The 288,358-nt window shown below is 42.4% G+C and overlaps 1 protein-coding gene and 3 long non-coding RNA genes across 15 annotated transcripts; 1 reads left to right on the top strand and 3 right to left on the bottom strand.

Annotated features, from left to right (window-relative positions):
• The first annotated feature begins 46,271 nt into the window (after positions 1 to 46,271).
• On the top strand, positions 46,272 to 220,266 carry ZNF438 (zinc finger protein 438). Of its 6 annotated transcripts, XM_037037244.1 has the most exons (7): positions 69,582 to 70,056; positions 82,298 to 82,355; positions 96,453 to 96,932; positions 129,964 to 130,041; positions 191,205 to 191,272; positions 216,413 to 218,165; positions 219,300 to 220,266. In XM_037037244.1, the coding sequence occupies exons 5-7, from the start codon at positions 191,236 to 191,238 to the stop codon at positions 219,916 to 219,918; spliced, it is 2,409 nt and encodes an 802-aa protein (XP_036893139.1). In that variant the 5' UTR covers positions 69,582 to 70,056; positions 82,298 to 82,355; positions 96,453 to 96,932; positions 129,964 to 130,041; positions 191,205 to 191,235; the 3' UTR covers positions 219,919 to 220,266. The 6 variants fall into 6 exon arrangements, with proteins under 6 accessions (XP_036893140.1, XP_036893138.1, XP_036893139.1 ...); XM_037037245.1 differs by lacking the exons at positions 69,582 to 70,056; positions 96,453 to 96,932 and adding an exon at positions 46,272 to 46,656; XM_037037243.1 differs by lacking the exons at positions 69,582 to 70,056; positions 129,964 to 130,041 and adding an exon at positions 46,272 to 46,656.
• LOC118980590 (uncharacterized) lies at positions 133,920 to 137,335 on the bottom strand. Its single transcript, XR_005065143.1, has 3 exons — positions 136,773 to 137,335; positions 136,543 to 136,623; positions 133,920 to 134,461 (listed from the first exon to the last, which is right to left on the bottom strand). It is a non-coding gene; the product is annotated as an uncharacterized LOC118980590 (long non-coding RNA).
• LOC118980591 (uncharacterized) lies at positions 210,615 to 213,295 on the bottom strand. The gene is made up of 2 exons (XR_005065144.1): positions 212,995 to 213,295; positions 210,615 to 210,787 (listed from the first exon to the last, which is right to left on the bottom strand). It is a non-coding gene; the product is annotated as an uncharacterized LOC118980591 (long non-coding RNA).
• Positions 220,267 to 264,712: 44,446 nt separating the features above from the next.
• On the bottom strand, positions 264,713 to 275,011 carry LOC118980549 (uncharacterized). 7 transcript variants are annotated; one of them, XR_005065122.1, is made up of 4 exons: positions 274,294 to 275,011; positions 268,470 to 270,864; positions 268,030 to 268,328; positions 264,713 to 264,733 (listed from the first exon to the last, which is right to left on the bottom strand). It is a non-coding gene; the product is annotated as an uncharacterized LOC118980549 (long non-coding RNA). The 7 variants fall into 7 exon arrangements; XR_005065126.1 differs by lacking the exon at positions 264,713 to 264,733 and adding an exon at positions 272,297 to 272,299 and having other exon boundaries at positions 268,004 to 268,328; positions 268,470 to 270,829; XR_005065127.1 differs by lacking the exon at positions 264,713 to 264,733 and having other exon boundaries at positions 268,004 to 268,328; positions 268,470 to 268,663; positions 268,810 to 270,864.
• Between the last annotated feature and the right edge of the window lie 13,347 nt (positions 275,012 to 288,358).

Genomic DNA, 288,358 nt, shown 5'->3' with positions numbered 1-288,358 from the left:
CCCACTCCTTCCCTTGGTGCAAGAGTCACCACCCGCTGTTACAGAAGAAAAAACACACCACATCCAGCCAAGTCCCCCAACATTGCGGATGGGAGAGCTGACCCCCATTCTGTGTTCCCTCCCCAGATGCAATTCCTTAGGCCTGCCAGATGCTGAGCGACATGCCCGGGGCAAGGGCAGGGTCCTCTGCTCCTAGCTGGTGTTAGGCTTATGTACTTAGTAGTGAGGAGAGAGGACGCTTAGTTCCCAAGTTGACTGCAAATGGAGAGAAGGTCTATGTTTTGTTTTCACCTTAAAGAATTGGCCATCATCCAGCATGTATGAGAGTTTTTGGCTTTCCATTTCACACAAGTCCTTTTCTTATGTTAACATGTCATGCTGCCCATGTCTATTTTGTTGCTTCCTGAGATTCAATGGAGAAGACGGGAGGAAATGGTGCAGTAGACACAGTAAGTGCAGGGCCCCCTGCAGGCCCACTCCTCACCCGCCAGCTGCTTTCACATCACAAGAAGCAAACGGTCCCAGGTCAAGGATGGAAGAAGAGACTAAGAAATCTTCCAGTCATGTTTGGGTTTATTTTCCTGCCACCCGAGTAAGCTTTCAGTAACATTAGTCTTATGATTCAACTATTCTGATGAAAAGAAAAAAGGAGCAAAGCATATGAGGCGGATGGATGGCTTAGGGCTGGAAGTTACTCTTATCTGGGGAAGACTGTTGGGATGGACTTGAGGAAAAACCTATTACAAAGCATGGCACTGGAAGCTATGCTTTTGCTGCTAAAATGTACCCACTTAAGAAAGTTATTAATAAAATATTATCATAATTTATATTAACATAGACAAAAAGTGTTCTAGATAAGATTATTTTTGAAGATCTGCAATGTTACAATAGCTACCACTATGGCAAAAGTTCAGTGTTAAAATGTGACGACAAACTCCTCTCAGAAACTAAGATTTCACAGACCAGTGCAACTTATTGTTCTTATTGGTTTACTCATCAAACAAAAATATACTTACAAAAAGTATCCCTCTGGTTTTTCTAAATTAGCAGGCTGATCATTTTATGATATCTTATCTTCTTCATGTGTGAGTTTAAAGATTGGTGGTATTTTAATTATGTTTAAACCCTATCAGGTTTTATATAGCCTATAGAGAAACATTTTTGACAGTTACAGAAAGGAATTTTATAGAGTTGAATACATGGAATGTAGCCAACTGTTTAAACTGAGTATACAGAGCTACTTTGGGGGACAGAAATGCTACATAGGTTGTACCTAAGCTCTGACCGACTGGCAGCTCATGGAAGTGTTATCTCAGGAAAGCTGGTCTGGGCAAGACAGTAACCAAGGCGGACTAGTGATGCTCATCGCAGGAGAAGGACCAGGCCCTGGCGCCTCTCGTTTGCCATCTCTGCTGTGGGAAACAGAGGAAACACTGACCCATGTAGCGAATGCAGATTTCACTACTAACAAAGACCATTGAAATCCATGAAGAATTCCTTGGATGCCATAGCTTTTGCCAAGCAAAGGCTCAATTGATCATTTCAAATAGTTTCAGATTTAGAAGCTTTATTAAGAGTGTTTCAAGACTATCTGGGTGTCCAGAAGATGAAGGATTATGTGAAATTCTGTCACTGCTGTGGTAGTGAAGGTCAGTCAGGATCTTCCAGTTGTACAAGCTGCCCATGAACAAGGCCTTTTCTCTGAATTCCATTATCCTCAGACACATTTAGCCTAGTTGTTCTAATTAATGTAGTTTTTATTGCACGGAAAGCAAATGCCATCATTTACACTTGTGATTATGGTGCCCAAGGGGAAGTTATTAAGCCCATCATATTTCTAAGTTTTCTCTTACGATATTAGTGAGGGTACAACTCTAGCAAAGTCATTGTTTCCTTTATATATTTATGTATAAAGATATCTTTCATTTTTGAAAGACAATACAAATGGAAAGAAACATAGGGGTTATCCCTTGGGAGAAACTATGAGTTTAAGATGATTAATGTTGCAAATAAATGACTTTCTTATTGAAGCTGTGGCCTTTTCATCAGAGTGAGTTGTATTAAATTGCAAAATTTAATTTCAGATGGAAAAAAATGTTCCTCAATTCTATCGTAAGCAGTGACACATTTATACACATATCTTTAGTGTGTTTCTACCAAAGGCTTGTCATTTTGGATCATTTTCATTATGTATTTCTTAGTTGCAGACTATTCTTCCTAGTTTTCAAATGAATGGACACTTTTTATGATGTATTGATTGGACCCTTGAAGACATGGGTTGACAAGGAAGGGTCTGGGTTCTGGTTAATTTATACAGCCAGGTAAGTGGATAGTTATGAATGAAAACCTCTAAGAATTTGTATTTTCTTTCTATACTGCTCGTCCTAGTCTCCCTTAGCTAACAAATCCCAGACAGCCAATCATAATCCTGCATTTCCACTGCCATCTGAACATGACCGGGGATCATCTTGCCACTTTCTTCAAACCAGTGTGAGCCCAATCTGAAGTCTGTTTTAATTCATGCTTGTCTCCATTTCTCCACAAGCATTCCACATATAAGTTTTTTTTAAATTTGGCTTTAAATTATGAAAGTACCTTGCTTGAGTTGTAGGAAGAAGCAGGACATGATTTTTCTGAGTCCTTTCAAAGGGACACATTATCCGTTCTGTTTCCATATAACAGTATGTTTCGGGGACCTCTGGGGACTGAATGGTGGGCTGGCACTGAGCCCTGCCAGGAGCCGTGTGAGAGATGGGTTCCTTCTTTGGGGTCTCTGTTTTAGAGATGGTTGTACTCACCAACATGGACAAATGATCCAAATGTGTGTATATGCAGAACCTCTGAGAGAAGAGATATGGAGGCTGATTTGTCTCTATTCAACCCTAGTGGCCAGCACAACAGACAAAAAAAAAAAAAGGATAGCTTTATTTTATATGTAGGTATTCTGAGCTGTGTGAGTAGAAAGTGATCATTTGCCCTCATTTCAGCATTTGGCAGAAACTACTTTTAGAGCCTGTGACAGGACTGCTGGTTGCCTGTACATTATTTGTATAGGCAATGTTCCTTTACCTCCAGCAATGTTCGCAGTGAAAAACACTTCATTTCCCAGACTCCCTTGCAGGTGGGGAGGCCTGAGGCACTGAGATGGAAGTCTACCTTGTTGGGTGGAACTTTGCTATCTGACTGTTGCTTGATCACCACAAGAGAAAACTTTCTCCTTTCATCCTCCGTCATCAGACTGCTGAGCCCTTAGAACTGGTCTTAGCCTGTGCCACAGCGGCTGCGAGGCTGGTCCTTCCAGCAAACAGTCTGATAAAGGTTATTGGGAAATAGAGTGGGGCGGTGGGCTATGTTAACACAGCGGCATAAAACAAAGATGGAAAAATGCCACTGAGGATCTTAATTTAAATCAAATTATAAATACACTGCCTAGAAAAATTTTGGTATGCTGAATCTAGTGTGGAAGTTACATTTCGCCATTATATGCATTAATAAAGCTAGATTTGTTACTTTAATCAGAAAACATTAGGCACTAATAGTTACCAGCAATAGTGCTAGGTGTTGGGAATAAATCATGAGCAAGAGAGACACAGTCCTGGCCCTTCTGGAGTGGACCATCTAATGGGGAAGTCATACGATAATAAGCAATTAGGGCAGAGATGTACAGCCAACTTCAGGGGACATTAGTCACATAGACTACAATATAAATTGTGCCCCACTGTAAGGCATGACCTGTCCAACTAGGTAGGTCGTGGCCCTTCAAACCAGTTTTCTAAAGTGTACTTAATACCGTAAATGGTGATAGGGGGTGCCCTGTGCCATTGGAAGCATGTAGCAACAGCATCTGACTGAGCCTAGGAGGTGGGTTCTTGGAATAAATGACATTACGGTTGAGACGTAAGATCGGCCTGAGTTAGCCAGATTGAAAGGAAGAAGAGTTGTCCAGGCCAAAGACAAGGTGTGGTGAGGCTGACTTAACCAGCTAATGGATATAAGTAACATCATGGTAACTCAACCATGCTGGCCATCAGGAAGGTTCCTATTTCTAGTTTTACAAACTGAGATCACCCACAGCCAGACTTGATGGATTCCAGAAAAGGAGGAACTCCTCACCTCCCATGTCTGTTTTCTAACTAGGGAGCGGCAACCTTTCCCCATACAGGATAGCTGAGTCAAAAGCTGAGACTGAACGTACAAACTGAGGACAATTCCCTGCCTTCAGACAGATGGGTCCCAGGGGTGGGCTCTGGTTCCTGCCACCTGTTTAATTGCATCAAATGTCAAATATTTTGACTCAGGCAAACACAATCAATTTGATTGTAAGACTCCTCAGCTAAAGTCTCTTATTTTGAGGGTTTTGGGATTTAAAAACATAAACATTTTGGGGGGTAAATTTTATAGTTCTCAAATGGCTTGCATGGTGTAATCATCTCCACAGGGCACAGACTACTTCTATCTTGTCCCTTAGCATTTAGCACAGTGGCTGGCACAAACTTGCATTATGGAATGAATGAATGAATGAATGAATGAATGAACAAACAGTCAGTCAACCTTGCCCTGCCCACTATTTCCCCATGTAATCTACTCCAAAAAGCGGTGGACTGGCTTCCGGGAGGGCAAGTCCCCATCAGACTCAGTTTTCACAAGAGCTTGCCACCTCTCTCCCAGCTCCCCGTCTGTTTAAGTTTTTGGTCTGCACTTCCTTGGCATCATGGAATGGAAACGCTCCAGGTACAAGTCAAAGTGTATCATTTGAAAATCCCTGCAACTTGACACTTATAAAAATTTAGTTTATTACCCTAAAGAGAACATCACACAAGGGTGAAAAGATGTATGCACAAGAATATTTGCTCCAATGTTTTTCGCTATTGTTTGTTGCCTTGTTTATAGTCTGCCTTTTCCCTCTAGAATGTAAACAGCAGGTGGTGAACAGTATCCCTGGCTGTCCAGGTAACTTGAACCCTTGGTGCATGTGGGCTAGCTCCTTGGAAAAGCAGATGCTGAGATTTATTGGGGGAGATGCCAGTGACAGACAGAGGCGGGAGCAGGAGGCAGGCAGCCCTGTTAGACCCCAACACCGGTCTGACGCCTAGGAAAGGAGAAAGGGAAGGAAGAAAGAGCAGGGTGAAAGGATTTCAGACCATAGCACAGTCCTAAGAAAGTTCTGGCCAGACTTATGGGAGGTCCTCGCGCCAAAGTTCTGGCATCCTGCGGAACACATCAGGACCCTCGCCTCTACAGTGCTCTGTCGTTGGTGGGGACGGAGGCAGGTGGCAGCCGTGGTGTGAGCACGGTGGTGAACCCAGAAGGAGATCCAAGCAGCACATTCCCATGGCTGCCATGACCTGGAATGGGGCGGATTCTTTATACGTATTTGTTTTAAAAAATAAACGCATGGAAAGTTCCCCAAAGTAGCCTACAATTCAGAAGAGGTTAAGAACTGCTGCTCTGAAATTGTGCCCATGATAAGTTCTACGTTCATACCACGCAGGTTTTATTTTCATCAAGTTTCTTTCACTAAATTGGGTGATAGTGTTTTTACTGCAACCTCCTGGACAGCTGCCAGCAGGAACATCTCCAGGAGACCTGATGTCTTTCTCACTTTAAAGTGTCACCGGGACACTTCCCACTGTGTCACTCTGTGCCTTGTTATGGAGACCCACGGGGAAAAATTTCTTTCTTGTCTCAGTACCAGGAAGAGTTGTGCTTTAATTGGGCAATTGGTTTGTACATTTAAATCGCTAAATACTTAAGTAATTAATTAAGTAAATTAATAAAGTAATTGACGATGCGATCAGAGTTCCCTTTTTTGTATGTGTGCCTGAAAGTTTGGAACCAAACTTGTGGTCCATTTTCAGCAAATGCATAGGAACTCCTACAAATATTTTCTTATAATATTTCAACAAATACTGATTTTGGACTGAACTTTTCATGGTTAATCTTAGTTTTCCTGCCCTAATTCTTTTGTCCCTTTTCACAACTTATTTTCACCTTCTCTCCTCATATTACCTACATTTTATTAGGCTGCCTTATATGTTTTGAAATATAATGGGATGTAATAAATTGGCCGTTTTTGTTGTTTAAAGCCTCAAACCCACAAACACTCCTCTCCAACCCTTCCCTGGTGCTCACTGGGTTCTTCTTGCTCCTCCACTTCAGTTCTTACCACATTTTGTCACAGTGATCTCCGTGGGGGTGGGTATTGCCTCTCCCAAAGCAGAGCATTTTGATTCATCTCTATTAATTTATCCATGTCAAAAAGTAAAATCACTATTAATTACTCTATTTATTAATTATGATGCTCAGCCAAACCTTCTCCTTTATCCCATGTCCAGTATCTTCCACAGCTAACTGTGGGAAACTTTCTTTCTCTACTTTATTCATTTTCAAATGGATTATGATTTTTATGAGGATAGTCTCTTTATCATCAAAGGGGGAACAGTGTAAAGATACATTAAAATTTATATCTAGTGTGACCTCTAAGAAATTTTAGTCTTCTCCTCCCAATCATCCTTATACATAATGGAGATTTAGAATAACTAAAATGTATGTGTACAACAGAGTACAAAAAAAACCCCAGAAATTTATTTTAGTTTAGAACTAAGGATAGAAAATCATATTAGAGGCAAAAATTATCCCCTCACTCTGGTGCCCTTTGTATTAATCAATAAGAACAACTAAATCTGACAGAATACCGAAAAAGCAGATGTGTCCATATGGAAAATGGAATGAGTTTCATTACTAAATAGCTAAATCTGTTTACCACTAGAAAGTAAATGTATTTGACCACTGCAAATTGAAGGGAGAATTCGGAGAATCTGATATGTGGGCCACTCAAGATTCATGTGAAGTCAAGAGAATGAGCAGACACCTTATTTGGAATGATTGATGGCCCCTGCTGTGATGAGCAAGTGTGAAAAACATATGCTGCCTCGCTTTATGTGTTTTGACTGCCAGATGGTGCCTAACCCCCCCACAACCCCCCCAGAACCTGCCCTCACTCCCACCCATGCCAGCCCCTGCCTCATTCCAAACCCTCTCTCTTGTCGTCCCCCTGTCCCTGCAACCCACACCCAGCCAGAAGTGGGGTTGGGTGCAGTTATGTGTGAGTCTCAGGTATGAAGTACAGATGTCTGTTTTGCATATTATTGGGTAAAACAAAAAGTTTAAAACAGAACGACTTGTTTTCTGTGACATACGTTGCTCCCATCTAAGCATTAGTATCTACTCTCCTACTTGAAACTCATCTTTCTGTCTTCATTGCCAACACAGTTCCTAGAACACAGTAGTTTTGTAATAAATGCTTGGTCTATGAATAAATAGGTGAATACATAATCGACCCATAAAATAACCCCATAAAAAAGGAAATGGAGTGAATTTGGCATAATTTGGTCTCTGTAAGCCCAGGCATTCTCCCAGTGTTCTTAAGTCGTCTGTGCAACAGACTGCTGCAGAACTTGCGGGGAAGTCTCGACCTTCTCAGCATGTCATTTCTGAGCTGTGTCCTTCCCCTTTCTGGAGAGCTGCACCATCTCTTGCTTTGTGCAGCCTTCCTGGCTGCCCCTCTTTTCCATAAGAGACCCAGTGGGACGGTGACCACATTTACCATCACTTTCCATTACCCAGATTGTCTGGTTGTCCAGGCCCCACTCCCTGCAGGCTACATGTTCTTTTATTGGGAATCAAATCCTCCCTTTTTAAAACATATAAATGTATATTTACTATAATAGTAATGTAACCACATCACCAGGAAATCTAGAAAGTAGGCATGAAGGGAGGGAAAAAATCACTCATTAGACTAACTCAGGATGTGAAACAACCTGTATGGAAATTTTGGCGAATTTCCTTGCAGTCCTTTTCCTCATACATCTGTTTTTACGTAGTTTCAGAGGGTTAGACTCATATACATACAATTTTATTCCCTGATTTTTTAACCAGTCAGAAAAGTAAGAGCAACACTATTTAGCAGAGAGAATTTAATGTAAGAAATTGGTTAAACAGGTGTTAGAGAACTGCAAACATATAATGGAGACCCTGAAATAAAACAGGCATAATAAGTGCAGGAGGCAGCTACTACCCCTAGGCTAGAGGAATCGAAGGAGGAGGTCCAGGTGCGCAGGACTGGAATCTCGGGTTTGGATGTGGCTGCACACCTCTGGGAGGGAACACCACCAGGCCTGGGGCTGTCAGCTCTTAGGGGACAGGGGATGAGGTAGCTTCAGGGTGTGGGTCCAAAAGCAGAGACTGGAACTAACGGCGGTGCAGTCAACCGCCCCTGTTCGGAGTGAAGCGCCATACTGAGTAACTGATGAGACAGGAAGCACACAGAAAGGGGCCTGTCCCTTGTCCCCAGTCCTGCTTTCAATCTTCCTGGAGTCTAGTAGGGAGCCAGCAGCAAAACAATTTTAGTTTGCAGAGTTCCAGCTCCGGCACAACAGAGCATCATGGGTCCAAGATGGGGGCCAGCACCCTAATAATCAGCCCACACCTTCGGCTTTGCTTGGGGTGCTATGGCACAGCCTGCATTTCCAATAGTGGCACCACGTGCCATACAACCATGATGCCTCATTTCCTTAACCATTTCCTTATTATTGGCATTTTAGTTTATGGCCAAGATTTTACATTTGAAAATGATGATGCAATGCAAACTGTGCATTTGGTTTTCCATTCCCTTAGGACGAATTCTTAGGAGACTAACTTCTGTGTCAAAGGACAGACAAAAAGTGTTATGACTCTTAACTACGTATTGCCAAAATGCTTTTCAAACCAGTTGTTTTGGTTGGTGCTGCCACCACCAATTTGTGAAAATGCAGCTACCACACCACAGACAATGCTGGGTCCTGGTACAATGCAAGACAATGCCTTTGCTCCTCAATGTCTTCCACCTGATTTGTACACAAACAGGTAAGCCAGCACCTTTTCTAGATAGCTTCTACCGAGTAAGACCCGTGTTAACACTATGGCTAACACTCTGGTCTCGTGGATAGTGATTCCATTGGCTAACTTTTGAGTACAGTTCAAAAGCCACCTCTTTGGTTTAGGCGACTCAGCTAAAGAAGTTTCTTTTTCCCCTCTCCCTTCACCTTTCACTGTTTGTTGAGCTGATGCACCCCAGAGACGCAGCCCTCTAAAAGGCCCTTCAGAGGAGTCTGGATTAAGAGCCCCAGCTCTCCTAAAGCCAAACGAGTAAGTAGTGTCTGTGGCCCCATTCGGCTGGTGAGCTGGGATATAAAGAAGAAAGAGCTTAATGTAAATACAGAATTCAGGACCGTCTGTATGCAAAAGCCAACTTTTCCCAAAATGTTTTGAGACAGCATGGGTAACTATCTCTGCCTTTGAGTTTACATCCTTTACCTTTTAATTTTTAATATTCGAAATGCAATCTAATTGCACTTAGTTTTTTTTAGATACCAGTGATCTGGAAAAGAGAAGTCTGTACAGGATTCCTTAATGTTTTTAGGCAGTGACCTTTTAAAAGAACGTCCTGTGTTGATTGCTCAGAGGAGGGCAGAATACATAACACATTTTGACATAGAAAAAAACTGCACAAAATTTTATTCTTTATAATAAGAGCATGCATTAATCACACAATGAAATATTACTGGATTTTATATCTGTAAAATGTTCTTTGTATGAATAAATTCACAAATCAGAAAAAAAGTCCTTTTGGGCCTCATTATTTAAATCAGAAGAATTCGTATGTAAATATAGACACACACTATTTCCTACACACATATGGGCCAATGTGTGTGTGCATTTGTATTCACAAACTATTCCCTGGAGGGCTAGATTCTGTTAATAGATGACCATTTCCACTTCCTTTAATTAACTTTAAGAAGACAGATTTCATATAGCAGTTTGTTCTATTAAATCCAAGTCATCTCCTCTCAGCTCCCGAATTTATGATCTTTAATTTCGGCACCCCTCCTATTTATCAAAACCATGGAAACGATGGCACACGTTTCCTGGTGACTTATGATGTGTTGCAAAGATATTTGCTTTGTCCTTTGGCCTGCACGGCCCATGGATCTCTGTTGGGTGCTTTCCTTTTTTTCTCAGAGTGGGTGGAAGGGAAGGGATGGAAGAGAAGGTGAGCAGCCTCGATGTGGCCCACAGACCTCCTCCAGTGGGAGGGGAGTGATGGGGTGTGCGGAGCAACCATTACCGTCTTATGCTCGTTGCCAATTTTCGTTAGTCAACAGCGGAGCTGGAGAGAAGGGAGTGCAGACCGTGGTCGCGGCCGGCATGAGGTTGCCAGGCTGATGACCTTACTCCGTAAAGAGAGATAAATAGAAGAAACAACATTTGGAGTCAATTTTGAGGTACCGTCACCACTCTGCAAGTGTGTGGTTGAGAGGAAACAAGGGTGGTGGGAGAAAATACAAGAAAATTCACAGGCAAGCTCCTGGGAAGGCCTGGGAAATGCTGCAAAGGCTACTGACCAGAGTGCTTGGGAGGTGAATGGGAGGACAGAGGGGCAAAGCAGGGGTGATGGTGGTGGAAGAATTTAGACTGGATCTCAACACTGCAGCCCTGGATAGTGGGGCTCAGTAGACTGCGTGCCAGCCTGGGAACCAAAGGGTCGCTCCGTAGACTCGCAGTCAAGGCACAGGCCTGGGTTACGGTCCAGGTCCCCAGTAGGGGGCACACGAGAGGCAACCACACAGTGTTGTTTCTCTCCCTCTCTTTCTCCCTTACCTTCCCCTCTCTCAGTCTTCCCCCCTCTCTAATTAATTAATTAATTAATTATGAAAAAACCATTGCACCTCTGCTGACAAAGAGGACGCATTCTGGTGACACGTTTTGTTATGAAAACATTGTCATGAGAAGTAAGATATAATATAAGAAGCCTATTAATGCACTGTCGAATGAGAGCAATGAGAGAATTATTTAGAAACATATTCTAAAATGCTCAGGAAAACAGAGACGACTGAGTTGAGATGTGTGGAGTGTTTGGATGGTAAACAAGATGCGGGTGTGCTGTGACTCTCAGCAGCATCACATGGGCCAGAGGAAGGGGAAAGGTTCCGGGGAGGACGGCAGAGGGACAGCGGGAGGAAAAGCGGCCGAGCACGCTCCTGTCCTAGGTCTCAGGGGGTTCTGGGTGACAGGGCAAGCTGATAAGAAAGTTGGCCAAATACATGCCGGTTCTGAAAATAGGTCTGGCGGGGAGCCCAGGCAGCCCTGAGCTGGTCCTCGTCCTGGAAGCATTGGGGCAGATCCTTCTGATTTTTTGCATCAGCCACCCAGTCGGAATAACCAAATGACCAATCCAGCTGAAGCGCACCTGGCCCTGAACAATCTCACCTACTCGGTCACCCAGCCCTCTTCTTCCTGCTGCCTCCGGGCCTCTTAACTTGGACTCAAAGTCTTGCTTCACAATTGAAGGTAAAATGTCTTAAAACATAAATCCTGAGTGTAGTAACAGCTTGCCTAAAACTTACGTTCACTGTTTTAATTAATCCATCAGTAGTTGTGATTCATTCTGATCAGAACCTCAGCAGAATGATAAAAAGCCTGGGCTTTGATGTCAAACAGACCTGGATTTAACTTTCAGGTCTGCTGGTTGCCAGCGAAGTTGCTTAATCTTTAGGCACCTCAGTTTCTTCATCGATAAAATGGGGACAATAATAATACCTATCCTTGGAATTGTTGCCAGGATTAAATCACCTGTTATGTATAAAGGATTTAGTACATACTAAAACTCAATACTCGGGTGTAGCAGTTGCTATGACTACTCAGTACCCGAGTGGTTTAGAAGGCAGAGTGATGCTGACTACAGAGGGGACCAGGGTAAGAACAGGAATAGAGACCCTAGATCGGACAAGGTTGGCCTGAGCAGCTTCAGCTTCGCACGACTCTGCACCTGTGATGCACAGCACATTTTGATCATTCAGCCATGTGAAGCCCACCCGTTTTGCTTATGTAACTTATGAGCATAATTTTATCCTAAAGGAGTTTTCTCCCCAGAGGCAACCTCAGCTGAAGTATGGAAGCCTGGACAAGGGAGAGGGCTGGAGTTCAAGTTCCAGGCCTGCTTGCTTCAATCTCACACTTCTAAAGGTCTGTGTGAAGTTTCTGAAGAGAGTGCCCTACCAACTCAGAGTGTTAAATGGTATAAGTACTGCAGTTCTGAAAACCTGAAGCAAGGTCATTTGCAAAGCATCTAAGCCAGAGTCCCATCCCCACCAACACAGTGTTCTCTCCTTTTCCAAAGGCACCTCTATCCTCTTTGTTCCCAGAGTCTTTACCAATGTGTGGTATAGACTCTGCTCCCAGACTGTATCCTGAAACATTTGCCCCAATCTGTCCTGCAGACCACTTCTCTTCCCCACCTGGTCCTGATTGTCCCGGGTCATGGCCCCAGACCTGTTTCCTGTCCTTCTGACCTATGGTCCAGTACTGCTCCCATCAGGCTGACCTTTGGCTTCCTTCCTTAGCTCCGCTGCATGCTTGTCCCTTTGTGATGTTGCTTCATGGCTGCTCCGAACCTCTGCCTGGTGCCAGTTCTCATGCCAGAGGGCCTGCCCTCCAAGCCCACGCTGCCTCCAGGAATGGATCCCAGGCCCCATCATCTTTTCTCCCATAATAAATTAGCTTTGAGCATCTCTGAAGAACCAACTGACATTTAGACTTTAGAATTTGGTCATCAATGAGAATGTACACAAGGATCATGTCACTAGAAAGGCCATGTGTACTCAGAATTGACCTTCCCCAGATGGGCACATGGAGAGAGAACCAGACCTCACTCTGACATAACTAAAGAGCAGTGCTACAAAGTAGGGCTATGCACGACAGTAGCAAGCCGATACTCAGAAAGAAAGTAATTGTAATTATTTGATTAAGAAAGAATAATGTAAAGATAATTTTAATGACTTCATATCAGATGACATAGTATTCCAGCCATGCCTTGTCATGACTTTCCAGGCACCCTGTCTGTGTACCAGAATGTGCATGGTTTTCTGAATACTGGTTTCTTTTACAGATGAGGAAATTGAAGCACAGTGGTTAAATATTTGCCCAAGGTCACAGTTTATAAATGTTAGAGCTGGAATTTAAGCCTAGGTAATATAGCTCCAAAAACCTTCAATGCTATCAGCCCTTACCTCTCAAAAAGAGGAATTTCATCCCAACATCTTGCAGCAGGAGTTATTTGTATTGATTTGCTTGCTCTGTAGTATTCCTCAAGCTGGGGGTGAGTTCACTGGGCAGGTGGTGCTGTCTATCATGGTGGCTGCTGACCACTCCCAATGCTAAAAGCATGAAGTGTTAAGGAGCCAGAAATACAGCTGAGCTTTTTCAAGTGATCCACCCAGGATTAGTGCTTGAAAACCAAAAAATAATGTTATATCCAATGCTCAATATTCTGAGAGTCCTAATCTTTATGCATGTTTGGGCAACTAGGCGTAGAAAAACCTAGAATTATTTGTCCCAGGCTTACCAGAACACTCAGTTATTGGATTTTATTTTCTTTACCTAGTCTTTTTGTAAATCACTATCAACAAAATACTCTGAGAGCCTGGGTTATTTATTTATTTATAGAGCAACTTCCAGTGGCTGCCTTCAGTTCCCATAGTTTTGCCCAACCTTCCCCATCCAATGATCATTACAGTGGGACCACGAGATGCTCCCACGGTTTATGCTTTGTCCTTTGGCTGTGCTCGCTAAGTCCGGAAAGTGGGCATATGTGGGGTCAGGTCCCCTTAGGCACTGGATCTGAAAAGATACCAGTAACATTCCCAGAAATTTCTGGTTGAATACAGTTTTACTAATGCTCAAAATGTATTCTATTTTATTAGTGCAATTAATGAGAAAAATATTTTGTGCACCTACCTTTTATCGAGTGTTATGTGGACCCAGGTTGCCACATAACACTGTTACGTGTCGGCTTTTTGACACCTGTGAAGACAGCACATAGGTTAGGAGCTCTGAGCTAAATGATATGGAAAGTCAATCAAATTCTAACAATATCCATCAAGTCTCCTTCAGTGCAAGACCTGACCAGGCTAGGTGATATAAGTGAATCAAAACCTTACAGATAGATGACTATCTCAAAAAGCAGATTACAGGGCTACAACACCAAAGAGCTCATAGAAATGATCTGACTTGGAAACGGCAAATATGGGGCAATGCATTACCACATTCTTTTCCATATCCATGGAAGACATCAACCACTCACAGTACTCTTTCCACTGAACCCAGAATTAGCCCTACGGAATAATAACACCTGTAATAATATCTGTCTTGCTCACTTGCACTTCCTTCTTCAACAGAACAGGAAGGAGAGGGGTTACAGCAACCCAGCTGGGAACACCCGTCAGGCCATTCATGCAAACAGAAGGAGCTGGTCACGTGTGCCACAGTTATGGAGAAGACTGAGAATTTTGGGAAGAGGAGCTGTTTGTAGGTATCCAGATTTTCACAATACTCATTTTGCAAACCATGGTGGCTTCACTTGCGCACTGTTGGACCTTTATTTTTGGCAAGGAATGACTGTACACCTCACAACTCATTTCAACATACCTCAGCAAGACACAGCCATTGAAAACCTGCTCTGGAGGTTTAAACTCCAAAGATTGTTTGAGACCAAAGTAAAAGAACAAAATAACTACATGAAACCACCTTACTATACTCAGAAGTGACTAAGCGAATCCAAAATAAACCATTCCCTTCCCTCCACATTCCTGAGCAGCTATGCATGCTCTTCCTACTTGTAGATGCTTACAATTCTTGGTCGCCGAGTCAGCTATGACAAGAAAGAGCCAACACATTGGGTTTTTCCTTCGTGGACAGACACCCTGCTCATGTGAGTAAGGCAGGTGTGGCTGTCCTCCCTGGCAGCCTCCGTGTTCTCACCCAGTGCTGGTCTTGGCCAAGCCTCTGAGCCCTTTCCTGCTCTCTCCAAGGGAAAGTCCGCTCTGTGAGGAAGTGAGATGCTTCACTGGAGGTGCTTGAGGGTCACTGTCTGCCTTAGCTCCAGCGTCTAGCACAGCGCTTGCCGTATAGCAGGTGCTTAGTGAAGATGTCTTAACATGGTGAATTAATAAATGAATGGAAAATCAATAAAAGTCCCCAGTACTCAACTCTGTCTGCTCCAAGAGCTTCTCCTCAGCCACGAGCAGTCTTACTTTGCTCCCCTTGCTTCCCCTCACGTCACAGCTCTGGGGCAGCCTTGCCTGTGTCCAGAGTCCCCCCGCATCCAAGAGGTGATTCCCCCGCAGGGCCGCCCACCCCTCCGCAGAGGCTCTAAGTCTGCCACCCTCACCTCCATCGCTTCTCTCTGCAAAGGGCCCTCTTTAGATCCCTCCTTCCTTCAAAAGCAGTCACAGAATTGGAAATAGCAGGGAATTCTTCTCTCTCACAAACAAAACTGTCCCATCACTCATGTATTTGTCCTTCTCCTACCCCCCAAAGGAAGTAATCCCCTCAAGGCAAAGGACCTTGCTTTTACTTGCAATTCAGTGTGATTCTTATGAGTTTGTGTGTGTGGACAGGGTGACTATTATGTAATAATCTGCATACAAAGTTTTCCCAACATGTTTTGTTGGGACTCAGAACAACAAAGCCCTAGAAACGTGATACTGTGGGTAAATATGAATGTGTTGGCAAATACAGGGAATTCAACTCTGCCCGCATCTTTATGCGGACAGAAGGCTTCTTAAAAGAAGATTTCCTATATTTAGAGTAAAGAGAACATGAGTTTTCTTTTCTTAAGACCATAACCTAATAGTAGAAACACATTAATCTAGGCAGACTTTGTGAGAGCTCCCTAACTCTTCCCAGTACCAGGCGATGGGAAAAAGGAAACTGCTGTTTTTCCAGCTCTTTTACCCCTTTCTCCTACCTCTTCTAAACATTCCCCACTCGTTTTCCCCCTTGCCACACTCCCACATGCACATACAGAAACAGAGGGAAGATGTGCTCTAGTTGTTGGACAGAGAATTCAACAAAGTCGAAACTGTATGATTTATGGTTGAAAAAATCCATCTTTCTGTAATAATTTCCTACTTCAAAAGTCAGTTCCAAGAGTTCAGCTCCTTTTCAAATGCACTTTGCATGGTAAAAATCTAGATTCCACTCCTTGGAACTTAATTTTTATTCGATCTCATTGACGCTGCTGTATTGGAATGTGTATCACTTAAGCCCCCACGGAGAACTGAGCAGGTGTGAGTAAAGCAAAACATCTTTTGTTAATAGAAGTACACCCTGGGAGTTCACGGCGACGCTGTAATTTCAATTGCTTTCATGAAAATTCTGTAAATTCCCATGTTGTGAATTTCAAACAGAGCTTGGGAGACCAACAGTTTTTAATACAGGCCAAAGATATGGTTATTTATATGACTGAAATAAATGATCTGCTTTCTCTCTTCCAAAATATAAATCCAGGTATTTAATTAGAATGTTTAAAGGGCAGAAAATCATATTAACTTCGAGGCTGGCTCTCAGAGGTCTGAGATGGAGATCTCACTGTGATCAGCCTACAGGAAGATGACTTTGGGTCTCGTCCTGGGTAACTCCCGAAGCATGAAGGAGAGCTCATCCCACGTTCATTTGGGTCCAAAATGACTTCACACCAGCACTGCTCATTCCCAGCTCAAGCCTTTGCACATAATTATATTTAGATACCAAAGGAATGAGAACAGGTCCCCCAAACCTCTGAGCTTAAGGGGCAATGTGTTGACTCTCTGTCTGTGTCTAGGCCTCTTGGATCAGCTGCCACGGGGAATCTAGGGGTGCGGCCAAACCCAACTTTCTCCCTGGTTTGGGGCCAGGTGCCTATGGTGCTGCACTCTCGCAAGCTGGAAGGAAAGACGTAAGCTTGGTAGATTACAAAATTGCGTGTGTCATTAGAAAGAGATGTCAGAATGCTTTATTTAAAACTTTGTTTTCTCAGGTTGTGTTGCCTAAGTGTATCTTGGCATGGAAAACTTCAGCTTCAAAAATTCCAAGACGCGTAAAGAGTTTCACATAGCTGAAGCTATTATATTTGGTTAGATGCCACTAACACCTTTCCCCCCTTCATTCTTGCAGAGGAGTGAAGTGATGACTGAATTCCTACTAAAAATGTCATTTTCTTTTCTTTGTAACCATGGGGTCTATTCTTGACAGTTATCTGTCCCCAAAAGAAAAATGTAGAGTTCACTATGGTATGGGGCTTTGGGGGGTTTCTTGGATAAGGTCTTTAGAGGGAAAGCTTTTGCCATTCCAGAACAACTTTCAGAACTATCTAGCAGTCTGCCCCGGTAAGCTTGCCAAATTGCTCGTTCTTGGCTGCAGCCACAGGCGCTCAAAGGCCTCTCTTTCCCCTATACAGCAATCAAGCATCATTTGACAGGAGCTAAGCACACTCATGTGATGTCTCTGGGAGTTGTTCAGGCTGAGGATAAACTCTTGCAGAGGACCTGTTTCAACAGACATCTTCACCTCCACTTAGGCTGAGATGAAGGTCACCTACAGAGAAGAATGGATGTGCCTTTTAAAAACATGTGTCCTCATGGTCTCTTATGCTATCTGGCAACTGGGTGGAGAAGTAAAAAGGGCTTTGATTATTTTCCTCCTAAACTTCTTGATCAGACACTTACGTGGCAAGACTATTGTTTTTAAAATTTTTTCCTTAATCCTCTCTCAAGGATACGTTCATTGATTCTTTACAGATAGAGGAAGGGAGTGAGAGAAACATCTCTTGATGTGAGAGAGAAACATCAATTGGTTGCTTCTCATTCGTGCCCTGACTGGGGATTGAACCCACAACCTTGTGATGCACAGGAAGAGGCTCCAACCAAGCCACCCAGCCAGTGCTGGCATAACTATTCTCGAATGTAAAAGCTCTGATAGACTCGAGGACATTCCTGCACAACCCATAAACTTCTCTGGAAACAGCCCTCCTGGGCAAGGACCAAGTCTAATCTCTGAGAAGTTCCCAGCCCTTGCCAATGACGTAAGCGCGTGGAAGTTCAACAGGGCTGTACTATGTGCAGTACCTTCTGTCCCCAGAACCTTGCTTTATTTCCAAGCTCCATTACCTCAGCTTTTCAAAGTTACCATGAGCAACATTAGAATTTAATTTTAATCTCTTTGGCCACAATAGGTCAGAACATTTGCTAGAAAACCAATGGGACTCACAAAAGTGATGCTCCATAATCAGTCAGTGGAGAGGAAGAGATAACGCCGGTTTGTTTTCACAAGTGCTTAAGATCCTGCTGCCGATACTGATTCTAAGTGAGCTGTGATTTTAAAAGGCTAGCAAAGTGAGGTGCCCCTAGGAGTGATCTGGTGACAGGGAGAGTGGGAAAGATCAGGAAGCTATTCACAGGCCCCGCTGAGCCTGGTGTGCAGTTCCCCTGTCACCTGCTCACCTTCTGTCCGGCCAGAGCTAAAGCAACTCTGGAACAGTACGGAAAAGAAGCAGTGTGTTAGGCGTTAGGAAACCCACGTTCAAGATACAAAGCTTCCCCCTAGTACCGTATTTTTCAGACTATAAGAGGCACCCCTCCCCAATTTGGGAGGAAAGGGAGTGTATCTTAGAGTCCAAATGTAGCTTACCTGGCTTGCTGTGGGGGGAGGGTGGCAGTGGAGCGGGGTCACAAGTTATTAAATATTTTACCATATTTTTTGCTTCAAAAATTTTCTTCCTATTTTTCTCCTCTAAAACCTAGGTGCACCTTATGGTCCAAAAAAATATGGTAAGTCTTTTCAGTTCTCAAAGCCTCATTTCTCACCAGCAAAATGAGAGGTCTGGGCCAGACGGTGTCTGGCTTTGCTGCTGTAGGATGTGAATCTTCCTGCCCCCTGGAGGTGCCGCACTGCTTACAGTGGAGGAGCCCACTAGCCATCCACCCCAGGCAGTACCATGGGGAGGGAGTAGTAAGGCCATGCGAAGTTCAAGGATCAGAATTCTGGGCTCCTAGGAAGGAATCAAGGAGCTGGGGCTTTAAGAGGCTCCCCACGTGGTACAGGAAAGCCCAGCCTTGTAGCTGGCTCCACTTCTATCCAGGAAAAGAAGAGGTTAGTTACGACTTCTCCTTTCTCCAGTATCTCAGCTGTAGGAAACAGCACCCCCAATCTCGCAGATCCGAAGTTAGTAAGAGCTGGTGTTTCTTCAGCTGTCTCCCTACAACATCCTTCCAGCTCATGCCTCTCTCTCCTGAGGGCCGCAGGAGGGATGGAGTGGAACTCTTTGAAGTCACATGAATCACAGTCATCTAGGGAACCAGATTCACACCTGTGCCTAACTACTTCCATCAAGAGAGTGATTAAGAGCGTTAGGTACACTCTCCATGTAACGAGGTTTAATCAGTGACAACACTATGGCCTGTTCACGGATGCTCAGTCTTCATAGTTCTGGAAAAAAATTGGACTGTTCTTCTCACTTCTCATCCAAGCACCCAAATTTATAGATAACAAATAATAAAACCTAAACCGGTGGTGCTCCAGTACGACTGTGTAGAAGAGTGTCAATGCTTTAGAATGTTTGTTGAAATGCAGACTCACTGCTGCCAGAAGTCCTGGGCCAGTGGGCCTGGAGAGGAGCCCAGGAGTGTGCCCTGTGGGTGAGAACGGGGTTCTCTGATGCTCGTGTTCGGGGCGGTGCACTGGGGAGACACAGACCTGAACCGTCCACCCTCTGTGGGCTCCCATTACCGCAGTGCCCGTTCCCCCTTCAGACCTGGGCTGGTTCTTCCTGCCTCTCATCTTCAAGCCTAGTGACATGGACCAATCCAGGACTCATGGCCAAACACCATCCCCGGTGGCTTTGGAATCCCCTCAGACAGATGTGGGTTCCAATCTATCCTATCACATCCCTTTTCTTCCCTTTTGCCTCGTCATTGAACTGTGTTGAATGTCAAGTTGTGCCCTGACTGTTCCTGTTTTGTTACATTATTTGTGCTTATACACCCTCCTGTTTCTTCTGGGAAATGCCTTCCAGTTCTGATACAGAGGCTACGGGATTCCAGAGCCTCTGTTCTCCAAGCAAAGGCCCCCAGGGGACCTTGGTCTCCCCATGCTTCCCACACAACAGAAACAGGGACTGCTGCCTCCCAGGACCTAGTGAGAAGTGCCCTGAAAAGGGAGCCCCTTTACCCTAGGATGGAGTGGAGTCGAGGTAGGGCTTGGCCTCCAGATGGCCACCCCCCTGGGCTGCTTCTTGGCCTTGGGTTAATTAATTCTCTCTTTCCAAGAATTCTTGGGTTTGTCCCATTGCTTTGATTTCCACTCTACCCACCTGTTTCTTCCTCTGGCTCCTAAGCCCTGGGATCAACTGTAAGTACCTTCCTGCTCAGCAACTCCTCCACCCTTTAATCCTTTTGAAGTTGGAAACAGCTGGAAACAGGCAGAGGGTAAAAAGAGCAAATGGAGATCTGTGGATGTTAAGTCCAAAATCCCAAGTCCCCCAGGCCACTTCGCTCCTCAGGCTCCTCATCCTGTCACTGGAGCTGAGGCCTGGATGCTAACCTGATGCTCCTGGGTCCTCGGAGGCCCTCCCAACCCCAGGGCCCTCGAATCCCAGGTCCTCCTCAGCCTATGGCTCTCTCTTCAACAGTCCTTCCTCCTATTTCAGTCTATTGATTTAATTTCATGCCCTGCTGCCCTGCCACCTTCCAAGGAGAAAAGGAAATTGGGAAAATGCTAATGATGAATATTGGGATTTCCAAAGACCCTTTGTATTTTAGATAAACAATCAGACTGTTCATCCAGTATCTATTTTTTTTTTTAAAGCCACACTAACTCTACACCCTCTTCCTCACTGGAGCCAGGGCTGGTACGAAAGCCTGAAAAAGCACAGGATGCTGGGGCCTGGTGTCTGAGAGGATCTAGAAATGGTTGATGATTGCATAGGAGCTACCACAGCAGGGAGCTGCAGTGTCAGTCTGTCCATCCAGTCTGTTTCCCCTCCCTCCCAGATTCAGGTAACAGAAAACTTTCTCAGCTGCCCGTGCCTGGGGGAGCTTCATCTGTCTGTTACCAGGAGCCTTCAGGCAGAAGGCTGCCGCCTCCCCACCTGCTCCCCACACCCCACTGGCCCCACAGCAAGGGGCTTGGAGTGGAAGGCTTGGGTTCCAATCCCCACTTACCACGTACCTGACAAGGGGTTTAACCTTCTGTGCATCAGTTCCCTCATCTGCACAAGTGAGGTGGTAGAAACCTGCCTTATAAGGATCGCTGCGAGGACTGGTCCACACAAAACACACAGAGTGTGCCAGGAGTGCAAGAAACGTTACCTGAGTATTAATGCTTCCTATTGCTATTTTGGCCCCATCTGCCTCACCCCTTTGCATATTTCCTAGTTTCCTCAAAGATGGGAAACACTTTAATCAAATTATCACTCTCTTTCAGGTAGTCAAAAGCAACATGTTCCTTAGTAAGTTGCTGTGTAATTTTTCTAATGTATAAAATTTCTTAGTATCATTTTGGTCACATTAGAGAACCTACCATGCAAATAAGCTCACATGCAGCTGATCAATAAAAGTGAGGTTTGTAGGAGCAAGAAATTGCATTGGTTCACGATCTTTTTCTAGGCCAAGGGCACGTTATAGCAGCAAATTATAACCTTTAGTAGAAGAGGAAAAAGAAAACTCAGCTTGATTACCACACTGGCACTTGAACCCTATAAACTGCGTTTTTAAGAAGATAGACATGGCTGGCCTCTGGGCAGCCCCCCCAGGAAGCAACCCACCCGGCCCACCTTTGCCGCTGCCCACGCCTCCACCACTACAGCGTCCCCGCCGCGCCAGCCCCGCCCTACCGTACGTGTTGCCAGCCTGGCCTCTTGTTCTGCCGTGGCATTTTCTAGACTCTGAGAGCTGCCTAACCAGGCCCTCCAAGTTATTGTTCCAGGAAACAATTTTTTGTTTTTCTGGTGCTCTGGTTACAAAGTTGCATGGTTTTGAGGGGGCTGCTGCAGCGTTACTTCTTCCTAAACTCCTGGTACCTGGTTCTGTACAGCACAGTGTCTAAGGGAGCACGTATCACGTTAGAGGAGAAACACCTGTATTATTATCGTTACCTTGAAGACATATTTCAACACTTAATTTAAATGTGTTTACGTTATCTTAGTAAATGGTTTTGAGGCTTTGCTTTAAGTCATGAAATCAGAAAAAAGAAAACTTCATGACGTGCATTTGCCTACAAGTAGTAGGAAGGCGTTCTCCTCCCCCATCGCCGCAGGCAGCATCCAGTCAGTGGTGACTAATTTCTAAGATCGATTGGAGATAACATCTGGACTTCAGTTTCGAAGCTATAGACTGACCTATTTATGAAGGCATTTTATTTTATTTATGTCTCATTCGTTCGCGGTCACCCTGTTCCTCTCTCTCTCCCCTCCCATCCCCCTCCCTCCCGTCCGTGCTGCACTGCCGGTGTGGGGGAGGAGGGCTGATTTGATTAAAGCCTGCTCCGTAGTAACTGTTTCCTTGTCGGTGTTGTTGGTGTGATCCATCATGCTGAGGGAGTACTTTCTGTCCCTTCAAAAAGAAATGAAGAAAGATGATACACCATATTAATAATGCAGACTTCAAGAGATCTGTCAATATTTGACACACACAGTCTCCATTACCTTGCTGTGTTTTGTGTGACTCATTTGCTTTAAATGATGATGACGTCAAATTGGAAAAACTTAGCTGGCGTTTATACAGAATATGCCCCTGGCTATGCAGTACATACAGACCAATCAGATCCTTGTTATAGGGTTTATTGAACATTTATTTTCTTTAAATATATTGTTTAATTTAAAAATCGTAACAAAATTTAACAAATTAGCAATGTCTTGTTTTAATGCTTGCTATATACCAAGTATTCTTCTAAGCATTTGAGTGGTATTAATTAATTTAATCCTCAAATCACCCCCTAGAAGATCAATACTCTTATTATGCTCATTTTCCTAGAAAGAAAACTGAAGCATAGTGTGGCTGTGTGCCAAAGGTTGTACAGCTTGTGCATGGTGAAGCTAGCATTGAAAGCCAAGCATGCTGACCTCAGAGCCCGCAGAAGAGATGCCCCCAGCCCTCACCACCACCCTGCTAACCCAGGGAGGAAAAAATGATCATTCCCACTAGGTAGCTGAAGAAAGTGAGGTTTGGAAGGAGAAAGTACCTTATCCAAATTCACAGATTTTCAGTGGTAGAATAGGGGTTTGAATTACAAATGTGATTGCATGACCACTCCCATCCTTCCTGAATTTTTGTGTTTCTTTGTCGTTCCCATTCGACTCTCTTGTCTCTTTAATATTTTTAAGGCTTCAGGTGGAAAAGCCTCAGTGCTTTTCATCTATTACTTTTGAATTTGCATATTTATAATTTATTTCTAAAGTGTATGTAGAAATAGGAATATCTGGTCTAAACAGGAAATCTTTAGTAAAAAGACATCAATTTTAAAGAGTTCTTAAAAGAAATACTCAAATGTGCAAAGACTTCCCCGCACCCCATTTAAAAACTCTTCTGAATTAACTTAGCAGAAGACTGGCCATTCCTGATAGCTTTGAGATGCCTCCCAATTGCTCTTTAAAATTCTCTGAAGATAAACAAAGAGACAAGAAGCAGAAACCAAAGTGGAGGCTGCTGTGGGCAACAAAGCCAGATTCTCCACTACCTGTACCATTCAAAAGGTTCTATGGAGAAGCACATTTTTGGATTAATAGATACACGCTTCGCCGCCTGAAGCACAACAGGGCAGAAGCTGCCAAGGAAGACTGGACAGGCCTCTGACTCACCCGCTCTGTTACTGCGATAGACTGGATTGGCACTAATAAGAAAAACAGACACATTTTCCAACTTTTGAGCCACTAGAAGCCACACTTCTGCCTTCCACCTACCAAAAATCTCCTTTTCTCTCTCTCTCTCCAGTCAATTTTTCAATTATTCATTTAAGGCTAGAGTGGTGGTAGAAGGTGGGATGGAGAGAAAGGGATGAGGAGTATTGGAGAAATAATATAGCAGCTCCCACCGGAAGAAGGTGTTTGCGGACAAAGGGGCTTGCTCTTTGTAGGAGGGAAAGAAATAGGATTAGGCTGATAAAAAGAAATAGGATTAAAGTCCAGGACTTCTGTCCTATATGAGTACTAGATTTTATAATTGAGCTGGATTCAACAGATCAATCATATTCTCTAACCTGGAGCGGAGAGGGGCGCTTGCCAATGTCCAGACAGCACTGGGCCAGTGCACACATCCCCCAGGTAAATGTGATTTAGACCCTTCTCCTGAGAGACAGAGCTGCCTCTCCTGGAAAAGCAGGGATGATTATACCCTCCTCCCAGAGATAAAGTGCAGCCAGTGCCAGACCCTTGCTCATGGGGGTTCAATCTGTGGGGCTGTTGACACTTGAGAGCTCCCCATGGGCTCAGGCTGAGGCTAGACTTCAGCTAAACCCACATTTTCACCCGGCTTCCTCCTCAGCACCTGCTCTGGGTCCCTCACTCCCTTGTAGGTTTTACCAGAAAACACTCTCAGTAAATCACTGCACAGCCACGCCCACCTCAGGCTCTGCTTCTAGGGATACCAACCTCAATAATCTACTGAGCTGTTGTTGCATAGCCATTTTAAGTACACTGGATAGCTTGTAAATACGGGTGACACAAAAAATCCTTATAAATGTAGTTTTTTCTCTTATTTTGTAGATTTCTAGTTCAGTTCCAAAAACTACAGAGCCAGGACATTCTGTGGTTCTGGCAATGCACTGCCAAGCTATTTTTCGTAGGGTTCGTCCCAAATGTGCAGCCTCCTGCACTGTTTCGTAGTAGGAGCAACAGCACAGCAGCCAGCACTAGACACCAGCACTATTCCAAACCATCCAGGCCCTGCTATTGCTGCTTTGATTTGTGTACATTAGATTGCTAACGAAGCTGCACACATCCCCGTATTTTCTTACTGACTGTAGATATTTCTCAGGTGAATTTCAAATTGAAGAAGAAAATTCTATGCCAGGTTTCCGAAGTTTTGACACCACGAGACTCATCTCCTTGTGTGTGAGGGCTTTTCAGTTCCAGGTAAGAAAATTCCGAGTTCAGAAACTGGGCGAAGCCATCAGGACTGTTTTTCCTGTGCAGAAAGGTTAAAGCAAAGCAGATGTGAAACTAGCCTCAGATCTCTTTTCTCATCGTGTGTTATTTGTTCGGGAATGTTAACTATTGAACCTACATGCAAAAGAATGCTGGCTAATTTAATAGTCACTGAAATTACTTTTCATGTCATCTTATTAATAAAAACAAATGTACGAAATAACCTGAGTGTAATTGTAATAAATGACCTCACTGGCCTCATTCCCTAGGTTTCCATGGCAAGCTCTCTTTGTTTTTCTTGTTCTGCCTCCTTCCTTTTCTTGTCTTCAAGTGCCCAAAAAATAGGTATTCCCCAACTTTCTGCCCTTGAACCTTTTATTGTTCCCCCTTTATTCTCCCCCCAGTGGTTTATTTAGAGTGTGAAATGAAACTATCTAAAGGGGGTTTTCCAGATCTTTCCATTTCACTCAGGCGTGTGAAATTCCCAGGATTGCCCAGTCAGCAGCGGTCCCACACTGAGGGAACATGCTGGCGGTGAGGACACTCTCATTGGAAAGTGCTGTGCACTGGGCAGTGTCACGGAGGTAGAGGTGGCTGCTTCCACGCCATTCCCATACCGCCACCGACCACTGACCTGGTGAGTTAAGAGAGCTTGTTTTCCACAGTTTATATGCTTCTTGCTATGGACATAAAACAGAACTCATTACACAAATTCAGCCCACAGATATGTCTTTCTAGCTTGTGCGAAGAAGTAAGTTATTTAGGAATATCTAAAAACTGGGAAATTGTATATCCCATTATGACCTTCTGTTAAAAAAGAAGATATGGCAGCCTTAGGCTCCCAATTCCTGTATGAAAAGAATCTGTAGAAGCCTGATAATGACTCCCTTCTTTAAATGAGGCATGCACCTTCCGGTTTACCGCAGTTCCCATCACTCCCCATCACTCCCCATCGCCTTATGCCTCTTTTATANATATCTAAAAACTGGGAAATTGTATATCCCATTATGACCTTCTGTTAAAAAAGAAGATATGGCAGCCTTAGGCTCCCAATTCCTGTATGAAAAGAATCTGTAGAAGCCTGATAATGACTCCCTTCTTTAAATGAGGCATGCACCTTCCGGTTTACCGCAGTTCCCATCACTCCCCATTGCCTTATGTCTCTTTTATACTTCTTTACCTCCTTGCTTAAAACTTCTTGTCCCATCCTCCCTCCCCTCTTTTGCATACTCTTTCCCTGCCTGAGATGCTCTTCGCTGAGGCTCCTCCAACTCTGCCCTCTCTGTGGCATGGCCTGCTCAGTGCCAGAATCCTGTGTGCTGTCGCCTCTTCCGCCTTTCCCTGCCAGCCCACCATTGCCACTACTTAAGTCAGCCGCTGACTTTTCTCTGCTTAGTCTCTGTGACATGCACACCTGCATGCATTTACCCACAAATATCAGGAAACCGATGTATACTGAGAGACTGGCATGCCATAGACACCCTGAGAGGGGCTGCACATTTAAAATCAAATAAAGTACGGTCCCGGGCAGCATGGAGTACACGATTTGTGGAAAAGACTAGGATGAACAGTTGACTAGGGTTTTGTGGAGAATAGAGGCTGAACCAGGCTCTTTAGAGTGAATGACTTACTTAATCTGAGATTTGAAAGTCAGGAAGTAATTCGTTGAGGAAAAGTGAATTTCAGAAAAGGAAAGCATAATCTGAGGGGACACAGAAGCGTAAAGTGCACAGTGTAGACAGCAAATCTCGATCAGTTCTGTATTCCTATGGATAAGGATGTATTCCCTGAAATAGCAAAAAGGAGGCGAGAGTTTTAATATTTCAAAACCATGGTTTCTTTTTATTTTATTTTAAATTGAATTAAGTGGAGCTGTTGAATAAAAGCCATTGTATTTTAGAAGAAAGATTTAATTTTTAGCTCGAGCCCTACATTTTTAATCTTAACTCTGTGCCTTTACGTGCACACTGAGCCAGCTATTGAGCTCTCTTTGGAAGCAAGAGTTTGGAAGAGAGTTGAAAGCCAGAGCGCAATGTAGGCCGTTTTGAACATCAAGCCCGTCATGCTGCTTTGTTTTCAGATCCAGTGATATAAAAGTTAAAGAAAAAAGTGTCACGAATAAGGTCCATACAAATTGGGTAAGGGCATACAAGGCTTGCTCACTTATTCTGGATGAAATAAGAAGCTATTTTACCCATTTTTTTTTCCAAATAATTTTCTGGAAGTTACAATGAAATCAACTATGTTCCCCAAATCTTCTCTTGGGGATTGCTTGGCAAATATGAAATGTTAGCAGCAAGTCAAAATTTCCTCTCAGATTTCCAAATGGAATTTTCTGACACAATATCAGGAAAATATTACCTGCATTTATCGTGCAAGCAAACCAGGTGATATTTTACATTTTCCCCTAACATTAATTTTAAGAATTAGGTCAGAAAGAAAAGAGACCATTTTTTAACAACATTTTCCCCTATAGCTGGAATTTATAACTGTCTGAAGCATATTTAACACATTAATATTGGTGTTTACTTCTTAAAATTTCAGGCTCCATGTACAGAATTACAAATGTATCTGCCAAATATGGCCAAGATCAAACTATTAGTCTTGAAAGTCTGAAGCAGTTGGTAGTTTCCTTAATGTTCCAAAAATAAGGTCCCTCATTCTTTAGCCAAATTTCTTTTTTGATAACAAACAAACTTCAGAATCGAACATAAGAACTTTGTCATGAACATTCAAATACTCAACATATGGCATGTACTCTAGCACTGTTCATGGGCTGATTGACTACTACAGTAATGATGTGAATAATTCTCATTCTCCTGGAGTGTTGGGCAGTGAATAACTCTGATTTTCCCCCAGCCGAATTCCTCACTGTGACTCCTGTGTTACTGGAGCGTCATGAATGCACATTCCAACCAATTTTTTAAATAGCCCATTTATTCAGAAGAATTTTGACAGGGCTTCAAACATATTATTAGGTTTGGTTGGAGCCCCAAAGGCTTGAGAAACAGCTTTTTCCTTCCATAGCATCTTAACCACAAGTCACACATAGACACGTGGTGCAGCACAAAGTTCTCGGGGCAGTCATAAGATGCATAGAACTCACAGGAAGAAAAAGCCGTAACTACATCCCTGCAAAACCAATGCGTGGTATCATTGGGTAAGATGTTCTGGTGCCTGACTACAGAAGACAAGAAAAAATATTCTGGGATAGCTTCAAAATATTCTCTCAGATAAACGTTTGGCGGACCTGGAAATGCATAGGTCCCTGAGAATTCCTCCTGGTGGTGTGAAGCTGGTCCTCCAGTGATTGAGAGGGCCACTGTACACCCAGTCTTCACAGACATTTCTTCTTAATATGGCCCCATATTTAATGGTCCCTACCGGAGCGAGCTGCACTCTGACAACAAGGTCTACTCATATAAAAATAAGTTTTGTGTGACTCTGATTTAAATGTCATTAAACGTGAGGTAGAGACTCAATAGCTCCTTTGATCGGTGTTTTTAGGCCTCAAAAAGTGGAACCCTTGTAGTCTGCAATAAGCCTGAATCGAACCTTGATATACAAGTGAGCGCCATCAGATTCGTATTTTCACTGCCATCTTCAGTTACCTTATGGAAAGAGAATTTTAGTGAGTGGTGTTTTCAAGAGTGCCAGGCTGGTTTACAAGAGTACAGTGACACTGATGGCGGACGATGACTGCCTGGTTTCCCCTCGGACCTGAGCTCAATAAGCAAAATATTTTTTGTTCTATCCTCATATCCATGTCAGTAGCCTAAAACATGCCAACTTTTAGTGGAGACATAGACAGGATTTAAAATATTTGCATGATGCTCTGATATCTTATTTACTGTTGGACTAAACTCCATTGTCAAACAAGATAGAGATATAAAAAGAAAAAGGGATTATTTATTCCCCTGGTCTCTGATAAGCTCATCTCTTTGAGGTAAATCAAGTGACCTATCTGCCCTATTATTCTTTATGCTCCTACAAACATATATTCATCTTTACATTAGCACATAAATATGTAGTGCCTTTATTTTATAAAGATAATAGTATATTGCACATTTTCTGAAATACGCTTTATCGCTTAATAGTTAGTTCCTCATAGATGACCCCCATGTCCACATAAACATATAATTAATCTTTATTTTAAAGAACATCAAAACTAAGATTATTATTTAATTTGCATTAAAATGAGAAAGGAATTTTCAATCATACTGTACTTCCATCTAGTAACATAGTACATTTGTACTTATTGACTTTTGTTTTATGTTTTTCAAGAAAGAAAGTTTTCATGTAGATATTGTAATTTTTTGTTAACTTCATTCTTTTTACAGGTATTAAAAAAATTGCTATTGTGAAATGGAGGGTTTTATTTTCCATTTATATTTAACTGATGACTGCTAGCTTGATAGATTGTATTACAATATTATCGATCATTACCTACTCCCTCTGTAATAAGAGAATTAAACATCCATGTTCATTGGATATAATTTGTATTATATCCACCTCCTTAGAGATGAAGCCTACTTCCTATCCCCATCTGGGCTGGCCATGTGACTTACTTTGGCCAATGAATGTCAGTGGACATGACATAAACACATTAAAACAGAAGCTTTAAATTCAATTGTGTGATTATACTTGCCCTCTTGAGCTTCTCTTCTCTGGCATTAAAGTGTCAAGGTCAAGGCTACCCCTTCATCCTAGATCTTGGAATGAGAATGCTTGTGAAGCAACCAACCCACAGCTTACAACAGAATAGCAGCAGGCTGTCAACACCTGTGGAAGGTTTCATATTTACCTTATTTTCAAGCTAAGATGCTAACTTGCCAGTATCATGGATGTTGGCAGGAGACAACTCCTGAAACAGAGACAAAAGATGGCGGCCGGAGTATCCACCTGTTTGTGTTGGTTACCTGAGTCTCCACTCCCACATTGGTGGTGCAAGGAGCCCAGATGGATGCCAGGAGGAGCAAACGGGATGCATTCCAGGACAAGAACACGGAACTTTAAATCCTATCATTTCACAGCAAGCAGTGAGCAAGCCTGCTCTTTGCTCCGGAGGTGGAATTACCTCCTCCCTATAAGGTTGCTCCCTGAAAACACAATCCTGAGAAGTAGCTGGATGTTGAAGGTTTAACACACCCAGCAAATATATGTAAACACATAAGAAGACTCATGGAAGAGTGTTTCCCAACACTAGCCCTCAGCCCTCATGTAATGTTAGTGAGAAGTAAATGTTTGGTATTGAATGCAACTGCAACGTTAGGGTTGTCTTGTTACCTAGCAGAGTTCACTGATGCACCAAATACAGAGAAAAATGATTATTTGTATATTTATCTTATATCTTGCTACCTTGCCTGGCTTTAATTTTAAAAAATAATTTAGTATAGTTCCTTAGCTTTTATAGGTGTAATAACATCTTCTGCAAGTAAATGAAGGCTCCCTCCCTGTATATTAATTACTGTTGATTATTTTGTTTTCTTATCTTTGGCACTAGCCTAGGTTTCCAAAAACAGTTTTGAATAATAATGATGATAGCAAGTATGTCATTTATTAAGCTATTATCTCTTAGTTACAAACCCACCTTTTGATGCTATGCTTGGGCTGGAACTCTGCACTATGTTTTTGCTTTGCAAAATGACTCCCTGTTAAACATCGCTGATAGAGTTCAGAGGCAGAGAGATGACAGGCTGGAAAACAAAGAAAAGACTGTTTCTATTTGTTTTCTGGGAGCTTCTTACTGCTCCCTGTTCTTATGAGCATCGTCCCACTGATGCTTCCTCATCTTGACCAGAGCAGTGTCTTCCCGTAGCAGAGGAGGAATCCCATGAACAATTTTCCCAGCTGTGTAGAAACCACCTGCTTGCACTCCCCACTCAGAGATACCAGAAGCCTGGGTTTCATCTCCACAAGGACCTTTCCTGACCCCATGAAATCACAGCACTGTAGCTGCTTTCTGCAACTACTGCCTCTGGGATCCCAAGTTCTCGCTCTCTTTTTAAAACTGCTTTGTGAATAATTTGGCACCTCATTAATATTTCTCTATATTAAATTTTCCCTGCTAAAGTAACTGGTGTGGCTTCTACTTTGTGGCTGAACTCTGATTTTAATTATGATGGCTTTGGCCGTTTGCCCTTTAACATTCTAGTTGATGGTTTTTTGTTTTCTTTTTCTTAATTGCCTTTAGAGTTTACCAAATGTGTTTTTGTATATATCGATAAATACATTTTTCTTTTTAAATTGTTAATTGAATAAACTAGACATTTTTATAATGTTGAATTATCCTTACATTTTTTGGAATAAATAACTAACAGTTAATGCATTTGTTGCTCTTACTACATATGTTTAAAAAGCTTTATATACATTAATTCACTTAATAAATCTACTTGGTCATGGCTTATAATTATGTTGCTAAGTTTAAATTTCCAAATGTTTATTGAAAACTTATACTAATAACTGAAATTTAATACTGCTGAGTTTTATATATTATATTATTATTACTTGTTTCCTACTATTTTATCAGCTCTGTTGAACTGACAGATCCTTGAAAATCAATACTTTGGCAATATTTTCCTCTTATAAGTCAATATTATAGTGTTTTGCAAGAGCATTGATTGATGTGTGTTGAATGACTAAACACAACAGATCTAAAGTAAGTCTACTTTTTTGAAAAATTAGCAGTTATTTTATAATATAAATTCTACCTTTACACATTTAAAATTATTTGTATGAAATTAAATATATATAACAAAACAAATTCAATATTAATTTAGATTTTTTCTGAGCATATGTATTCATTTCAGAATGCTGACATCTTTAAAATTGGTTCTGATCCTGTCTCCTTAAACTGTCTTCATAGTTTTCAAATTCTCCAATATTTAATTAATATCATAATTACTTTTGTGTAATTCTGAATTACTGTGTTATGTTTGTGATCTGTAGTATATCAAGATTGTTTTTTCCAGAATGAAGGCAAATTAGTAGAAGGTAGGCATTGAGGATTTGTGATATATGAAACCATTTTCAACAAATTGTCTTTTATTTAATACAAAATTAGATTTCTGTGGTTTGGGCTTCAGGGCTTCTGGGGCTTTGCTCCTGTTGATTCGAGACTTGCACTAGACATGGGAGGTTTTCATGCTGCTCCTTTGAGGCACCAAGCTAAAGGGGTTGACGATTATGTCTGTGATTACACTTAAGGACAATGTGTCATTATTTTTTGTTTGGCTTTGAAACTGCATTTTAAGCAATTTTGTGTGCATGGCAATATGTTGGCAGACAGATAAGTAAAAATGTATCCTCTACCACCAAGGATCTTTCAATGTAAGGAGAGGCCATACACAGACCCACATTTTATACAGAAATAATAATGTAAGACAAACTTCTTTTCAATCCCAACAGCAATAGGAGGGAAAAACCTATCAAAATGAGAAAAGCACAGCACTGAAGTTCTTTGCCCTATTTGTTTTGGCATTGTTTTAATTCCAGCTTCTAATTGTTTGTGGTTTGGAATGTAATGATTGGCACTTATGGTCATAAGCACAAAGGATCTATTTCTCACTTCTTCATGACATGTGTAGAAGCTGTAATATAAATCATGGTAACAGGAATTATTTTATTTTTTCTTTTACCTTCCCTACTACCCTAAAGTTTATAACACTAATTTTCATTATAAGCAACAATTGACATGCAACCTTATGACCGAAACACAGTTTTATAAAGCTTGGGCTGGGTTTATTTGAGAAACTCTATTTTAACTTGAGGTATAGGCTGAAAGTGACGTAAAATGCATTCTGTTGATTCAGTTCAGTTGATTTACCTCAACCTGTCCTCTCTCTCTCTCTCTTTCTTTCTCTTACTGGCTCGCTCTCCCTGGCTGAGTGTGTGTGTATGATACTCCTGATGATGGCAAAAACCTAAAAAAAGTTTTGAAAACCACAAAAATAGGGAGCAATTTTGATGATGATCATCTAATTTTAAAAGTAAATTATAGCATAAAACTATTGTTTCATTATATTAAGTGTATTCTATGTATTACTATTCTTTATTTTAATCTCAATTTTTACTTTACTTCTGAATATAGATCCTTCTTTTTAGAGATTTTTTGAATTATGATTTAAGACAAGGGAATAAGAAGTGCATGTAGTTTCCAAGGTGTCGAGTGATAGACACAAGACTCCATTTCAGGAAATTAAAATGGCAACTTGGAAGAATTTGGGTTTTTAAATGAGATTATTAAAAAATAAAAATTTACGTACATCAATCATATGATATTTACAAATACTAGAAAGTTGGTAATTTAAAATCTCACACAATTCACTTAAATAAAATATTTGGTCAAAGTTTTTCACCTCCTCTCTGGAAGGCCAACCATAGGCTAAAGCATAAAACACTATCTACATTTAATATGGTATTAAGTAGATGCTTCATTATATGGCTTAAGGACTGTTCAATTTTCTGGATAGTTTTAAATGGCTTTTTCATGGGTTTTATTTGTTTGGTTTTTGTTGTTTCATTATATAAAATATGTTGATGCCATTTTCACAGAAAAAAAGTGTAGTCTAAAGGAAGAAACGTGGGTGAACAAACACTCAATAGAGAATTACTTCGGTTTTAAAATTGAAGCTGACATTTTTGAGTTGTGAAGTTTGAGGTTTTATTTTATTTAAATCCAGAACGACTGAAGTCAGGAGACCGTCCCGAATGAGAAAGGATGGGAGGCGAGGACAGAGGAATGGAGAGACGTCGGCAGACGTTTCAGTTCCACGGCAACATCTCGCTGTTTTGAAAATAAGTGTCTGCAGGTGTGTTTTCTATCGTGCTTGCTGGCTGAAGGAAGAGTGTTTATTATTTTCTGAATTTACCAGCAATCGGTGTGTGCTGAAGGCTCATTTATTTCTTACAAAATGTCGCTAACCCACCCCTGTCCTCTTAAATCTAAAACAGCTGTTGCCACTGGCAGGCCCTAAATCCAACCGGAGACAGGACTCCAGAGCCCTGTGTGCCTGTGTTACACTGTTATGAATAATAATCCCTGTCTGTCAAGGTGACAAGTGGACAATTGTGCCTACACACATATTCCCTCTGTCCGTATATAAAAAGTTAAAGCTTTCATTTTAACAAAACCCCACGATTTAATAAAAAAAACCCAGAAAACCTTGATTGTTGGTGCCATATAAAGCAGTATAATTTAGTTTTGCTTGAAGCACTGTAATTTCCAATGTTATTTCTCTTCCGAGAAGTTATATTTGTTAATATTATCTGTGAATTAGGATAACTTATTTACTAAGAGAACATAGCGGAGGGATCCAAACTAAATGTTAAAAGGCAAAGCAAATTTGGAAAAAGAAACAGTCTTTAATTTCAAATTGGTTATAATTTTATTTTCAGATTATTGTTTCATAATTTAGAATTTACAGCCTCTTCAACATTTATTAGTAAAAAAAGAACAATTCCAACTTTTTCAATGTATGCCCCACTGTTTAAAGAATTTTGATATAATCATTAAATAATGGGGTTTTCAGTCAAAGATACAAGGCTTTTTAAAAAAAATCTTGTTTTTATACTATTTATGACCTTACCAAAAGCAAATCATTTTGTTTTTCTTTCTCTTAGATTTTCTTGCAGAACAACTGTTCACTTTCTGTTCGGATGGATTCATCATCTGTTTGGAAATGCGAAGATCATTGTTTGCAGAAGACAAATCACTGAGAGAGATAGTCAGTGTTCACAAGGTACTTCACGTTCTCCCAGACGGAGACCTGAGTCCTTCTTCTCCACGGTGAACTCAGGACTTCCTGCAAGTTAAGATCTCATCCTGTGAAGAACTTCATCTTTAAAGAAAGTAATTTTCTTAAAGGAACTCCAGCATCGTAATTTATAAAATCAAATTTATCAGTAAGCACAGCTTTCATTTAAAAAGTCATCCAAGTCTCCAGAACCTAAAGTCTAAAGTATTAATGTTAAATTATAATATTATATAATGTAAACACGTAAAAGATAACAAATGTTTAATCATTAAAAAGTTACCATCTGCATGAATAAAATTAAATTGCCCAGTAATCCTTAATTAATACATTTACAATCCCTTCCTTAGTGATGAGAATTAACTTTGCAATTTAATTTGACACTTTACAGTGTGAAAAAGAAAGATAAAAAATAAGCCTCTTGGGGATGGGAAGAAAATTTCCAGTCTCTCACTAGCCCGCCTCTCTCTTTGCTCCTCTGCCTCTCTCCCTGATCTCTCTTTTTTCTCCCTGAAATAATTGGTGTTTTTACCCTCCACAGCCCTCTTTTATATAAACAGAACTAACTTGAAAAACCTGAGGTTTGGATTTCATTTCATCTAGAAGTGTTGGCCTGGAGTTGTTGCTGGTTAACATGGTAAGTCAAAAATTCAAAAAAGATTTTTAAAAATAATACAGACTCTGTTAAAGAAGATACATGATAGTGTGGATCAGCGATTTTCAACTGGTGTGCCACAAGAATTTTTAAAATATGCAGCACCTGACCATTTAGTCAGGGGCACTGACCTCTTTTCCTTCCGATTGTCAAATAAAAAAATGACAACAGCCAGCACAACAATAGTCAACCAGTATGAATGCCCTGTCTCGAACCATTAATGTATGTCAGATTGCGTTGGCTAAAAAATTCATTTGGTTTTTTCCGTAAGATGCCTCTGGGAGAGCTTAGTTGTCTTTGACTTCATTTGAACAATTTTGTTAGATTGTACTGTGACAGCTGTCATAGCAGCATGCATTTAAAAAAAAGTTACCAAAGTTGGTGAATTTTTGTGTAGCCATTTTAATATTGAAGGTGGAAGAAAATAAGCAACACTTTCAGCATATTTTGCTTTATTATATGCAACTAAAATACAAAAAAAGATTTGTTCAGTGTATGATTTGTTCAACAGATCGAAGGCGTCAAAAATGGCTTGCAGGCTTCCGGTCAAGACAGTAATGCAAGCAGATGTGGCTCATTTCTTCACACAACCACAGCAAAATTACAACTAAAATATAGAATAACCATCACTCAGGAATGTCAGAAACCGAGTTACCTTATTTTTCAGACTATAAGATGCCCCACCCCCAATTTGGGAGGAATAATTGTTGTTAATGTTGCTGCTGAGTTCTGTTTACATTTGCATTGGTGAAATATTATGTTATTTATGTTATTAAATATTTTACCACATATTTTGCTTCAATTTTTTTCCTATTTTCCTCCTCTAAAACCTAGGTACATCTTATGGTCTGAAAAATGAGTAAATGAAACTCTGACAACAATAGAACTGAAGAAACCACATCCATCCAGACTGGCAGGAGGGGTGTGGACTTGGAATGGGCTGGCCCCACACCCAAGTGGATAAAAATTCAGGAGGGATATCTAGGGATCAAGAAGTCCCAGACCCACGCTAGGCCCCCTGGCCTAAGATTCCAGTGCCAGGAAGAGAAGTCCCCATAATTTCTGGCTGCAAAAACCAGTGAGGATTGAGTGGGTGGAGGAGGCTTCTGGAGTCCTAAGCAATTCCTCTTCAGGAACCCATGCATGGACTCACCTACTCAGACTACTCCCTCTGAGCTCTGGCACCAGGGTGGCCGCTTGAAGGGCACCAGGAAGAGACTGAAGGGTCTGGCATCAGGGCAAGCAGAGGCCATTTACTGTATTCAGCCCACACAAAGGGTGCACCTTCAGTACCCAACTTGGGTGATCGGGGAAGCTGTACCCACTGGACCCTACAGGACACCTACTGCATTAGGCCATGCTACCAAGACACTGAGTCAAAAGCAGCTCTACCTAATACATAGAAATAAGCACAGGGAGACTGCCAAAACAAGGAGATGAAAAAAACATGGCCCAAGTGAAAGAACAGGTCAAAACTCCAGAAACAGAGCTAAATGAAATGGAGACAAGCAATCTATCAGATTCAGAGTTCAAAACACTGGTTATAAGATGCTCAAGGAAATTAGCGAGGACCTCAGCAGCATTAAAAAGACCCAATCAGAAATGAAGGCTATACCAATTGAAATAAAAAACAATTTATAGGGAAACAACAGTAGAATGGATGAAGCCAAGAATCAAATTAATGATTTGGAACATAAAAAAGCAAACAAAACAAAACAAAACAAACAACCCCCCCCAAACCCACGTAGAACAAGAAGAAAAAAATGCAAAAAAAATGAGGACAGTATAAGCAGCCTCTGGGACAACTTTAAGAGGTCCAATATTTGCCTCATAGGGGTTCCAGAAGGAGAAGAGAAAAAGCAAGAAATTGGAAATCTATTTGAAAAAATAATTAAAGAAAAGTTCCTTAATTTGGTGAAGGAAATAGTAATGTAAGTCCAGAAGCGCAGAGTCCCAATTACAATGGATGCAAAGAAGCCACTCCAAGACACATCGTTGTTAAAAAGCCAAGGGTTGGAGATAAAGACTCTTAAAAACAAGGGAAAAGAAGTTAGTTACCAGAAGGCTGCCAGATAGGAAGGGGGACAGGAAGAATGGCTGAAGAGCTGAGGGGATTAAGAAGTACCAATAGGTAGTTACAGAATAGCCATGGGATGTCAAGTGCAGTATAGTAAAGGGAGTAGCCAAAGAACTTATACGCATGACCCATGGACATGAACAATGGTGGGGGGATTGCCTGAGGGAGTAGGGGGTGCTGGGTGGAGGGAGGCAAAGGGGGAAATTCAGGACAACTGTAATAGCATAATCAATAAAATATAATTTTTTTAAAAGTGGCTTATGAAGTTTTGTGCTAGAGATTTCTCGCTGGACAATGCTCCATAGTCAGGTAGACCAGTTGAAGTTAATAGCCATCTAATTGAGACTTTAATTGAGAATAATCAATGTTCTACCACATGGGAGATAGCTGACATAATCAAAGTATCAAAATCAATAAAGTTGTTGATGAAAATGAAAAATATGTATTTTATTTTACAGAAAAAAATCACAACATTTTTGGCCAGCCCAATATAAATGGAGTTGTATCATATTGGTCATGTCACAAAATAAGGTTGTAATTGGTTAGTTCTTGGTACTGAAAATCTTCATAAAATATAAGCACCTAATTTTTTAAAAAGTCACTTTGCAGCAAAAAGAGTAGATAATTACTATTATGGTACTTTTTTTGGTAAATCAGTTAAAACTATGCCTAATTTTTGTCAGACTGGCAAAAAATGTATCAGTGTGCTGCAGAATTTTAGTAATTGGTTTATGTGTTGAAAATTGCTAGTCTAGATACAAGATGCCAGGAACCAAGTGTAGCACAAATTTCAAAGTGTTTAACACTTTTTACAATACTCAGCTTTTCTTGGTATTTATTATTAATTCAGTCACCAAAAAGGGATTGAAAATCTATAACCTACTGAAGACAGCACAGGACCCAGTTCCAGTGCAGAGAAGCTCACAATGTAGTAGGAGGGTCAGGTAAGGAAACAAATCTGTTTCAGTGTCAGGTGGTAAATTCTTATATAAAGGGGGACATGGTGCTATGGGGAAAAAAGTGATAAATTGCCAGAGGAGGTCTGATCCAAGGTAGAACAGAAGGATAAGCAGGAGGTGAAAGACTTATCCTTGAGAGAGAGAGAACCACAGGCAAAGATGAAGGCATGTGGAATTTCGAAGTAACAAATTCACACAAAGTTGTCTGGAGGACAGAGTCAGTGGTGACAGAGGAAGTTGAGAGAAAGATGGATTGAAGCCAGACTGTGTAAACCTTCATATGCCAAATTAAGGAGTTAACACTGTAGTCTGTAGGCAAGGGATTTTAAGCAGAGGAATGACATAATCAGCTTTAAGATTAGATCACAGGTTAGACTCCTTAGGAAATAGTCCGTGAAACCCTGAGATTTCCAGGTGGCAATCCACTGGGGCATAATTTGGGAAGTAGTACTTGTAAGGGGCTGAAGGGAAGTTGGCTATGAGGCAGATGCACCAGAGACTGCATCCCACATGGCCCTTCCATGTTGTCCCACATTGAGTTCAGGTGGCCAGACCTTCTTACCCACACTGAGAGGGCACTGGATGTGATCAGTTCCCAGGGAGGAGGGTACAGCCTTGGGTAAGGCTGATTCCTGCAGGTGGGAGCAGTTCCTGTGAGCCATCACCTACCAAAACACCTGGCTGCTGGAGTGAGGATCTCTGTTCTGAAGAGGATCTGAGCAATGTCACAGCGTCTTGGGATCCACTGCAGGGTTTTATGTATATTTTTTCTGTTTATTTATTTATTTATTTGTTTGTTTGTCTAAAACTGACCATAGCAAGACCAAGACCATGGTCTTGAGTGAGGATTGGTTAAAAGGAGATGAGATGGGATTTTGTGAAAAAGGAGGATGTTAGAGCCGATGCCAAAGGTACCATGGTAATTCACAGGGGAAAGTGAATCTTTTCACAAATGATGCCAACAGTTGGCTATCTACATGGGGAGAAACAAGAATATTAATCATCTTCTACACTATACCAAAATTTAACTAAAAATGGACCATATTTCTAAATATAAAAGCTAAAACTATAACACTTCTGGGAGAAATAAAAAGGGAAATCTTTTTTATTTCTTTTGTGACCTTGGGTTAGTCCAAGCTTTCTTGGAAAGAACACTAGAAAATAAACAATAGAAGGGTTGAAAGTCTGACAATACCGAATGCTGTTCAGGATGTGAAGACACTAGAACTCACATACATTGCCGATGAAAAGGTAAACTTGTACAGTCACTTTGCAAAACAATTTGGCAGTTTCTTATAGAGAATATACTAACCATGAAATCTTGCCCCATTATAAGGTATTTATCCAAGATGAATGAAAACCTAAGAGTTGTACTCCAAGTTATTGGATGTTTAATCTATAATGGACTGAAACTGAAAACAACTCAAATATCTACCAACAGGGAAATGAAAACATAAATTAAATTAAAAAAATTTAAATAAACGTTATGTATAACTCAGCAATAAAAAAGTTTAACTACTGAAAGAACAGTATGAATACATCTCAAGGACATTGTGCTAAGCAAAAGATGCCAGACACAGAAGGTTATATTATCCTATCTATGTGTCTCTATCTGTATTAGGTCCAAAGAACCTCTGGTACCAGGGGCCAGAGTACAGGAGGGTTCTGGCTGCAAAGTGGTGCAAGGGGATGTTCTGGGCGGTGGGACTATTCTACCATATAGACCACAGCTGTATATTCAAGGAGTTTTAACTAATATATATATATATATATATATATATATATTATACATTTGTTATTTTTAAATTTTATGCTACATATGCTAACCCTAAAAAAGTAAAATATAAAGATGAATGAGTAGCACTTGGCCACCAGGCCTGATTTTCTTCAGTAGTGTTTCTCAAAAAAGTTCTTTTGTATAACTTTCAGTATCTATTCATTCAATACTATTTATAAATGGCCCGATTTTAAAGAAAGGGAAATCTAGGTATCAGACAATTGTATTTTTAATGCTTTAGTTACTAGTGAATTGATCACCAAGCCCATTTTAAGAAACTGGTCTATTTTAACTGACTGGGATAATATAGTATTTTAAATTAAAAAGAGCTTTTAAAAGTACTTGACTAACTAACTAAAAGAAAAACTCATGCCCTGGCTGGCGTAGCTTAGTGGATTGAGCATAGGCCTGTGAAGCAAAGGGTCACCAGTTTGATTCCCAGTCAGGGCACACGCCCGGGTTGCAGACCAAGTCCCCAGTAGGGGGAGCATGAGAGGCAACCACACATTGATGTTTCTCTCCTACTCTTTCTCCTTCCCTTCCCCTCTCTCTAAAAATAAGTAAATACAATATTTTTAAAAGAAAAACTCAAAGCAACTTAGTGTACAGTGGGCATCTATATTCCTGATTTTGTTTGTGTGTGTCTGTGTATGTCTGTACATAAGTAAAAATACAGAAAGTGCCCACTTAATGATATACAGCAGGAATGAAATTTTAAAGTGGAAAAAACCCCTATTTTTTTCTTCTGTAAATAAGGAAATACTTACTGATAGCAAGGAAACTGTCTAGCTAAGAAAATATTTGACATATTCTCCACTATAAGAATCTGAAAACACAAGCGTCTCTTTGAATGAGGGAACTATCACACACTTTTAGAGCTACATAGAACTTATCTGGGATAAAACTAGGAGAAGTTGTGACTTTGTTTGCCAAGCCAAGAGGGCCTTGGGGATGACCAACAGTTTTGGTGACAACAGTGATGACTTTGTCACCTAGATTGCACCTACCTGTCACCCTGTCAAGAAGATGACATTCTTTTTTCAACTGAATTAAAGAAATTTGTCAAATGCTTTTTATGTGCCAAGAACTATTTTGGGTGCTAAGGACACAAAAATTGAGTAACGCAGCCTCTGTCTTCAAAGAATTCATAGCTTAGTGGGGCAGAAAGAAGTATAAAAAAGTATAATACAATATACTATCTGTTATCAAATAAAAGATGTCATTAATTATAAGATACGCCATTATTTCTTATACCTCCAAGTTTTCACATAGAGCCCTGGCTGGGTAGCTTAGTTGGTTAGAGCATTGTTTCATTACCCCAAGGTTGCAGATTTGATCCTCAGTCAGGGCACATATAAGAATCAACCAATGAATACATAAATAAGTGAAACAACAAATCAATTTCTCTCTCTCTCAATCAACGAAGAAATTTAAAAAAAGATTTCACATGCTCAGCAATGCTTTTGATTTAAGTAAGTGCTCGATAAAGGTTGGTATTGTTAATTAATGATAGAACTTGAACTAGATGAAAGAGTAGGCTTTTTTCCAAGAGATAAGGGAGAAAACAGATTCCAAGAAGAAAGAACAGACACAAAGACTTAGAGGCCTGTTTCTGAAACATTCTTTCTGTCTGTGGTGGTGTAGTAGGTGAGGTTTTTTCCTTGGGAAATTGTAAATCTTTTTGACACCCTCTACTTTCTCCTGCACCTTCCTCCTCTGTCCTCCAGTCCAACACACCCACATGGGCAGCTTGATTTTTTCCGTTTTAAACTCAAAAGCATGCACCTGGCCCTGTACTCGGCCATGAACTTGGCTCCTCAGAGCAATGACACTCATTACGTGCTTTCTAATTCCCTCTTCACTCCCCTACCCCACCCTCTTGCTCTTGGGGAAAGCCTTTGTCTAACATCTTTTGTTTAAGAGAATTGATTGCTCCCCTCCAGGGCCTGTTAGGTCCTTTCAGGGAATTCCATGCAAATAAGGCTCCAGGTGGCCTGACCTGATTTCCCAGAGCTCTCCAGAGGGGTCACACCCTATTAGGACATTCACTGCATTTAGTGAGCCTAACCCCCTCTGAGTTTTGGAGAAGTTATTGGCCTTGCACAAAAGTAGCCAGTTAATAACAGGCTAAAACACTGGACTATATTTTGTGCAAAGGATTTTCTTCTCAGTATTACTTCAATGCACACGGTAATCCCCTTTTTAGAAAGTAACTAGTATTTTGAGTATATGAAACGTCGCCAGTCTCTGGATTTGAATTCATTCATCTATTTATTCCTCCACACATATTTACTGAGTATCTGCTTAGGGTGGTGTACTCAGCCACAAGTAGAAGATTTGAGGTTGAACAGACGAGCATTGTCCCTACTCTCACAGAGCTTACAATCTAGCAGAGGAAGAAATGAAAAGAATTCCTGAGATGAAGAGCAAAGGCAGCACAGTGAAAGCTTCTCTGAGGAAGTTCCTGTGAAGCAGACACCAAAAGAATAGGGAGAATAAGCTATGTAATGGAATGGGGGCAGAGAAGTGATAAAATGCGAGTTGAGATACTCGGCAAATCATGTAATGACAGCCTGTGTACGATCGTGTGGTTATTAAACAGGCATCCCTCCGCAGCTCTCCAGTCTCTGTCCCAGGGCTTCTTTCCACCAAGCTCCCTATCTCTGCTCCTTTCCCAGAACGACCTCTTTTTTATTTTGTACAACTCTTGTTTTATGGTTGTTTATTATATTGCTAGGGTATTAGTATACTCTTGGGTTTGTGCTGGAGACAACAGCCTTTCTAGATGTAGCAATGGCTTGATTATTGTGTTGATTATTTGGAAAGAGAGCTCTCAGATCAGATCCTGCAGCCGAGAGGGCTGTGGTGGTGGGGTGTGGCACGGGCGTGGGGGGGGGGTGCAGGTTGCTAAATGGAATTTGGCTTCTCTTGGTCTCGATTCTTGAAGATGAAACATGCGTAGAAGTCAGGCAAGGGGTGGTTATAACAGTATTTAAATTTTTTGAGATCCAGCATAAGCGATACATTAATATAGCAAACCAGAACACACACACATTATTACAACACTAGTTTCCCAAAATTTGTGTTTTGAAAATACCCTTATTACACGAGACTCATTTTGATCTTTTATATTTTTGATTCTGGTTAGTGTTTTTCAGGGTGACAATCTATTAACGGGCCACAAAATCAGCTGAGGGGATCATGGTGAGCACCTTAAAAAGCAAAATAGAAGCAGTATATGGAGGCAGACTAGAAAATAGTGAAGATGCCCTTATATTGTGGTCAGTCTTCTGGAGGTAGAATTTCCATATCTTGAACTTTCCAAATCTCTGTTTCTTGCATTGTTTGTACTCTGTTATTTGAAACTTGATACAGATCAGTGGTTATAGTTGTGGGTTCTGGAGTATGGGTTCAAATCTTGACTGCTCTTTAGGACGTGTGTGTGACATGGGACACTTGAGTCCGTCTTCTGTACCCAGCTTGCTTTGTGTAAAATGGAGATAATAGCACTTACCTCATATAGTAGCAAGGATTAAATGAGATACTGCAGTGCTTGGCACAAATAAACACTCAATAAATATCATCCATTATATTTTGTTCTCTTTTATTTTCCCCTAGTATTAAGTTTGAACTTTTCTCAGTTCACTAAGCAGGACCAAGGGAAGAGTTACGGGGTAGAAGCCTATGGAAGCCAGTTTACTAGGGGCAGCAGATAACAAAGCAAAAGGCAAATCATGTAACGATTTTCGATTTTCCTCCACTAGAGGAAATAGAAGCCCTAAGGGTCAGAACAGAGGTCCTTAGTTCTTCCATTGCTAACTTGAACATCCAGGATTTTATTGACTTAAAGAAAGAAGTTACCCTTGCAGTTCTTCTGTCTAATATCAACACACTTTAATCCTAGCTCCTAGTTACTTATCTAGATCAAATTCTAGTTTAGTATAGAAATAGACTAAATTTGATTGTGTGTTTACCTACACATTTCTACTTGACATTTCCTGAGGTTCCTCTTTTTTGTGGGTACCCTTTCTACTTGCCAATCCTTTGTTGGTCACATTACTTCTTTCCCGCATCTAGCACTATAGGAGTGTTTTTTTGTTTGTTTGTTTTGGGAGAAATGTTGGGAGAAAAAAATGAATAGTAAGATGAGAAGAAGGTATTCTGTCATACCATCATATAAAGGCAAAAGTATTCTATATTAAAAACACTTAATGCACTTAGTGTGTACTTCTTAAATATTTTCAACCCCACCTTACTCCCCCCAAAATGACAAATGACGTTTACTTATGGGACAGGACAGTCCCAGAGTTATGTTGACCCCAAGGACTATAACTGCCAAAAATGGACTCCTTGTAGTTAATAGGTCCCAAACTCACTATCAAAGTCTAACAGTCACTGTTTGCAAAGGCCTCTAATGCACACTGCATATACCAAAACGCCACAGACTGTGCTGTGAAGCTTGCTACCCTGAGCTCCTGCTGGCTGAGCTGAACCTTATAAAGGAGTTCCTAGAATTGTATTTCCACCAGTGGGCGGAGACCTGTCTCACCCAATCAGAAATGCACGGCTACCTTCCAGTTTGTATCTTTACTGACCAATCAGAGAAGCTCTACAACTACCAATCAGGATGTGCTGCTTAAATCAACCAGACAGTGCACATTTGGATTCCCCATTTGCATAAAAAAAAGCCAATCAGGGACTACACAGGGAACTCTTTTGGTTTCCCTGGATGCTGTGTTTCCTGGGTTTGCAAAGTGTTTACTTGAATAAAGTTTCTTGTTTCTCTGCACTCCAGATTGGGACTCCTGTTGGCAGTGGATTGGTGGAGCAACTTTTGGTTGACAGGTATACCTAGAAACTCATTGAAAAAGAATTCTAATTTTCGGGATGACATACATAAAACAGGTTGTAAACCTGTAAATGATGTGATTAGCAATTTAGAGGTTTCTTCAAATCCCTGTTTTGCAAGGGAAAATGGTACTGTAAAAAGTATGTAGAATTTTTAAAAAATTGTTAATTTTTGTATAATTGCTCCACAGAACAAACCTTATTATGGTTAAAATTAGTATGTATAAACTTCACAATTACTTATATCAGTTGCTAATGATCATTAAAAGCATCATGAAATTATATTAAGATAAAATGTACGAATACTTTTTTAATATGGAAACTTTTAAAAACTTAGTTTTTTTCTGAGTAATACGTTTATTTTTAACCAGCTCAGATGTTGAGTTAAATGCTAACATTCCCGTCATCATTCTGTCCTATGAAATTAACTATAATATTTTCAATGACAGTGTAAAGCAACCATTGTTTCGGGTTTTATTTACACTGGATCTGCCTGGCAAAATCCCAGGTTAAATCATTTGTCATGATTCCAAGTAAGTGTTTAAAAGTGTCCTTGCTACCTTCAATAGGGTCTATTTCCAAGGCCTATTTTTCTCATTTATTTTCCCCCAAAGCAGATTTGTCCCAGCAACTTTTTACCGTAACATTATTTTCTGCTTGTAATAGTACTCTAGGAATTCTACACGCCACAAATAATCCGTAAATATATTGTCAGTTCTTGGAGCCTACCTTTCTTCCTTCTACTGAGCTCTCTTTTAACCAGAACTCCTCGTCTGTAAAGTTATGAAATAGCAGAAACTCGGGGCTGGGGACAGAAAAATGTCACGAGTGGGAGGTGGTGGAAACTCGACACTAGCGAATAAGTGTATATATTTGTTTACACAGGTCACCATTTTTAAACTTAATAGAGGCTGAGCCAAAACGGGAAATCTAGTAAAAGGCGGAGAGACTGTAATCTTAAAAGACTAGGAGTGGCGACGGGACAGGGCGGGGTAGGTGGGCGCTCGCTGGATCAGGAGCTGGGGCCGGAAGGGTGGACTCCAGGGGGCAGGGCCGAGTCGGGGCGGGTCTGGGTGGAGCGAAGCTCCGGGTGGGGGCCGGTGGAAGCCCTGACTCCTCCCGCCGGGGACCCGCAGGCACCTGAGGTAGAGCACATGCCTGTTTCCACACGTGGAGAACTTTTAACAACACGTGAGAAAACGACAGCAGTGCCTGTGGAAAATATGGATCACAATTCTGGCGTCCTACCCAAACCCCCTGACCAACAGCTTGCTCGAGGTGTTCCTCGGGGTCTTCACCCCTTCTATTGATAGTCCCAGACCCGGGTCACGAGCTTGGAGCGAAGCTCTCTCAACCAGCCCCCACCCCCCAACCTAGAAATCGGGACCCGCAAACCCCACCAGCAGGCGGCCACGCAGGTTCTGCGCGCCTGCGCCCCACGACTGGGGCGGGCCCTGAGAAGAGGGGTGTGTCTTCCGCCGGCGCGCTGGGGGCGGAGCCGTGAGGGCCCAGCGGTCCCGCGACCCACGGGTTGACCTTCCCGAACGCCGGGTCCCGTGACGTCACCTCGCCGTGACGCGCACGCTGTAGGAAAACTGTAAGTTTCGGAGGATTGCTGCAGCTGTCCGGGCCTGCGTGGCTCGTTCAGCTGCTCGTCTTCCCGGTGTTGGTAGAGGCTGTGGGTTGTTAGATCCTGGTGCTACCTGGGTAGCCGCGAACCTGGTGAAGGGACAGGTGCCCGCTCAGAGCGGGAATGCGCTCTTTGGGGTGGGAGGGCCAGGAGTGCGGGAAGGCGAGGCCGCACCCAGCTGGGCGGGGCCCCCGCCGTTTCCTCCAGGGCCTGTGGGGCTTTAGGAGCCTGAGAACCAGATCCAGGAAGGGGGCAGGTCTAAATGAGAGTCTTCTTTCTTCCTTATGGATGAAGGGACTTGGATTCCCTTCAGCCTAGAAGTTTGACATGTGAAGTCTGGGCTAGAAGTTTCCTTGAGCTAGACTATATCCAGGCTTCTCTTGACATCCCACAAGTTACCAAATCGCTGAAGACAAATTATAAAGATAACCACTTGCTGCCTTAGTTTCCTTTTTGTGTAAAATGGTGGAAAAGCAGCCTCTGGCTTTCCTAATTGTCATTTTCACTGGAATGGGGATTGTGAGAGCAAGTGAGGTAATACAAACATGTAAACTCGCTGGAAGAAAGCTTATAGAGACAATTGGTTATTATGAGAATGGGATGGCCAATGGTTTGACAGGTCTTGTTGACAGTGACCTTTTCCACAATTTTGCCTCTTCACCTTGCCCCCCACCCTAATCTGATCACGTGCAACAATTGAGCCTGATGGGTGGTCTGAACTATTGTCGCTGAACTTGGTGGAACAGGAATCTAGAAATAACCGGCACCATTATCATAACGATTTTGTCAATTTCCAGGTCCCGTTTGTCTGGGTTTTGCAGAGAAAGCTTTTAGAATGTTGAAACTAGTACATTATACTCAGTAAAGACACACTGAGTTTTAGGAATCTTGCTGTGTAAACTTGGAATATACGTTGCCATATATGACTGCTTGAATTATTTGGCTTGCCAAGGGTTAATACATTATTGATGAGTTTGTACTTTAATACTTTTCAAATTCAAGGACAAGTATTTGTCAGGAGCTTAAAAGGGACGAATATTGTGCACATCTCAGGAGATAGAAAGATCACATTTCTGTAAATTTAGTTCATGGGTGCAATATCCTTCCGTTTGAGTTTGAGGAGGCTTAGAAAGCAGCAGTCCTGGTATTTGTTCTATCAGTTGCTACCTCTGTGTCCAAAGACAAGTCAACCCAAATCTGAAATTTTCTTTTCCTCTCTAAAATGGAAGATGATGGTATATCTTCTGTTGCTTTTTCAAGTATTAAATGAGGTCATGAGTGTGAAAATGAAAGGCTAGGTATAAAAAATTTGCATTGATCTCCTATCCGGGATCAGAGAAATAAGAGACGTGTTCATTCAAAGTCAGGTTCTGAGTCAGAACTAGAACTAGAGGTACAAACAAGACCAAATCTCCAACCTAATGGAGCTGGTGTTCCAGTGGGGAAACAAGCAACAAAGTTTAAGTATGTAGTATCACTGCAGGTAGTGATACATCCAGTGATGCAAAGGAAGAGAAAAATGCAACAGATTGAGGGGGGGGCGCGGGGGACAGGGTGGGTTACTTTTAGACTAGGCCTATCAAGAAAGGCCTTTCAAAGGAGGGGTCAAGGTGAGTCAATTAAAGTGGAGGAGGAGCTGGAGGTGAAACATTTCAGGGAGGAATAATAATAGCAGTAAACACTTGGGTAAAGCTTGTATGTGAGGCACTCTTCTAAACACTAAATTTTTACAACTACCTTATGAAGTAACTACTCATACTCCCACTTTTATAGACGAGGAATGACACAGGAAGATTAAAAATTTGCTCAAGTTTGCACAACTAAAATGTCATAGAGACAGTGTTTGAATGTGGGCAGTCCGACCTCAGAGTCCATGCTCTAAATGGCCATGCTGTGTCGTACTGCCTCACAGCTGGAACACCGAGGGAGCAATGCTCTGAGGTGGAAACAAGCCTGAGGTGTGAAGGCACAGTGAGGAACAGTGTGGAGAATACAGCAAGGAAGGAGAGTGGTGGCAGATGAGGCTGGGGGCCAGGCACATTATCCATCATCATCATCTCATCACCTTCTGAGGGTGGAATCCATCAGAAGGTTTGTGTCAGGGGAATGGCATCTGATTTCAGTGTTACTGGATGGAGACTTAACTGTAGGGTCGTGGAGCAGGGAGCATTGAAGATGGGAAGATAGGAAATAATGACTGTACTAGGTGGTATCTTGGGCTAGGGGAGGTAGTTGTAGAAATGGTAGGAAGTAGTCAAATTCATGTTACACTTCTGAAGGTAGAGCTGCTGGTGTGGATTTACCAGTGTGGGTTTATCTGAAACCTAAAATTCTTAGGTAGTAGGCTGGAACTACTGGCAGGTAGTGGTGCTCTTTGCTGAGAAGGGTGAAAGGGATTTGAGAAGAAAATCATGGATTCTGTTTTGGACAAATTTCAGGTTTGAGACAGACTTCGTCATACTAGTAGTGGTGCTACTACTAATAGTAAGCACGATGTAAGCATGCGCGTACATCGATGCAGTAGGCAGGGTTTTAAGCACTTTTACATATAAATTCATTTAATCCTTATAACAGTTGTGTGTAGTATGAATGAATCATTATGCTCTCCATTTACAAATGAGAAAACAGGCATAGAGAGGTTAAAAATGATTTGGCAAAGTCACCCAGCTTGTGAGGGATGAAGCTGGGATTCAAACCCAAGCAGTCTGGCTTCAGAGTCCATGCAGTTAATCCCCGTAACTTCCTCCACGTTGACGCGTTGAGTAGGTGGTGGATATATGAATGTAGAACTTGGGAATGGCCAGAACTGGAGACACATTTATATTTCTGAAGAAAAAGACTGTTTGTTCCTCGTCTAAGCTTTGGTTGCCAGTGGGGCTGTGCTAACTGGTCTTTCATTACTTGATTCTGTTCATCAGCCAATGTTCAATGTCCCCCTTCCACGGGATTCCACAAGGGTGAGGTCTGTACCTCTGTTACTTCTTTACCACTAGTCTGTAATCCAGTGCCTGCCAGGTAGTAGATATTAAAATGACTGTGTATGCAGGGCATTTGGTTGGGTTTTGGGAGTTCAGAGATGAATAAAACAGCACTCTTCCTGGAGGAGCTGAGTGTGAGGAAAGGCCTGAGGGAATAAAACAAGCGCTGACTAACTGCATAAATGCATGCTGATGAGTTCATTCTGGCCTTCTGCAGCCCCTCCACCCAATATACTTAAGGAACAGGGCATGAAGGGGTCAAAGAGGCAAAAGAATGCCTAAGAAATTGCAAGATGAATTTGAGACTTCCCCAGTCCTTTTCAACAAAAGAATTCCTCAAAATCATGCATGTTTTTACTATATTTATGTTAGCTTTATTTGGCAGTGATGTAATTTTTAACAAATGAAATATATTCAGGTATCTGAATGTCACTGTGGAGTGAAGAGTGTTTCCAGTTCTGTTACCTCCGTTGTTGACAGGCTCACTGTTGAAATAAGGGGTTGGCTTGAGGAGCTGGGGCTTGTGGGATAGAGGGTGATGGGGCGGCTGCGGGAAGTATTTAGGCAGGTCTTCACCAGTCTTTCACACTAAGTTCCACATGATGGAATAAGTCTGAGTTCTCTGCTGATCATCTCTTCAACACTGAGGCATATTTTGGGTCACAGAAAGGGGATCTGGTGCTATATGTCAGGTGGGATTATAGATTATGTCTTTACATGTGGAACATTGTAGATCGTAGAAACTAGAACAATACACACAAAACTAAGTATCTTATTTCTGTGTATCTCTTTCAGAGCATACTGTACCTCGATTCATTTATCACAATTTCATTGCTTCCTAACATGAGTATTTCAAATTTGAGCCATTAAAAGATGAGATAAAATGACACTATAATGGATTTTATGGTTAAATCTAGAGGTTTTTTCCTTACAATATACAAAATTGTTTTTTGTTTAGCTTTTTTAGCTTTCAGTGAGACAGTTGATCTGAGAACCAGATCCACCAGCAACCCTAAATAGGAACCTCCCACAAATACACGTAGAGGAGATGTGCCATGTCATTTTGCAGTTCACAAACTTTTAAATCTACTGCTGTAGCTTCTTTAAAGTGGATGGAGTTGAAGTGAGTAGTCTTTCTGTATGTCGCAACTGCAGTTAGCTTCCCTAAGCGCATTAGATATGGCATAAAGTAGAATTCCGTCTTACCTGGCCTGATGATCACTCAGCCTTGGTCACTTTGTAAGGCTCTATGAGGGCAGGTTGGTGGCAGCCTCATTGTGTCAGCTCCCAGCAGAGTGGGAGTGATGGGAAGTCCTCCTAGTTAAAGACAACAGAAGCCATTCTTTTTAACACTGACCCGTATGAAATGTAGAATCACTTGAAATATGAAATATAACTTGTAAAATCCAAATTCCTTTTAAAATTTATATCACATAAACAAATTTAAAATCTACTACCTTATGTGAAGAGTACAAATGTAATAGACAGAAATTGTTTCTGGTAGAAAACTATGTGTCCGGCCCACTGATGGCATCTAGTGGCACTAAATACCATTGGTAAAGTTCCACTTCCTGTGGTTTCTTTTGCTTTTGTGTATTACCTCCAAGTCATATATGTACACACATATATCATATGTTGGCAGCAATAGATGAATGCTAGTTTGTATATTTTTCCTTAACATTTTTGAATGTATTTTTTAAAAGATTTTATTCATTTATCTTTAGAGAGGAAGGGAAGGAGAGAAGGAGAGAAATGTCAATGTATGGTTGCCTCTCGTGAGTCCCCTGCTCGGAACTGGCCTGCAACCCAGGCATGTGCCCTGACTGGGAATCGAACTGCGATCGTGTGGTTTGCAGGCCCGCGCTCAGTCCCCTGAAATACACCAACCAGGGCTGAATGTATTTAATTTAAATAGATAACTAGCACTTAATTTTGATTCATTCCATATTTGACTGCTCATTAATTTAAAATTTTGAGAATTGATTTTCTTTTGACCATAGAGGTGGAGACTAAGCTTTAGTTACATGATAACAAAATTGTTTCCCCAAAAGAATACCCAAGAAGAAAATTCTTAGGATTAAGCAAAAACAGCACGTTGATGGAAAGGATAATTTAGCCATTAAATTCCTACTCTATCTTTAATACTTAAGCTGTTACTAACCTACAGGCAGCATTCTTTCATTGTGTTTTATATCGCAAAACTGCTGGTTTCAAGCTGCATTCTAAGTCAGCAAGCTGTAGAGAGAAAAATGTGAGATAAATATTGGAATATAGTACTGGGAGAGAGCTCAGTGGATTTCCACTGGGGATGATTTGGCCCCTCCCCCCGACTCACCCTGGGGACATTTGGCAACGACTGGCCACAATTTGACTGTCACAACTGTGTGTGGGGGCAGTGTTCCTGGTTAGTGGGCGCCAGCGATGCTCCTAAATATCCTACAATGCACAGGACAACCCCAACAGTAAAAAATTATCTAATTCAACATATTATTCTGCTGGTACTGAGAAACCCTGCGATATATAACTCCCTCCCACTTTCTTCCCCACTGTAGAAATTGAGGTGGTGGTTTTAAGTAGCAAACACTGACTCAAATAAAAGATTGTGTTGAACTGTTTTTGGTTTGTTGGAGAGCTGAGCTAATTTGGTTCATTTATTGCATGGAAAATAATTTTTGTAGGTAACAGCCTTGAATTTTTTGGTTACCAGCGTGTCTAGTTCTTGGTTTGTTTTTGACTGTGACTTTTTTCTTAGTAAAATTAATTTAATTTGGAGATTATATAATCCTGGGTTATAACAGGTTTGTTAGTCTGAATCTCCTGCATTTTTGTACATATGGATTATTTTATAGTTACTTGGTTTATACATCTCAAAAATACTTTTCACATTAATTTTCATATGTGATTGTCAGACACCCCATGAAATGTGTAGGGCATGCATTGTCCTCATTATTTGACAGATGAGGAAACAAACTTAGATCAAATGACTTGCCGTATATATTACAGTAAGTTAGTGACAAAAACAAATCTAGGACTCAAAGGTCTTGATGCTTAGAGCATTTTTAAAGCTACCAGTTACTACTGTCTCGTTTAGTCTTCCTGACAGTCTTGTGAAATGGCTTACTATTTTTGTTTTATTGATGAGGAAACTTGTTCGGAGATATTCGGTAACTTATTCAGGGTAACCCAGCTCATAATGTAGTTTTGACTGTTACCTCTAAGCCTATGCTGCTTCTCTGGTTAGTCTTCTCTAGTAAATAAATTTGACAGTTTCTGGATAAATTCACCCAATCTGTCTAACCTAATAGGTCTGTTGACTCTGCAGGTGAGGGAAGCTTCTCTTCTTCCTACTTTGGGTCACTGGCTGGGCCTCAGAATTAATCTGATATAAGACAGATTAAAGGAGACAAACACACATTTTGTTGAACTTTTAATGTACGTGGTAGCCTTCATAAGAGAGTGAAGTCCTGAAAAAGTGATCAGAGCAGGAAGCTTTTATACCTTTTAGCAAAGAAACAGTAAATTTGTGAAAACTGAAAACACAGAGGGGTTGGAGCTAGAGGTAGTGTGTGGCAAAGTGACTAGGAAGATAAGGGTTAATTTAGTTTAACAGGGTTGTTTGTACAAATTTCTCTCTCTGATTCCCTGTGTCTGCTGATAATGTCTTCCTTCCTCCTGGTATAGGAAGGGTACATTTGACGTGGAAGTTTTGCCTCGTGCTTTCAGGACGAGAAAAGGAGAGTCCGAGTGTCCTTGCACCTGCTATTTCTTAAGTGCCCTTAATTCCAACAAGCAGTGTCAGAATGGCGTGTTTGGGGAGACACTGGTTTCCCTTCACACTTACTTCATGTTCTCACGTGATTCAATCGATAATTCACCTTCTGTAATACTACCATGATTAGACTTGAGTAGCAACTTCACTGAGTTTTGATAAGTTATAATACTACTTGCTATTTCAAATTTATTTTTTGAGAACACCAAGTCCAAAAATAGTGCAAAGATGCCTGTTGGCTGTATTTGAGTGTACATACTTGGGTGAGGCCCCCCCACCCCAGCACGATTCACTTTGCCAGTCTGATAGAAGGATTTATATTTGGGTGGGACTCTCATTTCTAATTTGAATCCATATTACTCTCTTTAGCCATCTTTCATGTCCATTTTGAGGCTGCTTCTCTTAGTTTTTATCCATGCCGATGTAAACCTCAGACTGACTTGGCTTGAAGAACAAATAAAATCATAACATAATGATTGATTTTTCTTTTCTTTTTTGAAACATTTAGAATTCATCTTATTCTAAGTGAGTACATCATTTTCATGAGGTGGTAGGAGTTGGTAATTGTCACTTTATTTTCTACATTGGAAAATCTAAAAAGAGACTGTCAGTTACAGAAGTAAATCAATTTCAAAGATAGGATTTAGAATTTAGAATTTCATATGTTACAGAACTAAGCCACACTGTCATTTTCATTAGACCAAAAAGAATACCTACTTAAACATTTGATTCATTATTATTCTGTTCAAAGATATTTGATGATATTCCATTCTTGATGCAGTTGGAAATTTTACTGTTTCATATAATGTGTCTGTTGCCTGGATTTGGACCACTGATAGTATGAAATTGTGGGTCTGGGGTTGAGAGGGGAAGGAAAAAGACCTTGGGCAAGAAGGATTATAATTAGACTTAAAAGGTGAAGATTCCAAACTTTCTATAAAACTGAATTACTGTAGCAACAATTTTTATCTCTGTGAACCAGAAATACCTAGGTTGTAATAAAAAGCCTTTATCCGAGTGTAGTACTATAATCTAAGAGACACAAATTCAAATAACAAGTCCATTTGAACTCTGGAGAGAACAAAAAAAGGCAGGGTTTATAAAGGCAAAAACTATAAGCTGCAACAACATGGCTACCTAACATGGTGTGACTAGTTCAAAGAGGATTGGTGAGATCTAGGTAATGAAACTCCCGGGTAAACTGACATGGTTCTTGATCGACATGGAAACCAGGTGGGGCAAGTTCCAGGACACACTTCTAAGGCAAGTGCCAGAGTTCAAATGTCTGAACCTCATCTGTGTTGTGGACATGGGTAAGTAGGACTTCCCTGATGACCTCTTGACTCCATTTAAGGACCCCAAAATGGATATTAGTTGTCTGTTTTAGATATTTTGGTTCACACCTCCATGAAGAAACATGCTAATACCCAAGAAACCATAATATTCATTGTATTACTGAGGGAAGAGTCCACTACTCAAGCGCAGCTGAAACAAAGCTGAGTTTCATCCTTGTTCAACAAGGAGAATGGACTTGCCAAATACAGCCTCCTAGATAGGCAGAGATAGAGTTAGGATTCTGAGGTTTGGGACTGGCTTTTTTAAAAAAGTGAGACAATTTAAGGATTGGCCAATTTTAAACTTAGAAGGGACTGGCCGGCTTTGAGGAGCAATGGTACTGACGGGGGACAGTTCCTAACTGGCTGATTTTCTTAGCTGTGTACTTCAGTGGAAAGGTTGAGTAGAATTTAAAGATTGATTGATTAGGGTGTACTTAAAATCAGTTATTTGATTACTTGTTCCCAGTTTGGGACAAGAGCCAAAGAATAGTCTTTCCCTTTATTGAAGTTGGAGGTCCTTTTTGTTTTCCACATTAATGTCAAACATCGATGCCGGCAACTGCGCTATTATAATACATTTGGTTTTGCTTTGCTTATGAAATAAAATGAAAAAAATGAGTAAGTGAAGTGAATGTCATTTTCTGTCTCTCAGTTTCAGGATTATATAATTTGGGACCCAGGTTGTGTCAAGCGTTATTTTTATATGTAGTTAAAAAGGTAGTGGCATTATTTGTGGAAATTTAATGTTTTATACATTGTGGTGAATGCTGCGTTACTTTTTATGTCTGTTTTTCTCTCTTGTGGGAGTGTCATATCACATGCCCATCAAGATTCGTTCTGATGGATGCTGAATTAATTATAGACCTTAAAGTTTGGGTTTTTTGCTGTTAGAGAAACATCTAGAAGTGGTTACTTTTTGAAAGTTAGCTGGCAGCTGTTGTTACCAACATTCTAGAAAGTTGAATGATTGTGTTGCATGTCCTTTGTGTCAGGTAGGCTGAACCGCATCCGAGTCTGTGAGTCACTTAACACAGTTGTTACATTGGAATACCGTTATACAGAGTATCTGGGTTTGTTTGTTTTAGAACACTTTATTCTTTGCGGTAAAATAAAGAACTGTTTATGACTGTTTACCAGAACTGTAACAAAAATAGGTATTATTCTAAATTAATCTCTTGCAGTAATATTTTCCTATGGAGGTGTTAATAAATTCAGAGGGCATTCTTTATCTTTGAAGTTACAGAAGGCAAAATAAGTTTTTGGTATACTTTTTTTTGTATTGAGATATTATTTAAAATACAATACACACTGGCTATTTACATTTGAAATAAGCTGATATTTTTCAGAGTGGGTGCTGTCCTGTTTATATGCAGCCCCTGCTTCCTTTTTGTGTCTTAATCTCTCTGCTTTCCAGATAGGGATTATCCAGTGATAAAGTCATATTAGTCATTTAGATAAAGAGGGGTTTTTTTTAAAGCTCTTTGACAATGTGAAACCCGATTCTTGTTTCTGTTTGCATTCCAAGGATCTGACCTGCTAATGATAATGAACCTTAATGAATTTAGTAAATGAACCTCTAATGAATTTAGAGGTTACTCTAAAATCAGTATTAAAATTAATATAATGATACATTTATTAAAAAACTCTAGTTTAACTACTAAACAATACTCAAATGTTTTTTATCTTCAAGATCTAAATTTTATGAATTTATACTTAAGTAGGTATTTAAGTTTCCTAGGAAAAAGTTACTGGTATCTTTGATGCCTGAATATGATTAATGATATCCCGTCTGTTCTATCTATCTACAGTATGAAAAAATGGATTTGAAATGTGTTTTTCTCTATACATATGCAGTGAATAGTTTCGGCATTTATTGCCTAGTGATCTGATGGAAAAAGAATCTTAGGTTGGTGATCTTTTGTAGTAAAGTGGAAAAAACAAGGATTTTTTTGCTCTTCCATAAAAGCCTTAATTTCTAGTGGTATAACATATGTTAGCAAAGACAATGATATACCATAATTTTTTTCTTTTCATTTTTAAAAATTTATTGATTTTAGAGAGATAAGGGAAGGGGAAGAGAGAGAGAATGAGAGAGAGAGAGAGACAGAGAGAGAGATTGTCTTATTGTTTCACTTATTTATGCACCGATTGGTTTATTCTTCTCTGTGCCCCAACTGGGATTGAACCCACAACGTTGGTTTATGGTATATTGGGGTGATGCTCTAACCAACTGAGCTACCCCACCAAGGCAGTAGGTAATAGTTTTAATTTGCATCTTTGATGGCTAGTGAGGCTGGGCTTCTCTTGTCAGCCAAATGGATTTCACATACAGTTGCCAGACTTAGCAAATAAAAATACAGGACATTGTTGAATTTTATAGAAACAACAAATAAATTTTTAGTAAAAGTGCATACTTGTAATAGTTGGAACATACTTAAACTATAAGTTTTTTACTGTTTATCTTTAATTAAAATTTAATGGGACATCCTGTACTTAGATCTGACAACTTTAATTTTACCATCTGTGAATTGTCTGTTTTGTTTCCTACTAAATTTTCAATTGCATTTCCTGTCTTTTTGTTGTTATTTTTACAGAGTTTTTTCCGCATACAGTAGATATTAAATCCCTTTTCTAAATATAGCAAACATATTCTTCCAGTCTTTGTTGAATAACAAGCCCTTAATTTCAATGGAGTAAATGCCATCATAATTTCCTCATGTTGTTTATACTTTTGAGGTCTTTCATCACTCAGGATCACAAATGTGTTATTCTACTTTTTCTTTCTTTAACGTCATAGTTTTACCTTTCATATTTAGATCTTTACCTCATTTGGTGTTATTTTTGGGAGGAGTGCTAGGTGGTGAGGTGAGAGAGGTAACTAGGGGAGCAGATTGCGTGAGGATTGTGAACCCTCCTGAGGACTTCGGTTTTAATGCTAATTGAATGGGAAGCCAGTGGAAGTTTTGCATGGAGGGCACCACAGCCTGAAGTGTGCTTTAAAAAAACTCTGATAACTGTGAGAACAGTCGTGTGAGGTACAGCACCGACTGCTGATCCTTGTGCAGTGTCTCTGTTCTTCCTTCTTTTAGTGTCGGAACCTCTCTAGTCGGGCTGGGTATAGTATATGACTTACCCCGTATGTACTTGGAGATTGTGTTTTCCCACTTCCCCTGCCTGTAGGTGTGGCTACGGGATTAGGTTGGGCCGATTAGATGTGAGCAAAAGTGGCAAGTGCAACTTCCAGTTCATCTTTTTAAAGTTAAGGTGCTTGACCTATTCATCTCCCCACCCCCCTGCCCCTCCTTGCTAACGGGAAAGCAGCAACAACTGTAACAGCTGCCTTGAAACCCCGGTGAAAGTCCTGTGAAGGGTACAGCAGAGCCCTCTCTCATCAGCCTGGGTCCCTGGATGACACCACAGAGCAGAACCAACTACTCCTCTCCCCCACCCCCGCCCCCACTACTGACCCTCCTCCTAGCCACCTGCCTGTCTCTGTACTTTTTCAAGAAACAGGATACACTTTTTGGGTTGAGCCACTGTATTTGGCATTAGTTTATCGTAAGACCTTCCCCCATACCCTGCATAATGCCCAAATTTGTACCTGAAGTGGGGTGTTGCCTTAATACAAAGCTAAAATGCACGGCATAGGTTGAATACTTTGGTCAGCAAACAGTAGGCTAGAAAACTGGTGACTGTGCTGTGGCAAAAGATTTGGTGAACTTCATCTCTGATTACTTGGATGACAGCTGACGTGTCTATCCAGTTTGTATCTCCAGGGTAGAGCCTGAGTGGCTGGAATGACTGCTAAAAGGAATTGGCTGCTCCTTGCTGCTTTAGCAAGGAACTGTAAGAGAGTGTCAAATAAGGGAATGGTTTGCAGTTAGCAGTTTACAGTCAAAATTGGAGGGAATATAGTGTTATTAAAGGAGATTCTATTATCGCCTATGCCCTGAATTGACTGACAGAGCAGCAATATGGGGTGTTGCAGGGCTGGGGAAAGTTGCTTCTGTATCCCAAACAGTAAGAGGTCAAGTTTGTTCTCAGAACCTTGCATTAGGTTTTCTTGGCCAGACAGTGGAAGTCAGTCCAGGCAAGGATCAAATTAAGGATTTACCTTCCCACTTGAACCAGTCAATTAAAGCTCCAGTTACAAAGTCTCAGTTCCTTACAACAACACCGGTTTATTTCTTACTCATGACACGTCTGAGACTCTGTTCCACATGCTGGGTTACTCAAAGCTGAAAGAACGGGCTTTTTAGGGACATTGCTATTTTGTGGAAGAAGGAAAAAGAAAATGGCAGAGCCAGTTGTTTGGAGGTGGCATGTGTTACGTCTGTTCATATTTCATTGGCAAAAGCAAATCAAGTGGCCGAGCCTGAAATCATTCAGGTAGGAAGGAGTACCTCAGGTCACATGGCATGCCCTTGTGTAACTGGGGCATGATGGTAAATCCTTCCATCGTGAGTTGGACCTCAAGGTAGGGAACTTTAAATTGAGAGAGAGATGGATCTGCCACAGGCCAGCAAATAGGAGACATGACGAGCTCGATACCTACTAGCAGACTGAATATTCGGTTGTGGTTCCCTTCGCGTGGTACTGACTGAGGACAGACAGCCTGTTGAACTTTTGAGAGGATTATGTTGTCAAAGATGCTACAAGTTTCCCTTGAAAAGCCTGTGGTGGTTTGACATTGTCTCTTAAAGCAACCCTTAACCCTCAAGTTTGTATCAACGTTTTGCTGCCTCTTTGGAGCCCATAGTTCTCCCATGTCCACTTATAGGACCAGAAAGGAAAATGGAAAAATAGAATCTTCCAGAGGCAAAGCCAGGTTCCAGCAGACAAATTGACAAAGGAGACCCCCTGAGAAAACAGAAGTAAGTTTAACTGAGGGATTTGCTCTCCTGGTACAGCATGATTTCATCATGGGTGAGAACATATATTTACCGTTCTTTTCAGAATGGAAGACTTAGTTGCATTCACCTTACTTGTATTCCATTTTACAGTGGCTGTGAAGGTGGTGGTGGAGAACAAAGGTTACTTATCTGTAGGTCACTGGACTGGGTTGGAGTCAAGTTGATATCTGTCGAGGGGATTGTGCAGCAATCCCCCTAGAGATCGTCGACTTTGAGCAGATAGACGTTGAGCTGAATTCAGCAACAGGATGGGGCTTTCGGGTCATAACGCTAGAAGGGAGATGACTCTTTCAGAATGGGAAGGATACACCGGCACCTCTAATATTTAGTGAGGCTCGGAGCCCCTACATAGAAACTATTTCTTAGGCTCCTTGTAGCCAGGTAAGGCCACGTGTGTAAGCTTTGGCCAGTGGATGGGAGAGGAAGTGATGTCTGTAACTTTTAAACCATATTTGTATTAAAAACCTGCTGGTCATGTTCTTTTCCGTTTATCCTCATGGATGAGGTATTGGTGAGCCAGCTTCTATCATCAGACAAGGGCAGTGCCCCCAGGTGGCAGTGGGACAGGAAAGAAGGAACCTTTTGTTCCTGGACTGAGGAGAGTTCTCCCCGTTCCCGGGACCAGTTGTCTGGCCCTGGACTGTTACGTTAGAGAGGAGTAAACTCCCGCCTGCATGAGTCACTGTATTCTCGGTTTTGTTACAGCGGAATAGCCTCTACCCTAGTTAATATGAATGGCGATGATGTAAGCAGGAAACAAAGGGAAAGGTTTATTTCTATTATTTTTCTTGGTTGAAGCTTTTGATTTACATAATCTTGTGTGAAAATTTATTTTTTAAATCGTCTAACAAAGAGTTCAGAAGTAAACTCCTTTACTTAAATATCACTCCTATTGTGATTATGATATGTTCCTTTTTATTTCATATGCATATTTTTACATATACATAAAACTTTGTATCCTGGTATTTTCATGTGATACCCATTTTCTTTGTCACTTTAGCGTTCTCATAGTTGCACAGTTATTGTTATATAACATTCAGTTTTACCATGATTAAAATATTGTTGACTCCTGTGGGCTGAGTTATGCCCTCCCAAATACATGTTGAAGACTTACCCTTACGATGACTGTGTTGGGGATAGGGCTCTTAGAGAGCTCTGTGAGGCTGAATGGGGCTGGAAATGTGGAGCCCTGATTGTACAGAAGAGAAAGGGACACCAGAGGTGTCTCTTCCGTGTGATGACACAGTGAGAACACCGCTGCCCGCAGCCCAGGAGGAGGGTTCTCACGGGGACCAGGCCAGGCTGGCTTCCTGCCCTTGGGCTTCCATCCTCCAGAATTGTGACAAAACAAGTTTCTTTAAGTCACCCAGTCATGTCCTTTGCTATGGCAGCCCAAGCTGGCTATGACAGTGCCCATGCTTTTAACTCCTATACCACAGACAAAGGCCTTTCCCAGATCATAGTAAAGAGCGAATAGACTGCGAAGAGAGGTCTAAGAAGTACACCACCAAGAACCAATAATGTTATTGAAGCCAAGAGACAAGGATTTTAAAATTAGGGTTGTCAATAATAAATTGATGGGTCTAGTAAATTCTGAGTGAATTTTAGTTAAGTCCCCTGTGCTTTGGAGAGAGCAGTTTTGTGTTTGCAGATACAAATTGAGTTTGCAGAGGGTTACCTGATGAACTGGGGAGGCGGGCAGAATGGTAGAAATGAGAGTTTAGACTGCCTTTCAGGACACTTGGCTGCAAAGAGGAAGGGGCAAACGGGGTAGTGCCAGGTTTGGGGAAGTATATTGGTTTTGTTGTTCATTCATTTATTTGGTTTATGATAGGAGAGATATAAGCACTCGTGCTGTGGGAGAAAAGCCAGAAAAGAAGTTGAGTATGTGGAGGGAAGGTGGATGAATTATGGCATCAGAGTCTAAGGAGGGCATTGGGTGGCTTGAGTTCAGGGGCTCCGGTCGAGGGCGAGTTGTGGGCATGAAGAGGGACATCCTTCCTTCACACAGCCAGGAAGAAGGTTTGAGTGGGCGTAGCGTTGTTGGTTGTTGGTCATCGGGGTGGAGGGAACTGAGGGAGTTTGACCTAATAACCTTTTCATTGTTTCCGTGGAGATGACGTCATTTGCTGAGTGGCGTGGAGAGTTGGAAACTTGAAAAAAGTGATGGAAGTTTGGAATTGCATCTGTGGGCTGTGGGACAAAGCTGATCGGGAGTCCCCAAAAGACTGATTGATGGGCAGCAGGGAGCAAAGGCCTGCTGACATGGGAGATCCTGTGTTTGCCAAGTCCCTAGTCTGTATGGTGGGCCTTTTTTATAGCAATTGTCTTTAGATGGGTGCAAGTTGGGGGTGAGGAAGTAGATCCTTGGATTGGCTTAAGGAAAGGACAAGCTGACAAAGCAGCTGAGAGTTTAGGCAAGGGAGTGGGCAAAGCTGGGCGGTCACATTGTAGGTTACAGTAGACAAAGAAGTAAAGCTTGGGGAATGGTTGATGGATCAGGGAAAAAAGTGCAGGGGAGTTTCGGGAAAAACTGAATGCCTAAACACATTTAAGATCAAGTATGATTTATTCATTCAATGGATATTGAGCATTCATGTTCCAGGTGCTGTTCTAGGTGATGTGGCTGCCTACATCAAAACAGTGATCAACACAAAGTCCTACACTGGTCGATTTTGCTTCTAGTGGGAGGTGGGCAATATATAGATGTAGATACAGGGATGTATGTGTGTGTGTAGTTTCAGATTGTAAGGGAATGTTAAAAAGAGGAAGGGTGAAGAGTTAGAGAGTGATGCACCTGCTGTTTTACATACTCTGAACAGGAGGAGGCCCTTAGAAGAGGTGCCCTCCGAGCGGAGCCTGGGATGCAGTGAGGACTCAGCGGTGCACGGGGTAAGGAGACAGTGTGGCAGAAAGGGCCTGGCCAGGAGCTTGCTCTAGGAGCAGCTGGGGCACTGGGGAGCGTGAGTGAGGAGGAGAGTGGTAATTAGTGAGGGGTATGATTATATTAGGGCTACCATAAAAATGTAGATTTTCTTCAGGTGCCGTGGGAAAGCCATTGGAAGGTTTGAATCAGAGGAGTGAGTCTTACTTTTCTGGTGGTTCAGATGTTTTGTAGAAAATTGATTGGCAACAGGACTTAAGGATTCTAGAGAGTGAGAAGTGTAAGAGATGGTGGCCCCACAATAGCATATTATAGTTTAAGATTTAAGCAGTTGAGTGCTTCTGGGTGAAGGATCCCATTGCTGTTCCTTTAAGCAGACGCACCCACTCCACAATAGGCATTCTTTTCTGTGGATAAAGGCCTGACCCCGACCCTTGGCTTATACCGCACCCTTTCCTGTTTTTGACTCTGCTCCTCACCGGCTTCATTATTCATTCTCCCATTTGTCCTCACCTTGTCTTTCAGATCTGATGGACATTGTTGTCTGCCTGGCCAAGACTTCCTCTAGATTCAGGTTTTCAGCCCCTTTCTCTGAAGTCAGAGCAGTCTTCAGAAGATCAATATGAGAGCCCAGTATATAAAACAGGTGAAAGTGAGGGAATTGTAAGACAGCAGTGCAATGCTCTGCCCACTTACAGCTGTTCTTGACCCCACAAAGCAACCCAGGGCACCTGCAGAGAACCCCTAGCTTCACAGTTCACAGCGTGGAGAAGCCCTGCATTGAGCTGTGAGCTGCCTTCCTGCAACTGCCTGTCCCAGGGGGCACGTCTGGTTATGTCCTCCCTGCTCAGCCTATGCCTTCTTCATCCTGAAGCATCTGGCCGGCTAGACGCGGCGTGCACACCCTCCAGTGACAAAGGAGGGTGCCGGGGGCACTCGGAACCATAGGGTGGGCATGCCACCTCTTTCCTGAGTGTTCCTTTTACTCGCTGTCTGCTATTTAATGCACTAAATTTGCACCATTAGAGTTAAGGTAGTTGCAGTTGTAAGCCATGCATTCTATTTGTCCTTCTCAACAAATTTTTGTAATGACCCAAATTAAGAATGTCAGATGTTCTTTATAAGAAACTGGATGTGTTATAGTTGAGAATGTAACATTGGTGTAAACTCTTTAAGGAGGAAGAAAACCAAGACCAGGAAACTTAGAGTTTGCCTGGGCCACGTAGGGCTCCAGTTTCCCGGGGATTGTTTGGTTCCTCTGCATTGCATTAGGAATACTTGGGTAGAAAAGGTTAGAACTACCTTTTTAAGTTTTCAGATTTGTAATTCTGTATTTTTGTTTTGGTGTTTGGTAGAGATATTATAACATCGTTCTTTAGCATAGGGTAAGACTGGGCCAGGATATAGACTCTGAACCTTCATATTTTCTGGTTAAAGGTAAATAGGAGTTATCTTCCTTTTGTCAAAGTTGCATTTTGACAAGTATTAAAGGAAGCATTGTTGCATTATGAAAAGGATCAATAAGAACCAAGTGTTGGTGTACAGAAGCCAATACTCGGAACATGGTTGCACTGGACCACAAAATAAGTTTGGTGCTGTGAATTAAAAATAAAAAAGAATGTCACTTGCATTAAATCTGTAATGTTCTTCTGAGTTGAGGGTGAATCTTTTACCATTATGATAAAAATTTCTTTGTTTGGACTGTTTGCTATTAATAAAGTGATTTAAAGCTAGGGGTTTCCCACAACTCCGCTGAATTGTAAGACTAATGAGGACAAGGGTCATGTTCACCGATGCATCCAGAGCTAGGAGTGGCACACAGCTGGCCACAGACACTTAATTATTTTTTGAGCGAATAAATGTATCATCTTTGATATAGCTGTGGAAATGCTATAGACAGCATCTGGGGTGAGTGAAGGGGACTTTCTGAGTGTTCTGTCACAGTGTAGCTGTCAATATATGACCTTTAAATTAATAAAAACAGGAGCACAGCTATAAGCTTTCTTTTGAGTCTGTCGGTTGTCGAGTCCGTTTAATCACATGACATGCCAACTCTGTGAAGTGGGGATAACAACACGGTCTGGTGCAAATGGCTGCACTACGGTTAGATGAGGTACATACAGTGGGAGAGAATACATGCGAGTCATCTATCTGATAATGTACTTGTCTTCAGAATTTATGAAAAATTGTTACAAATCATTAATAAAAATGGACAGATCACCCAACTAAAAAATAGACAAAGGGTCTGAGTAGACATTTCTCCAAAGAAGACTTATAAATAGTTAATAAGCACATGAAAAGATGCTTATCATTATTAGTCATAGAGGTATGCAAGTCAAAACCACAAAAGATAGTGCTCATAGTCCCTAGGTGGCTATAATCAAAGATAGATAATAACAAGTGTTGTCAAGGATGTAGAGAAATTGGAACCTTCGTACTTGCTGGTGCAAATATAAAAGTGGGCCCCTGCTTCAGAAAACAGTTTGGCAGTTCCTTAAAAGATTAAAAAATAAAGTTACCACATGTTACCTAGCAGTTCCACTTTAGGTATATATTCAAAAGAAATAAAAATGTACAGATATATAAACACTTGTACATGGATGGTCATAGCATCGTTATTCCTAATAGTTAAAAAGGAGAAGCAACCCAGATGTTATCAGCTGATGAATGGATGAGCAAGTGGGGCCCATCCAGGCAGTGGAGTATCATGCAGCGATGAAAAGGAGCGGAGTGCTGGATGACGCCTGTTGCCACATGGCTGAATCTTAAAGCATTGTGCTTGGTGAGAGCCAGGCCCCCCAAAATGCCATTTATTGTGTAATTCTATCCATATGACATGTCCAGAATAGGCCAACTCACAGGGCCAGGAGAGGGGCCATGGGGAGTGACTGCTAACGGGGTAGGGAGTTTCTTTTGGGGATAATGAAAATGGTCTAAGACTGTGGTGATAGTTGCAGAACTCTGAATATATTAAAACCAATGGATTGTACACTTTAAAAGGGTGAATTTTATGATATGTGAATTATATCTCAATAAAGCTGTTAAAAAAAGAATAAATGAGGTAATATGTGTGGATATACTTTGAGCTATTTGAAAAGATTCTATTATTATTGTAGTTTGATTATAACACCTTTAAATAGTAGCTGGATGACTTAGTTATTTTTCCTTGCTTGCAGGCCTGTGGTTTTTATGCCATGACTCAACTTTATAAGGCTATAACTCAGCAATATAAAATATTGAAAATGTTGAAACATAAAATGAAAACTACTTGGCTTATTATTTTTACTTAATAGGATTTTCTGAATCAGTTAATTAGCAATAAGTAGAATGTGTCATTAAGGAATTAGATTTTAGAGTCATAAATGTTAGAGCTGGAAGAAACTTTAGAAGTTGTCTGTTGTAGGCACCCTTACTTCTTTTGTAGGTGAGAGAACTGAGTTCTGTAGAGGTCAGGAAATCTCACGTCACAGAATTAAGTAAACTCTAGAACTGTTCTTTCTGTGGATGTATGTTGGTTTGGGTGCTGTTAATAGTATTGACACTGATAATCCTAATAGCAGCTATTTAAATGCTTCCTATGAATGAGACATTCTGTTAGCTACTTTGTATATGTTGGTTAATGTACGTAACAGTTTATGAAGATGATTTGTTTCACCCGTGCAGATCCTGTAACAAATTAACAAGAACTTCATGGTTTAAAACAACAGATTTATTTTCTTACTCTTTTGGAGCTCAGAAACCCAAAATGGGTCTTACTGAGTGTTGGCAAGGCTGCATTCCTTTCTGGGGGTTTTACGGGGGGTCAGTTTTCTTGTCTTTTCCAGCTTCTGTAGGCCGCCAACATTTCCTTGGCTCCTGCCGGCTGCCTTCCATCTCAGCGCCAGCACCGGCAGGTTGGTTCTCATAGGCCCTTTCTCTGGTTCCGATTCTTCTGTGTCCCTCTTCTCCCTTGGAGGACCCTTGTGATTACTTTGGGCCTTCCTCGATGTGCCAGGATACTGTCTTTATTTTAAGGTCAATTGATTAGCAACCTTAATTCTACTTGTAGCCTTAATTCCCCTTTGCCACATAATATGTAACGTGACATATTAATAGACTTTAGGGATTAGGACCTAGATATCCTCGTTGGGGAGGGCATTATTCTGCCTACCACAATCTGTTAATTAGATGAAGAGATTTAGATTCAGAAAAGTTAGGTAAATTTTCCAAGGTCCTACCATTAGTAAGAAAAGAGCTGATGTTTTAACCTAGGCCTGTTATCCTTCATGATAACATTTTTTTGTTTGTTTTTGTTTTTTCCCACAAATGCCTTTGATCCAGATCATGAAAAGTAAGTAGAAAGGTGAGCAGTGTTCAAATAGCAAATAGCTCTTTCTTATTAAATTAAATCACATTTACTTAATAATATCAAGAAATAGACTATTTTATTACACAGCAATTAAAAACATGGTGGGGAAGTGTATTTTTTGATTTGGGAAAATGTTTAGGACTTACCAAGTCTTTGAGTTCATTAACCCCCTCCCTCAGTTTCTCTTTATTCATTAGTTCCTACCTGTCATGAGTTCCTTTCTTATCCAGCCTAGCTGCCCCAATTCAAATTACTCTCCTGCAAATTCCCTCAATTCCTTTGTATCTCTTGTATTTCTGCTATCTGGCAAAGCCTCAGGGCTAGATGAGCTCACCTGCCTGCCTGTTGGTTTCACTTCAGTGATGCACTCACTCAGCAGGCTCAAAATTACCAGCAGTCTTCCCCGGTGCTGCTATTATCTCACTCCCCACAGCATACTTCCTCCGTTGTTTCAAACCTCCTACCCCTGCCATTGCGGTTTGATATCTTAGCCACTCCGATTGCAATTGACACAGCGAGCACTGCTTCCTTTCAGGGACACTCTTCCCTTGGCCTTCGTCACACCACTTGTTCGTGGTTTTCTTTTGCCCATTCTAGCTTACCCTTTTCAGTCTTCTATGTTGGTTCTTCCACCTTTGTCTGACTCGTGAAAGAGGAGTTTTTCAAGGTTTAGTCCTCTTTTTCTCCCCTCACTTTGTTCTTTGGGTTTTAAACACGATCTGTTTGGTAAGTCTTCCATGTTTATGTCTCAAGCCGAGGGTTTCTCCACTTCGGTGCCAGTGATGTTTTGGGCCAGCTGATTCTGTGGCCGTTGTTGTGGGGTTGCCGTCCTGTGCGTTGTGGGATGTCCGGCAGCATCTGTGGCCTCTACCCACTAGAAGCCAGCAGAACACCTCTCTGCCAGGTGTGACAGACAAAAATGTCTCTTGGGGGGGCACAATTATCCCCAGTTGAGAACCATTCATACAGCCTAAAGCTGCCTTCTGAGGGTCTAAGGATGATGCTTTTATGGCAGCTCGCTTGAATGTCTCATAGCATCTCAAATTTAACATGATCGAAGAGACTCTTGTTTTTACTGCCTGATATACTCTGCCTTCAGCTTTCCTCATGTCAGATCACTTATGACGTTGTGGGCCATTGGAGATTCTTGGCGTTTATTATTACTGAGCAAGATAGTTTTGAGCTAAGAAATGTGAGGATCTTAGGTGGGTCAGCTCTTTGTTGAGAGTAGACTATGAGTTAGAAGGTTAAAGCAGGGAGACTAGTTAAGAAACTGCTGTGGTGATCCAGGTGAAAAGATGGTAGTAGCTCGGATCAGGGTGGGGACAGAGAAGAGATGGTAAGAAAGTAGTATCTTTGCTTAAGCCTTAAATACATACATCCCTGAGAAGAGAAATGCATTGTATCCTCATTAATATTTTAGTGTGATTTGTTTATCAGATATTTTCTCAGAACTTATATGAAACAGATTTTGGTGGATCCGAGTGAGAAGAGAGTAGCCAAAGGTTAGAAGCTTGGGGTGTTACTTGAACAAATGCAGACCAGAATGGGCAGTGGGGCCAGAGACTCCACGGGAGGAGTAAGCACGGCATCCAGTGCATCCAGGTCTCCCTCAGTCCTCCTCAGAGCTGGCCCTCCCACTGAGAACATGTACCTGTGGCAGGGTGGATGGAATGAATGAGAGGAGACTGGCCTTGTCTAGATACTGGAAGCAAGACATTTGGGGCTTTAGGGCTCTTAGCTGAAGTGAGGTGGCTATTGGTGTGTGGGATGGGACCAGTTTTTGTTGCACAAGATTGCTCTCTGCATTGAGGAACACTTATGGTCCCTGGTTCCTCCCTGGTAGCAATGTGTGTTCCCTTTCTGTGACATCTAAAAAGTGCCCCCCCCCCCAGTTTCTGCAGCCCCCTGGGAATCAGACGGACTCAGCTGCAAACCACTTGACTGAGTCCCCTTTTCTAATTTGAAAATTAGCTCCCTGACATGAAGTCAGAAGGGGGTCATGCCAGGCCCAGTTTTGAGGACTTAGAAAACATGGCAGTGAGTGTTGCCATGACATTTAACATTAGCCTTGATTTTTATTGCTGATCCGTCCTTTAAATGTCTCTGTCCCTAACATGGACCTTAAAATGCTAATTGTTAGTTCTTTCATAGAGGGTGTGGATGTCTCAGGGCCACCTTTAAGGTGGTGCGCAGGACACTAGCTCAGGCTGCTCTCTTCTCTGCATTCTGAAGTAAGGGGGTGTGACTTAAAATGAATGAGGAGTTTAAATGAAAGGGACTTCCCTAGCTGTATCCTAGCAAAGGGAGTGCGGGTAGGATTGGAAGAGGTAGGTTTATGGCTATATATGAGTGTTTATGCACATCACGTCTTCATCAGGTCCAGCTGGTTTTAAGAGATAAACAGTTAAAAATTACATTTTTAAAAAGTAGTAGAAAATCAAATATTCACCAGATTTGTGAAAGAATAATAACTTAGTATTAGAGCAATGAAAATAAACTCACCAAAGACAGTCCAACAGTTTTGAATATATAAAATTTAGCATTTATAAGTAATGAAAAAATAATACAACTGACTGAGGGGAATGTTTGTATCAAGTTGCAACACAGATAATATGAACTTTTTATTATGCACAGTCCCAGCCAGCCAGCCACGTGGCCTCTCACAAAACCCATAGCTGTGCAATACAGTATCTTGTGAAATGTTCCAGACAAGAGAAATACAGTCACTAATATTGTTGTAACTGTACAGTTTCAGATGGGTACTTCGAATATCTAATCACTATGTTATATACCTGAAACTAATACAAAATATGAAATATAAACTGTAATTTAAAAAAGTAAAAAAGAGAGGTGGTAGCTGAACTCAGAGCAATGATAATGGACATGGATGAAATATATTTGAGGCATTTTCTTGTGTAGAGTTGTTGACAGAGTTGATGTGTGGTGGTAGGGAAAAAAAGAATTATAAATTATTGTTTCTCACATTTTAATGTGCCTATGAATTGCCTGGGGATTTTGTTAAAAGATACATTTTGATTCAGCAGATCCGAGGAGGGGCCGGAGATGCTGTGTGTCTGACGGTTTCCAGGCCATGGGCACCGCTGTTAGTCGTGGAACAGCCTTCAGAAGGCAAGGGTGGGGGAACTCGCGTGTCACGCTGCAGTCACTATCTGAAATGGGGACCCTGGGAGAAAAGAAAGGTTGAGGAGGATCTGGGGAGCGAGTGAGGTCCTTGTGAGACATTCAAGTAGGAAACTGTAGACGGCTGGAAATTTGGCTCTTCACTTAAGAAAGAAGTCAGGCCTTGGATACAAGTTGGGGACCAGCATTTTATCAATTACAGTGAAAGCCATAAGAATAAATTACATTACCTACAGGAAAGAGATAAAGGTCATTTAAAAAATATGCTTATTTCTGTTTGCTATAATTTTAATGTTTTATTTAAGTTACTTTCTAAACCACCAGTGAGGAAGAAGCTGGAGAGCCTCCTCTGTGTGAACAATCTGTAGGTATACATTCTGGAGGGGAGAAATTTGGGGGGGAAACCTTTATTCCTTGATAATGATCAAAGATCAGCTTAAATATTTCATAGATCCAGTTAAAAATGCATTGAAGTACCTTCTATGAAAATTCATTCATACAAACAAATGTGTACTAAACATCTTCAAAATGGCAAGGACTCTTCTAAGCTCTGGGGTTAAACTAATAGCAAAGAAAATGGACATGATGGAGATTCTGGGGGAGGCAGGCAAAGTGACTGCGGTGCAGTGTCATCAGTACTGTGGTGGGAAAGTGTAGCAGGGATGCGTGACTGAGTGTGGGGCGAGGGACAACTGTCCTGAGGAAGTAGCTTTTAAGCCAAGACCAGAAGGCTGAATAGAGGTTGCCTAGGAGAGGGCAGGAAGGTCATGGCAGCAATGGCTTGGCGGGGAGAAGGCCCTGCAGGTTGAAGCAGGGTGGTGTGGCCGACCCACGGAATGTGGGGAGAGGAGAGTAAGGAGAGGTGAGGTTGGCGAGGTGAGGGGAGGCCGAGACTGGAGTTTTTCTGGGGTTTGGTAGAGGGTGGAGGGAGAAAATGATGTATTTTCCAAAGGAAGAGGTATTATTTTGGCTGGGTATAGTTCAAACAGTAGTCTTACGCATATGGTTTTTATAAAGTTTTTATAGACTTGCCTCATAATGGAATTACTTATAGCAACATTGTTTCTATAGGAAAAATGCTTTGGACTTCAAAAACTATCTTGCAATTTAATTTTCAAAAAATTCTTTTCACCGTTTGGGGACTGCTTGGACAGGCACACAGTTCTGGTACTTTTTGTTATTCGTGCTCAAATCAGGCTTTCTCTGGTGTTTGTATGGCTGCAGTGTTGATTTTCCACCCTCTGATATGAATCAAAGTTATCGTTGCACAGATGTGGTTGAAATGTTATTTTATTTTCTTGAACAGATTTAGAAAATATATGGAATTAAAAATAGGAATCTTTTAATAAGTTGTTTGGTTTTCAGACTGTTCTTTAAAGTATATTTTATTGATTACACTATTACAGTCATCCAATTTTTTTCTCCACTTTATCCCTCTCTGCCCTGCAACCCCCTTCCCTCCAACAATGCTCCATTCTTAGTTCATGTCCATGGGTTGTACGTATAAGTTCTTTGGCTTCTCCATTTCCTACAGTAATCTTAACCTCCCCCTGTCTGCTGTGGGCCTACCAATTATGCTTCTTGTTCCCTGTACCTTTTCCACCATTCTTCCCCTCTCCTTCCCCACTGATAACCCTCCATGTGATCTCTATTTCTGTGGTTCTGTTCCTGTTCTAGTTGTTTGCTTTATTTGTTTTTGTTTTTAGATTCCATTGTTGATAGTTGTGTGTTCGTTGTCATTTTAATGTTCCTATTATTGATCATCTTCTTTTTCTTAGTTAAGTCCCTTTAACTTTTCATATAATAAGGACTTGGCGATGATGAACTCCTTTAACTTGACCTTATCTGGGAAGCACTTTATCTGCCCTCCATTCTAAATGGCAGCTTTGCTGGATAGAGTAACCTTGGATGTAGGTCTTTGGATTTCATGACTTTGAATACTTCTTTCCAGCCCTTTCCTGCCTTCAAGGTCTCTTTTGAGAAATCAGCTGATAGTCTTATGGGAACTGCTTTGTAGGTAACTCTCACCCTTTTTCTTGCTGCTTTTAAGATTCTCTCCTCATCTTTAATCTTGGGTAATGTAATTATGATGTGCCTTGGTATTAACTTCTTTGGGACTCTCTGATCTTCCTGGACTTCCTGGCAGTCTATTTCTTTTGCCAGATTGGGGAAGTTCTCCATCATTGTTCTTTCAAATAAAATTTCAATTTCTGGCCCTGGCTGGTGTAGCTCAGTGGATTGAGCACGGGCCTGCGAACCACACGATCGTGGTTCGATTCCCAGTTAGGGCACATGCCTGGGTTGCAGGCCAGTTCCAGGTTCCCGGTTCCCAGCAGGGGACGAACGAGAGGCAACCATACATTGATATTTCTCTCTCCCTCTCTCTCTCTCTCCTTCCCTTCCTCTCTAAGGTAAATAAATAAGATCTTTAAATAAATAAATAAATAAATAAATAAAATAAAATTTCAATTTCTGGCTCTTTCTCCTCTCCTTCTCACTTGCTTTTCTGATTATCTTTTGTGTATGTGTCGGGGGGAGGTATCTTGGAATCTACATTTCAGAGCTTTCACATGTCTTGTTCATTTCTTACAAAAGTGCTTTCCTTTGAATTAAGCTGCCTGCTGCTTCTGGCTTGAAAAGCCGGGGCAGACTCAGGCTCTCCCATGTCTGGTGGAGCAAGCCTGTGGACTGTGCCACAGGACCAGAAGCTTGTACACCCAAGGAGGCCTCTCCTGGGATGCTGGACAAGGCATGTTGGAATGGGTGGTCCCATATTTGCATGCAGATAAACCAGGAGGAACAATGGGAGTGAGACAGACTGTGCAACTCAGGGATCCAGTGAGAGAAACTAAAGCCTCAAAAACTCTGGCTGTAAAAACCTGTGCGGGTTGCAGGAAAAACTCCCTGCCTCACAGTGGAGGTTCTTAGAGACCCATGGGGCCCTAGAATGTACACAAACCCAGCCACCTAGGAATCAGCACTGGAAAGGCCCAGTTTGCTTGTGGTTAGTGGGAGAAATGACCGAAAGCCAGCCAAGAGCTGAGCAAGCACCATTGTTCTCTCTCTGACCCCTCCCCCACATACAGTGCCACAACGAAGCCATGTGGGTTGCCTCACCCAATGGCAAAAACCTAAGGCTCCACCCCTTACAACCTAATAGGTGCACCAAGACAAAGAAATATGGCCCAAATGAAAGAGTAGATCAAAACTCCAAAAATAGAACTAAGAGATAAGAGCTGGCCAACCTATCAGATGCACAGTTCAAAATACTGGTAATCAGATGCTCGCAGAAATGATTAAGTATGGTTGCAAAATAGAAGAATAAGTAAAGGCTATGCAAAGTGAAATAAAGTAAAATATACAGAGAACCAACAGTAAAGGGAAGGAAACCAGGACTCAAGTCAACAATTTGGAGCAGAAGGAAGAAATAAACATTCAATTGGAACAAAATGAAGAAACAAGAATTAAAAAAAAAAAGTGACGAGAGGCTTAGGGACCTCCGGGACAACTTTAAATGTTCAGATTGTTTGTTTTTTAGAGTTAAGGATTTCCTCTATAAACTATAGTGTAGTAGAATGTTATGTATATTATGAAAGTATGAAAAATGAAACTGACCTGAGAATTGTTAGAAGCAAAGTAAAAGAGATTGATATGGTTTTACTATTGAAGTCAAATGGAATGCAGAATACAAACAATACAAGAATAAAATGCCTAGATTTCAAAACACTTTAATAACCACAGGTATTTTTAATATCATTATCATCATCATAATCATCATCTCCACTATTTATTGTTATAATTAGAAATACTGATTTTTAAGTAGAAAAGAGCTGTTAAGGTGATTCCCTTTATAAAATAAATCTATATGAGCTACATTTTATAATAAATGAAACTTCAGCTTTAAACTTACTGAAATTTCCAAGTTTCCGTCTGGTACACAAACTTAATTTCATCCATACCCCTTTCAGTGAAAATATTTTTTTCATTCTGTGTCAGTTAGGATGCTTTTAGGTGGCAAGTAACAGAAGACCCAACTGAAAATGGCTCAAATGAGAAGTAAATTTTATGATCTCATGTACACTAGAAATCTAGAAGAAAGAGCGTTTTATAGTTGGTTCATACAGCGGCTAAGCATTGTCATTAGGCTCTTAGGAGCCTTCTGTCTTTCCAATCTCCCACCAGTTAGTGCTTGTCCTTAGGCTCAGCACCTCCTGATCTCAGAGTGGCAGGTACCGTTAGCTCCAAGATTTATATCCCTATCTCAAAGCACCCAAGACTGTAAGAAAAGACAGTGTCTCTTGTCTTAATTTGGACTGCTAGAACAAGATACTGTAGCCTGGATAGCTTAAACAACAAACATGTTTCTCATCATTCTGGAGTTTGGGAGGTCTGAGGTCGAGGTGTCTGATGATTCGATTCTTGGTGAGGGCCCCTTCCTGGCTTGTGGACAGCTGCCTTTTTGCTATTTCCTCACATGGCAGAGAGAGGGCTCGAGTGTCTTGTTTCATGGGGCACTATTTTCATTGTGGGAGCTCCGCCCTCCTTACCTGATTTGATTTAACCCTTATTTAACCTGATTTAGCCCAAAGACCCCACCTCCAGATACTAATCACATTGGACGTTAGGGTTTCAACAGGACTTTTGGAGAGATAAAAACATTCAGGATCTATCACCTCACAGATCTTTTTAAGAGTAAAAAACACTTTCCCAGAAACCTCCCAGCAGACTTGATTTCATTAGCCAATTTTACATCAGATAACCCAGTTCTAAACCAGTCCGTGGCAAAAGGGTATAGAAGTCCTTTGATTGGCTTAGACTAGTCAAGATTTACGGCCTCCCAGTCCTTTCAGAGAAGAACAACATTAGGACTCAGTTTTCCAGGAAGAGCAGTGGACTGGGAAGGCAGCCACTAGAGCCTGCCGTACCTGCCAAGGCAAGCTCCTCTTGGGCTCTGAGTCCTTAACTATCTCTTGGAGGACTTTATTCTGTTAACCATTTTTTTTTCTCATCTTTATTTTTTATGTCTCTCTTTTCACTATCTCTTCAAAATTATTGAAGGAAAAGTCTACATGTACTGTCTCCATTTCTTTTCCTCCACTTTATTCTTTAAATGTCCTGTAATTTGGATCCTAGTAGTAATACGCCTCCCTTTTGACATCATCTGTGCCTCCCTGACTGCTCGATCCTGTGCCAGTATTATTGGTAATTCTCGTCAGGACCAGTGGTTCTCCAAATTGGCATGCACTAGAACCATCTGGAGGGCGATTAAATACACATCACTGGGCTCTGTCCTCCGTTTTTCGTTCGGTAATTCTGAGCAGGGGGCCTGTAGACTTGAGCTCACTTAAACTCTCTGAGGACATTTGATACCTGTTCCCTCAGTTTTCAAGACTCAAAAGTACCTCTCAAACTTGAACTTCTTGTTCCTCCTCTATTTTTTTATTAGTGAATGTCATTCTCCTTTTTCTCAAGCAAGAGTTCTGGAACTTACCTTAGTTCTTTATTTTTCATTTCCCCCGTGTACAGCCAACTGATGTTCCATATGCTAAACATTCCTTAAGTGCACCATTTCGTCTCCATCCCTATTTCTGCCTTAGTTTGAGCCCTCACCTTTTCCCACCTGTAATGCTGTAAAGTCTTGTCCTATCTCCAGTCTCAGACTTTCTTGTTTATACATCATATTGTTGCAGAGTGATGTTCTTAAAAATGCAAGTCTAGTCACATTATTCCTGAGCTCAAATTCTTTGGCTTCCTACTTCTTCCAGGTAAAATCTAGACTCCTCCCTATGCAAGCAGAGGGCTTTGGGATTGGGTCTCTGCCCACCTGCCTAGTGTTTACTGCTCGTACCTCCCCTCCTTTCTTGTGCTTCAGTACTGAGCTTCCCTTATTGCCGAGTTCTCTTGGACTTTTGTGCCTTTGCATGTTTTCTGTTTGCCTGAAACACCTTACCACTTCACTGCTTGGATATCTTCTGCTTGTCTTCCAAGATTTAGCTCAGGTATCCCTCTGCTTGAGTCCCGCTTCCCTGGCCTCTCTTCTATTCCTGGGAACTAGATGCTACATTTCCGTACAACCATAGAAGTGTGTAAATGGAAGTCATTGAGCGCTTAAAACACACTGCTCAATTCTGGAGGTTTATTTGGTGCCTGACCAGTCCCCCCAAGAGTATAATCTCTTTGAGGACAAAGATTGTGCTTTTAATTTGTTTAATACCTAACAGAATAATTGCTCAATAAATGTTTGTCAAGTGATTAAATGTTAAAGACTATTTTTAGTGACACACTGTTTATAAAACCAAATCTGGAGAATTTAGGACTGGGAAACCATTTGGAGGGTGACAGAAACCTTAGACTTTAGATGGATTTGTTCAAGATTCTGATCCAATCAGTGGTTCTTAGAGACAGAGAAGGGATGGGCATTGGTGATACATTGTAGCAGCCCCAAGTGGTGTTCTAATGAGTTTGCCATGTTCATGCCTTGAGAGTTTGGGTGAAATCTGGAGATAGGACTGCTGTTAAGAGCTCTCTATAGTAAAAGGTGAAAGATTTACATGATCTGAAGAGAAGCCAGAATATGAGAGCTCCTTATAGAAAGAACTCTGTCCAGTAAGACAAGAACATCTGATTCCAAAGTTTTCCGAGATATAAATTTAACTTTTATTTATGTAAATAAGAGGATGGCAGGTCCTATTTATTTCATTGAACTTTGAGAAGTTTAGGCAAACTTAAAAACAAATAAGAGTTGTCACAAAGCTGCCATGTCTCTGGTATATACATTTTACTTTTAATATTTTAAAAGTAAACATTTATTTTTCTGCCCAAAATTTCATAGTGGTTTTATGCTCTAACTCTTCATTTTCTATGAGGTAGCCACCACCTGTAATGGCTATTTAAATTACTTAGAAATAAATTAAAAATTTAGTTCCTCAAATATGCTGGCCACATTTCTGGATCTCATTTTGGACAGTACAGACATAGAATATTTTCATCATTATCTTAATAAGTTAGTCAAATAATTAGCATATAATTGCACATTCCTACTTTTAAAAAAATCCAAAAATGTAGCTTTTAAAAGTGTTTTTGTTGTATAAGAAAACAGAAATGCAAAACCACTCAAAGCAAGTATATTGCTTTGGTGAATTATTACCATGCCAATAACACTCAGGTTAAGAAATAGAATTTTGCCAGTCACTCTTTTTAAAGTGTATTTTATTGATTATGCTATTACAGTTGGCCCATTTTTTCCTCCCCTTTATCCTCCTCTACCCTTTACCTTCCTCTCTCCAGCATCCCTTCCCCCTTAGTTCATGTCCATGGGTTGTTCATATAAGTTCTTAGGCTTCTTCATTTCCTATACTATTCTTAACCTCCCCCTGTCTGGTTTGTGCCTACCATTTATGCTTCTTGTTGCCTGTACCTTTTCCCTCATTTTCCCCCTCCCCCTGCCCACTGATAACCCTCCATGTTTTCTCTATTTCTGTGGTTCTTTTCCTGTTCTAGTTGTTTGCTTTGTTTGTTTGTTTGTTTTTAGTTCCACTGTTGATAGTTGTGTGTTTGTTGTCATTTTTAATGTTCTTATTATTGATCATCTTCTTTTTCTTACATAAGTCCTTTTTTAAAAAAAGATGTTATTTATTTATCTTTAGAGGGGAAAGGAAGGAGAGAGGGTGAGAAACATCAATGTATGGTTGCCTCCCATGTGTCCCCTGCTGGGAACTGGTCTGCAACCCAGGCATGTGCCCTGACTGGGAATCGAGCTGCAGTTGTTTGGTTCACAGGCCCGTGCTCAATTCACTGAGCTACACCAGCTAGGGCTAGATAAGTCCTTTTAACATATAAACATAATTTTCTTTTTTTAGACACTATAGTTGGTTTTAATCAAAGTAAAAACATTATTATTAACCTGTTTCAAGTGTATAATTCACTGGTTTTACTAGATTCTCAGAATTGTAAGCCCATCACCATAATCTAGGCTGAGAGCATTTTCATCACATCAGAAAGAAACCCAAACCCATTCACACTCATTTCCCATCCCCATCCTCCCAGTCACCCCAGTCCTATCAACCATTGGTTCACTTTGTCTCTGTGGATTTGTTTATTCTGGTTTTCATGTAAATCATGTCATACAATACAAGGGCTTTTGTGTCTGACTTCTTTCACTTAGTACAGTGTTTTTGAGGTTCATTCATGATGTGGTATGTATGAGTATTTCAGTCCTTTTTATTGCCGAATACTAGTCCATTATATGGATCTGCCACATCTGTTTACTTCTTAAAAGTAAAACCTAACCTTCTTAAAAATAAAATTTAGTTCTTCAATTACGGTTCACATTCAGCAGTATTTTGTATTAGTTCAGGTATACAGCTTAGTGGTTAAACAGTCACGTCCTTTACAAAGTGTCCCCCTGATGTTTCCAGCACCTGGCACTGTACACAGTTACAGTGTTACTGACTGTGTTCCCTGTGCTGTAATTTGCATCCCTGTGACTGTTCTGTAAGTACCAATTTGTACTTCATAATTTCTTCACCTTTTTCACCCAGTCCTCCAACTTCTCCCCCTCTGGCAACCGGAAGTCTGTTGTTCTCTGTATCTATGAGTCTATTTCTCTTTTGTTTGTTTTGCTCTTTAGATTCCAATATGAGTGAAATTAGATTGTATTTGTCTTTCTTTGCTTTATTTTACTCTGCATAATACCTTTGAGGTCCATCTGTGCCTTTGCAAATGGTAAGATTTTGATTTTTATGGCCAAGTAATATTCCATTGCATGTAAGTACCACAGCTGTTTTATACACTTTTCTGTTGCTGGGCACCCGGGTTGCTTCTATATCTTGTGGAATATTTTAAATTCATTCATTAATTGGTGGGCATCTGGGATTTTTTTTCACTTATTGGCTATTATGAATAATGCTGCTATGAACATTGATGGACAAATTTTTGTGCAGATATATGTGTTCATTTCCCTTCAGTATGTGTTAGTAGTAGGGTTGTTGGATCAAATGGTACTCTGTGTTTTAACCTTTTCAGGAGCTGCCAAACTGCTTTTATAAGTGGCTCTCCCATTTTTCATTCCATTGCGTCGCCAGCAATATGTAGAGCATCCTAATTTCTCTACATCCTCATCAGTACTTACTGATATCTCTTGTTTTGATTATAGCTATCCTAATGGTTGGGAATATCACTGAATATCAAATTGATTATAAATGTATTGTAGTTTTCATGGTTATGATGTTGAACATCTTCTCATGTTTATTAACTACTTATAAATCTTCTTTAGAGAATGTTTATTCAAATTTTTGCCCATTATTTAAATTTTAATTAAATAGTTTTTAAAATCTTCTTATTAATGAATTTCAAGAGTTCTTTATTACCAATACCAGTCCCTTTTCACATATACGGTTTGCAATTATTTACTCCCATTCTGGAGGGTTTTTTAAAAAATAATATCATTTATAGCACAAAATATTTTAATTTTGAAGTAGCCCATTTTATCTATTTTTCTTCTTTTGCTTGTGCTTTTGTTATCTATTTAACAAACCATTACCAAATGCTAAAATTTACTTCTGTGTTTTCTTCTAAGAGGTTTATAGTTGTAGTACTTACACTGATGTCTGTGGTTTTTAGTTAATTTTAGTGTTTGGTGTAAAGATGCTCCTGCTAATTTTTTTGCATATTGTCCCTGTACCTTTTGTTGAAAAGACTGTACTTTTGTCCATTAAACTGTTTTGTTGTCAGAATTGACCAGAAAAGTAAGAGTTTATTTTTCATTTTTGTTCCACTGTTTTGCATGTTTACATTTATGACAGTTCATAGTGTGCAACTACATAATAAGTATTGAAATTGGGTCGTATGACTCTCATTTTCATTCTTCTTTTTTAAGTTTGCTTGGCTATGTACATGAGTTTTAGGATCACTGCCATGCTGAAGTTTTTTCTTATTCAACATTGTCTTTGCCACAGAAAGCATTCTACTTCAGTTTTTTTAACTAGTGTGTGTATATGTGTCTAAATATTTATGAATTTCAGTTGGTAAATGGCACTTCTTTGGTGGATGCAGTTGTGCAATATGTTTATTTCTATACTGGTTATTAGTATATTATGAAAGTTTATATGGCACATTTGTGAATGTGAATCACAACAAGTCCATTTTAATTTTTGTTCCATAATATTTTAATTAATAAAAACATTGTTCTTTACTGTGATGCTGTGCTTGAACAAAATTTGTGTCAGCATTGTAAAAACAAATACAATCTATCCTTATTGTTCACAGATTTCCATTTTGCAAATTCTACTTACAAAAATATATTTGTAGTGCCAAAATTAGTACTCGTGCTGCTTTTATAGTCATTCATGGACATTTGCAGAGTGAAAAAAAAATTGGTTGCTTAACACATGTTTCCAGCTTAGGTCAAATATACCAATTCTCTGCCTCCTTTCAGCTCTGATACTGTAAACCACCATCTCCTGGTGCCTCGTTTTTTGCAGCTTATGCACTTGTTGATGATGTCCTTAAGATAGTGCCCAGGCACCGTGCTGAAGTGCTGCTGTGTGTTGCTCCTAAGTGCCAGAAGGCTGAAATGTGATGTATTTTACAGAGAAAATGCATTTTAAGTAAGTTTCATACAGGCATGAGTTAATACTATTGACTGTGAGTTCAATGTCAGTGACTCAACAATTTATATTAAGCAGAAATGCACATAAAACAAGGTTATGTTTGGTCAGTTGATGAAAACGTTGTGGCCAAAGGCTCACAGGAACATAACTCTATTTCTTCTTAGAGCCATGGTTTGGTTTTGCTTTATAGAGCATAATTACTTTGAATAAGGAAAGCTGACAGTAGTTTTATCTTTGTTGTTGAACTTTTTAACTGAGTATTAAATAGCAGTTACAGCAACATCAGGTGTTTCATGTTCTGCAGAATGAACTTCCAAAAGCTTTCCTTTAATTCCCTGAATTGTATAAAAACAATCAAACCATTATTGGAATTAACTGATTTTCTAGTTGATGTATCTCCTGACACTGATAGGAAGCTGGCATCATTTAAGTGTGAATTTCTTCTGCTAATAGAGCCAACAAAATAACAGCTGCCATTTAACTTTGGCTGTTTAAACAAGATAATTTGTAATCAGAGCTGACTAAGATAAATTTAAAGAACAGTCATTTGATCTCATTGAAAAGTCATGCTTTGTCGAGTTATATGTAAAACATGTTCTCCATATGGTTTTTGTAATTGGTGTCTTCAAGCTGGTCAGAAGCAGGGGAAGCAGCACTGAGTATTTCTTCCAGCTTTACCCAAGAATGAAGGACTTGGCTGTCCCTAGCTACTCCTGAGTGACAGTTTTCCTGTAAGTGTCAGTTACAGACCATCCAGAGATGGGTTACTGCTCATGGATGTTCACAGAGTTTTTTAAGTTGAATTTATTAGGGCGACATTGGTTCACAAAATCGTACAGGCTTCAAGTGTACAACTCAAGAAAACATCGCCTGCACACGGCATCATGTGCTCATTACCCCAAGCAAAGTCTCTTTCATTTTCCGTTTCCGTTTTCCTCCCTTGAGCTCGCCTCCACCGAGCCCCTACCCCGCTTTCCCTCTGGCTGTCGCCACACCACACTGGTGTCTGAGTTAGATGGGTCCACTGCACTGCTCAGTGAGGTCATGGCAGAGCCTGGAAGTGGAAGTCCTGGCCTGTTGTAATGCTACTGTTAAAAAAAAAAGCGTCTCTAAAAAGTGGAAAATCCAAGACAAATGACAAATTGTTGGGACAAGGGTCATAAATTGGGACTATCTCAGGTAAACTGTTACACATGGACACTTGAACAGACACATTTTTTTCAAAAATCTCCTAACCCCAAACTTTTACATTTTTCCATCAGAAAGGCTGTACCCTCAATATGATTCCCTTGTTTATGGCTATTTAGTAATTTCCACAGCATTATGCTCATGAAAAAAACGTGGAACATTCCTCTTAGTTTTCTTCATTGTGGCCTTTTTTCCTAGAACATTTTCCATTTATCTTAAAACTTTGATTAAATTTTGCATACCTATATTTTTAAACTAAAGACATGTGATTTACTTATGGAATTATTCTCCCTTAAATTAGTTTTTTTGGTATCTTAAAAAAATATTATACAGTAATTAAAAATGAAATTTGGGAATGAGAGGAAAGCAGTTTTTATATATATTTGATAAAAATGAATTATCTGAATATAATTATAATACTTTATATTCTATTATAGGACTATCTAAAAGGATTTACCATATGTTACAACCTTTTACTGGAGTCTTGAGAGATAGGTAAGTGACAAGCATTTTTTGAAGAGATGTTTCTGAAACATTAAATAATTTCATCTAACAGGTTCCTAACAAAGTAGGCAATGGGTATAACTCAATTCAGTGATTGACCTCATTTTCTCCTCAATAAGAGAAATGTCATATTTATATGAATCATAGTATAACCTTCCCTAATATCCAATAAATCATTGTTTCCAGGGAGCTATATTTTCTGTAATAATTATATGACATTGTTAATAAGACACACCAATTTAGCAGTTTCTAAAACTTAAAGCACTAAAAGAAAATATCATTAAAGGAATGTGGTACCCTGGGTTAGATGTTAGAACTGAAAAAAAAAGACAACAGGTTAAATCCAAATAAAGTCTGTAGTTTAGTTAACAATAATATACTAGTGCTAGTTTCTTAGTTTTGACAAAACCACAGTTCTATAAGGTGGTGTAGGTGAACCTGAGTGAAGTGTGTATAGGTGCTCTGTAGTTGCTTTGAAACTTTTCTGTAAATCTAAAATTATTCCAAAAATAAAAGTTTATTGAAGGCAGAAAAATAAATAATAGAGGTTTATTGATTTGAAATTATAGTTTACAAGTGACTTTTCATGTAGTGGTTTGAACAATCAAAATAATTATGTTTTGAAAATCTAGACTTCATGAAATGGAGATGTAGGGAAATGTGCAACTGTAGATTTTGTTTCTCAGTTCATAGGGGGAGTGGGGTCTCAGTTTGTGGGCACTGGCGTGGCGTCTGCGAACGTCTCCTTGTACTCGGTCACAGTTTTGCTCTGAGTCCTGTAAGCTGCTGTGTGTTCTCTGGTAGTTCGGTCCAGCACTATCTGTTAACATAAGCAGGCCCTTTAAATGTTCCCAGAACACTGCTTTCTTTCTTTTCTTTTTCAATTGTACTGTTAGAGGCAGAAAGACCAGTGATGTGCCTTAGTGGTTTGGAGTTGAGACCCTCGTAGTATAGTTTTCTTCAGCCAACTTACTTGAGCTTTTAGGTCAAGTACTAGATACAGACCACCTGTTGTTAAAGGATATGAATAAAGATGGACATAACTCTTAAATAGCCATTTCTGTAATTGAGCTAAAATAATTGATTGCTGTCAGATAATAGAAATTCTCAATTTCCAAAATGAACTCTAGCAGTATAACTCTTTTAAATTTCTATAAATATTAAAAGACCGTAAGAAGAGAACTCTAGTTTGCTGAAACTCTTACATAACTTTTCATTAATAAAAGTGAAATAGCCGTGCTGGCCTTGTGAATGGTTTCCTGCTTCTGTTGCCGACTTAATGATTTTAGTTAAACTTAAATTTCATAAAAGGAAATAGAAATATATTATACTTAAAAATATAGATGCTTAAAACAAGTGACCCAAGCCTGAATAACTCTTGCAGAATAATTGTTAGGCTTAGAAGGTTCTGTTTTGCTTGATATTTATTCAGAATTGGTGTTGTTAATCTTATCTTCTCAGTTGTGTGATATAACTGTGCCAGCCTTGGTGGGGAAGTGTAGAAGAATGGAAGACAGGTTTTTCAGGACAAAAGTTTAAGTTTCATTGATTATATACCAGATTAAAAAAAACCTTTTTATTATTATTCTTTGCTAGCAGAGCATTAAAAGGGTTGCTTTTAGCGGCATGCTTTACCATTTAGCCACCCGGCCATCCTTTTGTGGTCATCTGAAGTATAAGTGAGAGCAGCTAATTCATATTCAGCATTCCCTATCTACGAGGCACTTTATTTACAATAATCATATTTAATCTTGACAAGCACCTATGAGATAGTTTAGAATTCCCTTTGTAGTGGAGGCAGAGGGGGTAACAGATGTCCCCAGGCTAATCCTGAGGGCATGGGGCAGGAAGAACAAGTGCTCATGGTGGCACCACCTCCAGTTCGGTTCTCAGTGTCACCAGCTCCCAGGAAGTCCTGAATCCGTGGACATGTGGTTAAAGTTCAGATTGCTTCAACTCTTCTCCGTAAAAAAGGATGTCTGATAACACTGGGGAACCTAGAGCAGATTTTCTCTGGGGAGCTAGTCTGGAGCACCCTCTCCTGATCTCTGTTGCAATCTAGATCTGGCTCATTCTGCAGTTCCCGAACATGTCAGTTGTTCTATGTCACCTGATTAATTGCAATCACTCATTTATTGTATGCTTCATTGATCCTATGCCAAGAACTTCTGGCAGCTCTGGGGAATATGATCTCCATGTGCCTCCTGGTCAGACTTTGGCAACTAGACATTGTTAGTTGGGGTGAGAACTTGGATGCAGAAGCTAGGACACATGCCAGAGGCTAGAGGTGGAATAATTGAGCAGCTGACACATGAAATGCAGCTATCCAGACGCGGTCAGTGGGCAGCAGTCAAAATAGAATAAGGCACATGACTTTGAAAGGTGGTTTTTGAAGAAGGTTATGCTGACTTACTGTAGACTTTGTAGTTTGTAGATATAAAATAATTCCAAATGCTTTTTGAGGAAGAGTAATTACCAGCTTATTCATTTCAGTGCTTCTTACACTGAGCAGAATCTGTCTGTAACTTTTCCCGTCTCGATGTGTCTTTCTGTAGTTCTAAATCTCTAGTTCTTCTTATACTAGAAAGCATAAAATACACATAAAATTTCAAAATCTCCCTTGCCATCTTCTTCATAGTCTCCAAAAATTGGCATTCTTCAGGGCCCAGTCCTTGGCCACCTTCTATAGTTATTCTCTATGTGATCTCATGTGCTTCCTTCTTTAAATGCCACCTAGTCTCCCAAATTTATTTCTTTGCCTTGGTTTCTCATATGTATTCAAGGTTCAGATGTATGTCTGCCTAGTCAACATCTCTGAAGTCTAATAAACATTAAAAACTTAACATGTTTGCAATAGAACTCTCTTCCCCAAACTCATTCTGTCTCCCTCTTCATCTCCATAAATGGGCCACCCTGTTACTCAGGCCGAAAACCAGAAGTCATCTTTGACTTTCCTCTTTTTTTGCTAACCCACATCAGGCTCATCAGTAAGGCTTGTATGTCCTCCTTTTAATGTACATCCCAAACCTTTCTTTCCTGCTGCCACCCCAGCCCTACTACTTGAATATAACTTGCAATCACCATCATAAGTTTCTAGATGCTAATGGTAACTGGCCTTCTTCATCTCCTCCTTATACCCTTGTACCTCTTCAGTCAGTTTCCATATAAGAGCAAAAGTGCTTTTTTAAAAAATATTTTAAATGTTAAACAGTTCCTGTCATTCCCCTGGTCCAAACCCTTCAGTGGCTACCCATCATACTCCGTATAAAACCCTGTCTCACATTGCCCTACCACAATGCCCTTGTGTGTTCTGCTTGCTCACTTTATCTTGTACCATTATGTCTTACTCACTTTGTTCTAACCACAATTGTCTTCTTGCTATTTCCTTAAAGTCTCTACTTCATTTGGAATCACCTAAATCCCTCCTACTCTCCTACCCTATACCATTATTCTAACCAGTCCAGCCTCTAGCCTGGTAATTTGCACCTTTATTATTCCAAGTTTCTGTCATTTGAATTGCTTTCAAGTGTAAGAGGGACTGGAGATTTAGAGCTATAGAAAGAGATAGCTAGATCATTGGAGAGAACTACAGAGTGAGTGATTTCTGGTCCATTTAATGAGCACTATAATGATGGTAACAATTATATCTGTGTAAAAATAGGCTGGGCCTCTTCATAGGACAGTGAGTTCTCCATTGCTGAGAGTGTATGAGTTGAGGTGATCACCTTGTGGGATGGTGGAGGAAGACTGTGCTGGAGTAGAGAGGGGTACAATTGATTTCAAAGATCTTCCCAGTGCTGAGATTGTATTTTTTAGAATCTTCTTTTTTGTCAGTGCAACTATTGTTAGTGTCTCCTTTGATTTAATCCTCCTGTATTTTTATTGGGAAACTTTCACCAATTTCACCAATGAAGTATAAAGCACTTCTAGGTAAAGTTTCCAATATTTGAGTTGGAAGAAGAGCTTGATATCACTCAGATTGGCCCTTATCTAAATCCTCATCTAAAGAATATATTACTTTGAGGCCTTTTTGTTCTCTCATTTTTTTATTGTTGTTCAATTACAGTTGTCCCCATTACTCTCCCCTGCCCTACCCCCCCACCTCCCACATTCAGTCCTCCCCCCACCCACATCCCGTTGTCTTTGTCCATGGGTTCTTTATACACATTCCTTGATGACCCTTCCCCTTCTTTCCACCATTATTCCCCCCACTTTGGTTGCTGTCAGTTTGTTCTTTATTTTCATGTCTCCAGTTCTATTTTGCTCACTTGTTTTGTTGATTAGGTTCCACTTATAGGTGAGATCAAATGGTATTTGTCTTTTACCACCTGGCTCATTTCACTTAGCATAATGCTCTCCAGATCCATCCATGCTCTCATGAAGGGTAGGCGCTCCATCTTTCTTTCTGCTGTATAGTATTCCATCATGTTAATGCACCATGTTTTTTTGATCTACTCATTAACTGATGGGTACTTAGGTTGCTTACAGCACTTGCCTATTATAAATTGTGCTGCTATGAACATTGGGGTGCACAGGTTCTTTTGAATTGGTCTTTTAGGATTCTTAGGATATAGTCCCAGCAGTGGAATTGCTGGATCAAAAGGCAGATCTATTTTTAGTTTTCTGAGGAAATTCCATACTGTTTTCCACAGTGGCTGTACCAGTCTGCATTCCCACCAACAGTGCACTAGGGTTCCCTTTTCTCCACAACCTCGCCAGCACTTGTTGTTTCTTGATTTGGTTATCATGGCTGTTCTGACCAGTGTGAAGTGTTATCTCATTGTGGTTTTAATTTGCATCTCTCTAGTGATGCAAATTAAATGGCTAGTGATGCTGAGCATCCTTTCGTATGTCTCTGGGCTCTCTGCCTGTCCTCTTTGGAGGGGTGTCTGTTCAGGTCCTTTGCCCATTTTTAGTTGGGTTGTTTATCTTCCTGTAGTGGAGTTATGTGGGTTCTTTATATATTTTGGTTATCAAACCCTTGTCCAAGATATCACTTGTAAATGTATTTTTCTGTACAGTTGGTTCCCTTTTCATTTTGCTGATATTTTCTTTAGTCATGCAGAAGCTTTTTGTTTTGATGAAGTCCCATTTGTTTATTCTTTCCTTTATGTCCCTTGCTCTAGGGGACATATCAAAGAAGTAACATTATCAAAATGTCCATACTACCCAAAGCAATCTATAGATTCAACACAATCCCTATTAAAATACCAATGACATATTCACAGATATAGAACAAATATTTCAAAAATTTACATGGAACCACAAACAACCTGAGTAGCCACACCAATTTTGAGAAAGAAATTTGGAGGGAGAGAACAAAGTAGGAGGGATCACAATACCTGTGACATCAAACTATATTACAAGGCCACTGTAATCAAAACAGTCTGGTACTGGCATAAGAACAGACACATAGATCAATGGAACAGAATAGAGAACCTAGAAATAAACTAATGTCTCTGTGGTCAATTGATATTTGACAAAGGGGGCAGGCACATAAAATGGAGTAAAAATGGCCTCTTCAACAAATGGTGTTAGGAGATCTGGACAGCTACATGCAAAAAAATGAAACTCAATCACCACCATACACCATACAGAAAAATAAACTCAAGATGGATAAAAGACTTAAATGTAAGTCATGACACCATAAAAGTCCTAGAGGAGAACATAGGCAGGAAACTCTCAGATATTTTGTGTAGCAACACTTACCTCTTCTATATATAAAATAAGTGGCAAAGAGTAATGCTTGTAATTAGACTAGGACTATAAAACTTTAAGGAAAAAAAACCTTAAGAAAAATATTACAGGAGAAAATATTTATTAATTTGAGATAGGCAAAGATTTTGTAGGACATAAAAAGCATGAGCCATAAAAGAAAAATTGATAAATGGGACTCCATCAAAATTTAAAAATTCTATTCATCAAAAGACATCGTTAAGAAAATGAAAAGGCAGTCTTTAAACAGAGACAGCAGATTCTCAATACGTATATGTGACAAATGACTTGTGGCCAGAATATATAAAGGTCTCTTACAGCTCATTAATAATCAGACAACCCAGTTAAATAAATGGCACAAGAAAATAATGAATGGCTGGTGGAGCACAGAGAAAGGGGTGTAACATCATTAGACATCCAAAAATGCAAATCACTATCAGATACCATTGCAATAGCTATGGTATCAATATCATTGAAATAGCTAAAGTTAAAAATTAAAAAGAACAAGTGTTAGGTGAAATGTAGAACAATTGGAAGTTTCATATGTTGCTGGTGGGAAAGTAAAATCATAAAACTATTTTAGAAAACTGTTTGACAGTGTGTTAAAAAGTTAAATGTACTAGTACGATAAGACCCAGCAATTTTACTTCTAAATATTTACCCAAGAGAAATGAAAACATGTTCAGAGATACACTTGTACATGCATGTTCATAGTGATTTTATTCATAATAGCTCCAAGCTGGAAACAGTTTAAATGCCCATCAGTTAGTGAATGGATAAACACATTGTGGTACGTCCATGCTATGGGAAACTATTTAACAATAAAAAGGGATAAAGTAGTGATACACACAACACCATGAAGGGATCTCAGAAACATTATGGTGAGTAAAATAATCCAGATACAAAAGAATACAAACTCTATGATTCCATTTACTTCCATGAATTCTTATATCAGAAGTGCTAGAAAAGCCAGAGTTATTCTATAGTGACAATAAACAGACAAGTAATGATGTTGCCTATAGCTGAGAGCCAAGTGTGGTTGACCTAAACGGGGCACAAGGGAACATTTGAGCATGATGCATGTGCTCTATGTCCTGACAATGGCAGGAGTCATATGGACATAGGTTATTTGTAAAGTTCACAGAACTGTACACTTAAAATGTACATGTTTTATTGTCTATAAAATATAGTTCAGTATTTAAAAAACAGTATGTATAAAATATTCAGTAAATATAAAAACAAGTCCAGTAATGTTGTTTTTTTTTAAAAAAATTCCATAAATTCTGAAAGTTATTTTACTCACGAAAGATTAACTTCTATCCAATGTTAGAAGACCTCTGTGTGAGGCTAAAACCGAGTACACTGGAAAAGTTCATTTAGGTAAGTCAGTCACAATATAAACAGTAATGTATGAATTAACTGTCCCCCCAAAATAAAGATAGTAGATGAGTTTCTCAGTATACTTTCTAGCCTATGATTTGATGTATTATAATGGAACCCATGCATCCTTAGAATTCATTAATGTACTTTTCTGATTTTCTGAATTATATTTAGTAGTGTTTTGGCACTAAAAATCCACCTAAAATGAAGTAATTACATATAATTAGCTCTTTTTGTTTTGTTTTACTGTTCTTTTCATTTTTTTAACTGTAAAGAATGTGTGGAAGCCACCCTAATGTTCCTTAGAATCTATTCTTTTAGGAACAGAAGCCCTAAATTTTACCTGAGCACATACATGGATGACCACCTAGACACTACTTCCCTCGGCTTCTTTTGCAGCAGTCTGTGGCTTTGTGACTGATGAGAGGTGAATGGTGATGTGCTTTCTGCTGAAAGACAGGCTGCTTGACCTAGACTTTGTTTTTTCCTTTTTTTGCTGGTTGGAAGTTTCTATGGCAGCCACCTCCCAGAGATGGAAGCCTTGTGGAGGATGATAGAGCCAGCCTGGGCCCCTGAGTGATCTCATGAAGCACACTGCCCCTGCCACACTGTATTGTGACATGAAAAAGAAAATTTTCTAACTCAAGCTACTGTATTTCTGAGGATCTTTGTTATGGCAGAAAGTTGATACCCTAACAGAAAATGAAAACACTTAAAAATGTAAGACTCCTACATTTTTCTCTGTGTACTTTTTGGCTGTATTCAATGTATTTTTTGTGTGTATTCTCAATTAACAATTTCTAAAATGGTATAGGATTGGATGACAAGAGCTTTGTTGATACAGTAGTTACATTTTTATTTTTGTATTTTTTATCCTCACCTAAGGACACTGTTTTCATTGTTTTTGGAGATGGCAGAGAGAGAGGGAGAGGGGAACGTTGATTAGTTGCCTTCTTGTACATGCCCCACTGGAGATGGAACCCACACCCTGGGTGTGTGCCCTGACCGGCAACTCATGGCCTTTTGTGTACAGAACAATGCTCCAACCAGCTGAGCCAACTGGCTAGGTCAATGCAGTAGTTACTTAGGAGAGTAATTCTCAGATTTCCAAGTTACATTTAAACTTACATACTAATATTTAATAAACTGATAAATTGATACATAGTACTGTGCTTTTCTAATTTTGAAGACAGTCTTTATGGACTTGTTTGTAATTAATTTCAGTACAGTTCTACAGACCTCTATAAAGAATTTGTATTTTTTATAAGATACCTAAATATTTGTTCTGTTTAACTTTTCTGTGATTGCTGTGTGTTCTATTAAAGTCCTAAATATATAAATCAGTTATTTCTTCTATTAATTTTTATTTATGTTTCTGTCAGTTTTTGGTTTGGTACTGGTGTTAATGTATTATAATGTAAAGTTTATAATCTCAATTGAGGATTATAAATTTTATAAGAATTATATGTCTTTCTAATTTATGCCTGGTGCTTTGGGTTTTAGTCGACATTAATATCGCTACCTTAGTTTACATTTTCCTAAACATCTTTGTATTTCTTATTATATTTATCCTTTCTTTGTCATTCCTTTTAAATATGTTTTCTAAAAGTGGAACAGTTAATATTTTTAACCTAGTGGGAAACTTTTTTTTAATAGATATTTTAATTTATTTATGTTTATTGTCAAAAAGTGATTTAATTGTTTTTACTTCATTTATCTTTTTTTAACTTTCTCTTTAAATTTTTCTTGTTTCTATTGTGGGTTTTTGCTATTTGATTTAAAGGGTTTTTTGTTAAATTATGATTAGATTGATATTTTAAATTTGTGGTATATCTGAAGATAAATAGTCTGCTTTGAAATCTGCTAGGGATGATTTTTAAGTTTTTTTGAAACCTTAAATCTCTGTAATAGCTATAATTAACAGTCAAGAATGAAATGGTGTACTTTGTTTTCTCTCAGGATGAAATGAGAAATTTAATAGGGAGTTTTGCTTATCTGCTTCTTATTTTTCATTAGTGTGATCTGAGATTTTAATCTCAGACTTTTAGTGAGTTGTAATTTGAAATTACTTATAAAATATTTTTATTAAATTTTATAGAGATAAAAATTATGAAAACCCTAAGATTGTCACAACTTTCAATAAATTGTTGTTTTCCAAATATATATTAAAATAAACTTTAAGAAAGCCATTCAAAATATACTCTTGTGTCATATTACATTACTTATCATTATTTTCTTGATCTCTTTCTATATTCTGTCTTAAAAATAGACCCTCTTTTCCTTTTCCCTGTTGCTTACTTTCAGGCCATTTTACTGGTTACTAGACCAGGAAAAAAGTAGAGAGAGTCTAATTTGAAATTACAATATGGAATTTTGTATTTGGTATTTGCTATAGCCAATAAGGTCTAGAATATGTCTGGGAATTCTTGGATTAATGGATTTTGTGGTGGGAGTGAGGGGTATCACCAGTTACGTACTAGAAAGCTTGTTTTCTAACATGTCCCTGCCAGTGGTTATGTCAAGTAACACAGGGCATGGAATTGACATTATCATTAACGTTCATCCACTGCCAATGACAGAAGCTGTCTGTCGTCTTGCTGCTTTGAGTCTCTGATAGGAGATTATTCTTACTTTGAATGCTCCTAGTCATGTGACTTTCTCAAGTGGGCATCTGGCTCCATTCTTTCTCTATAGCAGAAGTGCTTGTAAATGGGGCTTTCCCATTTTTATCAGACTGCATACCTGAGGACTGTTCAAGGAAGCAGGATCTTAGGGACATTCAGTCTGGTCTTGGAAACACTGTGGAAGAAAGAAACCTGTAGCAGTTGCTAGGGGTAATACCTTTAAGCAACAGTGGTGTTCCTAAGTTATCCTTAGAGATGAGAGACTTGTCTTTCTCATATTTGCGGGGTACATAATTATATAGCTGGACTACCAAGATGTAGAGAGCAAGGTGAGGCTGGGAATGAGAACAGCTTCTTCAGTACTGTGGGTTAGGGTGAAGTTCTTGGCAAGAGACTCGTTTAGTGCGGTGTGTGGGAAGGAGGCAAGAAGACCTTTGCTCGAGCCTTGGTTCTGTGTGTGTGTGTGTGTGTGTGTGTGTGTGTGTGTGTGTATATGTGTGTGTTTGTGTGTGAGACCATGGCAAAGCTTCAACTTTCCTGGGCCTCAGGCTAGATATATTCAGTGAGGAAGATGACTCTCCAACGTCCTTTCTAACCTTGAAATCCCTTGACTGACCAAGAACACCAGGGTTAGCAAGGAAGTGTCTGTTTGACAGCGTTTTTATTTTTAATTTCATTAATCAAAGAAGTCAGCTTAATTTCATCTTGTGAAGTCAAGAGGAGTAAAACACCTTATGACTTTGAGTAAGGAGAACAAGAAGAAGGGATTATATGTGACTTGTGTGTTTGTGCTCTGACCTAATACTAGTCAGTGACACATGATGTGGCGGAGAGGCACAATTTTGACACCTGGAAGTAATCTGGTAGTAGAATGACTCAGAGGAATGTTAAGTCACTGTTTTCCCCTGAGAAATGTAAGGTGTTTATCTAGACTCTAAAAAGGTTATTACCTTTTTCCTTGGGATATGTGCATGTCTTGAGATTGAGGATGCTGGGAGGTAGCCCCACTGTGCGGCAGCCGTCAGAAATCAGACTGAAGGTCCCACTGAAGATCTTTCATTGATGAGCTCCCAAGTGGTCAAAAGGCTGTCAGCATCCAATTCATGTTTTAGAAGATTCGGAATAGAATGCTGTGCAAGGTGCCTGTTTGTCACAAGCTCAACTGGGCATGGTCACAAGCTGGGTGACCAGAGAGAATTTTGAAATAATGAACATGTTATAAATGTGAAAGAGCTAGGAAACAGTACTGACTGATGAAATCTGTACAGCAGTCCAAGCCTGACTCTTTTGGAGGAAGGGCTTAGTTCTGGCTAGGTTCTGGCTAGGTTCTGGGGGATGGGCCGCTGCTGCCAAAAATTCCATCCAGAACAGCATGGAAGAAAGAGATCAGGCAGCAAACATTGGTCGCTTCTCCTCCTTGCGGTTATCACTTTGAGGACTAAAATATCACTGAAAAGTCTACTTCCTTTTCTATTAAGAGCTTTTAGGGGGGAAAGGACAATTATTATATTTTAAAGTGTATTTTGTTTTAGTACATAAAGGATCATGAATAAATTCAAATAAAATTCAAAATATATTAGAAACAGATACAAAATGTAGGTGATAGGCTTTAAGCAGCACTGTACAGAAGACCCCTGTAAGAATCCAAAGATCTGCATTCAGTAGCCTCTGTCCTCAGGAACTTGAGTGAGGCAGTCAGATAAGTAGCTAATATTTATTGTTTCATATTTTGTAGAGTGTCTACTTTATGCAAGGCTCTGTGCTAGATGTTGAGACCACAAGGTAAGATATAGTCCCTGTTCTCAAGGCATCTATAGTCCAGAAGGAGTGGAGTAAACGCAGAACCAGAGCCCAGCGTACAAGGAGGTATAGAGGAAGGATACAATCACTGGAAAACACAACAGAAAGCGGTGCAGTGACTTTGAATGTGTCCTAAGAGTAGAACTAAGCATTCCATCCTAAGCATTCCATCCTAAGTAGTCCTAAGTAGAACTCAAGGAACCTCTTCCTTCAGTGGTTGCAGTAAGCTGTGCTTAAAAGTTCTGTTCTGAGAGCTGAACGTTTCTGATGTTAAGGATGAAAACAGCCAAGAATTTTACAATGCATTTCTCTGTGTTAGACACAGTTCTAGTGCTTTACATGATGTGAGTTATGTAATCCTTGCAGTAATCCTATAAAGTAGGTGTTAATATCAGCCAAGAAACTGAGGCCCAGAGCAGTCTAGTTACTTAACCAGTAACAACTAGTATGTAGTGGATCTAACATTTGGCTCCAAAGTTCATGTTGCTAACTGCTGTGCTAAGTAAAGACAGAATTAAGGGAGTCATCTACTGGAAGAACCATTGTTGTATGTTTTATTACAGCAGCTTAATATTAATGAGTCCATAACTGAGCACCTAGGTGAAAAAATTCATCCGTACATATGTTTTTCATTTTCTAGAAATAAAGCTGTGTATTATTATAATCATTATCAGAATTGCCCTCTACTAGTTATGGATTATAACTAGAATTTTTATTTGAAATTACAGAGAATACCTTTTGATCAAATACTCTTCTCCATTAATTTACAGAAAAGGGCTTTCTTGAATTTTAAACATATCTAACAGAGGTTTGCACAGCCTCCCACAATGAAGAGCTGAATCCCAAAGCTTTTTGAGGTGGGGATCTCCTGTTCAGCCCAGTGTCCTCCTGGTCAGAGAGAGGCTGCTTTCTCTCTCTCTCTCATCCTTTGAAATGGCTATCTCTTTTTATAACACTGGAGGCCTTTAATTTATAAGCTGGATCTGTAAATTGCTGGGGCTGGGTCTGGTTGGGCCTGTGGTGCCAGTGGCTTACTTCATGCCTGGAGGCCCACTGTTTGCCTCTCTGAGGGAGTTAATAAGGGCTTTGGTGATCTGGTTTGCCCACAATTTATAGGCTCAGATCTAGCTGATTTGAAGGAAAAAAGAATGGAATGAAAAAGTCAAAGTTATGGTTGTAAAGTAAAAGGAAAGTAAGAATTTTAAAACCAGCATCAATATGGTACAGACCAGAATTAGAAGTTAGGAAGAGCCTAAAAGGAGAGATTTTTAATTAAAGAAACCCTCAAGACATTTGAAATTGTTAGGATGATTTTAAATAGGCAACCCTTTGGCTTTAAAAAGAATTAAGGGTTCAACTTTCTGTATGTGGTGTATTAAATATACTACATACAAAATTTAAGAGAAAAAGTAATTTTTTCATGTAAAGCCATTTTGATTGATGGCTTCCCGGCCTTTGAAAGCCTCCTTGCACCTTGATTAAATCACTGAGTGGTTTTAAAACTAAATAAAATAGGTTTTTCCTTTTCTTTTTTGCACAAGCAGGTATTTTTAATATAGCAATTAAGAATATCACTAGGAAGATTATTAAAAGCAATGTGTAGTATAAAGCTTGAATAAAGAATATGAGATTTTATTTTTTTAATCCTCACCAGAGGACATGCTTATTGATTTAGAGAGAAGGGAAGGAAGGGAGGGAGAGAAAGAGAGAGAGGGCAAGAAATATCAGTGTGGGAGAGAAATGTCAATTGGTTAGTTGCCTCTGGTAAGTGCCCTGACAGGGGACTGAAGCCTCAACCTAGGTATATGTCCTAACCAGGAATTGAACCTGTGACTTTTTGGTTTATGGGATGACACTCCAACCAACTGAGCCACACTGGCCAGGGCAAAAAAATGAGATTTTAATTCTCATATGGACACATTAACTAAAAATGAAAGTATTGCTTTTCATGTAATACTGAAGTCAACTGTGGAATTTAGAAACTAAGATAATATTTTGTCTAAATAGATTTTCTATTTTGTTTTTTTAAACATTATTTTATTTAAAGAAGGTATACAAAAATACTTTTAAAAAATTACGGATCAAAGTTCCTTTGACAACTTCCGAGTCTCCCATCTTCTCAGAGGTCATTTTGACATTTCTTCCAAATCATTTCCTGAATATTTATATGACTGTGATTCTATGCACAGAACAGATATTTTTGTTTTGAATATAAGTTAAGGTAATTATATTCAATTATATTCAAGGTATTATATAACCTTACAGATTATATTGTTTTCTGGTGCATTTTAAATATGACCTTCCATTGTATGTTTTGTTTTTGATACTTCAATAATCTTGGTAACAGCAACAGACATTTATTGGGTAGTTATTATGTATCAGGCAAGATGTTTAGCATTTTTTCATGTAATTTAGTCTCATAATCTTCATGATAAACTTCCGAAGTGTGAACCCCGAGGAGGAATATATCTGCCAGGAAGGATTCCTCATGGTTAATTAGGCCCCCAAATCATAATCATAGTCCAGCAGCCATTGCTAACAGAGGCCCCTCGCAAATGCTGTATTTCAGGGAAAAGCCGTGGACTGAGCTGCCAAGTCTGCTGCCTGAGCTCCTGCTCTCTGTTGTGAACCTTAAAAGGAAGCTTCTGGTATCATCTTTCAACTGAGTGCACTGGGCCCTGCCTGTCCATTGGAACTTTGCCACTCATTTGCATTTATTCTGACCACTCAGAGCAGCTCCATAACTATGAAACAGAATGCGCAAAGCTGACCAATCAAGACAGTGCTATTTGGACCAATGGGAACTACGCTGTTTGGATTTCTCATTGGTGTAGAAACGAACCAATCGTGAACTTGGGTAGGAACTTTTCTGTAAAAACAAAACAAAACGCAACACAACGCCCTCCCCTTTGTCTTTGCGGAACACATCATTAGCTTTCACCAGAGGCTCCGATTCCGCTGTTTGCAAATTGTTCACCTTTTTACCTCAAGCCAGACTGGGGATTCCTGTTGGCATTGGATTGGTGGCAGTGACCTTTTGTTGACAAAAGTGAGTGTTCTGTATTCATTTTATATGAATAAAATTTTACCTTCATTATACCTCACATTTACATTAAATTGCTAATACCATTAGTTTGCCCATCTTTAATAAGTTTTCAAAAATAAAACATTTAGAATGACTTTTAGAAGTTGATAGGAATGTAACTTTTAGTTCTGTTAGCTTTGTTATTCGCGTGCCTCAGCCTTTCTCTGCCTGCTCCTTGAGGTGAGCGTCTTCACTGAGCCAGAAGGCTGGGGATGAGAGGGTGACTTCTGCTCCCCTGTTAGGAATGAAGAGGCGTGTGTGTCATGTCTGACTCATGCTTGACGAAGGAGAGACAGCGCCGGACATTTCCGCAGTAGTTAATGTTTTTCTAAGCTTATGTCTGTGCTGGTGTCCTTGTTCCGGGTGACTCTTACAGGACATAAGACCTGGCGGAAAGGTTTGTTTTGAAAGGTGCTTTTCCTTGTGCCCTTAGTCATGCTGGTATGAGGAAATAAAGGCCGTCGCGATGAGAACTCGGAGAATGTTTTGGGAATTAGTATTAAGAGAGTGAGTGATATTGGTGGGTTAAGAGAAAAAGGGGTGTGCTTATTATTTATGCCCTGATTTTGAAGTTTGGATGAAGATATTTTCAAAATTTCACCACGAAGTTAAGAGCCTTTAATGAATGGGCTAGCTGTCAGAAGGGTTTAAATTTCAGTTACGCTGCTTAATTAGCTGGGTAACTTTCAAAAAGCTGCTTTATGCTATTTCAATCAGATGATATCCACATTATAAAGTGTGGGGTTGAAATTACATAAAATATTTCATACATTGCAAAGTGCTCTACTAATGTGCTGATACTTTTGCCGTTTTTGTTACATTGTCAAGGCCAACCACAGTTTGCATCTTTTTACTCTTGTCCCTGTTCTGAAGACTCACACTGCTTGCTTCTATCCCATATTACTTGAAAGAGAGTACTATATTAGGGCACTGTTAGTTTCAGAAAAGAAAAAAGAGGCCTTATTGCTGAATCGTTTAACAGATATTGAAGGCCTAATATTGTGTCAGTCAGCATTTCTTCAGGCCTAATGTAAGAACTGAAAACATTATCTACAGTAATTCTTCATGAGAGGAGATATGGTGAGGTCCCAACAGTTAACACTTCGTTTTCATCAGTACATTAGTGTTTGTAGATATCTCTGACCTTTTTGTCTTCCAAATAATAGTAAAGTATTAATATTTGTCTACTTATAGAAGTATTTGCTAACAACTTTTGTTGTAAAACATTCTTTGAAAAAAAACCCAAAATTATCTTGCTATAGTTTCTTTTTGATTATATAATATTTAAATTATTTTGAAATCTCAAATAATATACAATGAGGATATGAAGTTTTTATGCTTAACACAAGACATGAGTGAAAAATGGTTAAGGAGTAGTAAAAGTAGCTCTCGTTTCCAGATGAGGCGATCACTCCATTGAGTTTCTACTTGGTGCACTTCAGGGTCCACACTGTATTGGGGAATTGATTCCCTCTTGGAACCCCAGTCAGAAGGCTGGTTTATTATTTGGAGTTTGTTTATCATTTTTGTGCCCTCTCATTCTGCTGTTTTCCTAATGTAAATATTATAGCAACTCTAAATCCATGGAAAGAGCAGCACCTTTAAACATTTTATTTATTTTTAAAGAGAGGGGAAGGGAAGGAGAAAGAGAGGAAGAGAAACATCGATGTGAGAGAGAAACGTGGATTGTTGCCTCTCCTATGTGCCCTGACTGGGCACTGAACCTGCGACCGAACCATGTGCCCTGATCAGGAATTGAGCCAGAGACCCTTCACCTCACTGGATGACCCTTACCCAACTGATCCACGTTGGTCAGGGCAGCGTCTTTAGCGTGTTGCAGAGTCATGGGACTGCCTACCTGTGAGCCAATGCTACAGAAATTAGACATCAGTTGTTTGCCTTTAAGGTGACTAGGAAGTCTGTAATTGAAATCTCATTTGCCATCTGAGTGGACCATTTACTGTACAAAAACACTACTGGTACAGGCTATTTCTTAAAGGAAATGTGTGTGTGTTAAAGGAGGCACTTTGCAGGGGAAAAAATCCTTTGGTTTTATTGTTCCTGCTTCTGTTCTACAAAGCTTACCCTTTTCACTTTTATTGATGGTTTGCTTTGCCATCTCCGTACTCACTTTCATTTGTTTCTTGACCTACTCTTTGTGGCCGAACATCTCTATTCTAAAGTTATATCAGTGGGAAAAGTTAAATCTTGTTTCAAAATGACCTATGAAATTCCATTCCATATTTTAAACTTAGCCCATTGGAAAAATCACTTTTTTATTCATTTTATCTTGATACTCCATCCATGCCTTTATTTTCTGAGAACCATGAAGGATTTTTTTGGTTTGTTTTTTAGTGAATCTCTCTCAAACTCACCTGTTTCTAGAAACCAAGTATTTCCCCTTTCCAGTTAGTCAAGGTAGCTTGTTTTCTTGAGATGCAAGCCAGGGGTTTCTAAAGGGTATAGGATCTGGGCAGTCACATTAGCTTTTCTAAATTAACAACTAGAAATATTTCAACTTGCTTTGACTTTATAAAACTGAGTTACTCTTAAAACAAAAAGTTCATAATCAGTTGAATTCTCTCAGCTTCTGGCTGACAGTACTGAGAGGCTTTTACACCAAGGGGACAAAGGCTGGAGTAAGAGTGTCTGATTCGACTGTGTATTATTTATTGTGGAAAGAATGTTTTCCCTCCAGACGGACTAGGAACAAGATGTTTAAACATAAGCCAGGGTGGAGACCTGTTTGTTTGGTCAGCTTCGGAGGAGCCACGTTTTCCGCCTTATGATGCCTCCGCCAACTGTTCTACCCCACCCCCGCGTGGCTCTTCCCGTTTCTTTGGAATTTTTACTTAGGGCTCTGTTGGATAAGGCAGGGATACGGTGCGTACGTGGCAGTAAGAAAGGCTAAAGGCTGTTTTCTGAAGCAATGTGATTTTTCATGTCATGAATTTACGCTGTGCTCTTGTGTGTGTTTAAAATGGATTTTTCCCTTTTTCCTAGTCCCCCCCTGCTGTTGGCTTGTGCATTTGTGTAGCTGGACGGCATGCAGCAGGACTCCATTTATCACAGGCAGTGGGAGGGGTACGGAGATATGAAAGGGTTACTGTTCACGTTTCCTGTGTAATTCCCTGTGATCTTACTGAGCTGTAATTCCCTTCTTGATGTTAAACATTCCCAGGCTCCTATAACCTTCTCGCCTCCTCACACTGGCCAAGTTTGTCCCAGGTGATCATGTAGGCGATCTCCTGTTTTTCAAGACTAAAAACTGCTCCTTCCTCCATGAGGTAGACTAAGTGCTCATTCCTTTGCCGTCCTAGAAGAAGCCCCTTTGATTTAAAACAAGAACGGAGCGGTTACATATTAGTTTTAAAATTCAGATTCAGTAGTCAAGTTAATTGTGTAGATTTTAAAACTACCGATTTCTGGTTTAGTGAGTTTCTAGTTAAATGAAAGCCCATGGATCTATTACAAGACTACATCCTTCCTTCTAAAAACACACTTGAAAAATGGGTTCTGATTCTGAAAGGGTAGATTTGCCCCTATCATCTTACTTGTAGTTTACAGAGTAGGTAGATCATTGTAAATTGCTTCATTGCAAAGCTGCTTAGCTGGAATTGCAACATTTCTGCTTCAGTTCCATTCAGAAGGTTGTAGCTGACATAGGGAGCTACTTACTATTTTCTACTTTTTCTCTGGTTTTAAAAGTATATTGCAGCTCATTTTTTATTTCACACACAATATTTTAAATGTACATTTTTGTGGCTGGTAAATGGTTTTCTATATTTGCTGTTGTCCTTAAGTTTTAGAAGAAAATGTGATGGTCCTGTGAAGTAAGTGTAAGAATGCTTCAGCAGCTGCCGATGCATCGATAGGGACCCAGTCCCTGTGGCCGTGGTCGCAGGCAGTGGACTTTCGTTTAGACAAGCTCTGGGCAAGTTTGCCTGTGTTGCTTGTAGCCATCTCTGTGCCCTACTTCAGCAGCAAACACCTAACCCCTCGGCGATGGGCAGAGATGAAGCAATCTCTCTTTGAAGGAGTTTCTAGGGTTAATTGAAGTTTGCTGGTGTTTAGGCCAAAGAAAATTATTTGCATTGTTTACAGCAATAAGATAAAATATTTTAAAGCACTTTAACCAAGTGTATTATGGTTTTACATGGACATGGGTAGATGAATTTTTAGATTGATTGTGTTTGGGTCTGCCTTAGCCAACATTGAGTGGTTGATATTTCTCATTTCCCTTTAGTTCCCCATTGTTAAGACGGCCTGTCACACAGTAAGTTTTCTATGACGGTTCGTTGAATGAATGAGTGAATGAATGAATGAGACTTCAACATTACTTTTTAGATTCTTACTTGTTCCTTATGCTGTGTGTGATTATGTACATCTCAAAAATGTTATTCTTATCCTTCCTCTTGGTCTCTAATGGGAAGATACTGTTTAAAGTCCTTTGCTACTAAGCCTTTAATTTTCTCACAACATTTTGTGCCCCAGTCCTTACTGACCCACATCCGGATGGCCTAACATGATGCTGCTCTGTCGTAGGGAAAAAATAACATTTACTTATAAATTAGTTAAATTACAGTCTGTTAACATTTGTTAAAACCAATAAGCCCATTTATTATTTTCATAATAGAAAAACACTTTTATTTTCCCCAGGGATTAATTATTCCTAGGACCGTCATAAAGCACTAACTAGTAATATAACTCTGTCAACAAATACTTAGGGAATGCACATGTGAACAGTATTGTGCCTGCTACTGTGAGTTCTCCAAAGACGCACTGTCTGTGACCTTGGTCCTGCCACTTGCAGTCTTCTAGACCTCTCTACGAACAGGATACGTGCACTAGTCAAGTTAAACAGCAACTTGCAGGTGCATTAAATATGGTTATGTGTTAAGTGAGAGGCCCGAACAAGAATCAAGTTGCTTCCTGGAGGGAGAACTCATTGTGACTAGAACTAGAGAGGTGAGAGGTGCGTAGAGGAAGCTCGAGTTGGGCACGAAGCAAATAGTAGGAGTCTGGATATGACAGAGTGAGGCCAGCTGACGTTTATAAATACGGGTGATAGTTATCACACTTCCTGTTCTCAGGGGCAATGAAGAAACAACAACAAAAAAGCTTAAATGTGTGATGGAGACTTTTCTCCTTTGATGATGTATTTATTCCCCCCACCTTTTTTTTTTTACTGAAGTGGAATTTCAGAACAGCTCTCCCCGAGGACATACTGCTTTTTTAGTTACCTTAAGTATCCATTTCACTAGGAAGTCCTCCCAGATTTCTCCCACCCAATTGAATTTTTAACAGGAAGACAGAAATAAGATATATTGAAAAGTTATCATTCATGACTACACTTTGGTAAATAAGGCCCCATGCAGTCTCAGGGGCAAAGGTAACAGTGCTCACTGCTGAGATATATCTTGATTCAAAGACTAACATAGAAGAAGATAGATCCAAATTTACCATTGTTTTATTATACAGATAGAGGTGGCTATAGTCACTTTATGTAAATATAACTTAACAGTAATTTTTTATTAACCTGTTAAAGGTTCTTCTATAATAAAGCAATGATTGTATTAATATCCTAAATACTTTAACTTTTGGTTTTGTAAAACAAATTAAAAAATGGATACAATGTACATTGTGACCATTTGCTTATATTTACTTATTATTGAAAGCAGGTACTTCATTGCATTTAATTTTTGGAGCCAAATTTCTGTCTCTAATTTACTCTTTTATTATACAAAGAAAAAATAGTACACCAAAGAAAGCAAACATGTTTTTCTAACATTGTAAAGACAGAATCTTAAGACAATCTGCAGACTTAAGTTTTTCAGACTTGTGGCCAATAGCAAATTTATGTGGTCCTATGCGTCTCTCTCAAGACCCTCATTTGTTCAGCTGCATGAATTACTGCCAAGGTTATGATGAAGAGGAGGCTGTAACCAGCGCTCGTTCCCCACACTGTGTATTTTTCACAATCTAGACTCTTTCAAGGTATTACTAGGTGATTTGTGATTTAAAAGTTTGGTGGTCAGCAGTTTTATGAACAGCAAGAGCATCTCAGTGAGTGCTGTTGGTATTTTTTAACCCATTATTTTCCATGTATTTGATTTTGGAAATGCCCACTGCCAGACTTTATTCCTTCCTTTTTCCCTCCTTTTCCTCTTCCTTCTTTCTTCTTTTCTTTTCTTTTTTTTTTTTTAGGACACTTATTAAAGTCTCCTGTAGAACAGGTTTCAGGAATCATCACTGTAAAGTTTATACACACACACATTATTTAGGTCTGTCGATTATGCCCTTTTTTTTTTTCAATTTGTACCTTTTCTGGGGCAAAAGATTGGATATAGAAGGATAAAAGAATGATTTATAAGTCTTGCTAGCTGTTCTGATGTCACGTTTAGTGGAAAAGAGGCTGACATTCTTATCTGAAACAAGGTTTGAGATATATGTGAAGATTTTAAGCATTCATGGTTTTTGCATCTGCTATAGTTCTGAAAAAATCAAGAGTTGACCAAGTCTAACAGAAGTTACCTCTGGGGGTAGGGAGGAGTGGGGTAGGTTAGGGGTAAAATGAAGCCTTTATATTTTAATATGACTACTTCTGTAAACTTAAAAACAAAGAACAAATGAAAAGATCTAACTAGTTAAGAGAACCTCTACTTTATAAAAGAATTGCTTACTCCAAGCTTTTGTAAGTATTAGACTCTCTGGTGTTTTAAAACTGACTTTGTGGGGGGAAAAAAACCCAATAATTTTAAACCTTTTTTTTTCAGCAAAAAGCTTATTGTGTGAAGATAAATCTGATTAGATAAATTTAATATCCCTTGCTACCGTTGCCCTTGCTATCACTGTACAGTTCTGTTGTTGCTAGTAATACACTGTGCCATCATCCTTCTCCATTTATATGCTAAGTGAGGAACGTGTCTTATCTGCCTTTGTATCTTCAGGATCTGACTCTGTACCGTGCCTGGTATCTAATAGGCATTCAGTAAATGTTTGTTGATGTGGGTGTGGGCAGGGGAAAGACGTAATTGCACAGTTACCCCTAGAGGGAACACGTTAGTGATTGTTCCTTTCAAATCTTAGGAGACATAGGTTATTTTAATAATATCTTTAAAATGTAGTTTATTTATTGGGGGGGTCTATTAATATCTTCTCTCAGAAAGAATTTAAGATGGTATTCACTAATACACAGAATATGAAACAAAATTTAAATAAATGAGTAAAGTAAACAAGTTAGAGGACCTTGTCACTTCCTGTTGTTAAAACTCACTGTAAAGGGACAGTAAGAAGACAGTACGGCATTGGCACAAGGGTGAGCACATAGATCAGTAGAGCGGAGAGTCGGACATAAACCTTTACATTTTTGGTCCATTGAACTTTTTTTCCTTTTTATTGAGTTTGTAAGGGTGGCACTACTTAACAAAAGTGTACAGGCTTCAGGTGTATAGTTTCACAACACGTCATTTGTACGCTGTTCTGTGTGTTCACCACCCAAAGTCAAGTCTCCTTCCATCACCATTTACCCCCTATATCCCCCTCCCCCTTCCCCACTCTCCTCCCTCAAGCAGTCGCCACACTGTTGTTTGTGTCCGTGAGTTTTTTTCTCTTTTTTGCCTAATCCCTACACCACCCTGGCCCCCAAACTCCCCTCTGACAGCTGTCAGCCTGCTCTCTATTTATGACTCTGTCTCTTTTAGAACTATTGCTTGTTAGTTCTTTTTGTGTATTAGATTCCATGTATGAATGAAATCAGATGGTGCTTTTTTTTCTCTGATTGGCGTATTTGACTTAGCGTAATACTCTCCAGGTCCATCCATGCTATCTGTCACAAAGGGCATGATTTCCATCTTTTTTCATGGCTGAGTAGTATTCCTTTGTGTAAATGTACCATAGATATTTTTATCCATTCATCTACTGATAGACACTTGGGCTGCTTCCAAATTTTGGTGATTGTAAATAACACTGCAGTGAACATAGGGGTGCATGCATTCTTTCAAATTAGTGTTTTCAGTTTCTTTGGATATATCCCCAGAAGTGGAATCACAGGATTATGAAGCAGTTCCATTTTGACTTTTTTGATAAAGGTCCATATTGTGGACCTTACCACAGTGGCTGTACCAGTCTGCAAAAGGTACAGTGGCTGTACCTTTTCCCCCAATCCTCTGCAGTGTTTGTTTATTTATTGATGATAGCCATTCTAACATGTGTGAGGTGATACCTCATGGTGGTTTTATTTGCATTTCTCTGATGATTAGTGATGTTGATCATCTTTTCATATGTCTATTGGCCATGTATCTGTATGTCCTCTTAGAAGAAGTGTCTACTCAGGACCTTTGCCCATTTTTTAATTGGATTGTTTGTTTTCATGGTGTTGAGTTTTATAAATTTTTTGTAAATTTTGGATGTTAAGCCCTTGTCAGATGTATCAACAAATATGTTCCCCCACTCAATGTCTTTTCATTTTTCTGGTGGTTTCCTTTGCTGTGCAAAAACTTTTTAGTTTGATATAGTCCCCCAGGCCCGGTGCTGCTAAGAGCCAATCTTGTTGTGTGGCTTGGTCTTCCTCGCATGCACCCAGGCCCAGCAGAGGTACGCACAAACTTCGGGTCACTTGTAACTCCAAGCAAGTTGCCAAGGGCCAGTCACAGGCAGTGTCTTACTTGGTATGTTGCCAAGGTCCCTCCCAAGAGGCCCAGAACTCAGACACCCAGTGACCAGCTTTAGGCAACATCAGAGCAGGATCCAGTAAGGCCCATTTATTTTTATTTTTTATTTTTTTCAATTTTTTTATTTAATTATTTTTCAAGTATAGTTTTCTGTCTATTACTCCCCTCCCATCCCACCCCCCATCCTCCCCCCTCCCTCCCATTTCCACCCTTCTCAGTTGTTGTCCATGTATCCTTTAAAGGCCCATTTATTTTTGACAAAGCTACTAAGACTATTCAATAGAGAAAGGGTTATCTTTTAAACTAATGGTTCTGGGTAAATTGGATATTCATTTGTAAAACATGAACTTCCTCATAAAAATCCTGCACAAAAATAAATTCAAAGTTAATTACGGGCCTAAATGTAAGAGATAAAATGATAAAACATGTAAAGGAAAGCATAGAAGATATTTTATGACCTTGGATTAGGCAAAGACTTGTTAGATGTAACATCAAAAGCATTAGACATTATTCGACATTAGAGGTAAAATTGATAAATTCGACTTTGTTAAAATTAAAATCCTTTATCTTTCAAAAGACACTGTTAAGAAACAGAAAAGACAAGCCACAGAGAAAATATTTGGAAATCATATCTGATAAAGAACTGTATCCAGCACATGTAAGGAACTCCAACAGCTCTATAGTAAAACAAACAGCCCAATTAAAAAAAACAAAGTGAGGTATTTCTTCATACCCACTAGGATGCCAGTAGTTAAAAATACAGACAATATCTAGTGTTCAGGATGCGGAGAAGCAGGAATTCTCACACATTTTTGGTAAGAATGTGAGATGGTACACGCACCTTGGGAAACAGTTTGGCCGTATGCATAAGTCAGATTCTCTAGAGGAACAGAACCAAGATTGTGTATCTGTATATAGGAAGAGATTAATTTAAGGAATCATCTCATGTGGAGACTGGTGAGTCCAAAATTGGGTAGGGTAGGCTAGCAGGCTGGGTCTCAGGAAAACTTCAGTTTGAGTGCCAATTGAGCCTGCTGGAAAACCAGGAAGAGCCCACGATGCAGAAAAAGACCAAATGCCTTCTGGGAATTTCCTGCTGCTCAGCGAGGTTAGCCTTTTGTTCTCTTTAGGCTTTCAGCTCATTGGATGAGGCCCACTCACATTAGGGAGGGTACTCTGCTTCACTCACAGTTCACCCATTTAAATGTAAGTCTCACCCAAAATACTCTCCGAGAATAACATTTGACTAAGTATACGGGCACTGTGTGCAGACAAGTTGACATGTAAAATTAACCCAGCAGTTTCACCTCTCAGAATATATCCAAGAGAAATGAAAACATACACCCACACAAAGACTTGTATTTGATTGTTCATAGTAGCTTTATTCATAATCGACAAAAATTAGAAATAGGACTTCCGGCCAAGATGGAGGTGTAGGTGGAAACACCATGCCTTCTTGCACAACCAATTTTAAAAACAACAAAATTTTAATAACAAAACGCAGCCAAAACATGGAAAATTGAACTGTATGGAAGTCTGACAACCATAAACCATTTAGCCAGATCAGTAAGAGGGGCAGAGTCAGCAGCGGAGCAGGGTGGGGCAGGAAAGATCAGCTGGACTGACCCAGGAATGGAGGTGGCGGTTGGTGGATCCCAGGTGTGGGGTGGCAACGGGCGGACCCAGTGAGGGCTCAGGGTAGCTGGCTGACCGTGGTCACACATTTGTGCGCAGATAAACTAAGTGAAGGAGCGAGCAGTGAGACAAACCACTCAGGCTAGGGCCCCATTGACGGGAATTAGAGCCTGAAAGCACCAATTGTAAAGACTTTTGGGGTTGAGGTGCCGGGAGAGTTCGTTGGAGAGACCCACAGGATCCTGGAGGGTACACAGGCCCACACACCCAGTAACCAGCACCAGAAGGGCCCAATTTGCTTGTGGGAAGTGGCAGAGGGGACAGAAATCAGAGAGCAGAACAAATGCCATTGCCCCTCTCCGACCCCGCCCCCACTTACAGCGTCACAACCCAGCCACTGGGTCACTCTGCCCTGGTGAACACCTAAGGCCCCGCCCCTCATACATAATAGGCGTGAACAGACAATAACATTATGGCTCAAGAACAGCTCAAAGCTCCAGAGCCAATAATTCTAAGCAACCAAGAGATAGCTAACCTTTCAGATGCACAGTTCAAAATACTGGTGATCAGGATGCTCACAGAATTGGTTGATTTTAGTCACAAATTAGAGGAACAAATGAAGGCTAAATTAATTGAAATGAAGGGAAACGCACAGGAAACCAATAGTGATGGAAAGGAAACTGGGACTCAAATCAAGGGAGTGGACCAGAAAAAAGAAAAAAATGACCAAAGAGAAAAATATGAAGAAACAGTAATTCAAAAAAATGAGGAGAGGCTTAGGAACCTTCAGGACATCTTTAAACATTCCAACATCCGAATTATAGGGGTACCAGAAGGGGAAGAGGAACAGCCACGAGTGGAACACTTATTTGAACAAATAATAAAGGAGAACTTCCCCAATCTGGCAAAGGAAATAGACTTCCAGGAAATCCAGGAAGCTCAGAGAGTCCCAAAAAAGTTGGACCCAAGGCACATCATAATTACATTAGCCAAGATTAAAATGAAGGAGAGAATCCTAGAAGCAGCAAGAGACAAGGGGACAGTCACCTACAAAGGAGTTCCCATCAGACTGTTAGCGGATTTCTCAAAAGAGACCTTATAGGCAAGAAGGGGCTGGAAAGAAGTATTTCAAGTCATAAAATCCAAAGACCTACATCCAAGATTGCTCTATCCAGCAAAGCTTTCATTTAGAATGGAAGGGCAGATAAAGTGCTTCTCAGATAAGGTCAAGTTCAAGAAGCTCATCATCACCAAGCCTTTATTATATGAAATGTTAAAGGGACTTATCTAAGAAAAAGAAGATAAAAATATGAACAATGAAATGACAGCAAACTCACATTTATTAACAACCACACCTAAAACAAAAGCAAACTAAGAGGACAGCTAGATCAGGAGCAGAACCATAGAAATGGAGATCACATGGAGGGCTGGCAACAGGGGAGTGGGAGAAGGAGAAGGTACAGAGAATAAGTAGCATAGACGGTAGGTAGAAAATAGACAGGGGGGAGGGCAAGCAGAGTATGGGAAATACAGAATCTAAAGAACTTGTGACACATGGACATAAAGGAAAGGTGGGGGAATGGTGGGGGAGGGGTGTGCAGGGTGGAGGTTGAATGAAGGGGGGAATAGGACAACTGTAATGGCATAATCAATAAAATATATTAAAAAAAATAGAAGTAGCTTCAATTTCCATCAACTGGTAAATGGACAAAATGGCATATGCCCATTCATTGAAATACTATTCAGCAATTGAAAAAAAGGGGAAAATACTGATAAGTGTTGTAATATGGACGAACCTCAAATGTATGCTAGGTGAAGGAGGCCACATTCAAAACACTAAAAATGACATGACCCCACATGTATGAAGTGTCCGGACAGCGCACATCAGAGGAGGTTTGGAGGTAGGGGTGGAGACTGGCTGTGTGTGGACTTGAGGGAATATTGGAGAGTGATGGGGATATTCTAAAATTGGATTGCAGTGATGATGACACCTGTAAACTGATGAAAACTTCACTGAATTGTACACTTATAACAGTTGAATCCTATGCTAGGTAAATTATAGCTCAATAATGCAGAAAGAAAGAAAGAAGGATGAGCCCTGGCTGGGTGGCTCCGTTGGTTGGACCATTGTCCCATACACCAAAAGGTTGTCAGTTTTATCCCTGGTCAGGACACCAAAGAGCTGCAAGCTCCATCCCCAGCTTGGGCACATACAGGGGCATCCAGTTGATGTCTCTCTCTCATATCAGCCTTTCTCTCTCTCGGTCTTTCTTTCCCTTCTTCTCTCTCTAAAAAACAATACAATGAAAAAAATATCCTCAGTTGAAGATTAAAAAAACAAAAAACAAAGGGCCCCGGCCAGCGTGGCTCACTTGGTTGGAATGCCATCCTGTAACTGAAAGGTCACTAGTTCAACTGCTTGTCGGCACATGCCTGGGTTGCGGGCTCAGTCCTTGGTTGGGGTGTCTGCAGGAGGCAGCTGATCACTCTGTCTCCCTTGCATTGATGTGTTTTTTTTCCTCTCTCTCCCCCTCCTTCCTCTCTGTCTTGAAAGAGAATAAAATAAGCTTTTAAATAAAAAGAGGGATGACAAAAATGAGACAAATGGACTAAGAGACACACAATGCATTTCACAAAAGCTTGTGCATTTGCTTGAAGTGCATCACAGATTTTGCTCTAATCTCTTGAAAGAGACCTCTCATATGATGAACTGTGTTTTCTAGTTTTCACAAGATCAAAATTTGTCAGCCCTTTAGGAGAAGCTTAGTTGTAGTGAAACATACTCAACTGTCTCAACAGCGTCCTCATAGTAAATAATCGAAGACTACTCTCCAGACCTGTTCTTAAACTTTTCTCAACACAGTCTAGTGGCTTAACATCAAAGGCACTTTATTAAACACAGTTCTACAGGGCAGGTAGGGAGGAGAGCAATCAAAGCACGAAACCGAGAATGCCATTTATTGTTGGTGTGTCTTGATCCAGACACGCAGCTTTAGAGTAAGAAATGGCTGGACTAAATAGGCATGTACCCATGTACCCGTCCTACAGAAGCTTTCAGTGAAAATGAGTAGCAGTAAGATTAGCATTTTACTCCCTGACAAGTAACTGGAGTGTAGTTATTCTCACTTACAGTTAAATATGAAGCCTTGTGCTTTAATTGTCAGCTAGGTTGGGAGTAGGATTGGCATCCTTTTAGAAAAGTTGGGGAGCCTGAGGAGGAAATATATTTGAATACATTATCTGCCACCTATGAATCTCTTCAGGTAGCCTGAGGAAATATGTGCTGATGGGTTACGATCCCCCCTGAGAAATAACGTTGGCTGTTTTCCAGTGCTTAGACCAAGGGATTATTCAAGCTCTAAAGACAGTAGGACATGGTCATAGATGGTACCTCGGAATGGTGTGTGTTTTTAATTGTAAATTTCCACAAGTGCTATATACCTGTTGTAAAGATTTTAACAATTGGATTCATATGCCAAGTATAGAATGTGTAGAATAAAAAAAATTAAAGTCTCCTTTCTCTGGACCCTTCTCTGCTATTTGCCTATTAGTGTATATTTAAATTGTTCACAATTTTTAGCTGTTGGAATACTGCTATAACTATGCTGTGTCAGACACTATTTAAAAAAGATATGTATGCATACACATGAACATCCCAATTATATATATGTATGTATGTAATCACTTTAGTAACAACTATTACCTGTTCTGTATTTCATAATTTATCTTTTTAAAAGATTTTATTTATTTATTTTTAGAGGGAACTGAGGTAGAAAGAGAGGGAGAGACACATCAATGTGAGAGAGAAACGTTGATTGGTTGCCCCTCGTAAGTGGCCCCAACTGGTACCAAACCCCCAGCCCGTGTGGGTTGTGCCCTGCTGCGACCAGTTGCTTTGTGGGACAGTGCCCAACCAACTGAGCTACACTGGTCAGGGCACACAATTTACCTTAATAAACCAATGTTTCTTTATGTTATTTTAAAAGTCACTACTTTAGACTACTATAAATGGTTTTAATTTTATATTTGTAATACTGGTCTTGTTTCAATCATTGGAAAGTATCTAAATAACCATTTATTAAATGAACTAACTGAAGTACAACCTGGGCATGAATCTTTTATATTGAATGTGTATGTACAATAGTTTATTTAGTAAGAAGAAAATGATTGATTTTAATTGCAGTAACTTAGTTGAGTTTTATGTCTGAAGTGTAATTTGTTTGATGTCTCTCAGAAAGTTGGCCATTTTGTCTTCAAGAAATAAGTTTACCTTATAATGAATTATTTATATTACTTCTGAATTATATCTAGGTTTAGGTTTCTGCTTCTATTTGGGTTTTAGAAAGCAGTGGCAGGACGTTGTGGTCCCTAAAACAAGATAATTTGATAAATCATTGTTGCATTAATCAATTATTACATATTAAGTTGCCTAACACTTAGTTGTTTAAAACAGCAACTGTTTCAGATAGCTAATGAGTCTGGGGATTGGGAATTAAGGCAAGTTTTAGCTGAGTGAGTTTCCTTTTTCATGTTGTGTTGAATGGGGTAACTGGATGATATTTAACTGGTGGATGGATTGCTCTGGAGGATAGAAGATATCTTTACATATGTATATGGTGTCTGGACAGAGGCGGATGGCTAGGTTCATGTGACCTTTATAGCAGGGTAATCTCAGGGTCGTCAGACTTCTAATACTATGGTGTAGAGCTCTCAGAGAGAATTTTGTGAGAGATAGGAAGTAGAAGGTGCCAGCGTCTTAAGGCCTAAAACTGGAAACTGGCACCACATTACTTCTGTATTCTGTTGATGAAAGCAGTCCCAGACTGCACCCAGTTTCAAGGAAAAGAGACACAGACATGACCTATTCATGGAAGAGGTATCAGAGACTTCATGACCATATAAATCTACCACAGACTACCCTCTGGTCACACAAGGGGTTTTCCATTCCTCCTGTATTAAAAATATACCCAACCCCAGAGAATTCCCCAAATTCTCATCCCACTATGTCTTAAACCTCAAGCTTAGGGTTCAGAACCTTTTCATTTAAATCAAGTCCAGATATGCAGGAAGTGCCACAGGTGTGCTTCTTTTCAAGAGACAAGTTATTACTCCACATGTGCTAAAGAATCAGGCATAGAATAACTGGAATAAGCACTTCCATTCAAAAATGGGGAATCGGAGGCATGTGGCTTTCACTGGTCCATAGTAATTTTCAAATTCTGATGTTGTCAGTTACTTTATTTGGACAAAATTTACTCCCCAGGAGTGATTGTTCATGGCTCCCTCTTCACCCTGTCAATTCTGAGTCATCTTTTTTTTTCTATAAAAATGGTTTGTGCTTACAACTGGATGTACTTTCCAACCTTGCTTCCTGCTTGTAGAAGTTTAAAAGTCCAAAAGCCTTTCGTTTTTTTTGTGCTTTCTGTACTCCTTTCAGTCCAATCTCACATAATTCCTTTAAAAACTTTGTCAGATTCCTGCATATCAAAATATAATCCACTCTATTAGACAGAGAGCCTAACCAAATTTGTTTTTGAGACGGGTGTTTTTTTTCCTGCTTCAGACCGACAGGCAAGGTATTGTAAAGCAATACTCATGAGATTCGTAGGAGCCTTTCTCTTTGAAAGAGTCCAAAAGGCATGCCCTTAAGATTCCTAGAGACATTTTATCAAGAAGAGTCTAAGGGGCACACTGTTAAGATTCTTAGAACTGAACTAGATACAGTTTTAAATAATTTTACAGTCCTATCACAGTGTTTTATAGGCACACTCTAGAAATTTTTACTCTGAAGCCGTGCTTTCTACTTGTAGAGCCCTAGACTTGATATTTATTATGAAGCTATTTCTTACTTTTCTATCTGGAGACAATGGAGATGAGAAACTTTTTTTTTTTGAAAAGATCAAGTCCTGGCTCTTTTATATTCTTCTAAATTATTCTTGAACATGAAACAGTTCAAGATGACCTTACTCAAGATGACCTTTAGTTAGGTCATCTTTCTTTGTGTGTACCTTACCTCACGTGACTAAAAGAGACTAACAGTGTCAGCCTTGTGTCTAAAAGACTCCTTAGACAAACCTACCAATGTATTGAACGTATTTTCTTTTCTGTGTTATGCAAAAAATAGTGTTGTGAACTTTCTGCTACTGTGTGAGAGGGGTTGTCATTTCTCACATCTGTTAACATTTTTACTTATGTCCTTCAAGTCTTCCTGAGGCTCTTGCAGCCTCTGCTTAATAGCTGGTCCCAAAGCCAACATTACGTAATTTAAGATTTTTATTACAGAACCCCACTATTATGTAGCAGAATCTGCTACCTCTCTATAATTTGTTAACAAATTGCCTAAAAAGTCAACAGTCTTTCTATTGTGGCTTTTAAGATTCTCTCTTTGTCTTTAAAACTCTACCATTTTAATTACAATACATCTTGGTGTAGGACTCTTCAGGTTCATCTTGCCTGGGACTCTCTGTGCTTCCTGGACTTGTGTGGGTCCCAATTTGTGGTTCAGTGAAAAGGGTGGGCTTAGAGTGAGTGGTTATTATTCCCCGTGTAGCATTAGATGAGGCTAGTTGTTGGTGTTCAGCTGGAGAGTGACTAGTTTGGAGGGTCCAAGACAGCTTTACTCACATTATTAGTACTTTAATAAGGATTACTAAAAAGCTAATCTTAGCTGGGACTGTCAACCAGTGTACCTGCACCCAACTTCTCCAACATGACAGCCTTATTGTAGCTTATTGTGATGACAGTAGCCCAGAAAAGCAGGAAGGAAGAAACAGATGTATTCCATTGTAAACACTTTTATTGCATGTGAAATACCATGGTATTATTAGAAGTCAGGTTGTGATAAGTTGAAGGATTCTATTTTAAACACCAAGGAACCACTAAAACTACAAAAGAAACAGGTATATCTAATGAACCAATACAGGGGGTAAATTAAAGTACTAAGAAATATTCAATTCCAGAAAAAGCTAGACATAAGGAGAAGAGGAAACAAATTGGAACAAAGAGAAAATAAGATGTTTAATTCAAATTCAACCATATAAATAATTACATTAAATAGAAATACTCTAATGGCAGAAAATATCAGGCTAGATAAAAAAACAGGACCTACAACTGCATATTGTTTATAAGAAATCCTCTTCAAGTTTGCACACACCAGTTAAAGGAACAAGGATTTTAAAAGAGTACAATGAAAACACATCATTAAGAAAATTGGAGTGGTTATGTTAATATTCAACAAAATTGGCTATAGAACAGGGAATATCTCTATGAACAATATTGAGAGATATGTCAATGATAAAAGTCAGTTAATTAAAAAGACAATCATAAATATCTATGAGCACAATAATAAAGCTTCTAAATACTTGAAACAAAATCTGACAGGAAAGAAAGGAAAATAGGCAAAGTTACAGTTGCTGTTTATTTAAAAAGCGTCTGCCTTGGCAATTAATGTGTAAATAGTCAGAATATTAATTAAAAAAATAAAAATCTGGAACAACACTGTTAATCAGGGACTTAATTGACATTTATAGAATACCACACTCAATAATGGCAGAATACACATTTTTTCAAATACACATGGGATTTTTATCAAAGTGGATCATATGTTAGGCTATAAAGTAAGTCTCAATAGATTTTGAAGGATTTTAAAACCATAGAGTATATTGTCTCACTATTACTAAATAGATATACCAGGTTTGACCAGAAAGTATCTAGCCACATAATATGAAAAATAGAGACATTTATTGAAGAAGACACAAGATATAAGAAACATTGTACATAGGACAATGATGCTTCAGTCCCCTTCAAAGTAAGCACCTGGGACCTCACACAGTTCTCCCAATTGCTTTCAGCCACCCCATTGTATTTTCCCAAATCTCATCAACGGTCTGAAATCTCTTCCCTTTCAAAGGTGATTTTAGTTAGGGAAAAGCCAGAAGTCACAGGGTCCCAAATCTGGGCTGTAAGGGGGCTGAGTCACCTGGGTGATTGGTTTTTGCCAACCAGCTCTGCGTGAGACTTGATGCATGAGTAGGCGCTTTGTAGTGATGAAGCTGTCAGTCACCAGCTGCCCATAGCTTCAGCCTCTGAGTCATCCAAATAGTGTCTCCAGAGGAATGCTGAAGCGTAACTCAAAATTTAATGCAGATTTGTTGCTCTACTCACTGATTCATTTTGAATGTGATGGCCACACAGTACACATGCTCCCTCGGTGGCATCTACTGCCCCCACCAACTAGAGCAGTGAAGCCGTCATTGTTTACACATGCACATTCCAGTGCCAGGTTACACTGATGTCACACAAACTGTTTTTATATTAGCAATGGTTGGATTTTTTCCAGACAGACCTTGTACACTAAGTAACAATAGAATAACTAGAACTTCTCTCCCCCAATTTGGAAATTAAAACATTTAGGCTATTTTGAACCGTATGAATGAAAATCATACCGATATTTATGCAGCTAAAGTGTTGCTTAGAGAGGAAAATAGCTTACAAATACTAATATTAAAAAACAAGAAAGATCTAAAATAAGCTATCTACACTTTCATCTATACTACACTCAAGAAGCTAGAAAAATAAAGGCAAAATAAACTCAAAGTAAGTAGAAGGTGGAAAATAAGAAGTAGAAATCAATAAAATAAAATATTATAAAGTAATAAAGAAAATTTATGGAAACAGAAGCTGTTTTTCTTGTATATTTTTTAAGGGGTCAGGTTATTCTGCCCACTTAGTAGCAGTGCTTTAGTGTATTTCAGTTTGCAAGAGTTTAGAGGCATTAGGGTCTAGGCCCAGAAACTGGTGTAATATATTCCTATTTTTAATTGATCAGAGAGTCACAGAGGTCACCCAAATTCAAGATTGGGGAGAGATATTACATTACACTATGTTAGAGAAGTTTTAAAATTTTTCTCACTCTTAACCACAGTCATATTTTTAAGACCTCAGCTATGAAAGCAAAGAGGACTAAATGAACTGAAATTCTAGAACTAGTAGAGCCTGTGAGCTAAGATTGCTAGCAATCATCTTTTTTTAGTATGTTTGCCCAAACGGACCTGGCTAAAGATCAAGTTCACTAAGGATGTGAGACTGTAGTAGGGGAAAGAGAAACCATTGGAATTTTGATGGTCACATGATTTGGCATGGTGAACTTGAACCTAGAGAGTCCTCAGACACACAACTAATTTTCTCCATTGGTGTATTTGATGAGTCTTAGGGCAGTGAGGGAGGTTGGGAAGGTGAGCTGGAAATACAGTGAAGTCTTCTTGCAGTCTTGCAGTGCTTATGAGATAATCTCCATGGAAGAGGGTAGGGTACAGCTCCAATAAACACGCAACTGATTTTGCTTTGGAAACATTTTATACCAGGCATAGATTAATTGGATTTCAGAGATTAGTTCCTTTTCCTACCGGTCTAACACTTCAGGGGTCATCAAGCCCCTGGGGCCACAGAGAGGTACCATGGCCTGTTAGGAACCAGACTGCACAGCAGGAGGTGAGCGAGCAAAGCCTCATCTGTCTTTACAGCTGCCCCCCATCACTGGCACTACCACCTGAGCTCCGCCTCCTGTCAGATCAGCAGTGGCATTAGATTCTCATAGGAGTGTGAAGGCGAGTGTGAACTGCACGTGTGAGGGATCTAGGTTGTGCGCTCCTTCTGAGGATCTAATGCCTGATGATCTGAGGTGGAGCTGAGGTGGTGATGCTAGTGCCGGAGAGCGGCTGCAAACACAAATCGTCATTAGCAGAGAGATTTGACCGTGCAGAGACCATAATGAATCAATTGCTTGCAGACTCGCATCAAAACCCTCTCAGCGAGTGGCAAGTGACAATGAAGCTGCATGTGGTGTCAGAGTTTATAGTGGCAAGTGAGTTGATGTACTTCAGTTGTACAGCTGCATCTGGTGGCAGCATTAAGTCAGAATCTGACACTTATTTTAGTTTGCACATGGCCCACCCATTGCATTATTTACCACTTCTGTCCATGCCTCTTTCCTGCACCACACACTTATTTCAGTCACAGTATTGGTAAGCCCACATGTTAACCCTGGCCAAAATGAAGAAACAGATATTGCTGGAAAGCTTCTTTGAAAAGGGGGAAAGACACAATGATGAGAGAGCAGAAGACACTAAGACTGTCAACAAAAAGAAAGCTGCATTTAAGAAAAAATATCAAGAGTCGTACTTAAATTATGGGTTCATTGCAACAGGTAATTCACATCCCTCAAGACTGCTTTGTATAATATGTGGTGACCAGCTATCCAATGAAGCCATGAAACCTTCAAAACTGCTTTGCCACATGGTAACCAAGCACCCTGCATTAAAAGACAAGCCTTGGAGTTAAAAAAAAAAAAACAAACCTTAACATGAAGAACAGAAGTAGAAGTAGTTATTGAAGGCCACCACTTCATCAAATGTGTCTGCACCGATAGCATCATTCTTAGTGGCTAACCGCATTGCTCAAGTGAAGAAATCCTCTACTACTGGTGAAGAGCTGATCTGGCTCGCTGCTAAGGACGGCTGTCACGAACTTTTAGGAGAGGCTGCAGTCCAAAAGGTGGCATGTGTTCCTTGTTCTGCTAGCACCATAACTAGACAAATTGATGGAATAGCAGAGGATAAGGAGGCACAATTGTTAGAGAAGATTGAGTTACTGTGTTACCCAATCCAGGCTGACGAGTCTACCGATGTTGACAACAAGGCAATGAACGATGGTTGGTTTTATGCAATATATTTTTCAGGAGGATGTGCACGAGGATGATATGTGCAATTTTGTTGCCAACCAACAGCTCAGATACAGAACTATTCAAGTCGCTGAGTGATTCCATATCAGGAAAGCTGAATCGGTCACTTTGTGTCCATATATGCATGGACAGAGTGGCTGCCACAACTGGGTGGCTTTCTGGTTTCACTACTCAGGTCAAAAAGTCACCTCTGAATTTGAGTCTACGCTCTATGTCATCCATAGAGAAATGCTGGCTAGCCGAAAAATGTCACCTGAACTTAACGATGTTTTGCAGGATGTGATTAGAACTATCAACCACATTAAAGTATGTGCCCTTAACCTGTGTCTGTTTGTGCAGCTCTGTGAGGAGATGAACGCAGGGCACACATGTCTTACACACAGAAGTGAGGGGCTTTCTAAAGGTGGATCACTGGCCAGAGTTTGTGAGTTATGACAGCCGTTCCAGAGATTTCCTTTAGAAAAACAGTCACCACGGGTAGCACATTACAGTGCAACAGAATTGGTTGCAAAACTTGCCTACTTGTGTGACATAGTCAACCTGCTCAACGAATTCAACCTCTTACTTCAGGAAAGAATGATAACTGTGTTAAATCAGCAGAATCAGTGGCTGCATTCAAAGCCAAACTGGAATTAGGGGGTGATGAGTGAACACTGGGATATTTGGCATGTTTCAGACATTACCAGAGATTTTGAAAGAGACTGAGCCAGGGCCTGCTTTCTCCCAGCTGGTGCATGATCACCTGTCTCAGCTTCAAAAGAGTCTGAGCATTTACTTCCCAACCACAAAAGACCCCCGAACTGGGAAGGAATGGATCCCAGTTCCATTTGTGAATAAGCCAGGTGAAATCAACTTCGTACTAGAAGAGGACCAACTGCCTGCGATCACAAATGACAGTGACCTTAGACATATGTGGAGGCAAGTTCAGATTTCCATATGTTCTGGATTAAAGTCAAGGCAGAATATCCTGAGATTGTCACGAAAACACTCAAAAGCCTGCTTCCATTTCCACCATCCTGTCTTTGTGACGCAGGGTTCTCTGCTGTGACAGCAACCAAAACAAGATTACGGAATAGACTGGACATGGGCAACACACTTTGGGTGTCACTGTCTCCCATCACCCCCAGATGGGACCATCCAACTACAGGAAAACAAGCTTGGGGCTCTCTGAATCATAATAATTCTGCATTATGATGAGTTTTATAAATATTTCATTATATATTACAATGTAATAATAACATAAGTATATGATAAATGTAATTTGCTTGAATTATCCTGAAAACATCCACCCAACCCCTCCCATGATCCATGAAAAATCGTCTTCCATGAAACTGGTCCCTGATGCCAGAAAGATTGGGGACCACTGTAACAGAGGAAAAGATGGGCCCTCACTGGCAGAAAATATTATCTACCTCAGTTTTATGGTTGTTACATTCACAATATTAGGAAGACACTGAAAAGGTATATGACATGTGAACAGTCAGAAATAACATGTGTCCAAGGGACAGACGATAAAAGCAGATCCCCCAGTGAAACAGATCTGGGACTTACCGTACAGCGACTTTGTAATTGTTATAAATGGGTTAAAGGCCATAAAGGAAGAGGCGAACAAAATAGGTGAAAAGATGAAGGGAATCAACACATAAAAATAATCAAATGGATACTGTAGAGCTGTAAAATATGATATCTGAAAGTAAGATTTGAGTGTACAAGAAAAAGAAGCTCAGCAAAAAATAAATAACTGGAACTAGTGAACTTGAGGACAGGTCCATGGAAAAATGTGCGGGTAAAGCACAGAAATAAAAAAAAGGAATGGAAAGAGCAAAGCAGGATAAGAAACATATGGGACTGAGTCATGTTATCCAACATACATATAATTGGAGTACTAGGAGGAAAGAATAAGCAAAAGCAGTATTTAAAAAGATGACCAAAGATTTTCCAAACTCATAAAAGACAGCAGTTCACAGATTTAAGAAACACAAGAAACCACCTGAACCCCAAGCAAGATTAATATAAAGGGAAGCACACTGCATAGTGAAAGTTGTGAAAACAAGATATAAAGAGAAAATCTGAAAATGGCGAAAAGCAATAGACCACACTACCTTCAAAAAGCTGCAATAAGATTGATGGCTGACTATTCTATGGAAACTACTAAAATCAGAACACAACTGACATCCTTATTTAAGTGCACGTTGAAGAAATACTGCCCAATGAAACTGTACTCAGAGAAAATACATTTTTTAATGAGGACTAAATAAAGATGCTTTTGGACAAAAGGTGGGAGATTTTATCACAAGTAGACCCATAATATGATATTACTAAAGGAAGTTATTCAGTCTGAACAAAAGTGGTCCTAAATGGCACCATAGAACCACAAGAGAAAAATGAAGAGTTTAGGAAAGCATAAATATGTAAGTAAATGTAAAAGATTTCTGCCTATTTAAAGCAACAATCATAGTGTCTTATGACACTTTAATATATATATGTAGAAACTAAATATATGAAAACAACAGAACACAGGCTGAGTAGAAGTAAATAGAGATAAACTCACATTTTTGTTTTGTTCAGAAAGTGGTAAAACTCAACTCTAATAAGTCAGAATAGTATGTATAACCTTTAGGATAATTGCTAAAAAATTATAGAAAATGTTTAAACAAAAGCTAACAGTAGATAAAATGGAATAATAAAAAATGTGATTAATCAAAAAAGAGGAATAAAAGAAGAAAAGGGAAAGGTGGAGAGGCGGGATGCATAAAAAACCAGTAACAAGAAGTTTTCTTAAATATCAGTAATTCATTGAATGTAAATGGGATTAGTCCCCTAATTAAAAGCCATATATTTTTGGATGAGGTTTTATTTTATTTATTTATTTATTTTTATTTTTATTTTTTTAATATATTTTATTGATTATACCATTACAGTTGTTCTATTCCCCCCTTCATTCCCCTCCACCCGCACACTCCCTCCCCCACCATTCTCCCCCCCTTAGTTTATAACTACGTGTCTCAACTTCTTTAGATTCTATATTTCCCCCACTATTCTCGCCCTCCCCCCTATCTATTTTCTACCTACCATCTATGCTATTTTCTGTGCCTTCTCCCCCCTTCTCCCCCTCCCATCCCCCTGTTTCTAACCCTCCATGTGTTCTTCATTTCTATGGTTCCACTCCTGATCTAGCTGTCCTCTTGGTTTGCTTTTGTTTTAGGTGTGGTTGTTAATAACTGTGTGTTTGCTGTCCTTTCACTGTTCATATTTTTCATCTTCTTTTTCTTATATAAGTCCCTTTAGTATTTCATATAATAAGGGCTTGGTGCTGATGAACTACTTGAACTTGACCTTATCTGAGAAGCACTTTATCTGTCCTTCCATTCTAAATGAAAGTTTTGCTGGATAAAGCAATCTTGGCTGTAGGTCTTTGGATTTCATGACTTGGAATACTTCTTTCCAGCCCCTTCTTGCCTGTAAGGTCTCTTTTGAGAAATCCGCTGACAGTCTGATGGGTACTCCTTTGTAGGTGACTGTCCCCTTATCCCTTGATGCTTCTAGGATTCTCTCCTTCATTTTGGTCTTGGCTAATGTAATTATGATGTGCCTTGGTGTGTTCCTTCTTGGGTCCAACTTCTTTGGCACTCTCTGAGCTTCCTGGATTTCCTGGAAGTCTATTTCCTTTGCCAGACTGGGGAAGTTCTCCTTTATTATTTGTTCAAATAAGTTTTCCACTCGTGGCTTTTTCTTTCCCCCTTCTGGTACCCCTATAATCCGGATGTTGGAATGTTTAAAGATGTCCTGGAGGTTCCTAAGCCTCTCCTCATTTTTTTGAATTCTCATTTCTTCATTCCTTTCTGGTGGGATGTTTTGTTCTTCCTTGTGGTCCATTCCATTGATTTGAGTCCCAGTTTCCTTTCCATCACTATTGGTTTCCTGTGCATCTCCCTTCATTTCAATTAGTTTAGCCTTCATATGTTCCTCTAATTTGTGACTATGTTCCTCTATTTGTGACTATAATCTACCAGTTCTGTGAGCATCCTGATAAATAGTGTCTTGAATTGTGCTTCTGAGAAGCTGGCAATTTCTCGGTTGCTGAGAGTTTTTGGCTCTGGGACTTTGAGTTCTTCTTGCACCATCTTTTGGGCTGTTCGTGCCTGTTCTTAGCAGGATCGGAGCCCTGAAGTGTTCACTAGAGCAGGGCAACTAAGTTGCTGGGTTGTGACGTTGTATGTGGGGGCGGGGTCAAAGAGGAACAATGGCTTCCCCTCTGCCCGCCTGCCGCCGCAGCCCTGGCGCCGCAGCCACCACCGTCACCAGGCCCACGTGTTTCGTTCCACTGCACTGGAGTGTGCCACTGCTGTCAGCCCTCCACCACTGGGTTCACCCCCTGGGGCCTGCGTGGTCCGTCTCACTGTGCTCGAACGTTCGACCCCGGTCAGTCTGCCCCACACCCCGACTGGTTCCGGGCTGCCTGCGCGCCTAGGTCGGGGGATCTGTCCTGCCCCACCCAGCTCCGCTGCTGGCTCCGCCTCTCTTACTGTCCCCGTTGAAAGGTTCGTAGTTGTTGGACTTCCGTATAATTCCGTTTTCTGGTCTTTGGGTGTGTCCTAGTTCTCCAAACCTTTGTTGTGTTCAAACTTGGTTGTGGGAGAAGGCACAGTGTTTCCACCTATGCCTCCATCTTGGTGGAAGTCCTGGATGAGATTTTAAAAAATACTCAAGTGTGTATAGTTTGTACAAAACACATTACTTAAATGGGTATGGAAACAAAAGGTATACTATGTAAACATTAACTAAAAGAAATATATATTAATATTAGATAAAATAGAGTTTAAGACAAGAAGTATGAGAGGCAAAAGGAACATTTTATGATAAAAGGGACAATTCAGTTGGAAGAGAACAGTTGTAAATTTATATATTAACAATATAACTTTAAATATATAAAGGTGAAATTGACAGGATAAAAAAATAGACAAATCACTATCATGGTTGGAGAATTTAACAACCTTCTTTCAACTGCTAATATAACAAGAAGACTGTTAAAGTCTGTAAGGTTTGTGTAGAATATTTAAATACCATTAACCAGCTTGACCTATTGACCTCTTGTTGTCAGTGTTCTATGTGGAGAACATCATTCCGGGCAGCTGCAGAATGCATATTTTTTTAAGTGTCCATAGAACTTCTACCAAAATAGAATGTGTGCTGAGCCAAAAAAGCAAGTCTCAACAAATTTCAAGGTATTGACATCATGCAGTATATGTTCCGCAGTGGAATTAAGTGAGAAATAAATAACAGAAAAGAGTTAAAAAATACTCAGTTTTCTTGGACATTAGGCAGCACACTTGAAAATAATCTATGGGGCAAAGAAATGAAATCACATTAGAAAATATTTTGAACTGAATCAGTATCAAAACTTGTGAGACAGAGTTGACGTGATGCTTAGGCAGAATGGCATAGCTTTAAGTGCACATATTTTACAAGGGGAGGGGATCGAGAGTCCATGATCTACTCTTCCTCTGATGAAACTAGAAAAAGAACTGCAAATTAAATTTTAAAAAACCCAGAAGACAATAATTAACAAAGACAGGAGATAAAATAGGGAAAATTAACGTAGTCAGAGTTGTTTGTTTTGAAATTAAAAATTTGTTATCAATTAGCAAAATTGATAAACTACTAAGAAAAGAAGAGAAAGCTGAAATTAACAGTATCGGTATACAAAGGAAACATTAGAGATCCAAGAATATCTGAAGAATAAGAAAATTTTATACTATGAATAACTTTATGTCAGTACTTTTTTTCCTTTTTTTAAAATTTATTTAATTATTTTTCAAGTACAATTTTCTGTCTATTACTCCCATCCCAACCCACCCCCTATGTCAGTACTTTTGACATCTTATATGAAATGGGCAAATTTCTTGAAAAATACAACTTACCAAAATGACACAAAAGGAAATAAAAAATCTAAATAGTGCTATATCTTTAAAAGTCATTGAATCCATAATAAAAAAATCTCCCCACCTCTAATAGTAAGTGTTCTTCAACTGAGTCAGGTCCCGGTATTAGGTCTTTGAATGTTTTTAGGATATTTAAAACTTCACTGTGGCTGACAAATTCTACACCCAGCCTACTTTCCATTCAGGTTCTTTCACATTGATTTTCATTTATTTACATTGCATCCCTTTTGTTCGAGATTAAGGGGAAACATTAGTTATACCATATTTTTTCATCCAGCTTCTGAACCCTTGAGAAGTAGACATAACTCAGATTAGAATAAAAATGTCAACTTCACGTGTGGAAAAACTGGGTAAAAGAATGTGCTTAGGTCTGCATTTAGCCTTCTTGTCTCTTCAGATTGGGTTGACTTAACTTGTCCTGTTGCATTTGCTGTGTGGATGAGAGGAGAATGAATGAATGTGGGTTTGGGAAACTGAGTTCTAAAAGAGAGTGAGAAACTGGTGACACCTGTGGCCAGATGTCTGCCCTGTCACCAAACAGGTAATAGGGTGGGTGGGGTAGTGGGGAGACAAAGCACCTGTCAGTGCAGGTGAAGCCCTGCTCTTACTCACGCTTTTTCCAAGGAGCCAGACCTACTCTGTTCAGCTGGAACCCACTGCTAACTTACTTCTGGTTCCATGTGTCATCTGGATCCTGCATCTTGAACAAGTTTTTATAACTTTGATCATTCCATAGAACTCCACTTTTCTCTCCTCCCCCCAAATTTAAACCTGGCATTTGTAAATAGTGCCATTTTTTAAAAACCACCATTTCAATAAAAAGTATTGAATTCTTCTACCTCTAGATTTTAAAGGGGGGTTGATGTGTTCCTTTGCTCTCTGCTGTCTGGTCAGTGATCATCGTGCCCCTCCTGTGCATCTGTTCCTTCTCTTACGCTCCCATCTCCCCATCTAACTCTTGTTGTTGTTTGACTTCAGGACATTGCTCAACTTCCTCAGTTATGTCAGTCAGCGTCAGACCTGAAACTCTCCTCTCAACCCCACACCCTGAGATTATAATCTCTTTCTCCTAGTTCATGTTACTGATTTTCTGATACACAGAGCTTACTATTTTTTAACTTGCTCAGTTCCATCAACCACAGTCATTTCAAAATCTCAAATATCAAAAGCACCCCCCCTCATTTTTCTTTCTCCTCCTCTCTGGCAATTTTTTGCTTTCAAAATCTTATATTCGGACATTCCTTCATTCATATTGTGTCTCTCCATCTCTCCTTTCTTCCCTCCCTCTTCCTCCCCGTGTATCTCATTAGATGGCTTAACCATTGTATCTTAACTCCCACAAACTTTATTCCCTTACATACAATTTTTATTTATATATATCACACATCTTTTCTTCCATTTCTAATCACAGAGGACTGTTTCTCCTCTTTAATATGGTTAATTCTACCAGCATTCTTGTTCTTCTATTGAGTTTGGTTTATTATTTATCAATATCCCTTTGTATACCTCTCTTTTACTGGCATTAACACATTTTTTTAAAGTATATTGGAACCTTGGTCCTTGAACTTAATTTATTCTGGAAGTCTATTCAAGAAGCAGTTTGTTCAAAAACCAAATGATTTTTTCCTATTAGAAATAATGTAACTTGAATTAATTTATTCCATACCCCCAAATGATTCCCTATTTTAACCCTTCTTATATACAGTACATGTCTAATGTACTGCTAAATCTATAAACACTCTAAAAACAAAAGAACATGTAATGTAAGTAGAAATTTACCAGAAAGGAAATGAAATGTACGATAAAAACATAAAAATTTACATACACACTTGAACTTACCTTTAATGTCCAGAGCGACCGATGCCAATATGGAGAGGAGGGGAGGAGGGATGTTACTGTTTGGAAGGGGAGCCCCCTTTTATAAAAGCGTCAGGTCACTGGTCGGGGTTCTTCCTCTCTTTTGTCTTTCTCCACTAGACTCAGGCTTCAGGCTCAGTCGGCCTCTGTCTCACTAAAAACCTATCTAGTGATGTTTGTTTTGGCCTGAGTTGTATCACTGGACAACTGGCCAAAACAGTTGTATCACTGGCCTGAGTTGTTGTCACTGGACAAGTTGATCCCACGGTTTGCTACTTCTTTGTCAGGGTGATACTTCTCACTGAAACTTTGCACTTTCCCCGTTTCCCAAGCGTCTCCTTGACAGCGAAGGAGGAATATCCTCCCTTCCCTCCGCCTCTGAGGAAGGCTCCTCAGCTGCCACCTGTGCTGCTCCCTCTGAAGGCCTTGGAGCTCCTCCGTGCTCAGCGCAGTGTGGTGGTCCCCCACCAACGCCCCCCGCCATCACCGTCCACCTCCAGGCCCGTGGACTTGCCCAGGGACACAGCGTCCTGCACAGCAGGCACAGGCCCATCCTCAAAGCCCCCGAGTCTCAGCAACAGACTCAGGCCAGTTTCGTCCAGCCTGATGGTCCTGGAAGACGCTTCCCCCATGCTTTGTCTGTGAGCCTCAAGAAAGCGAAGATAGTAAAACGTTCCTTCCAGAACTCCCCGAGGGTTACATTACTTTCAGAGGTCACCTCAAAACGCCTCTCAAACAGTACATTTGTGTAGTTTGTTAAAATTAGAAATGGCCCACTGGCACACAGGCTGGCTGAGAGGACTTGTGTTGAGGGGCAGAAATCGAACAGTGATGAGGCTCTGCTCTCCCACCGACTGGGCCTCCAAGGCTGGGGGCGGGCGGGGGAGGCAGGAGCATCCTCCATTTACAAGAAGCGCCCTGAGTGGCAATTGCTTTTCCCAGAGGCATTTCTTCACATTTGGGGCAAACACTGCATGAACTTGTTACTATTAGCCCTCCACATCACATTAAACTTGTTTTTCATGACATTATTTTTCTTGAAAACTCTTAGGTTTTCAGAATGGTAGACCAGCGGAGGCTTCAATTTAAAGTCCCCGCCTGCATTTCCACACTGCAATGTCAGCCTGTCCTTCCTTGGCTTGTACCCTGGTAGTGACTGCTCTCCCTGTGTCATCTGGGTTCTCCTCAGCGTTTTCTTCAGGAGATGCCTGTCTCATCACGATGGAACACTTGTTGGGGAAAAAATCCCTTGGCCTGCATGTATTCTTGAAATTCTGTCATGAAATTATCAGCAGCTCCTTTGTTGGAACTGGTGGCCGCCCCACACCTCACTGCACTGTGAATGCCACCTCATAAGTTTATCGAACCAGCCCCTACGAGCCTTAAGCAAATCCCTTTCAGCATTCGTTCCAGGCGTGTCTGTCTGTCAGGTCACTGTGCAGCGTCTTTGCTTTTTCATGTATTGCTGCCTCCAAAGTGCTACCGCCAGCCATCTGCTTTTTGTTTTTCCAAATCAGTAATTTTTCTACCTCTTCTACTGCCTTTGGTTGTTTTGCGAGCACTTTCACACTCTTAGCAACATCAGGACTATCGATGGCCCTTTATGTTTTAACATCGGGCCAGTCATTGATCTCGCCATGCCGTACTCTAGGCCGATCAGGCCAACACCTCTGCCATACTTCGCAATGATTTCTAAAGCTCTGTTGTTCTCACAACTTTCCTTTTCACGTTGCTGCTATCACTGACCTTCTTAGGACCCATAGTGACTTTCTATACATATTTAATAATAATAAGTAACAAAAGCAAAAAAGCCCTTAAAAATAATTCATATCACAATTTCCTGAGCTGTTAACAGCACAAGGTTTAGTGGTAAATTGACGCATACTCGTGCCTTCGCTCCTTTGTTTGTCGCCTGAGAGATGGGTGACTGGTCACGCAGGTATCGGCATGAAAGGGTTGTCAGGTCGAGAAACAAAGCTTTATTTGACACCCGAGACAGTTTTTCTGTGAACAGCGTGGTCGAGAACCTAATTGAGATGGGCGACAGTCAAGAACCAAGGTTTGACTGCCCTGTTAAAGATCAGCGTTGCTTTCACACCATGCCAGGCTCCTTAGAAGAGTAAAAGTGACTGGTTAGTTCCACTTCTCCTTTTTCTTTAACCCCCCCAATTATCGGAAATTTTGTTCTCTTTTATTGCCTTTCTAAAATTTTTTCTGAGGCCTCCAGTGACTGTTAAGTTCTTAGTCCTCCTCTTGCTCCCAAAAGGCAGGATGGGGCTCTCTCTCCTTTTGCCCTCCTTTCTTGGCTTCACTGATTGACATCAATCTTTTGTGGAGAGCCCCCTTCTCAAATAAATAAGTAAATATTATAGGAGATAAGCAAACTCTTCCATTGACTTGCTGGAGCAAGAGAGAGCACACAGATGATTGTGAAGTGGTGCCTCCTTTGGGGAAATGAGTTTAGGTTTCTTGATTATAGGTTGGGTGTTGGAGTTCTATGTAAGACAGAAGTGGGGCAAGTCTTTGGATTGGTTGATTCCTTAAGGTGGGGGGCAGTGCCCACAGTACATGGTAATGATTGGAGAGAAAGGTCTGTTGAGGCCCAAGACACCCTGTGTTGTAACCTTATAAACGAGCAGTGGCGATTGTTCAGTTCTCAGTCTTGCATAACCCGTGGGGTGGTCATTCTGGTTCTCTGGTTCTCATCGGCAGGCACGTCTTCAGTGAGTTTTGAACTTTCTGCTTTCACTGCAGTTGCTCTAGTTTCTCCTAGACTACCGCGGTTCCGGAGAGGCCTCACCGCCCCATGCGGTTCTCCTCGTAGTGACTCGTACTCCAGAGCCAGACCGATCTTTGTGAAATACAAATTCAAACACACTTTCTACCGAAAAACACTTGATGTCTCCTTTTATGTACCAAATAGAACCCCTTGTACTGAATGTAGTATTCAGCCGCTCTTACGCCACCCCAAATTCTAGTTCTTACCTGTCTGCTGCTCTGTCAGTTTCCCCGCTTCTCATCCTGCCTTCCTCCCCTCCGGTAACCTCCCTCATTCCCTCTCTCCCTCCCTCTTTCCTACTCTTTTTACTTTTCTCCTGCTTACCCCCAAACTGTACTCTTACTATAGAAGTGTATTGACTATTTCTGAGCTCATGCTGCACATTATGGCCACTTAGCTACAATAAAGGAACTTTTATTTCTTCCTGGAATGCTGTTTCCAAACCTAACTTGGTTCTCATTGTTAAAAGTCCTACTTCTTGAAACTCTTTAAAATTTACCTTTATAGAGCATGTTAGTTTGCTAAGTTCTGTTTGCTTAGATTTGGAAGCTAGGAGTCCAAGTTCAAGGTGTCCCCAGATTTGATTTTGTTTTAGACTCTCTCCTTGGCTTGCAGGTACTCACCTTCTTGCTGTGTCCTCACATGGTCTTTTCTCTGTGTGCACACATCCTCTCTGTGTGTCCTAATCTCTTCTTTTATAAGGACATCAGTCAGATTGAATTATGGCCTACCATAGGGGCCTCATCTTAATTTAGTCACCTGTTTAGGGGCCTTATCTCCAAACATAGTCACATTCTGAGGGATTAGGGATTAGGGTGTCAACACATGAATCTGGGGTGGGGGGAGCACAATTCAGTCCATAACACAGAGCCTTCTCACATATTCCATGTAGTCATTAACCCTCTCCAAAATTCCATAGCACCTTTACAACTTATAGCACTTGATACAGAGTTATCCATGCTTTTCTGTCTCCTCTGGTGGTTTGTACTTTTCTTAAGGACAGAAACTATCTCCTACTCAGCTTGTTCTAATATTCCCCTGTTCTAATACTGAATAGGGCTTGATTGTTGGCTAAATTTTAAATATATAATTTACTGTAAATCAGGCTAAATAGTAATATATTTTCCAGAATTTTTAGGAAATTAACAAAATATATGAATGGAATGTATTATATCTCCTGCTTTAGAAGTCTTTGAACACAGTTTGAGACTTTTATCTCAGGCCTTTAAATTATACATAGTATAAGTGCTTTCATTTTTATACGAGTTTATATAACTCTTTTATGGTCTTTAAAATGTAATCATCTAATTGACTTCTATAAGCTACCTATCAATTATTTCCATTTCATTACTGCCATTAAATTTGTTTTCAGGTAAAGATGAGTACCATGTCTTTTTGAAAACTGAAAATGTGACTTTTAGAAGACATTTGCTAACTCAGATTACTTCAGGTAAGTTTCCTTTCATCCATCTTAGCACCAATTTAAGATTGATTTAAAAGGTAAAGAATTGAGTCCACTACCTCTGACCCCTTCTCAGCTCTCAAGTTTCTTAGAATATCTTAGCTTCACCTTGTATGTTGAATCACACATCTTAGAAAATAGTGGAACAATGACTTTTATTAAATTCCATGTGCTTATTAAAATATGATGTTTAAACTTGTGGTATTATGTTTAAATTGAGACTAACACCTCAGAATAATCTTTTATTTTGTATCAGTTCTAGTCATCATAGTCCTGACTCTGTGCCAAACTCATGTTTTTAAAATGTTTTTTGCATTGTAGGTATTATTTTCTTTTTCACTGTAAGTCTTTATCTGGCTTTTCTAAATGATTGATGCCTTCTTGATCATTGAAGGAAGATAGTTAGCAGTTAAATAACACTTGAATCTTAAAGGTGTAAGTATTTATTTAAAAAACTAGCTTTGAAGAGTCATCCTAACCAACCTCAACTCTTAGAACTATCTCCTCGCAGTCTTTTGTCTTCATTCTCACTTCACATTCTGCTGCCAGATGGGTCTTTGTACAGAATCACTGCAGTAACTCTATTACAATTTGATGGCTCAGACTGACTGTTAGGCGGGACCCACACTCTTTTGACTGGCATTCAAAGCCCTCTACCAAGCTCCTGAAAATATCCCTACTTTCACCAACTGGACTATTTCCTATGTTTTAAGTTTTCATTGTTTTTCCTGTCTGTGTCTTGACTTGTACTTTTTTTCTTGATGTTTTTCTATGATGTTCCCTGTTCTTCCTCCCTTACCATTTCCTGTGCCAGTTGAAATCTGTGCAAGTTCTCAAGACTCAGCCCAGGTGCCAGCTCCTCCATGAAGCTTTCCTTGATTGCCTCAGCCATAAGCATTAGTTTGCCATCTGCTACTTCATCTAATATTTTGTTTTTGTCACTAAGATAGAACATTTTATCATGCAGTTTTATTACATATGTTTATCTTGTCTTGCCAACTATGTTGTAAAAACTGTAAAATCAAACCTCTTGTCTAACTTATTTCCACCTCTCACAGCCTTCAGCATAGTCTTTAACAGAGTTTAGTAAATATTTGTTTAATAAATTAGGAATGTGTCTGGATTTTTCTCCCATCATGCCGTCCATTTTTCAGCCTGGCAGACACATATGGCTCCTGTTCATGGCAACCGTTCATTCCCATTGTGCTCTCCTGGCAGACCTTCCTCCTGCCACTTCACCCTAGAAAACACTGCCCAAAGTGTAGTTAGCAAGATACACTCAGTTCCCAACCTAAGAAATAAACTGTATTGAGAAGTTCATGTCTAATTCTGTTGTTTGGAATGCAGAAAGCATTTTTCCACAAAAAACAATGTTATAAATAGTGCTTCAGTTCTCAGCCGTCCTCCCAAGACTGTTTAACTCATAAGTACCAGCACTGATTTAACTACAGATAGTCACCATGTATAACACTGTTTTGCAAAGAAATTCTGCATTTTGGGTGTGGAAACACGTCCCCCACACCCTAGGGGCCACTTTCTGGGCGGCATGAGCAGCAGGAGGGCATGAACTGTGTCTCCAGCAGTGGCTCAACGTATTTGATGTTCTCACACCAATAGCTCTATAGTTTCCAGTACTTGCATAAATGACATTTACCTGCAGTTTGCTGATACTCTTTCGTTCTCTAAATTGAGGGCAAGGGGCACTTACTCCTCTGATTCTCTGATTCACGACAGATTAAAATGGTAAATGGGGCTTTAGCTGTCCTATCATGTGGGCAGGTGATTTTTAAGTCAGGTAATCGACAGGTTAGGAATTGTTTTACTATGTCCCCTTTTCTCTTGGTCTACAAACTTATGGGGATTGAACTTTAGGGGTGGGCAAAAGTAGGTTTACAGTTGTGGGTACACAAGACAGTTACTCTTTATTTGTTATTCTTGTATTGTGTATTCTTCCATATGAACAATTGTAAACCTACTTTTGCCCACCATGTATCAACGTAGAAAATACTTCTATCGATAGGAAAAACACATTTATAGGTATCAACCTTATATTTAACATCACGTCAGTTTATGTGAATGAGGGATTATCATGTCTTCATTTCTACATGGGCAGAGTGACACTCCCTGTGAAAACACGTCAGTGTGCGCATAAACAAGCCTGGAGGCTGACAGTTTGTTTTGTCAGGCTGTAAGCGAATGTGTTCAGTCATCCTAGGCTTTGAGCACAAGAGTGAAAGTCTATTTATGTTTAATGCCATTGTAGATGCTAGGGGCTAGGGAAAGAGAACCATAGTCTTAGGAAAGTTTGCTTTTCCTCCAGGATCCTGAAATACAGGGAGTAAGTATGAAAGGAACAGAGTTCAAACAATATGTTGTTAATGGCCATAAAATGCCTCATGAGGGTAACAGATGCCCTCGGAGTGTCAGAATGGCAGTTCCCTCACGTTTCACCCTGTTTCTAAAGGTGCTGGTGGGATTTCAGTCCGTCTCAGAGCACGAGTGTTCAACCAGTGTGCCTGGGAATTTGTACAACATGAGATACCCAACTGTCTAGTCAGGAGCACTGGCCTCTCTTCCCTTAGATTGCCAAATTTAAAAATGGCAACAGTCAACACAATGGACATCTACTGTGAATCAGTCAAAATGTTACCCATTTTTGTCAGATCAGCAAAAAGTTACAAATTTTGTTGTGCCACACAAGTTTAGTAATTAGTTTATATGCGCCATGAGATGAAAAAGGTTGAAAATTGCTGCCTTAGAAGAATAGTGGAGATTTAAATAAAGAGCTGGGAGAGAAACTTATGTTCCAGGTTGGACTAACAGCGTGACGAGGGAAGTAGAGACAGAAAAACAAACAAACAAACAAAGCAGGAGCACTGGCCACGACAGAAGGCTTAATCCATGTCGGGTGCAATAATAGGTGGGAAAAGGACACCGTGGGTCAAGCTTGGCGATGCATAAGAGTTACCCACAGACACTTTTAAAAATACAAGTCCCTGAATCTTGCCCCAGAACTAATACGTAGAATTTCTGGGGCATGAAACATAAGCTCGTTTTCTTTTAAGGCTCCCGCAGTGACTGGGGGTCCCTGAATTAGAAGGATGGGCCAGAGTTAGGAGAGCTGTGAGTGCCTTAAGGGCTGAGGAGCCGGGTCTCTGTCTCTCAAGGAGCGGGAAGCCCTCAGAGGTTTCTGAGACGGGTGGCACGATCAGATTGATGGGTGCCAAGATAAATGATTTGTCCACGGCTTATGAATGGAAGAGAAATAAGAAACAGCTTGAAGTAGAGCAGTGGGGGGGTGGGGGAGGAGATGGTGACATCTGTAAGTGTCCTTAGATGTGTGGGAGTTGATGATGTCAGCCTTGACCTTAGCATGATTTGTTTTATAAACTGATTATAAAGCTTAACCCTCATTAATGTGATCTCTTTTCTCTTACAACCTGGCAACTTAAACAGTAATTTCAGCCAGTTGCATTTAATGGAAGGAAACCATTGTCTACTCATGTACTCGTCTAACTCATAATAGTAAGTGAAGTTATGTGTATGAGGAATATGACCTTCAACATAATCATTATAAAGCATTTAAACCACCCACGTATGCAGTGACATAACCCCAGTTCTGCAGGATGGTGCCAAGAACTGGAGTCACATATATAAGATAGTTATTGGCACACAACTCTGTAGCATTTGGTCAAAATTTGAAGAAATATTCTAAATCATGCTCCACATTTTAATATTTTTAGCATCAAATTTGATAATTGCTTAGTTTTTTGGCAGTAAACCCATGCATTCCTCCTGGCAACAGTGACTGTGCTTCCTCTGAGCTTCCGCCCCTCTTCCGCCCCCAGCCGCTGCCAGTGTGGCCCCAGGCCCCTGTCCATCCTCTGCTGGTCCCTGTCTGTGAGGGCCCCCAGCAGAGAGGAGGCTTAAAGGAGTCCGATTGAAACTTTTCTTTTGTCGCCGACACATTGGACAATACTGGGGACTGTCCGGGCCAGTGTCGGGCAAGGCAGCTGCTAGAGCACCCCCACTCAGGAGTCTCAGACCATGCCACTGGCTGCAAATGTTTTATGCCTCTTTGATGTGTTTTGAATATGTTACGGTTTAAAAACAGTGAGCCATATTTATTAGCAGGCAGAGAAGTAAGTTCAAGGAGTGGTCTGACCCCTTTCAAAAAGACTCGACATCATGGAAATTTGTTTTGAAAGAGCCCCTCTTTTGGCTCCTCTGCAGTGCTACACACATGACCACAATTTCCGTGTGGTCCTCTTGGCCTGCGATCACGAGTTTGTTGTTGTCTTATTAATATCCCCATCTCCCTCGAGTACTTTTCTGTAGCTACTTAGGTTTCACTACTCATGCAGGTGTTCAACCAGAGAATGGGTGGTCTGCTTAGATTTGAGGGGTCCTGTAGGAGAAAGGGAGGAGAGAGCTAATATTTGTCAGGCGTCCTGTCTGTGCTGTGTTCTTTACATGTATTTTTATCATTTTAACTCCATTTTACCCGTGACCAAGTTGGGGTTTAGAGAGCTTTAAAAAATGTATCTGACATCAAAACTAAGGAGAACTTGGTTTTGATCCCAGGTCTGTCTGGCTGTCTAAACAGCCTGGTCTTAGTGTGTGTGACTTTCATTTCTTGGGGAAAGATCAGCAAACTCGGAATCAGGGGCGTCGAGGACCAGCTCTCCCTGTGTCAGTAACAGTGTCCAACAGCTTATGTAAAGCTCTCAGCTCCTCGTCTGTCATATGGGGATAAAACCTGTGTTACCGGTCATCTGAGATTTTTACAAGAATAATAAACGAGCAAATTTCAGTGTGATATTACAGGTATAAAAACCAAAGGAAGATTGAGAGATTTTTAATTCAAGAAAAAAACAAATTAAAAAACAAAACAAAACGTGAAATTGGATGACTTGCACAGATTGTGTAGTATTTCACTTCTTTTTTTTTTTAAGATTTTATTCATTTATCTTTAGAGGGAAAGGGAAGGAGAGAAGGAGAGAAACATCAATGTGTGGTTGCCTCTCATGGGTCCCCTGCTGGGAACTGGCCTGCAACCTAGGCATGTGCCCTGACTGGGAATCAAACTGCGATCGTGTGGTTCTCAGGCCCGCGCGCTCAATCCACTGAGCTACACCAGCCAGGGCAGTATTTCACTTCTTAACGTTGCTCTACAGACTTTCCAGAGTAATGCTTGTCAGGTTTGCGAGTCCGAACACCATGATGTGCCAGACCACGTCGCTGAATTTAATATCTCGGTGTAGGGATTGTCCTGGCAACACATCAGTTACTTCTTTTTGCTTACCAGAAGCAATCATTAGTCTTTATACCTTATCAAATAGGTCTGAACTCTAGAAGGTACTGAAGGAATGTTCATAGCCAGTGAGGACCAAGATGATTCTAAGACTACTTACTGTATTTTTGGACTATAAGACATACTGTTTCCCTCAAATTTTGTGAGGAATAATGGTTGTTAATGCTCCTGTTGAGTTCTGTTTACATTTACATTAGTGAAATATTTTGTTATTTATGTTATTCAATACTTTACCACATTTTTGCTTCAAAAATTTTTTCTATTTTTCTCCTCTAAAACCTAGGTGTGTCATGGATTTAGCCATAGATTTAATAGACTCAAGTTGATGTTAACATTCTCAGTAAAAAAATTCTTTATAGTTTTGAAATTTTTTTACAAGCCTGAGTAATAAAGTCACATTTTATAAAACAGTTTTGCACACAAAACTGCTTTTCAGAATGTTTCCAGTTTCCTGGCAACTTTTATAGGATTATGGGATGATGAAGACTGAAGGACAGCTGTGAGGTATTACAACCCATTTATGCTTTTCTAAGTATGCATATAAGAAATTAGGGAACTCTTCATGTTAGGACAGTACTGCGAATGAAGTGGCAGTGAGCCTGGGATGTACCAGTGTCATGTCCTGAGCTAACCTAAAACCTTGACCCAGTGAAAGCTCTAAGTCTCTTACACATCAGACTAGCAAAGACAAATGCCGTAGGAAGACTAGTTGACACGGTAGAGGAATGGTACCAGGCTTCAGATATGAATCCGGAAGACTGCACCTGTTCCGTCTGGGATTCCGAAGTGTGTAGGACTCTTCTGCACCTGCCATACTCAGCACATCCCGGAGCGGGCTCCCTAGTCCTCAGGGGCTGTCTTCCCCGTGGCTCCCAGGGCCAGCACCGGGCCTGCGTCCTGGGTCTGGGGGGTGGATAATCACTCCAGTCGGGGCCTGGCCTAGTGAAGGGAAGGAGAGTAGACATGGAAAGCAAAGAAAACACATGAAGTAGAGATTGTGGCCAGATTTGGTCTGTAGACGCGTCATGTTTGTTTATACAGTGTTTGTTTTATTCATAAATTAGTCATTAGTGTTGCTTTAACTAGTTACTGATGTCATTTGTTAACTAATTTGAGGTTCAAATTCAGAATTTTGGGTTCTCTTGTAAAGGAAGATCTAGCAACTTCAGGCCTACCTTTCCATGGGTCAGTCGTCAGGTCGAGTGAGGTAGAAGCTGCTTCTCAGTGCTCATAGCCCCGCCCCAGCTGTTGATTTTCTTTAAATAGAATTAAGAGGAAAGTTGATGTTACTGCCATCTGTGTTAAAATTGGAAATAATAGGTTGATGGGATGATGTATTTCAGTGTAAGAGAAAAAGGTGGTAGTTCCCTAGGGTTATCATAACAACAGAAATGTACGTGCTCACTGTTCTAGAAGCCAGAAGTCTGAAGTCAAGGTGTTGGCATGGCCATGCTCCCTCAGAGGCCTCTAGGGGACGATCCTTCCTGCCTTTTCAGAGCATCAGGTAGCCCTAGATGTCCTTGGTTTGTGGCAGCACAACTCCAGTCTCTGCCTCCATCTTCTCTTGGCCGTCTGCCCTCTGTGTCCAACTTCCTCTTCTTATGAGGAAAGCAGTCACACTGCACTAGGGCCCACCCTAACCCAGTATAACCTTACCTTAACCTGATTGCACTTACAAAGTTCCTTTTTCCAAATAAGTTTACATAACATTTGGGGAACACAGCAACTTACAATAGATGGTGTGTTTCATTGTGGGGAGCAGAATAGTGGCTTAAGAGCAGAGCGCCCGGGTTCATATTTACTATTGATGTGCTGTGTGATTTTGGATAAACTGCTTACCCCTCTCAGAGCCTCCATGCCCTTATCTACAAAATGAAGATAATGGTACCTACCTCGTGGGGCTGAAGTAAGGACAAAATGAGTTAATACGGATAAAGCACTTACTGTGCGCAGCCCATACTGAGTGCTCAGTTAACTGAACCGTTGTTATCATTATTATTACTAGCTGTTATTCATACATAATTTTCATGCATATAAGGAGTAATGGTGCCAAAAACTGTTATTTAAGCGAGCTTTATGAAACCATGAACAAGCTATGAGCAGTAGATAGAAATGATGCATAAAAAGAACCAATAAAAAAAGAGTGAGAGACTGAAATTTAATAAGGCTTACTTTTTAATGAAAATAAAATAATTGCAATACAATGTCTAACTTCCTCACTCTTTTAGATTAGCTTCCCAGGCTCTGTGTGCACGTGAAACTTCAAACCCAGAAGCTCACATACTGACCCTCGGGTTGGCCAGCACAGTGGCCGGTGGAGAGTAATGAGGAGGTCGCTCTAGGGATAGCCTCCAGAGAACACACCATCTCAAAGCATTCCTGCCTGGTTCCTGGGAATTACTGTATATTTTTTTGGACCATAAGACGCACCTAGGTTTTAGAGGAGGAAAATAGGAAAAAAATTTTTGAAGCAAAAAATGCAGTAAAATATTTAATAACATAAATAACATAACATTTCACCAATGCAAATGTAAACAGAACTCAACAGCAGCATTAACAACCGTTTTCCTCCCAAATTTGGAGGGCAGGGGGAGTCCATCTTATAGTCAGAAAGTACAGTATCGTCTGCCTCCTTCCCAGAAATCCTGGAGTTGAAATTACCCTGCTTTCCAGTCTCTGGGTCAGAGAGTCAGGCTGAATAATTCTTTGAATTTAAATCATACTTTTCTTCCTAAGGGAGCAGTTACTTTCAGCTAAGTTATTTCATTTTTCATATAAGCTTTGTGTAGGATGGCCATATGCCTTGAGTTTTAATACAAACTGAGAGCTCTGATAGAGAAGGTTTAAAGAAATGATAAGACTTTTTGAAGTTCCTGGATGAAAATTGTTGTGTAGGTTAGTGGCTACGGGTTGTAGTACCACAGAATGTGTACAGGGGTGGGCAAAAGTAGCTTTACAGTGGTAATGCAAATGAATAACACAGTAAGAATAATCCAAGAGTAAGCTTTGTTCACAGACTTGCAACTGCAAATCTACTTTTGTCCACCGCTGTATGCCTCATTCTCAAACTGCTAACCTGAAAATCTGAGGATATTCAAATAAAATCAAAGTATCTTACCTAAATGGTGAAAGGGACATATGTTTATGTTATTTATGATCCATGATTTTATTTAATAAAAGAAGTCAGGCTATTTAATTTTGGCAATGAAGTGGTGTGCTGTAGTTCAAGTATTAGTAATTTGGAAAGTTTTGATTAAATGAATTCATCAGGACTCCTTCGGTTGCAAGTGAAAGAAAGCTAGCGCAAGCCAGCTTATGAAAATAAAAGGAACTTAATTGTTTATATAACTTTGGTTTCCAGAGGTGCATCTGGCTTCAGGCATGGTTGCAGCCAGGAACTCCAATGATCTCATCAAGACTTCTTGGGCTCTGCTGTTTTCTTTATTCATCATTCCTCAAACAGGCCTGTGATCAGTGAGATGGCCACCAGCCGCTCGAGACTGGCCTTCCTAGCTGAGCAATCCCAACAGAAAGAGAGTCTTGGGCCAAACATCCAGCTCTCTGCCCAGAGAAGATGCGGGTTTGACCCCATGTGTGATATCCCAGGGAGTGGGGTGCTCCGTGGGCCCAGCCCAAAGCATGTTTTCCCGGTGCTGCAGGGGTGGGCCCTGCCCAGTGATGGAGGGAGGCTTTCTCCAGAGGAGCTGTAAGAAGGGAGGTGGATGGAAGTGTACTCGGCAGACCAAAACCGCAGGGGGTTCAAACTGTTACGAGTGGTATGTGAAATGATCTAGAGACTCTATCTTCTGCTTTTAAAATGGCAAAGAACTTTCTGCCTTCTTTTTAAAAACCCTTCCAAAAGAAAATAGGGAACAAAAATTTCAACTTTCTTTGATAAAAAGTAGGTGACATCAGTGATTCTAATCTGTAAATGTGGACAGAAAGTGGGAGTATGGTAGTGTGATCTAGTAGAGCAGGAGAAGATGAAGACCTACGGAGGAGGATGACAATGCCAGAAGGCAGTTTTGCCTTGCAGAGCCTTAGGAGGTCGTGTGATTAGAGGTATCAGGGTGGGCTGAAGAAGGAAGTAAGGCGTGGAGCTAGAAACACCATCAGCTGAAAGTCTGTAAAAGGTTCAGTTGGACACTCAGGTCCTTCTGTCATCCCTAAAGATGGGTGCTTTATTCTCTAGAGATACCGAAGCTCAGGGGATCCAGGCCCAGGGACACATGGGCATTGGAGGCTGCCATTCAGTAAAGTCTGCCCTGCTCTAAGAGGGCCAAGAGCCAAACTCCCAAGTTACAGAGAGAAACTGAACGGCCCTAGAGAAAGGCCCCATAGCGGTTCCCCCACAGAGAAAGCCAGCTTGCTCTCCACTTGCTCTTCAGTGAAGGTCACCTTCAACAGCTCAGCCCCACAGACAGAGCCGCCAACTTGCTGTAGTAATAATAATAATGTGACTACCCCCACCAAGGTGGGGATAGTCGGCCAGGGATCACCACGTATTTGGGAATGCCTCCAATATAAAGGCAAAGATAAAGTAAACAGAAACAAAGAAGTCTGGTGAGACAAGAACTGTCATTATTGTCTTTGAAAATGTGATAAATTTTTGCATAGAAAATAGTCTTTTTTAAAAAAGGAGAATTAAAGGAAAGAAAAAGTAAAGAACAAGAAATAACTTGTAAGAATTAGAAATACAGTGGTTGAAATAAAGTCATTGGAGAGGTTGAAAGATGAATTTGAGGAGGAAGTAATTAGAGGTCCAACCCATGAGGTCCAGTAACTCACTGTCCGAGAGGGAAATGGAAGAGGATTATCAAAGAAGTTGTATGACATTTTCCTAGAACAGATGGAAGAAGTAAATGTTAATGTTTCTAAAGAAGAAAAAAATTGTCATATACAAAGTGTTTTGAATAAGAATAAACAAGAAAGAGACTTCTATACATCAATGCTGATATGGAAACATCTAAATTTGTGAAGTGTTCCCTTAAGGGATAATTTTAATCATAAAAAAAGCACTTTTACCTGAGAGTTACTGTCACATATCTCTAAATATAAAGTTTATTAGCAGACTGAAAATATTCCACTTACAAATTCTCCATCATTGAAACTGAATTTTTATGTATTCTGAGGCATACCTGCAAATTTGGGTTTCAGAGATTTAGGGTATTTTCATGATACTTATTCTAGTTCTTCATTTTTTGATTCACTAATGTGTGCAACAGATGACTAGAGCATTCTTTTCTCAAGGTACTGTGGAATTGGTATTTCTTATTTTATATGTGTCCCAACATATAATGATTTGAAGTGACGAAGTTTAGGGTCCTCGTGTCTTTAAATGTTTGACTATTATTTTATATATATATATATATATATATAAATATATATATATAACTAAGTAATTATGAGTTATAAAATATCAATATAGAATATTAGCTTTTGTCTTATCTTTTATCAATGAGGAAGACAGAGTCCTGAATGATTTTCTTCTAAAAATTAGAGGTGGCATCAGAAGTTCAAATTTAGCAGGCATATTTTTAAGTTTTAATTATTTGAAAAATATTTGTAGGATTTAATGAATATTATTATTGACTGTATAACTAATAAAATATGCTACCATGATATTATTAGATTAAAAGTCTTCTCCAAGTTACATTTGGTTTTTAAAACATTCTAACTTTTGGTAAATATTGCAAAAGAATTGTCATTTTTAGGTGCAAGTGGAGTACCCCCACCGTGACCTTTTTGGGTTAGTTTTTAAAGCCCAATGAAATGGGAGGCAAGTGTCTTTTCCCACTTAAAAAAGTTAGACTTTATTTCTTAATGATTATAATAGTATCAAAATAATACAGAAAAATCAAGAAATGAAGAGTGCCAGGATTCTCCTGGCTCATACAACTTTTTAGAGGTCTGCTGAGTTGCTTTTGCTATAAAAACCAGACCAACTAGCCTCGTATGGGTTTTCCTGTATTGAATTCGTAGAGGACTTTTGCAGTTGTTTTGGTCCAGTGAGGTCAAGAACTTTAAATTAGAATTATAGAACTGAAAGTCATCCTCTCATTCATTTTGTAAGTCCTGAGAACTCGTGATGTACCCGGAGTCACAGAGTTAACAGACTGGATGACAGTCATGGCCTCCTGGCAGTCGGTTCAGTGATCTTTATAAAGGACCCTTCCGGTTTATTCTTACCTTGACCACACTACATGCACAGTTCATAATCTACTGCGTTAGACACAATTCATAAATCACAAGTTTTCATTTAATTTCCTAAAGCTGAGGGAACATGTAGAATTAGGAATATTGGCAGTGACAAAAAACATGAGATGGCCTTGACCGATATGGCTCAGTTGGATGGGCGTTATTCTACAAAGCAAAAGGCTGCTGGTTCGATTCTGGTCAGGGCACATGCCTGGTTGTGGGTTCAGTCCCCAGCTGGCGCACTTACAAGAGGCAGCCAATTGATATTTCTCTCCCTCTCTTTCTCCTTTGCTTCTCTTCTTTCTAAAATCTTTTTTTCAACTCTAAAAAAAAAATAATGGGATGGCTGAAGAATCCTTGCCTCAGGTAGGTGTCCCTTGGTTGGGCTGTGGTCCTCCTCTCTAAAAGGAGCTCCTCTCATTAACTCCAGGGTCCGATTCTCACTTCCAGAGGGCTGCTTCCTTGCCCAGTTTCCTCCAGGGTCACACGTAGACATTGGCAAATATGCCCTCCTCGGAGGCTTTCTAACCTTTGCTTCCTACTTTCTGCTCATGAAGTTTTGGCAGCTTGAACATTGTTTTAAGGGTCAGTCAAGGCTTATTAGCAAACCTGTATGGGTATTTTTTGTTTGTTTGTTTGTTTGTTTGTTTGTTTGGCAATGTTATTCCCTCAGAAAGTCAGTTGGCTCCTGATATATCTTCTTGTAGTTAATGTCATGTACTAGTGATAGAATGACTATATGTCCCAGTTTGGCAGGGACTGTCCTACTTTATTATCTTTTGTGCATGTTAAGTAATAATGCTCTCTTTCACTCTCTAAACTATGCCAGTTTGGACAATAAATTATATGATTATTGTAGCCAGAATGCACACCAAAAAATCCTGAGCCTAATTTCTCTCTCTCTCTCATTTTGAAATAGGTTTCGTGGGAAGTTAACATACTTGATCTACAGAAAGACTGACTTCCCTGTGTTTACCTGAGGAAACACATAACAGGCCATTTTTGCTTAAAACCTATTTCAGCCTTTTACTGTGTGAAGTTCAGAAGCAGTCAGTTTTGCAATCCTGGAATCCTCAGATTTCTGGATTCTGTCTTTCATTTCTGCTCTCAAATCTGCTAGTTATTTTTTTAAAAGATTTTATTTCTTTATTTTTAAAGAGAGGGAAAGGAAGGGAGAAAGAGAGGGAGAGAAACATCCATGTATGGTTGCCTCTCATGTGCCCCCTATGGGGACCTGGCCTGCAACCCAGGTGTGTGCCCTGACTGGGAATCAAACTAGTGACCCTTTGCTTCTTAGGCTGGCACTCAATCCACTGAGCCACACCAGCCAGGGCAAATCTGTTAGTTTTTGTGCATGCTCATTTCTTTCCTTTAAGTCATCAATCAATGCAGCAAGTAATAGCGCTATTCTAATATTCTATTTTCCATCTCCTTTTCCCTAGTAAGTCCCCAGGGTGACAGTAGACACCCTGTTTTTCGATCTATTCCAGGCTTTAAAAAAATTAATGTGTAATTTACATAAACACAGCCCTTAAGCATTCAGGTCAATGAGTTTTGATAATTGTATACACCTGTGTAAACCACCCCCCCAAAATAACGTATGGAGCATGTGCATTACCTCAGTTGGATGCCCCTTTCCAGTTCATTCCCACTTTGCTCCCCTGGAGACAGCCACTTTTTGGCTTCTGTCTCTTTGGATTCCTTTTGGCAAGCAGTTTTTTATGAAGTGTTTGTGACTGCATGACATAACTATCTTTCCATCCTTTACTCAGTTTCTTCATTTCCTGCTGCCTGGTTGCTAAGCTGTCACCAGATACTTTAGATTTTTTGTTCGGTCTGCACCCCACTTTAAGATACCATTTTTTATGTTAGTTAGGGAAAGCTAACCACTGTGATAAACAGACTCCAAAAGTATAATAGCTTCAACCTAATGCAAGTGTGTTGATTACTAATGAAACAGTGCATTTGAAGGCATTCCTGACCTTCTATAACCTGGGCCTCTGCGTCCTCGAGCAGGTGGGGAGAGAGACTGTGAACGCACCTCACCTGCTTCCGGAAAGCCTCAACCTGAGCACTGACATTAAGTGATTCTACTGCCGTGCTTTTGGGGAGAACTTTTCACAAGATCACATCTGGTGCGGGGTGGGGGGGCAGTCTGGAAATGCAGGCTCTGGCTTGGCAGCCACTTGTGTGCCAGCTCCACCCCGTGGCATGGGAAGAGCAGAGTTTAACCGATGTCTATAGGTTAACACGGTTAATGTCACAGCTTTTGTTTTGTTTTGATAACATAATACCATACTGCTTTTGTTTTGTGTTTTCATGTTACTTTCTTTTCTTTGTGTTATATATTATTTTATGCTTTTTGAATGAACATTTTAGTATTTGAAACTAAAAAAAATGGTATTGCTCTCTCTAAGATAGAAACATTCAAAGCAAAAGTAACTTATTTTTCATATTCAAATGATACTAATATTATCTCTAGGCATCAAGAGATAATTTAACTCTTTAAAAATTCCTGATATCACCATTTCTATTCAATATTGTACCAGAGATCCTAGTCAGCACACTAAGGACATGCTTTCTAAAAAAAACCCTAAAAGAAAAGGTGAAAGACTGGAAAGGAAGGAAACATGGCCATTTTGGTAAATTATATAATTGTCTATGTAGAAAGTTTTCATAACTTCACAGCTTAATTCTTAGAATTAACTAGACTTTAGCAAGGGTTTTGGACACAAAATCCACATAGGAAAGCCAATTGTACTTCTACAGACCAGTAGAAAGAGCAACACAACAGAATGTAATTTTAAACACATTTTGTTTTGAAATAATTATCACCCCACATAGCCGTTGTATATATTTTTTTCCAAAACTAAGAAATTAACATTGGTATAGTTAACTAAACTATACGTTTTGGGGGGATTTTCCCAGTTTTTCTACCAATGTCCTTTATTCTGGATCACATCCGGAGAGCTACTACATCCCTTTACTTCAGTTTGTAACAATTTCTTGGTCTTTTCTTTCAGGGACCTTATGCCTTTGAATAATAATGGTCAGGTCTTTTGAGAATGGACCTCAGTTTGGGTTTGTCTGGTGTTTTCTCCTGGTTACATCACATACATGGTATTACTGATGATGTTGACCTTGATCACTTGGTTAAGATGGTATCTGTCTGCCAGGTTTCTCCACAGTGAAGTTACTGAAGAAAATATTATTTTAAAATATACAATTTTGAGACTCATAGATAGAGAGCAGAATGACAGCTAGTGGTGGGGGAGGTAAAGGGGTGGAGGGATTAAGCTAAAAGGAAAAAGGACTCACGGATGTGAGCGGGTGTGGTGATTGCTGGGGGAGGGGTGTAAGGGTGCTAACTGGTAATGGGGAAAAGTACAATAAAGATTAAATAAAAATATATGTATGTAATTTTCTCCCTGACTAGGGGGCTCAGTTGATTGGACTACCATCCCGTACATCAAAAGTTCACAGGTTAGATTTCTGCCAAGGGCACATACCTAGTTTGTAGGTTCAATTCTAAATAAATCAACATATATTCTGGTGAGGATTAAATATACAGTGAAACCCCAGTTCTTGAACTTAATTCATCTTAGAAGGCTGTTCCAGAAGCAGTTTGTTCAAAAACCAAATCACACCTGAGAGACTCATGACTGACCGTATGGGTATCGACATGAAAGGGTGGTCGGGTCAAGAACTGAATTTTGTTGTTCAACAACTGAGACATTGTTTTCCATGAACAACTTGGTTGAAAACTGAGTTGTTTGAGATGGGAGACATTCGAGAACTGAGATTTGACCACATGTATGTATACATACTATTTATAAAAGCAACACAATATAGTGTCTATGACCTTTATTGAGAAAGAAATAAACCTTTATTGAAAAACATTTATTATGATCCAGTTAAATGGAGAGAATCACCATTTATGGATTGGAAGACTTAATGTTGCAAAGATATTAATTCTCTCAATGCACTTAGAATGAATTGTGAATGAATTTGGGGGATCTTCGTATTATTATTATTAATATTATTATTAACATACAATTATGACTTTATATGGAAGAGTAGTCCAAAATTACAAAGACACTCCTGAATAACAAAGTGTTTTTTCTGCCTATTTTGTGACTTAAAATAAAACTATAATAATTAAGCCAGTGTGTGGTATAAGGATATACAAATTGGCCAATGGAAAGAATGGAAAATTCAGAAACAGATCCATCTATATATGGAACCTTGATTTATAACGAAACTGGCATTGTAGATTGCTGTGGAAAAGGTTGGGTACAGTTTCCAACACAGGAAAGCCAGCTGCATTTCTGCAGACTAGCAGCAACAACTGGGGCAAAAGATCGCTCACATGAAGTAGTAAAAATGGACTCCTACTTTGCATTACACACAAAATGGGAAATGGTTAACTGATAAGTTGTAAGTGAATAGTTACAATTAAATATAATCATAAAATTTTAAGCAGGACTCAGTAAAAAGTTGAAAAAACAAAACTATCAAAGAAATGAAAACAAAATTGGAAGGAGTACAAAAGAAAAGAGATGGTACAGAAAAAGGGTGAGGTCATAGAAACTGGAAATGAGAGAAGGGAATCCAGTCAAATACACATTCAAAAGAGTGATGGAACACCTTTAATTTAAAAATATTATTGTTTACAATAGGACAGAACTACATCATTTATTAGTTTTTTTCATCCTGCTGAGTTAAGTGCAAAAATCATAAAATGGCCTATAAATTATTTTAATGATCTGCTAACAACCCAATCACTCCATCATTTGTAGAAAGCAAAGACTTGGAAACCACCTGGCTTGCAAAGGAATTTATTAACACTTTCTGAGTTTAGGGAAATTTATCAAAAAACTTTGTTTTTTTCAGACACTGTGCAACAACCACAGGGAACAACATTTCACAGACAACCTAAATTGGCATTCAAGAGCAAGGCTTCTGGCCTTGAGTTTAAATGGCAGAATAGGAAGATCCCAAGCTCACCTCCTCTCATTGATACCAAAAGTACAACTCCATATAGGACAGCTATCTCTGAGAATGACCTGAAGGCTAGAGAACAGAGATTTTCTACAACTATGAATATAAAGACAAAGCCACATTGAAATGGGTAGAAGGGATAGAGACTAAGTCTAGTGAGGACCTACTCTATTTCCCACTCCCCATGTGGTGACTCACAAGTGGGAGGGATATTACAACCATGGAAGTTGTCCCCAAAGTGTGAAGGGTTCAAGCCCTAGCCTGTAGGACATGAACTAAGAAGAGGAACCCCCGCAACATCTGGCTTTGAAAACCAGCAGGGCTTATGTCTGAGAGAGCCAAAGGGCTCTAGGAAACTGAGATTGTGCTCTTCCTGAGTTCCAGCACAAAGGCAATAGTTTGAAAAGCACCTTGGTTAGATGTGAAGGTTATACATTGACTAAATTTAGTGTATGCGCTGAAGGGACAGGGGTCTGTTCTAACTTGCTCCTGAGTCAGAGATGCTGGTGGGCAGCATTCCTGCCCCCCATTCTGAAACCTAGCTGGCCTAACACTGGCAGGCGCTATTTCTGACACTCTCTATTAACCTTGCTAACAGTGTTCACTCAATTCTGACCTTTCCCTGAGGACCCACCCAGGCAAGCTCCCCTCTAACATGACACTTGCACTGCCACACCCAGTGGTTAGCCCTAGTCGGCCAACATATGGCACTGTTTCTGCACCTGTGTGGCTGGACCTTGCCTACCAGTGTGTCCACAGAAGTTGTGGCCCAGCCACAATAGGATTCTACACTAGTCCCAGGGAACACCTCTGAAGCACCTGGCTCTAGTGACAGTAAGATGCCTTCTAAGTAAGAGCCCCACAGGGCACCTTCTACATGAGGCCACTTCTTTAAGGCTAGGAGATTTAGCTGACTTACCTAGTATTACATAGAAGCACATAAGCAATATGAAGAAAGAAAAGAATATGTTACAAACAAACAAAGACACAACCGCAGAAAAAGAACTGCATGAAACTGAGGGAAAAGAGTTCAAAGTCATAGTCACACAGATGCTCATCAGACTCTGCAGGCAAGTGGGTAAGCTCAGTGAGAACTTCAACAAAGAGATATAAATTATTAAAAAGGATGTATCAGAACTGAAGGATATAACAACCGAAATAACAAAAATATACCGGAGAGAATCAACAGCACATTAGATGACACAGAAGAATGGATCATCAATCAGGAAGACAGGATAGTGGAAATCACCCTATTGGAAGATAAAAGATAAAAGAATTAAAAAAGTGAAGATAGCATAACAGACCTTTGGGACAACATCAGGTGTACCAACATTCAAATTATAGGGGTCCCAGAAGGAAAAGAGAGAGAGAGAAAGGGACAGAAAACCTGTTTGAAGAAATAGTGGCTGAAAACTTCCCCAACCTGGCAAAGAAACAGACATCCAAGTCCAGGAAGCATGGAGAGTCCCAAACAAGATGAACCCACACAGACCCACACCAAGACACATTACAATTGAATTATTAAAAGTTAAAAAGAAAATCTTAAAAGTGGCAAGAGAAAAATAACTATTTACATACAAAGGAATGCCTGTAAGATTATCAACTGACTTTTCAACAGAAACCTTACAGGTCAGAAGGGAGTGGCATGATAATTCAACATGATGAAAGGAAAAAAAACCTACAATCAAAAATACCCAGCAAGGTTATCATTCAGATTTGCAGGACAGATCAATATTTTCCCAGACAAGCAAACCTAAAGGATTTGATCACCACTAAACCAGCATTACAGGAAATGTGCAAGGGAATTCTTTAAATGGAAAAGATAAGGCCAAAACTAGAAATAAGAAAATACGAAAGAAAAAAATCTCACTAGTAAGACCAAACACAGTAAGGATAACAGACCAACCACTTATAAATCTAGTATGAAAACAGTTAAAATGGCAATAAGTACATACCTATCAATGATTACTGTAAGTGTAAATTAAGTGCTCCATTTTTTAAAAAGTAGGGTGACTGAATAAATGAGAAAACAAGACCCCTACATTTGCTGCCAGCATGTGACTCCAGATTAAAGAATCCACACAAACTGAAAGTAAAGGGATGGGAAAGATATTTCATGAAAATGGAAAAAAAAATAAAGAAGCTGGGATAAGCAATAGTTATACAGACAAAATAGACTTTAAAACAAAGGCTATAGCAACAGACAAAGGACCTGGCAATTCCACTTCAGGGTGCTTGTCTGAAGAAAACAAAACACTAATTCGGAAAGAGACATGCAGCCCTGTGTTCACCGCAGCACTGCTTACAATAGCAAAGATATGGAAGCATCCTGGGTGTTCATCAATAGGTGAATGGATGAAGAAGTGGAGGTGTATGTATTCACATACAGATACACTCAGTCATGAAAAAAAGAATGAAATCTTGCCACTTATGATAGCATGGATAGACTTAGAGGGTATTACGCTAATTGAAATAAGTCAGAGAAAGGCAAATACTGTGTCATTTCACTTGTATGTGGAATCTAAAAAATGAAAGAACAAACAAAACAGAAACAGACTCATAAACACAGAAAAACTGAAAGTTGCCAGAGTATGGGTAGGCGGGGTGAGGGCAAAAAGGTGAAGGGGATTAAGAGATGCAGACTTAGAGTCGTAACATAAATAAGTCACAAGAATGTAAAGTCCAGCATAGAGAATGCAGTCAGTAATATCACAATAACTTTGTATGGTGAAAGATGGGTAGTGGACTTTGTGTGCTGATCACTTTGTAAGGTATATAAATATGAAATTCACTATGTTCTACACCTGAAACTAATATAATATTGTATGTCACCTATACTATAATTAAAAAGAGCTTTACATTCCAGAATGAAAATTAGACATGAGGTCAAAAAAATAACAAGGGGTAACTAAGATTTATCAAATGACTTTTGAACTTACTACTTTTTTATTTAGAAGCATCTTGTTTAACCCGATATACTTAGAAAGTAGTATTAAAAACATTAATTTTAATATATACTTGCCAGTGTGTGAATTTTTAGAGAAACTTTTGTTTTAAATATTTCTGAAATGTATTTTTATCAAAGCCTTGCAGCTATAAATGTAGATCACTCAATTTAGGGAAAAATGTTTGCCACGGTATTTAACTGACAAAGCCAGTCTTCAATTTCAAACCTGTCTTCCAAATCAGACATTTTTCTGTCAATGAAAGTCCAACTTGATTTTTCAACTTAAATATGTTCATGTATGTCTCCATGACAACTATCTCATAGCTGAATTCTAAGTCTAATACAGGTAAATAAATGAGGCACAGAGCCTTACTATGTGTTGCCTGGATACTATGAGATACTGTTACTTTTAATAGTTCTTTGTGCTCATTAAAATGTCCCAGAGTTTAAATGATTCTTTTACAATCATAAAGGTATTGAAGAGGTAAGGTCCTTAAGTAGAAATGCCCCCATTACTACTTCATGCTATTAGACCTCTGTAGTTACAGTATATTAACATGGGCCCACAATCCACATTTCTTAAATATGTGTCTTATATGTATGTATAATGGGGAAAGAGCAGATCCTTATTGTAGTGCTTTGATAAAAGGAGGATTTACAGATATGACATCATGGGGGCATTATATTCCATGGAAATGCACTAGACAGGATTAATGGGTGGTTCTGTATTTCTTTAATAAAGTGGGAAAGAGTGATCGTGAAGGAGGGGAAGACGAAATGAGAAAATGGTTGGCATGATACTTTGCCTGCAGGTACGTTCCCAGAAAGATAAGTAATAGGAAGGATGGAAATGGAGGATCTGGAATTTATTGTTGTAAAACTCTCTGAGCCCACATATCTTCTGGAAAGCCTTCATACACCCCCACGTGTCCCTCAATTTGTGAAACACTGATACAGAAAACAGGCAGAGCAGATCTATTGCATGTATACTTGTAGATACGAGGTATACAAACTAATAAAGTAAAACCAATGCGTAGAGGTTAAGCATTTTTGAAATAAAAGACAACTAGAACCTGAATATTGGAAGGGGTCGTACTCTGTCTGGGCCTAGTAAAGTTGCTAGACCCAAGGTAAAGAAAGATTTCTTTGGGGAGCCAGACAAATAGGTTGACTTACTTATGTGTGGGAAATTATGTCAGTCTCAGATTTCATTTAATGTAAGAAAATCAAATAGAAGATTTTTAGGGAAAGATTTTGAAGAAAGGAATAGGTAACTGATAGATTTTTATATCCACCCAAACAGTCCTTCAAATTTGTCAATGGGCACATAGTTTTAAACTAAAAAATGTTTTCAAAAATTATTCCTTTGCACCTTTTTTGAGGCAATGTACCTAAAGAACATACTTTTTAATTTTTTTGAGCCTAGCTTTGGAAGGTAAAGTTATACATGAAGCTGCTAGAATGGGATCTGGCAAGACTTTGACTTTCTTGTCCCAGGACTGGAAGCTCCTTGTCATCTGTAATAAACTCTGACAGGTGGACTGTGGTTCTGATAAATACTACCTGTGAGAGAACTGATTGTTTCTCAGGACTTTTAGTTTTCCAGAAAGTAGGAAAGACTCATGGACTTTTCAGCAGTCCCATCATTGATGGAAATGACCTGAGACAAGTTGTGTGAGAAGACCAACCATGTCAATATACTTGTTTGCATACAAGTTGGGCTATTGAAACACAAGGAAGAAGCAGTGAGTATTCAGACCAACCTCCAAAGTTAGTTCATGATGAAGAAGCATCTTGGCTGTAGACTTTGCTGATACTATGAATGTTGTTATCAAAAAGTATCCCCCATAACAGTAACTTTGTTTTATTCCAGGCAAGACAAATCAAATCTGTAAAAGACTTTGTACACTTGAGTTTGAGAAACTCGGCATGTATTTGGGTTGGTAAGAAAATTAAAATATAAGACCCCTGTCACTTTGGAGGAAAACTACGTAGGATGTGAGCTATAGTAAAAAAAAAAAAAGAAAGAAAGAAAAAGAAAAGTATCTTGTATTCCTCTTTGAAAAGCCATCTGAACAAGAGTATTGTGTATATTTTTTCCAGTGGTGAAGAGGTTTAGTATGTAAACTGAGTTTTCTACTGCCTGTGCTCTGGTATTTCTGTTCCTGACTTCCACGGTTAACAGCAGCAGATGAGAGAAATGGAAGTCTGTAAGAAGTTTACCTGCAAGAGCATTAACAGTGCTCTTTGCTACAAATACCGCAGCCAGGACATCGAGTATTCAGGCCATGAACTGGGTTCTTCCGTTTGATTACCTAGAGGTTGCCAACTCGTATTCACAGAGCAGATAGACCTGCCAAGTAGATGATGAAGCTTTATTAATTTTGCTTCCCTCAGAAGAAAAAACTGATGGTATGGCAACTTCTTGAGGAGAAAGTGCCTATGAAGGAAATAAAAAATCAATCCAGAAAAACTTATGGGCTTCTAGAAAACAAAACCAGAGTCATTTTTAGCCCAAGATCAATCATTAAAGAGCTCAAAGGTGTTTTGTTTCCCACATATGTTAGTATATATCTGATGAAGGATGAAGAAGTATTTTATTTGAACAAGTTACTTTTACCCAAATATGCTGTGTGGCTTGGGCTTGCTATGAGATCTTGGATAGTATTTCTCAGAAAATGTAGAAACAACTAACCAATGACTTGTTTATGAGCCTCACCAATGAGTACGTGGAAGAATTTAGAGCTTATTTCAGTGAGAAAATGTCCGTCCTTCAGTAAGGTGGAAAGAGACCAGAAGCAGGAGAGGAAGGAGCCAAGCCGGCTAATGGAACTAGGTGAAGAAAGGAAGAGGAGCAGGAAGAGGGGTGGACAACGGGGAATAGGGGAGAAAGGAGTATGAACAAGAGGCCCTCAAATTCAGTATTTGTAGCAAAGAGCACTGTTAATGCTGTTGCAGGTACACTTCTTACAGACTTCCGTTTCTCTCATCTGCTGCTGTTAACCATGGAAGTCAGGAAAAGAAATATCAGAGCACAGAAATCAAGAAAGTCACAGAAACAAACAAAGAAGGTAAATAATGGGACATTTTAAATTAATAAGAAAATGACATTTACTGAAGAAGGGAAGTTGATTCACCAGTGGCCACCCGTGTGGAAGTCCGTTGTGAAAGGGTCTAAGGAAAAGCATCACAGGAGTATCAGCCTTACTAAAGTGAAAGGAAGGCTTCAGGAAGAGGACCAGTTTGATCAAGAAGGATGTAAGAAGGAAGTTAAGGCCTACGGAGAAAAGACTTAAGGGAAGCCAGAAAGAAGAAGCCAGCAGGAGTAAGCAAAGGGCGAAGACAGAGGATGCCTGTTAGGGTTGAAGGCGTCCTCTGTCCCGCAAAGGTGGAGGCGCCCTTTAGGAATGATGAGGAATTTGTTCCATTCATTTTCATATCTTGGTAAATGCAGAAGTCTGAAGAATCGGATATTGAAGATACGGAGAATGAAATCTGTGATGCCAGGAAGAAGCAAAGATGAGAAAAGGGAACAACAGCAAAGTGGAATAAGTGAGACTAGTAAGTTAGAAAAGAAACAATGCAAAGTGCAAAACCAGAGGAAAAGGAGCTTCTGTTCTATTTGCTCAAAAGTCGAAACTACATACTTCTTACTCTCTTCCCGAAACCCTTGGTCATGGCTGTGTGAGCCAGAAGTCGTAAAAGAGCTGCCTGTGGAACAGTTAGGTGACCAGAGTTGGGTAACCAGAGTCCCGCACTGAAAGGATCAGCGCAGCCCCAGGCACCAGTGATCGTGTATCTAACCCTTCTTGCCCCTCACAGAATATATTTAAAGTGAGAGTGGGTTATAAAAATTTCCTGATCCAATTTCCAGCATGTATGTTCTTGGACTAAATCCATTCCTTTATTTTACTGCCAAGATATAGAGCCCTTGTCTCATTTTTAGAAATTCTTGTCCTGCTCACTACACAGAATGTACTATGTACTATTAAACAGATATGCTTGGAATTTTGATGCATTTAATATTTCCACAGAGAACGTATATGGTGGAACAGCCCTAATGAATAACAAGTAGTTTTGAATTGAGATTATAAATAGTAAGCCTATATCCCACTTTTAATAAAAGTACATTTACAAACATTTAACAAAATATATTCAGAATTTTCACATTAAAAACAAAACATTACTGAGAAAAGTTATAGCAGATTTGAATAAATGAAGAGAGATGGTGTGTTCATGGATTGGAAGACTGGATTAGATGACAGTTCTCCCCAAATTGATCTATAGATTCAACACAATCCCTATCATAATCTCACAGGCTTATTTCTTTCCTGAAAATTGACAAATTTAGTCTAAAAGTTATATGAAAATGGAAAAGACTGAGAATATCCAAAGCAAGTTTAAAACCATAGCTGGAGGACTTGGTAACACGATCACAATGCTACAATAACTGAAACAATGTGGCGCTGTTGTAAGGGTCACAAACAGATCGTCGCACTTGGACAGAGAGGCCTGCACTTGACCAGAGAGGCCGGAATAGACCACAGCTTATGGTCATTCGATTTCCAACAAAGCTCTAAAGCAACCCAGTGGGGAAAAGAAAGGTTTTAAATAAACAGTGCTAAAACAATTGGATATTTCTGTGGAATAAAAAACAAATCTCAATTCCTACCTTGAACTGTGCATAAAAATTAATTTGAGATGGATTAAATATGAAATCTAAAACCATAAGACCTTTAGGGAAAAGTCAGAATATCATCATGACTTGGGGGCAGGAAAAAGTTTGAATACAGAGACTTGGATATAAAGAACAAACTGACAGTGACCGAGAAGAACGGTGCGGGGTGTAACAAGCGAAAGGCGCAGGCAAAGGGACACGAATAGAGGACTCGGGCACGGACACTGGACGCGAGTGACTGGAAGGTGGGGAGCAGGGTGGGGGAGAGCAGTAAATAAATCAGAAATAAAAAGGCACTACTGATCCTTGCAACAACATGGATGAATCTTACTATACTATCGAAGAAGTGTTATACAAAAGAATACATACAGTGTTACTCCATTTTCATGAAATTCTAGAGCAAGCAGAATTTATCTAGGAGAGAGAGGAACAAAACAATGGGACAGAGCAGGGCATGACTGGCAAGAATTATATAGAAACTTTCTTTGGGGTGATGGTAAAGGTTTGGGTTAGGTATATGCATTTTGTAAAACTTCAAGAATGGTGCACTTAAGATTTGTGTGTTTCATTTTATGTACATTTCACTTCAAAGGAATGGAAAAATAGCTTTAAAAAATATCACAAGGAGACAGTGTTTTATACCCACCAGATGGGCAAAAATGTTGGCAAGGAGATGGAGCCTCCTGCCCTCTCTTACCCTTGCTAGTTGTTAAATAAATTGAATCAATAATATAAAACAATTTGTCATTATGTAATAACTTGTGTGTATACCAATCCAGAAATTTCACTCTGAGATGTAGAAACACTTGCAAATGTACACAGAGAAACATGCATGAAAACTGGAAAGAATTTGGTATCTATCAGCAAGACAAGGCATGAAATGGGTATATTCAAACATACCAGACTGGGGGGAATCTCATGAACATGCAAGAATACTTCCAATGTGATCCCAAACAATCAATATAATTTCATCCAAAATCTTGCAAAATTAAACACTATGTTAACTAAGGAAACATGGGATAACACTATAAAGGAAAGGACAGTAAAAAATTTAGGATCATTGGGGTGAATGTATGGGAAGGAGGATTGGAATTGGAATGGTAAGGGCCATAAAGGTGACTTCAGAGTTGCTAGTAATGTTTTTTATTTTTCCCTAAGCTGGGTAGTAGGAAGGTATGTGTTCATTTTATTTTATTTTTTTACTTACACATATATTAAAATATTGTTTGGTACAGATTCAGTATTTTATAATAATTTCATGAGAAGTCATATGTACATTTTAAAATTAAATAATCTTTAGGAATTCTTCGTTAGTAACAATGTAATGTGCAAGAAATAAGAAGTTGGGTTTCTGATATCAGTAACTCAGTCATTTTTCAAGTGTTTATCAAGTGCCTGTCTATAGCGTCACAGGGATGTGACAGTGGGTAAGCCCTTATTTGGAGGCTGCTGATTTGGTAACTGTATCTTAAAATGGACTAGAAAATCCTAAAATGGCTACAGTCTGATATAGGCCCAGCTGCTAGTCCAGGGGCGCTGAAGGCATACTTACCTGAATGGGAATGTCACTTGAACTGGTCATCGACCAGTCGTTAGACTACCTTTCAGTCAGGTCATGGAGAATGTCTCCCGTAGTTTATTTTCTTGAAACTTAGCTTATTAAAAACTTTTAGGTTCTGTGGCTAAAGCTTAGGTATTACTGTTCTTCTGTTGAATCTCAAACATTTCAAGGTATGTGAATATTTTTCTTGAAATCAACTAGCCAGAAAATAAAGGTTGAACTCTATAGCTATAATGTGGTCCTAAATTTGTAGCTTAAAATTAGAAGGGCTTAACCCCAACCCTTTACTCTGGATAAGTATTCAGATATTCCTTTGGATGCCGGATAATAAATTCATAATGCTAGATATCCAGCAAGATGGCAGTCTGGTTGCCCATATGAAGTACTTACATATACCCAATTGCAATTCCAAAGCCTTACTGCTCCATTTATCACAGGAAGTGCCAGCGTTTTGAAATATTTTGTAAGAAAACTACTCTGTTTGCATCAAATCTCAGGAATGACCAAGGATATTATGCCAATTTAATCCTAAGTATTGAAGTTAGGATTCTAAATGGCATTTAATAGTATAATTTATTTTCTATCTTAACAAAACAAGACTTTATTCTTTCATGTTGCTTTTTATTTTTAAAGCATCTGAGTGATGGTAAAAATCTAAGCTTAACAACTGTCAGATGATTTATGATGTTTCATTTATTTTTTAAAGGATCGGGGTGTCACCAGTAAGCCTATTAGAATTGTAGGTTTAAAGTTTCTCAGTTTTATAAAAGACCAGCTGCATAAACAAGTGCGTTAGCTTTGTAATTTAATTCTATTCGATTTTTAAAAAATACTTCAAAGCACCAAAGGAGGCATTTGTCTTAGGTCATAAATACTTGTTTATGCCTCTGTCATCTCAGACTCTCAAATATAGCCCAAGACCTACTTCTTGAAATGTTAATATGTTTTATTGTGTTCTTTACAACTTCAAGACATTCCTCCTTTGTCTATATAAATCTTGCCTTTCTTCATGGGCTGACCCCAGCAAGGCTAGAATGTGGATAAACTGGATGAAGGCCACTTAAAAAATGGGAATGCTGTACTCACAGATGGATAGTGTAACTATCCTTGAGAATGTGCTGTGAGCACCTTGCTACTTTTTATTAAACTTTTAAATTTGAGATAATTTTAAGTATACTGCAATTGTAATAAATACTATGTATCTCATATACCCTTTACAGTTTTCCTAAAAACAAAGCAGCAAAAGAAAACAAGTAGGACTACATCAACAGGAACAAGTATAAAGGACACATGGACATAAACTAACAGGGGTGGAAATGGGAGGGAGGTGGGGAGCACTGTGGGGGAAGGGTGGGCTGGGATGGGAGTAAAAGACAGAAAACTGTACTTGAACAGTAATTAAATTTAAAAAAAACAAGTAGGACTACATCAAACTAAAAAGCTTCTGAATAGACAGAGAAGCCATCCACAAAATGAAAAGGCATCCTATGGATGGAAGAAGATATATGATAACCACATACTCCAAAAGTAATTAATATCCAAAATAAACACGGAACTCACACAACTCAATAGCAAAAAACCCCCAAATAACCCAATTTAGAAATGGGCAATGAACTTGAATAAACGTTTTTGGAAAGAAGACATAAAAATGGGCAACAGGTATGTGAAAAGGTGCTCAGCATCACTAATCATCAGAGAAATACAAATTAAAACCACAGTGTGATACCACCTTCCACCCATTAGGATAGCTACTGTCAAAAAGACAAGATAACAAAAGCGGACAAGAATGTGGAGAAAAGGGAACCTTTGTATGTGGTTTGTGGGAATATAAACTGGGACAGCCGGTACAGAAAACCGTATGGGGGTTCCTCAAGATGTTGAAAATAGAGCCACCATATGATCCAGCAGTTCTACCCTGGGAACATATCCAAAGGAAACGAAACTGGTATCTCAAGGATGAATCTGTACTCCCATGTTCATTGCATCACTGTTCACAATAGCCACAGTATGGAAATAGCCTAAGTGTTCACCAGGGGATGGATTTATCAGGAAACTATGGTTATGTATACAGTGGATATTATTCAGCCTTTAAAAAGAAGGAAATCCTGACATCTGTGACAACATGGATGAACCATGGTGGGCATTATGTTAAGTGAAATAAGCCAGAAAGAGACAAATACTGGATGGTATCATTTACATGTGGACTAAAAAAAAAAAAAGAACTCACAGAAACTGAGTGGAAAATAGAAAAGTGGTGCCAAAGGCTCAGTTTTGGAGAAAATACAGAGGTAAAAGGGTGCAAAAATCTTAGATCATATAGCTAGTGGCATTAATCTGGAATGGAGAGCACCCCTCTCTTCTTAACACTGCCACTTACAAGTCTCAAAATCATTACCATGCAATATCAAGAAGTAAATTTCTTTCACTACTTTTAATAAGAGGATGCACTGATACAAAAGTAGCTGCTCAGGGTAACTAGAAAATTAAAACTAAAAAATTATTTCCTCAGATTTATCATATTGGTATTAGGTTTGGACTTTGGGTTCTATCTTTTGGAAATATAAACTCTCACCCTAGAAGCAGGAGCTCTGTATTTTATTCTGTTAGAGACTTTTGATGTATTTTTGGAATCTAATTTTCCTGTTGCCCACATAAACATGGTAGTGATTTAGTAGCAGCTCCCGGATATTATATGTGAGATATTTGGTGTTGATTATATAATAATCAGAACCAAAGCTAAGCATACCTTTGGATTTGTAACTTTATATAATTCAGTAATCATTATTTAAGTCATATCCATATAAATATATGTCGAGAAATCTTAGTACTTTACTAAAGTGGTAAGTAGAATAAGGCAAATATCTTTATGGATTTTGCTTAAGATTTCAGATACCGTGTATTTGTTCAGTAAATATAGATGTGCTCTTCATGATAAGAAATAATACTATTTTGTGTTTTTCTCTTAAGTTTGAAAATCCAATTATCTTCTCTAAGTATGTTGAAGAAAGTCAACAAATTTTATTTTAGACATTTTGGGGAAATGCCACAAATCCAAGATTAATAAAGACATTTGACTAGATAATTATTGCACATTGATGCAGTTGTCATAATTCCCAGGTTTGCCTCATCTGGTCCACTTCTTAAAGTCTGCAGTGGATGCTCTTTCTGAAAGAATGTATCATAAATGAATTTTTAATCATAAAGTGGTATTTTTCTTTCAGTATTTGGGCAAACTAAATTTCGGTAGTAGTTTGAAATAGCATTTTTACATTTCACTGCCCATTTATATTCATGTTTTATTTGCGGGATGCTTTGCCATCATCTAGTTGCATTGTACCCATGAGATAGACAGGAAATTATTCAGAAAACACCGAACAGCTATATTTATTTCTTACTTTGCTTTCTTTCAAGTTCTTCAAGGTAGATATATAAGAACAAATCCAAAGTAAGGACTTTACTGTGCATCCCTCTTACCATTAGGGTGATATTAACTAGTATGGTGAACAGTTGAAAAGGAGAGCATCCTCCTCAATAGACCAGAACAGTTTGGGTTCCGTTCTAACACTGTAAGCAGTTGAGACTTAAGAGACAATATATAGAACATTCCAATAAACAAAAGCAGGATGCACATTCTTTTCAATACATATTGATCATTCTCCAGGATAAATTATCTGTTAGACCCTAAAACAAGCTTCAATAAATGTAAAAAAGATTGCAGTCATATAAAGTATGTTTCTGAGTATGGTGAAATACATTTAGAAAGGAATAACAGAAGGAAATTTGGGAAATGCATAAATATGTGGAAATTAAACAATACATTTCTAAATAGCCAGTGGGTCAAAGAAAAAATAAGAAGGGAAATTAGAAAATACTTTGATATAAATTAACCTAAAGTAATGAATATGAAAATTGATATGATGCAGCTAAAGAATGTAGTATTTAAAAGGAAATTTATAGCTATGAATGTTACTTTTTAAAAAAAAAATAGGAGAAATTTCAAATTAATAACCAAACCTTTCACATTAAAGACCTACAAAAGGAAGAGTAAACTAAACCAAAGCAAGCAGAAAGAAGAAAATAATAAAGTTTAAAGTATAAATAAATGAAACAGAGAATAAAAAGAATAGAGAAAATTGATGAAGCAAAAGTTGTTCCTTAGAAAGATCAATAAAATTGTCAAACTTTTAGACTGACCAACCAAAAAAAGGAGAACATTCTAGTTACTAAGATCATCAATGAAAGAGGGTACATTACTACCAGTCTTACAGAAATAAAGGATTATAAAGAAATACTAGGAAGAATTATATACCCAAATCTTACATGGCTAGATGAAATGGACAAATTCCTAAAAGTCAAAAACTTCCCAAACTAAGCCAAGAAGAAACAGAAAATATGAACCTATAACAAATAATGCAGCTGAATTACAATTTTCAAAAAGTTCCCACAGAGAAAAGCCCAGGTCCACATGGCTTACTTTTGAATTTTATCAAAGATTTGAAGAAGAATTACCATATTTTTCAGACTATAAGACATGCTCACCCCACCAAATTTAGGAGGAATAATGGTTGTTAATGCTGCTGTTCTGTTTACATTTACATTGGTGAAATAGTATTTATGTTATCAAATATTTTACAGTTTTTAAAATTTTAGTTATTTATCTTTAGAAGAGAAGGGAGGGATAGAGGGAGCAATATATCAATGTATGGTTGCCTCTCATGTGTCCCCTGCTGGGAACTGGCCTGCAACCCAGGCATGTGCCCTGACTGGGAATCAAACTGTGATCCTCTGGTTTGCAGGCCCACACTCAATCCACTGAGCTACACCAGCCAGGGCCAAATATTTTACGATGTTTGCTTCAATTTTTTTTCCTATTTTTCTCTTCTAAAACCTAGGTGTGTCTTATGGTCCAAAAAATATAGGTAACACCAAACTTCACAAAGTCCTCTAAAAATTAAAAGAGGGGGAAAATAATTCCAAATTAATTCTATTAATAAACCAGTATTGGACTTCCAGCCAAGATGGAGGTCTAGGTAGACACATGGTGCCTCCTTGCACAACCAAAATAAGGACAACGACAATTTAAAAACAAAACACAACCAGTACTGACAGAAAATTGAACTGTATGGAAGTCCAACAACCAACACGTTAAAGTAGGCACATTCATCCAGACTGGTAGGAGGGCCGGAGTCAGGCAGTCAGAGAGGGCTCATGGCAAAGCAGTGGCTGGTGGACCCAGCGAGGCAGCAGATTGTGGAGGGGTGTGGCACGCAAGGTGGCTGGTGGACTGGGTGGTCCCACATTCACACATAGATAAACCAGGCGAGACTGGGGAGCGAGACAGACCACACAACCCAGCATCCCAGCATAGAAAAATAAAGCCTCAAAACAAATTGAAAACACCTCTGGGGTTGAGGTGCTGGGAGAAACTCCCAGCCTCATGGAGAGTTCAGTGGAGAGACCCACAGGGTCCCACCACTTACACAAACCTACCCACACAGGAATTAGCACCAGAAGGCCCAGTTTGCTTTGGGGAAGTGGAGGAAGTGACTGAGATCTGGCAGAGGGCGGAGCAAGTGCCATTTTTCCTTCTCAGACCCCCTCCCCCACTACTGTGTCACAACCAAGCGACTTGGATTACCCTGCCTGGGTGAATACCTAAGGCTCCGCCTTTAAGGCTCCTCCCCTCACTACCTAACAGGTGTGTCAAGACCCCCCCCCCAAAAAAAAAGGCCCAAACAAAAGAACAAGTCAAAGCTGCAGAAAAAGGACAACTAAGCAAAAAAAAGATAGCCAACCTATCAGATGGACAGTTCAAAACTCTGGTAATCAGGATGCTCACAGAATTGGTTAAATTTGGTCACAAATTAGATGAAAAAATTAAGGCTATGCTAAGTGGAATAAAGGAAAGTGTACAGGGAACCAATAGTGATGGGAAGGAACCTGGGACTCAAATCAATGAAGTGGACCAGAAGGAAGAAAAAAAATCCAATCAGAAAAGAATGGAGAAACAAAATTTAAAAAAATGAGGAGAGGCTTAGGAACCTCCAGGACATCTTTAAACGTTCCAACATCCGAATCATAGGGGTACCCGAAGGAGAAGAGGAAAAGCAACAAGTAGAAAAGTTATTTGAACAAATAACAAAGGAGAACTTACCCATTCTGGCAAAGGAAATAGACTTCTAGGAAGTCCAGGAAGCTCAGAGAGTCCCAAAGAAATTGGACCCAAGGAAGAACACACCAAGGCACATCATAATTACCTTAGCCAAGATTAAAGAGAAGGAGAGAATCTTAAAAGCAGCAAGACAAAAGGAGAGTTACCTACAAAGGAGATCCCATAAGACTCAGCTGATTTCTCAAAAGAGACCTTACAGGCAAGAAGGGGCTGGAAAGAAGTATTCCAAGTCATGAAATCCAAAGACCTACATCCAAGATTGCTCTACCCAGCAAAGCTTTCATTTAGAATGGAAGGGAAGATAAAGAGCTTCTCAAATAAGGTCAAGTTAAAGGAGTTTATCAACACCAAGCCCTTATTATATGAAATGTTAAAGGGACCAAACAAAAAGAAGATTAAAAACATGTAGAGTAAAATGACAGCAAACTTGCAACCATTAATAACCAGACCTAAAACAAAAACAAACAACTAGAACAGGAACACAACCACAGAAATGGAGATCACATGGAAGGTTATCAATGGGAGTGGGAGAAGGAGAGAGGGGGAAAAGGTACAGAGAATAAGTAGCATAGATGGTAGGTTGACAATAGACAGGGGGAGGGTAAGAATAGTATGGGAAATGTAGAAGCCAAAGAACTTACAAATATGATACATGGACATGAACTAAAGTGGGAGAATGTGAGTGGGAGGGCATGTGCAGGGTGGAGGGGAATGAGGGGGAAAAGTGGGACAACTGTAATAACTTAATCAATAAAATATATTTTAAAAATTAAATCAGTATTAACCCTGGTGCCAAAACCAGACTATACAAGAAAACTACAGAACAATATCCCTTATAAATATAGATGCAAAAATGCTCAACAACATACTAGTAAACCAAATCTAGTAACATAAAGAGCATTGTAAAAAAAAGACTAACTGGGATATATCTCAGAAATGCAAGGTTGGTTTAACAAAACATCAATCAATGTAATAACTTATATTAATAGAATAATGAACAAAAGTATATGATCATCTTAATAGACACAGAAAAAGTATTTGAGAAAATCTGTCTTTTATCTGACAAAAACACTCAACAACCTAGAAATAGAACCTTTTTTTTATTGTTGTTCAATTACAATTGTCCCAGTTTTTCTCCAGCTGCTCTTCTCTGTCCTGCCCCGACTCCCACTCCCTCAGTCAAGTCCCACACTGTTGTCCATGTCCATAGGTTTTTTTATACATGTTCCTTGACTAGACCCTTCCCCTTCTTTCTCCCATTATCCTCCCCCCGCCCCAACCCTTTCTGGTCACTGTCAGTTTTTTTCTTATTTCCATGTCTCTGATTCTCTTTTGCTCATTTGTTTGTTTGTCCATTAGGTTCCACTTATAGGTGAGATCTCATGGTATTTGCCTTTGCTGCCTGGGTTATTTCACTTAGCATAGTATTCTCCAGTTCCATCATGCTGTCATGGAAGGTAGGAGTTCCTTCTTTCTGTCTGCCACATAGTATTCCACTATGTAAACGTACCACAGTTTTGGGATCCACTTATTTGCTGGCGGGCACTTAGGCTGTTTCCAGCACTTAGCTATTATAAACAGTGCTGCTATGAACATTGGGATGCATAGGTTCTTTTGGCTGGTGTTTCAGGATTCTTAGGGTATAATCCTAGCAGTGGGATCACTGGAGTGAAAGTCAGTTCCATCTTTAATATTTTGAGGGAATTTCATACTGTTTTCCACAGTGTCTGTACCAGTCTGCATCCCCACCAGCAGTGCACTAGGGTTCCCTTTTCTTCACAACCTCATCAGCACTTGTTGTTTGTTGATTTAGTAATGATGGCCATTCTGACCAGTGTGAAGTGCTATCTTATTGTGGTTTTAATTTGCATCTCTCTGATGGCTAGTGATGCTGAGCATCCTTTCATATGTCTATTGGCCATCTGTATGTCTTCTTGGAGAAGTGTCTGTTCATGTCCTTTGCCCATTATTTAATTGGATTGTCTTCTTGGTGTTGAGTCATATGTGTTCTTTATGCATTTGGAGATCAAACCCTTGTCCAAGAAATCATTGGCGAATATATTTTCCCATATAGTTGATTCTCTTTGTGTTTTACTGATGTGTTCTTTAGCTGTACAGAAGCCTTTTCATTTGATATAATCCCAAAATACAGGAACTTTCTTAACCTGAGGAAGAGAATCTACAAAGACCCACAGCCAACATACTTATCAGTGAAAGACTGAAACTGTTCCTAAGGTCAGGAACAAGACAAGAATGTATTATTCTCTTGTCGCTTGTAGTGAAAGTTCTAACTAGGGAAGTTAGGCAAAAAAAAAGAAAGAAACAACAATCATCCAAATTTAGAAAGAAGTAAAACTTTCTCTATTTGCAGATGACATGATCTTGTATGTAGAAAACCTTAAGGACTCTGCTACAAAAAAATAACGTAGAATTAATAAGGTCAGAGCTTCAGGCCAAGATGGAGACATAGGTACACACGTTTCACTTTCTCACACAATCAAAAGGATAACAACCAATTTAAAAACAAAGAACAACTATAACAGCCAGAAAATCAAACTGCGTGGAAGCCTGACAACCAAGGAGTTAAACACACATTCATCCAGACTGGTAGAGGGGCGGCGACAGGAAACCAGGGCAGTGAGTGTGTGCAACAAGGCAGCTGCTAGTAGACCAGGGTGGTGGCAGCGGAACAGGGTATCACACATTCACATTCGGGTAAGCTGAGAGGAAAAACCGGGGAGTAAGACCATGCAACCCAGGGTTCCAGCACAGGAAACTAAAGCCTCAATACTTACAACCTTTGGTTGTAAAAACCTATGGAGATTGCAGCTGCAGGAGAAATTCCCAGTTTCACAGCAGAGTCTGTTGGAGGGGCCCATGGGATCCTGGGATCCTAGAATGTACATAAACCCACCCACCTGGGAATCAGCACCTGAAAGGGCACAATCCACTTGTGGAAAGGGAAGGAAGTGACTGAAAGCAGGGTGGGAGCCAAACAAATGGCATTGTTCCCTCTTTGACCACTCCCACACATACAGTGCCGCAACGCAGTGACCTGGGTTGCCTCACGGCGGCAAATACCTAAGGCTCTGCCCCTTACAACATAACAGGTAGGACAAGACAAAGAAATATGGCCCAAATGAAAGAACAGATCAAAGCTCCAGAAAAAGAACTAAGCAACAAGGATATAGTCAACCTATCAGATGCAGAGTTCAGAACACTGATAATCAGGATATGCACAGAAATGATTGATGTGCTCAAAAAATTAAGGAAGAGGTACAGGCTACACCAAGTGAAATAAAGGAAAATATGCAGGGAACAAACAGTGAAGGGAAAGAAACCGGGACTCAAAGATTTGGAACAAAAGGAAAAAATAAATATTCAACTGGAGCAGAATGAAGAAACAAGAATTTTTTAAAAAGAGGAGAGTCTGAGGAACCTGTGGGCCAACTGTAAGCATTCAACATCTGAATCATAGGGGTGCCCGAAGGAGAAGAGAAAGAGCAAGAAATTGAAAACTTATTTGAAAACATAATGAAGGAGAACTTCCCTAATCTGACAAAGGAAATAGACTTCTAGAAAATCCAGGAAGCTCAGAGAGTCCCAAAGAAGTTGGACCCAAGGAAGCACACACCAAGGTACACCATATAAATTACCCAAGGTTAAAGATGAGAGAATGTTAAAAGCAGCAAGAGAATAGCGTAGTTATCTATAAAGGAGTACCCATCAGACTGTCAGCAGATTTCTCAAAAGAAACCTTACAGGCAAGAAGGGGCTGGAGAGAAGTATTCCAAGTCATGAAAAGCAAGGACTTACAACCTAGATTACTGTGAACAGCAAAGCTTTCATTTAAAATAGAAGAGCAGATAAAGTGTGTCCCGGGTAAGGACAAGTTAAAGAAGTTCAACATTATATGAAATGTTACTATATAAAATGTTAAAGAGATTAATCTAAGAAAAAGGAGATAAAAAACCATGAACAATAAAATGACAACAAACTCACAACTATCAACAACAACCTAAAAAACAAAAAGCTAAAGCAAACTAAGTGAACCTAAATAGAACAGGGACAGAATCACAGAAATGGAGATCACATGGAGGGTTATCAGCTGGGAGGTGAAGAGGGGAGAATGAGGGAAAGGTAAAGGCAATAAAAAGCATAAATGGTAGGTATAAAATAGACAAGGGGGGCGTTAAGAATAGTATGGGAAATGGAGAAGCCAAAGAACTTACATACATGATCCAAGGACATGAACTAAGGGAAAGGGATGCTGAAGGGAAGGGGGGTGCTGAATGGGGGGGCAAAGAAGAAAAAATGGGGCAATTGTAATGGCATAATCAATAAAATATACTTAAATAATTAATAAGGTCAGCAAGGCTGAAAGGTGCAAGATCAGTATAAATGTCAATTGTATTATATATATACACTGGTAGTGAACAATCTAGAAACAAAATTAAGAAAACAGTTATATTTACAATAGCCTCAAAAAGAATAAGTAGTTAGCAATAAACTAAACAAAAGATGTGTAAGACTTGTACACAAAAACTTCAAAACACTGTTGATAGTAAAGACATAAATAAATTGAAAGACATTCTATGTTCTTGAACCAGAAGACCTAACATTGTTAATCTGGTAATATCCTCAAGTTAATCAGCAGATTTAATGTGATACTTATGAAAATCCCAGCTGTTTTGTAGAAGTTGACATGCTCATCCTAAAATTCATGTGGAAATGCAAGGGGCCCATAATAGCCAAAATAGACTTTAATTAGAAAAGAAAGAAAGACACAAATAGAAATTGTGTCTTCTCAATTTCTAAATTTATTACAAAGCTATAATAAACAAGACAAAAGGAGATATAGATAGATATATGTGTGTGTTTGTGTATATATATGAACAGAATAGAATTAAGAGTCCAAGTAAATCCATACATTTATGGTAAATTCATTTTCACCAAGGGTGCCAAGATGGTTCAGTAGAAGTAAGAATAGTCTTGTCAACCAATGGTCTGAGAATGGATATCCACTTGTAAAAGAATGAACAAAAAAATTAACTCAAAATGGATCCAAGACCTAAATGTAAGAGCTAAAACTAAAACTAAGGAAAACATAGGCTGAAATCTTTATGACCTTGGATTAGGTGATGGTTTCTTAGATTGCCATGAAAAGCATAATAACAAAATAAAAATACATAAGTTGGACTTCACCCAAATTTAAAACTTTTGTGCTTCAAAGGATACCATCTAGAAAGTGAAAAGACAACCCACAGAATGGGAGAAGATAGATGCAAATCATGTATCTGCTAAGGGACTTGCATCAAGAACACATAAAGCACTCTTACAACTCAACAGCAACCAGAAACCCCAATTTAAAAATGGGCTAAAGACTTCAATATATATTTCTCCAAAGCAAACATACAGAATGGCAGGGAGCACATGGAAAGGCGTTCAACATCATTAGTTGTTAGAGAACAGCCACAATGATATAACACTTTACACCAATTAGGACAGACAAAAGATGTTTGGTAGAGATATGTGGAAATTGGAAACCTCGTAAGTTATAGGTGGGAACAGAAATGAACAGCTGCTTTGAAAATCAGTCTTGTAATTCCTTGAAGGATTAAACATAGAGTGATCCCACGACTCAGCTTCTACCTGTACGGAATATACCTATTCCATTTCTAGGTGTATGCTCAAGAGAAATTCATGTCTACATGAACCATGTATACACATGTTTGTGGCAGCATTAATCACAGCAGCCAAAAGGTGGGAACAGCCCAAGTGTCCATCATCTGATGAAAAGCTGAACAAAATGTATATCCGTGTGGTGGGGTACTATTTGGCAATAAAAAGGAATGAAGTACTGATACATGCTGCAGTGCTTCTGAGCCTTGAAAATATTAAGTGAAAGAAGACACAAAAGGCCATATATTATATAATTTGATTTATACAAAGTTTTCTGAGCAGGCAAGTCTACAGAGACAGAAAGTGGATGAGTGATTTCTAGTGACGGAGTAGGGTGAATGGTGACTGGCGTGAGGTTTCTTTTTAAGGTGGTGGATGTTCTGGAATTAGATAGTGGTGATAAATGTATAACTTCGTGACTGTACTTTTTAAAAAGCACTGACCTGTATACTTCAGAAGGATGAATTTGGGGTGTAGGAATTATATAACCAATATAAATAAATACCGACTGAGCTCCTGTGTGTTCTGTTATTGTGGCAGCTGCTTAGGGTACCTTATGAACACCGAGGGATGTGAATCCTGCCTTCTGGAACTTCCTGTTTGTTGGGGGTCATTGGCATCATCCAAGTAAAATTACAATTATGGTAAATACTCAAAGGGAAAAGAGCCAGGGTTCACTGAGATTGTTAACGTGGGCGTGTGAGCCAGAGTAGGTCGGAGACAGTTCTCATAAGGAGGTGCAAAGGGTGAATCCAAGTTAACTGAGAAGAAATGTCGCATCACAGGGAGTGGGGCCAGCATTTCTAAAGACTCCATCTGCAGACCCAAGAACGTTCAGAAAACTGGAGAAAGGCTAGAGTGACTGGGACACAGAAAGTGAGAGTGAGGGGTGCAGGGAGAGGCTGAGAAACAGGCCTAGCCTGGACTGTGCGATAATACCTCGTGGACCCGTCAGAGCCCCGAGTGGTTTTCTGTCTCAGGTGGTATGTTCTAATTTTTGTTTTGAGAACATCACTGTGACTCTGTTGGTGAGAGAAGGAGCAGGAGGGGAAGCAGTCAAAGTGTTTTCAGTGGTTCCTTCAGGAAACGACATAGCAGCTGCCACCAGGGAGTTGGCAGCGGAGATGAAAAGAAATGAACATATCTGAGGGCTTTTTAGGAGATAGCTCCAACGGGACTTGGTGAAAACCTGGATCTGGGAAGTGAGGGAGAAGAGGGGGAAGGAAGGACTCCTAGATTAGGACTTTTGAAAGTGAATCGGCGGGAGGACAATTTCTAAGCCAGAGATTTTCCTTCAGTATATACTTTGTTAGGAGCACCTTCAAGTAACATGAGTGCTTTTCTTTAAAAAAAAAAATTTTAATAGCTAAGGAGAGAGAGAGAGAGAGAGGGAGAGAGGGACACTGAATTGTTGTTCCACTTTATCTCTGCACTCATTGGTTGATTCCTGCGATGTGCCCTGATGGGATGGAACGCACAACCTTGGCATGCTGAGACTGTGCTCTAACCGGCTGACCTGCCTGGCCGGGGCCAAGAGCTTTTTCTTTTTTTCCTGTTGACAAATAGTTCTTTCTTACCAAAGCAGTCAAACATAGTATAGAACTATATAATTCACTGAAAGCAAACATTTTGGGAAAGCAAAAAAATTGAGAAAATTAGACTTTTTAAAAATATTTGCCACATGAATATTTCTCTGGGAGTTTCTTTTGTCTTAAATACATCCTCAGTATCTTATTATCATGTACTTGGCCTTGCCCGTGATCCCCAGTGCTGTAGACATCATCTGCCATTGGAGTTTCCTCATTTTGAGGTTAAATAATACTAATAGATGCTGAAATAATTTTCTGGCAAGTAACTACCTTCCAATGAGGAATAACTGGAATGAATTCAGGTTTAGTAATTCTTATTTCCTTGGCTAGCCAAAGTTTTAAAATGTCAAGTTCTTCAAAGGGGTTTTTATTCTGGATTTATTTAAAGTGATAGAGTTTTATTATAATTTCTAAAAGCCAGTTTGGCAATGTAAGACTACACTGAAATAAATTTTTATCTTTCCCCTAAATTTTGTTTCAACTGACCCTTGAGGAGTTAGTTAGTGGGCATCCACTTGGATTTGGAAAATCTGCACACAGAACCAACTGTCAGGTAAAGACCTAGCAAAGAATACAGGTCATGCAAGTGGGTTGTGATTTAGATTAATCTGTAACTGTTACAGGAAAGGTGTCCTTATCACTGTAATAGACAAACGTTATAATCTATAAATGCCATTTGGCTAAACAAAGCTTGAGGCAAATTTAAATTAGGAGAGTCAAGACAGTCACTTAGAGAAAATCGCTGTGACCTGCCTTTTGCAGCCCTGTTATGGGGCATTTTCACTGTGTGTTCCCATGAGCCCGCTCACACAGGAGGGAGTCAGGGACCATTGTTCCTAATTTCTCCCTGAGAACACTGAGGCTTGCAATGATTTGAGTCAAGCTTCCATTTTTATTATTGTCGGCATAGGCTCAATCTAAGGATTAGCTCTTTTGGAATAGCCATTAACTCTATTACGTTGTTTTCTGTCTGTGCTTATTCTGTGTTTTAATTTCTGAGAATTGCCATTTGAAATGGTAACTTTTAAAAAAAGAATGGGGAAATTTTTGAGGTTCGCGGCAGGTGTGGTTCAAAGCAGAACCCGTTTCCTGTCTCCAGCCTCAGCTCCAACGTTTCTTAGTGCTGTGAGTTTAGGTAAGTTACTTAACCTCTCTCTACCTAGTTCCCTGTGAGTAAATGGTGGTCATAAAATACCCATCTCAAGGCTGTGGTGAGAAATAAATTAGCACACACTTAAAATGCTTAAAACCCTGTTTACAACATGGTAAGCTCTAAGTTCCTGTTAGTTGCTGCCCCTGTTGTTAGACCAATACAATAGCTTTCCAACTCCCACCTAAAAATTAAGATAAGTCCCTTTGGGCGATTGTTGACTTTGTCATTTGGGCTTTTTGGGGGGAGTGAGGACAAGGTTCCACTGACGGTAAGTGATACAAACAGGTTTGCTGAAGAGTTGGTTTAGGGCAGGAAATAGCGAACTGACCCTCAAACCCAGCTGGGCCTGCTTTGACGTGCCTGGTGAGCTAGGAATGGAGCTTACATTTCTGAGTTATTGGGGGGAAATTCAAAAAGAGATGGTATTTTGTGACACCGGAGAATTACGTAAAATCCAAATGTTAGTATGCATAAATAAAAATGTTTTCCTGGGACACACCACATGTGGCCTTTTCCATGGTGTGTGGCTGCTCTGTGCCACCGCGGCAGAAGAGAGCGGCTGTGACAGAGACCGTAGGGTCCACAGCACTGAAAATACTCACCGGGTGGCCTTCTGAAGGAAGTTTCCTAATGCCTGGCTTGTGGGGCAGTTCCGCCGATGGAAGGAATGCACTCATGCCTTGTCCTCTGTCCTGCTCTGACGGAAGACATAAGCTTGCGCAAGAGAGCATTTGGCTGGTGCCCGGGGGGAACGAGACTTATCAGATCCCTGTGTAGTTTATATAAATGTCAACTGCTATGGGTACACCTGAAACTAATACAATGTTGAATGTCAACTGTAATTGGAGAAATTGTAAATAGTACTAATTACCAAAAAACTAAAAAATGAAAGCATGTGACTTTAATTAGCCATGTGGCAGAAAACTTTTGTTTTGGTTTAGAAAAAGTGTGAATTTCCACTTTGGATTAATTCTGTTGAAACTGAATACAAGTTCATGAGTAGATTTAATTCAACTGCAGTAGATTGCATAAGTGTAGACATGCCAAAAAGCTATATACAGTCAGTAAAGAATATTAAGATTTGGGTTTCTTTCAAGAATTGTCAAAATGAAACTCTGGCTCTGTGTGTGTGAGTGTGTGTGTGTGTGTGTGTGTGTTCAAGGATATTTACCATCTCATAGTTCTATTTAAAAGCTCCTTAATATAAAATGAATTCTGAAATAGTCTGCTAATAAGGCGATTTTTTTTAATAATAACATACCTTGAGAATATAGCGTTATAATTCCATTTTGGAAGTTACTAGTGGATATTTTTCAAGATTTTGTGACTCAGGGCCTAATAATATTTATAAGACAGGCAAAACTCTGGAGGCTTTTAGTAATTTTGCATAGAGAACATATGCTTTCATTTTGTCAGACTAATTGTTTAGGCAAATAACTTTTTCTTCTATCCTTACGCTATTTTTAACTATGATGTAGATCTTTCTTGTTTGATTGGTTACATAATCTTCATTCAGGGTCTCTTTTGCCCTTGAATATCTGTAAATCTTACCACTCCTTTGGTTTAGGTTTATATCTTTCAAAGTATATTCATCAGATTCTTTTGGAAGACTTCTTCCTCTGTGCCCTGTGGCTAATGGGAACAAGACAGACTTGGAACCTGCCCTTGCGGAACTTTGAGTCTGTCAGAAAAGACAGACACCAGAATTATATAAGTACAATCAGTGTTGGGAAAGGAGAATTAAGTTGTACAGTAGGGACATAGACTAAGAGGAACTAACCTAGTTGGGGGAAGTTACACAACATTGTTTCTTTAGGAAAAAATATTTTCATTTTGTGCTGATTTTGAAAATCCATCCTTAGCTAAAGGTCTGTTACTAAGCTGAAATTATTTTGAATTTAACAAAGGTATTGAAACAAGAATTTTTGAAAGATTTATTTATTTTTTAGAGAGACAGGAAGGGAGGGAGAAAGAGAAACATTGATGTATGAGAGATAGATACACTGGTTGCCTATGGCACACCCCCCATGCCCCTGCCAGGGACCTGCCCTGCAACCCAGGTATGTGCCCTGACCAGGAACCAAACTCATGACCCTTTGGTTCATGGGCTGGTGCTCAGTCCACTGAGCCACACCAGCCAGGGCAAAACAAGAATTTTAAGAAATTACATCTAATGTCTATCTTCTTGAGGTAGACACAATGTATTTAATTGCTTTTTATTGACAGATAAAAATGGTTAACTGGTGAACTGTGTGCATTTGATTTTGACAGAAAATTATTTATTGAGACGAATGAATGGTCGCCATGAATTTGGAATGAGGAAAATACAAAAAGTGAAAAAGACTACCATTTAGTTCATTCACTTACTACTTGAAAATCAAAATATCTGTTTGTCCTTCTTGAACAAAAATATTTTTAATGTAGATTCTAATTAGGGTATTTTTCTGTTTCTTTTAGAACAGTTACTTATTTTTTTAACATAAAAATAGATCTGTATGTACAGTTGACCCTTGAACAATGTGGGGGTTAGGGGCACTGACACCCCTGCACAGTCAAAAATCTGCACACAAGTTTTGGCTCTTTCAAAACTTCACTACAATAGCTTACTGTAGGTTAAAGCCTTATTGATAATATAGGCAACCAATTAACTGTCTGTGTTATAGGTATTATATACTGTATTCTTATAATAAAGTTAGAGGAAAGGAAATTTCATTAAGAAACCCTAAGGAAGAAAAATGCATGTACAGTACTGTACTGTGTCAGTACTGTAAGTTGTTATCATCTATTTACAGGGTGAACCATCTGCCAGTACTTACGTTAATATTGGCTACATGATGTAAAACACTGTAGATGTTATACATAGTACTAACACAATAAAAACCAAAGGATAACATGAAAAATTCATATTTATTTACAGATATAACACTTCATGCATTAGTAATAAAAAAACCCCAGTAATACGATGGCTTTAGGTAGCCTCATGTAATCAATACAATTGCTTCATGGCAGTAAGGAAATCTCCAAAATTTTTCCAATATATTTATTGAAAAACATCTGCATATTAATGGACCCACACAGTTCAAACCTATGTTGTTCAAGAGTCAGCTGTATGTACACGCTCACATATACATACATGCACACCATATACGGAAATGGAGGGGAACTTCCACCAGCCCAAGTGCCACAGGCACTCACCCTTGACTTAGAGACAGGCGGGGCAGAGTACAGCCTCTGTTCCACAGTTTGCTTCACTGAAGGTTCTTTCCTGGACATCTTTCCCTCCAGCCTTGACTGAGAACCTCTGTGTCTCTAGAGCTGCTTCAGTGTCCTCGTCCATATCTCTGATAATGTCGATTTGGGTCATTCACCCAGGAGGTAGGATACTCAAAAGGTTTACAAAAGAGGATACAGTGGAAAGTTAATTTCCCTTGTAAATGTGCCTACTGATTTTCCTCTTTCCAAAAGCAGTTCCCCTTAGCAAATTCTTATTCTTTAACATTGTCCTTTTATTTTATATGACTTTATTTAGTTAGACTGAATTAATAGTCTTCTCAGTTGTTTATTGGGAAACTGAATGCTTAATGAATTTATAGCAGCGACCAATTTATTTTGTAGAGTCTTAAAGATTGTATACCAAAATGAGAAAAGATTTCTCAATAATTGTATTTCCGTTTTGAATGTCATGCTGTGTGACTGTTAGAGAATATAATCTGTAGGTGTACAATCTGCAGCATCTTCGATACTTACAGTATCACTGAAAGTTCCCAAGAGAAGCCCCACAAGGCCCTGCATGCCCCCGAGCTCTGCCTCCCAGCCTCTGATGCCTGCCTGCTCGTCTCACTGTCGGCATTGTAAACACAGAGCCCACTCTTGGGAAGCCCGAGAATACCTGCCCTTGCTCCTTTAATCTCAAAGCTAATTGAAGGGTCTGCAGCCAGTCTCTGGCGTGCCTGCAATTGTTTTAATCTGGAACCACTTAAATTAATTTTATTCCCTCAACTCTGAGCCCGGGGAGGAAGGGTGGCAGTGGCTGGAGTGGCAGTGCGCTGAGGGGAGCCAAGATGTTATGTAGTGAAGTACTTTCCCCGTGACACTGGTCTTTTGTCAGCTGCTAAGATTGAAGTAGTGCGAACAAAGAAACTCCCTGCCTCTCTGATATGCTCACCAGAGAACGTGGGGCATTCGTGTTTGGGGGAAATAGAAAGTAGCTGTGTTGATAGCCTGTGTCCTGAGGAGCCCTAGGCTGAGATTTCCTGTTTATAGTCAATATTTACTTTTGTATAAATTATGTTCCTCAAAAATATACACAGAAGTTAAGTGTGTAATGCTAGATAAGAAAATACTCTATCACCTAGTAAAACTAGTAAAACCTATATAGTACCTTAATGCGATATTTCTTTTAACATAGATGTTTGTCTACTATAAATGTATATTTTGTAAGTATTCTTTAATTTTATTTTTTTTCTCAGTTGAACACATATATGCCCGGCGAAAGTACAGTGTGCTTCCAATAAAGATTAAAGATCTGTCCTCGTAAAACCTCCTGATTCATTGCCATTTTTACCCAAAATTAGTCATTTATAAGACCTGTGTTTTTTAGCACTAGTACAGTCACATTTACTTTTTTTTAATTGTGGTAAAAAAACACACACAACAAAATGTATTACCCTATTTTTAAGTTGAGTGGTGTTAAGTATATTCACATTGTTGTACAACCCACCTCTAGGACTTTTTCATCTTATAAAACTGAAACTTTACACATTCAACAACCAATTCCATTTCTCCTCCTCGCAGCCCCTGGCAACCCCAGTTCTACTTTCTGTGTCTCTGAATTTGACTGTTCTAGATACAGCATGTAAGTACAGCCACAGAGTACTTGTTTCTTTGTGACTGGATTATTTTACTCAGTGTAATGTCTTCAGGGTTCATCTGTGTTGTAGCGTGTGTCAGACTCTCCTGTCCTCTCAAGGCTGAACAGTATTCCACAATGTATGGCCAGTACCTTTGTTTACCCACTCATCTGTTGACAGATTCTTGGTTGCTTCTTGGCTATTGTAAATAATTCTACTATGAACATGGCTGTGCATATATCTCTTTGAAATTTTGCTTTTACTTTTTTATGTATCCCCAGATAGAATGACTGGATCATATGATAATTCTATTTTTAATTTTTGGAGAAACCCCCATATAGGAGCACCATTTTTCATTTCCACCAACAGTGCATAAAGGTTCCAATTTTTTCACATACTCACCCACACATTTTTATTCTTTTTTTTTCGTAGCAACCATCCTAATGAATATAAGGTAATATCTTACCATGATTTCCGTTTGCATTTCCCTAATGGTAAGGGATATTGAGAGTCTTTTTATATATGTGTGGACCATTTCTTTATCATCTTTGGAGAGTTGTCTATTGAAGTCCTTCCATTTTTAGTCAGACTGTTGTTCTTTTCGTTGTTGAATTGTAGGAGTTCTGTATATATTCTGGACATTACTGCCTTATCAGAAATGCAGTTTGCAGATGTGTCCTACCATACCATAGGTTGCCTTTTCACTTGATTATTTCCTTTGATGCACAGAAGTTGTTTTTTAATGTAGTACAATTTGTCTGTCTTTACTTTTGTTTCCTGTGCTTTTGCTGTTGACCATCTTATCTTCCAAACACCTAAAGCAATTTGAGTCTTGGAAACCTAAAGAACCTATTGAGATATTTTCCACCCCTTTGTTTTCTTTTAGGTTTTTTAAAAAAAGATTTTTTAAATTTATTTATCTTTAGAGGGGAAGGGAAAGAGAGAAGGAGACAAATATCAGTGTATGATTGCCTCTCATGAGTCCCCTGCTGGGAACTGGCTTGCAACTCAGGCATGTGCCCTGACTGGGAATCGAACTTTGATCGTGTGGTTAGCAGGCCCACGCTCGATCCACTGAGCTACACTACCCAGGGCTCTTTTAGGTTTAAATAAGTGGCAATTGTTAAGAGCTAGTCCTTAGCTGACAAAATAGAAGAAATACTAGACAACAAAAAACAAGTGAAAACAGATAGGACTCCTGGTGGAGTAGTCTCGTCAGGTATTTACAGGCTTTCTAGCAGGTGCAGCACTCCCTGAACAGAGATTCCATGGATGCTTATTAAGCTTTTTGGTTAAGCTTTAGGCACGTGAAATTCAGGTTTTTGCGTGGTTACCCTCTTCCGCTAATCCTCTAGTGCCAGGATCCCCAGCCCTGCCCAGTAGGAACTGGGGCGCACAGCAGGGGTGAGTTTGTCGACTGTGATATGCTCCAGCTATCCTGAAACCGTCCCCCACCCCGGTCCAGGAAAAAAAATGGTCTTCCACAAATCCAGTCCCTGGTGCCAAAAGATTGGGGACCACCGCTCTAGTGAGTCATTTTGCTCTGTGAGAGGATGCTGTAATCTTCTTTGGGAAGGTTTATTCATTAACAAAAGGTACCAAAATAAATTTAGCTAGGGTCACTGTGTTTAATTTAATAGTATTACAATAATTGGTTTCAGATTTGCCTTCCTTCCCAGAGGACAAGATTTTTTTAGTTTTTTGATGCCTATTTAAAGCATGAGAATGACAAGAAAATTAATGTCATGACCTTCATAGCTTGTTTATGGTTTTTCCATGTGGTACCCTAAAGGACTTATGGAGTGGTGTACATTTAAAATAAACCACTGATCCGAACACGTAAAAATGAGTTAATTGGGTTCACCTGATCTTCAGCTGGTAGCCCCTCAGTCAGGATGCTTTCTTTTTAGCCAAGGGGGCACCACCCTAAGATTATCTATTAAGTTATACTGTACGTTCTATAATTTCTTCAAGATAAAACATTTTTATAAGCCTGGTTTTTAAAATATGCAGAGTTTTTTCCTCCTCTTTTTCAAAATCTGGACATCTTTTTCAATTAGGAAATCACTTTGTCTTTCCATTGTCATCGCCAGAACGTGCTGACACGAACTACCCAGCCCAGCTCTGTGACACCGGTGCCCACTTCCTCTGGGGACACTGGGCAGCCACGCTATTTCGCACTAACTGTTTTCCCTTTCCTAGTCTGTCAGGGACTTTCCATAAACAATCACCCTTCCGATCCTTGAGACTGACACTTGCTGTTTATTTTATTGTCAGGGTTTCTATGTTTCAACGAAGAGCAGTGTTTGCACACTCAACTGAAGTTGAGAAAAATATCCAGGCATGCTGGAATTTGTGAAGTTTTTCAACAGTTGATTGAAAAATTCCTGTGGTACTTTTTGCAGATAGTGGTTTTGAGGCACTCTCATACTTTGGTGAATAAATTAGTACTTCATTGCATCAAAATTTGGCAGTATCTATAAAAATTTTACATCAGCCCAGATAAACCTTATACTTGTCAGGAGAGATGCATGCATAAGAATGCACAGTGCAGCTTTGTAAGCGCAAAAAACTGAGAACAGTGTCATTGCCAGTTAGCAGGTGAGTGATTAATAAATTGTGGTTCCAAAGACACTGAAATACAGAACATGCTGACAGAGTCCAGAGGGTAGAGGGGAGAGAATCACAGGGGAAAAGGGGAAGGACTCAGATGAACAAGTATAAAGGACACATGGACAATAACTAAGGTGGGGGGCAGAGATGGGAGGGAGGTGGGGAGCACTGGGATGGGGCAGGGATGGGAATACAAGAAAGAAAACTGTACTTGAACAAGAGTTAAATAAAAAAAAATTGTGGTTCCATGCAATGAAATACTCTACAGTCTCTAAAAAGCATTAAGAGGATCTATAAGTGCTGATATGGAGAGCTCCTAAAATATATTAGTGAAAAATGGTAGCATATGTAATCTAATCTGATTAGGAGAGAGGAGAAATCTGATTAGGAGAGAGGAGAAAGATCTAATGTATTAGAAAGATCTAATGTATTAGGAGAGAGGAGAAAGATCTAATGTAATCTAATGTAATCTAATGTGATTTGGAGAGAGGAGAAAGAGGGGTAGAGCATTTAAGAGTTCCAGAAGGTCCAGAAGGTATCAGCCATGTGATATGAAAAATAGAGACGTTTATTGAAGAAGATACAGGATACAAGAAACATTGCACTTAGGACCATGACTCCTCAGTCTCCTTCAAAGTAGGCACCTTGGGACCTCACACAGTTCTCCCAATTCCATCAGCTGCTGTGTTGTATTTTCCTGGATCTCACTGATGGTCTGAAATCACTCCCCTTTCAAAGGTGATTTTAATTTGGGGAAAAGCCAGAAGTCGCAGGCCATTGAGTATGGGTTGTAGGGGGGCTGAGTTACCTGAGTGAGTTGATGTTTTGCCAATAAACTCTACGTGAGACTTGATGCATGAGCAGGCATGTTTTCATGATGAAGCTGCCCAACCAGTAGCTATAGCCTTCTGAATCCTCCAAATAGTGTATGGAATAGTGTAAGGAATGTTCAACCTTAGTGCAAAATTTGATGCAGAGTCATTGCTCTGCTCAGTCATTTTAAATGCGACAACCACACAGTACACATGCTCATTCAAGGGCATCTACTGCCCCCATTAACTAGTACAGTGAAGTCATCAGTGTTCACACATGTGCATTCTAGTCCACTCTTCTTGGCTGCCAGCTTACATTGATGTCATGCAAATCATTCTTCTTCTATTAACAATGTTAGTTGGTAAACACACAGATGACTGTTTCTGGAAGTACACCCACACAAAGGCACTAAGAGTTGTTGCCTTCAAGGAGGGGAATTGGTGTTATAGAATACGACGGAGGCATGTACATTTTTATTTAGCTTTCTCCATGTTGGAGAGAATCATTTTATGGTAACCTAAGTGTTAGATAAATGCCATTGGGGACATGGAATTTTTTTTTAATGTAGGTAATGCTGAAAAGGTAAATCTGTGATTAGAGTGCTCCAGGGAAAAGCTGAAGTTTTGAATTACTTTAAAAAAGGAAGAAAAATGACCACAATCATTCATTAAGGGGCAGTTCATATACCCGCAAGAACATGAAAAATATAAAGCATGGATGAAGTTAGCAGGAAATAGAGCAGTGTTTTTTTTAATTGAACAGTCATTGTAAAGCTAATTGATGGGATTTTAATTTAGTGCAGAAACCTTAGTAAAAAAGGAAGAAGCTAGAGATGGAAGCAGAGCTGAGAGTAAAGTGGGCCGTAGTGGCCATGTTGTGAGGAGGTTACAATGGAAGCAGAAAGTGGAGTTTGTTGAAAGTCCACTGGTTGGTCTCTGGTGATGAAACCAAAATTCTTTGGTGCTTTGCTGCAGGTACGCTTTAAGAGATGAAATGAGCCCTGGCTGATGTGACTCAGTGGATCGAGTGCTGGGATGCAAACCAAAGGGTCACCAGTTGGATTCACAGCACATGCCTGGGTTGCAGGCCAGGTCCCCAGTATGGGGCACACAAAAGGCAAACACACACTGATGTTTCTCCCTCCCTTTCCCTCTCTAAAACTAGATTTCTAAAGATTTTTTAAAAGGGGGAAAGGAAATTTTTTATAAAACAGAATAACAGTGCTAATCTTAGAGTTCTGTTAGGATGAAATGAGTTTTAAAAATGTAGAGCCTTGTGACAAATTAATGGTCAACAAATGTTAATTATTATTATGTTGGAAAACCAAATGTTCCTTAATAACATTTAGTCAACTACTGAAAAAAAAAAGAAAAGAAAAAGAGATGAAAGGAATGTCAGGAATCCAAAATGATGTTACATCAATTTTCTGTTAACCTGCTTAGTTCAAAGATGGTTTTGTGACAGAGTGTAGATACGTTAGCAGTAATGAATCAAATTCAAACTGATTGAAACACTGGCAGCCAGAATGAAGGGAAAGAAATAATGAAGATTCACAATCTGTATTTATGTCATGGACATGTAAATGACAGCCCCTTTATTTTGTGGTGTTTACTTTCCTCCCCAGTGTCTTCTGTTACCAGTGGTTCAATTCTTTTTTGAAATGCTTTCGTCTTCATCATGATGGTAACCTCATGGCCTGATCGACCTCTTCACTCTTATGCACGGAGAAGCCAGGCAGGAAATCCCAAGGATGCTTTGTTTAGTGTAGAAAGAACCAAATGTTTGTCTTACACTTGTATATTCTGCATTCGAATAAATAAGAAGTGGAAGGGTACTTGTGTGTTAAAACTCGCCTAAACCTTGGGTCTTTCTTGACTTAACTAAAACTCACAGGGACCTTTTAGTGGAACAGCAGCATTGTCCACAAATTGGGTTGATAGATAACGTTGGAAATCGCTGTTTCCTGGGACTTGCTACCTGTGGGCAGTGACACCTAAAGCACTGTTGTTTTTGAAAAACCCCAGGCCTGACTAGAGATATGGAAGAAACTAGGAAATGTTTTACATTTACACAAGAGAATTTTAAAATCATTTTCGAAGTGACTCAGTCCCTTGAAAAATACAATCAGGCAATCAGTAGAGATCAAAGGAAATTCATTGCTGAAATTTTTTTTAAGATTTTATTTATTTATCTATAAAGGGGAAGGAAAAGAGAGAAGGAGAGAAACATCAATGTATGGTTGCCTCTCGTGAGTCCCCAGCTGGGAACTGGCCCGCAACCCAGGCATGTGCCCTGACTGGGAATCATGTGGTTCGCAGTCCCGCACTCAATCCACTGAGCTACACCAGCCAGGGCCATTGCTGAAAAAATTTGCAGTGTTCTGTCACTTTAAGTTATGGAACAGTAGAGCAATGGCATAATTAATAAGGCATTGCTTCACATTTCAGACTTACTGTTCATTAAAAAATGATTCAGAATTTTAGAAACTTCTAGAAAATAAATATTTAAATGGCATGAGAAGCACTAGATGGAACTGTGCAAGTATTGGTAAATAATTTCTAGTATTCTTGTTTTGACAGGATTATTCACACTTATTAATTTGGTAAATATTTATTAAATCTCATTATATACAAAGTCACTTCTGAGTAAGATAAATATGGGATTGTCCCTGGCATCAGGAAACTTACAAATTTAAGGGAAAAGTAGACAATTTAAACATGCTACTACATACTAAGACAGAGTCAGTCAAAGAGTATTGGGAGGAGATCATGGACACAACAAAAGGAATTTTTCAAACTGTCCAGGTAGGTAGACTCTGCAAAGTTGAGTAGCAGTTGTATAGGGAAGAGAGGCCACTGCATGAATAATTGTGGAGGCGTATGAGAGCTGACCTGTCTAGTGGTGATGATGTGTGAAGGACAGTGTGTGAAGGGCCTCGTGTGTCACGCGAGGTTGGGCTTTATCTTGTGGACAACAGGGAGCCACCAGAGGACTTGAAGCATAGACAAAACACAATTAGATTTACATTAAAAAGATCATTCATGAACTAGTGGGTAAAGATGACAACTGAACTCAATTAAAACACTGGAAGGGAAAGTTGAGGAATTTTTTTTTTCAGAAAGAGCAAAAATAAAAGATAAAAGATTAAAAAGGAAAATATATGTAACTGTCCAGTGAAGGTAAACACCTAAATAATAAGAGTTCAGGGGGAAAGAGCAGAGTAAAGTAAATTAGGAAATCTCAGAAAAATAAGTAGAGAAAATATCCCAGTTTCTAAAATACAAGAGTTTCCAGATTGATGAGGTCCACTTAGGAAATGAATGAAAATAAGCTGGAACACTTCATTGTGAATTTTCCAAACCTTGTTTCCATAGAGAAAAACATAAAAACAGATTACAAAGGATCATAAGTAGCTTTAGATTTCTTCACACCAACTTTGGAAACCAGAAGAAAGTGGAACATGACTCAATATCAACCTGGAATTTAATTTTATTTTTTTATTCTATTTTTAAGTATATTTTATTGATTATGCTATTACAGTTGTCCCAATTTTTTCTCCCCTTTTTGCCCCCTCCACCCTGTAGCCCCCGCCTGACCGTCCAGCATTTCCCAGCCCCCCTTAGTTCATGCCCATGGGTTATAAATATAAATTCTCTGGCTTCTCTATCTCCTATACTACTCTTAACTTACCCATGCCTTTTATATGCTTATTCCTTATACCTTTTTTCCTATTCTTCTTCCTCCCCTTCCCCATTGATAACCCTCCATGTGATCTCCATTTCTGTGGTTCTGTTCCTGTCCTAGTTGCTTTCTTAGGTTTTTTTTTATGTTTAGTTGTTGATAGTTATGAATTTGTTGTCATTTTTTGTTCATAGTTTTTGATCTTCTGTTTCTTAGATAAGTCCCTTTAACATTTCATATAATAAGGTCTTGGTGATGATGAACTCCCTTAACTTGACCTTATCTGGGAATCACTTTATCTGCCCTTCCATTCTAAAGGAAAGCCCTGCTGGGTAGAGCAATCTTGGATGTAGGTCCTTGCCTTTCATGATTTGGAGTACTTCTTCCCAGCCCCTTCTTGCCTGTAAGGTTTTTCCTGAGAAGTCAGCTGACAGTCTTAGAGAACTCCTTTGTAGGTAACTCTCTCCTTCCCTGTTGCTGCTTTTAAGATTCTCTTACTATCTTTAATCTTGAGTATATTAATTATGATGTGCCTTGCTGTGTTACTCCTTGGATCCAATTTATTTGGGACTCCGAGGTTCCTGGACTTCCTGAAAGTCTATTTCTTTCACCAGATTAGGGAGTTTTTCTTCATTATTTGTTCCAATAAGTTTTCAATTTCTTGCTCTTCCTCTTCTTCACCTGGTACCCCTATGATTCAGCCCCTAAGTGTTTAAAGTTGGAATGTTTAAAGTTATCCTGGAGGTTCCAAAGCCACTCCTCATTTTTTTGAATTCTTGTTTCTTCATTCTATTCCAGTTGGATGTTATTTCTTCCTTCTGTTCCAAATTGCTAATTTGAGCCCCAGTTTCCTTCCCATGACTCTTGGTTCCCTGTATATTTTGCTTTATTTCACTTTGGGTAGCTTTTATTACTTCCTTCATTTTGTGACCAAGCTCAATCAGTTCTGTGAGCATCCTGATTACCAGTGTTTTGAACTCTACAACTGATAGGTTATCTATCGCCTTGTCCTTTAGCTCTTTTTCTGGAGCTTTGATCTTTCATTTGGGTCATATTTCTTTGTCTCTGTGTACCAGCTAAGTTGTAAGAGGCAGAGCCTTAGGTGTTCACCAGGGCGGGGCAACCCTCTTTGCTGTATTGTCACACTGTCTGTGGGGAGGGGTCAGAGAGGGAACAATGCCACTCACTGAATTCACTCTAGCCCCACTTTCCAAGGAACTCTCTCGTGACACTGGGAGTTTCTTACATCTTTGCAACCCCTACAGTATTTACAGCTAGAGGTTTTGAGTCTTTAGTTTGCTGGTGAGCCAGCGCCTCCTCGCCCATGTGGTCCTCTGTCTTGCCACAAGTCCTCTCTGCCCATCTGGCCTCCCCATCTCCGCCCCTCCTACTGGTCTAGATGAATGTTTCTCTAACTCTTTGTTTGTCAGAGTTCCATACAGATTGCTATTCTGGCAGTTCTGGTTATATTGTTTTTAAATTGGTTGCTAGCCTTCTTTTAGTTGTACAAGGAGGCAGAGCATTTCTACCTATGCCTCTATCTTGGCTGGAACCTCTCAACCTGGAATTTTATACGCAGAGAAATTATTAAGCAAAATTTTGTTGACAGAGAGAGAAATAGAGATATATCTTCATCCTTCACAGTGGGAATGATTAGATACTGCCTAAAACTGAACAAGCAAGAAATAAGATTATAAGCATTTTATCAACAGATAGGGAGATATAAATACCAGCAGAATCACCTCTAAGAATTAGAAGTGCTTGTCTCAGAGGAAAGTAAGATGAACAAGCTCAGAGGGTATAAAGTGCAGAATGGTGACTATAGTCAGTAAGACTGTGTTGTGTTCTTGACAGCTGCTAATAAAGTATTCTCTACACACACACACACACACACAGAAAGTAACTATGTGAGGTGATGGAGCTGAGATACCCTCCGAAGCTGAGATACCTTCCCTGTGTTTAACCAGCACACATTGGTGTGGGACTAGTCCCTCCGGCCACTCTCCTTAGGTGTAGGACTTCTGTTCAGCTAGACGTCAGGAGGATCTCACTGATGGTTTTTGTGTAGCTCAGTCGTGGAAGGATGCAAGTACCACATTTACCTACTCTACCATCTTGACCAGAATCTGAGACAGAAAAAAGATGAATTGACTTGGCCAAGGTCACACAGTACGAAGTTTCCATTAAAAAGCTACATCTCCACACTCAGTTCACTGGTGCTTCCACTACTTTTAAACTCATCGCATACTTGAAATTGCACTGGACTGTGACTCTGAAAATTAAGTGTCAGTCTTGTCTTTTAGGGGTTTGGGTTTGGGGAACAATAAGTAGCATCTGGTCATACCACCTTAACAGTAAGTCTGAAAAATTAGGGGAAATAGGACTACTTCTGAAGCTACCGCAACTGTACACTAGAAAAAGATTGCCTGGGAGAGTCTTAAACAAACTAGGCCCCCAGATGAATCTGCAAAGCATGTACTGTCATTGGCTAACATTCAGAAGTCCTATAATTTAAAGAGATACTTTTATATTCAATTCATTAGCAGTATACAACCATTTAGGGAAGGAAGAAGATTGTCAAATATTAATACATTGTATTAATGCAAATATTAATGTAAGCAGTTAGAATTTTTTAAATGGATCAAAATTTATTCTGTAGATTATCTTTCAGATTTTCTAATCCATTGGTACCAATTTGAGAATTTATTATTTCTTTCTTAAATAGGACAGATTAAGATAAGAGTAAAACTTTATTACAATTGAGTAATTGATGGAAACTACTCTTAGACTTATGTCCTGTAAGCTTTCATTATTTTAAGAAAACTGAGCTTAAGTTATTTGAGTCCTCTAATTTATGTAAAGATATTGAGACACATAAATTTTCACATTGCTTAAAGAAGTAGTTTTTTTTAAATCAATGAAATAACTGTTTGGCCGTTTTGGAAACAGGCAATTGCTTATAGAGTCAATATACCACCCAGCGGTTCCACTCCTCGGTTTTTACCAAAGAGGTATGACTTTTTTCTACCCAAAGACTTGGACATAAATATTTACAGCAATTTTATTCATAATAGCCAAAATCGAGCAATAACTTAAATGCCCATAAATAGGTGAGTGACTAAACAGCTGCATTTCAGTCATAGGATGGAATACTGTTAATGAACAGCAGGCGAGGTCCTGCTGTGTCTGCCACCCTTTAGGGCGAAACTCCGGGAGCAGAGGTTTGATGCAAAGGAGAGGAGTCTTTATTCAAAGGCTACACAACTTTGGAATAACAGCTTTCCACAAGCATAGTCACCCAGGCCTATCAACTAAGGCTATAATCTTTAACTCTTGAGTTCCCCCTGTTTTTAATTATCTTATTTCAGTAAGGTTAGTTTATAAACTAAAACAACATGATATACAAAAGCTACATGATTTTGGAAGAATGGCAGGCTCTGCCTCAGAGCTCATCCCCTCCAGAACATCCAAAGGAAATGAACCCCGCCACCCTCTGCCAGGCCAGCCCAGTCCTAGGCTGCACCCAGACTTCCTTCTCCCATTTAAAATACCATCCTTTGGAAAGCGCAGGCGGCTCTAGCATGACCCATCCAGGCATCCTCAAGGGAGAGAAAGAGAGTGAGTCTCTCTCTGCCTTTGGTTTTAAATCTTCTGGCCCATAATTCCATGCGTTCTGGAGGCATTCAGCTTCTCAGTCAGTCTCATCCTAGATCGTTTACTATTGCCTTGAGCAATTTACTCCTAAAGCCCCACCCTACTCCTTCTCGATCTTCTCTCTCTGTATCAGTGTTGTTCAACAATAGAAAAGAATGGTCTACTGATACACACGATAAAGAACACAGACAGTTTGACACGAAATGATCCTGTATTCTAGAACAGGCAAAACTAATTTATCAGGATGGAAAGCATCACCGATTGCCTGGGGCCAGGTGAGGGGTGACGATTGACTGTAAAAGAGGACAAGGCAACACTTTGAGGGAATGAGGGAACTTTCTGAGGTGATGTTATTGTTCTATATTTTCTTTGAACTATTTCCAGAGTTGTGTTACTCAGTTATGGCAAGGTTATAGACAGAGAAACAGCTGCCTTTGAAAGAATATATAATTTACAGTTCCTGGGGGGGGGGTGCATAAATTCAGATGGGACAGTTCCTGGGTTAGTCTTGGGACAGCTTGGCCTGGAGGGTTTATTGTGGTTTCCCTGGGAAGAGCTAGGTAGAGCAAGACAGTTCAAGATTGGCCAGTTTGAATGATTTCAGTGTCCTCAGGTACGGCATGGTCCTAGCCCAGGACCTGGCCCTGGGGTAATGATCGGAGCCGGGAAGGTATTGTCCTGTTGTGTGAGAGTTAAAGGAGATGGTTGGGAACTAGACTTGGATTTTGATGGCCTGCATCTGAAAGAGGAGTCAGTTGTTTGCTCTCTGTAGGATTAATTAGCCCTGGAAGGGGCACTCTTTCCAGCCAGCCAGGCCCCTGGTGTGTCAAAATATCATAAAATATAGAAAAAAGAATGTGATAACTACACAGGTATAGACTTTTATGTATCTGTTGTATGAAAACTACATCTCAATATAGTTGATTTGAAAAGTGAAAAAAATAGTGAAATATAATGAGCATATGAAATTACTTAAAACAAGCTAGGAAAATTCATCCTCAAATGCATTTAAAGTTTTAAAATAATACCTAAATATATAAAAGGACAAGAGCAGCATTGAATACTTAACCATTATATGTTCACTCACGCAGTTCCTTTTTTTCTTTTCTGTGCTGTGACCATTTTCATTTCCTTAATACAAAAAAAGAAGGGGGCTTTTTCAGTTCTTTAATATCTGGGGTTCCTTTGCTGTTTTCTTAAGCCTGAAAAATAAAAGTTTTTGTCAACTTCTCCTTCAATTTTTTTAGTGACAGAGATCAATATTGCATATAGTATAGTGTGAAATCAGTTTCACAAGTTCTTCCTTGTATCTGGTTGAAATTTGCCTTCTTGTAACCTGTCTCCCTCACGGGTCTCAGGATTTTAATTGCCCACTGGAGTGACATAGGATTCCTCTAATCCTTCTTCCAAGTAACTTCTCTTCAAATATTTGAAGGTGACCATCATTTCCCCTTAAATTCTTTTATTTGAATCAAGTTCATTCCTTTCTTAACTTCTCTAAATCACTTCTCCCCATTACTTTGCTTCCATTCTTTGTGTCACTGATTTTTCTTTAATTCTAATATCCGATACAAAAGCATCCCACCTGTATTTTCATTGATTTGGTCCACACTTATATGTGTTCCTGTGCACGTGAGGGAGAAAAAGGGAGGAAGGATGGGACGTGGGGGCAATCTGCACACAGGAGAGCGTGACATATGTGAATTTAGGGGTCAGACACACCTGGGGAATTAATTCTAGCTCATTCTCAGTGACTTGAGCGAATTACTTAATTTCTTTGAGCCTCAGTTTCTTGATTTGAAAGATCATAATGCTAATTTTCATGTGATGATAAGGGGTGCATATGAATTACCTTATAGTCCAGCACATGGTAGGCAGTCAGTGCAGAAGGGGTATGGTGTAGAATACAGTGCAGGTGAAGATGTCATCTGTGGATTCGCCAACTCTGGTACCGGCCTAAAACGTAAAACCTGTGGGACAACCGCCATGCAATGTTTCAAGAGCCCCAAGCTCGCAGTAGAATCAGAACTAGAGGAAGGCCTGTGGGAAGAGCAGCTTCCCGGTCAGTGGTAGGTTAGTAGCATTGTCTCAGTACTGGTATGTAAAGAATAACCTGTTATAAATTACCATGGTAACACACCCAAAGACTTCATTTTTATATTTCAAGTTCTCCTGAGCAAATATATTAGATTATAACATTTTTTAAATGACATTGTGTCAGTCAGGTGATGTATGACATGAATGAAGGGGGACCCCATCCCCTTGTAGTACAGGCTTCCCCCACTAGTTAGGTGAGTGTTTGGGGAACACCTCTCAGTGTACCAGATGGCATGTGAGAGGCTGCATTCAGCTTCAGTGAATTTTTTGAAGTCTCTTTCAACACATCTGCCTATTTCGTGATGGGTGATTTACAAGCTTACCCGTACACACCACGCTGTGTTAAGCAGATTTTGACCAAAAACAGCATGACCCCCATGTCCCACCCTCCCTATTCACCCATTCTCGCCCTGAGTGACTTTTCTTTTTCTTTCCCCAGATGAAAAAAGTCCTCAATGGGAAACATTTTGTAGATGTGGAAGAGGTGAAACAAAAAACAGCAGAAGCACTAAAAGGCATCAAAATTCACAAGTTCAAAAACTGTTTTGAGCAGTGGAAAAAAATGTCTTGATAGGGGTATTGTATCAAATGGAGAGTACTTTGAAGGTGACTGAAGTTTAAATGTGTGAGAATAAAGACACAATTTTTTAATAAATAAATTTCAGGCTTTTGCAGTCCCCTTCGGAATGCTCTAGGAAATCACTCCCTGGAAATAACAACCTAGATTAATGTCCATACTGCAGCCCTGTGCACAGTGCCCACTTACACACACAAGCGCAGGCATTTACACATGTACTCACACCACGAGTTAATGTTAACAAGCTTATTGATCATGGAGTGAATGATTTCCAGCGTTCTGTAAGATCTAAATTCAATTGTAGGAACCCTGGCTAGACAGCATAACCAAGACAAAGCAATGTCTGCATTAGGTGTCCTCAAACAGGGGTGATTGGAAGACTTCCATGGCCACCTCCATCAGGCTCTCACTTCTCCAGAAACCACCCAACTCTCGTTTTTTAATTAACTCTGTTTAAATATGACATATTAACTAAAATTAAAAACAATTATATGTATGACTTATAAAGCATATTGCATTAAATCTTGCTATGAGTGATAGCATCCATTATTTGCAGTCTTTTTATTTTTGTTTCTTTCTGATCCAGTAGATATATTCTTCTCTTTTGGATCAGTAGGAAGGAATTGACTGGATTGCATTGTAGGTGTATCTCAACTTTTGAAGAGAACACCAAATTATTTCTCAAATTGTGTCATTTTGCATTGCCGCCAGCACGCAGTAGACTCCCACCACCTCCACAGCCCTGTCTACACTTGGTATTGTCTTTTTTTATTCCATGTAAGCCATACTGATAGGTATACAGCAATATCTCTTCGTGGCTTTAATTTACATTTCTTTAATAACTAGTGATGTTAAGCATCTCTTGATGTCATTATTTGCAAGCCATATCTTTTTTGATGAAGTTCTCTTCAGATTTTTTGCCCATTTTTAAAATTGCATTTATTTGTTTTCTTACTGTGTTTTAAGAGTAATCTGGGTATCATTTATTTATTATATTTATTGTGTGCAATTATTTCCTCCCACTCTGTGGCTTGTCTTTTTATTTTCTTAACAGTGTCTTTTGAAGAATGGAAGTTTTTAATTTCAGAGTCCAAATTATTAGTTATTTTATGGATTGTGCTCTAGATGTCCCAAGATATTTTTGCCTGATGTAAGGCCATAAAGTTTCCTTATATAAATTTTATAGTCGTAGGTGTTACATTTAGGTAACACTCTCTCAACCTCCCTCTCCCTTTCTCCCCCTGCCCCCCCACCCCCCCACCCCCCGCCTGTCCTCTTTGCCTTCCTATGGGAGTCCCCGTTAGTGTTTCCCTTCCTGCAGCACAGTCGTAGTTGGTTCATCTCATTTGTCGCCTGTGTCTTAAAGACCAGCTTTTGTGACCTGATGCCCAGTGTTTAAATATTGTCTCGTGTCTTTTGTGTATGTCCTGGTTGTTTCAGGAAGTTGGGAAAATATGGTCTCTCTTACTCAGCCTTGGCTGGAAGTAGAAGTCAGACCTTTTAATTTTGTCTAATCTCCTATTGAACAAACATTTAAAATTTTAAGTAGACAAATTCATCAGTTTCTGCCTTAATAGCTTCTGTCTTTCGTGTCATGCTTAGAAGAAACACTTCTATGAAGGCTCATAAAAATATTTGCCTATATTTTTTCAACTATTTTGTCTTGTTTTTATATTCAAACAATTTATTAATATGTAATGGTATTATAGGCAATTTGGGAAATAGCTAAAATGGAGGGGGAAACATCTGTATTTTCATCACTAAACACAATGCCAATATACATATTAACATATTTCCTGTTGGGAGTGTTTCTCTGCCTTTGTTTTTTTATATAGGTGTAACCCTAGTGTGTACGCCATTTACTATGTTCATCCAGGGCATTATATCATCAACATTTTCATGTTACTACATAAGCTTCATAATCACATTTTAATGACTGAATTATATTTTATCAAATGATTATATTGCAATTATGCCACTTTGACCTGTATCGTTAAACACTGTAGTTATTTCTTCTTAAACAGACAATATGAAACAGTGTTCAGGCAGGGCATTTTCAGGGAAACCTTAACCCCACCTCCTTTCGCACGTCCCTGTCCCCATGAGGCCAGAGATGCAGATACAGTCCTCTCCGTTGGCACTCCCTCCCCCGGCCCATGCCAGTACATTAAAAAAAAAACCTGCCTGTATGCAAATGAGAGTGAAATAAAAACATCAGTTTCTTAATAGTTTCGTGCCAGGGGTGTCCAGCCTTTGGCATCTCTGGGCCACACTCACTGGAAGAAGAGTTGTCTTTGGCTACACATTAAATACACAAACACTGATGAAACCTGATGAGAAAAAAACAGGTTTTAAGTAAATTTACAATTTTGTGTTGGGCCCCTTTCATAGCCATCCTGGGCTACATGCAGCCCACAGGCCACAGGTTGGACACCCCTGGGTCCATTCCTTATTACTCACATAATTATAAGTAGAAAGACTTTTTTAAAAGCTTATACTTTATATTTCCATATGTATTAACTTGGCATCTCAATTATTTTCTAATTATTATTTGTGCTTGATTATTTTTAGGGAAGTTACTGCTTGAGTCAAACATATCACAATGCAGAATTCTTTATCAGTACCACCAAAAGATCAAGGTAAGGTAAGCCATGATGAGGAAAATGGTAATGTGTGTGTTATAAGTGGTGCATGTTATTTAAGTGTATATAAGCTGATACATTTAATGCCACTGTCCTCTAACCACAGGGGACTTATTTCCTGGAACCAAGAAAAAATTTTCATGTACATGAAAGTTTATTTCCTCTGGAAAATTCCTTGAGTTGGTATGGGCCCCTGGATTTAAGGGCATGTCTCCTTTGCTGAGAGCTCTGTGAGAGCAGCACCGTCTCATTGCACACAGAGCTCCCAGGGCTCAGCCCATGAGCTGGTGTAGCAGGTGGCAAATGAAATCACAGAGTGTTGCAGAACAACGTGTATTTCAGTGAGAGAACATACACATCCACATAATCCACACTTATGCATGCGTGCACATACACGCAGCGCCCACGGGGAGGGAGAGAGGGCATGAGAGGGGATTGGCTTACACATTTCTTTGACCTGTTTCTTCCCAAACTCATTTGAAAAGAAACATAAGGAAAAGCTATTTCCCCTCCATATGATTTTTAAAAAGAAAATCATGATTTTACAGGCGCTCCCGAACCTTTCAGAAAAGCAGAAGGTGGAGATACAGTCCTTTCTAAATAAAGAATAATAAACTTTTACCACAATAAAGGGAGAACTCTGACTTTTAGGAGGAATTCAGGTCTTTCCCTTGCCCCTACATGATTGTCTTTGTTGGTGACAATTTGGCATCCTTAATAGAATGTGTAACTTTTAGAGAATGGGGTGAACTTATGATAAAGAGCCCTTACCTGGCGATAACACTCTTTGATTGCCCTAGGAAGGAAAAAGGGTAACGTCATAACTATTCAGAATGTGGTGTCTGGGTTTGAAACCCGGTTCTACCACTGAACTGCATAACCTTAGGTATATCACTTGACCTAAGCTTTCTCATCTATAAATCTATGAAGCGAAGATAAGAAGTCCTACTCCACAGGTTATATGGGGATTAAAGGGGTAAGTATATGTGAATCACGCAGCGTATTGCTAATTGCATAGTAGGCACTTACAAGATGATGGTGACTATTGTTCTTAGTGGTTGTGGCTAATACCTGGGCTGGCTCCTTGTGTGGAGGCTAATGTAATGAGCTGGACATGGCTGTCTCCCACTTGGAATGCCTACTGGTCTTAGAAGGCCATGCATGACCCAAGGAGACCGTGGGAAGTAAACACAGAGCAGACCCGCAGCTTGGTTCTTATCCTGACATTTGGCCAAAGGGGGCATAAGAGTTTTTGAGATTCATACAAGATCCAGCCTCAAACACTAGGGCAAGAAAGGAGATGGGAATGAGAAGGAGTACAGTAAACCCTATCTAGAAATTTAAAAATGTGGATTTCCCGTTAATACTTTCTGGTATATGCATGTATCTTCTGCAGTGCTGGGTGTGGACGTTTGATTCCTAGCTGATCTCACCTTCCTCATCTGAGCAAGTGAGGAGAGGTGTGAGTGCTTAGAAGAAAGAGTATTGGGACCAGTGTCAGGAGAGCTGGGCTGCTGTCCCAGATCGGCCTCCAGCTGGCTATGGAAACTCAGACACGTTATTTTGCCCCTAAGCCTCAGCTTCCCTATTAGTAAAGCCAATAATACTAGACATTTTTTTAAGCTCTGAAATGTTGTGAATCTGTGTGAGTGACTAAACAATGAGCTACTTGGATTCTGACTAATACAGGGAAGAAAAAACAAAAAACATGTCACCACTCACATCTCCTGCCTACTTTGCTTCTCATCAGGGTTGATTTTGTTTAGTTTTTGTGCCTTCCTTTCTGAGCTGTTGCATGTGCTTAGTTACCTCCATTGACTTGGCAAAAATATAAGACACCTTCAAGCCTAGCTAGGATTTTATTAGCTCTAGTGAGTTCTCCATCGCTCACTTCTGAGACAAAGGCCACTGAAACCCCGACTCCAGAATTTGACAGAGAGAGAGAGGGGTATAACAGCTAAAAGAGCTGAATCAGTCAGGTGCCTTCAGTGTTATAGTCATTCTACCTACAACTTTACGTTCTTTGTTTCATTTAATCTTAACGGTATGGTGGGTATAATCTGTGTTTTGAAGGTTCAGGTACTTTGACCAAGATCGCCAGCTGTTACGTGAGTCAGCTAAGGTTTGAACCTGGATCAATCAAAATCTAAACTCGCTGTTTGTCTCTGGTATCACACTGTAAATTTATACGGAACACTGATAACCTACTTTTACATCATTTCCCTTTTTCTTCTCTGGTCAAACATATTCAATATTCAAACACATGTGAATATTTAAAACTAGTTTAAACCAAATAAGGCAGAAATTAGAATTTATATCATGATAAATTATATCAGTAAGGAAAAACAGTGTGGTACATGTGAAGCCTCAGAATTACCCAATTATTCATTAATTTACTCATTTGCCTGTCAGATGCTTTCTCTGTGGCCTGGATTCTATTAATATTTTTAACGAAGAAAAATACCAGATGTTTAAATTATGATTTTGTGTATATTTGTCATGAAATACAATCATTTATGCAACCTGAGAAGTTTGCTGGGAGCATGCCATTTCTTAATTAGATGGCTATCTATAAATTTTGGTACTTTTGAATTTCAGACTTGTAGACATGCACACGTATCATACACCTCGATGTACAGAATTCAGGTAGGACATCAGCAGCAGAAGTGCGAGGCTTAAGAAAATCTAGTGCATCACATACTGCCTCCTAATAAAGTACCATACTGTGGAAGCAGATTCAGCGATCACCAAGGCAGTCCTTCCCAGGAGCTGTGTGAGGTGCTCCGAGGGAGCCAGAGACACGTCAGGCAGAGCCCGCGCTTCTGCAGAACTGAATTCTCTTAGGACAGCAGGCACGTGTGCGATGAACTGGAACAAAGCCTGGCAAATGCTGTATGAGAAGTGAGTGTGACAAACTTTGGGAACCTGGGTGAAGGGAGGACTGATGAAGCCAGAATTGTGAGGCCGGTCAGGAAACAACGGAGAGGAGATGACATTTGCTCAGGGCAGTAACACATGTGTAGAGTTCAAGCAAGTGGAATTTAGGAGTCAAGGCTCATGCCTTTGAAGCTAGGAAAGAACTAGGGGAAACTAATTAGAAATTCTAGTGCCCTTTATTTAAATGTTTTTTTTTAATTTTGAATGAGGACGGTTAACATTATAGTTTCCCTCGAACGGTAATTCGCACTGTGTTAAAAGCTTTCCATTGTAGTTTGGCACCATTGCTGTCCGTACTTGTGGGGAGGTGTTCTGTGTAGACCCTTCAGACCCGTTAGACTTACTTTGTTACACTTGTCTATCCTCTCGAGCATTCAGGATTTGGGGACAAGATTGATGGTTTTCCCATAATTTCTCATTTTCAAATGAGAAGCCAATAGAAATATAAGGGTGAGTATTTTGTGTCGAAAATAGCAAATTGAACAAGTGCTAAACCCTATTTTCGAGGGGAAGTGGGTGTGAAACAACGTGATAAGGCCCACTACTGTTGTTGACACTTCCACTTTAAATTTGTTGAAGGAAAAGACAAAACCACCACAGTGATTGAAAATGCAAATGAATTTATTTATTTGATAGATAAGGAAACAGACAAGTGAGCAACTTGGCCAAATGCTTCTCTGACAGAAACAATTTATGGTTTTTATATGCCAGAGAGAAGTTCACTGTGACTATGGCAGTTAGAGGTTGAAGTTCGCGCCTCGGAGGAAGCAGGATGAATTTTAGTCCCCACACAGTGGTCAAAACAGGTCCCGCGGTTCGCTGGTCAGGACAGAGTCCTCCTGTTCGTCCAGAGGGGCTCCGTTTTACTGGAGTCACTCCAACTCCTAGTCGTGCGCCGGCTTTACCATTCGGTTTTGCCATTTCCTGGGCGAGTCTGCAGCAGGTAGAAAGGTCTCTTACAGGCCTTCTGACGTTTCTCAGCTCTGGCATAACGTGTGTTGTTTAAACGTAGTTTACAAATTGTGAGCACAATTTTTATTCAATGAGAGTAACAAGAGATGGGGGTCAGAAGATAGCCGATGCCTTGAGGCAAGACGCAGTGTTCCTAATGCCCCCCGCACTGTGGAACCAGTGCAGTCAGCTGAGCACTTACCCACCGTCCTCCCCTGCTGACTCTCAGAGCCTGCCCATTGTCGAGCTGTGGAGCCAGGGCCGGGACTGTCCGTCCTGTGAGTTCAGATTTGGATTGGTTTAAAAAAACCCTGATTTTCTGATTCAATAACATGCTTTTAAAATAAGTATGGCAGAGCCTAAAAATATATTCCTGTGTCTTATAGACATGAAAATATATATCTTACATACATAAGCATTTTGGTATTACTGAAGGTAGCATGTGGAACTCAAGTAAGGAACATTTGGAGTAGCTAGTTAATTGATTTCTTTTTAACTTTAGATAAAATGACCTTATTTTATTATTTCTTTAATTTTTTAACCCTCACTCAAGGATTTTTATTGATTTTAGAGAGAGATGAAAGGGTGGGGCTGGGGGGACAGAGAGCCATCAGTCGGTTGCCTCTTGTACATGCCCCGACCAGGGATGGAACCCACAACCTTTTGTTTCGTAGGACGATGCTCCAACCCACACACCCAGCCAGGGCAACCTTACTTATGACTCTTAGTATCATTTGGGTTCTTTATAAACTTCTTGACCAATTTTCTGTCTTTGGCAGGCCTTAAATCACCCTGGCAAGTAGTGGGTTATCAAATACATATTAAATTTTGATGGAAATGCTTTAAACTCTCAAACATTTTTAAATCATATTACTTAAATGATGTGAAAATATTTTAGTCTTTATTTTTTTAATGAAACACCAACCTGGAGTCCTCAGGTCTGTGTGTTTATTTAAGAAACATTTATTGTCTTTGGAGAGGCAAGGAGCGAAGAACAAAGGGAGAAGAAGAAAACCAACTACGTTCTATTCTCTTATAGCTCAGTCCCAGTTAATAAAAGTGGGCGGCCTCTCTAAGCAGAGTTTACATTTTATGAGGTTTTAACCTAAACATGGCTCAGTATCATGTTATCTAACTATACAGCTCACTTTTTCGAGCATGATATTAAAGCTCTGTCTTAAGCTCCTTTCCTGTTTTTTCTTCTCCTGCTGCCCCTTCTCATCCCCGCCTCTCACTCTGGGGCAAAAACAGTGAGAGCTGGACAGTTGAGCTCTGGTCATTCTTCTCCCCTTTTTTGAGGCTTGGTGATCTTGGTTAAATCAGTAAAGCCTCAGTCCCTTCTCCTTTCCAATGGGGATAATAATTCTCACCCTGAAGCAGGCAAATGAGATAAGTAAGACACAGTCAACTCTCCTCATTTGCAGCAGTTACCGGAAACACTGAAGTGGCGAATTTTGAACCGTTGCTCCTAAGACTTAGGTACCTCTGAGCCTCTGCTCACAACACATTTTCATCAGCGATCAATACAGAACTAGTTTTATGTGTGTTTCAGTTTAAAGACACCCCATGTAATTTATATAGCTCATTCCTTTACATTGAAATCACAGACACAGCATTTAACTCATGACTGAACAAAGCTTATCCAGCATGTATTTTCTTCATACAGCATATTACTTAGTCTTCTTACCCTCAGGAACACTGGACAGCGTGGCACATCATTCTTGAGGGCTATTTTAAACAGTGAAGTCACAGAAAGGTAACATATGAAAAAGGTGGCACTAAATGTACCACAAAGGACACTTGTTTACGAGAGCTGCAACAAGGCAGAGCCCCGTCGACCCTGCCAAGACCACACACATCAGGTGACTCAAACTTTTTGCTTGTACATGTCCACAGCCAACCACAAAAATGCCACCAGTGTGGATTTGGGGATTGTAAATAAATTTAGGCAAGCAGGTGAATTTGCAAACACATAATCTGTGAATGAATAATGAGGATCACCTGTGTATAAATGCACCTTGGAAACTCTGTTGACGAGCAGAATAAATTGCAGAATAATTTGGGGCCTAAAAGTTAGTTTGGGTAACATTTTTTAATCCTCACCTGAGGACATGATTTTTCATTCCTTTCCGCAAGAGAGGAAAGGAGAGAGAAACATCAGGGTGAGAGAGAAATAGTGCTTGATTGCTTCCCATACGTGCCCAGACAGGGATTGAACATGCCAGGACCAGGGATCAACCCACAACTGGGGTGTGTGCCCTGACCAGGCATCAAACCCTTCACCTTTTGGTTACAGGATGATGCCCCAACCAAGCCATTTAACTCAGAATAACTACATGCAAAGTTGATTTTTATCTATGTCAAGTTAATAAAGTAATAAATATGTTATTTGAAAGCAACCACAAGTTCTTTGCTCAGTAAAGCTACAGAGACAACTCTTACTGCAAACTCTGGCTCTTCAGCCCTCACATTTAGTGCACAGTAGCAAGGAGAACCACTGTAATTTGATGTTTTGCATTTAGTGGTTAACGTGGCTTTGTGACCTCATTACTGAGGGGGAAACATTCCCCATGTATTACCAAAATATTATGTTTCCAAATATGTGACATTCATATGGAAACGTTTTGATCTTAACTAGTGGTGTAAATGCCGTTCTTGGATTTTTGGTGCCATTTTATGTTGCAGACCAAGTACAAATTGACATTTTTCAAGCTGGTTTTGGTTAACTCCTTAATGTTGGAAATTGGAACTTTCCAATGCAATAACCTCTGCAAAATACCACAATGGGTTATTAGCATGTTATGCTGTTGACAGAAGTACAAATGGAAAACACGCACGTACCCATAGACATTTCCTCGCAAAATGAAAATGACCTGGGTGGCCTAAAAGACCTTATACTGGAAGTTATTTTCCTATTCTGAGATAAAATACTAGAGGTTGGAATAGTCTTACTAGTAAATTCAGGTTATGAGTGTTTTTGTCCTGAGAATAGCCACATTTCCACTGCTTAAAAAGCAAGCTCCTAGTCAGGTGATCAGCTTGGGCATGTGTCAATGTCACTGTGGCCGTTTGGCAACAGAGTCTCTCAGAAACTCCAATTAACCATGTAAACATATTTCATAGCTTCACATCTCACTTTGTCAGACCCCTGCTGCCTTTATATCATTAACATAAATGCAGGTGCAAATAGCTGTTATGTACGTTGATAGAAAGCAGTTGGAGACATTTCACTGTGGGACACAACACTTTCCAATTGTGTACATCTGTTCAAATAATGTATCCAGCCCCAGTGACATGAGCACAGGATGGAAACATCTGCCCCTGAGACAGTTGCCATATAGCAGATGCTTACATCTTTATTTAGGCAGATGGCTGGTGTGATGAGTTGAGCAGGAATAAAAGCAAAGAAGTTTGACAGTGATATTTAGAATGTTATGCTAGCCAAAAATATCGATTAGGCATTTATGTTTGTAAAAGTCTAATACTCCTAGGAAGAGAAATTAATAAACCTAGTGATGCCTTTGATGGGGTAAGCGTATTCTTGTCTTTAAATTAATTGGCACCAAAATCCTAAAACATTTACAGAAATTCTGACATTTAACTTACACTAGCAACAGCAACTAATGATTATTTGGTTTTGATAAAATAATTTTAAATGATTTTGAATGCATGTTAATAATAGTTATCTAAAAAACAATATCAAAAAAAGAAAAACAATTTTACTATACAGAGTGTGTTTAGAAGGTATCCAGCTTTGTACTATGAAGAATAGAGACACTTATTGAAGAAGATACAAGATACAAGAAACATTGTACACAGGCCAATGACTCCTCAGCCCCCTTCAAAGTAGGCACCTTGGGACCTCACACAGTTCTGCCTGTTGCCATCAACTGCCCCATGTATTTTCCTGAATCTCATAAACTGTCTGAAATTTCGTCCTTTTCTAAGGTGATTTTAGTTCTGGGAAAAGCCAGACGTTGCAGGGTGCCAAATCTGGGCTGTAAGGGGGCTGAGTCACCTGGGTGATTTGATGTTTCACCAAAAAACTCTGTATGAGACGTGATGCATTAGCGGCACATTGTCATGATGAAGCTGCCAGTCACCAGCTGTCCATAGCTGTGTCCTTCTGAATCGTCTGAATAGTTTCCTTGGAGGAACGTCCAAGCTTAACACAAAATGTGATGCAGACTCATTGCTCTTCTCACTCAGTCATTTTGAATGCAATGGCCACACAGTACACATGCTCACTCAATGTCATCTGCCACACCCACTGACTAGTACAGTGAAGTCGTCATTGTTCACGAATGCACATTCCAGCCCACTCTCCTTGGCTGCAAGGTTACACTGATGTCGCGCAAACTGTTCTCATTATGTTAACAATGGCTGGACTTTTTTCTGGACAAACCTCAGTGCATACTACCAGGAGAAACTTGTGATAATATTTCTTAAAATTGAGGGGGAAATACAAATGTCCTTGGTTTAAATATAATTTACAACATATTTCATGAATAGAAGTTCAAACTAAGTAAAATATCTGAAGCATTACATATTTATAAGATTTTTTCAAGCATTTAATTATAAAATCTGTATTCTCACTTGTCTCACTGGTGATATTTTCATTATAACTGGCATTTTTACTAGGATACATTAACTTTATTTTCAAAACTCTGTTGTGTGGATCTGCCATATTGTAGTTTGAAAAAAATGTGAGAGAAACAAAAACTCGCCCAAAACAATACATTTCTAGATTTTATTTTCTATTTCATTCACACACACAGCAAAAAAATCATAGAATCTCAAAAAACTTGGGATATTTGATTTCATCTACTTCAAAAGATCTGAAAAAAATTGTTTGTTTTGGACCCCTTTACACTCAAAAATTATTGAGGACCTGAAGGAACAACTGTTTGTGTCAGTTGTGTCTATTGGTATTTACCGTGTTTGGGACCATGAACTGGAAAGCAGGTAGTTATGAGTTCATTTAAGATAATAAATTTATGTTAAGCTTACTGTAGCTTAACACAAATAACATTTTATGTAAATGGCTGTTTTCCAAAACAAAAGGTTAATGAGAGGACTAACATTGATTTTTGCTTTTTTGCAAATATCTTTGAAGTCTGGTTTCCTTGAAAATGGTTGATGTCTTATATCTAGTCCTGCATTCACTATGTTGTGCTATGTCATCCGCCCCCCATGACCTGTCCCACAACCGCCACCCCCACAGCCGCCAGCCTGCTCTCTATGAGACTGTCTCTGTTTTGTTTCTTGGTTCATTTTCTTCATTCAGTTCCACATATGAGTGAGATCTTACGTACTTGTCTTTCTCTGACTGGCTTACTTCCCTTAGCATCATGCTCTCCATTTCCAGCCATGCTGTTACAAGGGTAGGGTTTCCTTCTTTTTTACAGCTGTATAGTATTCTATTGTGTAAATGTACTCAAGCTTTTTATCCACTCTCCTGATGGATATTTGGGCTGCTTCCAAATCTTGTCTATTGCAAATAATACTGCAGTACAGATGGGGTGCATATGTTCTTTCAAATTAGTGCTTCAGGTTTCTTCAGATAAATTCCCAGAAGTGTGATCAGTAGGTCATAACGGCAGTTCCATTTTTAATTTTTGGAGGTAGCTCCATACTGCTTTCCACAGTAGCTGCACCAATCTACATTCCCACCAACAGTGAACGAGGGTTCCCCATTCTCAACATCCTCACCAGCATTTGTTGTTTGTTGATTTATCGATGATAGCCATTCTGACAGGTGGTATCTCATTGTGTTAATAATTTGCATTTCTCTGATGATTAGTGACATCGAGCATCTTTTCATATGGTTTTTGGCCATCTCTAGGTCCTCTTTGGAAAAGAGTCTATTCAGGTTCTTTTCCCATTTTTACTTGGATTATTTGGGGGGTTGGTGTTGTTTTATAAGTTCTTTATAAGTTATGGATGTTAGCCCCTTATCAGATGTATCACTGGCAGATGTGTTCTCCCATTCAGTGGGTTGTCTTTTCATTTTGTCGATGGTTTCCTTTGCAGTGTAAAATTTTTTTTGTTTGATGTAGACCAGTTTGTTTAGTTTTTCTTTTATTTCTCTTGCTTGATGTGATGTCTCAGAAAGAATATTGCTATGAAAAATGTCTGAAATTTTACTGCCTATATTTTCTTCTAGGGTGTTTATGATTTTAAGTTTAAAATTTTAAAGTCTTTAATCCATTTTGAGTTTATTCTTCTGTATGGGGTATGAAGGTGGTCTAGTTTTATTTTTTGCATATATCTGTCCATTTTCCCCAACACCATTTATTGAATAGAGTGTCTTTACCCCATTGTGTGTTTTTGCCTACTTTGTCAAATATTATTTTACTATAAAGGCATGGATTTATTTCTGGGTGCTCTATTCTGTTCCATTGATCTATATGTCTGCTTTTATGCCTGTACCATGCTCTTTTGATTACTATGGCTTTAGAGTATAGTTTGGGATCAGCTAGTGCAATTCCTCCAACTTTATTCTTCTTTTTAAGACTCTGTGACCATTCAGGTTCTTTTATGGTTCTATATAAATTTTTGGAATATTTGTTCTAGTTCTATGAAATATTCCATTGGTATCTTGATAGGAATTGCATTGACTCTAGAGATTGCTGTCAGTAGTATGGACATTTTAATGATGTTAATTCTTCCTATCCATGAACATGGTATGTGCTTCCACTTATTTGCATCTTCTTCAATTTCTTTCTTCAGTGTCTATAATTTTCTAAGTACCGGTCTTTTACATCTTTAGTTAAATTTATTCCTAGGTATTTTATTTTTTTATGGAATTATAGATGGGATTGTTTTTTTATTTTCTCTTTCTGGTTGTTCATTATATAAAAATGCAACTGATTTCTAGATATTTATTTTGTATCCTGCTACTTTACTGAATTCATTGATTAGCTTTGGTACTTTTTTGGTGGAATCTTTAGGGTTCTCTATATACAGTATCATGTCATCTGCAAATAATGACAGTTTTACTTCTTCCTTTCCAATTGGATACTTTTTATTTTTTCTTGCCTGATACTGTGGCTAGAACTTCCAGTACTATGTTGAATAAGAGTGGTGAAAGCAAACATCTCTGTTTTGTTCCCAATCTTAAGGGAAATGCTTCTAGTAACTTTGCATTGAGTATGGTGTAGGCTATGGTTTGTCATATATGACCTTGATTCCATTCAGGTATGTTCCCTCTCTTCCCACTTTGCTAAGAGTTTTTATTGTAAATTGGTGGTAAATTTTATCAAGTCCTTTTTCAACATTATTGATCTCATCGTGTAGTTTTTATCCTTCCTTTTGTTTATGTGATATATCACGTTTATTGATCTGCAGATATTGTACCAACCTTGCATCCCTGGACTAAATCCCACTTGATCGCGGTGTATGATCTTTCTAATGTTATGCCATATTTGGTTTGCTAATATTTTGTTGAGGACTTTAGCTTCTACATTCATGAGGGATATTTGCTTAAAATTTTCTTTCTTTGCAGTTTGTTTATCTGGTTTTAGAATTAGGATAATGCTGGCCCCCTCAAATGAACTTGGAAAGCTTCCCTCCTCTTAAATGTTTGGGAATAGCTTCAGGAGGATAGGTGTTAGTTCTTTGAATGTTTGGTAAAATCCACCTGTGAAGCCTCTGTTTCAGCGCTCAGAGCTTTAAGAAGGCACCTCAGGATCAGGGTTTGTAAAATGTTGTACCGCCTCTCTGTTGTTCCACCGAGAGCGGGTGTGGGGGAGAATGTGACTGCTGGACAGCTTGCTGTCTCTGCTTCAGTCCATGCTGAGGCGCCGCAACAGTGTCACCCGGTTCTCCCCTTTGCTGGTCAGTATGACACTGCCAAGGCCAACGTAGTGGGAAAGGAAGGGACGTCTTAGTGTTGGTGTGAGAAGGACTCGCTGGGACCCTCCACAGGGTTTGCGAACCACCCTTTGGGAAACGACAATCCCGTGTAACCCTCCCTGGTAGAGGGAGAAACTAAGGCCCGAACGGGTATCGTGCTGCTCAGGCTCATCCGTAGTAGGTGGAAGAACCAAGGCCACCTCCGCTCTCTCAGGGGTAGAGCAAGTTGTCTTCTAAAAATGGAAAATTCCCCAGATCCAAACCACAGGCCACAGCCCTGGTGCTTTATCAAGTTTACTGAACAGGCACATGAGGAATTTAGAATTTCTTTCTGCATTTTTAGACCTTTTCATTCAGGCCCAATGTTCTTCAGGGACCTCAGTTTTAAAGGCAGGTAGTATGGGTTTAGAAAATATCTAGGAAATTTATGTTATTTCTAAAATTATAAAAGACTTAGTAATGATTTTTTTCATTTTTCTCATAAAAACTGTCAGTACTTAGAAGTATTATTAAATTTATTGTTAATTGTTGCTTTGAAAAAGCCACTTTGGTGTAAGTCTGATTTGTTCATCAGGAGCTCTGTAAAAGAAGGCGCACACGTAAGAAGCCCAGTGTAACACCTTGGGCACTGGGAGGGGAATCACTCTGGAAATGTCATTACCTACCTCTCTGGCAACGGTGCTGTACATCCCTGTTAGAAAAACCAGCGCACTCTCCCTCCTAACAGTGATACAGTGATTGGAAAAGGTTAGCCAGTACGATCTCTATTTTATTGTCAACCTGGAGATGGGTTATGTGGCACATACCAGCCGTTGGAAGAGACTAGCATAAACAGATAAATTGCAGAACACTTTAGAAAGGTCAGTGTGTTGAAATCCACCTGGATTCAAATCCAGCTGTCACTTACCAGCTCTGTACCCTTGCAAGAAACTTTTTAGTTTCTGCATCTGTGGACTGAAGATATTAATATCAAGAGCTGCTGGAGGATTAAGTGAGATAATAAATTAAGCATCCAATCTGACTTCTGACAGAAGGACATTTTAATACTTCATACCAGAATTCAAGGGCTTAAGGGGATTAGGAAAGGACAGAAGTCGGTGCCTAGAGACAGGGAACATATACACCACCTACAGTAAGTAACTTTGCTCTTGAAAAGAAGGGATAGGGGAGTAGCTTGAAGAGGAAAGGGAGTCCAAGGATTTTGCCGGTGGTTTTGTTTTTTATTTGTGTGGGTGTGCATTCAACAACAGCAAAGGAAAAAGCAAGACAGCACTGTTGAAGGTTAATAGTTCACTCATTTAGTAACTAACGTCTTGTGTGACTGTAGGTGGCAGGTACTGATCTAGGGACAGAGGTCCTGGTGGAGAACAAACAAGCCCCTGCTTTCTTGGAGCTAAGGTTCTAGTGGGAGGAAGGCAGGTGAATAATCTCATTACAAAGGGAAGTGCTGTGAAGGCCAAAGCGGAGAAAGTAAACAAGTGACCGCTGGGCAGAGCCACTGCCTTGGGACAGGATGGTCAGGGAGGGCCCCCTAATGGGGCGGGGCTCTCCGCTGAAGTGGGGTCCCCGAGGCAGCACGGGGGGCCTGGAGGGAAGCACGGGGCGCAGAACAGGGTTGGAAATGCTCCATTTTCTTATTCTAAGATGAACATTTTTTCCACATTTTAATGTTTCAGGACCTGAGGTGGACAAGTTGTATATTTAAGAGTGTGCTTCTCCCCTCTTTCCCTGCACCCTAGAAAGGGTGAGTTAATTTGCGTTGTGTAATCGAAGAAGAGAATTTAGAAGTAGAAAGAAGGGATGGTGCATGAATTCCTACTGGATGACCTCTTTTTTCTTCATGAGGTCTCAGACCCCTCAGGCTGCTATACCAAAGCACCAGAGACTGGCTGGTTTACAAACAACAGAAATTTACTTCTCACGGCCCTGGAGGCTTCAACCCCAAGAGCGCGGTGGCAGCATGGTTGGGTTCTGGTGAGAGCCCTCTTCTGGGTTGCAGACTGCCATCTTTGCCTTGTGTCCTCGCATGGCAGGAAGAGGGCAAGCTCACTGGGGTCCCTTTTATGAGGGCACTCGTCCCATTCGTGAGGGCTCTATTCTCATGACCTTCCAAAGGCTCCGTCTCCTGATAGCACTACACTGGGTGGTTAGGATTCAACATGTGAATTTGAGGGGAACACAGACATTCAGTCTATTGCAAGGTGTTAATGCCCAAAATCATTGGCAAGAGAGAAGAGGACTACGGGGGCAAGGTGGAGGAGGAAGTGTGCCTCGGAAAAGCAAGAGGAGAGACCTGGGCTGGCCCCTGGGAGAACTGAAGGGAGTCTGCAGCGATAGGAAACAGATGATGAAATGGGCCTGCCGCTGGAGACTGGAAAGCTTAAATTTGCACCTCTGGAGACTGGAAACCTTAAATTTGCACTCCTGTCCAGTGTTCACAGTGGTTGGATTTCTCCCCCACTGGGTAGCCAGCAGTGGAGAACAAGGGGGAGCCAGTGTGGGTGGGTACTGCAGGAAGACACAGCGGGGTGAACCCACGGTATGCTGGCTGGGAGTGTTTGTGGGTGGTCAGCTATGAAGCCTACCCCATAACCAGGAGTACCTGCCTACGTACACACACATCCTAACGTGAAGAACCTCAAAGGAAAGAGAACACAGGTGAATTGTATAATCCCTCCACCTCAGAGAAGATAGTGAACTCCTACAAATTCCTAACTTGTAACTGAGAGTAAACACTTCCTTCAACCAGGTTCTGTAGATGTCATCCAATAAACAATAAAGATACTGGGAAAGAAGCTGGGCAGAATTCAGAAGAAAAGGATTCCTAAGCCGTCCACAGCTTTTAAACTCTGATGACCTTGATCTTTGTAGTAGCGCATGTCAGCATCTGACCGCATTAGCTATACCTTGGAGTCTGCTCTGCTGTTTGCTCACGTACAGCCAGTCTACACGGCTCCTGGCAGGTAACTACTGCAAATCCAGGTGTGTCGGCACCAGCCAGTGCCTGGGGCTGCTCTCGCTTTTTTTTTTTTACTTTCTTCAAAGTCTCAGTATTGTGGGTGGTCTCTTTATGTTAAGGTAAAGTATGCCTTGATTAAAGAAATAAGTAACAGTCAAAAATACTTACAAAGTAGGAGTTTTAGGGAATACTTATGACCATAAAGGAATATACATGGTCCTGTGATTGGTACTTATAAATCATGAACTATTTGGCATTAAAGTTGAAGCATAGAAAAACCTACAGTGAAAAAAAAAAGTTATAAATCACTGTGAGCTGAAGATAAATCAGAACTGAAGATAAAACATCTGTAAAACTATATTATAAAAGGGGGGACAAGTACTTCAGATTTTAAAGTGCAGTTTGCACCATCCTTAAAAATGCCAACTTTGCATATAAACTAAATCCATTTTTGAAATTATAGTGTAAAAATAAGAGCATCTTTTTGATTCCATCCCTTGCTTTCACCTATCCTGCTGTTGAAACATTGTGTTCTTTTACCACTTTAATTCATAATCATGGTATTTTAACCAAAGACAAGAGCCTTCGACCTGCAGCATGTATCCTAGTTGAGTTAGCCCACGTGACTGCACATCAGGATTGATGGGGAAACCCGACCCTCCCTTTATCCCAAGGAAAAGGTTTTCTTCACCAGGTGTCATCTTGTTAGTCATCCCAGATACTTAACTCTTCCAACTGATATTCAAATGGTTGTAAGATTTCAAAAAAAGGGCGTCCGTTTTTATTTTATTTTAAAGAGACACTTCTTTTTTTCCAACTTTCTTTTATTTTATGATTTTATTTATTTAGTTTCAGAGAAAGTGAGGGAGAAAGAGAGGGAGAGAAACATCAATGTGTGGTTGCCTCTCACACGCCCCCAACTGGGGACCTGGCCTACAACCCCAGCCAGGCCTGTGCCCTGACTGGGAATCGATCCAGTGACCCTTAGGTTCACAGGCCACCACTCAATCCACTGAGCCATACCAGCCAGGGCAAGGAGGCCCATTTTTCATTTGTTGATGGAAGATTTCTTGTTATGAGACATTCGTGCAGCTTACTAAAGCTCATTTGTAGGAGATTTTTTGATGCTTACCAGTCTTGTTAAGAAACAGCTGACTCAGCAAACATCAGAATCTGGAAAAAGTGTGTACAAGTATCTGTTATGGATGCTAGAACGTGAAATGAAGTGATTTACTGTTTTTTACCTTAATGAAGTTCAGTTATCAAAGCCTTCTAAACCTCAACTGTATGGCTCAACTGAATATTAACAATTATAGTAATAAAAAAATAATTGTAGGCTGGGGTTATGCTACTCGGTCATTCATAGATTTGAGTAAAGATGCAAAAATGACTATTTTGTAATAATGAATAAAATCGTGTCCATGTAACAGTGTTTTTGGCCAAAAAACTAAACAACTTTATCTTTCTAAATATATTAATAATAAAAATATCTCATCTACTTTTCAACTGTTTTTCATCAGAGACACCTGAAATCAAAGCAGTTCTTCCCAGAAATGAGGACTGATAAAAAGGGGATTAATTAAAATGAAGGTGAAATTCACTGAAATCGAGGATTATTAAAATGATTGTAAATGTTAAACTTTTTGAATGTTTTCATTTGAGACATTTAATATACAATTAATCAGTTACCTTAAACAATGTCTTGATGATTCCCTCAGCAAGACGCTGAGATCTGCTAGTACGCACTTTCAGAATCCGGAATCCCCTGCCACCACCCCCAGTGAGAGCCCGCATATCTCTGCCGCACTGAGAAACCGCGGGGCACTGCTCTCACAGACATCCTGAGAGTTGTCCCCAGGCCCGCCCTACACCCTGTCCCTCACAGGGCTGCTTGGGCCCTGGGTCTGTCCCCACCCCACGAACAGTCTGCCCGGAAGGCTTTCTTCCCAGCAGGTTTGAGAGCAACATCAATATTCAATATAAACAAAAGCAGGGAGGATTTTCCCCATAAAACAGTCCTTAAAATGCACGTATGTTAATTCCTGTTCACTACCATCGTCCATCTGATTATCGCTTTGCCAACTGGGGTGTCAAAACTAGGGGCAGAGAATAAGGGAGCCTGATAGGATGGATCAGGTGTCGGGAAGGTTGAGCCCCCACAGTGGGCAGCAAGATAGGCAGGAAAGAGAACATGCTTTACAGATTCACTGGGAACGTTATTGACGAGTAACGGCCATTTCTTCCCTCTTCGGCTTCTCTCTCAAAAAAAGAAACACCAGCTTAAGGACTCAGTACTATTTCCATAGGATTAGCATTCAATATTGGGGGGGGGTCCCATTAAAAATAAATGTCAGGAACCTCATACGTTTTGGCAAGAGGAAGTGGAAAACTGGTGTCTGCTGAGCATCTAACGTGTGGTAGGCACTGCTCTTCACGGGACTTCATGTAACTCGATAGACCTTTGTAGCCAGAAACTACTAGTATGCGCACTTCATAACTGAGAACAGTAAGGCTCAGGGAGTGTCTTTCACGAGCCACAGGACAGAACCAGGAGTTGAAAGCACCTCTGTCTGAACCCCAAACCCATGATCTTTCCACCAGAGATGATGGTAGTGGCCACAACCATGCAGAATAGCTTACAGTCTGCATGTCCAGGTGGAAAGAGCCCTTAGAGTCCAAAGTGGGCTAAGGCTTGAGGTCCAGCCTGTTACTTGCCAGCTTTGAAATCCTTAGAAAATGTACATATAACAGTAATTCCCGATTCAGGCTATTGTGGGATGAAATGACAATGCCTGTAAAGTATGCACTGGACCTGATATAAAATATGCCTTATCATTAGAATAATGTTTCAGATTAATCAGTTTTGATAAGTACTAGGAAACAAAGAAGTTCTAATGCTCAGAAAAAGCACTCTTTTTCTTGCTAAGCCTGGCTATGGATTCAGTGTTTGGCAAGGCAGTTCTCAAAGGCCTGTGCTGAATAAGTGTCTGGATATCACCAGTCTTGTTCCAGAGGCAAAGGAGAGGGAGTCAGGTAAGAGCATAGGTCAGAAGAGCTAGGCATGTGCGAAGGAGAATGGAGAAATCTGGGCTGGGGAATCAAGATACCTACTTGGGAATGTGCTTGTTTCTTTTGTAGGTGTCAGATTTCCTGAAGTGTGGGCCCTGAACTTAACGTCTCTAGGAGGTCTTAGTGCTGCAGATACATGGGGTAGAAATGACATTCAGCAATCCATGTCCCTGGAAACAAAAGAAACAAAACGTGCCTCTGCCAGCACGTTTAACGGCGCACGCTCCCCAGTCAGCGCTCCGTCACCTCGTGTTGACTGTGTTGCCACAGAGCCCCGGCAGTGCCCTGGGGAGAGGGAAGGCAAGAGCTAAATGTGTTTATAGGGTTTTCAACAAAATTAAGTTGAGCTCCCCTGTGTTATGAGGCAATTCTTTTATCTCATATGTCTCTGGGGTTTTACCATATTTGTTTTAACCAAAGACCATCTTGGGAAACAGTTTGAACCCCAACTGGAATTTATTATTTGAAAGCCAAGTGGAAGGGGGGGAAAGGGACGCCAACAAATAAAGTTGAAAATAGGGCTTTTTAGTTTAATAAAGTTAAAACTTAAACAACACCTAACAGTTTTGGCTCTGACGTGGCTAAAACTTGGCAGCACTTTTGTTTATGCTCCTGGATCCCTGGAGCCCGTTTCAAGAGCAGGGACACGCCGCTCTTTCCGTCCCTGCTCCTACTCCATGTGGAGCGTGGGCCCGTGGCCCCGGTGCACGGGATCGTGGAGTTGTGCCCACACCAACAGAGGCACAAGCAGGAACAACTTTGTTCAGTAGGAACAAAGGAGGCTTTGGTCTTGCCTGTGGAAACCAGGCAGTGAGCCGTCGCAGCTGCTGCCTGCCCCACGAACCGCTCTGCAACATTATCTGGGCCAGATGTGTCGGGAAGCAGATGGTCAAGCTGGCGCAGGTGTGGGCACTTAGTGCCGTTGAGCCCTCGCCCTTCCCCCCGCTGCCTCGGACACGCAGCAAACCCCATCAGACCAGATTCTTTGGAGGGAATGGAAGAAAAGGAGGAAGACACACAGTGCACCTTTTCCAAACAAGTACCTGGCAACCTTACTGGATTTGTCAGAATCCTATGGAGAGTAAGTGGCAAGTTCAGTTTTAAAAATCTGCTTTTAAGCCAGGTGTTAAGCGACAAATACCATATGATCTCACCTTTAACAGGAACCTAAACAACAAAACAAACAAGCAAGCAAAATATACCCAAAGACACTGAAATAGAGAGCAGGCAGACAGTGACCAGAGGGGAGGGGGGAGGGAATTTCAGGGGAAAAGGGGAAGGATTTACAGGAACTAGTATAAAGCACACATGGACAACAACTAAGGGGGGTGGATAGGGGAGGGTGGTGGGGAGGACGGGGTGGGGGTGGGCTGGGTTGGGAGTGAAAGACAGAAAACTGTACTTGAAAAATAAATTTAAAAATCTGCTTTTACCTTCAAATGATTACTAATTTTCCATGAGTTCTTTCTAATAAGTAGGCTTTTGGAAAGAATCATTTGAAGGTAATTGAAGTTAGGAGATCAGACAAGCCATTTTTATTTCAAAATTTCTTTTTCTTCCTAAACATTCAGAGATAATGTTATATTTTAGAGTGAATTAGGGCAACTTGTATATAATGTTCCTCCTTTTGAGGAGAGCGAAGGAGAGGAAGATCATTGCTTCATGTTGGAAAGGAACAAACCAGAGTTGTGTGGACTTTGGCACGCTATTCAACTTCCGCAAGACTTGTTTTTCTTAATCTATAAAAGGGGAACAATAATATTTATGTGCAGGGTTTAGGTGAGGGTTCAACTGAAAGACTTCGCACAGGTTCTAGATCATAGTAAGGACTCTCTATTCGTTGCCCTTTAATCCACAGTTACATCAGTTTCTGTAAATGTCACTTTTCAAAATAGTTATTTTTCGTATGTGTCACATATTAAATACAGCCCACATTTAAAATCCTGGTGTTAAGTATTCACATTGTATAATTTTGCAAAATTAATTTTACTGAGTGAGCCTTTTATGTTTTCAGTTCATAAAAGTCCATGTTTACGGCCTGAGTGTCCTGTGCATCTCTTAAACGGTGTTGTGGGTAATTTGCAGAATCTCCAGGGATCGTGAATGTCAGTGGAAACTTCTGCCTCTCATTATTTAGTGCATAGGTCTGCGACATCTGTAATTTAGTAGGTGACAGGTGAGAGTTTTTTGGTCACCATCTGTGAAAGACCTTGTAAGTGTGTGGTGGAGTAAACCACTCTTGTAGCTACGACAAAAAACTTCCTATAATCATACAATCATACTGTTTTAGAGTTTTAAAAACTGAATTGGCACTTTCAACTTCTCTAAGAACTCCTATTCATGCTATTTTAAAAAGAAAAAAAAGAGACTGTAGTCTGGGGCAACACTTTTCCGGACTCCAGTTGTCCTGGGAGGTAATGAGCTCTGACACTCCTTGGTCCTGACTTTTGGGGGTGGCTTTGCGCTGCCCATCAGATCATTAGATCAGTGCCCTTATCACTAGCAATTCATTTGACTGAGTAGGCCAGGAAACTAAAAAACATGAGACACTGTCTGTGTGTAATCTACACATAGTCGTTCCTACCCACATGCTTACCCGTCAGGAATATCCCAAAACAGTTCTCAACCTTTTTCATCTCATGGCACACATAAACTAATTGCTAAAATTCTGTGGCACACCAAAAAATATATTTTTTGCCAATCTAACAAAAATAATTCGGCATAATTATGACCTGTTCACACCAGATGGCCGCTGATGAGTTGGCTGCTGTCATTTTTTTGTTTGGCCATCTCAGGGAAGAGAGGTCAGTGCCCCTGACCAAGCAGGCAGGCACTGCGTGTTTTACAGATGTTTGCGGCTCACCAGCCGAAAATTTCAGTCCTGAAAGATGCGCTTTCTAAAAATAGATTCAGATAGGGGAACTTTCATTCTTTTTTCATTAATTCAACAAATAGTTATAAGCACCTCCTGTATGCCAGGCACAGAAAGTATTCAGTGCAAAATAAGTACCTGTCTCATCCTGACCTCTTAGTTCTCCCAGGGTCCCCACCCCAAAGGCCACCTAGAATACTAGATTCTTTTGTTTCTTTTCATATCCTATGCATACACAGGAATATATTTTGGTGTGTGTGTACCTCACAGTCTTTTTAAAATCCAAGTGACAGCATACTATAAATGGCACATCTTGGAGAATATTTCGTATCAGCCTAACTCATTTACTTTTTTTACTGCTGCGTAGTATTACATTGTGTGGTTGGATGATGATTCTGTTACTACCCTGTGGCTAGATGTGTACTAATTCCTGCAGTTCAGTTTTGTTTTTCTCCTGTTTTTGTGGCTTTGCCCTCTTCCTCCTATCTTGTGTTTCTTCTAATGCATCAGTTTCACTTCCTATCACTTATTCCTTGTTGATTCCGGGAAATGAGACTCAACACACCTTCATGAAGACCCTCACCCTGCATGTACTTCTGACAGATCCAGGTAAACCTGCATAAGTTAAATTTACCCAGTAAACCCTTATCTATTAACCCCACAGATTTCTTGTGGTTGGCTTATGATAATTGATCCCGAAAAAAAAATTGATCCCGGAGCTGACTGACAAACTTGTCTACCCTTGTGTCCACCTCTCTAAATTGCAGGGAACTTGAGGGGAACTAACTGTTAGGCTCCATATCTGTCACCTAGGACTCCGTCCTTTCAAGTTGCCCATGCGGCTCACCGATCAGTACTCTCCCTTGCTGGGACCGCTAATCATCCTGGAAGGTCTCCTTTGCTCCCGGACCTGACCACAACTGCCTCCTTTTCCTTTGAATATCATTACTCTTCCTGTGTGATTTTTATTCATTATAATGTGGAAACTTTGGAAGAGCAATGAAAGCATATTAACTTTGAAAACATCATAATTAGCTCACCTGCTTTGGAATGGCTCATTTCTGGAAGCCTTACCTGTCAAGAGGTCACTTGCTTTCTTACACTTGGTCATAAAAAGAAGGAAGGCCCTGCCCAGCTTAAGTCTTCAGAGACTTTAAGTTGACCTTGACCACTGGTTGTTGCTTCAGCTGCATCTCCTGTTCTTTGTTATTTCTGCTCCTCTCCGTGTTGACATGACTATCTGCTGCCTCTGAGGTTCAGTTTTTCCATGTCTAGTTGATTCTGCTTTCTACACTCTCATCCCCCCATTTCCCTTTATGTGTGTCAGTTTTTAAAATGCAGTTTTTTCTTCAGAGCTTGCTTACTTCTTTGACTATTTTAGTTTGTATCCCAACAGCATAATTTACTATTCTCTCTCATTTCCTCGTGGTTAGTCGGTTGGCCTCACCCACTTCTTGATTTTAAAGGTTTTTATCATGGTACTAACCCATTTTCTTATTCTGGCAGTAAGTGTAATTTCGTTAAAACAACAAACAACAACAACAACATCCCAGAGATACAGCCTCATTTCTTTTTTTTAGTTTTCAACATTTGGAAATGTTAATGTTTGCTTTTAAGTAATTTTTATTTTTTAGAAGATGTTTTACGTTCAGTCTATAAAACCTTTATTTCAGCCATTAGTCATTTTATTACCACTTACGGATTCAACAAAGAGTTATTACATTCCTACCACGTGCCCAACACTGTTCTTGGCCCTGAAGACATGAGCCAGCCCCCTGCCCTTGAGGAATGCACTGGCAGGGCGGGACGGGGGCGCAGAGCCCATCATGCAGCCCTAGGGTGGAGCCAGTGCGCCAGGAAACTGAAATGGAGGGGTAGGGAGTTCAGAACACAGGTAAGCTTCAAATAAGGTAGTCAGAGAAGACCTCCCCGAGACAGCAGGTGCGGAGACAGAAAATGAGCGTGTGGCACAGTGAGGGAACAGCAAAGAAGTCACCGTGGCTGGAGAAGAGGGAATAATTAGGGAGGTCCCCAAGAGCCTCATGGCAGGGGGCCTTGTTGGCCTTTGCAGGGACTTTGGCTTTGGCTCTGAGATGAAGAACCCCACTGAACGGTTAGGGGCACTCAGGTGAGGTGATGTGGCTTACGCTTTGATGTATTATCGTCACATGTTATTTCAAGATTTATGACTAAGGACAAAGTAGCCTTCTAACTCTTCTTGGCTGTAAATATTTTGTGCTCAATCAGTTAAGAGTATGAACTAGATGTAAATGACCCAGTACTTTCTCTTCTTTCCATCCTCACCCTGACCTGTTGTGTAGATGCAAAGACTTACTATTGTTGTTAATGTAATTTTTTAACTAGCCTTGTCTCTAAGTAACCAAAACTATCAGTAATTTTAATCTTTTTGCAAAACCTCACAATCCCAATTTAACATACTTATTTACAACTTTAGTACTTCTTCCAAAAAAGATGAGATGGGGTTTGAAGTGAAAGACATTTATTTAACTTTCAAGGCTCTGAAAATAACACTAAAAAATAAATAACTTACATGGGAAAAAGAAGCAAATGTCACACATCCACTTAGATGACTATCGCCAGCTGATTGACTAATCAGTTTACCCATGAACTTCGTGGCAGCAAAGCTAGAAAGGCTACTGAGTTACCCTTGTAACTCAGACCTCACTGGTGGTTTTTCTTCTTGTTTTAATGCAAGTCCCCATGGGAAGTGTGCTTTTAACATTCTCTTTCTTCCCCAGACGGTGATTACTTTATAAAATAAGTTGATCAGTATACATTTCTTATTTCTATTACTCTGTGGTTTGTTCATGTGGGGAGTGTCATTTTCACTGGAAAAAAAAGCAACTTTGTGCTAAAATTGTCAGTTCAGTAGCTGAAGGCATTAAAATCAAGGTTGATTTTTCAAAAAATGTTTTAATTGTCTCACTAGATTCCAGCTACCAAGGGTAGAAACTGTATGTTCATCTTTGTATCCATGGTAACCCTAAACATGTAATTCTTCACACCTCCGTTCATAACTCGAAAATCCAAAAAGCTCTGAAAACAAAAAACGTTATCTAAAGTTAGTACCAAAACTCATCCAGAGGCAAAACCTGAACTAAAACTGTTTAGAAATCTTCATTTGTCCCACTTGTGTGAATGCTCATGCATTTATATATTTTGCTACAGAGGTGGTAACAGGCTTAATTTGGGGTGCTCTGCAGACCCTCTTGGGCGTCATGTATCATTTAGTGTGTGCATCTTACAACTTTTTAAAAATTAGTAAGCAGAAATTCCCAGATATTGTGTGCCCCTAAGATTTAGAAAAGGGACTGTGGGCCCGTCGTAGCCACGCCCTAGAGTCGGACCCAGCCCCTGGGAGTTAGGGCAAAGTTGGCCTAAAACGAGCCACATAGGGGATGGGAGGGTTTCTGCAGCCCGGCCTCACAACCCTGAGGCCTCAGGGGTGAGACAGACGGTTCCATCCCTAGAAGCCGCTCAGTGACGCGTTTTCTCAGCTGTTTCCCTAGAGTAGTGGTGACTGGTCTTCGGTGGCTCTAAACCAGGGCAGGACGAAGTGCTGTCCGTTAGTTGTACTGCCCCTAAGTGCCCCAGAAGGTGCGTTTGTGTGCGCTTGTGTGTCTTTTTTGTTGTCTCTGTGTCTTTACCTATCACTTTCTATCTTTTTGTTTTTCTTCAACATTTTTTAAGGTGTCAAATCAGCTTTTTTAATACTGGTGATTTAATTGCAAAAGCACACACAAACAGTTTGAAAGGTGTGAGAAGAAATTCACAAGTCACATGGGGGAACAGCAACAAAGCTAGCATTCAGCCTGGAATTCATCCACTATGTAAAACCAGTCGCACTGCCAAGGGGTCAAATGGTGTGTCCCGAAAGTCAGTGAAAAATGAGTGTGATACAAGAAACATTTGTTTCAGACTGATGATACAGGGGGAAATATCAAGATGAATTAAATTTCAGCTTCACTCTCACAAAGCTTAAGCTTTATAGGAACAACAAGACATGTATATAAAGTAAGTTAAATACATAGTAGACCAGACCAGAGGGATGGCCAGCTCAGGAGGGCAGGACAGGGGTCAGGGGGCACAGCCTGTAAAGACGCGTGGGAGTTCGGGTAGTAGAGGGGATGGACTTAGAGGAGTGAAGCTGAGCGGGACAGAGTCCCGGGTCTCAAGAAGCTCTGTTTAGTAGTAGAGACACAAAAGCAGATAAATTATTATGAGAAGTGGCAAACGTTATTTATATAAGAACTGTGGGACTCTAGAGGAGGGTGACAGTTGATCCTTGGGAAAGGTAGGCAGGCGTCGACCTTCACACTGGATGCTGGAGAACACAGGAGCTTGCCCAGGAAAGTAGGGATGGGTCTAGGAATGCCTTCTAGGCAGAGTAAATGATGAGATGCTTAATGTCTCCTCTCGACAACAGCACAATTATATCAAGGTGACTTTTTACATTGTAATATCATTGCAGGTGAATCGGTCATGCCTTCTGGAACAACACAGAGTGGCAAAGGTTTGCAGAATAAGAGTCAGTTTAGGACCATTGCACCGAAAATTGTTCCCAAAGTCCTAACGTCCAGAGTGCCGTTGGACCACTCGCCATCGTTCTCCGATCAGGTGACTTCGGGCCCTCCCATCAGCTCTGCACAGCTGGGGGTGCCCGCCCAGAACTATGCGCTGATGCAGGTCACTGGCCCAGAGGGGACTTTTTCTCTTGTGGCGTTGCCTCACGTTGCCTCAGCTCAGCCAGTCCAGAAACGCAGACTGTCCCTGCCCCAAAACTTTAAACTGCCAATTCCTCGATACCAACCCCCAAGAAATAACAAAGGATCAACCAAGAACGCCATCCAGAGCTCCTCTGAGAGCGGCTGTAGCAAACCTCCTGTCCGAACCCAAACATCCCCTTCCCTCCCTGACCATTCCAAACCCCTGCCCCGTCCCAGCCCACCCGAGCCACTACCGTCGCTGAGCCCAGCCCCAGCCTGCGTTGACGTGGTTGCACTGACCAGTGACCATGGACAGCTGGACCGACCTGACATCCCAGCATTATCCACGCCAGAGCAGCCCTCTGCCAAGCGGGGCCTCTTGAAGATTTCAGGGAAAGAAAACTTTGCAAGCAAAGAAACATCCAGTAAACCTTCTGTTGTTGCCAGTGCAAAACATAAAGAACCAGTTGATCTTGCACAAGGCACAATCAAGTTATCGCCAGCCATTTTGGGCAGTGCGCTTCAGCTGGTGCCCTCGGTCCCCAAAGGTAAACTGCCAATCTTACCCTACTCTAGAATGAAGATGACAGAGGCTTATAAAAATGAGTCAGCTGTTAACACTGTAGACCTTTCTTTACCTGGGCTCAGGGTAGACTGTGATAAGACATCCACCATCACAGAAGGCTTCAATGCAACCGCCAGAATGGCCATGAAGGTGCCTGGTCCACAGGTGTTGAAGCAGAGTCCCTCTGAAAGTGCCTTTTGTTCAGCCACCAAACTGGATCTCAGCCACAAACCAAAACTGAGTGGCGGGGCAGCAAAGAGGAAAGGAAGAAAACCGAAGGTACCAGAAGAGATCTTGTCATTTCAGGAGGAGAGGAGGAGATGTAAAAGAATAAAAAATGATCCCCAACAATCCAGAGACCAAAAACCTGGGGCTCTGAAAAAATATCGTATCATTATGCCCAAACCCATCATCGTCACGCCTGCTGTGACTCCACTGGCTTCTCCTGCCACTGTGCCACAGTCCCAAAGGCCCAGCGGCCCAGGACAGGACATTTTGTTAAGTGATTCTCTCACTCCTAAATATCTCGGCTGCAAGCAAGACAACAGCTCTTCTTCCCCTAAGCCCAGCTCTGCATTCAGAAATGGATTCTCTGGCATGAAGAAGCCTTGGCACAGATGTCCTGTCTGTAACCACCACTTCCAGTTCAAGCAGCACCTTCAAGACCACATGAACATACACACGAACCGACGGCCGTACAGCTGTCGGATCTGCCGCAAGACATATGTCCGTTCCGGCAGCCTGAGCTCACACGTGAAACTTCACCACAGTGAGAACCGCCCGAGGAAACTCGTGTGCTGTGAATTTTGTGCAAAAGTGTTCGGTCACATCAGAGTCTATTTTGGCCATCTGAAAGAAGTGCACAGGGTTGTCATCAGCACCGAATCCTCCCCTGGCGAACTGCTGCCAGGGGATGCGCCAAAGAGCAGAGACAGAGAGGTGACTGTGCAGAGGTGAGTGCCGAGGAGTGGACGCGTGGCGAGACAGCCTGTGTGGATTGGGGCGACAGGCTAAGATTTCGTAGTCAGAAAGATAATTTTGTAAAACATCTCTCAGACTAAGATTTTATGAAAAACTACCTCTTTCCTCTAGTTCTGTGAAGAATAATCTCATTTCTCATTGGTTGCTGATCAGTCATGACTTACAATGACACCAACCCCTGGAAGCCAGACCACAAATGTCTACCTGATATATGCTGGGGACCATCAGGCGACATACCATTTTTGCATCTGACATGTGAAATATTAAATATTGTATGTAGTTCTGGTGCTCTTTACAAATAGTTTCCCCAAAACAGTATTCACAGAATTTGTATCTAAACAGGGTCCTTTGCCCCAGAACACCACATAATCCACGTTGGCAGCATGGTACGACAGGCCCTGCGGTGTCCTGACCTCAAACCCTCTGCATTAGCCCTGTTGTCCCCTTTGGGCCACATTAGGTTTTTACCGTGGGATTCCGCATTGCAGGTCCTGCTCGCTGGCCTTGTAAACAAACGAGCTAAGCCATCCGTAAGCCTGGCGGGCAGGGCTCTCCTTCAGCAACAAGTCCACCGAAGAGTCTCACTGAACTGAGTCCTCCTGAGCACCGTGGGGATGGACCACTTCCCACACTAGATTTTCTGGACTCTGCCATTGTTTTACTGTACTCCATTTTGATATTCAGGTAAAATGTCCCAACGGTATTTGGTGCTCAAGGCTAGTGATGGCAACAGTGGGTGGTGTGAGACAGGTACTGTCAGCCAAACCCAGTGTGTTCCTGGAGCGCCTCCCTGGGTGCCGCCTGACTCTCACCGGTGCTGCCTGTCCCTGCGGTCATCAAAGACTTAGTAGGCTCCCCTGGGAGCGATGCCTGAGGCCCCTGTTAGCTTGAGAAGTGTGTGGCCCCACACAAAAGTGACAGTCAGGGTCCTGTGGCCCCTGCTGAAGGCCTTCCTGGGCTCCCTCCATCTACTCATCAGCTTTGTGCTTCTTGTCAGCACACTTCTTGTGTTTTAGGCCTTTGATGGTCCAGGGCTCAAAAAAGAAAAAAGTTTCAATGCTGTTTTTTCCGTGCAATTTTATATTGAATATTTTCCCCCTTTTCAGGGACAACAAGACCAGCCCAGAAGAAGACCTCCTCCTAAACCAGGCAGACGAAGTCAAATTGCAGATTAAGTGCGGCCGCTGCCAGATCACTGCCCAGTCTTTCGCTGAAATCAAGTTTCATCTACTTTCTGTCCACGGAGAGGAAATTCAGGGCAGGCTGCAGGAGGAGCTCTACCCCGGGAGCCAAGCAGCTCCACAAGCACCGGCTCAGCACGCTGCTCCTTCCTGGAAGCCGCATCCCGAGAGAAGGAAACTGCCCAAGAAGCCCTGTCCCTCCGACAAGGAAGTACATGCGTTTCCTAAGTTGAAAAGGCAACTCTGCCTTCATCGTCAGAATGACATGGGAACACTCACAGAAGATGAAGGAGCCCAGCCTGGACCCAGCGAGCTAGGAGAAGCCCCCCAGGGCCCTGCGTGTCCCAGCCCACACTCAGCACCCCTCCAGCTGCAGTCGGGCTTTCACTGCGTCCTCTGTGCACGGACACTTGGGAATAAAGAAGAGCTCCTCCTGCACTGGCAACAAGGGCACAACTGTGAGGACGCTCCCAGGCTCTGGAGGATTCTGAAGGCGTTCTCTCACCAGGGGGCCATCCAGCTTCCCAGGGAGACCGGGAAGTGAAATGCTGGGCCCACAGGAGGGTAGAGAGTTTTGCACCACCCTTCCCTCCAACTTCTGGCTGTGTGGTGGCCCTCAATGATAAAATCAAACAAGCGGGGATCTGCAATAATAAACAGAAGTGATTTTTGTACATAATTTTATTTTCATATGAACCATATGCCCTTGATGATGCATATTTTTCTAAGTGTATGCAGTTTTATTTTAAAATTCTATATACTAACTGTTCATGTCTTAGATTTTTTTTTTTTTGAGAATAAATGAAGAGATCAGAATTTAGAGATTGAAATGTAAAGGATTTTAGGCTGTTCTGCAGATACAGTTTCCAGTAAAAACATGTGCTTGAATGTGCGTGTGTCCTTTTGTTCAAAAAGTTTCTGTCTAAGCCCTGGCTGGTGTAGCTCAGTGGATTGAGCAGAGGCCTGCGAACCAGAGGATCGTGATTCGATTCCCAGTCAGGGCACATGCCTGGGTTGAAAGCTGGTTCCCTGCAGGCCAACTCCCATCAGGGGACGCACAAAAGGCAACCGTACATTGATGTTTCTCTCCCTCTCCCCTTCCCTTCTAAAGGTAAATAAATAAATAAATAAAATTTAAAAAAAGTTTCTGTCTAAGTAGGTCCACAAAATTGAAAATTTCTGGGCAACAAAATTATTTGTCTCAACCGTATTATTATTTTTAAATTCTCTTGTTTAATTGAGTATCCTGTAGAGCAGTGTGTTTAATAAGGTTCTCTAAAATAATTTAAAATCTGTATTTTCAGGACTCAGTTTTTTAAATTTTATCTTTTAATGTTTTTATAAAATATTTATTGATTTTTAGAGCAAGAGAAACATCAATTTGTTGTTCTACATGCATTCATTGTTTGAGTCTTATATGTGCCCTGACTGGGGATCGAACCCATAACCTTGGCATATCGTGGACAACGTTATAACCAGGCCAGGGTCTAAAATTCTCTTTTCTTAAATGCACGTTGCCTTGAAGATTAGATGTAAGTTTCACAACTGTAGAGTTTCATATCAAAGTAATCAAAAATTTTTTAGTACTTCAGCTAATAAAAAATTTCACTTTTTTGTTAAAAAGTCATTTTCAGGCCAGAAAATTTACAGCCTGGGAAGTGAACTAAATAGTTCAGTCCAGGTGTCTAGGTGTCTCAGCTGCTCCCAAGTAACTTCAGTGGGTTGTTGCTAAATGATCAATTTTAGACACAATTGTGCTGTTTAAGCCCAGGTTCTCCTTAGAAGTCAAGAGTAACTGATTGTCTCTTAAATTCCTGGGAAATTACCTCAAATCAGAAAAGTTGCCGTTTGAAGTTCCTGGCCATCCTGGCCGCAGAAATATTTTCTTGAAATGGAACTTGAACACTCATCCCACTGAAGGCTCAGCCTGTAGATGAAAGCATGTTGCTCATGGCCAGCCCGCTTGCCTGAAGCACGGCCAGGTCATCAGCATAACATTTTTCTGTTCTAAAGGAAGATACTGAAACAGGAAGAACTGCATCCTAATTGATAAGCTAATGGGTCTTAAGTCATATTTTTAATATCTAATTTTACAAGCAAATGCTCATAAACGTGCTTTGTCTCAAATGCAGCAAAAAGGGAAAATTTAGTCCTTGGCTTTTTGCAAATATTACAGATTTGAAAATAAGAGGGTAGGAATGGAAACATCTGAAAAATTTATCAACTGATTACATGCTACCCAAGTTCCGAGAGATATTAGACTTTCACTCTTTGATCTTTTTAAAACTGGGTTATTCGTGAAACAGTTTTACCATTCAGTGCATTACCTAGTTTGTTTGGGGAAGATTGGTCTCAAAAACACTAAAAACTGGGCTCTACCTAGAATACTGTTTGAATTGAAACTATAAAATCATTCAACTGCTCAGTCCTCAGATACTAAGCAGTATTTCTGAAATAGCAGTTGGCTAACGGCAGAAGAGTGGGTCTGGGGGGTGTGCGGAGGTGAAGGTATAGGACAAGAGGAAAATCTGAAGTCCACAAAATCACAGAGACCCCCCCACTTAGCCAGTGTCTCACCACCTGTTCTTATAGCACGGGCAAGGCCACGAGGGTGTAGACCATCTTTGCAAAGAAGTGGAGAGCTAGGAATGCTGCAGAGAACAGAAGTCAGGAGACGTGACTGGCTCACGGGTAAGCGCTGCGGCTGGATCCCGTGCTCATTGGAGCATCAATCTGTGGGGGAGGGGGGAGCGTGCCCCCCACCCTGCGCCACCCCTGCCATCCTCTAAAACGTTTGTTACCGCTCTCAGCTTCTAGAAACACTTCCCTGTGTTACTAAGTAAGATAAGGGATTTCTGCCCTTATTAGTATAGCAGCACTATCTCAGTGAGAGTGGTGGGAGGCAAGAAGAAAAGAGGGAGTGATTCAGCTAAAGTAACTTTTGGGAACAGTGAAGCCAGTGGGTCTTCATGGATATGCCTGCCTTGGGTGCAGACGTGTTGTTGGCGCAGTCCTAACCTGCCTGCTGGGCCCAAGGGCAGCGAGGCGTGGAAGCTAGGACACCTACTCCACGAGCCCTGGAGAGAGTCACCTTCCTCTGGCTCCAGTCCCTGGTCTGTAACTTGCGTGTGATGACCCCACCTCCAGGCATGGTTGTGAAGCATGATTCAATGCAAACGAAGTGACCGCCACAGGTGGGCCACATAGTAACTAGTGACTAATACTTACTGCACGTTCGGTCAGACTTGAACAAAGAGGTCTGTTACACCATAGAAAAATCACTTAACACTGCAAGCGGTGAGCCTCGAGTCCAGAAGGTAAGGATGAAACTACTAGCACCACAGATAGTTCATCTTTGTATAAAAAATGTATTTTAACTCTTAAACAGATTTGGATTGTGTGGCGGTTTGGTAAGTGTCCAATCAATATAGAAGGCAGAGTTCACTGATTTATATCCATTTGGGCCTGGAGTTCCTCCCTGAGGCGGCTCCTCCATGCGGTTCAGTGGCCCTAGCCTAGCTCATCTCAGTATCTATGCCAGGGTCTTGAACTTGACTATGGTCTTTCCTGCTGCCCACAGTAGGTCATAAGTCTCTTGAGGACAGGGACTGTGTCTTTGCTGAACACATCACCCCAGAGGAATAGTGCTTGATAGATATTCCTTGAAAAAATGGATACATTAGGTAAATACAAATGAAATTGCCACTTCCCTTTTTATGAATAAATCCAGCTTTAGGAACAACCGAACAGCGAGAAAGGCACAGAGACAAATAGGTCCTCAATTCTGCACATGCATTTTGCTTAATGTCTTGTGCTTCTTGGAAAATTGTTGCAAGGCCAGCAAAATGAGATTTCTTTTTTCTTTTCCTTTGGCCCTAAATTATTTCTGAAAGTTACAGCATTTTAGATTTGTATTGTTTTATTAGCTGTCATTTTTATTCATGTCCCCTTTTGTTTCTCGCTCTTTCCCTGGCGCTCGTCCTGGTGCAGCTCGGCTGTTCCTCTGTTAAGCTGTTCCTCGTATGGAAAGTTGTCTCTCCGTCAGCACGCCATAAATAATAAAGCCTGGGCGCCGTCCAGTGCCTCCCCCGGCTCCACGCGCCCGCCCCCCAGCTGCACGGCTCCAGCGTTCTGTGGCCCCGGGGACACGATCGTTGGCCATAAATGCTCGGCTTCGTTTATTTATTAGAATTCTCAGATCTGGATTCGTTTGCTCCATTCAGACTGCTGACATGTTTTGTTAGGCACATATTTTATGGTCTCCCCTCTTCACTGAGTCTGATAAAAAGTGCCCTGGTACAGAGGGTTTAGCAGAACAGACTCTCTGCTTCAACTGTGTAACCGACTTCCCTGACACTGGGCAGCTTATCTAGGCCTGTGGTGCTATCCAGTATCTATTCTAACGGTACCCACCTCTTCAGGAATGTTCCTTTTGGAGGCAAAATATTTAGTGTTTATCATACTTGGTCACAGTCATGGTTTATCCCCATACAAAAACTAACCATAAGCACAGTTTTACAAGCACATTTTAAGTTTGTGTTTAGTATGCAGACATTAGCTTAGCAGTACATCACATTTTCCATCGTCTGAAGTGTGAAAATGTTTCAATGTGTTGCCTCACCCTAGGAAAAAATCGTTATCTCTTGAAGGAAACCAAATGTGACAGCTGAAAGAGAAGGTAAGGTTGCTCGTTCTGATTTTGATGTGACGCTAAATGTGTTGGTGGATTTGCTTGTTTAATGAAATTTGCTCTTGTCTTCAGAGTCGCCCCCAGCTCACGGTTAGTGGAAAAGTAAAGAATGCACCCGTGACGGGGGCAACATTGCCCTTTCCCGTGTGTTTCAAAAACAAAATCGCAAACAATTAGCATTGTCATAGATTATTTTTGATAAACCAAACAGCACTATTAAAAAAAAAGATTTTACCTCCTGACATTAAATGTGAGTATGATCCCCACGCAGGAGTTGTAAGGAGACGACCACCAGTTCTATAGGCGTTTGTAGAAACAGAGCTTTGAACTTGACCTGATTACTGCCTGAGTTGTGATGCAGATCTTACTACAAAAACTTGGCCATGGAAGGGATCCAGGTTGCTCAAACATATGAGCTGCATAACCATCCCAAAGCTCTGGCTGGATCTGGAAGTAATATTTAAGAGTGTGTTCTCAGGACACTAAAAATGGCCTTTTCCTAGTTTAATCCAAACTAAAGCACAGTTAAGTTGTACACAGGTCATTCATTGAAACAAGTCTTTCTGACCATGTTTAGACCTGAGGAATGTTAAAATAGATAAGAAGACAAAGTCTTTTCTGTAGTATTTCCTCTTTCTTGAGGTACCGGGTGGGGTGAGGAAGCAGAAGAGCCAGAGTGCCATGGCGGGGGGGGGGGCATGAGGAGCTTCTGGCGCTAGCAGGCCCGATGGGCTCTGTTAGAGCAGGGTGTCAGAGCGATACTCTAACTTACAAGTATACAAGTCTTTCTTATCTACAAGGGAGCCTCCAACCTTTGTCAGGGACCAGAGCTACAGTGTATTGGGCCACCTACCCTACAGGCAACACCAGCCCCAGGGAATGACTGAATCATCACAGGTGACTGCTGTTCACTCAGCTTCTATTAATGCAGGTTCAGTTCAAACCTATAATAACCCAGTAACAATAATAATCACTCAGAAAAAGTCTGCAATAATATCACACAAGAAAATTGGGGAGTAAGAGTCCAGATCAGGTCTGGGACCTGGAGGCAGCCGGTCAGCGTCTTGCAAGGCAGAGTCTCCGCCAGGTTCACGGTCACCTAGAGCAGGGTGGACGGGAGCAGCAGAGCGTCTCTCGGCCATCTCGGCTCCTCACAGCTGCTCTCAGCCTGTCTCAGCCCGGGTTCTAAGGCCTTTGCTTTCATACTCTTGTACGATGCAGTGTCGCATCAGCCTTGGATTAACACATCGTTTTGTGCCACTGTGATAAGCACATGTTGATTATGTTGCTCTACTGTGATGCTCTGAGAGGGTGATGTTACCCTTCAGATAAGCATGTCCGCCGAGTTGTCCACCGAGTTGTGCTGCTCTTGCTCCAGGGGTTGCATCATCCCTCTGAGTCATTGCTCTACTGCACGTCCTCTAAACATGGCCTCTTAGCCGACAGGACTGATGCCATCCTAGTTCAGTCCTGCCCTCCTCAAGGAAGGGTCCTGTACTGGTGTTCAGGCAGCGAAATGCCATTAATATTTTGGTAAAACCTCAGTGGAAAAAACAAACCTAAAATGCACAGGCATTTTGACCCAGGAACACCACTTCCAGGAATGTGTTTGTAGATAGGACTGCACCTGTGCACAGACCAACGTGTGAGGATGTTCGCTGCAGCCTTCTTTACAGAAGCAAAAGATCAGGTGAACTTAAATGTCCCTCAGAACGGTTTTAAAAATTACAGTACACCATGCACTGGAATACCATGTTGCATGTAAAAGCTTGAAGTAGCACTTGATGTGCTGAGATTGTATTGTGTGAAGAAAGCAAGGTGCAGACTAATGTATAGTGTGCTCTCAACTGCTTTTTAGAAAGGAGGAAGAAAGGGTGGGCGAGAGGGACAGAGGTATGCTTGTGTATTCACGGACAATTTCTGGAAGGTTGCTTCGGGAAAGGGGGACTGGAAGATGGGAAGGAATGACACCTTTTCACTGTTGGAATGTTTTGCTGCATTTTTTTTCAATTGAAAAAAAATGGCTTTCCTGGATGAAGCTGCAGCTGTGCTGTCATTGTTCAGAAAGGCCTCGGCAGCACTGTGAAGAAGGCAGAATTGGTCATACCCCCTCAGCTTTGGCAGCCACCCACTTCCTCGGCTGAGCCCCTGCTGCCTAACAGACCCACACAGGCAATGACCATGGTGAGAGAGGCATCTTTTCAACACAGACACACGTGCACGTAACAGACAGACCTGCCATCAGGATGGAAGTCTGAGTTCATACAAAGAATAATACTGTGTACATAATAAATAATAATTCACATGCCTTACGATAGGTTCTGTTTTAATTCCTTTGTTTTAATCCTGGCTACCCCACACTAAATTGGCTTCTTGACTCACTAAATGAGCAAACACAGTCTGAAAAGTATTGCTACAGACCTTGGACTTTCTGACACTTCTCTAGCTCAGCGGGTCTTTCCTGGGCTTTCAGCCCCTCAGGTCCCTGCTGTCCTGGGCTTGATGGGGACTCTCACCCCTGCTCCACATATATTTGCATTTTATAGGCCTTTTGAAGGATGGCCTAAAGCCAAAGGGAGGATTAATGGTGGGAATTTCAGCAGCCCTTTGGCCTGAGGGCAGGCCTTTTAGTACCTGTCCGGTAATGGCCTGACCCTTTGTGGCTTTTGAGTGCCTTCTAGAAAATGGCAAAGCCATTACTTTGGAACCAAGAGACATTGTGCCCAGGTGAGGGCTCACTCCAGGAAGCCACTGGGTTTTAAAACCCCTTTTCAAAGTTTCACTTGACTAGAGTTCTCTCTTTGAATTTGGGTTGGATTTGACTCGTCTCTCATTTCTCATCCTAATTCACATAAAACGATGTGGCAGAAATGGTGGCCCCTGAAGGAGATGCAACTTCTGGCCCCACTGACACCAACAGTCTTCCTCTAACCTCCTCCCACTCCCCGTCTCTTCTCCTGGCTGAGAGCCCGGTCTGGCCAGTTTTCTGAGTGGGTGGGTATGACCTCTTCTTCTCCTCGAAGCCTCCCTTTCCTATTGAATTCTCTGTTTGCCAGGCCTGCAGCGTAACTGGGTCACAATGAAGGACATGGTCAAAGAAAGACCTCTTGGACTTCAGAGTGATCTTTGCCCTCCCATCACCTCTGCGGGGACTGATTCTACAATTAGACCAAGTCTCCCATTGATGCAAACAAATGCCAACTGCTCCTTCCATAACAGACTCCCAGGCCACTGGGAGAAGGAAAGTCTGCCTTTTACTGAGCTGTCACTTGGCCTAAACCCCTCAAAGGTAACACCTAGTTAATTCACATTCTCCTATGTGGATTCCTCAGAGGTCCCTCTTTCTCAATTTTAGTGTGTTGGCTTGGAAAAAAATAGCTCGGGTTCCCTTTTTATAGCAGCTTAAGTCTGTCCCAAGTTGCCAAAAAGAAGTGTTTATGGAACTATTCAGGGGTCCTCCAAGGAGATTCCCAAACCAACACACCGCTCCTGAGTGCTCGCACTCCGTGGAGAGCCACACACCCAGCCCGCCCACTGCAGGGTCCCCAGCCCAGTGCTGGGGACGACCTCCTGACTGTCAGTCCGATGGGCTGCTGGGGTGCGTCTCCACATGCACATGGATGGAGAGCAGCATTTGGCCCTGTCATTGATAACAAAAGGTACCAGCAGAGAAGGGAACTGGCCCATATTAGCCAACCACTGAATGTTTTTATTCTGCTTTGATTTTCATAAGTGCACTGAAATACCACTTCCAACATGTGTATCATCTCATATGGAAGATAAGCATTACAACAATAATTGTTAAAATGCTGGGAGGCTTTGGTTTTGAAGAGGGCAAGCTCATGCCAGTTTCACAAGGGACTCATACCTTTCTGAGTCCTGTGGGACTCACTGGGGAGTTCAGGCCAAGGCAACTGGGAAGCCTGCACATCCCCAAACCCCTGGCGGTAATGGGCACCGACTGGCCTTCTTGTTCACCAGCCCTAGACGGAAAGCTCTGGGCACCAAAACTGGACAATTTGCTAAAGGACTGAGATCATTGGGAGAAAACCATGCTGTTGAGACCCAAATTTTGGGCTGAGGCCCTCTTCTGGGACCAGAGTGTCTTGGGCTACAGGATTCTCACCAGCAATTCATATAGAAATAGCAAATTTACTTGTTACCTCCTTGGTAACAAGTAAATTCAGGTAGGTTCAGGAAGACCTTTGGTATACTCCAGCATTAAATCTTTTAACTTAGGGAAGAAACCACTGAATTCCAGCTGGTGGCAGAGTGGAGAGAGGCAACAGAAAGAACTAGCCCTCCTCCTGAAGGCCGAGCCTTTGGCCTTGTTGCAGGAAAGCAGGCTGACTGCTCTCTTTCTCTGCATTGCGGCTCCAAGCCGTCATCTGCACAGGCTCCCTTGGCCTTGGGTAAAGGCAGCCGGCCCTGCCACGCCGTGAAGTTTGAATTAAACCTTTCACACTAGGCAGCACTGCAGTCAGCTGCATCCAGTCCTTAGATAGGACCTGCTGATTTCCTACTAAGTGCCGCCTGACATCGGTGCCAACATAGCAGGCTTTTAAGTCATCACAATATTTTTCTTGAGAAAACATCTTAAATGGACAATTCTTCTACAAGACCATTAAAATTGGACTCTGAAAGGATTAACAACCACTGAAAAGTCTTGAATCTGAAGCATGCCAAAAATCCCCCCCTCAAACTCCATGGGCCCCACCCCCATTTGCTGTGTAACTGTGGGTTTACATGCACTGTCCAGGGGACGTGGCTGAAATAACTTATGTCTGCCCTGCGGTCCCACCTTAGGACAGGCCTTCTCCCCCACGCCCAGCCCAGCCCAGCCCAGCCCAGCCGCTCCTGCCTGCTCTCCTGTAACAGTGGCTGCCCACCCCACCCCACTCAGCTCCGCTTGCTCACCACCTCTCCGTCTGCATGGTGGTTCCCTCAACTACCCTCTCTTGGTCCTGAGGATGGAGCCATTCCCTCGGAGGCCTCAGCTGCTCTTCCGCTTGAACCGCTCAAGTCTAAGCCCACCTCCTCAAACAATGACAGTTTTTTATTCGGCTCCAGACTGAGAAGTAGCCGTCAATTTTTCACAGTGATCTTTTATTCCTTGTTTATCCTCATTCAGCCCAAGCATGAGTCCAGCTCCATGGGAGGCCGTGCAGAACGCCCCCTCCGCAGCCTGTGCGCCTGCCCTTGTGCCTGCCCTTCCCCACCTGCGTGAGCTGTCCACACCTGGAGCTCCTTCCCAGGCTGTCACCACTAGAGGTGTCTCTTTTCCCTCCAGGCATGCTCTCATTCCACCCTCCCCACCTCCCCCAACCACACACCCTGATGTGCTGCCTGATCGCCCTGAGATGCCAAACAGGAACTGTGCCCCACGCTGCGGAAGCCGGGTTCTGTTTCTGGTCTTGTTGTGCACCACACAAATAAGTGCAGCGTGGAGACCATTCTCTGAGGGGTTGAGTTCTGTCCTCTAGGAGGAAGGCAAAACTGGAAGTTGTCAAACTGACCCCAGCCCTCGCAGCCCCGGTCCCCGGGCTTTGAGAACTTCGTGCTGTGGAGGGATGCTTACAGAGTACAGTGATGTCACCGCAGTCTCACTCACAGATGCAGGAGCTGGGTTTACAGTACTTGTAATTATGGGAGGGCAGGGTGCAGAACGAAATTTATAAAGGAATCCATTCAACCTGCGCAATCCCCGGACGAAAGTGGGGAGCTCGCACCCACAGGTGGGTGCTGCAGAGCCATCCCTCNACCCCAGCCCTCGCAGCCCCGGTCCCCGGGCTTTGAGAACTTCGTGCTGTGGAGGGATGCTTACAGAGTACAGTGATGTCACCGCAGTCTCACTCACAGATGCAGGAGCTGGGTTTACAGTACTTGTAATTATGGGAGGGCAGGGTGCAGAACGAAATTTATAAAGGAATCCATTCAACCTGCACAATCCCAGGACGAAAGTGGGGAGCTCGCACCCACAGGTGGGTGCTGCAGAGCCATCCCTCCCATCTGGCAAGGCCCCACTGCTGAAACTGTGTCCTCTCCCCCAGCTTGCCCTGGAGCACCGGTCGTTCAGTTCTCCTAAGTGAAACGCAGGCCAGATGGGAGTCCACTGAATGTGTGTGTTGGGATTGGCTGCTCTGGAGGGCAGGGAGCCCCACTGATGTCTCTGGTTTCCTAAGAAAGTTGTGCACCCCTCAGTCTCCGGGGCCTTGAGCTGCCTCTTCCAGGGACCTGGGTAGCCAGCTAGTTAAACAAAGACAGGCCCTATGTGCAGCACAGGTGACCCACAGGGTTCCCGCTCCAGACCAGTCAAAGCAATTAAATGTGTGAACCAAGCTATTTATGTGTTTCGGATGTAAAAGTAATGGCCTTGCTAAGCAACTGAAAATAACATGTCTTGAACACCAAGGCAAAGGCCCATTCTTCTCTGAAATAAATGGGTGTTCTCTCCTCTTAAGTAGAAAACGTCAGCAGCTCAAAAAGTGAGCCCAGGACGGGCTCTGGCTGGACGGCCTCTTGTGCGGTGGTGGCACAGGCCCCCAGACGATTGCCGACTGTGATTGATTAGTGCAGGGAAATTTGGGATTGAACTTCACTGTTGGGACTCACCTGCATGTGAAAGCAGTGCAGTTAGTAGTCCATCTTTCAACACTGAATGTATTTTCTCCACTTTTATATCTTTCTGATGAATTAAGGGCTTATGTAAGGTGAGGGATTGAAAACATTAGCAGCTGGCTCTGTGGATCTGCTCGCCAGACATGGCTGGATGGAAAAACACAGGCACCGGTTGTAAATGGCTTCTCCACCAATTCCTATCGGCCGTGAACTCGGATGCTTACCTGGTCCTACAGTGGGTGGCTGATAGGAAGCCCTTGCCCTCCAGTTCACCAAGCCATTTTGAACCAAGCCTGCTAATTGAATTCAGTTGTTTGCAGTTTTCAATGTTCCGTGTTTTCCACAGAGCAAGAATATATTAAACTCATTTCATCTGTCATCCAAGAAGAATTGGAGCCTGCGTTTTTATTACCAAGTGACTTGTGTTTACCTTTATACTAGATTTTCTTTGCATGTGTTTACAATGTAATTAAAAACAATCAAGTTAAATTATTTATTTGAATTGGTTCCTTTTGCAGAAGATTAAGGAGGGGAAAAGGTGCCTACAATTACATCATTCTTGCTGAGTGTTTCTGCCTTCCCACACAGAAATACATGGTGTATCTGGTCACTAAGAGCATTTTGTAATGTCACTGATGATTTAACAATTACAAAATATTGTAATTAAATGTTCGAATGCTCGCTTACGTTTTCCCATTACAAATGATCATGGATCTTGATTAATTGCAGCCTGTTGACGAAGAACTGGCTTTGGTAATATTGTTGCCTGCAATGCACACCTCCAGGGGAAACTAGGATCTGAATCCTGAAGTCGGAACCAATTAAACTCTCCCATTCTCCCCACAGCAGCCCTGAGATGAGCCCCATTTTTCAGGCCTGACTTATGCAGGCTTGGCAGGTCTTGGGGGCTCAGGGCCTCTGGGTGCTGCATGCCTACTGCCAGCTGTGAAAACATATTCCCTAGGAACAGGGCGAAACAGGGAAGCAAAATTATAAACCCACAAAGGCCGTGGCTGCAGTGCGCAGCAGCATTGAGCAGCCCAGCTCAGGAGCCCAGGAGCCCAGTACTCAGTACTTGATGCTCGGTACTCGGTACTAGGTACTCAGTACTTGGTTGGTCTCAGAGGAGCGGAGAGCTGAGCAGCTGTGGCCCAGAACACAGAATCTCTGTATGAAACGTCAGGAGGGCAGAAAGGCCCCCAACCAACCAGATTTGCCTTTGGGCCAACCAAATGCAGGAGCAAATCTGTAGATCAGCTGTTGCATAAGAAATTAGTGAGCAGGGGCCAGGGATCAAGTCCCTTGATTTTTAAAGCGAGTTGCAGTGGTTCCCCTCGGGCATTTTATAGACACAGTTTTAATGTGCGGCTGCTCTCCTCAAGAGAGTGGAAAGTTGTGTCATTTTGCTCCATCTGACTTGTTCCTTGACTTGGTATTAAATAAACAAATGAACACGACGACGACGACGGGAATCTCCAGGATAATGAAGATCCAGCAAATGAGTGGTCAGAGAAAAGTGTGTCCTCTTCCCAGGACCGCTGCCGGGCCGTTCACTCTGGAGGGTCTGGACCCTCTGCCTTGCCCAGCAATAAATGCAAACCCTGAATTGGCTGCCCAGAATGTGTTGTGTTTTTCTTTTGTTTGTTTTGTTTTTAGTTTGTTTGATTTTTACAAAGGAGATTGTTTTTTCATTTTCCTCCCTGAGCTAAAATAGGAAGTCTTTGACATGCAATATAAAGGCCACCCTCTGTAACCACCCCTAGTTTATAAAACCCCTGGGCTGGAGGGTTACAGCTTCAGAGATGAGAGGAGGGGGGGAAGGCCATTGTCACCAGTTGCCAGCTGCCTGGCCTCCAGGCCCCACCCTGCACCCAGGTGTGGTGGTATCCACTCCCCATCACCTGCACCTTCTCTTTCCTGCTGCTCCTCACACCAGTATATGGCCATGTATTAATAAATCCAGATGAGCCCAAATCCTTGTAGACATTTCTCCAAAGTTCAGCAAAGAGTGGTGTTTTTAAAATGTGGTTTGAGCAATAGCTGCCTAATTCTTTCTCATTAATGCTGTCTCATTATCAGCTGAGCCGGGCACAGCAGCGCACCCTCCGTGTTTACAGGAGGATGTCATGGCGATGTCCGGTCCTTCTCAAGGTGGCCCTCCAAATTCGTGCCAGCACCACCCCAGAGGCACAGGGGCCACTGCAGGCCCCCTGTGCTGAGTGGAGACAGCCTGCCCCAGCCACTGGGGGGCTGGACGGGTCATTCACCACCCCCACCCCGAACGGTCTGAGCTGTGGTGTAGGGGTGCTCCAGGGAGACCCAGCCCTGTAGTGCGGCCTCCAGGTGCTCCTGTGTCTGAACAGAGACTACAGAACCAGCTGATAGCCTGGGCCAGGAGGAACTCAGCCAGTAGCCACCAACCAGGAGGGCGTGTTGGGGGACCCAGGACAGCCAATCAGGGAAGGCCTCCCGAGTGCTGGTAGGGCTGCCCTGGGCCCACAGGAAGGGCTTGGTCTTGCTGATTCTGTGTTCCCAGGTGGCAGCATCTCCACACAGAGAGGCAGTTCAGGCCTCCTGCCGCCTGGAGAGACAGGCCCACCCAAGACCTGAGCTCTTGTCAAGTCAGTTCCATTCAGCTCCAAACCTGTCCCCCTCAGGCACCACTGGGCACAGCTCAGGGTCCCCTCTGGAAAGCACTGGACAACTGGTGGGAGAAGGCCAATTTGAAAGGAGCCAGCATGGAAGGACCCTGAGGAGCTGGTACAGGCAGGGCCCTGGGGCCAAGCCAGAGTCTCTGGGCCTGGGACGACCTCCCTCTGCTCTGTGGCCCACAGGGCGTGGCCACGGCTCCCTCTGCAGCACCTGGCAGTGTTTTCTAAATTGAGGGATTCTCCGTCTTGGTGCTATGGGTAAAAATTCCATTACAACTTCCGGAGCCCAGTCAGATTTGTGACAGGAAAGGGCTGGATACCTGAATGTGTGGGAATCAGGCTGTTTGAGCCTGGCCGCCTCCCTCCGGCAGCCATCTCCCAGCTTGGGCCAGCACAGGCTTAAACCCCCAAGCGGAGCTAAAGTGTTCTGTGCTGGAGACTGTGAAGATAAAACAGGATTTAAAAGCAATGCGTTTTTCTACCTGGCAACCGTATCTGGATCGACTGTTCAGGGTTTTCAGCTCAGTGTGCATGTGGAGGATAATCACTGTCATGTGTTACTTGAGATTACAGGCTTGTGTTCCGACTGATGACACCAGGAGAAACAAGCAGTTGTTAATATTTAATCAGTCTCCTGGCTTAACAATTGGATAAATGAGGTGTGTAATTACACAATTATAACAGACATTTCAGATAGAAATGGTACCAGCAATACTACTGAAGGTGAAGGCTGGTAGAAATACACCCGCCACCAGGTCACTTCGGAAATGTTAGCAAAGAAGACCCTTCAAAGGGGGCCTGCCTTATGAAATTATAAGCACCGATCTTAAATGCTTTTCCAACATGGACTTTCTCTCTTCCTTGGGGCCTCACAATAGTGAACATCAGGCCAGATGTTTTATTGGTATCACAGATAACTACTGCTGGAGTATTTAAATGGGCCCCAAAAGACAAGCTCCAGAGTTTTCTTTGTTGCATGCTAAAGGTGAGTCATGTTGAGTGGCTCTGTGTGCTGGTGGCTTTTGCTTGATTTTTTTAAAATTTTTTTTTAGTTTTGGTTGACACCTGACACTCAGCCAAAACCCAGGACAGTGACCACCAGTGCCTCCTTCTCTGGGCTGTTCTGCATACCCATCCCCGCCACCCCCCGCCAGAGTCTGCACCCCTGCTCACCACGCTGGGTGGTTCTTGTGTAACACGGGAGCCGCCCACATTGTCTTTGCTAGAAGGGGCTTTCGGCAGCCCCTGTGTGGTCCACTGGGCATCCTAGTTTCTCTCAGTGGCTCAGAGCTTCTGAGCGGAAAATGCCATTTTCTGCTGAAGAGTCTGGGAAGCCAGTTACCTGTGTTCCTCCATGGCCAAAGCCTGGAAAACCTAGTCAAGAACTCATTAAAAGCATCTGGCACAGCTCACACCCAAACCCAAGCTGTTAGCAACCAGGACGATGGCAGCTCTGTGGCAAGAACCTGAGTGAGGTGTGTGGAATGTATTATGGGCCACTCCACATCCCTCCAGGGTCATTTGTCAAAGCTGCAAAGACACCCTCTTCTTCTGCTCCATTTGTTGACCATTTTGAAAGTCACTGAATTCACCTGTGCCCATTGATGCATTTTTAGCAGCTAGGAATATCCATCTCCACCTCCCCAATTAGGTCTCCCCAAGGTTTCATGGCCTTGCCTTCTTTTCTTTCTGAGCTGAAGGGATGGTTTTAAGAAACCGGTATGATCCTTCATCTGTCTAGCAACATCCCTCGATATGCAAGTCCAGCCTGTTGGCATGTGCTCTGGCACCGGTGGGAAGCAGAGGGCCCCTTCTCCCTGGCCCCCAGGCTCTGAGGGCAAGCTCCCCAGGTCTGCATGGACCACAAAGGGAAAGGAGTCCAGAGATAGGAAGTCGCAGCTCATTTTGCCATTTAAAGGTCTTCCTCTCTCTGAGGCCTTCCCCAGTCTCTCTAGGTAGAGGCCGTCTGCTCGTGTTCTGGGCCCCGGTGCCTCTGGGCCCCGGTGCCCCGGTTCTGGGCGGGATGAATGGCGCAGGAGCCAGACAGATCTCGGTTTGGATCCTGGCTCCCCCACGCACTCTAAGCGCCAACCGGGAGTGAGGCCCTTCCTACGCGCCCCTTCCCTCCGCCGTAGGATGGGGTAATGCTGCATCACCAGAAGGGTGTCGGGTGGGTGGGCGGAGAAGCCGTGGCCGCCCCTGGAGGTGTTGGTTTTCTCCACCTCATCCCGTGAGGGTTAACAATGCTGCTGCGATGGTTAAACTAGGGGTTTCCAGCTCTTAACTCCATTCCGGGCACGGTGAGTACTCGATGCACACTAGTCTCAACTTTGAATAATTCTCAGCTTTTTAGCTTTTTATGGTGGCTCCTATAGCTTTTCTGAAAGTCAGAACTTTACATTTTACCATCTCATCTTAAAATCTGAGTGTGCACGCTTGCTACGAACTCCGACACCTAACAGTTTGCTGAAGGAATGAACTGAACAGAATGCATGACGGTGCTGTGCCTGCTCCCTGGAACGCATCAGCGATGCTCTCTGTGGGCAGGCAACGTAGGCCAGGGTTACTGACCCACGGTCCCTAAGCTGGTCCCATGACACCCTCTCCTTGGCTTAGGCTCACAGAGCACACACTCCTTAAGCACAACCAGCCAGAACATGCAGGTCATCAAACATTTGCAGTTAAACCATCCAGTTCTGTGTGAAAAGAAGCGCCTTAAGCAAAGACTCAGGGGTCTGGATTGGAACGTCTCAACACATTTGCACTGAAACCACTGTGGATGCTACTAGAGGAAAAATATTTAAATCATAATAATCAGTATTAACTAGCTGGCAAAAGTAAGCAGGTGAAAGCTACTACCGCTCAATGGAGACTTGAGTTGCTGATAAGCCCAACTGTGCGGTTCTTTCTTTAGCACAAAAGTAAGGCCTTCCAGTGTCTCTGTCTTCTGTCTCCGCGTCCCAGTTAGAGGCCTGGGGCCTGACGAGAAAGCAAGCCAGCAGAGCGGGTGCCAATGTCTTTGTAATGTGCCCTCTTCGTCCCCTCTCCTCCAATCACACCTCCCCCAGGCGCAGGCCTCCTGGTCTTTCTCACCAGGCTGGTGTTGAAAGGCAGTTCTCAGCTAAGTAAATAGTGTTGGGAGGAAGCCAAGGCTCTTGGAAGTGAGTTAATCCTTTCCCCGTCAAAATCCCCAACAACAATCTGGGTTTGTTTAGCCATTTGGTACTGGTGTTTGAGTGCTTTTCATAAACACGGAGGGACTCGCTCGCGTGGGCAGTGTCCAGAGTGGCCATCACCACCAGGCATAAGGTCACTCTTGCTCCTAAGGGATGGCCGCTTCCTTCCCCTCCTATTAGAAACCAGTCGTTACTCTGCAGTGTCTGCCCTCGTGGCGCACACCTGCCTGTGACACCAAGTGTCCCGGGGGAGAGCAGCGCTGGCCTGACACCGCACACTCTCCAGTCTCGGTCCCTGGGCAGGCAGGGCTTGTGGAGGCGGTCCTGGGTCTGAAGGATCTGAGCACGTGGGAGAGCGCTCTGTCCCTCTTCTCTCTTCCTGAGGCCCCCACCGCACCCTTTCAACCACTGCGATGGAACCGAGGTAACCCAGCATCGCAGACAGGCTGCGTTAGGGTGGCCTTCGCCTCTGTCCCAGCCTGCATTGCAGAAGGACTCCACTTAGGGGCTTTGAGTAGAGCTTTCCAGACCCAATTCCCACCTGAGAGAGCCCCCCAACAAAAAATTCTCAGCTGGCTGTCCCACAATTCAGGTTAATTCTGACACCATCTACATGGAGACAGCACCAGATCCCACAGGTAAAGGGCTCAGTCCTTAAGACTGCCCCCTGCCCTACTCGTCCCACCCCCACCACAGGCACTTCAGAAGCCAGGTGCCTGCCCAGACTCTCACCTGTGTGTCTGACCCACCAGCTACAGATGGGAGGTTCCAAGGCCCCCTCTCTGACTCAGAGTGCCAATGGCAAGCCCAGGTTGTCATCTGTGCCTCTGACTAAGTAGCTATAAATCAGAGGTTCCCCCAACCTCCTCCTTGGGTTCGACTAAATTGCTAGAATGGCTCACAGAACTCAGAGAAACACATTACTTACTAGATGACAGACTTATTACAAAGGATATTAAGGAATATGGATTAACAGCTAGATGAAGATACACATAGAGCCAGGTCCAGAGAGAAGGGGCTTCTGTCCTGGAGGAGTTTGAGTGCTGGCAAGGTGGCCTAGGGACATGTCCCGGCCTCCCAGCATGGGAGCTCTCCCTCAGAAAAGGCCAGTGAGCCTCCTCCTGGTTTCATGAAGGTTTCATCACAGGGTCCTGATTGTCTGAGTCACTGGCTATTGGAGGTGTTTCCAACTCCACCCCCTCTCCCCTCCCCAGAGTTCGGGCAGTAGGGCTGGAAGTCCCAACCTTCTAATCACCGAGGCTGGCTACATTGACAACAGGTGCACCCCCCACCCCCTTAGGTGCTTTCCAGAAGTCACATCATTAACAAGAGACCCTTTCCCCCCATTCTCAGTGCTTAGGAAATTCCAAGGGTTTGGGGTGTTATTAGTCTGGAACTGTGGATAAAAAACCAAATATCTTGTAAATCACAATATCTCAGACTTGCACTTTGCTGGGCAGGGGATGGGAGGTGGTTTGCAAACATTCCTGCAAGTTCTCTGCTGTAATCTCAAGGGCAATCGATTCTGCGGAGCAGTGAGAGCCCAGGCCGCTCGGGGAGCATCCTCAGTCCAGCTCCGCTGCTCCCCTCCCAGGGGACTAGGGTGCCCGAGGAGATGCCAGAGCCTGCCCGCAGCGGCACGAATATGTGCTCAACTAAGAATGCGAATGTTCCAAGGATGCAGCCACACACATTTCAGCAGATGGGGCACCGGAGAACTGACCTGCCGCCTAGTTTTACACCAGCTCCGAGAGGTATTTTGTTTGCACTCCAATGAAACGTGCACCCTAACGTGAACCCCAGAAGCAAGATTCATTTGCTATGAATCCTGAGAAGGTCTTTATCTGCTGAGATGGAATCCCCATGGTCAACTGAGGGCCCAGATTTTACAAATAATAAGAGGCTGGTGGTCCTTTCCTGACAAGAGCTCCTGATGGGCTCTGCACACCAGGAAGAACCTCTGACTGAAATCTCTTCCCACGCCACACCCCCTTGTCTATGCACCCCCGAGGCCGCCACTGCAGGAAGCCCTGGTTTCCTCTTCCTGCCGAAGGGCTGAGACCGGCTCTGTCCAGTCAGAACCACACGGTTTGGATGCCTCTTCTTCCTGAAGCAGAACTACCTGAGAACCTGGGCAGGAACGTCAGCTGTAAACACGGCCTCCCCTTTGCCTCAGTGAAATAGTGTAAGTCTCCACCTGAATGTTCACCGCGTAGGCTGCAGGTCCTTTTGCTCAAATAAATGCTTGCTGTTTGTTACTGTCTAAACTTAGTTTTGATTTACAGTAGCAACCCCTGCATTAGTTATACTGCTTTGGACCCAGGGACTTCCTGCAGAAACCTGCCGCGTTACGAGGCAGGGACAAAGGGAAGAGCTGAGGAGGGGAAAGATGGAAATAACCAAAGTCACCTTGAAACTCAGCGAGGAGAAGCAAGGCTCTGCCCCGTTGAGTGAGGGGGGCAGGTGCTGAACCTGGAGCATTCCATCCCAGGGCCCCAGCTCCTTCCAGGCCATCCATTTCCCTCCTCCCCCACCCCCATACTCTTNTGCAGAAACCTGCCGCGTTACGAGGCAGGGACAAAGGGAAGAGCTGAGGAGGGGAAAGATGGAAATAACCAAAGTCACCTTGAAACTCAGCGAGGAGAAGCAAGGCTCTGCCCCGTTGAGTGAGGGGGGCAGGCGCTGAACCTGGAGCATTCCATCCCAGGGCCCCAGCTCCTTCCAGGCCATCCATTTCCCTCCTCCCCCACCCCCATACTCTTCTTCCCGATTTCCTCATCTTCTCTCCGAATCCCTTTGTCCTCTCCCATGTCACTGCCTCTGTCTTCTTCAGAGGGTTTCACACTGGAAGTTGGCGGTGGTGGCCCCTCTCATGCACCAGGTCACCGAAAGCCTCGGAGCGCCCCCTGGAATGAGACCCTCAGCCTGGGTTCTGCCTAGATGCCTCCCCGTCACCCTCCAACCCTCTGCAGGAGTGACCATTCCTCCACGGGCCCCTAGCTTTTAAAATATGTTTGATAGGCAAATGTTCCCAAGAACTCTAGAAAAGTAGAAAATCCCCAGACTGCCAGAAGAGTCTAGAGACTTGTCTTCTGCTCTGGCAGAAAAACTTCCCTGCCATAGTCACATCACCATTGTCTTCCGGCTGGACTGTAAGTGCGGAGGAAGTTGTGCTTGGTTCCACTTCCCCACTCTGTCCTGTGACCTAGAAAGCCTCCAGACGAAACTGTTCACACATATCTACTGAGGAACAGAGGGGCCTGAACGTCACTCGGGTCAAGTTCATCAGACTCTTGCATTCGACACAATGGCATGCATTTGAGATGCAGCTCTTCTCACAAAATGTTGTGCTGAGGTCCTGCTTCTGAACTTGTGTGAACTTGACGGAATCAAGACCAACACAGGAGCAACAATCAAAGGAGTTTGCTTAACTCCGGCCATCCACTGTGAGCATCACGGTCCCATCCCCTGGCCAAGGCCACATGCAGTGCGCTCCGCAGAAAGGGGCAGTGTCTGCAGAGCGTCCTCAGAGCATCTAGCAGGAGTTCATAGCCACACCAGCCAAGTTCCTTCTGGGCTTTACCTTAAATGTTTCATCAAGCTTTCAACCTAAATGACCCCAGACTGGGGCAAGTGCTTAGAAGGGGCATCCTTTTGAAGTTTCCCAGGACTTGGTTAATGATAAACGCAGCCGTAGTGAGTAACTGCGAGAGCGATGGTTTCTCAGATGCACATGTTATTGAACATTTCTGGTTAGCTTGGTGCAGTTTGTTTCTGAAAAAATACCCTCACATATGTTCATGGAAGCAAGCCTCTGAATAAAAAGTCAACCCCAAACTGCATGTAACCAAACGCAGCCACTTCCCACACTGGAGATGCAGGGCAGGCCCGAGAAGGGGGGAATGGGAAAAGTGAACTAGGTTGGCAGGGACAAACCATTACTAAATCCAGCTCATTTCAGTAAAAACAGGCGTGAGAGTAAAAGCAAGTTTTAAAGCTGAATTCTTTCAAGATGACTCAAGGGTTGTCTCCCTTATGCCAATTTTCAATTTGTTTTTGTAGATGAATGAATGGGGACCCACAAGATGAGTCTAACCTCGAACAATGCGCCCATCTGACGCACCCCAGGGACACAGTGTGGAGGGGGGCTCTTCACCCAAACCCGGGCGAACATTCGGTGCATGTTTGGGAAAGGCGGGTAACGCCCCACTGGCCTGTTTTATAATGCATTCGTGTAGGGGAATGGGGGAGGTAAAGGGATTTGAAAATAAAACCGTCTACATCAGAGATGTGGGTGATAAAAGCATAGGTTTCTCTTTCAGGATTCTCTGAAGCCAGAAAGTATAAATTACATACACTCATCGGAACTTTTCATGTCAAATGCAAAGAGTAAAATTAGAAGCCACGTTAAGAACCCAGCCGTGCAGCAACTGGCCCACAGATGTGGCGGGCTGATGGTTGAGAGATTACATGCTTGGAGCTGGCAATTGACTGTATGTGTCCCTGGCACAGAGGACGTGCCGCAAACATATCATCAGACACAGAAAACACGCAAATCGAACTGCCTGCAATACTTTCAAAGCTACACATTTTCCCCACTGAACTGCTATTTCAGAGAGCTAAAGGGGTTTTTTCCCCCTTAAGAACGAGGAGTTAATCTCCAAGTTCAGAGCCAGAAACCTGTCATATTAAATCCCAGTGAAGACCAACATTCTTTCCAACTTCCCTCCTCATGGTGCGGCCGAGTTTTCCAGCGATCCACAGGCTAAGTAGCTGTCACACAAAACAGCCGTTCATCACCACCGTGGGGGTCTGTGGGATTCCAAGCTGGGGACCGCTTTCTTGGCCTGTTGGGCTCCCTTTGGAAAAAGAAGCCTGGGGAACATGAGGGGGAAAGGCTGAAAAGCCAGGAGGGGCTGGGGAAGGGGGCTGTCCCGGTTTACACAGCACCGTGAGGTCACAGTCTTTGTCCCCTGCAAAGGTGTCAAGCACCCTGGTGGAAACGTGTCCCAGGCTTCACGTCTCAGAACTGGATTCCTATCCTTCAAAGCTGTGAATCACCGAAATGAGGGCGAGCTGTGAGTGAGCTGAGAGGGGGAAGCCGCTTCCAGAGGAGGGAGAGCAGTGCCACCAGGGTCCTGTTGGGGGTGAGAGCCGGGCCGCCTGGCTGGCCTGGTCATTTTCATCGCCTTCCCTTAAATGAGCAGGAGGGCTGGCATGAGACGAAGCTGCTTTGTCTCAGTTCCCAAGTCCCCTCTCTTTATGAATCGCTTGCAGCCTTTTAAGCCTCTCTTTTGGGACAGCTGGCTCCACTGTTTCTCTGGTGTCCAGGGTGTGTCCTGTGGGTGACCCAGGGTGGGTGGAGAAGGGAGGCCCCTGTGACACATTCCTGTTTCAGGCGCAGCTGCCTTCTCTCAAAGGGGACTGGTGGATTTCAAGAAACCACCCACAAATCAAAATTTGGTGGTGGGGGTGGGTGGGGCACAACCTCTGCTCACACACCCCACAGAGGCTTAGCTTGTCAGAAATGTTTAAACAAAAAAATGTCCCTAGTGGCCATTTGGTGGATGCTCAGCCCCAAAGCATGTCTGCCTGTGAGAATGGCTGCTGGGCACCAGGTCTTAGCTGGGCACTGGGCAGAGAGGACATGCTGGGTGCTGTGGTCCAGGAGCTCACAGTCTGGTGGGGAGACACACACGACACCAGAATGTTCACCCGCCCTGGGCTCTGTGAGGCAAGGTGTTTCTCACCTGCCCACCTGAGCTTAGTGTCCAGCCCGTCACCTACCTGCCTGTGCCTGACACACTACCTGACAGCTTCTTGGGGTGGTTCCTGGTTGTCCACTTCCCTAAGGCCCTACTGAGCAGAGACGGACGTCCCCATGTCCCAGCTCAGAGTCCCCCAGTGGATCACCCTCTGCCTGCCCTTTGCCACTGAGATATGGAAAGCTGTGGGCAAGTGTAGCTGCGAGCTACCTGGGGACACGAGCGATGCTGGCAGTCAGGTGTCTGAAGGTCTTCAGTTTGAGAACCGTAAATCTGAATGATAATCGTCCCTGGGAAGAGCGCTTTTCTTCAGGATGCCACGAGGGACAGGCAGGGTTTCCAGGCACCGACTAGGTGGTGGTTTCGTGTTCAATACAGCAGTGACCAAAATGCCTCATCCTGCCACCCAGACCATAAAGGATGCAGACAATGAGCAGAAATACGGACACCGTGTGGTATAGGAGAAAGGGAAACCGTTTTGGAGAAAAGAAATCAGGAAATCGGGGAGAAGAGGCATGGGGGTGGTGGGGGCAGTCACTACAGATAGAGTGGCCCCAGGAGGCCTTGCTGAGAGGGGGCAGGCAGACCGTGAAGATGGAGGTGAGGAAGCAAGCTGCTCAGTCAGCGGGCTGTTCGTGAAGTGCTTTCCCCATGAAGGGCGGGGCCCCTGAGGGCAGAGCCAGGCCTCAGGACCAACTGGGGGCAGGAGTGGCTGGAGGGAGTGAGGGGGCCTGAGGACTTGAGGCTGGAAGGGCAGGGCCAGGTCACGGCCTGCTGCTCTCCACAGAGGAGGGCCATGGGCAACAGGACTCACGTGGTGAGGGCCCCCGTGTGGCCTCAGGGGCTCCCTGCAGAGCAGGAAACAAGGCGGGGGCCACAGCAGCAATGCAGGCAGGAGGCCAGGGTCTCTGGCTGGACACCAGCATGTTTTGAGTAGACAACCTTGATGTGAGGTGTGAAAAAAAGAAATCAGGGATAATGTGAAGGTTGTTGGGCTGGGCACCTCGGTGGATGGTGTTGCTAAGAGGTAGGGAGCCTGGCAGGTACAGGGGTGATTGAAGTGAAGTTGGAGATGCCCATTAAATGTCCAAGTGAGGGTGTCAGGTGGGCAGTTGTATGTACATGGCTCAAGTTTAGCAGTGAGGCTCTGGCCAGAGACAAAATGCTGGGCTCATCCACACTAGGGACTATATTTAGAGAAGCCCTCCCAGAGGAGTGGGCGTGGCCGGAAGAGGCCGGCCTGAGCCCGGAGGGCAGAAGAGACGAGGCCCACTCTACCCTCCCAGGTCTGACAGGTGAGTCCAATCTTTTGACGTCTGTGGGCCACACTGGAAGAAGAGTTGTCTCGGCCCACAGATTTAACACATTGAGACACAGGATNGAAACAAGGCGGGGGCCACAGCAGCAATGCAGGCAGGAGGCCAGGGTCTCTGGCTGGACACCAGCATGTTTTGAGTAGACAACCTTGATGTGAGGTGTGAAAAAAAGAAATCAGGGATAATGTGAAGGTTGTTGGGCTGGGCACCTCGGTGGATGGTGTTGCTAAGAGGTAGGGAGCCTGGCAGGTACAGGGGTGATTGAAGTGAAGTTGGAGATGCCCATTAAATGTCCAAGTGAGGGTGTCAGGTGGGCCGTTGTATGTACATGGCTCAAGTTTAGCAGTGAGGCTCCGGCCAGAGACAAAATGCTGGGCTCATCCACACTAGGGACTATATTTAGAGAAGCCCTCCCAGAGGAGTGGGCGTGGCCGGAAGAGGCCGGCCTGAGCCCAGAGGGCAGAAGAGAGGAGGCCCACTCTACCCTCCCAGGTCTGACAGGTGAGTCCAATCTTTTGACGTTTGTGGGCCACACTGGAAGAAGAGTTGTCTCGGCCCACAGATTTAATACATTGAGACACAGGATCACAAAAAAATCTGATAATATTTTAAGTAAATTTACAATTTTGTGTTGGACTTCATTCATGGCCATCCTGATCTGCATGCAGCCCACAGGCCACAGGCTGGACACCCCTGGAAGTCTCTTGTTCAAGGCCGCATGTGCTGGTCTGCTGGGCCTTTTCCAGCTCCTGTAGCCTGAGGAAGCAGCCCCTGGCCCACGCTACCTTCTTATGGGGCTTTGTCTGGGTCTTGAGCAACAGTGGTGGCCATGACCCAGTGCTGCCTGCTTGGGCCGGGGTGGCCTGCGGCTGCTCACAGACCTAAGCAGACGGGCCATGCTGCCACCCAGGCACCAGTGCTCGGGGTGGCCCAGTGCCAGTGAGTGGCTGCACAGCATTTGCCTCCCCCAGTCCCTGGACGCTCCCATGGAAGGGCTGCACCTCCCCTCTGTGGCCTCAAACCTCAGGACAAAGGCTGGAGAAGGGTTGCTCAACTCCCCATCTGCCCTTCCCTTCTCAGGACCCTCTCCCACTGGGCAGCTTGGCGTCATGGTTATATGTTCCTGGGGGTGTTTCCTCGGGCAGGCAGTCTCATTTCTAGAAGCCAGTCACCCGGAGATTTCTCTAGATTTTTATTTAGATTCCCATGTTAAGAGGAAATATTTTCGTCACCTAAAACCATGTTGAAAAGTATTGGCGGTGAAAATCCACGGGTCTGGTGTTTGCTTTTTGTTTTGTGTTGTTAAACACATGACCAGACAGGATATGGGTCCTAAACCTTTTCCCTGGGGCTGCCTGGGTGGCTCAGGGTTTGAAAGCCCAGCTTCACAACTTGCTCCACAACACCCCTTACCTTGGGTGTTACTCAGCCTCCAGGTACCTTACTCTCCTCGTCGGTGAGATGGGAATAACAGACATCCTGGCTCGCAGGGTTAAATGCATTAATGTGTCAGTGTCTTAGAATAGTGCTGACACATGATGACACTAAATCCCTGTGACTATTATTCCTGGCAGTGACAAATGGACAGAGCCCTCTTGCCTAAACCAAGTTGGAGCCAGAGTCAGAAAATAGAAAGTTTTACATTATTTAAGCCTGGCCATTTGCATATGAAGAGTCCTGTCACAGCATTAAGGGACCAAACAGAGACCTGCTCTGTGTTACCCAAGGAGCTCTCCTGTGTGTTAAATGTGGCTTCGCCAGGTGTGCTTGGGTGCCGGATGATTTAGGATAATCTCGTCCGGTGAATTAAATCCAAGTTTTGAATCTAAAGGAACAGAAGCTAGATCGTAAGGCAGCTGGGCAGGCAGGAAATTGCCCACATTCTGGCATTTTCTCTGCACCACCATGCTTTCTTCCATGTCCTCAGAATCTGTCACTTTGGGGACAATCAGGACAGAGCCATTCTTGACTCGGAAGCTGGTTCCAGAGACGCAGAGCAAAGTCTGCATGCAGGGCTCATGGGTATGTGGCTGTTGCTTGGAAAACCAGCTGTGTGTCTGGCTGCTGCTGGCTGGAGGGGGCCAGGGGGCCCAAGTGGGTGCTGAGCCCATGACCCCATACCATCTGGCGCAGGGCCAGCTCCCCGACGCAGAGTCAGAGACAGTCTTTCCTAGAGAAAGTTCTGAGTTTCCCTGGGTGTCTATGATTGCAGTCATCATTAGCCTGCTCACGGTTTTGTCATTTCTGCTCCCATCTGTGTAAAATTCAGGAGCTGAGGACAGGCCACAGCCCCGGGCCACTTACTTCAGCCTCCACGGAGGCAAGAACACCTGGGAAGGCATAAGTGTGGGGTTCTGGTTCACTTGTCTTTTCAAATAAGTGTTGAAACAAAAACATAACGATTAAAACAAAAATATTTTCTCTGTAGCACCAAGGTCCCCTTGCTCGTCTTGAATGTCCCATCCTAATAATGCTTGGGGACATGCTGTGCTGGAGGTTTCAGTGCCAGACCCCGAGATTCCTTAGAATCACACAGCTACACTGAGAAGCTGGAGGGGACTCCATAGAAGCAAGGCCCTGCCCGCCCTCAGCCCGAGTGGACTCAGAGTCCCATTCTGACTCCCCAACCCCCTGCACCACGGGCCTTCCCAGAACCCCCTTTGTTCCCTTGCTTTCCCCAGGATCCCAATTCCTATACACCATGGGTCTCTTTCCCACTCTCCCTGGTCCCCTGGGCACTCTGGACACTCTCCAGCTTGGGCACCTCCCCCTTGCTGCTGTCATACCATCTTTCTACTATCCTCCACACCCAGCTGGACCCACATTTCTAGATGGCTGTCCATGGGCCACACAGGGAATCCAAGGGAAAGGAAACCCAGCCCAGTCTCACAGGAGTAGCACTTAGCCTTGGCCTCCACCACACGCCCAGGGCTGCCCAGTGTCCCAGCAGGAACTTCCTGCAAGGCTGGGGTGTCTGATTACTTTGAGAGCCAGACCCCAGGGAAGATGTTCTCTCAGCTTTGGGTGTTTCACTGGGTGCTCTTGAGCTGGGGCTCGATCTGCTGGTCCCAGCAATTAGGTTCCATGGAATTCTGGTGTTCCTTGAGTTGTTCTAGAAAAATGGGCTCCGTGATCAAGGACATTTGGGCAGTGCTGCAGACTCTTATTGCCTTCTAGTACATTATTACCCTGTTAGCTTATAAATGACTCTAAAAGATTCTGGAGCAGAGAGATTTGTTTGGCCCAGCACATTCCCAGGTCATTTGATCTAAACTTTTTCCTTGTAGAACACAACTGGAGGTGGTAGAGAGCATTTGAGACAGACTGATTTTTCAGAGATGGTAACAATTTCTGCTAATTGCATGTTAGAAGCCTTCCTTCCCTCGCTCTCCCAGAGGAAACTTAACCAAAGGAAAAAATAAAATACAATTTCTGGCCTCAAAGAGATGTAAACAGCTCGTGCTGGTGAATTCCAGAAGCAAGTGTTCTTCTTTCTTGTTTGCATCTATGAGAGAGAAAGAGAGAGACCACAAAGACTATGTAAATACAATTTTTTCCAAGTAGAGTTTCTTCAACATTTCCCATGAGGTAGCAGGAGGTCACTGTGAGGCCAGCTGTCCAAATATGGCTGCCGATTCCCTTGAGTCAGCAGAGTAGATTTAAAAAATGATCTTTGGGACAAGCATTTCTTGCCACACATTCTAGCAAGTATCACCAAATGCATGGGATCTTATATTTAGACCTGTGGTTTCCAAGCGTTTTTTACAAAGCATGAAAACCCCCTTTTTTCAAGGGAAATCTTGCTCCAAACCCCTCCCTCCTGCCCCAGGCAGGCTCCTGCGGTGTCTTCAGGAAACCCCAGGAATCTAGTCTGGAAACCTGTGGTCTGTGCTCAGCTACTCCCAGTGCTGCTCTCAGACTAGACGCTTGCGCATCACCTGGGCGCTTGTTAGGAGCACCGCCTTGGCGCCCCGCCCCCCAAACACACCGACCGAGTCTGATCTGTGTGCTCCTTAAAACTGAAGCGGCAGATCGAGGGGATTTACTGTTGAATATTTTTGCCTCTGTGGCATCATTCTAAATACGTAGATGAGGCTTCTTGGAAAACAGTCTGGGAATTTTAGGCTCCCACCCCAGTGACCTCTCTTCATGGGGTGATAGAGGCTAGCCATCACTCACTCAGTGTTTCTCTCTGCACGTTCGATTCCGTACCCTCCTCACCCCCTGCAACGCGGACAGAAGTGAGGGCTGCCTCAGGAAAAGGCGAAGGGAGAGCAGTGGGACTAAAACCTGAGTTCCCGGATTTGGAACCCAGCACTCCCACCCCTCTCTGGCAGGGCTTGCTCGGGCAGGTCAGTTAAGGTTCTGTGCCCGTTTGCCCCCATTGGTCAAATGGGGTGGGTGATGATGGCGATGGTGAGAATGATGTATGTGTTGATGGATGAAACTCCTAGAATTGCCTAGGCAGTTGGTCAGGAGGAGCTAGACCCCCGTGGCAGAGACGGCGGGAGGACTCTTTAAGGAAGGCACAGAGGAAAACCCAGCTCTGTCAGACAGGTTAAACAGGGTCACAGAGAGCTCACCACAGGGTTCTTTCAAATAGTCCCGTCACCGGAGATATGGCCAGAAGAACAAATACAGTTTACATGTTTTTATTTACTTGTAACTTAATTTTAGGCCGAGAGTCAGAAAAATCTGTTTCTGCTGGGCTGTACCACTTATCAGCTCACTGATCTTGGGCTCATAGCGCCCCCTCAAGGATTGACACCATCCTCCTCCCTGTCCAGGGTCAGGCTTGTCATCGGCCCCATGGGGCTCACAGGGATCCTGGAGGCTCAGTGGTGAGGACAGACACGAGGCTGTAAGTGTCCAGCTCACTCATTCCAGGGGCAAATGAAGGATTCCCAGTCTCTAGTCAGGCCTCTGGAGAATGAGAACAGGCAGGGCCTCCCGCCCTTCCCGGGTAGGGCCGTGTAGGAAACAGCACAAAAGGGGAAAGTGCCCGAAGGAGTGGAGAACAGGCAGGAAGTGTTCTTCTGGCCAGTGCTTCGCCCGTGGACACATTCTCTTGATTCTGTAGAGTACCAGGAGAGTCACCGGCACCCCAGCCCTCCTCACCTGAGATAAAAGTGGGTCCCCACTAGAGCCAAGGTCAGGCTGCTGATGGGCTCCCCGGGCAGCAGTTGCAATGCACCCTGAGCCATGAGCCCTGCTGGGCCTGGGGCACAGGCTGGGCCAGGGCGCATGCAGGGGCCACCTTGGGCTGACCTCAGCAGGGTGGTGCTGGCGCCAGGAAGCCTTTCTGCATTGCGCTTGGAGTCTCTGCAGCCTCTCTGATTTCTTGGCACCATGAACTGCTTGATCTCAGTCCAGCAACTTGCTCTTATAAACAAGAGGGGGAAAATGTAAAAAGAAAAGTTGTGAAAAACGGAGAGAGGGAATTAGGTCACCCTAGAAATCCTAAGACAGCAGCAAAGCTCTTGTTTAGCATGATTTAATTCAGCCACCTCTGACCAGAGTCAGGCCTTGAAGGTGCAGGCAGAGCAGAGTTAAGATGGCATGGGGCAGGCAGGAAGAAGGTCAAGGTCATTGATGGCTCGGAAGCTCTGCTAACCACTGTTCTTCCTCTGCAGGAGGCCAGCTAAGGGCCTGCCGGAATGGTGAGTGCATTTGACATTCATTTCTAATTGGGAGTGTTGGATCCTGATTTGTAACTGAAGCAAGCTGAACTTCCTCCTGTCCTTCACTCCCGCTGGCAGACACTAAGCTGCCCCTCCCCCTTCTCTGTGAACTTCATCATCGGAAGGTCCACTTCCTCGATTTTGATGCCAGTGCAGTGTTGATGGGGGAAGCAGCACTCGCCATGATCTTCCCTGCAAAACCAACTCTAATGACGGAAGCTGGTCTCCTGCTCTGCTGTAAGCCTTCAAGACACTTCCAGGACTATTTTTACTCTACATGTATCTTTCCATAAACAGTCACCAGCCACAGCAACACACATCTCAGGACAGCAGAATGCATTTTAGTTGAGTTAATGAGACCTGGGACGGGAGCAAAGACGAAAGGCCCTGAGCTGGGGCAACGCAGAAAGTCTCACTACAGGTCTTGAGAGAGAAGGGAGCCGCTGAAGGCCTGCAAGGGAAGGGGGCTTAAGGTGGTGGTTGGATTTAGCAGAAACAAAGGGAAAAAGAGTGGTGATGTGCAGAGATGAACCCTGGTCTTGAAATTAGGTCTAAGGCAAATGATTTAACCTATTTTTCCATCTGTAAAATGGGTACATTTACTGATGTCGGGGAGAAGATAAAAGAAGAGATTTCCTAATCCATTAAGCAGGGCATACGATATGATAATCTTCCTCAAAGGCTGCGGCTGCCCGCCCTGCACTGGCTGGGAGCAGGCACTGTGCTAGTGGCTGCATGGCCATTATCTGTTTCCATGTTTACATAGCAAACCTGAAAGGAAGGTAGGATTGTTCTCCCATCTTCCAGAAGAGGAAAACAAGGTGAATTCACTTGCCCAGGGTCACATGCCTGGTTAGTGATAGAGTTTAGCTGGGCCTGACTGTATTCTTCACCCTGAGAAGCATGTATTTATGCTGTTTTCCCAGTGACCACACAGTGGGACATGCCCATAACCCCATAGTGCCCTCTGCACAGCTGCATGCCCTCCCCCCAGGAGTAGCCAGGGGCTCTGCTTTCTCTCCCTGTGCGGCCCCCCACCAATGCAACAAGAAGCTGACTCTTCCCGAGCCACTTCCCTGGCTCACTTAGACTTTGGATGGGACCAGAATGCCGGAAGATTCTGACAGGACATCTTGTCCAGGGCTTGGCAGGCAACCAGCTCCTCTGAGCATCTACCTCTCTAGAGAGAATATGAAGCTCCCTAACACGGGTTCTAGGGTGGAGCAGCGTGTTGCCACAGTGACTTTGGTCATTCCCCAAGTGCCCACCCAGATCTGTCTCTTTTAAGGAGATTTAGCTTGAAGGAACCTTATCCCCACTGTCTGTGTAAGAGCATCGGGAAGCCACCTCCAGCTACTCTCCTTTTCTCTAGGCAAAACCTTCCTGTGGGTTACCATGAGGGTGCCTCCACCTTGCTGCACCCCCACTGGCCATGTGACCCTAGTGAAATCGCCAGCCCCTTCCAGGTTCTCCTGCCTCATTTGTAAAACAAGGGCACTCGCCTGTGATGAAGAGATGGAGGCCTGGGGCACACTGTAGGCACCGCAGCACCCGGCTCTGGAGAGCTCAGTAACTGGGAGAGAAGACAGGTCTTTCTGTAATTGTCCACATTATATTGCTGGTTCTTCGTCTGCATTTACAGACCCTGAATTCCCGGAAAGTCTGGAAATTCTGAAAATTGTACTGGCCACTTTCCTTCCAGCGCCAGTGAGCACTGAAGGACAGAGCTGGAGCTGGACCCTGTGTTCACGCAAAGTGGGAGTGTGACTTTAGATTTATTGGGGGCTCTCTGTGTGAGGGGTGAGGCTGGGGTGGGGAGGAGACAGAGAGAAAGGGGGAGGAAGATGGGGAAGGGCAGAGGGATAGAGGGAGTGAGAGAGAGAGAAATTTTCCCATAAATAAGTGAATGAATGATCTGGAATGAAATCCAGTTGAACTCTAAAGTGCAGGCCTAATGTCCATCGAATGAGTATCATCAGGTCAAGTCCGATTGAGATCAGGGAGGGAGGAGGGGTTGGCAGTTGGAGTGCAGCCCTGGAGTCGGCTCAGCCAACCAAAGGGAGCAGGGACTTCCTCCTCTCTCTCCTTTCCCTCTCTCTCCTTCCCCCTCTCTCTCCTTCCCCCTCTCTCTCCTTCCCCCTCTCTCTCCTTCCCCTCTCTCTCCTTCCCCCTCTCTCTCCTTCCCCTCTCTCTCCTTCCCCCTCTCTCCTTCCCCCTCTCTCTCCTTCCCCTCTCTCTCCTTCCCCCTCTCTCCTTCCCCCTCTCTCTCCTTCCCCTCTCTCTCCTTCCCTCTCTCTCTCCTTCCCCCTCTCTCTCCTTCCCCCTCTCTCTCCTTCCCCCTCTCTCTCCTTCCTCCTCCTTCTTTACTCCCTCTCCTCCTCCCTTTTTTCTCCCTCCCTTTTACACATGCTTATTAAAATACAGTTCTATAATCAACACACAATAAACTGCACACACACAAACTGTTCAGTGATGTCTGGACACAGGCAGGCTGGGTGCAGGCCTGGCCTGGCCTCCTGGAGCTTCGCCCCGCAGGGTGAGTGGGACCAGGCCCCTGCAGGACTCCATGGGACCAGAGTTGGGGAATGCCTCAGAACAGCCCTGTGTTTGTCCTGTATTCATTTTCCCAACAGTGCTCAGAGAGAGTGCCCTCAAGTTGAAGCTAAAAGGTAGGAGAAAGGAGAAAAAGCAGACATCAGAGGGAGAAGGCTAATAAGAAAGGAAGAAAAAACGGACATAATGTGGATTCCATTAAACTCGAGCCTGAGTTTAGTCACATTGTAAGCTCATTTCTGCCTCCTAAGCAGTTTAATCAGCAGCAAATCCCACAGGCCACCTGTCGTTCTATCTCGGTTTCCTCTCTGCGGAGGCACTGGGAGTCCATGGAGGGCGCAAGGATTCTCCTGGGGGAAATGAGGGAACGAATGAATGGCAGACCTTGTCCTCAGACCATCATAACTTTCTCAATACCCGACCCATAAGCATTAGATTTTCATCCTTAATTTGAACACAGCGGGCTTGCTAACAGCACACAACAGTTTCCATTCCCCACAGGTGAGCTTTCTGTTCTCCATGGGGCCAGGAAGGAAAAAAGCACACCGACCTCTCCCCCTTGCCTTCGTGTCTGTGTGGCACCCCTGCGGGTGCGTCTGCTACGACCGAAGGGTAATGTCCCTCCCTTTCCAGGTCGGTCATGCTTATAGATGTGGCATAACAGCAAGTATCTGCATTTCTCTTGTTCCTGCTTGAGTCTTGAGAGAGAACTTGCGGCAGCAGGAAGAGGCCACAGGCTGATGCCCTCCCCACAGGTGCCTCTGGCATCAGGGGACCAGACAAATGGCCTCAGTGTTGATGTTTGCGTTACTTCACTTTCTATGGGCAATATCGTTATCAAAGGCAGGACCCCACGCCGCAGTAACTGGTAAGCATTCAGATTTTAAATGACGTGGATTGAGGAGCTGAAACAGGCTGGTGGATCCACCTGCACTCTTGCAAAGGCCACGCTCCTGTTGTGTTGTCACAACAACCTGTGGGGCCTGAGAAACAGGCTCTGCCCTGGCCAGTCTCGGGAAGGCACTGGTCAGCCCTTCAGGACTGGGCCCAGGACCCTCCCCACCAGCCTCTGCCGCCCTCATCCCTCATGGATCCTCGCTTGTGCCACCTCTGCAATGCACTGTCGTCATCTTTGCCATAGCCACATACCACCTGTAGCCTGCTATTTGCTCAAACTTTCTTTTTTAAAGGGACTCACAGTTTTACATATTAGTTTATAAGGAAATTGCTTACTACTCCACTAAATAGGAAAAATAGCATCATTTGTCAGACATAGAAGGTAACTGTAAAAATGCAATGTAAACAAGACAATGTCATCAAAATTCAGATGTGGCCTTTGGAAGCCTCTAAGCCTGGGGCCTGCCCACTGCTCCTCAGCAGGAAGATGAGCCTGGAGGGGCTGCTGGGGCCTCAGAGGCTCTTTTGGATGCACCAGGTGGGATGGGAGAGGATGTGGAAGGGAGCTGTTTCTCGCCAGGACTCAGGGTTACTTGCAGGTGGCAGGTCTCTCTCTACACCTGATGCTGGGACGCTCTTTCTCTAGTTGCCCTGGCCTCTCCCTTCCCCCCTGGATCACTGCAGTGTGGCCTAGTCCTCAGGTCACCAGGAGCCCCTGGTCCTGCAGTTTGGTGGAGTCACCATCATCTCCATCATGCTGAACCTCCTTGCAGCGTTCAACCCCCCTCCTCTCTGGAAGCCCCTTTCCCTGCCTCTGGCACTGCTGCCCTACTGTCCCAGTGGCTCTTCCTCTTCACACCCCATGTGGAATCCCCCTCAGTTCCCATCATTTCCATGCGGATGCAGCAAAGGGCTCAGAGCTGACGGAGCCCCTCTAATCGCCAGGACCACGAGGCAGCCTCCCTGACCTCAGTGTCCTTGGACGTCACCTAAAGGACTGTGCTCCAGGTGGACAAGTTATGCTGGGAGAGGGGAGTGTTGGCAAGTCTCCAGAGCCCACGACCATTCGGTATGGTGCCTGCTGGCCGTCAGGCTTGTCCATGATTAGGGCCTGGTCTCGTGATTTCCAGGCCACAGGATACTTGGCACCCAGAGGACAGCTGAGGCTGGCATGGTCATGCTGGTGGGCTGTCCTTGAGAACCCGACTCACCCTCCACAGAATCAAAACCAGCAGCCCGTCGTGCTCATTTCTCTGCCTTGGACACAGGGTTGGCCTGGGGGACAGGAGCTGCTGTCCCTTGAGGGTCTGCTCCTGACCAGAGATGCCAGGCTTTGGGGGCTGGCCCTGCACCCTGCTGTTCAGACCAAACCTGTATGGAGGTGTCCCCTGAGCAGACAAAGACGTGTCCTGGCCCAGGGGCCACTCTGTGCTGGTGAACACATCCATTCGAAGGTCCTCATGAGTCTCATGACATCACACCTGCACCCTCCCAAATGAGCATTTTAACCTGGGACCCCTTCTGAAGCAGCTCCTTGACCCCAGGGGGGAAGATTTGGACCTGGTCCGGTAGGAGAGGGTGGTTTGGGGAGTTATGCCTGCCCCCTACAACGGTCCGTGGTTCTTGGGGCCAGATGTTCCTCTGCCCATGTTTCTCCACTGGCTGAGTTGGGAGTTGCAGCTCTGCCCCCTGCACACCCTGCGGTGGACTCGCCCCTCCGTCCCTCCCACCTCTCAGAGGTGCTTCAGGTCTGACAGGGTTACTTACTCTCTGCCACCGAGGCCTCCCTGGGGTGAGTGGGGTCGCTTTGCCAACGTCCATGTCCGGGCAGGCTAGGCTCAGGTCAGGGGCAATGGAACCGGGGCTGCTTCACTGGGGTCCCTTCAGGGAAGGGATTCAGTGTTTTTGCCCAAATGGACAGGAAAGCCTAAACCTGGTTCTCTCAGGGCGGGAAATAGGGAAATAAAAAGGATAGTTCCACATCCCTTTGCAGGGACCACCCCCACATCCTAAAGGCGGCCTCGCAGGGCCCCTCACTGCCTCTTGGGAGGAGGAGGACAGCCAACCCTGAGTAGCCAGGACTCAACCCCAGGCTGTCTCACCCCCAAGGCCAGGCCATCTCTCTGTGCTGGGCACAAACTAACCAGGCTGCCTAGCAGTTTTCACATCTATTGAAATGTTAACACTCTTAGATTAGATTGTGATGCTGAGTAATTAGATTAACTCAATTTTTCCTTCTCCAACAGATTCTTTTGCTAGGCTGTCCTGGCCCCTGGCTCGGAGCTTCACTCCCTTACTCAGAAAGGAGAGAGGACAAGGCCAGGCCTGAAGACACAGTTCTCCGGGGTTCTCTGTGCAGTATCACGTCATCTGCAAACAATGACAGTTTTACTTCCTCCTTGCCAATTTGGATGCCTCCAAGAAGTCACTAGAACTCATAAATTAATTCAGCAAAGTAACAGGATACAAAATTAATATTCAGAAATCATGTGCATTTTTATATGCAAATAATGAACTAACAAAAAGGAAAATTAAGAAAACAATCTCATTCACAATTGCTTCAAAAAGAATAAGATACTTAGGAATAAACCTAATCCAGGATGTAAAAGACCTGTACTTGGAAATCTATAAGACACTGAAAAAAGAAATTGAAGAAGATACAAATAAGTGGAAGCACATATCATGTTCATGGGTAGGAAAAATTCACAGCATTAAAATACTATACCACCCAAAGCAATCTATAGATTCAACACAACTCCTAACAAGATTCCAGTGATGTGTTTCCCAGAACTAGAACAAACACTTCAAAAATTTATATGGAACCACAAAAGACTCCACATAACAACAGTGACCCTGAGAAAGAAAAATCAAGTTGGAGGAATCATGCTACCTAACATAAAACTACACTCTAAAGCCATAGTGATCAAAAAAGCATGGTACTGGCATAAAAACAGACCCACAGATCAGTGGAACAGAATTGAGAGCCCAGAAATAAACCCACACCTTTATAGTCAATTAATATTCAACAGAGGAAGCAAGCACACACAATGGGATAAAGAGAGTTTATTTAACAAATCATGTTGGGAAAATTGGACAGATACATGCAGAAACATCAAACTAGACCATGTTCTTACACTACACACAAGAATAAATTCAAAAACAGATCAAAGACTTATATGTTATACCTGAAACCATAAAAATCAGAAAAGAAAACATAGGCAGCAGAATCTCAGACATGGCTTGTAGCAATATTCTCCTATCAGATATATCTTTCTAGGCAAGGGAAATGAACAACAACAACAAAAAAGTAAATGGGGCTACATTAAACTAAAAAGTTTTTGTACAGCAAAGAAGATCATCAACAAAATAAACAGACAACCCACAGAATGGGAGAACATATTTGCCAATACATCTGATAAGGGGTTAATACCCAAAATTAATAAAGCACTCACAAAACTCAACACCAAAAAAAACCAGACAACTCAATTTAAAAAACGGGCAAAGGACCTGAATAGACACTTCTCCAAAGAGGACATACAGATGGCCAATAAACCTATGAAAAGATGTGCAACATCACTATCATCAGAGAAATGCAAATTAAAACCATAATTAGATATCACCTCACACCCCTCAGAATGGCTGTCATCAGTAACTCAACAAACAACAGGTACTGGTGAGAATGTGGAGAAAAGGGAACCCTTGTGCACTGTTGGTGGGAATGCAGACTGGTGCAGCCACTGTGGAAAGCAGCATGGACATCCACCAAAAAATTAAAAAAATAGACCTGCCTTTTGACCCAGTGATCCCACTTCTGGGAATATATGAAGGAACCTGAAACACTAATTTGAAAGGACATAAGCATCCCTGCGATCATCGTAGCATTATTTACAATTGATAAGACATGGAAGCAGCCCAGGTGCCCATCAGTAGAGGAGTGGATAAACAACTGTGGGACACTTACACAGTGGAATACCACTCAGTTGTTAAAAGAGAAGAAAGTTTTACCCTTTGTGACAGTAGGGGTGGACCTGGAGCACATTATGCTAGGTGAAATTAGCCAGTCAGAGAAAGGCAAATACCTTAGGATTTCACTCAAATGTGGAATCTAATGAACAAACTGAACTAATAAGGAGAATGGACACAGACTCATAGAGAGCAGGATGACAGCTAGGGGAGGTCAGGGGGTGGAGAGACTGAACAAAAAGGAAAAGGGACTCATGGACGTGGACAACAGTGTGGTGATTGCTGGGGAAGGAGAGGATAAGGGGACTAAACAGTGATGGGGAAAAATACAATAAAGATGAAACACAAAAAGGCACAAATATTTGTCTGAAATCAGGATTTTGAGGGTGGAACACAGGGCCATGTCCCATCATGCTGGGTTTGCCACACACACTGGATACGCAGCACCCCAGCTGGATGCAGCTGAGGATGCTGGTGGCCTGAAGTCCCGCCTCTGCAGGGTGCTGTAGGACCCTCACCTGTCTCCACCATCGCAGCTGTGTTCTGCCCCAGCTGTGACAAGGCAGTCTGCATGCTAAGCTTAGGGGGGGACACTGGGTTGACATAGGGCAGCCTCCAGGACCACTGGACTTGATTGTGTAGACCTGGGGTAAGGAAATAAGATGGAAAATGCAACTTTCAGCTGCCTGATTTGCGGTGTTAAGACTTTATTAAAGCACTTACTGGTGAACACTTAGGTTCTTTTCAGTTCTTGGCTCTTAGAAATAATGCTGCTATGAACATTGGGGTGCACAGGTTCTTTTGAATTGATGTTTTATGATTCTTGGGGTATAATCCCAGCAGTGGGATCACTGGATTGAAAGGTAGTTCTATCTTGAATTTGTTTAGGAAATTCCATACTGTTTTCCACAATGGCCGCACAAGTCTGCATTCCCACTAGCGGTGCAACAGGGTTCTCTTTTTTCCACATCCTTGCCAGCACTTGTTCATTGCTTTGTTTATGATGGCCATTCTGTTCAGTGTGAAGTGGTATCTCATTGTGGTTTTAATTTGCATCTCTCTGATGGTATGTATATAATGGAATACTATGCAGCAGAAAAAAGGAAGGACCTCCTACCTTTTGTGACAGCATGGATGGACCTGGAGAACATTATGCTAAGTGAAATAAGCCAGGAGTCGAAAGACAAATACCATGTGGTCTCACCTATAAATGGTACCTAATCAACAAAACAAATAAAGTAGTAAAACAGAATCAGAGACATGGAAATAAGGAACAAACTGACAGTGACCAGAGGTGAAGGGGAGGGATAATGGGGGAAAGGAGGGAAGGGTCTAGTTTAGGAACGTGTATAAAGGACCCATGACCCTTAAGGATAACAGGGCGGGGGCTGACTGCGGGAGCCCCAGGGCAGGGTGGGGGGCAGGGTGGGGGGCAGGGTGGGCAAGGCCTGTAGAGAAAATGGGGGAAAACTGGGAGAACTCTAGTTGAACAACAATAAAAAACAAGACTTTAATAAGCAGCTCTTTGACAAAAATGCAGTAATGGTTCCTTGGATCTTTCTCAATAGCTCGTGTCACCCTTTGCTCTTGGAGATGTTACAAAACTGTCGTGGACATGTTCCAGCGTCTAGTTTTACAACTTTGTTGCTCAGAAGTGCAACTGCGTGTTGGCTCGCTGGTGTTCAAATCTTTGGAGGAGTTTAGGGGGAAAAGATTAAAGTAACTATGAAACCACAAACTATGTACAAAATGTATCATGGACTTTATAATCTGCTGGGGTTTGTTTTTGCTTCATATAGCTTGAGGTAGTGGTAACTAGAAGAGGCTGTTGTTTGTGCTTAAAGTTGCTTTGTAGAAAAACTTCCATTTTCAAATGTTCTGTGAGTCATAACACGATTGTTCTGAGCCTGGCCAGGCTGGCAGGCTGGTTCTCCAGGTGATTCAGGTCGGGACTGAGGGCCGAACCAGCAGCTCCAGGTCCCGTTCAGGAGGGGAAAGGGCTAGCCAGGGTCAGTGCTAACCAGGGTCAGCGCAGGAACTGAACACCGCACAGCTCCAGGTCCTCACTGATTCCTCATCTGCCTCCCTAACTTCAAGTTACAGAAACAAGTCCTAAGAGCTTGTCTTCTGCCTCGTTTTTTTTTTGTTTCATCCTAGAGTTCACATTCCAATGACCTTCTGGTCCTCCAGTTGCTTATGAGTTCCAGGTGGCGCTGAGCAGGGAACACAGCGTTGTGAGGCTGACGGGGGCAGGAGGCCGTGGAATTCTGTTGATGCCGAGGACCTGTCACACTGCTGGACTTCCTGTGTCTGTTCCGGGGTGCGCTCCTGCACCCGGTGCATTGTTGCTGCCCCTCCTTGCGCCAGCAGGTCCAGTTTCACATGCACAAGGTGAGCTCTGTCAAGCCAGATGCAATCCCTGATAGCTCCTGTCTTTGACCAAATGGTAAGAGGACTTCATACATAGTCTGGATTGAATTAAAAGTCCTGAACTCAGCGTTCCAACCTCAGACATCTGGGCCTGGAGGAGGAATGCAAGCAGAGCAGCCAAATGCCTGGGTTAAAGGTGCTGGCCACAAACCTGCTGTTTAGTCTTAATCAGAAAACCATACAATTAAGGACAACATGAATTAAAGTCTGCATCTTGTAGCCTGCGCTCTGCCATCCTGCCAGGCCTCACATGCAGGGGAGGGGTCTTCTGGCTCACTTTCACCCATGTATGTAGCCTGGAGGTGTCAGCTCCTCCAGACCCTTTAATTCCTGTTCAAGTTCCGATTTTAGCTTGGCTTGGAATTCAAAGTCAGTCCTGTTCTGAGCATGAAGATTATGAAAACGCCCTTTCAGAGAGGGCCCCAGAGTTCACTGAGTTGGGAAACTTGTACGAGACACGTGCACTGTGTTCAGAGGCCTCAGCCCTGGGCCGGGCATCAGCACATCTGAGCTCCAACTCTGCTGAAGTCGTTTGCCAGGGCTGCCAAACGAAGCACCACAAACCGAGCAGCTTAAACAACAGAAATGTGCTGTCTCACTGCTCTGGACACTAGAAGTCTGAGATCAAGGTGTTGGCAGGTTGGTTCCTTCTGAGGGCCGTGAGGGAAAGTCTGTGTCAGGCCTCTCCCCTGACTCTTGGTGGTTTGCTGGTAATCTTTGTTCAATCTTTGGCTGTAATCCTTGGCTTGTAAAAGCATCACTCCAACCTCTGCCTTCATGTTCTATGCTATTCTCCTTGTGTGTATGCCTGTGTCCAATTTCCTCTCTAAGCAGGACACCAGACATGCTGGGTTAGGGCCCACCCTATGGGGGGGGGGGTCGGTCATCTTCACTTAACCCGTTGTACCTATAATGACCCTATTTCCAAATAAGGTCAAGTTCTGTGGAACTGGGGGTTATGGCTTCAACCCATAGCACCCCCCTATCTCCTGGCTTTCAGGTGAAGGGTGAGTACTTCTGAACTGCATTTTCTCCCTCTTGTAATATGGCTGATCTTAAAGGCTCTTTCCAGTTCTTAAGCTCAGTGATTCTCTGTCTACAGAGTATGATGGTGTATTTCGTTTACTTTCTTAACAGTTTTTGAGTGATTCTTTCTATTGGATGTCATATTTTAAAACTGTACGTCCGGGCTTTAAGAAACTTATTTTCTGCCTTTGATCATAGTTATTTGTGTGGTGATATTAAACATACTTAATGACCATTATATCAAGGCCCTGAGTAACCAGTGACCATTGGCCATTGTGGCTTCGCTGGGACATGCTGGAGTGTACCGGCTGAGTCCTCATCCCGGGCCCTTTCTGCACTTGCCTCAGCTGTCCATCTAGACGTAATGTACAGGGTCCGGCCGGAGTAAGGCCTGCTTGAGTGTGGTTGGTAGAATGATAATATGGGTGTCGTAATTTGTAGTTTTAATTTGACTATTTCACCTAAAATGTCATATGGGGTGCTTGAGTGTGATATTTGTTATGTTATGGAATTATATGCTTATGATTTTGTAACAAAAGATTTTGTAATAAAAAGGGGGCATCATTTGTCCTGTATTTCTTCCATTTTTTTTCTTATTTTAAAATAAATATGTAATCATTACTGAACATTTTAAGGAATAAAATAAAATAATCTTAAATATGATTTCTTAGTAATACATTTTGTTATCAAAGTGGGTTTTATGTCTATTTTTTTGTTTTTGATATTTTATCCTAGATATTCTTCTGTGCCACTACATACTTTTGAAAACATGATCTTATTTTTCAAAATGCTGTATTCTATAGAGGTGTTATTTCCATTTTCAGTATCACAAATCACCCTGCCTTCCACGCAACGACGGTGAGTGCACGGGCGTTTCCTGGTCTCTCATGTCCTGATGGCTTCCTCGGCACACGTCCTTCATGTGGAATCACCGCGCCAAAGCTTACACAGATTTTTATCGTGACTTTGAACACTCACCCGAGGACATGCTTATTGATTTTAGAGAGAGAGGAAGGCAGGGGAGAGAGAGAAACAGTGATGTGAGAGAGAAACATCAATCGGTTGCTTCCCGTATGCATCCCAGCTGGGAATCAAACCTGCAACCTGCAGCCCAGGCACGTGCCCCGACCAGGAATTGGACCCGCGACCTTTCGTGCATGGGACGACTCTCCAGCCACTGAGTCCCCTCTCCGGGGCTACACAAATTTTTAATAAATGTTGTCAAACTGCCCTCAAGAAAAGTGGTAACAAGAATAGTCCCACCAGCAGCATCTGAAAATATTTTTGTTTCCTATAGTGATGTTTGCTCTTTTCTTACAGATTTGTAAGAACTCTTGTTCTATTTAAGAGATTAGATCTCTTTTTAGCAAATGTTGAAAATTGCACTTCAAACTTTTTAAAGAAAAAGTCTATATGTTATTAAATATGTATCTTTCATCATATCAAGTTCTGTGACTTGTGCAAAGTAGCACTCAATCAATATCCAGAGAATGTAAAGAAATGACTTCTGCCATAAAAAGCATATATTACAGTCAAAGAAATATAAACAAGTGCAAAAAGCAAATGAAATCAAGTCTACAATGGTGGCACCAGATAAATGCTGTGGAATCAAAGAGAAAAGTATGATCAAGCCCAACCAGAAGAACTGGGGACACCTTCACGGAGGTTCAACTTCATTTAGGTCTTGGATTTGATTTTTTTAACCAGAGAAGAAGACACTCTAGACTGTAGGATTAGCCTAAAAACAGCATATGGCATGAAAATGCCTGGCATGCATTAAAAAGAAGGGGGTTCCCTGCCTCCAAATGCTAAGAAGGTCTTGAAGACTGCAGGGATTTGTACAGCAATAGCGACCAGGCAGAGAATACCTTGCTTTGACCTGTGTTTAGAGAGGGTGGTGCTGGCACCTCCATCAGAGAGGTAAGTGATTTAACCAATCAAATATTAAAAAAAAATTAGAGTTATAAAGATGCTAACAGAGGTCAGGAGAGCCATGTGCAGGCAAAGTGAGAATTTTAACAAATAATAGAAATACTAAAAATTACCTAAAAATTATACAGTTTAATAATTTAATAACTGAACTGAAAATTCAACAGAGGGGTTCAACTAGATCAAGTAGAAGAAAAGATCAGTGAACTCAAAGACAAGGCAGTGAAATTTGCACAATTAGAGGAACAAAAAAAAAATGAATGAGAGTAAAGATATCTTAAGGGACTTATGGGACATCATGAAACAGACCAAGATACACATTCTAGAAGTTCTAAAAGGAGAAGGACAGGGAGGGGAGCTTATTCAAAAAAATAATGGGGGAAAGTTTCCTAATCTGGGGAGAGAAACAGACATCCAGATCAGAGGGTTTCAAATAAAAGGAATGCAAACAGACGCACACTGAGACACATTACAATTAAACTGTCAAAAGTTAAAAACAAAGAAAGAATCTTCAAAACACCAAGAGGAAAGCAACTTATTACATAAGACAGAATGACGCCCTGCCCCCAACCCTGCCACCCTGGTAGAGTATCAGTGGATTTTTTTCGCAGATAACTTGCAGGCCAAAAGGGAGTGGAATGATATATTTAAAGTGTTGAAAGAATAAAAACCTGCCAACCAAGAATACTTTACCCAGCAAAACTGTCCTTCAGAACTGGGCAGATGAGTTTGCAAGACAAACAAAAGCTGCAGGAATTTATGACCACTAGACCAGCCTTACAAGAAATGTGAAAGGGAGCTCTTCAACAAGAAACCAAGGGATACTAATTAGCAACATATAATATATGAAAGTATAAAACAGATAGCTAAATTCAGAATATAATAATATTGTCATTGTGGTGGGTGTATCACCTTTAACTAGTATAAAGGTCAAAAGACAAAATAATTAAACATAACTACAACAAACTGTTAATGAGTATACGATATAAAGTACGTACATTGGGACGTCAAAAACATAATGAAGGGGGAGTGTAAAAACGCAGAGTTTTTTATGTATTTGAAGTTGACTTGTTATTAGCTTAAAATAGATGCTATAAATATATGATGTTTTATGTACACTTCATGGTAACTACAAAGAAAAAATCTATAGTAGATCAACAAAAAATAAAGAGCAAGGAGTCAAAGCATACCACCAGAGAAAATCATCAAATCACACAGGAAGAGAGAAGAAAGGAAGAAAGAAACAAGGAAGTCACAAAACAGCCCCAAACCAGTGAACAAAATAGCAATAGCAAGTGTATGCTTATCAGTAATTACTTTATTTTTTGTAATAAAACAATTTTTAATTACAGTTGACAGAAAATATTATATAAGTTTCAGGTGTACAGCATGAATTAAGAAGTGGAATCATATAACTTAAGAAGTTGCAAACAGACAGTAGAATGGCGGTCATCAGCAGCTCAGACCAGCGGGGGTGGGAGAGCAGGTGTTGGGGGGGTGGCGGAGGTTGTGCAGTTTCAGTTATAAGATGAATGAGGTCTGAGGGTCTAATCACAGCATGGCGACCCTAGTTGATAACAAGGTACTGTATCGTTGAAATTTGCTAAGAAAGCAGAACTCAAGAGTTCTCACAAAAAAAATAAAGCTAAATATGATGGATGTCACTCAAGGACCTGAAAGAAGGCACACTTTCAAAATACAAAGGTCTATAAGATCACAAGGACCATAATGTTAGTACACTTTAAATATACTGCGATTTTGCTGTCAGTTACACCTCAGCAGAGCTGGAGGAAACTCTTTGTGATGCCCAAGCCTGATGGCAGTCACCGCATCTCTGAGCGTGTCCCCCCCGGAGGAAGGACGCTGCAGCTCTAACCCCACCACTTCTCACCTCAGCCCTGAAGACGTTTCCCATGGAAGGAGCCTGTCAGTCCTCTGGGGGTCTGCAATCTAACCTCCAGGGCCCACCTTGAACTTCACCTCCTTAAAAAAAAAAAGCTTTACTGAGATAGAAATTACATGCCACACAATCCACACGACTAAAGTGTATAATACAATGGCCTTCAGTGTATTCTTGGAGTTCGACAACCATCTCCCCTAGCGCCAGGCAACGGCCGACCTACCTTCTGTCGCTGAAGATTTGCCCATTCTAGACATTTCATAGAAATGCATCACATAATATGTGGTTTGTGTGTCTGGCTTCTCACACTTAGCATGATGTTTCCAGATGCATCTACACTGTAACACACGTCAGAACTTTAGTCCTATCTATCGCTGAGTGTAGTTCACCATTTGGACAGGCCAGTTTTGTCTATCAGCAGTCGTTGGACATTTGGCTTGTTTGGGGGGCTCTTATGAATAACACTGTTATGAACACTTCAAATGGAATCTCCTCTTGAGACCGTTTTTACTGTCTTGCTAAATGTGACGTTCCATTATGTGAGCCCCCTGTGCTCGGCCCCCTTCTGGGAGGCTTAGCACCTCTCTATGCCACAGTCCTCCACAGGCTCTCATGAAGCCCTGGCTGGTGGCTCTGCCCCAGGGAAAGCTGTGTCTTCCTCCTCTTGCCTCCCAGCTCAGTGGCTGGAGCCTTTGGGACGTGCTGCAGGACAGTCTCTCTGCGCCGGCCCAGACTTTGTCCTCGAGACAGGCGAGCTGAAACGTCTGTCTGGGAAAACCAGGTTGCAAGTTGCCCTACTAATTTTCTTTCCCCATTCAAGAAAGAGAGAATCATTTAAATCATTTAAGTTGAAATCGCTGCCACCTGACATAACAACACTATCAAAAGCACAGGCAATATGGTTTTTCCTCGCTGTTCAGTGAAATGGGTCAAAATGCCAGGGATTGGAAATAGTTGTCTCAGTATTAATAAAAGTCTATAACCCTCAGAAAAATACTGTTTTCAGGCTCAGTTGAAATTTCCATGAAGACCTCTTAATGTTTAGGCTCTAAAGAAAATCCTCTTTTTAATATATGATGGATATGACATGGTTGTGAATTATGAATTTTAAACAAGGGCTCTCCCATCCTGGCCTCTGGTGAACATGCCGGAATACCCCTAGGTCCAGAAAACTATATTTTAGGGACTCCTGACTTTCCTGGAACCTTCCTCCAAACCCCCGGGGCCAAGTGACTCCTCCTGCTTGTCAGCCCTGCCCCCTTCTGAAGGGTGGAGCAGTAGAGTCACCAGTGCTCGCTGGAGGTCCATGTGCGACCACCTTGGGAGCCGGCCTTTTTATGGGGCCGGGGTCTCTTGTCCTTAGGAAGGCCCCCCACAGCGGCCTCAGTGTCCTCGGTTACCACTGGCCCTCTTGTCTCCCTCCTTCCTTTATGTGATATCTTCATCTTAAAATAATCTCCTCCCTACCCCCTCACCCCGAGTGCAGTGGACCAGGGGCAGATCTGAGGGCCGAGGATGTGGCTTTGGGTCTGACCCCCAGCTGGTTGTTAAATCCCCCCGGGTTTTGAACGTAAACTTCAACACAGGATGCGATGTGCCTCATTCGATGCTGGGGAAGCCCAGGATGGGTGCTGTGCAGGCACAGAGGAGGGTGGCAGGGTGGGCGTCTCCTCTCCCTTTATTTCTAACAGACAGGCAACCACCCTGCCACCTGAATGTCTAAGACACTCAGTTTACACCCTCTTGCATTACTGACACTGGTCCTTGTGGGCAGTGACCCCTTCTGTTCTCACTTCTTCAGCGCCCCAGCTCCCGGCAAAGGCCTGAACGTCCTCGGGATGATAAGAGACCCCGTGGAGAGTAGGTCACGGATGGCTGTCTTCTCCTCTGTCTCAGGGAGGGGGGTCACCATGTACTGTGACCAAATGTGGAGACTATTCAGACATAAGGACCAAAGCCACACCTGAATCAATTATTTTTACAGATGTCAGTGTCTACACGCTCTCTACTAGCCCTCCTTTTACAGGTAGGAGGAGAAATTCCTTAAATCATCCGTGTGCCATTTCGTGCTGCCTCGAGGAGAATGAAAATGATGAACACGCTGCGGTTCCCATGGAATAAATAGTTCATGTAAAGCCAAAGTAAGTAAGGTAATTTGCAATATGGATTTTTCCCTCCGAGTTATTAGAATGAACACAGTCAGCACATTCGGCTTCCATCTCCAGCGATACATTAAGTTAACAGCACTCACCTCCAGCCCAGCTCAGGTTGTGGATGGGGCCTTGCGTTTGCCTCGGCAGTTTGGGCTGGCGGAAGAGGGAAGTGTAGGGGAGGTTCTGGATGTGTGAGCTCAGAGAGATGCTCACTGGCTGCCTGCTGCCTGCAGCACACAGCCAGCTGGGACCAAGGAAGGGGGTGGTGCCTGCCGTGGCCACTGTGCCTCCCTCCAGCCCGTACCTCAGGCCTGTGCTGCTGACTCAGGGCCCCTACGGGCCCTGCTGTGCCCTGCAGCAGTAGGTATGAATCATGCCCCTCACTCACCTGAAGAGGGACAACAGTGACTGGAAGCTAATGCTCACAGGTCCTGGTCAGGCCTGTGACCAGAGACGTTCACCCATGTCAGCTGGGCTGGGCATCCAAGGGGGTGAGGGGCAAGGTGGGCAAGAAGGAAAACACATGTTGCAAGAATCAGATGCATAATGTCCTGCCTGGCTCCAAAACAAAAGCTGGTCCACAGCTAATTCTGTAAGATATAAGGAGCCCAGACTATGAGGGGTGGGCAAAGCCATGGGTACTGCCTCTCTCTGGGCAGCTCGCCCATCAGTCTCCGCATTCTCCGTCTCTCTAAGTGGGTGAGTCTGCACTCCGATCACGCTATGTTTATCTCAGCACTCCCCACCGCCTAGCATTATTGTATGCTGTGATAACATTTTGGTTCCATCAGCCAGGGCACCATGAGCTTCCCTTTGCTTTCACTGAAATCATGCAAGGGTGCGTACACAGCATCACACACACCACTGTGGAAAAGCCACCGGTAACTTAGAGGGCTCAGGTCGGATGTGTCCTGTTTCCTAAATGAGTCAGGAAGCTCCCTTGCAGCTCCCAGGCCTGGGTAGGTCTTGCTAAAAGCCCTGTCCTCAGGATCTGAAGACGTGAAGGGACTCTATAAGCAAGAATATTCTAGGGTCTTTGGATTTTAGTGCCTGTACTGCCAGAAGTGCCCCTTCCTCTTGCTCTGCATAACCCACTCTCACAGCTATTTGCTCTACATCCTGAGCCTTCCGGTCTCTCGTGCAACAGTTCGCAAGGGTGAATCCAGCACCTTCACCCACGTACTGAAGTGCATCATCGCGCCCTGTGTTCAGGAGCCCTCCTTGGCATGAGGAGGACTGATGGGCTCTGGCTGCCTTTGTTAGGGATGGACCCCCAGTCATGAGTGCCATCCCCAGGTCGACACATTCTCTCCATTTTAAGCCGCTAATGCCTCAATCCTCATCCCGTGCTGCCAAGAGCTCCTCCCATCCCTGTCCCCCCCCCCCCCCCCCCCCCCCCCCCCCCACTNCCCCCCCCCCCCCCCCCCGCACCTGACGGCTTCTGAATTCCTTTGGTAGAGAAGCCACCTTCTTCAGAAGCATGGACTGTGCTCCCCACCTGGGCTAGGGGAGGCATGGATCCCTACAGAGTGTCCGGGCAGGAGTAAAGGCCTCCGGTGGGGGTGGGCCTGCCTGGTGGAGAAGTGCAGGATGGTCAGGATGGGGTGGGGCAGTCAGCCAGAGGGCTGGTGGGGCCCTACCAAGGCAGGGCCTGGGGGGCCTCCTACTTCACTGGGAGGAAGGGAGGGAGGGAGGGAGGGAGGGGATGGATGGAAGGAGAAAGGTGGGAAGTGCTCAAGGGTTTTGAGCAGGGGAGCAGGTGATGTTCTGATTGTGTCTGAATTGTGTACACACTCATACTTGTGAACCCATTTCTCAGCACGGTTCCATCTGGTATTCATAGGACTGTCACCCAGCAGATGTGGCTGCTGAGGAATGCAATGTTGAAGTCACTATCTGATCACTACAGACAATGCCAGGACTTTAGTCATCGAGGTGACAGGATTGATGTTGGAGAATTCAGGCACAGGTAAGCTTCCACGCTGAGGCTCATGCACGGGACGCCGGCCTCTCTTCGGCTCTCACCCCAGGCAGGCGGCGCCTCGGCTGTGCCCCGTCCTGCACAGTGAGTCTGGCACTGAGTTTTCACTCGTAAACCACGCCATTGACAAGCATGGCCATAAAACTTCATTGTTCCTGATGGCAGTAGTCTGTTTTTTTAACCTTTGGCTTCCTTTCTTTTCCTGGTACTTTTATACATCTGGTTCTGGTAAAGTAAAAAGATTCACTCCATTTACAACTGTACTTTCTGCTCAGGCTGGGGCTTCCCTTCACCCCCTACTTCCAGCTCAGGCAGGACAGTGCCCACCAGGTACTAGGGCCCCCCTGGGTCCAGCCAGGATGCTACCTGAAGGCCACTGCTTAGAAGGGGCAGTCCAGCACGCTGTGCTGTCTCACACGGTCCCCTAGTGTGCCGTGGGTCTGCGTGCTCCACCTATCAATACTGTTTCCATCCCCCACTGTGTCTGCTTGTGTTCCAGCAGGATGCAGAGTCTTCAATATGTAGGAAGCCCCTTACTGTAAGTGCTCCCCAAAATGTAGCTGTGGAAAGAGGAAGGACGGTGCAGGAAGACGAGGGGCCCCTGCAAGGCCCACAGGGGAAGCAGCTCAGTGGAGCTGAGAAAGGGTGAGAGAAGTGGAACAAAGCCTCCTGTCCCTCGGTGAGGGACTTCCTGTGGGTCCCTTACCTGCCAGCAAGCACATCCTTCCTTCCTGACCACACAGAGAGTGCTGGGCAGAGCTCGGCGTCCCTCAGGCCGGGTCTTGGGCTGTTCTTCAAGTCTCATTGTGCAACAGGAAACCTCACAGTCAGGCAGACACCAGCTGTGGCCCACACAGATTCTTAGAGATGCAACTGTGGAGCACAGGCCCATGGCCAAACGCCACCCAGACTGTAGCAAGCATCGCTGTGAGCAGTGTTCTGGGCCATCTCAGAGGCCCCTGACTCTTCCAAAGAGGAAAGGGACGTCCTGATATCCCCTCAGAAACATAACTTGCCCAAGTTTCCACTGACCTACATGACTCCAGACCTCTATGACCTTGTGGGTGTAAACGGACAATGCACGTAGGCCCAAACACCCACACTACTCCACACATGCATGCTCATGTACCACCATCGGCACACACAGAACCTAAACACACAACCCATATGACACACCATACTAAGCACTCCACATACTTCACCACATACATGCAAACATGCATGTCCAAAAACATGATAGAAAAGGAAAAACATTAAAATATTCCAATTTACTAGTAGTGTTCAAGGAAATAGAAACTTGTAAAAATATGAAATTGGCCACATTAAACAAAAGACTACCTTGTGTGTTGAAAAGAAGGCTCCGCAGAGTCAGACTGGCTGGGTTAAGCGTCAGCTCTAAGTGAGGTGTCAGCAGGCAAGTGGTCACTTCTGGGTCCCCTCCAGCTCCTCCGTGATGTGAGGACAATAGCACCTACTTTAGAGTGGTGGTCGTGAGAATCTAATAGGTGAAAATATGTGATGTTCTTCAAACAGTGATGGCCACTCGGGAGAACTAACACACATTCCACTATCACAGTCATTCCATAACTGCAGGGAGCGGCAGAATGAGTCCTCTCGTGGCCCTGGGTGGGAAGGTGATTTGACAAGACCCTTATCAAACTCTGAAACACTGCCATCCTATACCACTCAGGAACCCCTCTATCCTGAGGACACACAGAGAGAGGGGGTCACAGACTTATGTGTAAGCATGTTCATTGAGCATTATTACTAGTGAAAGAAAGAAAACATGGAAACAGTGTAATTTCTAGACCAGCAGGTTGGTCACGGGGCTACCTGCCTGGCTGCTCAAGCAAGAAACCTTGAAGACATCCTTCGTTCCTCCCTCACAAGCAGTTAACAGCCAAGTCCCGTTCCTCATTCCTCCCACCTCCAGCCCCCAGAGTCTGACCACTTCCTGCAGCGCACAGCCGGTGGGGCTCTGCTGGAGCAGGACTTCCTTGGGGAAGCCACCCCACCCCTGCCCTGCTGACAGCGTGATGGCCTGTCCCCTTCCATCACACTCACCACTTTTGTTAATGGCCGATTCCTACTTCTGCCCCTTCCACCAGGTGAGGAGCCCCAGGGAGCCAGATACTGCCTTTCTTATTTACTTTTGGACTCCCAAAGCCTACAATAGTGCCTGGCACACATGAGAATTTCGGACTGAGGACAGCGCGTGAAAGAAGGGATGTGATTCAGCCCTAAAACCATCTTCTCAACAAAGCTGAACAGCAAAATGCTCACGAATACAGTACTATATGAGCAGAATGTCTGCACACTGTCTATACAAAGTTAATGTTATTATCCACAAATAAATGTGTAACAACCCAGACAATAGGCACTAAATCATCAGCAGTGGCCATTTTCATTTTTTCTTTACATTCGCATGTACTTTTCAGGTATTTGACAACACACACCTATTTTTCTTTGTAACAATAAAAAGAATGGGTAAAGATAGCACAGCAAAGATCTAGGACTTTTGAAATGAAGCATAACCTGAGTGCACGGGCTGGCCGGTTGAGGTGTCTGTGAAATTCCCACATTCGACCTTGGCCGAGACACTGCCTATCACTGCAGTCTTTTCCAGAGCAGCTCCGCACAACGGCCGATGATTCCTCCAGTAGATGGGCTCTTCCTCCCTCGTGGGGACCTGTCAGGGCAAGTGCAGTGGAGATGACAGCTGGTGGCTTCCGAAAGATAACATAAATATATTTTCTTTTTCCTAAAAGAAAAAATTCAGAGTGAAATGGTCTTTTTTATTTTATAAGTCACTGTACACATTCGAGGTAATGTTGTAGTGGCTTTTCCTGAAGGACTTAGTCCTATGTCCCCAGAGCAGCTCTCTTTATTGTCCCCGCCAACTGTTCAAAGGTGCTGATGTGACCGTCCCCACAGCGGAGGCCCTGAGTGCCTCTAGGCCAGGTCTCCTGGGACTTGGGAACACGCACAGGCTCAGGGCCCAGCACATAGATGGGGGCCCTGGGACAGATCTAGGGAGGTTGGGACCCAATGGAAGCGGTGTCTAGAACTTGGGACAGTGGTTTCAAATCTTGATCTGAACCCTAGTTTGGGGGGATTTCTTCTACAGTCTGGATTCTCAGCCCACCAATGTCCCGGAGGACAAGTTGGAGTGGTCATGCATCTCTGTGAGACAGTTCTGAGGACTAGTGAAATTCACAGCATGGCACCTGTGGTCAAGCAGGTTTCTGGCCTTCAGTGCTCCTGTATGGAGAGACCACCACGGCCTACTCATGGAGTCTGTGGCTGGGTTTAGGGAGTGGTCCTGGAAGGTCACCTCAACTCTCACTCCCACTGCCTGGGACTCAGTATTCTAACAGCATCTAACCACCTAAGAAGTGGGCCAGTGGGAAGTCGTTATTCTGACCTTCTATCACAGGTCTCTCTCTTAAGCAGATCACTGAGTGAGGACAGGGGAAAGAAGTAAGGCTGTTCAGCCCTGAGAAGAGTAGAACAAGGACTGGGTGGTAGAACAGAAAAACTGTCACCTATCGAAGGACAAACTTGTTCATGTGGCTTTCCAGGGCAGCACTGGAGTCAGTGGTGGCAGTTCTAAAAAAAGTCAGATTTCTGCTTCACTGAAAAGAACATTCTAAGAACAAAAAGAGACCCAAATACTGCCTTACAAGGCAGCACTGAGTCACCCGTGACTGAATATTTCAGTGGTGCTGACTGATCAGAGGGCAGGAAGAGGGGGATTCCTGCGTAGAAACTAGACAGATCGCCTTGAATAACCATCCTAACTCCCGGGACCAAGATTTCTGCTGATTGACCTTTTTGTTTTTTTCTTTTAGAACTGCTTGAAAACAATTTATAGTTTCTCCTTGACACCACTTTATCCAGACATAGCCAGAACTGCAACTGCTAAAGGTCTCCATCCCTTCTCACCCCAGTGGTGGAACTTGGTCTCAGGACTGTCTATCTCCTCACTGCAGGACAAATGCACGGCGTGGATCCTGCTTTCCCAGAACAAAATCAAAACTCAAGCTCCCAGCCTCCCTTGCAGGAAGGATGAATTCTTGACCCTTTAAAGACTCCCATTCAAGACAGGAATGTGGAAGTGTAAATTGAAGTGAAAGTGGGGTGGAGACAGGGGGAGCGGAAAAGGGAGGAAAGCCTGCTTGCTGCCTCCGAACTTTCTGGAGTGTTTTGGGTGACGGCAGAGACATCAGCCTTCAGTGGTGGCGGCTGCTGCCCAGACGAAGCCAAGCCAAGCCCTGGGACTGAAGTTGCATTCATTTTAGCAGAGGTGGCACATGCAGTCAAGCAGGTTTCTGGCCTTCAGTGCTTCTGCGTAGCAGGACTGCCAGGTCCTACACATGGAGTCTGTGGCTGATTTCAGGGAGTGATCCTCGAAGGTCACCTCAACTCTCCCTCCCACCTGCCTGTGACTTAGTACTCTAACTCCATGTAACCACCTGAGAGAATGGCTAGATGCTCACTGGACCCGTGTTCTCTCAGTCCTCAGGCACACAGAGCGGGATTGCCTGTCCCAGCTCCCCTTTCAGCTGGGTTTGATCACCCAGCTGGGTTCTGTCCAATGGTGATAGATTGTAGATCATCTCCCCTAAATCCTCTGGCGCTGTTTCGTCTCTCAGCAGGATCCAGTGGAAGACAAGAACCCTAGAGGAAGGTGGAGGCACTAGCAGCAAGGAGGGTGGGTCCTTGAGTAGCCAACTGGACTGTGCCGTGAATGGGAAATAAGCCTCTTATTGTTTAAGTCACTTTGGGGGTTGATATGGGGTTGATAGAGGGTTAGCCCACCCTGACTAACACACTTAATAAATCCATTTTCTGTGGAACCAGCCAAAAATATTTTATTTGTGATGACTAAGAGCTCTGAATGTTTCACTTCCCTACTTGATCCGCCCTCACGAGGTCTGATTAGGTAGTCTCATCTGCAGGTAGCTCTGGTTCCCTCCGAACACGAGGCATTGGGCTTGACTTGCTGTGTATTACCTGCCCTGCTGAGTGGGCTCCAACTCCCAGCGACCCTCTGAATGATGATGTCCACAGTGCCCTGTCCTGCAGACTCATGCTATGGCTTTTTTACGGAGTCAATCCATCTCATACTTGGTCTTCCTCTCTTCTTGACTCGGACCTCTGCTCTAATGCAGGACAGAAGGGGCGCAGCTGATGCCCCACCCCAGCAGTCACCCTCCTTCTTCAGCCCCAGGCCACAGAAGTCTCTCCAAGGAAGAGTCAGCTTCTCCTCCACTCTGCTCACTGCAAGGCCTATGGCTTCACTCCCGACTCCCAGCTGGAGCTGAGGAAAGTCAGGTCTGCTCTTCTGAGTGCCTCCAAGCTCCATAGAGGGAGTTCCGCCCTTCCTCTTTACCATAAGGGGAAGCCAGCTCTGAGTCACGAGCCCAGAGAGCCCTGTTCGAGAAAGCTACCTCGTACCCACTGAAATCAGCTCTGACTCAGTACAGCAGGAAACCTTTGGCATCTCGGGCCTGTTCGCCCCTTAAGTACCCCACCCACAAGGCAGGCCCTGTGGCAGCCACGTCTGTATCATGTGACTGGCTCCCCTCACAGTGGATTGGATCAAGACTAGGCACGTGATCCTAGCTGGGCCAATCCCATATGTCTTCCCTGAAAATTGGGCAGTTTGCAGGGAGCTGCCCAGAGGCCCTCAGTTACGCAGAGCAGCAGTCAACTGATGAAGGGTGGGCGGTACCGTGTAGCTCGCCAGGTAGACTGAGGAACGGGCTGCAGGAAGCCAGTCGGCTAACAAAAGGAAACCAGCAGAAGAAAGAAAAGTTGAGTGAAGGCAAAAGGAATGTCCTTTAGAACGGCTGCATCCCAGGCTGTGGGTCCACAAGCAATAAATTTCCTCTAATTCGCTGAAGCTCATTCAAGTTAATTTCTAAAATCTAAAAGGAATCTACAGGAAGAAGTAGAAAATGTTAACCCCACCGATCACCATCTCATGGAAACTAGGCACCTCCTGGCTTGTCGTGAACTGGGAAACCTAAAAGTACTCAGCCAGGAAAACTATGGAGGTTGGCTAGACCTCCTCAGACTTATTTGTAAGTGGAAAGGACACGGGACACGACCTTTTTTTCTCCACTCCAACAACCTCATGTCCAGCAGGCCATTGCAGAGAGCCCAGAGAGGTGGGCTGACTTACCCAGCTCCCAGGGGCAGCCTGCACTGGGTCCCTGATCCTGGTTTCATCTTCCCTGAAGCCAGAACAAGTTCAACCCCAAACCTTAAGTCTCCTTTAGAATGCACGTCCCTTTCCTGCACGCGGCCCTGGGACGCTGCGGCCAGGCAGGAGCCATCAGGATCAGCACACACGTGTTGCTAGGCTGGCCAGAAATGACGCGGCTAATTCCCCTCGCCCCGCAGGTCCCGCCGCTGAGACGCCGCGCTCCCTGCGCACGTGTGCGCGCTCCGGCGGCCGACGGAGCAGCTGCAGAGACCGGCTGCCAAGCTGGGCGCCCACTCCCCATCCACCCCTGCGCGGCGGGGTGGACCCAGCCAGCCGGGCCTTTCAGAGTTAATTAGCTCTCATGCATATGGATGCCACCGCGATTGAACACAGTGGAGAGGTCGTAACCTGACCTCGGGAGGCGTGCGGGAAGAAAAGACTACTTTCTCAGCTCCGTCCCTAATTGAAAGCGGAGTGGTCCCGCCAGCGCCGTGGGTGTGACCGCCGCCGCCCTATTTTCTCCCCCAGAAGCTGCTCCGAGCGTGCGGGGCGCCTCGCCCGCGTTAGCAGTCCCCCTAATGACCTGCGGGTCTGTGCAGGCGGCCCAGCCTTCGTCCCAGGGCACTGTCGCTGTAATGCTATCTGCACTGGGAATTTTTATTCTGCAGCTTTCCTTTTCCGTGATGGTTTTCATTTCCTGTCTTTCAGAGCTGGAAACATTTATGGAATATCACATGGTTTTCGTTTACACAGGAAGTCAGCTGCAGTGCTGAGGAGATACCGACGGACTTTCTGTGTTTGTTTTTTAGGTCCCTCGCTCCACCCTCCCCAACCCCCGCCCAGAGACAGACAGCTTGCAGCGTTTTGTTTTGAAATAGTTTCCCTTTTTGATCCAAAGTCACGGTTCTCCGAAGTGTTCTGTGATTACACACAGAAAGCAGCAGTTTATTTCCGACACGTGGTAATCACTTTATGTGAAGAAAGCTCTGCATGCAGAGATGCTTTTGCTTTCCCCGGAGCTAAGGAGGGAGCCCTGAGGCGTGAGCGAAGAGCCTCCAGGGCAGCCGCGGAGAGGCTGAGAAGCCAGCCCGGACTCTGCGAGGCCCAGGCCGCCTGCGGAGTTCGGTTCACAGCCTCCCGGAAACAGGGCCCTTACTGCCCAACAACCTACTAAGACCACTCTGCTTAAACCTGCACAGATCAGTGTCTTCTCCAGCATCCCCTACACACACATCCAAAGGACCACAATGTATGTCTCTTCTCTACCCACCCCCAGCCATTAAGAGAATCTCAAGGCTTTATAACAGAGATGGAGAAGGATGTGGAAGAATTTGCAATTTGTTCTTTAAGCTCCGCCCTCCGGTCCCCGCTGAGTTAGGAACTCCTGACTGGGAGCACCCACAAAGACAGGACTCTAGTTACCCTGTCTCCTTCCCCAGTGTGGTTGCTTCTCACTCTCCACCCGCGTTCTTCGGGCCACCGACCACCCTTGGCAATAGCGCCACCTCGTGGCCAGAATACCTTTCCAAGCATTTCTTTATCTCCCTTTTCCAGGAGTGTGAGCAGTCCCTGTGGTCCCATGGAGACTGCCTTTAAGAGCCAGGGTGTTCAGAATTAAATCAAGGCTTCAGAGGAGGGACCACCGAGGGTGGAAGTGGTCCCTCCTTCCTTTCTTCTTGTCCCTGAATGAGCTGAAAGCACAGCGGACTAGAGGCTCTCCTTTCCTGTATTCCACAACATACCAATTTCTTTGATTTAAAGCTAAGGTCTAATTAAATGGGAAATGACCTTTAAGAGAGAGAATTTAGGCACCTTTTAAAGGGTGAACCAGTTTATTGCCTTTTCTCCAGGGTAACTGGGCCCCCAGAGAGGGCATAGACACAGACACAGGGGGCCCACCTGAGGTTCAGGAGGGAGAGAGCCAGCCCTACAGAGGCCATACTGCAAGGGCAGGGGCCCCACCCCCCGCCCCCATGCTGAGAGGAGGAGGTGGTTAGGTGGTGGCTCTGGGAGGCAGGGTAGGACAGTCCTGTGTCCATTTCAGGGGTGGGCAGGGAGCACTCAAAGAACATCAAGTCCCCGATAGGCCCCAGGCCTCAGGTGTCCCTGGCAGCTGAGACCCATTTAATCAAGGCTCTCTGGCAGCCTGGCCATGACCATCTTCTCTCCCTCCTTTCCCCCAGCCCATAAAACCAACAGCCATCTGTGTGAACATGAGTCCTGCGTTTTTATGGGCTGCCTACTGGCGGCTACAGGACAGGAGGGGGACAAAGGCTGATTGCTGCAGCCCTTTCAGTCTCCCAATATTAAACTGTGCAATGTGACCCGTTCTTGGAAACCAAATATTTGCAGAGACACCCAGAAGCCACCTGGCTACCAAATCTCTTGATGAGGTGGGCTGTTGGTGCTGTAAAAATCCCGCCTGGGGATTTGTTCAGCTTCTGAGGGGTCAGCGGGCAAAGCTCCCCTCCATCACGCAGGGAAGTCTGGCTCCTGCTGCACAGGCAGGCCTGGATTGGTGTGTGCGCAGACTGAACTTCACCAGGGCCTGGGAGCTGAATGAAAGAAACCCTGTGCCTCTGTGTGGGGGGTGGCTCTGGTCTGTCTGAGGCTCTGTTTTCCTCCCAGGAAACTGCATGTACCTTCTGTCGCTCATTACCTAACTGAGGAACTATTTGAGTCAGCATGGTGCTTCTCTGTGGTTCTTCACTTCCAAATGAGCAGTCCACTCCACGATGTACCGACTGATTTGGTAGGTTCTGAGAGGCGGCTTCTCACCCTCTCTTTCTCCCACGCAGCACTCTTCTCTGGGAGAATGGAGTTTACTGGTTTTGAGGGGCAGGCAGTCACAAACTTAATTACTCCACATTCCAACCGCTGCCTGCCTGTTGGGTGTTAGGGTGGTAGTCCCAGATGCATCACGAGGGCTCTAGAGTGGCATATCCTATCTCTGCTCAGGACTCTGCCTGGGTCCTCTGGCTTGACCCCCTGGAAAATGGGAGGATTTGCTGAGGGAAGAAGTTTTGAGAGAAAAAAATCAGATGCCCAGTCCTGGCTGAGGCTCACCCAGACGGCACTGTCTCTCCTAGAGAAGTTGGGCCCCGAACAGGTGAGTGGTGGCATAGGCAGGCCTGAACCTCGGGCCTGACCATCCTGCTATCCTGGACTCAGCATTGTACTTATTCCTGTTCCATTTACATTAAAAAAAAGCCTTCTGGTAATATGCCAGACTGAGATTACATAATGATGTTGTTTAGCAGCAACTGTGTCATTCCATGCTGTTGACAGTAAAATAAATTAACGTAATAAACATAATTTGCTCAAAAACAGCTAAGGAAAAGCAGATGGTTAGCACATTTCAGCAGGACCTGTTGGTCTAAGTTTGCACGGATGTTTAGATGCTGTGCTGCCTGCAACAGATGCTTGCCTGGGTCCTCAGGTGATGGGCACAGGCGATTCAGGGTGGCCTGGGGGAGGGCTGGGCCCACTTGGGGTGTGGGCAATCAGTGCTGGGTCCTTCCCTGGATGAGGGGGATGCACAGCAGCCATTTGCCTAGGTCCCAGCCAGGGCTGGCCCAGGATGGGAGCCCCGAGCTGCCTTCCCCTGCCTTCCACAGGGCAGAGCCCATGTCCTCTCAGCACCCAGGCCATTAGCATGCGCAGCCCATCCCTGCCCAGCAGCTGTCCTTTGTGTTCCCAGAACAAGCCAGCTTTCTTCCTGGGAGCATGGCACTCCAGCTTCTGCCCATGAGCTTCCCTGTGGCTTCGAGGGCCAGTAGGCCTCCGCTGGGTACTCCGAGTGGGTGCTGCAAGTCCCCTAAAAGAGAAGAAAAAGTTATTTTTGCAGAAGGAGGCCCTGGCTGCCCCATGCCTGGGAAGCAGGGCAAGGAAGAGGAAGGTCTCTTTCCTCCCCAGGTTGGAGGGGATGGGCTTCAAGTCTTTGCCATTTCAGCTCTTAATGGCCAGGACTTGCTTCTTCCTCCAGCTCCTGTGTGCTGCCTGCAACAGGTGCTCACCTGGTCCCCAGGTGACCGGCACGCAACTCAGCATGGCCTGGGGGAGGGATGCCAGGCCTGTCACTGAAAAGGGGGTGCTTACCAGCATTCAGACAGGAGCACACACGTTCTGGAAGTGCTTGTACTGCTTGTACAAAACCTGAGGGTTGGTCCTGGAGATTTCGGAGATGGTTCAGAAATTTCTGGTGGGAGAATTTGGAGTAGGAGTCCCAGGTATCTATGGAATAACCAGGAAGACAAATGCCTAGTGTGGGACAGGTTTCCTGCCCGCCACATCCCAGCAACACTGCACCAGGAGCCTGTCTGAATCCGTCTCCTCATTTCCTGAGTGGAATTGTTGTGAAGACAGGGTATGACTGTCCAGGGCTTAACACCATGCCCTGCCTGTGCCATGCACCCACTGAATGGCCGAAGCTGTGAATCTCAACTGCAGCATCCAAGACTGTTTCATGGGAAAGGCAGCATTTCCCCTGGGGCCAGAATAACTTGAACCTCCTCCTGACTGGCTTCCTGCTCCATCCCCGTCCTCCACCCACAGCTCTGTTCTTCCCCTCAGATACCTGCTCCACCAGGCCAGGCTCTCTGCGGAGCAAAGGCAAGATGGAGTTCGAAGGCTCATGAGGAGATACCGTGCAGAATAAAGGGGTGAAGGAGCAGGAAGGGTCAGGGAGAAGCTTCAGGCCAGGAAACTGGAGCGGGGGCTAGCAAGTGCAGCTTTAGATAGCCTGTGCTGGCCCATGGGGGAGTTCTACCTACCCCTGTCCTGGTCGGTCCTGGGGCAGGGGTGTGGCCTCAGGTCCCATGCTGGGTGGATCTGGGTGGCATTGCAGCTAGAAGCAGTCAGTCAGCTGATTGCTCTCCTCTCAGCAGGTTCTCTCCTGAAGGGAAGCCAGGCGGTGCCCCCGCAGGCCACCCCAGTGCAATGGGTTCCCTTGCACTTGGAGCAGTATGCCCTACTCTGCAAGGCTCTGCCTACTTTGCCTAACTCATCACCACCCCCCACGCCCACCCCAGCCACTCTGCTTTCCAGATCCACAGAGGAGCCAAACTTTGCCCAGTGTTCTGCCTTTTAGGACTGCTTAGAACATACTGACTTCCTCATCTGCCTGTGCTGGATTCTTCTTGCAATTCAGACCTCAGTTCCAATGTTAGCCAGCTTCCCTGGACCTTCTACTCTAAAGCAGCCCCACCCCATTCATCACTGTCCACACAACATCTACTTTGTCTTGCATAGCCCTCTTTGCTGTCTGCATTTGGTGTTTCCTCTGCTTTTTGCTTATCTATGTACGTTTGTGGTGTTGCTTTCTGAGGCCAGTGGCCCCTCTGATGTGTTTTCCACCGTGTTTCTAGAGCAGTGCTTGCTGCGCACAGTAGGCATACAACACAGATACAATGCGGTGTGAACGCATGACCTGGAAGGGCTGGAGCACTAGAATTTGGTAGCCCAGTGTTCTGGACAAGGCACTACCCACGTTTCAGAAAATAAGTGGCTTTTCAGAAGAAAAGAATGCTGAGTGTGTGTGGGCCCAAGAAAATGTAACGGGGAAAGAGATCCAAAGCCAAGGGCACCACACACATTGAAGGTATTTATTTATTCCTTATCTAAACCTCTTAGGGCTTTTAGCATAACAATACTGTGATGTGCTCACATGCTAATGAAGGATAGTGGATAAGAGCCTCTTCTCCCAGCATTCCTTCTCTCTGAGTAGTTTTTAAAAACTCCTTTGGCATAACCCTGACCATGTGGCTCACTTGGTTAGAGCATTGTCCCATTGTCCCCATGTGCCAAAGTCGCGGGTTTAATCCCTGGTCAGGGCACATAAAGGAATCAGTCAATGAATGCATAAATAAGTGGAACAAAAAATGGGTGTTTTTTGTTCCGCTCTCTCTGAAATCAGTAAGCAAAATTAAACAAAAAATTCTCTAGCATGAAAGGCCTGCTTTTGTGCCTAGTACAGGCTTAACTGTTGGCAATTAGTTGTTACCAGCAGGCTTGGTTCTAGAACATTCCAGCACCTTGCTCTGTGGCCTTGGACACTTTTCCAATGTAATTCTTAGACTATTTTGTCGGGGCACTGGGAGGGTGTATCCATGCAAACTTCTTGCTGATGTCTATAAACATGTTTCCAATTGATACTTACACTTCAGAAACAAGCAACCTCCCAGAACCACACCTAACAAGAACCTTAAAAACTCCCAAATTTCCAGTTATCCCTAATGCCCTTAACTCTCGGAATGTGGCCCTCTCAGTGCTGTACGTGCCGTGCTAACAAATCATCCACAACTATTACAAAAATCTCCGTCGGGGCCGTGGCAGCTGCGGCACAGATGTTCTGCATAGCAGCTGAGCATTGTTTAGTATCAATAAACACCATCTCCGAGACATAAAACGTGAGTGTGGAGCTAGAATCAGTGATAACAAGAGCCGCGCAGATCATTTGCAGGGAAATGGAAGAAGGCTCGGGGCTGCAAGGGGCCCCTCCCTCCCACACGCGATGCCCCATTTCAGAGCACACTGAGTTGTAGGTGTTGAGTGTTGTTAGGCCCCAGGCTCGAATCTCTGTGCCAAATGGCCAGATTGCTCCCTAGAAATGGGTGCCTGGAGTTGATGCTAAACCCAAACTCCCCAATTTGTGGTTCTCTGGGTCCACCCTTTGGTATTTATCTTGCATGTGTCGCCGAAGATTTAACTCTGCAGGTGCTGATTTGGGAAGCCGCTCAGTCTGTGCTCAACTCCCAGCAGATGGTTTAAAAGAAATAACTCCCAACGAGATGCCATCCTTCCAGGATACCCATCTAGTGTCTCGCTGTCATTTCTGCCAGAACCTCCCTTTAGAGATGACAAACTGCCACATTGAACCCCAGGGTTCACCAGAGGTTCCTGGGAGATGATGGAGCCATTGGCATGACAACCAGCGGGAGGCAATGAAGCCAGTGCCATGTGTCAGAATGCCATTGGATGTGGGCCTGGAGGGGAGACGCGCTGGCCTGACGCTCGTTTTCCACACTCGGGAAACTGGTGCCCCAGCAATGACAGGACTGTTTGGGGCATGGGGACAGGCAGGAGCAGCAGAGCAGGACCCCAGGCAAATGTGGTGCTCGGTGCCAATATCGAGTCCTTCTTTGGTGGTGCCTCATCTTTTAAGTGTAAATCATTGCAGGGTGATTAGATTATACTCAGTTAAAGGAAAATTCTTTAATTAATATTTTACATTAAAAAAATCAACACAAGAAGCAGTGCATCGGCCCTGAGACCCTGATTTAAGAGGTTGCCAACCCTGTAATATGGGAAAGACCGTAAGGTTATAGACCAGACAAACTCCAGGAATACGTGTCCCTAGAACACAGGAGTTCAGGGGCTCCCATGGGCTCTAGAAGGGCTAAGATTCCAGAGAATCTTGCTTGGATCCATTCCAGTCCATTTCAGGGCCAGCTGAGTTGTTGTGTGAGTCAGATTGTCATGTGTTGCAGGGGCAGGTCTGGGGCGGACACCTCCCACGGATTGCCTGCACCGGGGTGATCTGAGTCAGGGGCGGCCTTCTCAGGCCTCTGCTGGCCCAGACCAGGGAGGCTGTGCACATTCCCTGACCTATTATCACACTGTGACTTGTCTCCTTCAGTCTCTAGCACCAGGCAGAGGACCTCTCTAGGCCTAGGCAGATGTCCTAACCCTGCCCTGCCTCGCTCTGGGAGGAAGCCCCCTTTCAAAGTCAATGTTTCCCTTGCACTGAGCCTTCTTTCAGTAGACATTCCAGGTCAGCCCGAAAGAGGTCAGGCCTGATGGCCTCACTTTCTGTAAGGATAAGGAGGCCCAACTCTGCACCAGCCTAGGTCACCAGGGACTCATAAATCCTGTCTCTGCCAAGGCCCCACAAACAGCAGCATCCTGCTCATTTTGACGCTTGTTCAAGTACGAGGCTACGTGATGCCTTGTCGTCTGTCTTCTGAGCATTACCCGTGAGGCTCATCCCTTCTGAGGCTCTGTGGCTGAATGTTTGCTGAAATGCTGATGCAACTTCCAGGAAAGAAAGAATTTCAGAACTGTTTTGACTAATGAGATTCTGCAAACTTCTCCATTAAGTTTCATTCGCCGTGTTTCAAAAGAAAATTATTTTCCAAAGTGGCTGGTCTGGAACAAAGCCTTCAGATCCTGGCCACTGTCGCTCTGCCCCTGTGAGCCAGCTTTAAGGAATGGAAGCAGAGCCTGCCCCAGCATACTGGAGCCCACAGAGCAGCTGGTGGGAGGGGAGCAAGAATGGACGCCTGCGTGAGTACAGCCTTCCGTCTTCTCACAGATGACTGTCCCAGAGTGTGGGGGTTGCTGGGCTCCCAACACCATGGTGGTTGATGCTAAGACTCATGGATGCAGGTCTGGGAACAGTTGTCATCATTAGATCAACATTTGTGAAACATCTGCCCCACATGGGCTCTGTGCTGGGTGCCACAAACACTAGAAAGAAGCCACCACTTCTGCTCTTGGCACATACGAGAGGGAAGCTGCCTCTGGCCCATCGGAAAATGCCTTGGTGTGGGTGTGTGGCATGTGGCACGTCTTATTAAGAGCATCTTGGGTAGAGAGAGCAACCCATGCTTCAGCCAGGATGGCAGATGCTGGTGGGTGAGCCTCACCATGGTTCCTCCCCTGGACCATTCAGGTAAGTACAGGGGGAGGTGCTGACTTGGGCTCCTGTGACTCCCAGGTTTGACCAGATTCCCGTGTGTGCAGTCCGGCTGTTTGTGGGCCAGACAGGGTCCCCGGAAGGCAGGAGCTTCAGCCAGAGCTCTGCTCCTGGGCTCTGGTCGAGTGAGCCAAGGCAGGGGGTCGAGCCCACAACCGAGCACTGCCCTTCCTTCCTGAGCTTCTCCTGTTGGTGGTGCAGATGGGCACGCTAGGCACACACCTCTGCCACAGTGAGGCACGAGTTGGGTGTGCTAGGTTTTTAAGTGTACTGGATTAAATGGGGCTGAATTATTAATGAGGCTTGGGGCTGAGGTTGGGCCTTCTGTGCTGGGTAAGAATTGGCTTAGGCCGGGATTTTCCTCTCCTGGCTCCTGCTTACTGCTCTTGGAAGACAACTGGGCACTGGTTCCACCCCCCGGACCCAGGCCTCACCCCAGGTCAGGAGCTGCAGGCCCGGCCTCGGCCAGGTCTCTGGACGGCTCTCCTCGTGGGTCCTGAAAGCAGCACATACATTTCCCCAAGCCTTGTGGGATTAATAAATGCCATTTAAAAATAATTAGAAGTGATTGATAATTAATTTCAGAAATAGTCCTTGCCAAACAACTCATTAAATATAATCTCCCCAGGTGTCAGTTCTACTCATTGTCAGGCTTTCCGGTCTCATGAAAAGTAGTGCTGAGATTGGCCAAAGGTTGCAGTCAGAATCTGTGCCATTTTCAGCTGCCTTCCCCATCTACAGGCTGTCTGATGTCCCCGCAGAGTACGTCCTGGTTCTCTTCAGGCTGGACTGTTGGGGTGAGGGGGTGGCAGGTGGGATCTAGCAGGACACTGGGTGGGGGACACCTTGGTTTTCTCTCAAGCAACTGCAGGCAAAGCTGAGACATTCTCATTTCTATGCTCATGTCCTGTCTGATTGTTGTTCCTGATTGCTGGGCACAGTGCTGATGTGGAACGAAATTCGAGCAGACAGGACTCTGCCTCAACGGCAGTCCGTGCGTCAAGCAGCAGCTGAGGTTGCCCAGAGGCTGCGGTCAGCTCAGCAGGCAGCCTGGGCCCCCGTCCTCTGGGTTTACAGCAGAACGGTGAGATTTCTGAGGTGGACTCGCATCACTGAGTGACTGACTAGTGAGGGAGGGAGACAGAAATGGTGGCCATGTGTGCCCGGCAGGTGTGCCAGAAGGGATGTCTTTGTGAACGGCACGTTCTTCCTCCTCTCCGCATTTTTGCTGGCAGATGACACAGCTTGTTCCGGGTGTGTGGTCTCCTGGGAGCAGAGCTGGCCATGACGAGCCAGCCACTGGAGACCCAGAGAAGAGTGACACAGGCCCCTGCCCTTTGGTGACTCAGAATCTAGCTGGAGAGCTGAGGTATGTGCCGTGGGGGAAATAAAAAAAACAAAACCTTCTGTTGACAGTGGAATGTGATGTCAAGTGAGAGGTTTGAACCATGATTCCTGTAAAAGTCCAGGAGAAGGAGAAACCCTTTTGTTTGTGATTCTAGAGATTCTTTGGTGAAAGAAGATTTGAGCTCTCTCCTAAAAACATGGGGGAGGGCCACAGACATAAACATCCACAGGCAGCACAGCACAGGGCAGTGGGACCTCGGGCTCCCCGCAGGGTCGGGTGCGGAGGACTGCGGGCAAGTCAGGCTGGAGAGGTAGGTCCGGGCCACACTGTGCTGGACTTCAGTCTGACCGAACATTTGGCTTGAAAGAAGTGATGAGATCAGAGTGTGAGTCCAGGACTCTTACAATGTAAGGTATTATAGGGGAGCTTCTACAAATCCCATACGTGGTGCTCCAGGAAACTCTGGTTATGGGGCACAGAAGAGTCTCCTCAATCTGTAACTCTGAGCTACCAAAGGGTACACTGTACTCCAAACTATTGTTAGGTGTTTGGCTACAAGTGACAGAAAAGCCCCAACTAACAATGACTTAAGGATAATTATTTTCTCTGACATTCTAAAAATTCAGAGGTAGACAGATCAGGGCTTTGGTGGTTGTCCATGGTGTCAGGGATCCAGATTTCTTCTAGCTTGCTGATCTGCAGGGCATGCCTTTTATTCCCAACAACTCCTCATTGTCCAAGATGGCTGCTGCTACTCCAGCCTTCACATGTCACTCCAGACAGAAGAAAGAAAGCAGAAATGAAGAAGGAGTATGAAAGACCAATAATGGCCATGAATTCCTTGATAATTCTCTCACTGAGAACTGGGGGCTGTACCCTCTTCTCTTCAGTAGACAACTTTATTCACTAGACAATAGATGCAATGATGTGCTATTTTCTAACCCAAGTGTTAAGAAAAGTCTCTAGGAATATTCTCCCTGGAAGCCTTGACTGCAGTGCAATACGCCTGATCCCCCAGCTGCCGTGCTAGAGAGGCCATCTGTAGGGACTCTGGTTAGCCCCACTTTCCAAAGGACCGGCTAAGTGGACAGAGCCATCTGGGCCCCACAGACCAGCCCCCCGACTAGCTGAGTACCACAAACTGACCCAGTGTAGTCTCTATGTGAGTTTCATATCCACAAAATTGTGAAAAACAATAAAATGATTGTTATTTTAAACCACTGATTTTAGGGTAATCTTTTACGCTATAATAGAAAATCAGAACAATAGTTACTACCTGAAAGTGGGTTGCTGCAGTAACAAAAACCCAATACATGGCCTTGGCTCTGGAACAAGGCATGGAGGAAAAGCCGGGAGGATCTCAAAGAGACTGCTAACGAGAGGTCAGAGGACAGTGAGAAAATTGTTACCAATGTCTGGATGGAATGCTTGGGAGCATTATCACCTGTGGTAACATGGGAAACAGAAAGAGTACCCAGTGAGCTCCTGGGTCTGGCTGAGGAGACGCTGGGCAGGAGATAGAAGGTACCACTGGCTTCTTCCGACTGCCTGTGATAAACAGAGACAAAAGAGAGATGGACCAAGGAAAGGACTGTTAAGGTGCAGAGCAGAGCTCAGAGAAAGTATAAAGGGTCCAGGACTTTCTGTGTATGATAGTGAACTTCATTGTCTCTTCATTGTCTCTCAGCAAAGTATCTCATGGTGAGAAATGGCTTCAGGACAAAGATCGAAATCAGGGAACTTTGTACAGCATGGCCTCAGGGTGACAATCCAAAGTTTGCATCTGTAAGACTTCTCATAAGACCCAAGAAAGAATAAGGATATACTTAGTGGGGCTTCTAAGAATATTCAAGGCGTGTCTTATACGCTTTCATAGACAGTAGGGCTTTAGAACATTTTAAGACTATTTTCCTCAACAGCTTCTGACTAAGAGCCTACTCAGGGACTGGAGACGGAAACCTGTGCCTGGCCAGAATTCCAAACTGCTATGGGTCAATTGCTGATGAGGCTTCCTCTCTTCTCCCCTCTTGAATGGAGGGCATTCAATGGAGTTTTCCTTTCCTAATATCACCATTGTTTGTTGGATGTGTAGGGGCCATGGTATTCTTTCTCTCGTTCACAGGTCTTCAGGAGGAAAGGAACCAGGCATAAAGAGCTGCTCCTGAAGGAACACCCAGATGGACCTGATTCTGCTTTAGAAAATGAGATACTGGGCCTTGAACCCGAGCCTGAAGCTATAGTGGGGAGAGGCTTTTGGAGTTCTGAAATTTCTGTATATGGAATGAATATAAGAAATTAGTGCCAGAGAGTGGGTGGCAGATGCAATATACAGCAACAATTCTTTGACACTCACCCACAGTGCTCTGGGTTTTTAACTGCATTTGAGGGTTTTTCATTTGAGGGGACTCTGTAATCTAGTTTAAATGCAAATGAAACATTGAAGGTTAATCCTTGCGGTATACAAATCATCTATCAGCACTTTAATTCTAGAAAACCCAAGCTGGACTCTGAGGGATGACAAATTGACAATATTGTAGGGGGTGGTGGGAGAGATAGAGAGACAGAGAGAGTTAGTTTGAGAGAGAACAACTGCTCAAGAGTGACCAGACTCCTGCATGCACGTCTCAGCTTTCTGTTGAGGCTTGGAGGGCTCCCCTTGCTGGGGAAGGGGAGACAATCTAGTGGACTCTGCTGTGACCCTCGTGGAGGTCACAGGTAGAAAGGGCAGAGGCAGCAGTCTCAGAACGGCAGGTGGGTAGCAGGGAGCTGAGGGGCATGTGGTGAGGTGCACATCCAGTGACAGGCTATGAGAAGCAACTCGGAAAAAGTGGGTTTTCTAGTTTCAGGCATTTCTCTGAACTCTTTCCATGGGAGGCTGCACGTCTGCAGGAGGGGGAGGCCCGCGAGCCCTTGCGGGAGCAGCATCCCTTGTGCTGCGTGCTCCCTTTACGTTATTCTGATAGCTCTGTGACTGCTTCCAGGTTTATCTGCTCTACAGTCCTTCTGAAGTCCTGTTTATCCTCATCTCCCAAGGAACGGTTTACAGACCATGATTAAGTGAAGACTTTCAGGTCAGGGCCCACGTGGATTCCACAGGGGGGCAGGGGGGCAGGTGTGCATGCAGGACAGCGTCCCAAATGCTTCTCTTCTCTGCTCCCAGAAACTCCCTTTCTCTGTTGTACAGCTGCCAGGAACTTTGGACCTGTTGAAGCTCTTCCTTTAAATACCCGAACCGAATGGATTTTATTGCACACAGTTATAGTAGCCTTGAGTTACACAATAAAAAAAAGTTGAGTAATATTCTGTGGTTTAGTTATTATAAAGAAAGGAAAGTGACATGTGCCAGTTGAAGACACCAGGACCACGTTCCTTTGGGGATAGAAACTGGAGCTGTCACACCCAGCTGCTAGTCAGAGCTGAGCTTCCCAGCGTCGAAACGTGACAGATGAGAGCTGAGGCCGTAAAGACAAGTTGAAGAGGGATGAGGAGCCCTGCGCTGCTCCTGCTGGTGGGAAGGTCGGGGGCGTATAAGAATTGGCACTGAAGCCCAGCCCTTATTTTTTCTTCATCATTTTTTCCTAAGTGAGCAAGTGCCCTGCTATAGAAATGTCAAGCATTTTCCAAATGACGTGCCAGGTAGGGTAAGTCAACTCACATTTCTGAGAAAGCACTTAAAACCAAACTTCAGGAGGAGAGCAGGCCAGCATTTTGGAGCCTCCTGACATCATTAAAGGTGCAGGCAGGGGCTGGCGCTAGTGAGTGGGCGTGGCAACAGCCAGCACTGGCCAGGGGCAGCGTTTGGCACACCAGCCTCTGAAACAACCATAGAGGTGATGAAGGAAGCTAGGAAAGATGGGCTATGCATGGGAAAACACATATTTTTACTCCACATTAGATACGAGGGAAAAAATGATCCCAGACTGCTGCTCAGAACCTCTGGTGAGCGGACCCCACGGTCCCTCGGACTGAGCCAGAGAGCTCACCCTTGAGGGTAAGGT

Source organism: Sturnira hondurensis, unplaced genomic scaffold (genome assembly GCF_014824575.4).
Source record: "Sturnira hondurensis isolate 20B ecotype Veracruz unplaced genomic scaffold, ASM1482457v3 Scaffold0022910, whole genome shotgun sequence".
Classification (NCBI taxonomy): domain Eukaryota; kingdom Metazoa; phylum Chordata; class Mammalia; order Chiroptera; family Phyllostomidae; genus Sturnira; species Sturnira hondurensis.
Note: the sequence above shows the minus strand (reverse complement) of the source record. Positions and strands in the feature narration are given on the sequence as shown.

Excerpts from the sequence above, each read along its gene's own strand:
- ZNF438 (XM_037037245.1), top strand. The coding sequence starts at position 191,236 with ATGCAGAATTCTTTATCAGTACCACCAAAAGATCAAG. Across the intron at positions 191,273-216,412 it reads AGTACCACCAAAAGATCAAG|GTGAATCGGTCATGCCTTCT; the intron begins GTAAGGTAAGCC and ends ATATCATTGCAG. Across the intron at positions 218,166-219,299 it reads AGAGAGGTGACTGTGCAGAG|GGACAACAAGACCAGCCCAG; the intron begins GTGAGTGCCGAG and ends CCCCCTTTTCAG.